Here is a 212,300-nt window from a genome sequence, read left to right on the forward strand (position 1 = left end):
TTGGCATCGAATTCTGCCAGTTTTGTAAGCTGCCCTGAGTCCCTTCAGGTGAGAAGGGCGGGATAGAAATGATGAAATAAAATAAATAAATAAATAAATAAGTTCGGAAGCTCAACCCTTTAACACACTGAGCCATTGGAGGCTCCATCAGAGCCCTTACATATATAAATACACACAGTTAATAATAATAATAATAATAATAATAATAATAATAATAATAATAAAACTTTATTTATACCCCGCCACCATCTCCCCGTGGGGACTCGGGGTGGCTTACATGGGGCAGAGGCCCAAACAACATAAGGACAAGATATAAGCAACATAATACAATCACAATATAAAACAGATAAAACAGTAATGCAATATATCAATTAAAACAACAATACAGGATAAAAAATTACATTAAAAACACATAAAAGGTACCAGTGATTAGATTATGGGTGGATGACATTTCTGACAGGTTTGGGTTGGAGAAGAGGTGGCTTGTCAAAGAGTGCGTCTGAGCATAGGAAGAAGTTTTTCCTTCAGGTGTTCTTAATAGGCACTGTGAGAAAGGAGGTGAGGAAATAAATGGAAGTGCTTCTGTGTATGGACTCACTTTGGGCCCTCCAGGTGCTTTGGACTTCAACTCCCACAATTCCTAACAGCCTACCGGCTGATAGGAATTGTGGGAGTTGAAGTCCAAAGCACCTGGAGGAGGGCTGAAGTTGTGGGCTGCAAAGCCAATTAGGAGAGAAAGAGAGAGCGCGGCCTACTAGGCTTGGCAAGTTAAGTCTGCCCACTAGGCCGCAGGGTTGCCGTGGCAACGGGAGACGCCCGCAAGCCCCGCCCCCAATTGCCGCCGCGGGAAAGGCGGCTTCGGCGGCGGGAAGCAAGCAAAGGGCAGCAGGGAGGGGAGGGACCGGGGAGGGAGGGAGGGAGGGAGGGAGGGGAGAGGCCCCTTGCCCCTCGCTGGGGAAAGAGCAGAGCCGCAGGGAGCCCCACGGAAGGGCCACGGAAGGGCGGGGAGGAGAGGCCCCTCGAAGCCCAACCAGGTAACCACCTTCCCCCCCCCCCCGCTCCAAAGAATCTCTTCCTATGCTCAGAGGCACTCTTCCTGCCTCCCAGTTGCAACAGAGTACTGAAAGAAATGTGTTGTCGAAGGCTTTCATGGCCGGGATCAATAGGGTTGTTGTATGTCTTTCGGGCTGTGTGTCCATGTTCCAGAAGTATTCTCTCCTGACTACTAATCTACACTGGGCCCTTCCACACAGCCATCTAACCCGAAAATATCAAGGCAGATAATCCACAATAATCCACAAAGCAGATAAATCCGCACTGCCATATAATCCAGTTCAATGTGAATTTTATACAACTGTGTGGAAGGATCCATAATCTGCTTTGAACTGGATTACATGAGTCTAAACTGCCATATAATCCAGTCCAAAGCAGGTCACCTGGAATTCAGCAACTGGATTATATGGCAGTGCAGATCCAGCCTGATTATATGAGTCTACGGCCCCTTCCACACCGCTGTGTAAAATCCACAATGAATTGGATTATATGGCTGTGTGGATACAGGGCCCTTCCACACAGCCATATAACCCAGAATATCAAGGCAGACAATCCACAATATCTGCTTTGAACTGGGTTATCTGAGTCCACACTGCCATATAATCCATTTCAAAGTAGATGATCTGGACTGAGAAACCGGATTATATGTGGCAGTGTAGATGTCAAAGGTACAGTAGAGTCTCACTTATCCAACATAAACGGGCCGACAGAACGTTGGATAAGCGAATATGTTGGATAATAAGGAGAGATTAAGGAGAAGCCTATTGAACATCAAATTAGGTTATGATTTTACAAATTAAGCACCAAAACATGTTATACAACAAATTTGACAGAAAAAGTAGTTCAATACGCAGTAATGCTATGTAGTAATTACTGTATTTACAAGTTTAGTACCAAAATATCATGATGTATTGAAAACATTGACTACAAAAATGTGTTGGATAATCCAGAATGTTGAATAAGCGAGTGTTGGATAAGTGAGACTCTACTGTATTTGAAAGCCTTCTTACTGTGCTCAGAAGTACTCTTTTTTGATCTACTGATAAAAAAAAACCCAGAAAGACCCTTCAGTTTATGCGCAGTCACTCACATTTCCCCACTTCCCATCTCACTGATCTGTGGAGCGCATCTGAAGAAGAGTCTTCTCACTCGTTTCCTGTCTTCTTTCTCCCAATGCTGCAGAGCAGGGTACTGAATGAAAAGCCTATCCGCTTGCATGAAGAGACACTCACTTTTTCCAACCTCCCTTTTCATTACTCTGTCAAAAGCTTCTGGAAGCCCTCTTCCTATACTCAAAGGCACTCATTTCCTATATTTTTTTATCTCAGAGCTACAAGTACTGAAGAAAAGAGCCTTCAACCTAGATGCAGAACTACTCACTTTTGCCCACCTTCTTTCTCACTGACTTATAATGAACAATGAAGAAAAGTGTTGTTGAAGGCTTTCATGGTCAGAATCACTGGGTTGCTATGAATTTTCTGGGCTGTATAGCCATGTTCCAGAAGCATTCTCTCCTGACGTTTCACCCACATCTATGGCAGGCATCCTCAGAGGTTGTGAGGTCTGTTGGAAACTAGGCAAGTGAAGTTTATATATCTGGGGTGGGAGAAAGAACTCTTGTCTGTTTGAGGCAAGTGTGAATGTTGTTGGGAGAGTTCTTTCTCCAAACCTGGACTTTCTGCAGATATATAAACCCAGTTTTCCAGGCTGTATGCACATGTTCCAGAAGCATTCACCCACCTCTGCCATAGATGTGGGTGAATGTTTCTGGAACATGTGCATACAACCCGGAAAACTCACAGCAACCCAATGAAGATAAGTTTTCTTCCTATGCCAAAGGTACTCTTTTCCTACATCCTTTCTTCCAGTGCCACAGAGACGTGTACTGAAGGAAAGACCCCTTAGTCTGTGTACAGAGGCAGACACATTTTCCCACTTCCATTCTCACTGAACTGTCAGAAGCATCCAAAAGCCTTCTTACAATGATTAGAGGCACTGTTTTAATACCTCCCCTCTCCCAGTGGGGAAAGGTCCTAGAGCCTGTGTGAGGAGGCATTTGCGTTTCCCACTTCCTTTCTCATTGATTCTGGTCTGACACCATAATAAAATCCATTCATTTTTATTCATTGACCTCTTATGAGCAATGAAGTAAAGCTTTCTTCTTATGCTCGGAGGCACTAGTTTCCCACCTTCTTTCTTCCCTCAGACTGCCCAGAGACATTCATGTTTTCTTACTATTATTATAATACGTATTTTATACCTTGCTTTCTCTCACAAAAGAGACTCAAAACAGCTCACAGACTGTCTGAAGGAAATCCTTCCTATGCTCAAAGGCATTCTTCTACCTTCTTTCTCACATGCCCTATGGCAAAGTATATAACAAGTCTTGAGAATGCTTCTCTGAATATCTTCTCATAATTGCAAATCTATATCTAAATTAAAAGGGAAAGACAACTGCCTCTCTCTGTTTAACAGGTCGGATAAATGCCAATACTAACATGGAGAAGAAGACAGAGGCACTGCAGGAAGAAAGGGTAGCTAGGTAGGTTGATTACGAGGTTGCCTTGCTGTTGGCATTTTAAAGAAATGTGTTACTGGATCCCTGTTTTGGTAATAAGGATTAAACTGGCTTGTGTAACTCCTTTTCAAGTGGGTTGGTAGCAAAATTTTAAAAATGCCATGATCAGTAATCTCTTGGTTGTTCTTTGATAGTACATACGCTCATATACTAAATGCTATTAAGAAGTGATAACCCTGTGTCGTGGGATATCCATAAAAAGGTGCCATTAATAATATTTTAAGGATGCATTTAGGCTTTAACATATTAGAAATCAAATATTTTAAAAGGTATTTGTGTAAAAGACAGACACATTAAAATGTGCAAGATGGGGCTCTGCGTCTAGGTATAGTCAGCCAAAACAAATGAGATAAGGAAAAAAATGGCAAACAGAATCACAGAGTTGGAACAGACGCCAGGGGCCATCATCCAGTCAAATGCATTCTTCCATGCAGGAATAGAATCATAGAATCATGGAATAATATAGTTGGAAGAGACCACACAGGCCATCCAGTCCAATCCCCTGCCATGCAGGAAAAGCACAATCAAAGTATCTCCGATGGATGGCCATTCAACCTCTGCTTAAAAACCTCCAGAGAAGGAGACTCCACTACACTCCAAGGGAGCATTTTCCACTGACCAACAACTTTTACTGTTAGGAACATCTTCCTAATGTTTAGGTGGAATCTCTTTTCCTTTAGTTTGAATCCATTGCTCCATGGTGATTTTTTTTCATGTCAAGAGCGAATTTGAAAAACTGCTAGTCACTTCTGGTGTGAGAGTATTGGCCATCTACAAGGATGTTGCACAGGCAACACCAAGATGTTTGATGCTTTATCATCCTGTGGGTGGCTTCTCTCATGTCTCTGCATAGGGAGCTGGAGCTGACAGAATGAGCTCACCCCATTCGCCAGATTCAAACTGCTGACCTTTTGGTCAGCAGTTTTACAGGCACAAGGGTTTAACCCATTGCGCCACTGGGGGCTCCTTCCATGGTGATTAAACTATGCTGAATCAATGTGTGAGTTGGATAAGCTGAAATGCTACCAAATACCGTATTTAAATACAGTGCTGCCTCCCTACTTTATGGTTCGGTTCGCTTTTTGCTCCCTCACTGCTTCGCGGTTTTTTTCTGAGAGATGCACATGCGCAAAAGGTGCCAGTTTGCCTTTTGTGCATGTGCCCTCCCTCTCATCAGCGTCCAGCCTGGTCACTCTGGATGCTGACGAGAGGGAGGCACATGCACAAAAGGGAATCTGGCAGGCGCCAGAGAGAAAGAAGCGCAGGAAAAAGGTTTCCAAAGGGGAGAAAGGCCACCTAACTACTAATATAATATGTAAATATTGAAATAAATATATTGCCCCTACTTAGTGGAATTTCACTTATTGCGGGTGGTCCTGGAACGTAACCCCCGCGATAAGTGAGGGAACACTGTATATATATAAGTGCTCAACATGAGATATATTATACTTATGGGCTGCAAATATTGTGTAAGATTATATTCCTTACTATTAAAATGTACTTCAAATACCATTTCCATCTACTGTAAGTACTATGTGCATCATAAGTATAAGAAATGTTCCTCCTAAGAAATTCTATGCATAGATATCTATGAAAGATAATGTACCTAGAGTGGAAATAATAATAATATAATAATAAATTTAATTTCTTACTTGCTTCTTCCCACAACTCACAGTTTATGTATGTGATGAACTTCCACAAGGAATGTAACCGAATAAGCTACTTTTACATAATACATGTATAAAAAATTTATAAAGCCATGTGTAATATAAATTTCCTGAGAGCTTAACATATTTTTATGGAGAGTGCTGGTGTTGATCTGCTTGCTAGATATTACTGTTTTTTGCCACCTAGGAAACTAAAATGATGAACTTGAAAGAACGCAAGTTAAATACATTTGGAGAAATAAGGCAAAGAACCTGCAGTTCTCTACAAAAGGATGGAGGAGGGGGAACCATATTTGTTTCATTTATTCTGGCAATGGTTTTGGATTGCAAATTGCACTAACCCAAACACCACAACCAGTAGTCTGCGATGTTGGGATTTGTGATCCCACAATAGCTGGAGGGCCACAGTTTATCAATGCCTAATGTACAACCTCAGGTTTGTGTGCATTTGGCACACCTAGGATGCATCTACACTGTAGAATTAATGCAGTTTGACATCACTTTAACTGCCTTGGCTCGGTGCTATGCAATCATGGGAAATGTAGTTCTAAAATTACAAGTCCCATTCACCTGCCACCTGTTCTTCAAAAATTTCTCAAAGATGATGGTCGGTGGTCCAGAGCTTAGCTCAGTGAGTTCCTTCAATTTTTCAGGATGCAATTTATCTAGACCTGCAACTGAACTGATTTAAGGTTGACTAGACTGTTTTTTATTTATTATTTTCTGTGTTTTGGACGGTACTTACACAACTTCAACTTGTAGAGATGGGAGAGACCACAAGGGCCATTCAGTCCAACCGTACAGTGGCACAGAATCAAAGCACACCTAACAGATGGCCATCCAGCCTCTCATGAAAACCCTCCAGAGAAGACGTCACTGCACTCCAGAGTAGAATATTCCAGTGTCAAACAGCTCTAACTACTGGAAATTTTCCTAATGTTTAGGTGGAATCTCTTTTCCTGCAATTTTAATCCTGTTCTCTAGAGCAGAGTTTCTCAAACTGTGCTCATCCACAATTCCTAACAGCTGGTAAACTGGCTGAGATTTCTGGGAACTGTAGTCCAAAACACCTGGAGGAGCACAGTTTCAGTGTGACATCCTTTCAGATATTGTACAGGTCTATAATGTCCCGTCTCAACCTTATATTCTCCAAACTAAACATAGACAGCTCCCCGAACCATTCCTCATAGGTCTTGGCTCCCAAACCTTGGATCATTTTGGTTGCCCTTCTCTGGATACCTTCTAGCTTGTCAATATTCTTCTTGGATTGTGGCGCTCAGAACTGGACACAGACTTCCAGATGAGGTCTGACCAGAGCAGAATAGAGTGGCACTATGACTTCTCTTGATCTAGTAGCCAGGATTAGACATTTCTCAATTTTAGACACAGACTGAAACATGTTGGCACTTCTTGAAGTCTTTTACCTATGTTCTTAACCAACATGTATTTTAAGTAGTTTTTAACTGGTGTAAATGTTACCCATTTGTGTGTTTCATCAACTGGATGTTGTTAATCTCATTAACTTGCATACCTTGTACACTTACAGTGCAATAAGAGTCTTTGGGCCATAATAAAATGTTGTTGTTTTTGTTGTTGTTGTTGTTGTTGTTGATTATAATGATGATGACTTCCCTTGATCCAGTAGACACTATTGATTCAGCCTAGACTCTCATTGACTTTTGAAAGATGCTTATTCTTACAGAGATATAGTGCTCCAACAAAAGTCCAACCAATATGTTCATAGGTGATTTGAACATTGATATGCCTGATAGTCTTACTTTTGAACTGTGATTTTATACTGATAAATTAGAACCTGGAAGTATTAGCTTTTTAAACTGCAGAACCCAGAATCCGCATCTAGTGCTATGTATACTTGTGTATAATTCAAGGGAAAGATTTTGGCTCCAATTATGGATTTTGATATGACCTGTGAGTTGTGGATAAGTCAAGGTTCTTTCCACAGAGAAGGGAAAATGCCAGCTCTCCCTGACCACCACCTTTTCCCCACCTAGGCATTCAATAAGGCCTTTAACTATTTTAAGGAGAAAGTGGTTCTTTTTTTTGATAAAAGTAAAAGTACAGTACTCACATTGACCCAGATAAGTCAAACCAGATTTTTTGGTCAATTTTTAACTACATTTTATAGACTTCTACAAGAATGTATAATATTTGAGTTGATTTGGGGATTGTGCGGGATTGTAGAAGCATTCCTCCCCCCCCCCCCCCAAATCCTAAAGTAATTATGGTCCTTGATGACCATTCAGGATGGAGTATTCAAAAGCCTTTTTGTAGTCTAAGAATGTAGGTTGGATAAAATCAAATATGCAAAGTTATATCGCCTGTGGATTTTCACCTCCTCTGTGTACTGCAGATTTCTTAACCTCAGTGGCATTGTATAGCATTAGTTACTGTCTGCGATAAAAGCGAAATAAAAAAAAATGAGTAGAGAATGTGAAGTATCTCAAGCAGTCCCTTTAGGATGGCGGGTTTAGAAGGAAAGCACAGCATGCCACTTTTTCAAACAGATAAGTGAAACGAAACTCTTAATTGTAACCACAATGACTCTGATGAGTTTAAGATTTCATTTATTAGGCAAACCATGAAGCAGTTATGTGACTGCTTTTAATGAAGAGTGCATCCCTAATTGACCCACATTTCTTCTTGAAATTACATTTCAAGCCTTGTCAAAGCAGAAAATGCTTCTTTTGTTTAAAATTTGAAGCACGCATAACCTTCCTAATTGCGAAATGTTATGATCTGGAAATTGCACTGTAAAACTCTCACCTCGTCAAAAGAATCCTGTTGAGAAGAGGGTTTTTTTTAATCATTACCTAATTAGAGCCCTTCAGAAGCCCTAAAACAATTGGAATATGTATATTATAAAGAAGACATTTCCTCACGTCTGAAGATTTTTTCTAAAATAGGTGAAGGTTAAGCCACTGACATACTTGAAGTTTTGTTTTATTTTCTCTTTCTGTGCATGTCTAGGCAGAAGTACTATAGGTCCAAATGATCTTAGTGATAATTATTCCCAGGTCAATGTACACAAAATTAGGTTTATATAGAGGGTGCAGAGATGCAAGTCAAAGATTCCTAGATGTTCTAATCATTACCAGAAAGAAGTGTGCCAGACATTTGCAGCTCCTGACCGTTTGCAGTATTCCTTTCTGCCCATTTTCTTGCCAGCTTTTCAAAGACCCTTAAGAGTCTTCTGAAGAAATGGGAAGCGATTTTTGATCAGTTCTTATCATTTGTCTGTCCAGCTCGAGATTGCCTACTCTGACTGGCAACAATTTCTATAATTTCAAGTATATCATTAGTTGTTCAGTTCATTTTTAGTGGGAGATACCAGTGATTTAACCTGGGACCTTGAGTATGCAAGGTATGTGCTCTGTCTCTAAACAAAGAATAGGAATCATGAGACCTTTTAGATGAGCGGTTCCCAAACATTTTTGGTCATGGAACTCTTCAGAAGACTTTTTCTTCCTATGGAACCCTAACTCTGTCCCAAAGATTTTTGAACCCACAAAGTACTTCCTTCTTTCATCTATAGTGTTTTGTATAATGTAGTAGGTATGGAAATAGAAGGAAAAATTTTTTTAAATATATCCACAAACCTTTTTTTGGTATAGGAAAATATTGGATTTGCACCTAAAGTGATGAATGAATTTGTTTCATTTTTGTACTTAATTTAGTTTGTAAACTGGGCTTTATGTCTGACAGGTGAATGTGTAAATCCGGGGCAATATCCAACTTACTTCTACATTTGTTTTGTGGTGTAAGCATAAGCTTGAAAGCCTGATTCACATCAATAGGTCGGCACAAAATATATAGTTTATGTAAAGCTCCTATTTTTGCATTAATTGTTCTTATTGCCTTTTCTGAGGTTTGTTAGCATACACACATGACATATGCAACAGGACAGGACAGGCTGATTGATCACAAAGACCCAGGGTACATCTACACTATAGAAATAATGCAGTTTGACACTACTTAAACTGCCATGGCTTAATGCTGTGGAATCTTGGGAGTTACATCAGTTAAAGTCGTGTCAAACTGCAAGAAGGTAATGGTTATAGCATTAGGCCATGCGGCATCTTTCAAAAAAAAATGCGGCATCTTTCACAAAAATGGATGAATCTGAGCAAATGTTCTTCACCACTGACCATTCCCTCCTTAACCTCTTTTATGAAGGTCTAAATGAAAAGTGGAAGGGATTCAAATAAAAAGTGTATGGAAACTACTGCAACAAACCAGAGCCATTTTCAGCTCTCACCCTTGGGTAGTTTTCCACTACAGGAAAATTATTCCTTGAGATGTGCAGACAGAAAGGACACTTTATTTTTTGTCTCCCACCTTTACCTCAGCATACTTGGCTGCTTTAATTCATTTCCCTTTAACCATTTTGTGCTGTCAGATTTTCACAGCCGGTCCTGGCTCTGCACAGCTTGCCATCTGACCTGGTGCGCAAATCTAGTCCTGCTGTGATGGTTGAAAGTGTAGCCCAGAAGCGCCAAGAAAAAGATGCCAAAGAGGTTTGATGCAAAGTCACAGTGTACCGTTTCACGCTGTTCTTAATTGCAGAGCTCTCCGACAGACGGTGTCAAGGCTGTTAATCCGGAGGCCCAGACAGTTGAGACATAAACCTGGTGGCAAGCAGGCGGTCGCCATCTGGGGAAGGCAAAGGTGCCTGGGCAAGCTGACAAATGGTTCGGTATCCATTAAGCTGACAGCAGTTCAGTCTCTTCTCCAAGCACAGGAGGGCTTGTGGGCCCAGGTGAAACCCCTTTGGCCTAGAAAACTTTTAGCTGCTTGGCAAATCCTGGAATTTACGGTTCTGGAGCCAGAGAATTCTTGGGCCTCACTAAACTTAAAAGTCCAGAACTCCACCAAATACTGCCATGGTAGTTAAAAGTGGATTAATATAGTTCAAGCCAGCAAAACTGCATTGTTTCCTACTGCTTTATTTTGGTAGTGGCACCCAAGGGCCTTGGATATTACTAGGTGACAGAGTCCTTCTTTGGGAAACATAGAATCAGAGAGTTGGATGAGACCACAAAGGTTATCTAGTCTAATTCTGGAACACCCAATCATAGTACTCCTGACAGCCTCTTATTACCTTATTCTATCCATTCCTGGTCCAGCACACTAATAATACTGTGATGCTGTTCCATGTTAGCTATGTGGAAAGCAATTTTCCCTGAAGGAGATAGCACATGTGAAACCTTTTTCAGAACCAGTTTCATTTAGAATCCAGAGCCCTGATGACTGCTTTTGGTTAAAAAATACATGAGTTCTCATAAACCAAGGGGTCAAATGTGCAGGCAAAGATGTATTTAAAAGTCACTATCTTTTTGTCCAGTAGCACTTTGGTCAGCATACATCTCCACAATGCCCCCTGTGGTGCTTCCTGACTTTTTTTAAAAGGTGTTCCTAGTTTGATCTTTCTGTTACCATAAATGTAGAGGCTTTAAACTATGTAGTATTGCATATAATAGAAGAGTTAGGTGAAACAAAATCCCAGTTCAGAACAATCAGAGGATGACAACCAGACTGAATCATGTTGGAAGAGCTGGAGATTATTTCTTCTTCTTCTTCTTCTTCTTCTTCTTCTTCTTCTTCTTCTTCTGCTTCTGCTTATTATTATTATTATTATACCCGCTTTTTCTCTCCACAAGGAGACTCAAAGAGGCTGACATTAAAAGTATTTCAATGCTGTTTAAAATCTACAAATATACAAACACTAAAACAGAATTAAATATCACTAGCTGTGCCCGGCAACACGTTGCTGTGGCGTATGTAGAGGCTGGATGGCCATCTCTCAAGACTGCTTGGATTGTGTCCTGCATGGTAGAAGGGTTGGACTGGATGACCCTTTGGGGTCTCTCCAAACTATTGGATTGTATGGTTGTATTATTATTATTATTATTATCATCATCATCATCATCATCATTATTATTATGGAGAGGCTGGATGGCCATCTGTCAAGAGTGTTTGGATTGGTAGAAGGAAGTTGAACTGGATGATCCTTAGGGGTCTCTCCAAACCTTAGGATTCTATGATATTGTTATTATTTATTATTATTATTATTATTATTATTATTATTATTATTTAGAGGCTGGATGGCCATCTGTTGGGAGTGCTTGGATTGTCCCCTCCATGGCAGAAAGGGGTTGGACTGGATGGCCTTTAGGGGTCTCTTCTAACTCTATGATTCTATTATTATTATTGTTATTATTATTATTGTGCAGATATTGGATAGCCATCTCTCAGGAGTGCTTGGATTGTGTCCTCCTGCATGGTAGAAGGAAGTTGAACTGGATGGTCCTTAGGGGTCTCTCCAAACCTTAGGATTCTATGATATTATTAATATTATTATTATTAAGAGGCTGGATGGCCATCTGTTGGGAGTGCTTGGATTGTGTCCTCCATGGTAGAAAGGGGTTGGAGTGGATGGCCTTTAGGGGTCTCTCCTAATTCTATGATTCTATGATTCTATTCGTCCCCACCACGCACCTTCCTTCCCTTCCTTAGGGTGGTGAGCTCTGCTTTCCGCAACCAAGCGGACGGTGGTTAGGGTGGTGGCCGCGCGGCCTTTTTAAATCTCCCCACGCGCGTGCACTGCCTTTCCTCGCCTGCCATCTGGCCAGCCACCCCCTTCCCTCCCTCCCCCCTCCCCCACAGGGTCGCGAGAGTCGCAGTCTGCAAACCCACCTTGCTTTCGGCAGCCCATCCCAACCCAAGCCTCAGGAGGTAGCGCATGGTCTCCTCCACATTCCCCTGAAAGGAAACCACCGCTTTCACTGTCCTCTCTCTTTCCTGGGGCCGCCCCTCCTTCCCTCCCCCTCCCAGTTCGGTGCACGCAGGGAAGTGGCGGGAAGGCGCGCGGTGCTCTGTGGGGTATGGTGGCAATGATGGTGGCGCCCGCGGCAGCAGGCGAGTGAGCATGTGAGCATGGAGGAGGGGGTGGGGCGCGTGAGGCTCGCGCGCTGCGTCCTGCCCCGCACATGCGCAGATAGTTTTTTCATGTTTTTCGGCTTTTTTGGGCCATGGAAGTGAGTTGGAGTTTTGGTTGTGTTGTCGGAACCTAGCAGGGAGGACTGTGGGTTGTGTTGCCAAGATTCGTGGTTCTGGGTTGTTTAGTTTTGTTGTTTACTTTTAGGTAAAAATGCCAGAACCTTTTTATATATATAGATTGGTACTAAAAAGTTTAAACCCATACAAATTTATTCAAAACTAAAAACCACAACACCCCCTGACTTGTTCTTAAAAACCTTCTTTGAAGCATGCCTGAATAAAAAGGTTTTAGCCTGCCACCATTCTGGCTTCCCTGGGCAAGGAATTTAAGTCAAGGGGAGCTGCAGCTACAGGGGTTTCTACTCCCTGTAGCCAGCCCAAGTTAACAATCTGTCTGCAGTTCTTTGAACCAGCTGAAGTTTCTGAACACTCTTGGAAGGTAGTCTCACATAGAGCAAATTATAGTAATCCAGACAAGATGTAACGGCATGTACCACCATGGCCAGATCTTGCTTCTCAAGAAACGGGTGCAGTTGGCACACAAGTTTTAATTGTGCAAAGGCCCTCCTGGCCATCGACAACAACTGGGCCTCCAAATTCAACACTGCCCAAGAGGACCCCCAAACTGCAGACCTGTGTCTTCAGGAGAAGTGTAACCCTATCCAGCATAGACTGAATCTCTATTCTCTGAATTACCTTCCAACTGACAAGGAGTACTTCTGTCTTGTCTGGATTAAGTTTCAATTTGTTTGCCCTCATCCAGCCTATTACTGATGACAGACATTGGTTTAGGGTCAGGACAGTTTCCTTGGCTTTAGGTGGGAAGGAGTATTAGAATTGGGTGTCATCTGCATATCAGTGGCACCACACTCCAAAACTCAGGGTGACCTCTCCCAGCGGTTTCATGCATATGTTAAACAGCATGGGGGACAAAACAGAACCCTGAGGAACCCCACAGGACAATGGCCAGGGCTTTGAACAGGAGTCCCCCAGCACCATCTTCTGGGTATGGCCCTCCAGGAAGGAATGGAGCCACTGTAAAACAGTGCCTCCCAGTCCCATCCCAGCAAGACGGTCCAGGAGGATACCATGGTCATTGGTATCGAAAGCCACTCAGAGATCCAGGAGAACCAACAGGGACACACTTCCCCTGTCTAACTCTCTATGTAGGTCATCCACTAAGGCAATCAAAGCTGTCTCTGTTGCATAAAGGATTGAGCCATGTCAGTTACAGGGGTTTTCAAACTGCATTAATTCTATAGTGTAGACACATGCTAGTAGAAAGCCAGGTTACTGACATAATGATAAACAACTGCTAAGACAAGCTAGTATTAACACACAAACCTCGAATACATGATTTAAGAACCCCATTCGAAATTCCCCAAAGAAACCATGGTTGGATTCAAATACACAGATACACCTGTGATTTCCTGGATCTACATCCAATTCCTTTTCCAAATATCCTTTTAAAAAACAAGGTGTGATTTTCTGAGGTGGTCTTCTCGGATATATATAAATATTAATATATTACTATATTAATATATATTAAAGGTGTACAGTTGCAATACAAAGGTAACATTTCAATGATCCACTATATGACTGTCAATCTTTCTCATTAAAAAAGAGTAAGGAAGAAGGGATGAATATATACTCAGAATAAATTTCAGATATGTCTGAGAATTAAAAAGGAAAACCACTGAAAAGTTGGAATACAATAGCAGCTGATGCTAGAAATTGCCAGAAGATAGTCCAGAGTAACAGAAATATAATTTGGGTGAGAACTGTAGTAAAAAATACCATAACCTCCAAATGCATTTGCCACATCTTGAAGAGCCATAAGAAGAACATAGGTAACCTAGTTATTCTAAAATCAAAGATAAACTCATCTGAGGGAGAAAATATCCTATGACGCTTGGATAAAAATATGTTTCTGTTTGCTATATATATTCTTTCTTGAAAAAATGAATGACTTTGCCTTTAGATCAATCCCTTGTGATGCTGAACTTCAAGAACTGATGCAACAAATTGACATAATGGTTAACAACAAGAAACTAGAATGGGAAAAGAGGCTGCAATCCTTAGAAGCAAAAATGACAGTCCGGGATCAGGAATTAGCAAGTGCCCAAAGCAAGTTAGAACAGAAAGGTCAAGAGGTATGGTATAACATTTGGGTGCAATGTCTTACCTTAGATATATGTATGACTTCTGATGTCAGTGATATGCTATTTCCTTTCTCTATATATAAACGTCAAAGTATGTACAAACGTTGGTTGATTGGTTTGTACCGTAAAGGCTCCTACATAGCTTGATGAATCTGAACTAAACTTGGCATACACATGCCCTTTATTGTCCAACTTAAAATAATTGTGGGGTTTGAACTAAAAACCCACTTGTTTCAGATGCAGAGCAGATAGAAAGAAAAGAAACAAAGTGGATTTGCTTTGGATAGGTGAAGTGGCCCTTCCTGCCTGAGGTAATCCTTTGTTGGGAGGTGTTTGTTGCCCTCAGGTAGGAAACAGCCAGGCTTTGAATCTGTAAGGTAGTGCTAATTAAGGTGATTAATTGCAACATTCACACTTGCCTCAAACAGACATGAGTTATTTCTCCTAACCTGGACTTTCTACAGATATATAAACCCCACTTGCCTAGTTTCCAACAGACCTCACAACCTCTTGAGGATGCCTGCCATAGATGTGGGCAAAATTTCAAGAGATAATGCTTCTGGAACATGGCCATACAGCCCGGAAACCTTACAGCAACCAAGTGATTCCAGCCATGAAAGCCTTCGACAACACAATTCATAACATCCCTCAAAACCGAGATACAGTGAATCTTCATTATTCCTCTTCTAGGTATATGTCACAAAAAGTAAAACTGCTTCCATCTTCTATATATATAAAAATGTTCTGGACTTTTTACCTAGAAGTAGGCAACAAAACTACACAACCCAGAACCACGAAACTTGGCAACACAACCCACCATCCTTGCCCCTAGGTTCCAACAACAAAACCAAACATCAAGGACGGAACCATGGCCCAAAAAAGCCAAATAACAAGAAAAAGCCATCTGCGCCTGCGCTGACCAGGACGCGGCACGTGGCCCTCACACGTCCCACACCCCTCCTAAATGGTCACTCGTGCACTCACCTGTTCCCGCCGCCACCGTTATCTTTGCCACCATCCTCCATCCAGATCACCCGAGGACAGAGAGGATGGTTTGCTCTCTCGGAGACCAAGGTAGCCTGGCAAACTGTGGGCCTCGTGACTGTGTGCGGGGGGGGGGGGGGGGGGGGGAGGAAGGAGCGAAGGGTCCCCTGCCCGTCTACATGACTGAAGGCTCCGAAGCCGTGACTAGGCCTCAAAACAATTCTGGCTCCGAGGCCGCAACTAGGCCTCGACTAGGCCTACAAACAATTCTGAGGTGCTGAGGGGAAATTTGGGAGGTCTCTTTGGGGGTGAGAAAATAATGGGGGTGTCCTTGAACAGAGTGGAAATGGGGGCCAATGTAGAGGGAAGGAAAAATGTGGGGACTTTGGGGTGAGGAGAAAATAATAATAATAAAATAATAATAATAATATGGGGCCAATGGAGAGGGGAAAGGGAATGGGGGAGGTCTTTGAGGCAATAATAATAATAATAATAATAATAATAATAATAATAATAATAATAATAATGACAACTGACAAAGTTCTGGAATACAACACACCAGATATCACAGTTGTGGAAAAGAAAAAGGTTTGGATCATTGATGTCACCATACCAGGTGACAGTCGCATTGACGAAAAACAACAGGAAAAACTCAGCCACTATCAGGACCTCAAGATTGAACTGCAAAGACTCTGGCAGAAACCAGTGCAGGTGGTCCCGGTGGTGATGGGCACATTGGGTGCTGTGCCAAAAGATCTCAGGCAGCATTTGGAAACAATAGACATTGACAAAATTACGATCTGCCAACTGCAAAAGGCCACCCTACTGGGATCTGCAAAAGGCCACCCGACTGGGATCTGCACGCATCATCCGAAAATACATCACACAGTCCTAGACACTTGGGAAGTGTTCGACTTGTGATTTTGTGATACGAAATCCAGCATATCTATCTTGTTTGCTGTGTCATACAATGTCGTTGTGTCAATAATATGGGGCCAATGGAGAGGGGAATGGGGGGGGGATCTTTGGGGTGAGCAGAAAATAATAATAATAATAATAATAATAATAATAATAATAATAATAATAATAATAATAATAATAGGCCAATGGAGAGGAGAATGGGGGGTCTTTGGGGTTAGCAGAAAATTATTATTATTATTATTAATAATAATAATAATAATAATAATAATAATTAATAATAATAATAATAATAAGGGGCCACTGGAGAGGGGAATAGGGGGGTCTTTGCAGTGAGGAGATAATAATAATAATAATAATAATAATAATAATAATAATAATAATAATAATAATATACAATAATAACGGGGGCCTCACAGTAAAGGGTAATGGGGGTGCTCTCAAACCAAGGAAATAACATATTGTGGGGGGGGGGGTGCCTAAACTCCCTTCCACAGTTCAATACTATCCCCATTGAACTGGATTATACGGCAGTCTGGACTGACGCAAATAATACAATAATAACGGGGGCCTCACAGTAAAGGGTAATGGGGGTGCTCTCAAACCAAGGAAATAATATATTGGGGGGGGGGGAATGCCTAAACTCCCTTCCACAGTTCAATACTATCCCCATTGAACTGGATTATACGGCAGTCTGGACTGACGCAAATAATACAATAATAACGGGGGCCTCACAGTAAAGGGTAATGGGGGTGCTCTCAAACCAAGGAAATAATATATTGGGGGGGGGGGAATGCCTAAACTCCCTTCCACAGTTCAATACTATCCCCATTGAACTGGATTATACGGCAGTCTGGACTCAGATAACCCAGCTCAAAGCAGATAGTGTGATTTACCTGCCTCGAGATTCTGGGGTCCCTTCCACACAACTGAATGCCATCACCCATTTCCTACTTTGAACTGGGTACACTCTGAACCACACTCTAACAACGGGAATTCCAGACATGAAACAATCAGGGCCAGCTAACACCTTCCCATCAAAAGATTTCCCCAGGGAGGAAGCAGCCAGGCTTTGAAGCTGAAAGGCCATTACATCCAAATCATTCTGCCAAACTGCGGCCTTCATACTTGCCTCCAACAGACAAAACAAGTAACAGCCAGAAATGTTGTATATTCACATACTTTAGAAAATAACATATACTAACTATCAATTCATCAATACTTTATTTCCAGCACCACCACAATTTGCCACAGCAGCGCGTGGCCGGGCACAGCTAGTATTACATATTTTTATATAAATGCCACACACTTTGGTAGAGAACAAAACTTTGTTCTCCAGTCTTTTCCTCCTCCTTCTTTGAGATCTTAAAAAAATCTGATTTTTGGAGGGAGTTGAGTACCAGCACAATCTTTACTGGTATATACTGTATTGCCTTTACATATCTCTTTGAAACAGAGCTCACATTTCTAGTGCTGTTCTGCAGAAAATCTGACATCACATGGAATATCTGTTCTTTTTGGTTCAAAGGCTTTGGCTGCCTCTTTTCTCTTTCTTGAAATGGAGTCATCTCCAGCTGACCCACCTGTTGAAGCCCTCGCAGGTCTTCCACTCTGGCAGGATCTATTTGAAATAGCAGAATTCAATAAAGAAAAGCAGCAAAATATTTCAAATTTACAGATTAAAATAATGGCTTGTCCTTTCTTTCAGAAAGGATTTCTGTGGGTTGACTATACCAAAGCTTCTTAAACTGTGGATCTCGGCTCCAAATAGAGTCACGATCACTGAAAATGGGAGTTGTGAAAAATTTCTGACTGCTACCTAGTGGCTGTTTTAGACATTTACACAAAATTGTTAACAATAACCTGCAGCATTTATAGTGAACTCTGCAGAAAATGTTTCAATTGTACTTCATAAAAAGGGAAAACCATTCTGCCTTGTTGCGCACGCCTTGCAAAGGCTGATTATTCTTGATGGCTATCTTTTCAGTTTCACAAATAGCTCTATTCAAATTTTGATTCTAAAAAATTTAAGTTGAATTCATAAACGATACTCAATTGAAATAAATGACAATCATCTAAATTAGAAGTTCAATAATTTGTTTGCTTATGAAGCCATAAAGGTTTAAAACTTGAGTTACCTAAAAAAATATTAAATGAATTTTGGTTTCCAACAATTTATGAAAATTCTCTAAACATCTGCCCTTTTATACTACGTATTTATGCGAAGTAGCATTCTCAGCACTGGCAATTATAAAATCAAAATAGCAATCAACTGAAAAGTGTTGAAGATTCTCTACGTTCAGCAGTATCAAATATTCCACCAAGATTTAATTCTCTGTCTGTCTGTCTGTCTGTCTGTCTGTCTGTCTATCTATCTATCTATCTGTATGTGTGTATGTCCATTTACACAGACAGGCTCCTGCCTCTACAGAGAGCTATAACTCCCAGTGCTGAGGAGCCACCAATGGCCCTCCCTCCAAGGAATATTGCAGGTTATAGCGGGCACCATGAACATGTCCAATAGCCCTGCCAATATTCTTCACAAGCACCACCCAAGTGAAGGCTTTCATACAGGGACAATTTCATCCTAGATTTTCTGTTTTTCCTCCACCAAAGACACTTCCCAGTGTTCCTTTCTCTTTCCATTTGTGTGGAATTTGCATGACCCCGCACAGTGCCTCTCCTTTAACCCTTTTTTACCCTTTCCTATGGCACACAGAAAACAGAGCGGAATTGATCAGCAGCTGAACAACTAAACATAATGGAGGGGTTTGGGGGACTGACTCCACATGATGCACCCTGTGTTTTGATGCACTTCACCCTGCATCAAAACACAGCACTGTGGCCCCCACCAACAATGGACGTGGACCACATTTGACACACACAACTCCCATGACCAACAGAACATACTGGAGAGATTTGGGGGGAATTGGCCTTCACATTTGGGAGTTGTAGGTACTGAGATGTTTAGTTCCCCTGCAATCACAGAGCACTCTGATCCCCACTAATGATGGACCTGGACCCAACTTGGCACACAGGACCCCCAGGACCAACTGAACTTATTGGAGCGGTTGGGGGGAACTGATCTTCATTTCTGGGAGTTGCAGTTCACCTACTACTGGAGACCTCCACCGATGATGCATCTACACGGCAAACCTCCGCAACATGACAAATTTTAACCACTGATGGAGTTTCGGGGGTTAACCTGGCATGATGTGAGTTGTAGTTCACCCACAATCTTATGCATTTATTCAATTAAAATTTGACTTTTTCAAATAACCCAGGCAATGCCGGGTACCCAAGCTAGTGTAAAAATAAGCAAGCACATCCATCCTGTCGTTTTCGACTCTTAATCAATAGTAAAGTTATATGTATAGCAAATAATTGTTTTGAAATAGACTTCCTTGTGATTTATTATCAGTAAATGTTTGATTCTTGTTTTATATACCTTGGGCAAAAAGGAGGCATAAGTGGAAAAAAGTTTAAGATGCCCTGGACTATATCCTCATAGCCTTGAGGTGCCTCTTTACATTCTTTCTTGAACAGCTATAAGTTATAAGAGTTTGATTGGCACCTAGCTTGTGACTGTATCTGTCAGCTCAGACCCAGAACTTCATAGGCACACATTGTTTTGTGCTACCATTTCCAAATGCCCCCAACTGGTGTGGATGCAATTCCAAAAACAGTGGAACGTTTCCCAGATCAGTCATTGTGACCAAGCTACTTGCAATGCTAACAGTATCAATTAAAGTTTCATTAACATTTATGATTGCAAATAATAGCTAGAGCTCTTTTCAGGATTATGTTCTAAAAATGAGTATCTTTTTTTCCTCTAGCCTTGACAAAAAAAATCTCCCCGCAAAACCCTACAATTTTTGCTACAATTAAATTTCATGGTATTTTTATAGTCACATAAAAATATACACTAGTCTGCAAGCCCTCTTATCTTTCATATCATTTTAGTTGTCCCCTTCTGTCTAGTCAATCTATCATTATATACCTTCAGGACACAAAGCAAAAAAAAAAAACCCACTTATTACAAAGCAGCCTTTTTAAGTATAGCCAGACAGCCTCAGAATTAGAAATTTAATGACTTTAGCCTTAATCAAATGTAGAAAGTTTATATAAAAAAGAGAGAGAAAAAAACATTTATCATCAAGAGGCAGTAAAATTTTCACAGTTCCACTGCAGATAATGAAATAATGTTATCTGCCTAGTGAGAAGACTACAAATTCAGATGACTGTTCATGAATAAAGTGGTATATCATCTGTGCCAAATAAAGCACATAGAATAAATGAAAAAATATGTTTTATTGTTTGTTTCTAAATTACTGAGTTCTCTCTCTGAGTCTCTCTCTTTCTATATATACGCATACATACACACACATTCTCTATATACACATATATACGCACACATAATAGCATATATATTTCCCTCATATACATCACCTTTCTTTCCCAGTGACATCACAGAGGACCACTTCACCTAGCAACAGCCAGTCCAGTGAATCACAGAGGGCCACTTCATCTAGGAGCAGCCTTTGTGGTACAGACAAACAGATGGACAGACAGACCAACATACTTTGATGTTTATATATTTATACACTCACGCATACATGGAGCCCCCGGTGATTCAGCAAGTTAAACCACTGAGCTGCTGAACTTGCTGACCAAAAGGTTGGCGGTTTGAATCCGGGGAGTGGAATGAGCTCCCGCTATTAGCCCCAGCTTCTGCCAACCTAGCAGTTTGAAAACAGTAGATCAATAGGTACTGCTTCTGCAGGAAGGTAACAGCACTCCATGCAGTCATGCGGCCCTATGACCTTGGAGGTGTCTACGGACAACGCTGGCTCTTCGGCTTAGAAATGGAGATGAGCACCAACCCCCAGAGTCAGACATGACTGGACTTAATGTCAGGGGAAACCTTTACCTTTACCTTACATGCATACATGCACACACACAACCAAAACATAGATTTTGCCTGTCTATATATATAGACAGTCAAGATCCATTTTTCTTCCCTTCTTGCCCTCCTATGCCTATAAGGAAGGACAGGTAGGGTTACACAGACTTTTTTTTTTGTAAAAATGAATTCCTGTTGATAATCTGTTTGGTACAAATGGGAGACAGATGGAAATGGAATCCCCTTTTACATTTGGCATTTATGCCTGTTTTCCGGTAGGACTAGGAAACCCGTAGCTTTCCAGAGAACCAGTGAAAAGCATATTCCTTAATTCTTGTCAGTGGGCCTGACAAAGTTGAAGTCTGACAACAGCTGGGCAGGATAAAGTCTTTCTATCCCTGTTTTCAGGGGTGTATTCTGCTTCGGCGGTTGTATCAAGCAAGAAAAATGCATATGTGATACTCATTTGCAGTCACAATTCACAGATATAGCTTAAAGTGCATACTTGGAAGGCTGTTTTAACGCCTATGAACCTTGGCTAGATTACAAGTGATTGGAATAGATCTGTTAATCGCTTTAGGAAAATGATAGAATAAGTTCAGTGTGCATGCTGAAATAGAATATGTACTAAAATGTAATATCATACAAGTCTTATGTAACTCTCTTCTGATTTCTAAAGTTTCACCTAACTCCTTACTCTTTCTCCTTGCGCTCCGCTACACAAAGACTGGAACAACTAGGATTTTTGAATGCTTGCCAAATGGCACAGAATTATGGCTATACACCTGAGCTCATTCACAATGTTTTTGCTGTTAGAATAAGTCATTTAAGTAGATTCAACTTATGATGGCCTAATGAATAAAAGACCTCCAAACAATCCTGTTATTAACTGCCCTGCTCAGAGCTTTGAGTGAACCAATCCTTCTGTCATGCAATCTTCCTCTTCAGTTACTGCCTTCACATTTTTCCAGCATAAATTGTATTTTCTAGTAAGACATGTTTTTTCAATAGCCTCAGTTTAAACATTTAGTTTTCGAGTGAGTCCAGAAGCATACCACACAAGGGATTAAATAAATCCAAGTGCTTATATGGATTTAGCTGTCCCAATGTACAAATGGTAAAGGTTTGTCAGCTTCTTTTGTATAGATGTAAATATTCATTTTGAAAATGTGCTGTTTATTGTAGCTTAGCAGTGATGCCTCTATGCTTGTTTACTCATAGGACCCAAAATGATATCTTATTACACAGGTTGGGGTCCTAAGGCAGAAGCTGGACAACTTGCAAAAGTCAAAATATGAATTGGTTGAGAACTATGACACTCAGCTTCAAGCCCTGAAAACTCAAGTAAGAAAAAAGTCAGATTTTATGCATGTTATTCTTTGTTTGAATTCAGGCGCAATCTACACTGACCATTTAATGCAGTTTTAAGCTAGTTCCACACTGTAGCAGCTGGACAACAAATTCCCACAAAAGAAAGTCCCACTAATATCCATTAGTGCTTGGTAGTTTGTGAAATCACCACCTGAGCCACAAATTAGTTCCAAGATTTCCTATGTATTAAATGGTCAGTGTAACTGAAACCATAGGATCAGAGACTTGGGAAAGGTCCCACAAGCATTTAGTCCAAACGCATTATATACTATGTGAAATTATAAACCACCAAATGTATAATTTGGCTAACCGCTGCTAGAAGTAGAATGCTTGGTCAACCAGCCCTTTTGTAAAGGACCTAATAAGGCAATATAAATGATCTATAGGAGTGGGAAACAACTGGGTAATAAATGTCTACTTTCCTGGCACAAGATGTTCTTTTCTTAGTTCCTGAATTTTTCAAAGTTTCACTGTGAGAGTTCAGAACATACTAGCTGGAGAGATCCACTGCTGCCAGAAGACATTAACTGGGATGAGATCTCTCTCAGACCCTCTGCAGAAACTTTGCACAGAGGAGCTGTAATCCTCACTGGATCAGACATTCTCTCTTAAACTAACCACACAAGCTTCTGTGAGAGCAAAATGTGGAAAGGGAACCACTGAATGTTGCCCTGAGCTTCCAAGAGGAAGACTGAGATATAGATGCAAAAGGAGGAAAGAAAATATATTTTACTCAGATTCAGACCTCACACATATTGGAGAAGATGGGAAGATAAAGGCTCCCAAAGTTGCATTCAGTTTAGACTACAGGTTCCAAATAAAAACATGCTATTTGAAAAGCATCAACAGGTAGATATTTGTTTCAGCCAGCACTGCCACATTGTAATCTTTCTTGCATCCCCTTCCAACAGCATCAGGTAGTCCAGTTTTGCTGTAAGTTACAATAGACACTACTTGCTGACACATGGCACTGAAATCAACTTTTTCATTTGCATCAGATATGTCACCCAGTTACCATTATAGTGTGTGTCTTCAAGTTGACTTATGGTGACCCCCATGGAATTCAATAGGGTTTCCTTAGTCAAGGAATATTCAAATGTACTTTTGTCAGTTCCTTCCTTTGAAATATAGCCTACAGTACCCGGAATTCATTGGCAATCTTCCATTCAAGTACTAACCCAAGCTGATTCTGCTTGGGTTCCAAGATCAGATGGGTATTTAGAGTATTTAGGCCACACCATTAGTATTTAACATGAATTCTGCTCTTAATCTCCATAACTCGGGTTTAGGTCCAGCCTACTTGAGGGACCGCATCTCCTCCTAGAAGCCCAAATGAGCCCTGAGATCATCAGGAAAAGTCCTTCTCTCAGTCCTATCATCGGCACAAGTGAAATTGGTGGGAATGAGAGAGAGGGCCTTTTCGGTGGTGACCCTACAGCTTTCCAAAGAGGTGCGATTAGCCCCCTCCTCTTTGGCCTTTCGTTCACAAATTAAAACCTTTTTGTGGAACCAGGCCTTTCCTGAAGATCAGTAATAGGCAATGACCAGACAGTTGCGGGTAATGTACATTTTGAATGCCATTTTTGTTCTGGCAATGCATTTACACGGCCTAAAGGAAATGGGAATTTTTTAGGATTCTAGTATAACTGTTTTAATGGATAAACCTCTGTGGCCTGAGGGCCAGGGAAATTTTAATGATGTAATGTCTTAATTTATTAATTTGTTATATATGGTTTATGTAGTGTGTAATCTTTTTATTTGGTTATATTATGTTTTTGTTGTATGTTTGTGTCATGTAATTTTTGCTGCTTTTAACTATTGTACACTGCTTTGAATCCCACCCATGGGAGAAAAGTGGGATTAATAATAATAATAATAATAATAATAATAATAATAATAATAATAATAATAATAGAAGTGTATTAAGTGCATAATTACATTTATTTGCCTGCTCATTGTCTTAAACAACAGTCCCATGAGAGTGCTGTTCAGAAGTGAAACCACAGCTTACAGCAAGTTGAGTTAACCTGCTATTACCATGCCGTATTCTTGGTAATAACCATCTCACCTACCTCAAAGATGATCTTTGCTGAAGCTATGATACTCCCCTCTTACCAAATTAGGACAACTAACTTATCTTTCCTTCAGAAGAACCATTTAAGGTGTCAACACAAGATGGCACTAAACAAATGCAAAACAATCTGTACAAACATTGGGCAAGAACAGCAGCACAAAACAGCTATAAAGTCAATCTGTGTTTAACAGTGCAGTTAATTAACACCACAAGCTATATGAAAGTTTAGCCCTGTTCATCCTTAACCACTTAGTTGTAATAACTGGTAGATTTTTAACAGAGATGGTCTAATTAGAATATATAAGCTTAACTGCCTTTGCCAATTATGCCTTTAGTACTCAGATAGAAATGAGATGTTCTTCTTGACGTTCATTTAATTTTCAGTTTTCCAAGCTGACACAGAGCTATGAAAAGTTACAGCTGCACCAGTTAAAACAAAATAAAGCTCATGTTGTGGAGACATTTAAGGAAAATGAAGATGTGCCTTTCCAAATGAGCAGTTTAAACCAGAAATTGGAAGTAAGTATAGCTGTCTGAAACAGTGTCTTCTCCCACACTCTGAAATCATCCAAGGAGACCTTGTGGGAGCAGACTTATAATTCAAGATACACAATATGATCCCAACAGACAGATCTTTCACACTTCTGACCCTCACGCACATACACACTTAGAACACTGTGACCATGGAAGCCTGCCCAGCCAGTTTGTCTTTGTTGTTGTGTGCCTTCAAGTCATTTCCAAAGGCAACCACAATGAGCCATTATCACAGGGTTTTCTGGGCTGAGCGTGTGCAGGTTTCCACGGCTGAGTCCCATCTCAGGGAGGCAGTCCAGAAGGATGCCATGCTTGATGGTATTGCAAGCCACTGAAAGGTCCTGCAGAGCCAACAGGGACACACTCCCCCATCCACTTCCCTGCCTTAGGTCATCCACCAATGTGACCAAAGCTGTTTCTGTCCCATAGCCAGGCTTTAAGCAAGACTGAAATTGATCTAAATAATCCATTTCACTCATGAACCCCTACTATCTGTTTTAGGGATTATTTATGGCAATTTGAAAAGGCAAATCGCTAATATGCTATGATGATATTCAGGTTCATCTCTGGGTTGTGATTTGGTTATGAGCTTGGATGAAGCCCAGTACTGATATAGAGATCAAAGATTTGGGGGTCTTGCGAGACACAAATAAAGATTTCCCTATTCCCCAATAAAGTCTCACCAAGTTTCGAAGCAAAGGCAACTGAGTTTATTCTGGTCCAGCTGGAGCAGGATGACGGTCACAATAAGATGCAAGAAGAACCAGCATACCATAATACAAGAAAATCCACATTTTATACTTTTTACATTTTGAATTTTCCGCTCTCCCCCACCCGACCGGCTTCGCGTTGATTGGTCAGGGGAATCCCTGATGTCAGAGGCCAGGAGGAGCGGTCCGGGGGCTCGCCGCCTCAGCCAATGAGAGCGCGAGCCCTGCCTGTGACGTCTCTTCCTGGCTGGCCAATGGGGGAGATGGAGGCGCGGCAGCAAGAAAAACAAAGGCAATCATTATGTTGATGAAAGGATTAATGAGTGACCCTATACTGGGTCTATTGTCAAGTGGTCCAGCGAGAGCCCCAGGGCCCTGCCAGACAGACCTGTTCTATTGATACAATGATTGAAATAACAGGTCCCTTGAATAGGGATCTGACACCTAGATGTCACTTCCATTGTCCAAAAGGCAGCAGCATTGGCAGTCTAGATGGGATTAGGTGATTCAGAGTCCGGGAAGGGGAAATGGCATACCTTGCCTCTCCACAGAGGAGATATGCCATTCATGTGAAATGATTAGAATGTCCAAAGGTTGCTCCATTCTTAAGTGGTCTGGCTTTCCCCTCTGAAGCTTAAGAAAGAGTCCATTGTGTTATTTCCAGATGATGATCATGATAAGTCCATTGAGTCAGGATATGAGCCTGGGGCAGGCTGGTGGCACCCAGGACAAGATGGAATGCTGGCCAAAGTTCACAATGAGGTCAATGTGCTTCATTTTATAAGGGGGGGGGGAGTTATCATAAAGTATAATAATAAAAAATTAAAATTGATAGGGGACACATGTGGGACTCACAATGTGGGAGAAAAGGAGATCCAGCATCTCCATTGTATTGGGAGACAAACACAAGTTTCATCCATGGGGCTTCGATCTCCCCTGTGTTTCCCATAGGGGACAAAGCAAAGAGATCCTAAGATTTCCCTGCAGCCCAGCAGTCGAGAGGCTTTGGGGTTCCCCTAGAACTGGAAGACAGCTCAAGGGATACAAAGGGGTTCATGCAGGAGGGGGAAAGAGGTCCCTGATAACTTGAGAGTTCATAGGAAAGCACAAAAGGACATTTCAGATCGCGTTGCCCATGCTCATTCATAAGAGGCAACTCATTCATAGAAAAGGAGCCAATCTGCCAGGAGGGGAACCGGGGCCGTTGTGGCAAAAAGCAAGATAGCAATTTGTCATAAAAAGTGTTCTGGAGTGAAATGGAGTTGGTCCAGAGCAAATCCTTGAGACGCGGATACAGTGGCCCTATGGGTTTCCATACCAGTGGTTTGCAGGACCGCATTCCCTTGTTCCCAAGGCGGTTCTGAACCGCCTCGGCCAAGTCGGCAGAAATTCACGGCTCGGAAAGGAGTTTATTGTGAGTTTTGTGTTACAAAAGGAGCCTGCAAAAGGAGTTGGAGACGACTGTGTGAATGAAGAAGAGCCTTTAGTTTTCAGCTACTGTAGCTGTTTTGAAAAGGGGATACAATGTTTCTGTGTGACTGAAGCTTATCTAGAGTGGAAATTCAGGGTTCCTATGAGCCAGTGGAACCCCTGGCAGTAATCAGCTGTGTGTCAAAGCAATGTGAGTGTGGGGGCTTGTGTGCTTGACATCAGTACCAAAGCTGAATCCAAACATGATTCTAAGGCTGGATCTACACTGCCTTATATCCCAAGATCTGATCCCAGATTATCTGCTTTGAACGGGATTATATGAGTCTACATTGCCAGATAATATGAGATAATCAAATAATCTGGGATCATATCATGGGATATAGAGCAATGTAGATCCAGCTGGTTTTACATATGGTTGCACTTCTCTGAAAAGATCAAGTGCACAGCCTAAGGGCAGAGCTCTCTTTGTTACTTGAGACCCAGGCCCCTTCTACACAGCTGAATAAAATCCCAAATTTTCTGCTTAGAACTGGAATATATTATAGTGTGAACTCAGGTAATCCAGTTCAAAGCAGATATTGTGGGATTTTCTGCCTTGATATTCTGAGTTATATGGATGTGTGGAAAGGTCCCCAAATGATCTTGGTGGCTAGGAGGACCTTGAGGCACTTTCCGTCGGTTCAGTAGCCACCCTGTATTAGAAGCTCAGCCCAGTTACTCAGTGCTGCTTTATATGAGGAATGAGAAAGGGATGTGATAAGCAGCTCTCTGCAGGCCCCATATTGCCCAAAGTCTCATTGAAAAAGGTCATGAAGGAGGCTCCATAGTTCAGTGGTAGAACAGTCTGCAAAGCATTTTGAGCACTTAAGGGCCTAATATTAGCAATTGATCATGAGACTGAAATACTATATTTTCAGAAAAAGTATGAGTGAACTGAAAGCCATTGTTGTGTTGTGGTTTGAACATTGGACTATGACTCTGGAGACCAGGATTTGAATCCCCACTTGACCATAAAACCTACTGGATGGCACTCTCTCAGCCTCAGAGGAAGCCAATAGCAAACCTGTTTTGAACAGATCTTGCCAAGAAATTCCTGTATTAGGTTTGCTTTAGGGCCCTTCTGCACTGCCAAATAAAATCCAAATTATCTGCTTTGAACTGGATTATGTGGCAGTTTAGACTCATGGTGGGGCCCCTGGTGGCACAGTGTGTTAAAGCGCTGAGCTTCTAAACTTGCAGACCAAAAGGTGCCAGGTTCAAATCCCGGGAACGGAATGAGCGCCCGCTGTTAACCCCAGCTCCTGCCAACCTAGCAGTTGGAAAACATGCAAATGTGAGTAGATCAATAGGTACCGCTCCGGCGGGAAGGTAACGGCGCCCCATGCAGTCATGCCAGCCACATGACCTTGGAGGTGTCTATAGACAACGCCAGCTCTTTGGCTTAGAAATGGAGATGAGCACCAACCCCCAGAGTCGGTCACGACTGGACAACGTCAGGGGAAACCTTTACCTTTACCTAGACTCAAATGATCCAGTTCAAATAAGATAATTTAGATTATCTGCTTTGATAATCTGGATTCTGTGGCAGTATAGATCCAGTCTTAGAGTCATCATTGGCTGAGAACAACTTGAAAGCACACAAGGACAAAGTATTATATACATTGTTAATGATTACATTTTAATTAAATACCTGTATATTCACCAACCTATTCAGTAGGTGTTTTTCAAGATGGTATGTTATGATTACTCTTTCTTAACAGCCTATCTACTCCAGATTTGTTGTTAATTGCCAAAAGGGGTTTTATATTTAAAACTGCAGCATTCATTCGTTCTCAAAGTGTATAAGGAGAAGTAGACAGTCTGTAATGTGATTACCTTCTGCTTTTTCCCTGCAGGAATTCAGAGCAAAATCAAGGGAGTGGGATAAACAAGAAATGCTGTATCAAAACCATCTAGTTTCTTTAGATGCTCAACGGAAATTATTGTCTGAGAAATGTAATCTATTGCAGGTACTGTTCTTTTTGCTTTCAAAGAGGAATTGGAAGTAAATGGACCATGAGTCCTGGCAAAATACTTAACTAAAATCACACATTTTCTAAGCTTTGAAAAATGACTGTTAATATCATTGCAGATCAGGAACATCATGTTTGAAAATTCAGACAATGCAGGTACTTTAAAGTAGAAAAAAGCTGCATGTTGCATAAAAGTGTAAATGTCATTGTTTCCATTGTGGGAAGTGTGAGCTGGAAAATGCCCTGTGCTTACCATTTTCTCTGTAATAATGATGGGGCAGAGAGTTATCATTACTGTATATATATAGTGTCGGAAGGAACTTGGAAAAGTTGAATTTTTGGATTGTAATGTTCATAACCCTTCAACATGAGCACTAACTACATTGGCAAGGGGATTCCAAAAACATAACTTTTGCTATCTCTCTTAATGTTTAACTGACAAATCCTTTGAAGACCAAACTACAAAAGACTAAGGAGATGCATGGTATTTTCTCTAAAATAGTGTATATACTCATGTATAAATATAAACATTTTTTGCCAATAAATCAACCGAAAGAGACCTGGGTCAATTTATCTGCAGGTCAAGGCAAATACTATACCTTAACTCTCATAAAAAGGAGCCATCCGATTCTGTAAGGCTGGATCTACACTGCCGTATATCCCAGAATCTGATCCCAGATTATCTGGTTTGAATTGGATTATATGAGGCCCTTTCTACACTGCCATATAAAAATCCATATTATCTGCTTTGAACTGGATTATCTGGCAGTGTAGACACATATAATCCAGGTCAAAGAAGATAATGTGGATTATCTGCTTTAATAATCTGGATTATATGGCAGTGTAGAAGAGGCCTGAGGCTACACTGCCAGATAATCTGGGATAAACAGATCTGAGATCAGATCCTTGGATATAGGGCAGTGTTGATTCAGCTTGAACAGAGTGGTGAAAACTAACTACTTAGGGCCCTTCCACACAGCTATATAATCCAGAATATCAAGGCAGAAAATCCCACAATATCTGCTTTGAACTGGATTATCTGAGGCCCACGCATCTGAATAAAATTCCACATTTTCTGCTTTGAACTGAAATATATGGCAGTGTGGACTCAGATAACCCAGTTCAAAGCAGATATTGTGGGGTTTTCTCCCTTGATATTCTGGGTTATATGGCTATGTAGAAGGGCCATAAAGCCACAATGCCATATAATTCAGTTCAATGTGTATTTTATACAGCTGTGTGGAGTACTGGAGTACCAGGAGTACTGGTTTCTCTATCTTCCCTGCTGTAGCATCAATTCTGGCCTTCTTGAAGGCCTGGATGTGAAAATAGAGTACCAGTTGCATTCCCTCACCACAGAATGATCTTTGACATATCCAGAGGTCACATCACAATCCATAATTTTGGTTGACCTATACTTGAGCACATGCCAAAATGCATTTTCCCTGCTGTTGATAATAGCAGGTTCAGGAGAGCAGGTGGTTTGTATCAGGACATTGACCAGGGTAGAGGTTCCAGGAGACAGTTAAGCTTCCTTCTCTTAAGAGGCCTACCATGCTGCTAATCTTTCCCAGACCATGTGCTTCTCCTTGTGAGAGATACTTAAAAGTGGATTGCAGCGGAGATAACATACAAGAGGAGAAGGTGGAAAAATGGTGGAAGCAGGGTTCTAGCCTGGTTTCCAGGAAGCATGGAGAAAAACTATAAGCAGAAAGAGTTTCCAAACAAGTTTTGAAAGCTATTGTGCTGTGTATTCATGCTGAAAAGTAGGATGGCAGCAGATGTTTCTTGTGGTTTTTACTCCTGGGCATCACTGCATCTGTAGCTTAGTTTGAACACATGGGTAATTAAGACTTACACTGATGGAAGTCAAGGGACTATGCAAAAAGAAACTTAATCAACATCAGAATTTCAATTAAAATATATGTATAAAAGATTCTGAGGTAGAGACAGGAGAGTAGCTGTAAACATTAGAATTAATGCAGTTTGGCATCACTTTAACTGCCATGGCTCAATACTAAGGAATCCTGGGAGTTATAGTTTGGTGAAGCCAGCACTCTTTAGCAGGGATGGTTAAAGACCTTGCGAAACTGCAGTTCTTATGATTCCATAACATTGAGCCATGGCAGTTAAAGTAGTGTCAAATTGCTCTAACTCTACAGTGTAGATGCACCAGGATCAGAAATGGGAAGTTTGTCCTAACAAAGATTAAAATACAGACTGGCAACCCTTAGTTATTGGAACATCTACAATTTTTGTTACAACTCGCATGTCAGCTTTGCTTACAGACAGCTTGCCACTCTGGATTGTCGGCAGGAAATAGCATCTCTGAATAAACAAGGTCAAAGGGAAACTCTTTGGAGTATGGTATTTCTAAGACGGGAAAAGTATTTCAGAATGGGAAATGAAGACACAAAAATTCAACCAAATGGCAATTTTACATGAAGATATTTAGAACACCATGAACTACTTCCTTGTGACACATAATAGTGGCTGTATGGATGAGTCATGGAGGGTTGAAGTAGATGAGCTTGTCTTTTCACAGCCTCAGATGTGGAATGACATAGATAGTTGAAGTCAATGAGTTTTTCTTTTCACACCATCAGACGTGGAGTGACACAGATAGCTAGACATAACTTTTGACCAGAGACAAAAAGATTGAGGTGAAGTTGTTTTTGTCATTTATCTTTGAAGGTTTTAACTCAAGGTCAGCATAAGCAACTGAACAAAAAAGGTAGCTGAAAAGGAAAGAACATCCTATTATTCTCCTTCCCCAGCGAGAGCATAGCAGTAGCCCAGCTTGGATGGACTCTTTACTCATTTAAGATATTTATGTAATACCTTCTAATACTGATCTCAGGATAGCTTACAAAAAAATTGGAAATTAAAAATACACACAATAGCTGGGAACCAGCATCATGCTTGTGTAGTGGAAATCAATGTTCATGTAGTTCATGGTTGTGCTACCCCACCCTTTTGCTGAATATCAGTGTTGAGAAATTGATAGCATGTCTGCTAGTATCAGATAGTTTATGGAGAGCACTGGAAGACCACCCCAGAATAAGTAGCTGCATGTGAAATGTTAATTTCTGTGGAATTCCATCTACACCTGTGGTTCTTAACCTGTGGGTCCCCAGGTGTTTTGGCCTACAACTCCCAGAAATTCCAGCCAGTTTACCAGCTGTTAGTATTTCTGGGAGTTGAAGGCCAAAACATCTGGGGACCCCCAGGTTGAGAACAACTGATCTACACAAACATGAACTGAATGCATCTGTTACCTGATGGACAAAAAACTGCAACCACGTATGTAAGGAAACGTATATTTGTATGTGACACCAATGAGATTCTGGCCATTAAATCATTAAGCATATGAAAACAATAGTCCCAGTTAAAACTTAAAAGCAGAGATAAATTCAACAGCCTGTGAAAATTAAGAGATCTACTTCACATAGTCTTGAAATGACATTGAGTTAAGCACCAGGCAAGTATCTTTGAAGATATATTCCACAATAAGAGTGTCATAACAGAAAAGACTATTTTCCCCACAGCCACCTATTTGCACCTCACCTCACTTAAGAATAAACGCCATTTTTAAAAAAAATCTTAAACTTATGCAAGTACATGAAGAGACTGGTGATCCAGAGTCCTTGGTCCCAAGCCAGAAAAGTGAAGTTTAGATCCAGCACTTTGAGTCAAAAAAGACTAGTAGTTCAAGATGGGTCAAGTGCTATCCAAGAAGACTACTGATAACACTCTAAAATAGCATTGTTAAAAGTGACTTAAGATTCGATATTTTTCAAACGGACAAGGAAGTGTCTGGTACTTCTGCTTCCTCCACAATAAAATCTCATCTGAAGTATTTAATGACTTGTGTAAGATGTTCCATTGTACACTTTGCCTGGGGCTGGAAGCTACAAACCATGTACTTCACAAAAAGGATGTTGTTGGGAACCAGAAAACGTGATTATATTTTCCTGCATGGCAGGGGGTTGGACTGGATGGCCCTTGTGATATCTTCCAATTCAATGAGTCTGTGATTCTATGAGGCACTCGAATATTTTGTTTATTCCACAGCACATTCACAACCAAAACTATTTACAGTAAACTAATTGTGGCATTTTATTGCTAAATGGCACATACCACACTTTCATTAATAGTCCTGTAAATCAGAAGTTGGATAAACTTATAAGTAAATCAATCAATAAATGGGAATGCCTTCCTCTTTTTGAAGTTAAAGGGTAGGCCACTCTATCCAGACCATTAAGATAAAACTCCAGCTACTCTTCTATTTACATTATCCCTTAATTCAGAGCTTGGAAATTTCTTTTTTCAGATTGCAAAATCCCCAGCCAGCATGTCCCGTAGGTCAAGCAGCCAACTCAAGGAGTGATGAATTGTTCCATCCGCTGAATGATTCATTGCTCTTACTGATAGCTATGCCTGTAATGCCATTGTGTAGTAATATAACACAGAAAGAAACTATGCTGATCCATTTTTCCAGGCTTCCCTTCCCTCATCTTACCTTCCAAGCTTTGTCTTCTAGGAGTGTATAATTCTCCTCCATCTCCACAACTTCATAAACAAAAAAATTAGAGAATAAAAGCTCAAAATAGTCCCACTCAGAAGAAATAAGCATCTCTGAGGATAAAGAGCTCTTACTCATAAACATTTGAACACTAAACCTTTTAATGGTATGATGGAAGCCTGCCTCTAGTTTTGTTTTTGGTTCAAGGAAAAAGATGCTTCAGAAACAGTGACAGAGGCTCTATGGAGTTTCAAAAAATAAGCAGATTGGATGAGAACAACTCATAATGACATTGATGAAGGCTGCAAAATGCCTTCAATGATTAAGACTTGGATCAATTAGCAGCCCCCCCCCCATTTTCCTCTCTCCCAATAACAATCCAGTTGTGCTCACTGAATTATGGAGTACTAATTTAGAAGAACACACTAGAGATAATGGACTGGGTCACTCACATGTTCATATTTCATCCGCTGTCATCCCTTTTGATGTGGAGAAAGCATGAGTCAAGTGTTCTCCAAGAAACATCATAACCACAGAAGCAACACTTTTGTGTTAATCAGCTATCACAAATGCATTTCTATTCTTAAAAGCATATAAGAAATGTCTGATGAACTCAGCCAAATGAGGCAAGGTAGCAGGTGACCCAGAATTTACCTCTGTTTGTGGAGTGAGATGCACGGTATATGTGTGCATATACTGAAATGTTTTTGCTGTTAGTTATCACCTGGTAGCAGCAGTAAATCTGACTGGGACATAAAAATAATTGTGAGGAGGTAGAGCCAGCATGGTATGGTGCAGTGGTTTGTCCATTGAACTACAATCCTGGAGACCAGGGTTTGAATACCTGCTCAGCCATGAAAACCTGCCAGATAACCAGGCCCCTGCTATATTACCATATAATCCAGATTATCAAAACAGATAATCCACTTCAGTGGTTCTCAACCTTCCTAATGCCCTTAATACAGTTCCTCATGTTGTGGTGACCCCCAACCATAAAATAATTTTCATTTCTACTTCAGAACTGTAATTTTGCTACTGTTACAAATCATAATGTAATTATCTGATATGCAAGATGTATTTTCATTCACTGGACCAAATTTGGCACAAATACCCGATATGCCCAAATTTGAATACTGGTGGGGTTGGATGGGGGTTGATTTTGTCATTGGGGAGTTGTAGTTAACATACAATCAAAAAGCATTCTGAACTCCACCAAAAATGGAATTGAACCAAACTTGGTACACAGAACTCCCTTGAGCAATAAAAATACTGGAAGGGTTTGGTGGGCATTGACCTTGAGTTTTGGAGAGCACTGTGGACTCAAACAATGATGGATCTGGACCAAACTTGGCACGAATACTCAGTGTGCCTAAATGTGAACACTGGTGGAGTTTGGGAAAATAGACCTTGACATTTGGGAATTGTAGTTGCTAAGATTTATTGTTCACCTACAATCAAAGCGCCCCTTGAACCCCACCAATGATAGAATTGGCCAAATTGTGTTTTTGGTGGGAGGATTCGCCATCTGTTTCCAAAAAAGACAAGAAGGTCACCATAAATCAAAAATAAATTGAAGGCACACATCAACTGTGGGACATAGGACCTAAATACCATGAAGACATCAGATCCTGTCTGATTTTGGAAGTTTGGCAGAGTTTAGCCTGGCTAGTACTTGGATGGGAGGCCACTAAGAAATGATATAGTTGTGGAAAATAACTAACCACTCTCAGGTATTCCTTGCCTTGGAAAATCCTATGAAGTGTATGGCATCAAGCCAATGATAGACTTGAAAGAACATACATTGACACACAGAGAGTGAGACATAGCATCATGATCCAGGGCAGGTTGTATTAAATTCTACAAGGTGGGATGAAAGGAACTTTTAAGGCACAGGAGAGGATGATATGGAACTTTACCCTGCCTAAATTTAATTTCTGAGAATTGCTAATAACTATACATTTTTCTCATGATAGCATGGTTACTTCCTGTTTCATAACATCACTGCAAGGAAAGCAAAAACACAATGCTCTGTTTTAAATCATCATCTCACAGCCATTTTGGAAAAGTTAGAGGACTTTATTTAGTTTGTGTTGGAAATTGAATCTAAGGATTCTTCCAGACAGATAAAGGAGGCTGTGGTACTGGTCGCTGTGGTTTCAGTTTTCAAAAACACCATCCGAATGACATATCTCTTTTCCCAGATTAGTTTTTGGCAATTGTGTTCCCACTCTTACATGGGTTTCTTTTTCATTCTGAAACACACCAGAACACTGTGTTCTCATCTCCACTTGTATTTTTATTAGTTTTTTAGACTTATAGTGCTACAGAGTATCAGTGAGATGACACTTTTGAATTGTAACTGTAACTCTCAAAAATGTTTTGTTTTTTAATCAGAATGGAAAATTCAAATCATCTCAGCAAACCATATTCCAGTTTTTGAAAACCTTTGGAAAATCCCTAATTTAGATCCAGGAAAGCCGCATAAGCAGTCATTAAAAGTCTGAAACAAGTAAATATAGATTAGACAACAATTATCAAAATACAAGGAGCTAGCCAACCCCATTCTGCCATGCAGGAATACACAGTCAAAGCATTCCAAACAGATGGTCATTCAGTCTCTGTTTAAAAACCTCCAGAGAAGGAGATTCCACCATACTCTGAAGCAGCATATTCCAGTGTTTTTTTTTAAAATATAGTCTTTATTAAGATTTTCCATACAAGATGTGTAATAAAAAAAGACGAGGGTGGAGGGAGGGTAGGGGTGGGGAGAAGCAAGATTGGGGAGGGGCAGGGTAAGATGAAGGTAGGGAGTGGGGTAAGGGGGAAGAAAAACAAAAAAAACAAAAACAAAAAGAAAAACAAAGAAAAAAAGGGGGGGACCCGTAGGGAATATAAAAAATGACTTCCGAGTCCTGTCCGATGGGTATGTTCCTGTTTTCCGTATATCTTATCTTTTGTCTTCATTTGGCTCTTCGGGTTCTTTCAGTCAGATATCTTCTCCGGCTTGGTGTGGGTTGTTTTATCCTTTTATTTTTCTAATATAGATTGATGTAAAAAGATAGTTAACTATAATACCGCTTTTTAATAGTATGCATACATATTCCTAGTTTCTTAACAATTCTGCATGTATTTATTCACCTGTTGCCAATTAGTTTCTTTTCTTTGCTTGCCCTGGTATTTGGCTAGTAAGAATGTAAGCCTATCCATATTTTTAATTTCTGCTATCTTAATTAACCATTCTGTTTTTGAGGGTATTTCTTTTAGTCTCCAATATCTAGAATAAACAATCCTCGCTGCTGTTGTTAAATAGGTCATTATCTTCTCCTCGTTTGAACCTGCCTGCATTTCTGAGATTCCCAATAGGTACAGTTCTGGTTTTATAGGGACCCTAGTTTCCAAAATTGCCTGGATGCTTTCGTGGATTATCCGCCAAAATTCCCTAGCTTTTTTACATTTCCACCACATATGGAAAAAAGAGCCCTCCTCCCTTCCACATTTCCAACATCTGGTATTACTGTTTTTCTTGATCAGTCCAAGCTTCTTTGGTGTAATATGCCATCTATAGAATAGTTTCATCCAGTTTTCCTTTAGGTCAGATGCATATGTCAATTTCAATTTCCTGTTCCAACATGATTCCCATTCTTCTACTTGGATTGGCCTGCCAATATTCTTTGCCCATTTTATCATGCAGTTTTTAATATAATCCGGTTCTGTATCCCATTCCAATAATACCTTATAAATTTTTGTTATTAGTTTTCCTTCTGTGAAAAATATCCTGTCCCACAAGTTGTTTTTTGCCATAAATCCTACTGTTTTATCTCTTTTAAAATACTCCTTAAGTTGTGCATATTGCAACCATGATATTTTTAATTTGGCTTCTATCAATTCCTGTTGCGATTTTAATCTAAATTCTAAGTCTTCTTTTTTAAGTAGTTCATCGTATTTTGGCCAGTATTCCCATCCCATTAGTCTTCTCTGTACTGCCTCAATTGGTGAAATCCATGTAGGGGTCTTATTATATAATCTTGCTTTATATTTATACCATGTTTTTAAAAGCACTGGTCTAATCGGATGATTGTAAAAGGATTTTTCTATCTTACTTCTGTCATACCATAGGTATGAATGCCATCCGGCCCGGAGATCTGAACCTTCCACGTTTAAAATTTTCCTCTTCTCTAGTTTAATCCAATCTTTAATCCACATGAGATTGCACGCCTCATAATATAAGCTTAGGTTAGGTGCCCCGAATCCTCCTCTTCTTTTCTCTTCTGTTAAATATTTCATTTTAATTCTGGGTTTTTTCCCTTGCCATATAAAAATGCGCAAATCCTTATTCCACATTTTGAAATTTTTCTGGTTTCTAAGTATGGGTAAGCTTTGAAATAGGTACAGCATTCTTGGCAATACATTCATTTTAATCGTCGAGATTCTACCCCATAATGAGATTTTTGCATTTTTCCATTTATCCAAATCCCTTTTTATTTCTTGCCAGACTTTGTTATAATTATTTTGTGCTAATTGAATGTTTTTTGGTGTTATCGTGATTCCTAGGTACTTTATTTTTGAGGTTATCGTGATGCCCAGTTGGTTCGATATTAATTCCTGATGTTTTTAGTCATATTTTTTGTTAACGCTTCTGTTTTATTCCTATTAATTTTTAATCCAGCCAAATCCCCATATTGTCTGATTACTTCTATCCATTTCATCCCTGTATCGACTGGGTTCTCTATAAAGCAAATTAAGTCATCCGCATACGCTTTCACCTTATAATGCGTACCATGAATTTTTGCCCCTTGGAGCTCCTTATTTTCTCTGATATTATTCAACAAAATCTCTAATGTCATTATGAATATTAATGGTGAGAGGGGGCATCCTTGTCTTGTTCCCCTCTCTATCCTCACTGTTTCTGTTTCTCGCCCATTTACTCTAATTTTTGTCTTCTGGCTTTGGTAGATGGCCTCCAACGTATTCCTAAAGTAAAATCCCATATCTAATTCTTGCGTTAATAATTTGAAAAAATCCCAATTAACCCTATCGAAGGCTTTCTCCGCGTCGATCGCTAGAAAGAGTGCTTCTTTTTTATTGTTTTTCTCATAGTAGTCAATTAAGTCAATTACAGTCCTTACATTATCTTTTATCTGTCTGTTGGGCAGGAAGCCTACCTGGTCTTCCTTGATCCAATTTTTTAAAAATATTTTTAACCTTTCTGCCATGATACTGGAAAAAATTTTGTAGTCAACGTTAAGTAAAGAAATCGGCCTATAATTTTTTAGTTCTTCCTGAGCCGAATTTTCTTTATGAATCACTGTGATTAATGCCTCCTTCCACGAAGCTGGCATGCTGCCGCTTTCCTTAACGAGATTCATTATTTTCTGTAGGTGTGGTACAAGTTCTTTTTCATAGATTTTATAATAAACTGCGGAAAATCCATCCGGGCCTGGTGTTTTAGTTCCATCCAATTTTTTGATCGCCTGCACTATTTCTTTCTCAGAAATTTCCTCATTAAGTGTTGTCCTATCTTCTTCGGTTATCTTTTGTAAATTTAATTTCCCTAAATACTCAGTTATTTTTTCCTTATCTACCTGATCTTTCTTATACAAATCCTCATAAAAGATTTTAAATTGGTTCAAAATCTCCTTTTCCTCTACGAATTCTTTGTCCCTTACTTTAATTCTAGTAATATAAGTTGCATCTTTTTTTTTCCTTAATCTTCTAGAGAGCCACTTCCCCGGTTTGTTTGCATTCTCAAAATGGGTTTGTTTTATGAATTTTAATTGGTTTGCTCTTTGTTCTAGTTCTAAGTGTTCTCGTTCTTTTTGTCTAAGTTTAAGTTCTTGTGCTATCTTTAGATTTTTGGGTTCCACTTTTAATTTCTTTTCTATTTGTGTTATTTTGTCTATAATCTGATTCAACTGTTCTTGTTTCTCTCTCTTTTTCCGTGCTCCTTGTTGTAAAAAGTAACCTCTCATTGTGGCTTTACTCGCGTCCCAGATTATGAAAGGGGGTGTCTCATGCTTATTATTAAGCTTAAAAAATTCCTCTAGAATCTTCCTATTCCTCTCTATATCTTCTTTCTTTTTCAATAAGTTTTCATCTAGTTTCCACCTCCAGCTATTTTCTTTTTGGTTTATTGTTAACTCTAGGGGGCAATGATCTGAATACTGCCGTGGGAGAATAGTAACTTTCTTGACACACAGTGTTATTGGTTTTGATACCTACACCATATCTATACGGGACCAACTTTTGTGTCTCTCTGAAAAAAAAGTATAGTCCCTTTCTTTCTCGTGTTGCCACCTCCAGATGTCCACCAGATCGTATTCCCTTTTGAAATTTTGAAATTCTCTAGATAATGTTCCTTTATTTTTTCTAATTTTGTTTCCTTTACTTGGGTTTTTATCTATCTCACTATTTAGTACTCCATTAAAGTCGCCCATCACTATTAGATTATCAAATTCCTTACCTCCTATCAATTCTTTTAATCTTTTAATAAATGATGATTTACTGTCATTAGGGGCGTAAATATTACATAATAATATTCTGGTTTTTTCTATTTCGATAGTGATACCTAAGATCCTACCCTCATTATCTTTGAATGCTAATTGAGCAGGGATATTGGAGTTAATATATGTCACTACTCCCCTTTTCTTTTGAATATCTGATGAAAAAAATTCTTGACCTAATCTTTGTTGGATTAATAGTTTAGTATGATCTCGTTTAATGTGTGTCTCTTGAAGAGAGATTATGTCATAATTAGATTTTCTTAATGAGTCCATTATATTATTCCGTTTTTGGGGGGCATTCAGACCGTTCACGTTACAACTATAAATTTTAATTTTCCTTTTCATGTTGATTCCTCACCGCTTTCACTTTCTCCTTCTCCTTCCTCTTCTTCCTCTGAACGTGATATTAGGTTCTCCTCCCTTTCAGTATCTGCTGCCAATTCGTCGTCCATCGTTATGTCCCTTCTTCTTTCTACTCCTTGTCTCAATAGATCCTTTGGGTCTATCTGAGTTAGTATGTCTCCCTCCGTAGAGTGCTGAGCTTTTTTATTTGGTTTCTTACGTCTGTTGTCTCCTTCATTATGTCGTTCTGAGCCTTTCTCCTCCTCCATTTCCTTCTTTAATTTTTGATAGAAGTGTTCGGCTTTCCCTTCCGACGTTATCCAGAATTTTTGTCCCCTATAGGTAGTCATAAGTCCTTCAGTCCTCTCCCACCTGAACCTTAAATTGTGTTTTTTTAATTCGTCAGCCAAGAATAAGTATTTTCTTCTCCTATTCAGAGTTTCGGTGGGATATTCCTTCAAGATTGCTATCTTTTTGCCTTTAAATATTACTGGTTGGTCATTGTTTGCCTTCAAAATTTCATCTCTAAATATTTTTTTTGTGAAATTCACTATTACATCTCGTGGAGTTTTGTTTCTTTTCGCATAGTTGGTGTTAATTCTGTAGACCCGATCTGTTCTGTCCTCTGCTTCTTCTATTGGACACTGGAGCATGTTCGATATTATTTCAATTGTTGTTTTTCTTATATCTTCTTTTGAGTCCTCCCATATGTTGCGGAATCTCAGTTGGTATTCTAGTTCTTTCGATTCTATCCTTTCTTGTTTGTCTTCTAATTTGCTAGTCCTTATGTCCATTCTCTCCACCTCCCTCTGTATTTTGTCATGTGCTTCCCTAAGTTCCTTTTTATCGCGTTTCAGTTCTTTAAGATCCTGATTTAGACTTTCAATCTCCTGTTTCATTCCCTTCAGTTCCGCTTTAATTTCTTTCTTAAAATCTAGCATCTGTTCTTGCGCGATTTTTTGATATGCATCTTGCTTCTCTTGCATGCGTTGGAGTTCTCTCAAAATTGTTTCTGTCATTTCCCTCACTTGGCTCTCTTCTGAGATGGATGCTCTTTTTTGAGTTATTTGAATTGTTTTTAAGTCCTTAGCCTCTTTCTCGCTTCTCAATCTATAAGCCATCTCTATTTCTTTTATGATGTAATCACAATCTTTCCTATCTCTCTTTAAATATCGCTAGTTTTCTCCTTATTATATATTTTATAAGTTTCTCTGTGCTCACCTTCCCCTTCTATCGGGGCCTTTCACTCTCCGATGGATCTGTTTTTACTTTTTTTTATTTCTGTCTTCCGGTCTGTATATTTTGCCTCTAGTCTTCAAATCGGGCCTTTTATTTGTTTTATTTTGTTTTGTTTTGTTCTGTCTTTGGTTTTGTTTTCTCGCGAGTTTTCCCGACCTCGCGATTCTCCTCCTTTTGCTCTCTCGCGGCTTCTCACTATTGCGTGAGCCCTGCGTCCGCTGGGTCCTCTCGCCTCCCTCTCTTTGTTCTGAGTTCCTTCCGGGTTTGGCTTCAGGGACCTCGCCACTCCTCTCGCTCAACCATGGCGTTTCCAAGGTCAGGCTCGTCTAGTCGCCATATTCTTTTAATTCTTTTAATTCCTTTAGTTTCTCTGGGGCTTTAGGGTTTAGGGTCTTCAACCCCTGCCCTTCTTAAATATTTCCTATTTTTTGGAGGGGGTTATCCCTTAATTTGTATGTATATATTTGATGTCCCTTAATCCGCTCGTGGCTTTTCCCGGCGCTCAGTCCCAGTCTTTTCTGCGTTCCCTCCACCTCTTTGTAGTTCCCGCTAGAATCCTTAAAGACAAATATCAATTCCGCAAATGAAGTGTCTTACCCTTCGTCCATAAGACTCTCTCTTTTTTTTTTTCTGTGCGTGTCTGAGTTCTTGATTGGGAGTATGCGTGGGGACGGAGATATGCCGTGCGGTATCCCTCGCCGGCTCGCCAACTCCGCGGTCCGCCGTACTCTGGGGCACCCGAAGTACCGGACCCTTTCAGGGCTCCCCCTTGATGAGGGAGACCCCTTTTAGGCCGTCGGCCGGGGCCCTGAGTTCCGCTGTCTCTCTGCTGTAAACCGCCAGAGAGAGGGAGCATTCGCTCTACCCAACCGCATTGGAGTGGCTGGTCCTCTGATGGAGCCTCAGAGTGACCGTCTCTCCGCCATCTTCCACGCACCGGAAGTCCATATTCCAGTGTTAATTAGCTCTTACTGTTAAATTTCCTCATATTTAGGTGGAACCCTTTCGCTTGCAGTTTGAATCCATTGCCCCATGGTCTGGAGCAGCAGAAAGCAGCAAGCTTTCTCCCTCCTCTGCTTGGCATCTTTTCAAAAACTTAAAAGATGTCTGTTATGAGGTCCACTCTTAAACGTCTCTTCTTCAGGCTGAACATACTCAGCTCCATAAGCCACTCCTTTTAGGGCTTGGTTTCCAGTTCTTTAACCATTTTGGTCGTCCTTCTCTGGACACGTTTTGGCAATATCCTTCTTGAATTATGGTGCCCAGAACTGGACACAGTATCTCCTGTTCTCAAGTGTCAAAATGTTTGCCGCAGTGTAACTATCTGCATAGAAGTCTATGTTTGCAAATTCACTGAATAGAAGATGTATGTCTGGCCAAGGAAATGCAATATATGCAACTTCTTGTTTTCCAGAGGCAAACACAGAATTATCAAATCCAGATACACTATCAAAGGCCCAAAGCAGAAGATACAGATCCTGGCAACCAGTGCAAAACTGAACATGTCGGTGTTCAGTGTGATGATTTGCCTGAGCCCGTAGACAGGAGTGACCTCTTTATGGAGAAACTTCAGTCAACTGTGAGTGAAATTGCAGAAAGCAGGAATAGGTTGCAAGAGGAAAATCTAAAATTCCGTCAGGAAGTAAAAATGTACCAGAGGAGGTGCCAGGTAAGGAGGGGCAAACTGTTACAATTGAGAGAGCTGCTTTGCAATATTTGATGTGAAATATGGGTCTAGCTGATGTTCAAGGTTGGTTGTAAAACATCTAGTGGAATTTGTGAATGTTGGGAATGTTGTGGTTGGACGAGTTTCAAGTGAGAGATTCAAATACTGTAATATACATGCATAAGTCTAGAAATTTTAGTTAAACTAAACCAAAAAAATCTGAGTTGACTTGTGGGTCAATGTAAGTACTGTTACTCATAAAAAACCCCATTCTCCAACTATAGTGTTGAAAGGTGAGAGCCTTCTCCATCCCAGTAGAAGCCAAAAGAAGCAGCAAGCCCTTTCTAAATCTCTCCACCGTGGCCTTATTGAATGTCTGGGTAAGAAAATAGTGGTGGTCAGGGGTAACTTGTCCCGCAGGCTTTTGCCTCTGTTTGAAATGACCTTTGACTTATCTACAGATCATATCAAAATCCTTAATTTTGACCCCAAAACCTGTCTTCGCCTCATTCATGAGGCTAATTTATATATGAGTATATCTATATATATAAATGAGTGATGGCATCACGGCGACCCACAAAACAACAAAACTACAGGCCCCCCAACCTCCAAATTTGACAACACAACCCATAATCCACACCTCTAGGTTGATACAACAAAAAGAAAAGAAAAATAAAGTCCTAATTAGAGGGAAAGAAATAATTGTTTTTATCCAATTGCTGCCAGTTAGAGGACTAATCTCTGCCCACTTGGTCTCCTAGCAACCAACTCAGCCCAGGGGACAGGCAGATTTAGGCCTCAGGCCTCTTCCACAGATTATCTAATTTGCACTGGATTATATGGCAGTGTAGACTCAAGGCCCTTCCACACAGCTATATAATCCATTTATAATCTTATTATCTGCTTTGCACCAGATTATCTTGACTCCACACTACCATATAATCCACTTCGGTGTGCATTTTATACAGCTGTGAAGAAGGGGCCTCATATAATCCAGTTCTAAGCAGATAATATAAGATTATAAATATACGGTGGAGTCTCACTTATCCAACATAAACAGGCCGGCAGGATAAGTGAATATGTTGGATAATAAGAAGGGATTCAGGAAAAACCAATTAAACATCAAATTAGGTAACGATTATACAAATTAAGCACCAAAACATCATATTATACAACAAATTTGACAGAAAAAGTAGTTCCATACGCAGTAATGCTATGTAGTAATTACAGTACAGTCTCACTTATCCAACACTCACTTATCCAATGTTCTGGATTATCCAACGCATTTTTGTAGTCAATGTTTTCAATATATCATGATATTTTGGTGCTAAATTCATAAATACAGTAATTACTACATAGCATTACTGCGTATTGAACTACTTTTTCTGCCAAATTTGTTGTCTAACATGATGTTTTGGTGCTTCATTTGTAAAATCATAACCTAATTTGATGTTTAATAGGCTTTCCCTTAATGCCTCCTTATTATCCGACATATTAGCTTATCCAACATTCTGCCAGTCCGTTTATGTTGGATAAGTGAGACTCCACTGTACTGTATTTACAAATTTACCACTAAAACATCACAATGAATTTAAAACACTGACTACAAAAACATTGATTATGAAAAGGCAGACTGCGTTGGATAATCCAGAACATTGTATAAGCGAATGTTGGATAAGTGAGATTCTACTTTAATATGATATAATTACTGGGATAGAATAATGCAGAACAATATAATCTCTAAAACCAGGACAGTATAATAAAGACCAAGTCTGAAAGCAGGGAAATTGGAAATTCCACAAAGGAAACAATCAGGGCCAGCTAACACCTCCCAAGAAAGGATTCTTCCAGAAAGGAAGCTGAGAAGGGAGTGAAGAACTGTGTATTACCAAAGTCATTATTATTACTATCATTACTATTATTATTATTATTATTATTATTATTATTATTATTATTATTCTGTTGCGGTCAACCGTGAAAATGAATACAATCCGACTCCAAGTATTCAAAAACACTAAAATCAGAATATATAAAAATTAATGTGGTATAATAAAACAGAACAATACAATCTCTAAAATCAGAACACTAAATAAAGAACAACACTCTGAAAACAGGGGAAACAATCAGGGCCAGCTAACATCTCCCAACAAAGTATTCCCATCATCAAAGTCTGGCAAATCCTCTGTTTTCTCAGGGCCACAGACAGTAGAAGCACATAAAACATCGCAAAGAACACCACTCTGAAAACAAGGGAATTCCTGACAGGAAACAATCAGGGCCAGCTAACACCTCCCAACAAAAAATTCACTCAGGGAGGAAACAGCCAGGCTTTAAAGCTGCAAGGCCATTACATGCTAACCATTTCCCCTAATTGCAGCATTCATACTTGCCTCCAACAGACAAAAAAAAAAACAATCAGAAATATTGTGTATTCACAACCTTTAGGAAATAATATCCCCTGATGGCGCAGCAGCGTGTTAAAGCACTGAGCTGCTGAACTTCTGGACCGAAAGGCCATAGGTTTGAATTGGGGGAGCGGAGAGAGCCCCCACTGTTAGCCCCAGCTTCTGCCAACCCAGTTCAAAAACATGCAAATGTGAGTGCATCAATAGGTACTGCTTCGGCGGGAAGGTAACACCGCTCCATAAAGTCATCCCACATGACCTTGGAGGAGTCTACAGACAACGCCGGCTCTTTGGCTTAGAAATGGAGATGAGCACCAACCCCCAGAGTCAGGGGAAAACGTTTACCCTTTACCTTAACTACCACCAATTCCTCAATACTTTATTTCCCATACCACCATACTTCGCCACAGCAACGTGTGGCTGGGCACAGCTAGTACAGTATATATTAGTATGTCTGACAATATCCAGAGGAAAGTGAAAAATACAAACTTTGGTATTTCTTATTTGCCCTTCATATGCAATTCTAAAGCAACACTACACAAAGCATCTGTATGAAATCTACATCCATGGAGTAGAAAAACACTGGGGAAATGATACATTTTGAATGTGAAATGTATTCAGGTTTTTTAAAGCTTGTGTCCTGTCTTAAAGAGTTAAACTCTTGCTAAATACTGGAAATATCTCTCATAGAACTATTGGGACTTTTCAATGCAATACCAATATATGCATTCTTCCATGTAGGGGAAAAGGCATGTTGGAGCTGTCTTGTGAGGAATGGCTCACAACAGACCTGGGGGTTTTGTTTTTGCCTTTTGTAATTCTTGCCATCTTTCTGATTTATATTTCTCAGTTTCCTGCAACTGTACAAACCATCTAACCAAAGAGAGCTGGGCTGCCTGCCAAGCTTATAGAAAAGGGGTCTTTGCTCAGCTTCTGTTTTTCTTTCACTCTTTAATACAATAGAAGGAGCGGCCGAGGGAAAAGTAGCAGCAGCTGTCCGAAATATTGCCTGGGACAGATGGCAAGAAAGACAAGAGGCTGCAACTAAGTATTGTGGCAAACCCTGAGCTGCCGCCAAAAATATCTGTACACCCCCCCCCCCCTTCTCTGTCCCTATTATATCCTGGAAAAAGAAAACACTGCCCTGTTGCAAATTCCCCCACTTCTCTTTATTAGTTGCTGCTCATGATGGATAAGATAGCAGTACTGCTCTGCCAATTGCAGGCAATTTGTGCCACTAGATGTTACCAGAGAGAGGTTAGAACAAGTTGTAGGACTGTTGTCTCCAACAGCATTCCCATCACATGATGGGTTGAGATGAGTTGTCAATTTTTAACAATGCAGCCAAGAGCTGTCAATATTCTCTACTGTGTCTTTGTTTAAACTGTCCTTTCCTATACCCGCAAAGCAGTGGTGTCTTCCATGTCAATGCAGCAGGAAGTTGAGTTGGAATACACCATAATCTAAAATTTGAAGGCACTATCCTCATCCTTTAGCTCATTCCTTGGACTCTTTATGGATTTACTATGCCACTGACATGAAGAGACTCAAATACATTTCAAGACATTGGCTAAGATCCTGTGACAGTTGTCTTGGTCTGACAAGAACAGCACCAATTAACTTTCTGCTGCCCCACTTTCTCAGCTGCTTTTGAAATGTCCTAGTTTCTCTCTTCTCTTCCCTCATTCCTCCTTTGTTTTCAACTCATTTCACTTGCTGTGAACAGAGTTCAGACCATAGAATGTGAAGAAATGTGTCACTATTTTGTCTGTAGGTGATAATGGAGGTAGCAATGGCTGGCTGGGCTTCCTTGGTGTGTCTCTTCTTCATCTTATTTACTCTATTGCTCACCAGTAGAGTTTTTGTCATCACCTCTTCTCTCACTCTTTTACCACTCATAATCATGTTGCCAGTGATAGCAAACATTATTTTTCTGTCTTCCCCCAATGTCACTTTTGTATAATATTTCTTATCACAGAAGATTGTCTTTTGGTGCTTCCAAATGCCTGGATATCATTGCTACAATTTGCAACATTTCAACTGTGCAGTTGAAGCTATTTGACTCTGGAATATCACTGTTGACAAGCAGCATAAAGCTCTATCCATCCCTCAACCATTTTTCCAAAGTATTTCACTCATCCAGAAGCTGCAAACCCATGCTCTGTATCAAAAATTTATGGGAGCATAATTAAGTTTTTAAGATCCAAAGTGGCAAATATTAGTGAGGCATGGATTTATGATGGCTGCTCTGCCACAACATACTACAAAAGCATAATCTGAGGGAATTATGCCACCTTTCCTAGGTTCCTAATTGCATCCTCTCATTGTCTATAAGCAAATGGCATGTCTATTTTCTTTGGAAGAAGGGTTGTAAACTTGTGAAGAGGAAGAACCTTGCTGTCCACATAAACTACATTGTAGAAGAGGATTTTTCCCCTATGAAATAGGCATAACTTGAACTGACCTTGCTAGTAGATTCTGATCACACATTGTTATCTGCCTTGAGATTGTACTTTGGAAAAGATCATAAATTTCTCTTGGGCTCACATGTTCTTTCTCCCTCCTCTTTTCTCACAGTCAGGAGACATAATAACTAAGGCTGATCATCTCATCTTTACACAGTCTTCCATAGGATTAAAACTTTCTTGAAGATCCATATATTGATTTATTTTTTTTAGAGCCAGTGAACTGTAGTGGTTTGAATGCTGGACTAGAACTGTGGGAGACCAAAATTCAAATTTCTGCTCAGCCATGGAAACCCACTCTATGACCTTGGGCAAGTTATACTCTCTCGGCCGCAGAAAACAGCAAAGACAACCCACCACTGACCCAATCTTGCCAAGGAAACCCCATGATATGGTCATCTTAGGGTAACCATAAGTCAATAATTACTTGAAATGTTTTTGCTGTTAGCTATCACCTGGTAGCAGCAGTAAATTTGACTGGGACATAAAATATTATTTTGTTAAGCAAGTCCACCCTAGAGTTAGAGTGTTAAAGAATAAGACTAGACTTGTGCATTTTTTTTACAGTTGTACAGTTCTCAAATTTTGCTCTTCCAAGTATTTTGGACTTTAGTTACAAGTATCCCCAGACATCTTGCCAGAAGGAAGGGATTCTGAGAGATGGAGTCCAAAGCATCTGAAGAACCAAAAGCAGAGAACAACTGGTGTAGAAAATAAAATTCCAGAAGGCATAGCCTTCCTCTTCGACACAGTTGTTAAAGATGCTGGGGCCCTTGCCCTCTTTTTTCACTCAGCTGCCCTACATATGAGATGTAGGTGCATGAATCAACCTTAGGGCAGATCCTTTATGTATGTGTGGGTCTTAGTCTGCTATAGTGGAAGGTCCTTTAACCATGTGGTGTAGTGGTCCATGAATTTGTAAATTTGCACAAAGAGTGCATGGCTTTTTGACTCAGTGCAGTTAACATCCCATCCCCACTTCAATTTTCCCCCAACTGTTAGACTGTGTAGAAATAGCATTCAGCAGATCTCCAAAAGGCTCCATCTCAAGTCACTTGTTTTCTTTTCTTTCTTTTTTTTTTAATGTTTGTAGTGGCTCATTTCTGTAGTGAGTCACCACAACTATTTTTGTAGCTTATAGAAGCTTGGCATTTAAATTTGAAATGTACCCAAATAAATGGCATCAATAACACCCACATTCACATATTCCAAACTTCTGATACTGAAACCTGCAACCTTGATCTAGCTCTTGTTGATGGATAGTTTGTGGTTCTTGATATAATTTAGTTTATTATTAGCATATGGCATGGCTTACGTTGTGGATATTGCTGCTGTCACTTATCATACTTAAATTAAAAGTGCTGTAAACATATCTATGTTTAGGAAACAATAATTACATATTGACACTGGCTTAACAGAAATTTCCTCTTCCCAGAAAATTTTAATATAGTTAAGCACTTAAGTTCGGCTTGTAGGCTTCCCAGAGGTATATGGTGGTAACTGTGTAAAACTAATCCTGAATTATATGGGGTTTTAGTCTGATTCAACATGACACTTCTTTTGTAGGGGAAGACATTAAATAGAGGACGGATTCTAATATAAAGGTTTTCACCTAAATGTGATTTCCAGTTTTCTTTGGAGAAGCCATGACAGTTAAACTGGAATAAAACAAAGATACACATATACCATAGATATGTGAATTAGAAAAGCATTGTTGTGTTGATCTACGATTTTGGAGACTGGAGTTCAAATCCCCATTCGGCCATGGGAACACTCTGGATGACCTTGGCCAAGTCACATTCGCTCATCCTCAAAGGGAAGCAAAGGGAAACCTTCCTGAACAAATCTTGCCAAGAAACTGAGTAATAGATTTGTCTTAGGGCTGGAAGTCAGAAATGACTTGAAAGCACACAACCTCAGTAATGTGATGCCCATGTCTTTCTGGTGGAGTCTTTAAAACACAAAGTCCTTGGTTAATTTCTTGAATTAACCTTCGGATGGTCCTTCTTGAAAATAAAATTGCTTTAGTCATGTTTTAACGTTAACTATTTTAACGTTTTAGTTCATTGTATATCAGTGTAACAGCATCAATTGCCACTTGTAAGCCGCCCTGAGTCCCCCCGGGTGAGAAGGGCGGGGTATAAATGATTGAAATAAATAAAATAAATAAATAAATAAATAAATAAATGAGTGGTGCTGGATTTAAAAGCCAATACTGTGTCTACTTTTTCAGAATATTACTGTCCAATCAGATTTATTTTGAAGTGAGTGTGCATAGGACTCATTCTAAATTGTTTTATGGCTATGTAACTTTTTTTTCAGAGAGAGGCTTTTAACTGAACATCTTAGGGGAATGATAAAGAAAAGAAATGAATAATGAAACAATTAAAGCTGTTTTTTCCCAAATAAAACAAGCTCTTTGCATTCCACAGAATATCAGAATTGGGTTACACTTAATACATTAGTGTTTTAAGAATTCTTAACAATATGCAGCTTTGCTGTGTCTGGATAAGCTGTGTTGAACATGCTGTTGGATTTCTTTAGACTATCGAAGCCAAGCTTACAGAAGTGACAAATGACCTGAAGTCACGAAACGATCTATTGAATATGGTACAAATGGAATGCCAGCGGTTGCGTCAAGAAGTAACCAGACTTGAAGAGCTTAAAAGCATAGAAGCGAGTCAAGTAAAGTAAGTAATGAAGTATAAAACTGCATTATGCAAGTGGATGACCTGGGAGCTGATACTGCTATGAACCTTAAAGTAAGTCTCACTAAGTCAGTGGTTCTCAACCTGTGGGTCCCCAGATGTTTTGGCCTTCAATTCCCAAAAATCCCAACAGCTGGTAAACTGACTGGGATTTCTGGGAGTAGTATGCCAAAACACCTGGGTGGCCAAAGGTTGAGAACCACTGCACTAAGTGGAAATGCACTTAGTATGGACAGCATCCCAGCCTGATTTACTTCCCCCCTGCCTCCTAGTGTGATCCAGAGCGATATGAAGTACTGTCGGTGCTCTGTATCCACAGATTCTGTATCCACAGATTCAACTACTTATGGCTTAAAAAAAAATCCGAAATGCAAAGTTCAATTTTGCCATTTTATATAAGGGACACCATTTTATTATGCCATTGTATATAATGGAACTTGATCATCTAAGGATTTTGGCATCCATAAGTGTTCCTAGAACCAAACTCCAACAGATACCAATGGATCACTGTATAGTTTACATCAGCATTAAATAAATGCAAATCATATTTATTTCATCTGGGTTTTTTTTCCTTTGGAAGGCATTCATCCTTTGCTGTCACTGGCAGCCAAAGAAATTTCTGTTCAAACAGGCTTTTAATATGCGATTACTCTTAGGAAGGAAATTGGGTGTGTTCTCTATTTTTAATGTATCCTTTTAAAGCCATGTTATAATTTTATCATTGTGTTCTTTTAATTCATTTTATCTGTGTGCTGACTTGGGTCCCACTTTGGGAGAAAGGCGAAATATAAAATAAATAAATTAGCCCAGTATAAACCAGTTTCACACATACAAGTGTTAACAGCTGTATGCTAAACTGTGCCAATTTTACTTTACTCTATATTTCTATGATTTTACAAGGCCATCAATTGTAAAATGTATACTAATTTCAGTACCACCAACAAGGGAAAAAAGCTTTATTTATATATGAGAAAAGCACCTGCTATTCTAAGATGCACCCCATTTTTAGAGTTATTTATATGGGAAAAAGTATATCTTAGAATTGAAGAAATAGGCTAACATAATAACTATAGGCATTATTCAGTTGAAGGTTCTCCTGCTCATTGTGGTCATAGCATAGAAAAATAAAATGAATAGGAGTCCCTTCTCAAGAAGGGATATTTTGGTGGACTGTGCTTTTTTCCCTTTAGCTTTCTAAAGGATCTGCTCACTGCTGCATATAGTACAGTTTCAAAAAAGCTAACAAGAGTCCCTGAACTCTTTGGTGGTGTGGCAGGGAGGGGGACGTAATGATATGTATGAGTAAAACAACAGATAATTGAACAAGATGATAGAAACTAGGAGTCTGGGAAATAATAATTATTATTATTATTATTATCAGCCGGCATTTGGAAACAATAGACATTGACAAAATTACGATCTGCCAACTGCAAAAGGCCACACTACTGGGATCTGCACGCATCATCCGAAAATACATCACACAGTCCTAGACACTTGGGAAGTGTTCGACTTGTGATTTTGTGATACGAAATCCAACATATCTATTTTGTTTGCTGTGTCATAATATAATAATAACAACAACTTTATTTTTGTACCCCGCCTCCATCTCCCCGAAGGGACTTGGGCGGCTTACATGGGGACGAGCCAAATCAACATAATTAAAATATAAAATATGACATACTAGGTACATACATAGTACATAGTAAGTACATAGACAATAGCATAAAAACAAAATAAAACAAGAACATTATAGCAAAAATAAAACAACCATCAAACCATCCAATAAAACTGAAATAACTGTCAGTTATTTCAGACAGCAGAGATTACAGTTGGAGGACAATGTAAAGTGGAGCATAATATCTTTGAGTAGAGAATGGTAGTAAAGTGCAAGGACAATATTTTATATCCTAATTTGGCAAAGAAGACAAGTGAACAAGTAGCAATTGCAAAGAAGAAAATGAGTGACTGATGTCTCCAGGAGTTTCCTGTTCAAACATCTCCACTGGCTGTCAATAAGTTTCCAGTCCCAATTCAGGGTACAGGTTACTACCTATAAAGCCGTAAACAGTTTGGGACCTGCCTACCTTTGTGACCGAACCTTCCCCTAAGAACCTGCACAGTCCTTAAGATCCTCTAGGGAGGATCTTCTCTCATTCCCACCCCCATCAGAGGTGTGGCTGGTGGGGATGAGAGAGAGGACCTTCTCAGTGGTTGCCCCCAGGCTCTGGAACTCCCTCCCTCGAGTGATCTGGGGGATTGTCTAATCAAAGGCACAGTGGAACATCCACATTTTTAGTTCTTTCTGGAAGATGGACAAGGTGGGTGCTAGCCTAATTTCCCTGGGGAGGGAGTTCCAGAGCCTGGGGGCAACCACCGAGATTCGGTCACAAAGGTAGGCAGGTCCCAAACTGTTTAGGGCTTTATAGGTAGTAACCTGTACCCTGAATTGGGACCGGAAACTTATTGACAGCCAGTAGAGATGTTTGAACAGGAAACTCCTGGAGACATCAGTCACTCATTTTCTTCTTTGCAATTGCTACTTGTTCACTTGTCTTCTTTACCAAATGAGCAGCAGTTGAATGAGAAAAAGGCTTAGCAGGTAGTGGCTTGTCTCTCATGGATGATGAGGTGCTATTGACTGAGCTGATGGGGAGAGGACAGCTGAAAGGCCAACAATGAGATCTCATTGAAGGATTGGTTCTCTGAGAAATTGAACCATTTTTCCATGACTTCCAGAAGTCTTGTGCAAAGTATTTGAATCAAGATGTTACAAAACGTGCATTACAAAATCTAGGAAAGTTCACACAGACGTAAGACGCACTGTACTCATTTAAACTTACAGTGTGATCCTGTACATGTGTCATTGTGATCCCTAGGGCTTGTTTCCATACCATAACCATGGTGTTAATGGTCTCAGTTCTTAGACTCAACATTTGCAAAATAAGGTTGCCACCTTTTTTTTCTTTCCCTAAAATGTAAGAAGCCCTTCCTTGTGGATTGTAAGGATTTTAACTAAGGATTTTAAGTTTAAGAATTTTAATTGTTTTAACATACATGTCTTTGTCATTCCATTCACAAAGATCCTATTATCTGCCATCAAAACCAACGTGAACACTGTAGCCCATAGCAAATGTATTATTTTCCATTGCAATTCATACATCAGACAACCACTGCTTCCAAGTGAGACATACTTGTATGGTTCAAAATCTGCGGAGTAAGAAATCTGGAAACTGGAAATCCTCCCAAAGAAGACAGGCAGTACAGTCTTATATATCGTCACATAATAGAAAATCCCGTAGAGTTCTGGACCCTTATAGTATGTGAGGATAGGTTTAAATTAATTAATACTGAAGTTGTGTGCATACTCCTTACTCAGAGCTAAATGCCACTGTATTTTTTTCTGTTCTGTTTTGCATAGGAGATGTATGTAATTGCCCTCTTGGATTTGCTGCTGATTTGAAATTTATGAAAATAACCATTTCATCACATATTCTTCTTCATATCTGTAGCTAATGACTTTACAATGGTGTTATGATTGGTTTTGATATTAAATAATTTCATAATTAATCTTTGTGGATTTAATTGCATATGAAAATAATTAACAAATAATAAAATAGATCTTTTGAAAGAATTTTAACTGTTTACTTTTTTAAATAACATTAATATTTAATTCTATTTTAATGTTTGAGTATTTTTAGGTTTTAAATTGTATTTCATTTGGTTTTACTGTAAGTCACTTTGAGTCTCTTTTGTGGAGAGAGAAGGCAGGGTATAAATAAACACAACAACAACAACAATGTACCATTTGCAAAACTATAGGTAGCAGATATTCATTTTCTTTCTGAATTCAAATTGGGGATATGCTTTATTCTTGTGCTAATAAAAGCTTTGTTTTTAGCACATATTAACAGGAATAGTTTGCCACCCGCAAAACACCCTCCTGTGTTTCTGCCTGAATCTACTGGTTGGAAGGAGGGCATTACATGAGTTTTTCATTTTTGAAATGTATTTCTTTGTCTTGACACACTAGGAAGTGCTAACACCGTTTGGGAATTGCTGCCAAAAAACATTAGTGACCTACATATACAATTATGATCCATACAATTAGAAAAAAGCACTAAACCAATAAAATAAAATAAACCAATAAAATGTGCACGGAATTTTGGTAATCACCTTCCTAAGTCATATCTTTTTTTCTTTTCTAGCCTAACAAAGCATAAGTGTGCTTTTTCATTACAAGTAGAGTCCCATGATGCACCACTAAGTGAGAAAGAAGGCTATGAGATTAATTTTGAAGCGCAACAATTACCACTCCAGGTGTAAACATGTCTTCCTCAATTTCAAAAATTCATAGAATCATAGAATCATAGAATAGTAGAGTTGGAAGAGACCACATGGGCCATCCAGTCCAACCCCCTGCTAAGAAGCAGGAAATCGCATTCAAAGCACCCCCGACAGATGGCCATCCAGCCTCTGCTTAAAAGCCTCCAAAGAAGGAGCCTCCACCACGGCCCCGGGGAGAGAGTTCCACTGTCAAACAGCTCTCATAGTGAGGAAGTTCTTCCTGATGTTCAGGTGGAATCTCCTTTCCTGTAGTTTGAAGCCATTGTTCCGTGTCCTAGTCTGCAGGGCAGTAGAAAACAAGCTTGCTCCCTCCTCCCTATGACTTCCCTTCACGTATTTGTACATGGCTATCATGTCTCCTCTCAGCCTTCTCTTCTGCAGGCTAAACATGCCCAGCTCTTTAAGCCGCTCCTCATAGGGCTTGTTCTCCAGACCCTTAATCATTTTAGTCGCCCTCCTCTGGACGCTTTCCAGCTTGTCAACATCTCCCTTCAACTGTGGTGCCCAAAATTGGGCACAGTATTCCAGGTGTGGTCTGACCAAGGCAGAATAGAGGGGGAGCATGACTTCCCTGGATCTAGACGCTATTCCCCTATTGATGCAGGCCAGAATCCCGTTGGCTTTTTTGGCTGCTGCATCACATTGTTGGCTCATGTTTAACTTGTTGTCCACAAGGACTCCAAGGTCTTTTTCGCAAACACTGCTGTCAAGCCAGGCGTCCCCCATTCTGTATCTTTGATTTCCATTTTTTCTGCCGAAGTGAAGTATCTTGCATTTGTCCCTGTTGAACTTCATTTTGTTAGTTTCGGCCCATCTCTCTAGTCTGTCAAGATCGTTTTGAATTCTGCTCCTGTCTTCTGGAGTGTTAGCTATCCCTCCCAGTTTTGTGTCGTCTGCAAACTTGATGATCGTGCCTTCTAACCCTTCGTCTAAGTCGTTAATAAAGATGTTGAACAGAACCGGGCCCAGGACGGAGCCCTGCGGCACTCCACTTGTCACTTCTTTCCATGATGAAGACGACGCATTGGTGAGCACCCTTTGGGTTCGTTCGCTTAGCCAATTACAGATCCACCTAACCGTAGTTTTGTCTAGCCCACATTTTACTAGTTTGTTTTCCAGAAGGTCGTGGGGGACTTTGTCGAAGGCCTTACTGAAATCCAGGTACGCTACATCCACAGCATTCCCTGTATCGACCCAACTCGTAACTCTATCGAAAAAAGAGATCAGATTAGTCTGGCATGACTTGTTTTTGGTAAATCCGTGTTGACTATTAGCAATGACCGCATTTGTTTCTAAGTGTTCGCAGACCACTTCCTTAATGATCTTTTCCAGAATTTTGCCTGGTATTGATGTGAGGCTGACCGGACGATAATTGTTTGGGTCGTTCTTTTTTCCCTTCTTGAAGATAGGGACCACATTCACCCTCCTCCAATCTGCTGGGACTTCTCCCGTTCTCCAAGAACTCTCGAAGATAATTGCCAGTGGTTCTGAAATAACTTCCGCTAGTTCCTTCAGTACTCTTGGATGTAGCTGATCTGGCCCTGGGGACTTGAATTCGTTTAGAGTGGCCAGGTGTTCCTGGACAACTTGTTTCCCTATTTGGGGTTGGATTTCCCCCAATCCTTCGTCCATTCCATGTTGCTGAGGTTGAAGATGGCTTTCTTTTTGTGAGAAGACCGAGGCAAAGAAGGCATTAAGTAGTTCTGCCTTTTCCCTGTCCCCTGTCGCCATCACCCCATCTTCTCCTTGCAATGGCCCTATCGCCTCCTTTTTCTTCCTTTTTCTACTAACGTAAGCAAAAAAGCCTTTTTTGTTGTTTTTTATGTCCCTGGCAAGCCTGAGCTCATTTTGCGCTTTAGCCTTGCGAACCTTTTCCCTACAGGTGTTGGCTATACGTTTGAATTCTTCTTTGGTGATTTCTCCCCTTTTCCACTTCTTGTGCATGTCACTTTTGAGCTTTAGCTCAGTTAGAAGTTCTTTGGACATCCATTCTGGCTTCTTTGCACTTGTCTTATTTTTCTTCTTTGTTGGCACTGTTTGCATTTGCGCCTTGAGTATTTCACTTTTGAAAAACTCCCATCCATCCTTAACTCCCTTGTTTTTTAATATCGGCGTCCATGGAATGCCGCTCAGTAATTCCTTCATTTTTTGGAAGTCAGCTCTCTTAAAGTCCAGAATGCGTGTTTGACTTGTCTTAGTTTCAGCATTCCTTTGTATTGCAAACTGCAGGAGCACATGGTCACTTCCCCCTAAGGATCCAACCACTTCAACTGTATTGATCAGGTCTTCCACATTTGTTAAGATTAGATCAAGAGTTGCTGATCCCCTTGTTGCCTCTTCTACCTTCTGGACCATAAAATTATCTGCAAGGCAAGTGAGGAATTTGTTGGACTTTGTACTCTTGGCTGAGTTTGTTTTCCAACAGATATCGGGATAATTGAAATCGCCCATGACTACTATATCTCTTCTTTGTGCCTGTTTGGTCATCTGTTGACAGAAGGCTTCATCAAGTCCTTCATCCTGACTCGGAGGTCTGTAGTAGACACCCACGACAAGATCTTTTTGAGTCCCGGTTCCCTTGATTCTTATCCAGATGCTTTCAAGCTGGTTTCTCGGATTACAGTCTTGCATTTCTTCTGCAACGTAACTGTTTTTGACATATAAAGCTACTCCCCCTCCTCTCCCCTTTGTTCTATTTCTGTGAAAGAGGTTATAGCCCTCAATGGTTAAATTCCAGTGATGGGAGTCATCCCACCAGGTTTCAGTGATGCCTATGACATCGTATGTGTGGTGCTGTGCTAGGAGTTGGAGTTCGTCTTGCTTATTTCCCATGCTCTGAGCATTAGTGTAAAGACATGTAAGCCCCTGTGACCTCCCCTTGAGCTGTTTATTTGGGATTATTGTGCTGTCTGTACTTGGTCCTTGCTGTGTTTGTGCAGCCCTCCGTTTAGTCTTTTGGCGGTTCCCTGTGGTCGTGGGTAATATAGTGTTCGCCAGGCTGTTGTTCCCCTCCCCCAGTGGATCTAGTTTAAAGTGCGCCTGATGAGGTTTGTGAGTCTGTGTGCAAAAAGATGTTTTCCTACTTGTGTGAGATGCACCCCATCGCTTGCCAGTAGTCCATCCTCTTGGAAGAGTAGACCATGGTCAAGGAAGCCAAAATGCTCCTCTTGACACCATTTTCTGAGCCAGTTATTGACCTGTACTATTTTTCCGGCCCTTGTAGAGCCGTGTCCTACAACGGGGAGGAGGGATGAAAAGATCACATGTACATTATACAGTTTTAGCTTTGTTCCCAGAGCTCGAAAATCATTTGTGATCTTTTGAAAAGTATGCCTAGCGGTGTCATTGGTACCTACATGAATCAACATAAGGTGGGGAGGGTGATGGGGCTTTAGGAGCCTGCTGAGCCTCTGAGTGATATGGTGTATTTTTGCCCCCGGGAGGCAGCATGTTTCTCGAGCCATTCCATCCGGTCTGGAAATGATGGCTTCCGTTCTTCTAAGGAGGGAGTAACCTACTACCAAGACCTGTTTCCTTTGAGGATTGACAGGGTCCCTTTTGTGCAAGACAGTGTGTATGTCCCCTGAAGAGTGTTCCTGTTGAAGTGAATCATGTAGGTGTAAAGTGTTGTCCTCCTCCTCAACATCCCCAGTGCATTCATCAATGACAATCCATTGAGATACATCCGAGAGCCCATTACTCTCCCAAGGATGTTCCTGTTGCTCCTGGTCTATGATTGGGGATGGAGCATTTGCATGATTACATAAGTGTAATTGGAGGTTATGAGATTCCCAAAGTTTTCCTTAGTAAGAGATTTAACGTCTGTCTAGGTCATAAACTTCTATTCTTTTTTTTTAAAAAAAAATCTGTATTTAGGCATTCTGTGTTCACTTGAAGTTATTTGGAGTTTTGTAGTGTTGGTGTTTTACTGAAGTTAGAGTTGTCATACTTTTGTGGTTCTTTTTTTCCAGGCTTCAATCATCTTATGCTCAATGTGTCAAGGACTTGGAAATAAAGAAAGCTCAGATACTTTTCTTGGAGAGACAGCAGCAAAATCAAAAGAGAGAGCTAAATCAGGTATTTCCTATTAGAAACATTTAACAATCTGATTGATGTAAATTTTATTTTGTAATATATGACAAAATTATGACCCATAATGTACAATTTACTCCACACTGGAGTAAACAAGAAAGAAATGTAAGGTTGTTTCTGTTGCATGTGCTCAGTTGCAGCAGGGCAGAGGTGAGAAACAAGCAACCCACCATACTGCATCTCCCACCATATCCCTACGTCGGCTATTTTGGATAGGGCTGGTGGGAGGTATTGTTGAATAATATTTGGAGGGATTCATTCCCACAACAGGACAGTAGGAGATGTTGCAAAATGTACTTGAAGAAGTATGTGAGGGAAGGAAGGGAGAGGGCATAATGGAAATGTTTCAGAGAGTAGCACTGGATCTATGGGTCAACCAGGAAAAAAGGTGGGGATCTATTGAGGGAAGAGGTATCTCACAACCTCTGAGGATGCCTGCCATAGATGTGGGCAAAACATCAGGAGAGAATACTTCTGGAACATGGCCATGCAGCCTGGAAAACGTACAACAACCCTGTGATCCCGGCCATGAAAGCCTTTGACAACACATTCAACCAATTATTGTTTCCTTCTTTAGGTACATTAGTCATAACCCTTCCCTATGCTAGCCAAAGCATGTATATATATGTAGTATGTGCGTGTGTAAAAGGAGCCCCTGTTGGTGCAGCAGGTTAAAATGCTGAGCTGCTGAACTTGCTGGCCGAAAGGTTGGCAGTTCAAATCTGCGGAGTTGGGTGACCTCCCACTGTTAGCACCAGCATCTGCCAACCTAGCAATTCGAAAACAGGCCAATGTGAGTCAATAGGTACCGCTCTGGTGTGAAGGTAACAGCACTACATGCAGTCATGCCGGCCACGTGACTTTGGAGGTATCTACGGACAACGGCAGCTATTCGGCTTAGAAATTGAGATGAGCACCAACCCCCAGAGTGAAACGCGACTACGTTTAGTATCAGGGGAAAATCTTTACCTTTACCTTATGTGTGTGTGGGTGTAAGTGGGTGTGTGGCCGGAGTGACACTTAAAAATGTCCCTGCTATGACGTACATACAAATTCAACTTAAGAACAACTGATATTGTTCGTAACTTAGGGACTTCCTAGGTTCCAGTCCTTTCTAGAACCTCCCATAGGCTGTATCACCCCATGGTTAGTAAACTGAAAATATCCAGAAGCTTCTTCCAGTTTCAACCTCACATCCACAATTTTTGCTTTTATAAGTTGTAACTTGGCTGAGTGGCATGAGTAGAAAGCTAAATCCTTTCTGGACATTTCCAGGAGTGTCAATCCTCTCTTTTGGCTGCTTAAAAAATAAAGTGTGGGAGGATTAAAAAACCTGGAGTAGAGGACTAATAAAATAACTGTGAGGGAAATACAAAGAACTCCCATAACAGTATCCTGTTGCAATGTTTAATTTTCAAAGATACAGACAGATAAAATGTCTCTGACTTGCAGCTACTAGTTTATTTTTTTCTTTATTGTTATTGTTCACTTGGTTACTTATGTGCTAATGCCGTGCACTGCCATTACTTTGCACTCCGCTGGACTTTGTTGTATAATTACTTTTAGAAAATCAATTTTCCAAAAAAAGAGAGAAACAAAGAATGGCCATATATCTTTTCTACTTGTTACATCCATTACTAATCTTCTCCAAAGAATCTACAATTAAAGTCTAATGGCTAGGCATCATGCAATGAGCCAATTGCCAAGAAAACTCTAAGAAATCAGCGACAGCTTGACACCCTTTCTCTGATATCTAGACAATTTTTGTTGTCTGGTTGCCACTGAAAATCACATTTCAGGGTGTTACCTTTCATTGTGATTGAACTCATATAATAGAATGATGAGAGGAGCTGCGCCAAACACCTGAAGTCACATCTAAATTGAAGAGAATTTTAAATAATGCAAGATTTAATAGCTTTAATGAAAAAGTACTAAAAGTAGAATATCATTTGTTCCTATTTAAGATTGCAGTTTCAATGTGTACATACTCTGTAAAGTTGATGCCTAATAAGTGTTAATATTAGCATTTATTACCACCCAACTTTTCTTTGAAAGTAAAGGACCAATTAGATACAAAAAAAAGGATGATTACGCCTCATGTTTTAAATGGCAGCAACACAAATGCATTTCAGAGTATCTTTGTTCATATCACAGCCACTTAATGATTTGGGATGTGATGATCTATGGCAGTGGTTCTCAACCTGTGGGTCCCCAGGTGTTTTGTCCTACAACTCCCAGAAATCCCAGCAAGTTTACCAAATGTTAGGACTTCTGGGGAGTTGAAGGGCAAAACATCTGGGGACCCACAGGTTGAGAACCATTGATCTATGGCCTGCTGAATTTGCAGATTTGGACCCCATGGATCTAGAGGACCCAAGTGTAACAATAAAAATGCCGTGAAATTATCAATTTCATGGATGCAATAAACCAAAATACAGCTGAGTGCCATTCGAGTTGTTATTGTCATGTTGACATCTAGACAAATGGTATTGTTCTAAGTAATCGGAGAATTTCTTGCTCTCTCACTATTTGTTATTGGCAGAAAAGGAATGAAGAGCCATAGTCTTCTTGATACTCTCAAGAGGGAGCAGAACAGCACAGGGGGAAAAGACTTTGAAGGCTACATTTAATAGTGTAGAACAACCTATTAAGTGAATGTAGTACCAAATATATTTTCTGTGAGAGCTTTTATAAAAAGATATATTGTAACAACATTTATCATGATTTCTCTTCTGTGAGCTACTGAGATGTATTTGCAATTGCACTTGGTGCTTTAACGATTGATTTGACTTATTTAGAGGGATAGTGGAACATCCAGCTATTTCAAGGTACAATATATTTGTAAGACTGGTTCCAAGTGCTTCAAGCATCAATTCTGTTTAGCACTTCATTTTTCCATGCCTCTCTGTAATCGTGCGGAAAATGGATTTGGGGGCAATCGTGTGAGTTATATTGCCAGCCCCCCACATTCACTAGGGTTAGGGGTAGAACTGGGGTGAAAGAAAACATATTATTATACTCTTAGATCTGTGTGGATGTCATTGTTGTTCTCCCTCATCCTTTCACCCCAGCTCTACCCCTAATCCCTTATATAAATGGGATGAAGGAGGCCAGGCTTAGCTCAGTGGGCTAAACAGCTAGTTGCAGAAAATCCTCCTGATGGAAAGGTCACCAGTTCAAACCCGGATCGGGTGAGCACCCGCCATTAGCCCCAGCTTCCCTGCCCACCTAGCAGATCGAAAGCAGAAATGTGAGTAGATAAATAGCTACAGCTTTTTTAAAAGCAGGGAGGTTATAAAAAGTGCCCATAAGGCTATTAGATCCGGAGGACATCAAATGATGACAAAGCTCCTCAGCATGGAAGATGGAGCGACAGCACATACACACACAGAGAGACTGCCAGAGTTGAGCACAGCCTCCAGATGCCGGAAATGGAAAAGATGGGATAAGCCTTTACCTCTGTCTATGTATTGTCTATGTATTGTCTGTCCTTGTTAATTATTTAATGGCATTGAATGTTTGCCGTATATATGTTCTGTAATCCTCCTTGAGTCCCCTCAGGGAGATAGAACAGATTATAAATAAAGTACATCATCATCATTATTATTGTTATTATTGGAGAATAAAGATCACACATCTAAGAGTATTATAATATATTTTGTGATATTGTTTCAGTATAAATACTGTGTTGTCGAAGGCTTTCATGGCCAGAATCACAGGGTTGTTGTATGTCTTTCGGGCTGTGTGGCCATGTTCCAGAAGCATTCTCTCCTGACGTTTCGCCCACATCTATGGCAGGCATCCTCAGAGGTTGTGAGGTATGTTTATCCATACCTCACAACCTCTGAGGATGCCTGCCATAGATGTGGGCGAAACGTCAGGAGAGAATGCTTCTGGAACATGGCCACACAGCCCGAAAGACATACAACAACCCAGTATAAATACTTCTTGGAACAAGAAATTTTAACATGTTTATTTGTATAAACAAGGGAAGCGTTTTCCAGATCTGATCTAGGATATTCAAATTTGTTTGTTTTATCATAACCACACCAAAGGAACAAATTTTATAGATTGTAAGACTGATACTCTATATATTTCTTTTATCTTGTACTAACCTAATAAAACATTCTGGGTGACACCCCTGAATCTACTGAAATTGATGGATATTTGTATTTTAGCTTCCTTTTGTTCATCTTTCACTCCTGACATCTATTCAAACGTGATGTTTAAACAAGAAGACAGATGAAAAGTGTAAATTGTAATCAGAAAGGAACAGCGATGCTGCTCATTTTGAATCATAAGACATTTCAAATCTCTCTGCTATCACCATATGGTTGGAAGGGTTCATGTACTAGAAACAAAGAACCCCAAAAGTCAGCGGTAGGTGAATGCCATCTGAAAGTCTGGCTCTCATTCTTTTCTTTGTGGACCACATTTGCTGCAGATAAGGGACCGTCTTTATCAGGAACAGCAGTCCCATTGCTCTGAGGTGGAAAGAATGAGGAGAGAAATCTCTGACCTGACAGAAGAGCTTCATCAGAAGGAGATTACTATAGCAACTATCATGGCGAAAGCGGCTCTGCTGGAAAGACAGTTACAAATGGAGTTAGAGATAAAAGAGAAACAACAGGTATGCAAACAGAATAAAAAGTGGCCCAGGTCACTTGGTCATTATAAAGATTAGCACTTATTGAAATCTGAAAAAGTGATTCCTTTACAGAATCTAAGAAGCAAAACAAATGAGACAACCTGACATAACACTAATATGCCCAAGCCATGCAAATGCAGATCATCAAAAATTGTGTACAGTTACAATGATTTTAAAACTTCCTAATATTTCTATCTGCTTTCTTTCTGTAATACTGGGATTTCTTAACAATTTATGTCTTCATAAGCAAAATATTTTAACGTTTCTATAAAATTTATTTAAGGGCAGTGTTCACATGTGGTTAACAACATTTTCCTAATACTTAGCTTTTAAGCATTTTAAGACTCCTTTTTATGATACACTATTTGAAATTGCTTGTCAGTGTTCGTACATTTGACTACTCCCCATATAACAAAAGAAGATGGGCTTTCAGAAATGTAGTCCTTCAAGGACTCTTCCTCCTGGAAGCAAAATGTTTTTCTTCAGGAGGGAATAATTTTTAGGTTGGTCAACATCTGAACATATGATTTCTTACCTGCAACCTGAATTGACAGTGTACTATTTCAGTACATTTGAGCCAAAATAGCATTTCAGAGCACAGGTGGAAAATCATGTTTTTACCAGCATGTCTTGTGGGAGTTGTTCTCACATTGTATGATTTCACAGAGAATGAGCACGTAGCACAGGAGCATGGCTACACGGGCAGGAATCACATTTTGCAGACAACATGCTGTTGGAGACTTTATTTGTTTATTTGATTTATGTCCTGTCTTTCTCTCAAAATGGGACCCATTCCTTTGGGATCACACCATGTGAAACCAATGTCCAAAGAGGCTTCTTCTCTTTGGACATCCTTTAAGTTGTGGATGATTTTGTTGCTAGATTTTTAAAAAAGAAATAAAGGGAAGTCATCTTGTGACGAAAACTACATGACAAAATGTTTGAGGCTCTCATGGTGAGAACCTCTTGCCACTTCTGTTTTCGGCCAAGTGAAGGACATACTATGAGGCGCGCACGCACACCTTACTTACATATTATGAAAGTAAATGCATACACATTGTTTTTTGAAGACATCGCCATTGATAGTAAATTTGGCTATGGGAGAAAGATTGATAGGACCAGGTTTGGGTAGAATCATGGAATCATAAGAGTTGGGGGAGTCCAGAAGAGCTATCCAGTCCTTAGAGGTATATCATTGCAGGGAAAGGTGGAGAGGGGTGGATTGTGACTGTTTCCACTACTTCTCCTCACTGGCCTCAGAGCTCCTGGCCATCTCAAGAGCCTCTGCTGACACCAAAATGGAATGCCAGTACAACTTCCTACTTCCTCGTTGTGCAGATGCTTCTGCCATCATTGGAATGTAGTGCCTACATGACCAAGAATAAGGAGAGAAGATTGTTCCTTCCTTGATGCTGGTTGCACAAAAACCCTGTTCTGATGCCAGCAGAGGTTGCCATGATGGCCATGGACTTGCACAGAGCTAGAAGGAGCAGTGGTGACATAGAAAAGGTAAGATGTTTACTGCCCCAGAGGACAGACTGCATTCCCTAGCTGTATAAATAGGCTGGGATTTGGCACAAATGTGCTGAATTTGTTGTTGCCCCAGGGCTATACTATTCTGTGTAGATAAATCCTATGACTTTGAAGTCTGGGGACACACTCTGCGCTTGGCCATGGAAACCCATTGTGCAACCTTCTCTGTCTCAGAGGAAGGCAGTGAAGACCCCCATTGAGCAAAGATTGCCAGGAAAACCCACGTGATAGGGCCACCATAAATTGGAAATAAAGGGTCACAGCGGTGAACTTTTACCTTTCTGCTGTTGGATGGCTAACAAGGTAATGCGCTGCCTGCCTTGTAAGTTGAAAAAAATGCAAAATATTGTTTCACAGTGCCAATTTTTTGAGTTGTAAAACCATCTGGCTTCCCTGAAGTAAACAATTGTGGATCATTATGGCCATCATTTGAAATACTGTACCTTAGCTTCAAACAGAAATTTTACTGGACCAGCCCATAAAGACTGCAGCTTTCAGCTTGGAGGGAAAATGCAGTCAAAGTAACATGTTTGTCCTTAACAGGCAGTAATAGAGCTTTGGACAGCACAGTGTTTCATTTTATTTTCATTTTCATTCATTTTATGTCTGCTATTTTGTAAAAACACTATGGATGAGATAAAGTGAAAGAACCTGAAAAAAAGTTTTTATGAAGGGCTTTTCCCTTACTAAAACAACAGAAGTGAAAATGAGTTTCTGCTTATTGTGAGGGAGAGTGTGAAGTAAATAGGATCAGAACTATCATCCTAACCTGTCCTCTAGACAATACATTCTGCTGAACTCTGAGGATCTTACATCTGAATAAATGTGCTTAAGACTATACTGTAAATCAATTTACATTCAGACACACAAAATACTTTAGGTTTATATCCAACATTCTTAACAATGTTGTACCTCACCTCAAGCCACAAGGAGAGGAAGGTAATAAATGTATTATTATTGTCATCATCATCATTATCATCATCATCATCACAATGTAATTATATTGGGATAATGCAAGAGAGCCATTCAAGCTATTCTTCCTAAACTCTTACCAAAATGTGGGAAATTAATCACATTATATTATGTCCTTGATTCATAACACATTAATTTATAAAATATGTAGTACATAATCATTATGTGAAATATAATATATACTACAAATCTCTCTTTCCACTTCACAAGATGCCTCAATTATAGTTCAAGGGTACTTTCTAATCTAAACTCAATTTACTTAAATAGCTTAATAGTGAGGTGGATCAAAAGGCAATATTCTATGTTGGAATTTTGTTTTAAGTTTAAGCACAGTTGATGGAGATGAGAGAGAGGGCTTTCTCAGTGGTGGCCCCCCACTCTGGAATACCCTCCCTAGAGAGATTAGGTTAGCCCCACTCTCCAAGACTTTCAGTCTAGTTTAAAAACATGGCTTTTTAGACAAGCCTTTGACCTTGTGTAATCTATGGTCAGATTTGAAGACTCACCGATTGCTTCGCTCTGCACTTTGATTTGTTACTGCAGATAGCCAGCTGTATTCACAGGTTCTACTGCATTTTAGGAATTTTTCAATTTTATCAGATGGAATTTTATGTGTGTTTGTTGTTTTTAGATTTATGTTGCTGTTTTATATGCTTATGTACTGTCTCTTTATATGCGGCACTTCAGAGTGCTTTTGTGAGCTGCCCCGAGTCCCTTCAGGGAGATGGTGGCGGGGTATAAATTAAAATTTATTAAATTTATTATTATAACAAATCATTGACTCTATGGGATTTGCATATATGTTGACTCACTATTAGACAATGATATCAAATGGCAATCCCAGCTTTTGTTTATTCGGCTTCTAAAAATATTACAAAATAGCTGACATAGATAAAGATTAGTAGTGTACAAGGGAGCCCAGTGTCAACATGAAATTCACCTAACTCATACAGAATTCTTACCGCTTTTTGGCTAAAAGAACTCACTTGCGGGTTAGTTTCCTTTACTGAAATGAAGATAGCAACAACAAGTTTTCATGCAGGACCTCTGGGTCTCTAACACCCTGTACAAAGTGTATTACACTCTATATGCAATTGATTTCAGTGGGACTTCGCTATTGAGGATTAGATATAACTTTATGGCTTTGGGTGATTCAACAAATTATTACTTTTACAATAAATGTTATCCAAGTTGTTTCTCTAGGTGAAAATAAGAATGGATTTTAGTCCCTGTTACCTGCTGGTAATAATCCAGCCAAAATGAAGACATGCCTCAAGATGCTCAAGAGGTGGTGGTTTTATTGCTTAAGAAGCCCAGGATGTTTCAGGTGATGGTTATTCTTAAAGCCTTCTTTGGGGATTATTGAGAATATACCTTCAAAAATATCTGCATCAAGAATTCTCAAACTATTTCCTGGACAAATGTATACACAGGGCAAAACATACTGGGCTTTTAAACCAATAAAATCACAATCTTTTGAGCATTGCCATCTACAGATTTCAGTTTCTGCCTCCACAGCAAAAAGAAAGCATTTTTTAAACCTGCAGCTTCACTGGTCACTCTTTTTAATCAGCACAGTAACAGGGTTTTTAAATCAATGAGGTTTTCTAATGCTTCATTTTCCTTCTCGCTGCAACTACACTGTGATTTTGTAGATGCATAGATTTTGAAAGAATCATGTTGTAATGACCAGCATTTTTCGATGCCTTTCTTTTCTGAAAACATGACCCGAGGGAGCACTATAATGAAAATATTTACAAATCTGGCAGCTCAGAATCTTTTTATGCCCTTTAAAGACTTCTGAGACAGGTCATTCAACTATGCTGAATGATTTTTGGTTTTTTAAAAAAGCATGGTTACTGCCTTAAATGCATGGTCCATTGAACAACTGTAATATGTTTCTGTGTTGTATGGGCTATTATGCTTTTTTGCACATTCGTTGTGTTTGCTGTTTCCACTGACAATTTCACTGACATTATCATTTACTAAAAATGCTGTCTGGTTGCAAATGGTAAATAAATAGCAAAAATGTAGCTCTGCCCCCCTTCTTCATTATGCTGTATTAATTCAATAATAACAAAGCTGTAAAACAACTTATTTTCATCACTTAATTATTATTTTTCTCAACAGAGGATAGATCTGACTAAGAAAGAACCCAAGACCTATTGGGATTCCTCAAATAGAGCATCACATGAGAATGAAAGGTTTCACAATGAATTTGTTAACTTGCCAAAGGACTCCGATATACCATTGCTGGTGAAGCCGATTCCGTATTTTGGAACAAATCATGCCAATCCAACATCAGTAATAATGCAAGAGAAGAAAGAGAAGTAGGTACATGACTATGCACTTGGTGTCCTTTTTGTATCTCTACATGCTTCAATGGGGAGAAGAAGAGATTAATGTTATGGTTAACATAAGTATTATCTTCCAAGCGCTCAACCTGATCCAAAATTCTGCCTCCATTTCAACCAACCAGATCTTTCCAATGCCAATGAAATGCTGCCATGAAGTTCTTTTTTCTTTTCTTTTACTGGCTCATTATGAAAAAATTCAGCGTTCAGTTGGGAATGAATTAACACTACACTAAACTAAAATGTGAGGAAACAGAATAGCATAAAATATAAAGTTGTCATGTGCTCAATAGAAGGAAATAATTTGCAACTATAACACTGCATTCCCAGTCTTTTATAGTCAGTCACATACAGGATTACATTGATATAAAAACTGATATGCATTGTTTAAAAATCATCTCAAACCATTTCTTAGCATGGTAGAGAACCAGATCCAGTTCAGGTTCCATGAAGTATTTTAAATGGTGGCATAAAGAACTCACACATTGATACACGAGACAGTTCTGAGAAGCTGCTTGTTGGATATGTTCCAAAGATTTCCAACATCTTGTTTCACACCCATAACTTTACCGTCTTGGTCAACATAAACGTACTAGTAAGTGATTGTGATTATTATTAAATTAAAGAGTGATCGTGGTTGGTTTTTTCCTCCACTGCAACCATGATTCTTTTTACAAGTTGATTTTCACTTGATGGCAACCATGGGGTAACCAAAACATTACACCATTTTTTCTTTATGTAAATCATTAAAAACACACTCTGATCGGCTCATCAGGTCTCAGAGTTATATCTAAAAATCTCAAGGAATGGCTGAAATTTCAGCCATTCCCTGAGATACTCATGGTAAAAGCAGCCCTGGGAGAGGAGAAATGATGTGACATGACAATTCTTAGCTGAGACCAGTGGTGTCTAACTCAGGATGCTGGCAATTTTATGGGCATTGAACTTGTACAATGTCACTGGATAAAAACTAGAAGCAAGGGAGAGATCTGTAAGAGAAATGGCCCATCATTGGGTAAAGTGGAAATAGTATCAAATCTCATAAACATCTCTGAAGCACAAGCTTTGGTAGCAGTGTTGCAGGGCCTGGAAAAGATGTTCTGAGGGCTGGCCGTGAGCATTTCAACAGTAGGATGGGGCTTCAAAAAGCTGGAGGACGTAGAGAAAATGGCACCAGTTGTTGCAGCTACAGTGCATATTTTTCTAGCTGCCAAATAAATTTTCTCTTTGGTTTTGGGCTGCCACATTTCCTGATCTGCCAGATTGTATTCATTCTAGGCCCATGTACCTGGATTGCTTTCATGCCCATTTCTACAAATCAGTTTACACAGAAGCAATTCTAGCCTGTCTCCTGACCTTTGGCTGCTCTGCCTGTGTAACCACCACAACCTGCCCGCCCCATATGTTTTGGCCCCAAAAAATGAACAAATAGGGTAACACTGAGCTGATAAACCTACCAGTGTTTGTTTTCCAAAGTAGGGCAAATGACAGCTTTTGTGACATTGGAGGAATTCAGATGAGGAACGTGACATGGAAAACTAAATATAAACATCCCACCCCTAAATATAAATATCCCATATCTCCTTTTTCATATCTTTAAATAAAATGAGTATAAACCAAGAAGCTGATAAGAGATTACTGATCTTTTGCATAGTGTGGCCTTCAGTCCTAACAAATCATATTTACATATTTGTGAGGGTATTGCTGTGTACTTTCAAGTGGTTTCTGACTTATGGTGACCTAAGGCAAATACATTACAAGTTTTCTTGGCAAGCTTTCTTCAGAGGGGGTTCTGTCTTTTCCTCCTTCTGAGACTGAGAGTGTGAATTGCCATAGGTCACCCAAGAACTTTCCATGGTGGAGTTGCAGTCAGACTTAGTCTCCAGAGTTGCAGTCCAACATTCAGATCACTATACCATGTTGTTTCTCTTGTAAGGATATATGTGCAATTAAAGCCAGGATGTAGAAACATTACCCATTTTCAACTACAGCTCCCAGAATCCCCAGTCAGCATGGCCACTAAAGTCCAAAAGAAAACATTTCCCCAAAGTCTTGTCAGTCATAATTGTAATTTCATGTATTCCCAAATGAATTACAGTACTGTGATCATTTCATTCAGCGTCTTCTACGTCAGGGTGAGAAAAATCTGTTTTGGGTTTGAATGAGCTAGCCAAGAGGTTGAATCCTATCGCCAAAATAAATTTGGCACATGCCATTAAGGTTTAAAATAAAGCCCAGAAGAGCATTCACTGTATCTAAGATATGGAAGCCACTGGCTGCCAGTGCTCTGATGGGAACTATATCAGTCCATGAAACTGGTTGCTGGGGAGAAGTTGAAAATGAGTAAAAGCATTGTGTCTTTCTATTCATTGCAGCTTCTTTGTCTGAAAACACCCCATCTCAAGCTGCTAGGATTTACAAACCAGCTACCGAAGCCTACTGATGCACTCTATTTAATATATAATTAAAGAGCTGTAGGCGTCATCATCTGAACATCCCATTAGTTTTACTGATGTTTGCAGTTGAAGAAACTTAGCACCATGGGGAGTAAGGAGTGAAATACTAACTAAGCCCCACAGTTTTGTGCAATGAAAGAAAGGCATGGGAATTGGCTCTGGGACCATGAGGGATGAAACTATAAAGAAGAGTGACAAGAGTATTTATCCAGACAAGCTCAGAGTCTGTGATCCACCGAGAGAGGGGCTCAGATTGAAGTTTTTTAGCACATGAAAGCTTTCAAAGAATCCTGTTTTTTTCTCTAGCAGTTAATTGATTGCCAAAGTTTTACTGATGAATGCAGTTGCCCCATAGAATTCTCTTGCATCTTTCTTCTCTACAGATCTTCTGGCTGTTGTCAGATTCCCTCCAAAGTTGCTTTTATTCTTGTTCCTAATTCCTTCAACACATAGCATCCTCTACCCACTGATTGATTTGTCAATTCCTGTTATGCAATTCAGTTTTCCATCTAAAAAGTCAAGTTGTTACATATTTTCCAAATTCATGCTGACACCCAGCAAATGATACCAGAATTCTTTCAACTTGGCTTGAACTTCCCACATCTGCTTTGACAGTGTCATAACTGGAGCTGTTGATAGAGCTGTTGATTTTGAACTTGATTATTGAAACAATAGCATAGGCTGTAAATTTAAATCTGGATTTGTATTAAACGAGTGCATGATTCCAGAACAAACCATCCACAAACCAGAGACAGGAAAGATACGTACTTTTTAAAAATCCAAGATTCCTTCCTTTAGAATAATTATACTTTATCATTCAGCCAAAAAGGTTCCCAGGGCAACTTACAAATCATTAGTTTGGCAGTTCCCTGCCCTTAGGCTTACAATCTAAACAAGACAGAGCAAACAAGAAAAGGAAGATGGCAAGAGAGGAGGGAAAATATTGGCTGCACTTCTGTCCCTCATAGGTTACAGCAATGACATCTGGAACATCAAGTGATGTCCTGTCAGAAGGCATTAAGCATCACGTACTTACTGTATTTACTTGAATCCAATGCTCACCTTTTTTTGCTAAATCACCTTGCCAAAATTAGGGTACATGTTATATTTGCATAATAGGGTAATCTCAGTGCTGAGCCAAAGCAATAGGGGAAGTTGCTTCAGGGGCTGCAACTGGAGCTTCTATTTGAGAGATGTCATCTGTAATGAAATTGTCATAGATTAATGCTATGTAATCCTGGGATTTGTAATTTGATGAGACTTCCACACTCTTTGGCAGAAAAGGCTCAAGGCCTTGTCAAACTACAGCCCCCAAGATTCCTGCCCTGACTTCCCCAAACCAGTCAAGCACTCATCTACATGGGCTGAATAGCCTAAACTAATCATGGAGTTACTTCTGGCTGTCTTCATGAAGTCCATGGGGCTCCAGTCTTTACTACAGGGTAAACCAGTTTTATCCAGTTTAGCTCCACATTAAAGAAAGTCAGGGAAAGGGGAACAGATTAGGCTCACATTGCCATCACTAAAACTGTGGAGCAGCCATGCAGTTTGGGTGTAGCACAATCCAGTCCAATATGAACCAGTCTGCTGTCCATATGGGCCACCACCATCATCCCCCTTTCCTTGCACTCATCAGCACAAGGAAAGGAGAACAGATTGGGCCCTTGTTGCCATTGCCACTGTCAAACAACCACAGAGCTCCAGGAAAACTTCTTGTCATTGCAGGCACCCCATACTGATGTTAGTAGAGGTGCCCGGAGGGAGAAGGGGAGGGGCAACAAGCCCAGAAATGTTATTCACCCATGCCAATCACAGAGATTTAAAGAAGGGCTTAAAGCTAATCTAAAAACTATGAAATAAATACTGAGAACTGGGAAGCCCTGGCCCTTGGGCCTTGGAACTGGAGATCAGCTGTGGCCAACAATGTTGTGGATTTTGAAGAGGCATGAATGGTGAGAGAAAGGGAGAAATTTGGTAAAAGGAAGCCATGTCAAGCCAACCTTAGTTGGGACCATCTTCCACCTAGAAATGTGTGTCCTCACTATGAATGACCATATGGATCCAAAATAGGTCTTTACAGTCACTTACAGACCCACAGCTAAGACTTTACCCTTGGAAGGCAATCATACCCGGCCAAGAGTGATAGCTGATGATGATGATGATGATCACAAGGAAAATGGTCTTCTTTCTCCTGATTCAGATGATGCCGAGTAATGTAGATTGTGGTAGATCATGGCATAGATGTCATAACTATGATTAAGTAATAATCATGAACAATAACAACAATAACAACTTTATTCTTGGATCTCAGCCTACACAAGGCAAAAGGTGCCTAAAAAGCAGAACATGAAATAAAACACAATATAAAATACAATTGAATAAAACATATAAGCATATAAACAACAACATAAAACTCAGAATAAAACAGTGCTCATCCATCAATGGAGATAGCTAATGTAAAAAAGGCCAGGTTGTAAACAGTAGGGCAAGGGAAGGGGAATAAGTGCAGAGCTGGGACCATGGGACGAGGACAAGGGATAAAGTGCAAGGCTGCATAACAAATGTGTAGCTGGACTAGGGACTAGACATTCTCAAAAGCTTGTTTGAACAGCCAGGTCTTTGGGTCTCTACAAAAGAAAGACAGTATGGGGGCTTGCCTAATCTCCATGGGGAGGGTGTTCCAAAGCCGGGAGGCTACCACTGAGAAGGCCCTCCTTCCCACCCGTCCCCACCAACTGTGCTTGAGGCGGTGGTGGGACTCAGAGGAAGCCCCCCTGCCCCCTGGCAGATCTTAGAGCCCTCACTGGTTCATTGGGGGGGGGGGGGGGATGCGGCCATGAAAATAGGCAGGACTCAAACCATTTAGGGCTTTATAGGTAATAACCTTCACTTTGAATTGTGCCCGGAAATGTACAGGGAGCCAATGGAGCTGCTTTAGTAGGGGCATTGTGTGCTCCCCATAGCTAGCTCCAGTTAGTAGCTTGACTGCCGATCTTTGCACCAGTTGCAGTTTCTGAGCCGTCATCAAAGGCAGCCCCACGTAGAATGCATTGCAGTAATCCAGTCTAGATGTAAATAAGGTGTGAACCACCTTGGCCACATTAGGCTTTTTGAGGTATGGTCGCAGCTGGTGCACAAGCTTTAACTGTGCAAACACCCTCCCAGCCACCGCCGACACCTGAGCTTCAAGCGTCAACACTGAATCCAGGAAGACCCCAGACTGTGGACCTGTGTCTGCAGGGGGAGTGTAACCCCATTGAGAACAGGTAGCCACCCTATACCCCTGACCAGGAGAACCTCTGTCTTGTCTGGATTAAGCTTCAGCTTGTTAGCCCTCATCCAGTCCATCAGAGCTGCCAGGCACTGATCCAGGATCCAGGGGGCTTCCTTGGATTTCGGCAGAAAGGAGTATTAGAGTTGTGTGTCATCTGCATACAGATGCCACAGAACTCCAAAATTCCGGATGACCTCACCCAGCGATTTCATGTAGATATTAAAAAGCATGGGAGATAGAATGGAACCTTGCAAGACCCCACAGGTCAGTGGCCAGGGATCTGAGCAGGTGTTCCCCAGTTTCACTAACTGGGCACGATCCTCCAGACAGGAGCAGAGACACTGCAGTGCAATGTCCCCAAGATACCTTCTGGAGAGTCAACCCAGAAGAATACCATGGTCAAAGGTATTGAAAGCCGCTGAGGTATCCAAGAGAACTAGCAAGGACACTCTCTCTCTGTCTAGATCTCTGCGGAGGTCATCCACCAAGGCGACCAAAGTCGTCTCCATTCCATGACCAGGCCTAAAACCAGACTGTGATGGATCAAGATAATCGGTTTCATCCAAGAATCCCAATAGTTGAGTATGGAACAGCTACCTAGATTTGTAGCTGTTCTGTATTTGTGATTGGTATTTAACCATGACTGTGACACTACTGGTCTGATTGTAACACCCCTCTGCCCAGCCAACTTAATTGGTATCTGTGGCTTGTGGGGAAGGAAGTCTATTCTGCTGGTGATCCCAATGCAGGCAATTGAAGATTCCACCAGATTATGCAGGAAAAGTTAGGCCAGGAGAGTTTATTTAACAAAGTGTACATGACTAAGAAGCCAATGCAGAAACCTGTCCATTGTTAAGACTACAAAAAATAGTAACTTGGTATTTATTTATTTATTTGTTTGTTTGTTTGTTTGTTTGTTTGTTTGTTTGTTTGCAACATTTTTACTCTGCCTTCTCACTTCCTTGCATTATTTCTTGATTTTTCATTGCATGTGTGTGTTTGGTTTTGTATCTGTGTATATAAGAATGGCATAAAACAACAATTCTACTCAAAATGTCTCTTAAAATGCAACATGAAAAGAAACTAGAAAATGTTACTTATTACACCCACAAGAAAAGTTTTACATTGTTCCCATTGGTTACACTATTTTTAAAATCTAACTTTGTCGGTTGTTAAGGCAATTTGTTTCTCTTGAGCTCTGCTACAAATTACAATGCCTGAACATAAGAACAAACATGTGTTTCACGTCCTTTCAGACTCCTGCCAGAAACCTTAGAAATTGAGTTGATTGTGATGATGCTGGTTTTGACTTTCTGGATTGCGGAAGGCACTGGCTTTTTCCTGACAAAATGCTGTTATATTGTCAAACGTCAAGCAAAAGCAGATGAACCGAAACCAAGCAATGGTTGCTCATGTATCTTTGACTCTAGGGCATATTTTAGTTTATCACGAACCTAAACCATCCTTTTCTATTTTAATTTGCTGTTCTGTTTCCATGGCAATTATGCCAAGAAATGAAGGGCAAAAAGGATATCTTTGAGATAGTAAAAATAGAAAACATGTGGTGGGCTTTCATGGAAGGGGGGGCTTTATAATTGGCAACATCCAGATGCCAGGCTAATGTCTTTGTGCTGTTTATGTTCACGCTTCTCTTGGTAATATTTGCCCAATGGAAAACAAAATCACATGGATGCAAGTACCTTTACCTGTGTTCGCTCCAGATTGTGACTGCTTAGAATTTAAAGTACTTTTCCACCAAGAAAAATCCAGTATTGACATTGCAGCTGGCTTTTTTAGGAAGCTGTTTCTTACTCAGTGAAAATGGTTTGCAACATTTTCAAGACAGTCAAGGCAAAGTGCTTCTTCATAGCTAACAGTTTATTGATGAATTTCAGTGACACAAGAAGTGATGATTCAGTCACACTAAAAAAAACCAAAAACCACTAGATAACTTAATTGACAGATCGGGAATAGGCCTGTCAGCAATCACGAGCCATGATAGTTAAATAAAATATCAGTTGTCTGTAAGGGACCATTTATTTCTCACCACCTGGGGCTAGGGATAGAAAGAAAGAGCTAATACCTTCACTTTGTGAGCTTACTGGAGTTTTCTAGCTGCCCAATACTGGAGATAAAGTACTAAAATAATGGTTTTTCCCCTGCCCTGTTATTACAGTGAACCTTTAAGGTAGAGTTTATTGTCACAAAATTCAAATATATGTGAAAAAGTACAAACCTAATACAATTTTAACATTAAGCAACTAGCACGGACAGGATAGTGGCATACATTTTGGTGTATGGGGAAAGGAACATTTCTGGTCTTTACCTCTATATACTGCAAACATACCAGGACGTTTCTTTCCTTTCTTTATGTGGAATAGTATGATGCAGCAGGAAGAAAATGCAATGCAATTCTAGTCTGCGTCAATATGAATGTAGTATCTTGATCGGAGGAAGTAATAGCATCTACCATTCTATTCTGTTTTGGTCTGACCTCATCTGGAAAACTGTGTCCAGTTCTGGACATCACAATTCAGGAAGGATATTGACAAGCTGAAACATGTCTAGAGAAGAATGACCATAATGATCAAAGGTTAGGAAACCGAGGTCTGAGGAATGGCCTAAGAAGCTGGGTACATTTAGCTTGGAGAAAAGAAGGCTGAGAGGGGACATGATAGCTGTGCTTAAATATTGAAAAAGGCCGTCATATTGCAGAAGGAGGAAGCCTATTTTCTGCTGATTCAGTAACTAACACATGGGATAATGGATTCAAACTATAGGAAAAGTGATTTTGCCTAAACATTCAGAAGAACTTCCTGATTGTAAGAGCTGTTCAACAGTGGGAAACACTGCCTTGGAGTGTGGTGGAGTCGTCTTCTCTGATTTCTAAGCAGAGGCTGGATGGTTATCTGTCAAGAGTACTTTTATTGTTCAGTCCTGCATGACAGATGGGCTGAATGACCCTTGTGGTTTTTTCCAGCTCTATGATTCTAGATATTTTGTGTTTGGATAGGAATGTGTTGGAATGTGAATTGAGCTCAAAGTTGGGCTGACTTTCAAAGTTGCATTTTCTTTGCCATCAGTTCCAAAGTATGGACAGTCCTATAAAGTTAAATAGATCTTTTGTAACAGAGTACAGTATTTATTCTGTTAACAATATGGCACTGATAAGTAGCTTCCAACCTGAAACCTTTTCTTTGAACTTTTAGACCTATGGAGAATGAAAATGAATGGACAACACAATCCGCCACTTATGAACACAGCAGAACCCAAATTCCTACCTGGCATGCCCGAGGTGATATTTTCAATACTGAGAGCAGCTGTGCTTTGCCTCCCCAAGTACGAAGCAGAAGTCGTGAACCTATCGCCGATGGTAGATCTCCATCACCACCAAATGTGTATCTAGAACGCCATGGCACCTACTTTCCTGAAGAACCTAAACCTGGTATGTTACTGAAATATACCTATGTTGCAGAAGCAAGTCAAATGGTAAGGATTTTTGGTTTCTTTATGTGTTCTGGTTCTGTAAAAGACAGTTCAAATATTACTCTGAGTCTTATTCTAGGTGATATTTATTTTACATGCATAAGTCAAATAGTTATTTGCATTTAAGACTGGGCTGACACTGTAGCATTAATGCAGTATGATATTACTTTAACAGTCTTGGTTCGATGCTGTGGAATCCTGGGAGCTGCAGTTTTACAAGGTCTTTAGCTTCCTCTGTCAAACAGTGTTAGTACTTCAGCAAAATACAATTCCTATGATTCCATAGCATTGAGCCGTGGCAGTCAAAATGGTGTCAAACTGCATTAATTCTGAGTAGATTCACTCATAGAGCTGTTTGGTAGTTGGTATCTGTTTGTGAGTTTTCCACACTCTTTCAGGTGCCAATTAAAAACATGTCTGTCTGCTCTGAGTCAGTCCATAGTAGGTTTTGGAAAAAGACACAGCTATGGCTCATTGGTAAGGTGGTACGAGTCCTTGGCACATTAGGGGGAAAATGCCAATCATCTCACATTAGATAGGTTGAATGGCACAGATCTACAATAACAGCAATGTGTTGTTTATAAGAGCAACAAACAATGCAACCATTCCCAGAATATTTCTATTCCATAATGCAGAGAAGCATTTGAATATGTTCATGTTTGAACCCATGTCAGCTCTAATGTACTTCTGTAAAAGTTTTATTTTTACATTTTTACATTCTAAACAATCCAAGTAATGGAACAGCAAATAATAAATATGTTTCCCCCCTCTTCATAGAGTACCTTGAAGTCATTGTTCATTGTTTATTATTAACTTAAAACATTTTACCCCCTCCTTTATCTAACAAAAGTGATCGCAGTGAGTGACAAAGATCAGTAATAACAGAGCCTTGAGGCCTATAATTGAAAAGACACAACACAAAAGAAAAAGGATTAGGAGGGAAAAGAAGACTAATGCAGGCACTAGTTATTACCAGCATCTTTCAGTGTTCTCAAGGATCAATTTAAAATTGTTGCCATTTCATCAAATAAAAAGATGTTTAGTCAGTTAGGAAACATTATGTCTATATGCAAACTATTTTTAAGACCTTCCTAGCACTCCACAAATCTATTTTGCTCATTCATATATCCTATTATTCCTGGTGCTGCTGCTGGAGCATTAGGTTAGTTTCTAGAGCAGTGGTTCACAACCTTTTTTGACCAGGAACCATTTTGACCAGTACCAAAAGGGTTACGAATCAGATTTCAGTCAACTTTAGATTTGGTTTGGTTATTATTCGCTCACAGAATACCATTCTTAATAATCTAGAACTGATGTGGTCTATCCAATGTAATTTTCTGAATCAGCACTCGAAATAACCCCAGGAACAGGCCTAAAAACAAAGACACCAAGTCGTCTCCATTTCCAGGTGCCACATGGAACTGCTCCGCTCAGGGGGAGGGAGGAGGAGAAGCAGCAGTCAGGAGGCTTTGTGTCGCGCCTTTCATGGGCAGTCAGCCTCTCCCCTCCTGACATCCTCGTTGCACTATAAGAGGGTTTTGTGAGACCAGTTGCTCTTGTTGCAACGGTGTATTAACGGTGAGGCCGTAGACCATATTTTCGTTCTTGGGGACCACTGGACAGGTTGGGAACCACTGTTCTAGAGCATAGGATCTCCCTGCATTAACATGAAAATTAACATTGTTGTAAAAGCAGAAGTGGATTTCTGGCCACTTCCACTTTCGTTTTTCATATTTTTGCACATGGTTTCCTGGGTTTCAGGAACAAAATATGACTCCAAGACCTGCAGATGTTGCCCAGCTTTGCTTGAATGGCTCCTCTATTCATGTGAATTATTACATGGGCCTGATAAACCTGCAAATAGGAGCTACGCTTCAGACCAAAGATCTAGATCACTGTTTCCCAAGATCTAGATCACTGTTTCATACCTCAGATCCTATTATCCCTAATCCTTGGCCATGACAAATAAGACATCATGAAATACCTAGAGGACTAGAGTTTTTCCCAAAATGCAACCCTAATAAAGTTGCAGTTCAGAATGGCCCTAAGCCATGGGATTTCCACCTCAAAATCTAACTGACGGCTGTTAGTAAGTATTATGCTTCAATCATCAACCACAATTGCCCACAGTCTATCATTTAAGTATGTACATAGAAAATATTTTCCTGTTCGGAAATTAAGACAGAAATCTTAACTGAAGAGGTTGTTCACAGATCAAAGAGAAAAGAGTGGGATTATTCCTGATCTCCTACATAGGGAGATGGGAAAGGGATCTAGAAGTCTTAGTAGACCACAAGCTGAACATGAGTAAACAGTGTTGTGATGCTGCTAAAAGAGCCAATGCGATTCTGGGAAAATAATGGTAGAATCAAGGAAAGTCATACCCCCCCCCCTTCCCGCTCTATTCTTCTGCTTTGGTCATAACTCATCTGGAATATTGTGTCTTGTTCTGGACACCAAAATTCAAGAAGGATACTAGCAAACTAGAAAAGTGTCCATAAAAGAATACAAAATTATTAAAGTTTGGAGGCCAAGACCATGAGGAACAGATGAGGGAGCAGGGTATGTTTAGCTTGGAGAAAAGAAAGCTGAGAGGAGACATGATGGGCATGTTTAAATATATGAAAGAATGTCACATTGAGGATGGGGCAAGCTTGTTTTCTGCTGCTTTGGAAACTGAAGCATGGAGCAACGCATTCAAGTTGCAGGAAAAGAGATTCCATCTAAACATTAGGAAGAAACTCCTGACAGTAAGAGCTGTTTGGCAGTGGAATATGCTTCCTTGGAGTGTAGTGGCTTCTTCTTCTCTGGCCATCTGTCAGGGTGCTTTGATTGTGTGTTCCTGCCTGGAAAGGAGTTGGACTGGATAGCCCTTATGGTCTTTTCCAACTCTAGGATGCTATGGATCTATGGAATAAGTAACATTTAATACAATTGGCCCTCCATATCCATGGAATATGTATTCATGGATTCAACCATCCACAGCTTTTACCATTTTATAGAAGGACACTGTTTTATTGCATCATTATATATAATGAGATTTGAGCATTCACAGATGTTGATATCTAGAGGGGGTCTTGGAACTAAACCCCAGCAGATATCAAAAGCTTAGTTCTTTCTTCTAACTGGAAGCAAGTAAACCCTTCCTGCAGCAATAAAACTACTAAACCTTGCAAATTGTAGCAAGCGGATGCTATAGTGAGTGAGCTGGAGATTTGAAGTCTTCTCTTTGCTCTTGCCTGAAGCGAAGTCCACCAAAACTGGAGAATTTACTCCCTTGTCTCCTGCTTGGAGATGACCCACAAAGACTGAGGACAGAAACCGAGCCCTTGAGATCTGATGGCCTTAGACCCAGAGCAGTGTAGCAAATTTTTAGTTTTCCAAACTAAAAATCACATAACCACTTCCTCAAAAAAATAAGCTTATGAATGATACCATGCTTCTACAATTTTAAACCCAATGTACCAGCAGTTTCTTTATTAAGGACATAATGTTATGGATTTGCCCAAGCGTTATTACCGCACTGTTATTTCTTGAAAGTCAAGAGCAGCAATACCAATAAAACCTAAGGCAGATTTTGGGATGTAATTCAACTGGATGGCTAATGCTGCAGAACAGAATGCAGGCATAAATAAAGGAGAAGTATGTTGTCAGTACAGTAACTAATAAGAAAAGCTCGCTAATTATACCTGCCCTAATTGTGTCGATTCTTTGTGTGTCGTTCAGCCTTCCCCAGAGACCCTGCTTCCTGCAACCGTAACTGAGAAGTTCCGGCAAGAGGAAGAGAAACGTGCCAGAGACTTTGAACTGGTTTTAAACTCCCACATTGAAGAACTCCAAATGCAGTCAGAGAACACCCTAAAGAAATACGCCCGTTTCAAGCAAAACCGACACAGATGAGCCTGAAAAAAAAAAGAAAGTTAAAATGTAGTGACACTCCCAGCGCCAATCACCAGCTACTGTTTGTATAAAAAAGAAAAAAAGATTTGCCCTTATGCAAAGACGTCTTTGTTAATGTGAGATTTTCTACGTAGTTTGGCTGAGGAATTCATTTTGACATAAATTAGGATTATTGTGTATGAAAGAGGTCTAAAACAAATCTGGAAATTAAATATGAAAACTTGAAAACTAAAAATGCATAGCAGATGTCCATATATCATACCCTTGTTTAAAATGTGCAATGCTCACAAACAACAACAACAACAACATCCTATAGTAGTGGATAATAACAGAAAACAAGTTGAGAAAGGGTTGTTGTGTGTTTTCCGGGCTGTATGGCCATGTTCCAGAAGTATTCTTTCCTGTCGTTTTGCCCACATCTATGGCAGGCATCCTCAGAGGTTGAGAAAGGTCCTAGACCTATGTGTTGTCATTGTGGATCTACATCTATATTGCATGGGAGTTGTAGTTTGCTGAAGCACCAGCAGAGAAGGCTGAAGACTTTGTAATGCTACAACTCCCATGATTCCAAAACATTAAAAAATGGCAGTTAAAGTGGTGTCAAACTGCATTAATTCTATAGTGTAAATACACCTTTGTAATTAAAAATTTTACATCATAGTTACAAGGCATAAATCTGTGTTCACGGAGTTACATAGTGGTTGTACTGCATCACCCCTTTTGTGAGTGTGTTTTTGGGGCTAGAGCTGCTCTGCTTATACCTGAAGCAGCTACCTTTGTTTTCCTGTTCAACCCACACATCTGAAGATAGGCAGATAGTATGAAACACGTCTGTAGTGTTTCCTCCTACAACCTATTAAAACTGTCAGGGAAGTTCCCATCACTTGGAAACATGGAAACAGAAAAGATGCCAAGTTATCTTTATCTCAGTCTCATTTCAGTGCCAGTTTACCTTATCAGGACTTGGCTGGAACAATGAGTCTTTCTAAAAATCTAATTAATGTTGGCAGAACGAAACCTGCCTGCAAATCTGGAGGATGCTGTTGAAAGCTCAGAATGGTCTGATTCCTTGCCAAGCTTGTGGAGGAGGGACCCTGCAGTGTTGACCTACAGATAGGCCAAATGCCAAAAAGAACAGGACGTGTCTGGGGCTCTAGGGCCATCATGTTTGTACAGCCAAAATAAAGTGGATTCGCTGGGGAAGCCTACATGACACATGGGTGGATTTGCAGCAGAATCACTGTATCCGGTTGTTAATATGTATACATGGAACAGGATTTACTCCAGAGCATTCTGGAAGAAGATGGGAAAATGTAGAGGAGGAAAATGAGGAGGGAGGATAATAGGTCGAAGATGAGGAAGGGAGGAGTTGATGGGAGGTAGAGGAAGAAGAGAAAGGAAAGGGACAGGAAAAGGGCAGGAAGGGAGGAAGGAAGGGAAAGATGAAGTAAGAGAAAAAGATAGATGGAAGAGAAAGGAATGAAGAGAAGGAGAGGATGGAGAAGGAGCAAGACGACACTGAAGGCACCACTAAGCAAAACCTCTGCATGTTGCTCTGAATTCCTTGGAGGAAGAGTGATATATAACGAAGTATACCCAATAAATATTTCCAGCCTATTCATATTTCCTCCTTGTTCACGTCTCTTCTTTCATACTACGAGTCAGCATCAGCTCCAGGTTATCAGTCTTTGCCTCCCAATCTTTAGAATACTTTTTGAATAATGCAGTAACTCTTTCTGAAATGTTCGTAGTTACCTTCAGGTGCCTATTGAAGGTGGGTCATGTCCCTTCCGGCGGACATCTCTCCTTGACAGTAAAAGCTATCTCCTGCAGGTGCTCATTATTTTTATCTCTCGGTTATTATTTCTATATATCACTGGCCCACAAATCATTTTCTCAAGGGAGTCACTAAGAGCTGTCAAAAATGCATCCTATTCCAAGCTACCCGATGCTGCTTCTTGACCTTTGCTAAGGCAAAATACGACAAAACCCAAAAGCATCCATCAGGCATTACTAAAAGAGAGGTACCATCACAAGATGATTAAGATGATTTTGTTGCAAGACCAATCTGGCCTTATTTCTGGAGAAAGGAAAATAAACAATATAGAGAGCATTAGTAAAACATAGTGACAATACCAGCAGCCACCATGCAGGACCAATTGTAAAACATGGAAATATAGGTTGCTTGAAGGCAAGGCATATTTACACAAACTTATAAACTTAAGACAGACTTACAGATATATGGCCTCTGCAAAAGTTTCATAATTTAATATAGAATTATACTGCTGGAAAGGACTGCAAGGGTCATAGAAGACAACTAGACAACCAAGAGATAGCCATCCAACCATTATTTTAAAACCTCCAAAGATGGAGAGTTCACCACCTTGGGACACCGTCAATTCTATTCTTGAACAACTCCCACAATCAAATAGTTCTTAGTATTGGGGATTTTTTCCCCTGTCATTTGAATCCATTAGTTTGTGCTCTAGTCTCTGGAAAAGAGAAACAAGATAACTCCATCTTCCATAAAACATCATTCAGATATTTAAATATGGCTGTACTATTGTGTATGTGTATGCCTTCAAATTGCTAATCAACTTATGGTGACCTCATAAATTTCATAGGGGTTTTCTGGGCAAGGAATGCTCAGAAGTATTTTTTTTTCCAGTTCCTTCCTCTGAAATTTAGCCCACAGTACCTGGGGTTCATTAATGGTTTCCCATCCAAGCACTAACCAGGGCTGACTACATAGACCAGACCAGATGGGATCTGGTGCCTTTTGGGTATATGCAAGGAGCTCAGTACCCTAAAGGCACTAGATCTTGGCTACAATAGGTGCTGTAGGCTATATTTCAAAGGAAGGAGCTGGCCGTTCTTGAGGATGCCGTTAATCAACAGGCAACTTGAAAGCATATACACACAAACACCATGTCACCATCAATCTTCTCCCAACTAAACATACCCGGTTCCCAAAGACATTCCTCATAAAGCATGGCTTTCAGACCTTTGATCATTCTTGTTTTCCTCCTCTGGACACAGCTTGTCAATATCCTTCTTGAAATATTGTGATGTTCTCTTCCCACTCCCTTTTCTTTCTCAGCTGCCCTCCTTTGAACGTTGGTCTCTAATAAAATTCTTCTTAAATCCACCTCTTGGGTTCTTCCATAATTGACTAAAAGTGTCCCTCTGTTTCTGCACTAGTTCTCTGAAAACTCCCAAGTGGATCACAATTTCTTATGAAGATTTGTGGCTCGACAACGTTCAAATACTCGTTCATTTTCTTTTCTTTGGATTTGTCTTTCTCTCTCCAGGGGTCTCTAATTACCTCCCAGAATCTTCCTGTGCGTGCCTCTTTGATGTCCTCATTACAGAAGTTCATTTCGTACAAAACAAAGCAGAGCCGAAACTTTCCCTACTGTTCACAAGGAACTTGTAGCAAAATTGTGAAGTACTGATTTAAAAAAATTACAGGGGGAAAGTGCTAGCTCAGCCGTAAAGCAATGTTTTGTATGTCAAAATGTTTCAGTCCAGTTCTTGGCCTCTACATTGGCAGATGATGAGGATAATAATTTGTACCACACTTTTTCTCATACTCCTCCCAATTATCAAAGTTTGGCATCTCATTGTTTCATCTGCTTTTAAAGTATCCCAGTTTCAAAAGTAACTTGCATTGTTAATGAAAGCTGACTGGCACAACCTGGAGATCACAACCAAATACAGTGGCCATTTGGATATAGTCTATTAATTTATCTCTCTAGTCTTTAATAGTTAACTCTTTTTCATCCTTCCATGTTTTAGCTATTATTAGTCTTGCAGAAACAAAGCATATTGAGAAATGTCTTCATCACCTGAACTATTATGTCCCCTAAATAGTCCTAATAGGCACATTTCTGGGTTTTTCTTTACTTTTTTGTTGACCATATTGTGTGCTTCTTTCACCACCATAGTAACAGAGGAAGAAATAATGAATAATTTGTAAACAAATGGGGGCTGGCACTTGGGTATCTGGAAAAGAAGACAAAGTTAGAGTTGAATGTTGCAATAAATGGGATTTACTGAAAGAAGATATATGGGAAGTTGCTAGTTAATTTTGTGATCCCTATTGAGGGGTGCCGGTGGTCAGGGAGGGTTGGGTTCACAGGTGTGGGGCTAGAGGGATAAGAAACATTAAGGTATAAGAACTGTACAGCCAAATTTAATTTTTCACATGTTTAACGAGTGCTGGCTGTATACCATTTTGCAAACTTTCTTATTCTGTTGTATTTTTTCTTCTTTCTTTTTTCTGTTTTTTTTCCTATTTATAATGTCTGTTTTATTTTTTATATACACTAAAAAATAAAAAATATATATTTAAAAACAACCAGACACGGTGAAGACATCTGCCCTTGCACTTTGCTACTCGGCTGCTGAGTATACATGCCCAGTGTGGAATACCTCTCACCACGTTAAAACAGTGGATGTGGCTCTTAATGAGACATGCCGCATTATCACAGGATGTCTATGCCCAACACCACTCAAGAAATTATACTGTCTAGCCAGTATTGCACCACCTTATATATGTTGGGAAGTAGCAGCCAGCAATGAAAGGACCAAGGCATTGACATCTCTGGCCCATCCTCTGTTTGGATATCAGTCAGCATGCCAATGCCTTAAATCAAGAAACAGCTTCCTAAGATCTATGGAGATATTCACAGGAACGCCTCAGCAAGCGAGAATCCAAAAGTGGCAGGTAAAAACCCAGAACTTCAATTAGTGGCTGATACCGGATAAGAAACTCCCTCCTGGGCACACAGAAGACTGGTGACTTGGAAGGTGCTCAACAGATTGTGCTCCAGCACCTCAAGATGCAGAGCCAATCTTAAGAAATGGGGCTACAAAGCTCTAATTGGAGGTCAGCTGTGACCAGCAGTGCTGCAGAGTTCGAAGAGGCACAAATGGAGGGCTTAAGGGAGAAACGTGCCAAGAGGAAGGCCCATCAAGCCAACCCTGACCAGGACCGCCTTCCACCTGGAAACAGATGTCCTCACTGCGGTAAAACATGCGGATCAAGAATAGGTCTCTTCAGCCACCTAATAACCCACCCCTAAGACACCAGAGATGGAAGACAATTGTCCTCGAACTACGAGGGATCGACTAAGTAAGTACAAAGTAGAGTCCGCGACATGCGAATGTGGAGAAGAGCAAACCACAGACCACTTACTGCAATGCAGTCTGAGTGCTGCCACATGCACAACGGAGGACTTTCTTACAACACCACCACAGGCAATTGAAGTGGCCAGCTACTGGTCAAAGGAAATCTAGCATAATGCCAAGTTTTTAACTTTTTGTGGGGTTTTTTTTAATACATTATAGCTGGATTCTCAATTTGCTTCTGACATGATAAATAAATATAATGTTAACTAAACAGGCAGCAGAGGAAAGGAGGGAGATAAATCTTGCTTGAGAGTTACTACTAAAAATAAGCCTGAAAGTATACCCTATACTATGTCATATTATAGCCTCTGAATTGACTTGATATTAATATGGAAACACCGTAATAAAAAGCCAATGAGGATCAATAAAGACAAGCTTAATGGAACACAGGTTTTGTGGATTTTTCTTTAAAGTATTATTCAATTTTTTGCCAGTGGTTTGAGAATGCCAGCAGTGTGAGTTAACAGAGTCTACTGTACTTGTGTTATAACAGGGGCAGAGAACTGTGGAGGCTAGGAGAGCATATTGCCTCCAAATACCCTCTAGGACTCATGTGGACATTGTTAGCTTATTAGGAACCCTTTTTAACAACAGGAAGTGGGCAGGAATCACTTCCAGTTTTTCTTTAATTGGCCCGTCCCATTGACCCGTGATAGAAATGGGCAGATTGGAACAGATTGGGCAGATTGGAACATGGCAGAGAAACAACCCTGGATGGCTATTTGAAGCCATCAAGTCCCCTTATGGCCACTCTTGGTCTATGAAAAGGCTCCAGTCCTACTTTTTGAACTTAGTGGGATTTATTTCTGAGTAAACATAGCAAACTTTATATCGGAAGTGCTAACCTCTGGTCTCTTTGGCACACAGGATTGCATTAAAGCGAAATCACTAGAGCTGTTCTTGGTTGGAGGGATGCATATTTGAACAGTGTAAACCAGCAACGCAGTACCTCTGTAATCAACTTTAATTCATTTGCGATTAATATATTTATGCTCCTCCAGGCTGTGTATTAATGGCTATGTTTGGGGAGCAGGAGTACGTGGAGCTGCTCTGTTTTACTAACTCAGACAGGCAGCCTGCCCTGACAAGCAGGTCAAGCCATGTTATTTGTGTGCCACGAAGTGCTTGAAGAAGGAACCTTGATAGTAATTGCTTGCTAGATATGCAGGAAAAGGGATAGCTTTTGGCCATGGCAGGCTTTTTCCAGAATGCTAACTCACTGAAGGTCTTGCAACCAACACCCCATTGGAACAAAAGGGCACCAGTGGAGATACGTCTATGTCCCTTTCCAGTGATTAAAGAGACTTTCGAAACCGATAATCCCATCATATGGGGTTGTTTTCCTGCTTCTTTCAAAAAAAGCTATTCATTATTTGTGTTGCTAATTCAGGATTGTCCCAAGTCTTGAAGTTTATGACCCACAACCTGCGATCCATGATGGGGCAACCAGCTAGGGTTGCTCACTGTTTGCCATTTAAACACATAATTAATAAATTATCCTGTTTGGAATTTGGAGTAGACTCCCATTTAACAGGAACTAAAGCAACCAGGACTCTCAAGCAACTAGTTAAAAAAATCAAAGAAACAATAATTTAAATAACAAAGCTGTTGCTCAGGGAACGCCCAGATGTATTACTATCCTGCTGAGAGGCTTCTTTCATGTCCCCGCAAGCTAGAGCTGACAGACGGGAGCTCATAGCGTCTTGCGGATTTGAACTGGCAACCTCAGGTCAGCAACCAATTTTCAGGCCAGCAGTCCAGCCAGCACAAGGGTTTAACTGCATGAAGCGCCATTATGTATCCAGTATATATCCAGTATTTTATGATTAACTGCAATGAAATACTGGTTCCATGCGATAGTTACAGAATCATAGGAATTGGAATCTCGACAATCCAGTCCAACCCCCTGCCCTGAAGGAACACTCAATGAAAGCACTCCTAGCAGATGGCCATCCAGCTTCTGCTTAAAGATCTCCAGAGGAGACTTCACCACACTCCCAAACAACATATTTCATTATCAAACAGCTCTTACCATCAAGAAATAGTTCCTTCCTCAATGGGACAACTTTTAAATATTTAATCATAGTTATGTTTCCTCTAAGCTTTCTCTTCTCCAAGCTCAACATACCCAACTTCTTAATCCTCTTCTCATATGGATTGGGTTCCAAACCTTTGATCATTTTGGCCACTCTTCTCTGGACACATTCATTTGTCAATATCCTTCTTCAATTGTGGTGGCCAGAACTGTGTCCAAGTCCTTTGATGCATTCCTTTGAGTTAATTCAAGTCATCACTTTGATGCATTCTTTTTGCCCCAGATATGATTTCCTTCAAAATGAGTCTTATCAGATTTTAAGTGGCAGTGATCCTAGTGCACTTATCTGCTTATCAGTTTAGGATTTGGACAGCAAGTTAGCACCCTCACGTTCTTCTCCTTCCATCAAATAACCATAGACTACCTAAAAACCACAGCATAAGCAAAATCTCCATGATTTGTTGAAAAATGGAAAATATTTTTGTTCAAATAGCATCCTGTTGGTGACATACACAGGAATGAGCCGACTTAAACCTCCAGATCAAACTTTTACACCAGTGTTCTTCATATTTGTAGTGCAGAAATGGATGCGATCCTATTACAAATTGCTTCTTGCTACTTTAACACATGGTTGTGCAAGGTTCTGAGCTGATATGTATTTTGCCTCAACGTGCAATCCACATGAAAAATCAATGAACGGTTTACGTTGTCCAATATCAGTTCACAAGGCGGCATAAAATTACACTCCATCTCCTTGGTGCTGAGATAAAAATGCATCCTTGGGGCAGAAACAATAAAGTTTTGCCTATTTTTGTTTTTTAAAAAAAGAAATCTGTACATAGCAGGGTGAAAGCATGGGACAATGCTTAAGACTCAACTGATAACATGGCAAAGTACATAAAGTTTGCATAAAATCTGGAACAAAAAGGGACTAAATAGTCCTCAAAAAATGGATGAGAATTAACATCCTTTTCCAGCCATGTTATATTTTCTTCTTGGGTCATGCAGATATTAAACCCATGAATCCTGTGGTTAGTGTCTTTATTTTCTGTCTTAAAGTAAGTTAGAGCAGCCTTTATTCCCTCTCCTTTAAAAAACAAATTACAGCAGTGCTCAAGTCAAGTGCTATTGAAATACTTTAATGCCAAAAGTTGGGTACCAATTTACCTACAGTGAAACTTCTGAGCCCGTTTCCCAAACACACTCATACTTGCTCCTTATTTCCACTACTCAGAAAAAAAAATGCTTCCCACTGTTTCATTTTCTACAATAGTTTTTGCAAAACTCTTCAAATAACAAGGTTCAGTTGAGGAAGGCTGCTCAATCGACAAAGATCCACCTCGGAGGTCAAGTATTCTGACATTTCTGTACCACATGCCGCTTTCTTTCTTTTTTGAGCGCTTGATCCTGTTGGCGGTTTCAAATTGCTTCAGGATTAAAAGCACAAAGAAAATGCACCCTGTTTGAAAAGAACCGGGTATTTTTCACTATTGTGAAAATAAAATCCTTTTTTTTTTTTTTTTTGGCAAACCGTCTCCCCTTTTGTTTTCTTCCCACTCGGAATAAAATAAAAGAAATTACAAAGGTGCTATTCACACCTTGGCCCTCCAAGCCTCTTGAGTCAAGAAGGCAACTCACGCCAGGAAAATTTGGTTCCTAATAAAATCAGGTCTATAAATGGATTTGTGCAAAAGGGAGGTGCAAGAGAAATCTATGTAAAAACAGCTGCATCGGATAATGAGCACCTTTGGTGGCAGGAACACATGATGGGCTTGGTAAAAGAAACACAGTGGGATTTTTCTGCTAAAATGATTGTAATAAATCATTCCATTCTTTTGCCGTCACTTTATGCATAGTATCAGTTTGAACTCTTTTAGTCAAGAGGGTTTTTTTAAAGTCACAAGCTTTCTAGCTGAGTGATATACACATACTGTATATATAAGTTGTATGTATATATCACATTCAAAAATAAATAACATGCATCTGATAATATTCATATAATCAGACCGTTTGACCATATTTGGAAGGTGACTTTTAAAAACCAGCTGGTATTACTACAGCTACTGAGATCAGCATTGAAAATATGTTACTGTGTTTGCCTATTCAAAGCAATAAGATTGGTGTCACAAGAACTGGCTTTCTTGAGAACAGACCAAAGCAGAGCTTAGGAAAATTACTTTTTTCAGGATATTATTACTTCCAGAATCTTCAAGGAAAATGCTCTCACAGTTGTAGACCCCAAAACAACTTTTCCAAGTTGATGACCATTGTAGATCTTCAAGAGTGCTGTCAAGAATACGAAACATGCTTCTTCCCCGAGCCACTGTGTTGTTTTACTTTTTGTTGTGCATGGCCTTGTGAGGGTTTACTCTAAAAGACAGCTTCTAAATATTTTGAAGAATTAAATAAATGAAATATAATTTGGGACATTGGTTTTAATAACTGAAAAACTTTCTTTTACTGTGTGCTGCAAGGTTGAGCAGAAGGCTTACCTTCCGGAGACAGAGGTTGAACACCCCTTATATGGAATTCTGAAATCTGAAGTTGTGTGACAGTGACATTTTTGCTTTTTGTTGGTTCGTTGTACACAAACTTTGTACATAGAATTACAACTATTGTAGAACATTACCTTCAGGCAATAAGGTGTATATTGAACACACTTGAGTTTTGTTTAGACTTGGGTCCCATCTCCAAGATGTCTCATCATGTACATAATAAGCAACTACAATGTTCCCTCACTTACCGCTGGGGTTAGGTTCCAGGACCACCCTCAATTAAGTGAAAATCCGCAAAGTAGGGACATTATATTTATTTTAATATTTATACATTATTTTAGTAGTTATACACTATTTTAAGTCTTTATCGACCAATCGTGTGTTGATAAATTGCCTCCTTCTCCTCCCGTTGCCACTTGGGCTCCTTTTCTCTCCCTTTGGCTTCTCCTTCCTCCCTTCCTTAGGCTGTAAATTGTATTTTTTTATGATTTATAATAGTTTTTTAGTTTATTGAAAAACTGCGAAACAGTGAATCAACGAAAAGTGAACCGCGAAGTAGTGCGGGAACACTGTACTGCTATACCAAAAATCCCCAAGAATCCAAAAACCAGAACACTTCTGATTCCAAGCATTTTGGATAAGTGCTGCTCAACTTGTATTCTTATGGTTCTTCCCCTACCCGGACACTTTGAATTCAATAGTTATTCCTTTTGGCACTTACCACCACCTCTTGTTCTCCATGTTGCAGCAGTCTCTGCGACATGAGTCCTACTGGTCAGCGATCGCCTTAAGTGATTCCTCTTCTACCCTCTTTTTTCACTCCCAGCCAACATCACTCCCAGTGATGTCTGACCAGTAGGACCCATATTTCAGCTGGAAACTACCACAACATGGGGAACACGAGGGATAGTAAGGACAGTCAAGATTCCCTCCTGCCTCTGCAATGGCTAGTTGTTGTTGTGGAAACCTTTCCAGGGTCGATCTGGCATATGCCACGCCAAATTGTCCTGGGGATAGTGGGTCAGTGCAGATCCACCCTTTGATAACTTCTAGTAGAAGCCCACCATAGAATCACCCGGAGGACACATAAAATTCCTAGAGGACAGATTATGTTGGATGCAGGAAAGTGAAACCACAGATACTGGTCCCTTGGGTATGAGGTTCATATTGTAGTCTTCAGCTAAAACCATAACTTGGAGAAGTTATTTTTCTTGACTGTCTGGAGGATTCTGAGCATTGCCATTCTAACTCAATATGAGGCATCTAAGTTGCTTAGTTTTCAGTTTTAATGCCATCTGTTTCATTTTTTGTTTCAAAGAGCCTCTCAAGTGAAATGATGCTGGAAATCTTGAGTGAAATTATTTTAAATGACCTACACACAGAACACTTAAATTGCCATTTAACAATTGAAATGATTCAAGAAATATATTTAATCATCACTTAAACTCCTGCAAGATATAATGCCAGACAAAAAAAATCTGGTTAAGACCTTAATATTATCTTAAATTGTTCAATGCAGAAAACCTCATAGAGACTAAAGGAACCTGTCTATACCAGGTTATATTTCACAACAGAATCAAATCAAAATGAAACATGTTGTATGCAAGAGTTGTCTTTTTTATTCCAAAAATAAATATATTTTTCAGTCAAGGATTTTCAAATGCTTGTATAATCACAACGCGCAGGAAAGTTTCACTTCTTTGGAAGTTCTGAAGCCAACACACAAGAATTCATGAGAATTAACACTAGCAATGTTACTGATTACTTGAAGGGTTAAAGGCCAATTGAAACAAGATTTGGAAAGCAACAAGATCCACTTTTATGACAAGAAAAGTGTTCAGAAAGGGGAGAATCACTCACTGCTGAGGTCTAAAAGGCACATAAGCTGGACGCAAGGATGCGGTTTGTTTGCCACGGAGGCCAATGTGTCTTGTACTACATTCCAAGAGAGTAATTGTGGAGCATGAATCGAGTCAAAGCAAACAAAATAACGACTGGGGATTCGAAAGAGGATTCCCTTTTCCCCCTTGGGAACCCTTTTGTGTTTTTGGCTCCTGGCAAAAAGGCAAGCGAGCGCAACGGCCCAACGTCACTGAGTCCGAAAGCCACATCATTCGGTTGTGTTTGGGCGGGTTGCCACGTAAACAAAGACCACAATCAACAACACAACCACGGCCAACGTGGGGAGCACCACCGTCGTGACCTGCTGCCGGGCCTCTTGCATCGCCTGCTTCCTCTCCTTTTTGTCTTTGGATGTCTCCTTTTTGGGCTTCCCTTTGAGTTGTCTCATTCTCCTCCTCCTATGGGCTTTTCGTCAACACCAAACTCAATCTAAAACAGGGTTCTGCACAATACAAACTTCGAGCTGAAAGCGTCCCCTTCGCTGATTGATGGATTTCTATGTAGAAATCTGTAAAACAAGAAACAGAAAAAACACTTTGTCATCCTACAAAACTGGAAGAATAGCTGATCTCCTGTAGCCTGAACAGAGACAAATGGACTTTTATGAATTGTAACTGTTTAACTATGTTATGTTTTAATCTTTGTTCCATATATTTTAATATGTGTATTTTTAAAAATATGTTTTAATGGCATTTTATTGAACATATTTTATTATGATGATATATTCTAACTATGTTGTGCCCTGTCATGAGCTGTGATGAGGCGGGTACCCATATATTATTTGAGAACACAGAAATGCTGGACCACTCTAACAACCACCATGTCAGACGACACAGAGAAGCCACTGAAATCCACAAGCACGTGGACAATTTCAACAGAAAGGAGGAAACCATGAAAATGAACACAATCTGGCTACCAGTATGAAAAAACTCTAAAATCAGGACAGTAAAAAAAGAACAACACTCATAAGACAAGGGAATTCCAGACAGGAAATAATTAGGGCCAATTAACACCTCCCAACAAAGGATTCCCCCAGGCCGGAATCAGCCAGGCCTTGAAGATGCAAGGCTTCAATGCTAATCAAGGTGATTAATTGCAACATTCACACCTGCCTCCAACAGACAGGCATTTTTTCTCCCACCCTGGACATTCCACAGATATATAAACCTCACTTTCCTAGTTTCCAATATACCTCACAACCTCTGAGGATGCCTGCCATAGATGTGGGTGAAACGTCAGGAGAGAACACTTCTGGAACATGTCCATACAGCCCCAGAAACCAACCCAATCCCATCTTTGTTGGTCACTTAACACAGCTCATGCATGAATAGGTTTTGAGAGCTTTGTGTGTGCTTAGATGATGTAAGTCTACCAGGTACACGCTCAAAAGCTGCCAGAGGACATTAATTTTAACACAACACTTTCTTCAATGTTTATTATTTCGGACTCAATAAACTGCTCAGTTGACCTGTATTCATCATGTGCTAGTTCCCTTACTTTCTGCCAAGAGATTTATCCCAGTTATTTATGATTAGTGTTAATAATAATACAACTTATTTGCAATATGCTGGCACACCTGAAACTTTCAATACTTCACCATATGCAATTAAGGAAGTTGCCTTAATTTGCTAAAAATAAATCTGTTAGTCTTAAAGGCTCATCAAAGGTAAATGGTGTAGAGTAAAGATTAGATTTCACAACAGTTTTAGAATTCCCACTATCGTGCCTGAGTTAGTTCTAGTGGTCTATGCAGAAATAATAATGTGTTGTCGAAGGCTTTCATGGTTGGGATCACAGGGTTGTTGTATGTCTTTCGGGCTGTGTGGCCATGTTCCAGAAGTATTCTCTCCTGACGTTTCACCCACATCTATGGCAGGCATCCTCAGAGGCTGTGAGGCATGACCCCAGACAACCTCTGAGGATGCCTGCCATAGATGTGGGTGTAACGTCAGGAGAGAATTCTTCTGGAACATGACCACACAGCCCGAAAGACATACAACAACCCAGAAATAATAATGTCGTATTACCATTCAATCTTAAGTATGTATACTGTATTTATATTTCTAGGATGTGTGAACCACAATGTTAGAGAAACTCTCTCTTAAAGACCCAGCTAGGTGTTAGAGTTAGGGTTAACACATCCTAGAAATATAGATGTTAAATACTTATACTTTTTAAGTTAAATATACACTGCCCCCAGTGGCTGAGCTGCTGAACTTGCGGACCAAAAGGTCGCAGGTTCGAATCCAAGGAGCTAAGTGAGCGCCCGCTGTTAGCCGCAGCTTCTGCCAACCTAGCAGTTCAAAAACATGCCAATGTGAGTAGATCAATAGGTACTGCTCCGGCGGGAAGGTAACGGCGCTCCATGCAGTCATGCCGGCCACATGACCTTGGAGGTGTCTACGGACAATGCCGGTTCTTCGGCTTAGAAATGGAGATGAGCACCAACCCCCAGAGTCGGACACGACTGGACATAACGTCAGGGGAAACCTTACCTATCTATATTTAAGATTGAACAGTAATCTGACATTATTTCTGCATAGACCATTAGAACTAACTCAAACACGATAGTAGGAATTCTAAAACTGTTGTGAAATTTAAACTTTACTTTACGCCATTTACCTTTGACATAGATATAGATATCTGTGCCGTATTGATGTTGAGCCTGATGAAGCCTTAAAGGCACCACAAGGCTTTGTTTGCATGGACATGGCAACCTCTTTGCAAATCGACTTCTACAATTCTTAGAGGGGTCTTATCCTCATTTGCACACAAACATCTCAAGCTAATACTATGCTGAATCTATACGGGAGCTTGGTAGCGTTACTCTATCTGAAGAATCGCACAGGGAGTCCTACAGTTCCCTGGGAAACCAGCCCTTCAGAAGAAGACTGTAATAATGCTCTCCTTGAGAAAAAATTGCATCCATCCATCATGCGCTGGGGAGAGAGAGACTTCTCCAAGGCCATCAAACCCTGTATGTGAGGAAGTTTAATTCAGCTGCAAGGCAGTGTAGAGCATTTTTCCAGGCAGCAGGGCAAACAAGACAGTGTTGCTAAAGACTTAATGGACAGGTCGAGAATTAAATGTTCTGTCAATAAGGATGACCTGGATGCTATTTTTGGAACGCAAGACCCTCCACAAAAAGTCTCCAAGCCTCCCGCTGATAATGTGAGGCAGATGACTCAACGGGGGAAAGTTATATCTTATCCAGACCCAAACCTGCTTTTGTGATCACCACCAAATGTTCTTGGAACAAAAGGAGGATTTCCAGCAGAACAAGACTCTCAATGCCTGGCTCTCATTCAGCTCCCAAGGACAAGGTTAGATTTGAGGTCACTACTAAAGAATGGGTACACTTGATTTTAGATACGTCGAGCATTATCAAAAGGATTGGGTGTGTTTTTGATGAACCGAAGCCTTCCAAAGAACACACGGTGCGGAAAGGTGGTGGCAGGTTTTCATTCCTGCCTTGGCAATGTTAGAAACACTATGGGTACATCCGCACTGAAAAGTTAACTCAGTTTGACGCCACAGCCGGGCTGTGGCGCAGCTGGCTAGTAATCAGCTGCAATAAATCACTACTGACCGAGAGGTCATGAGTTCGAAGCCTGGGTCAGGTTAAGCCCCCGACCATTAAATAGCCCGGCTTGCTTTTGACCTATGCAGCCCCGAAAGACAGTTGCATCTGTCAATTAGGGAAATTTAGGTACGCTTTATGCGGGAGGCTAACTTAACTAATTTACTAATTCATAAAACTGCCAGCAAAACACGAGGAATGGAATGAGGAAGTACAGCCACTACTGGACAGTGAAGCAACAGTTCCCCCTGTGGCCGGAATCATGAAGCTGGAAAAAAATGTTAAATGCCTCTGTGTCTGTCTATATATGTTGTTTGTCTGTTGGCATTGAATGTTTGCCATATATGTGTTCATTGTAATCCACCCTGAGTCCCCTTCGGGGTGAGAAGGGCGGAATATAAATACTGTAAATAAATAAAATAAATAAATAATCCTTTGTTGGGAGGTGTTAGCTGGCCCTGATTTATAATGATCCCCTTATAAAAACTTTTGTATTGGGGAGTGTTTAAATAGTAAGAGTAGGCAAAATGCAACCTTGTGGTCAATGTGACCTCAAGGATGTATTTATCCTTTTCCTGTCTGGAATACATTAAAACACCATCATTTAATAGATCCCAGAGGCCTCTCCCACAGTGTTTAGCACTAAAATATGGTTTTTTGTGTTTTCAGTTTTTCCCAGTATTGAAAATATTTTTCACCTCACAACCTCAGTGGGATTTTTAGAAAGTCCCATTCTGTGGCTGTACACCAAACACGAGGAATAGGCACAGAAATAAGACTTAGATATTAGTGCTTAGCACATTCCTATATTGAACAAGTAGAAATCTCCCTCTTACTTCAGGGTGCATTTACACTGAAGAACTAATGCAGTTTGGCACCACTTTAACTGCCAAGGCTCAATGCTATCGAATCTGAGGATTTGAAGCTGGGTGAAGCACCAGCACACGTTGGCAAAGAAAACCTTGTAAAACTACAGCTCCCATGAGTCAAGAGCATTGAGCCATTGCAGTCAAAGTGGTGTCAAACTGCATTAGTTCTACAATGTAGATCAGGCATGGGCAAACTTTGGCCCTCCAGGTGTTTTGGACTGCAACTCCCACAATTCCTAACAGCCGGTAGGCTGTTAGGAATTGTGGGAGTTGCAGTCCAAAACACCTGGAGCGACAAAGTTTGCCCATGCCTGATGTAGATACATCTTCAATGTTTGCAAGTCTCATAACAAAGAAGTTTGCAGTCATGACGGCATTGCAGTGGGAGGAAAAATTGTGCTATTGAACATGCTTTTATTTTGCTGCACATTACGGCACACATTCAATGTCACTCTCAGTACCAGAACTAATCTGCATAAGGACTCACCGCTGGGAAGAAAACACGGCAAGTTACTAAAAACAACCACTGTGCTCATTTAATTTTACAGCAGTCTTTTGTTATCTCAAAAGCAAAAAAAGAAGAAGAAAAAGAAGGCAAAACCCAACTAAGATGGCTATGATTGAGGACGGATGAATCACAGAGTCCCTCTATATAAGAAGTGAGACTCTGGAAAAATCTTCCAATTTATTCCTTAAGCAGCAATAAAGTCGATTTCAGGGAAAAGTGTGTGTGATGCCAAGGCAGGCTTTTTCCCCCCCTTCCACTCACCGTCAGCTCCAGGATTGCTGTACTTATCTTCTGATGTATGGAAGCACAACGCGCATAATGGAAATTGGATTGGAGACGGAAATTACTGTAAGTCAAATTGATGGACGCCAAGCAAATGCCTTCCACGGCATATTTAATGGGCCGGTTTCTATGTTTATTTTTGAAAGAATAGTTCTAATAAAAAAGGAAATCCATACCATCTGGATTTATGAAAAGGAAAATCTATATCTGAAAAGGACGTGGCAATATTAAAACATTTAGCTACAAAATCACTTGTTTTATACAAGGCGAGGAAGAAAAAGAAAGTGTCCAGACATAGATTTTTGTGCTTGGTTTTGAAGACAAAGGACTGCTTTGGCCTTATTTATTTATTTTGTCTGCAAACAGTTGGAATCGACTCTAAAAGAAAGATTTCTGCTGGTTCTGCGTCCAATTAGCTGGAGCTGGGAATAGTTACTTCTTTGGACTACAGCTCCCAGAATCCACCAATAAGCAGAAATTGTAGTACTCAGTATTGCAAAGAAACCTACAAAACGAAAGCATCTTCAAGTTGCCAATTCCCCATTAGTTTCATAGGATTTTCGGTGACGCATTGGGTTAAACTAGTGGTTCTCAATTTGCAGGTCCCCAGATGTTTTGGCCTTCAATTCCCAGAAATCCTAACAGCTGGTAAACTGGCTGGGATTTCTGGAACTTGTAGGCCAAAACACCTGGGGACCCACAGGTTGAGAACCGGCTGAACTGCTGACCTGAAGGTTGGCGGTTCGAATCCATGAGACAGGGTGAGCTCCCATCTGTCAGCCCTAGCTTCCCATGCAGGGACATGAGAAGCCACCCCCACCCCCCACCCCCGGCAGGATAGTAACACATCCGGGCGTCCCTTGGGCACCGACTTTAAAGACAACCGATTCTCTCACACCAGAAACAACTTAATAATAATAATACTTTATTTTTCTATCCCGCCTCCATCTCCCTGAAGGGACTCGGGGCGGCTAACATGGGGCCAAGCCCAAAACAAGAACAAGGTATGATAAGTTAAAACAAGTATACATAACTAAATAAACAGTATCAAGTAAAATAAAAGAGATTAAAACACAATAATATATTATAACACCATAATAACCAGATAAAAATTAGATAATAAAAACAGCATCACCACTAATGGATGAGATGAGGGCAGTCTAGTCAGAACTTGCCTGGATTCACTTCTGACACGATTTTTAAAAAAGGTATTTTCTTAGGCAAAGAATATTTAAGAAGTGGTTTTGCCACCTCCTTCTCTGAAATATAGCCTCAAGCACTTGGTATTCATTAGCAGGGTCTCATCCAAGTGTTAACCAAGGCTGATTCGGCTTAGCTTCCAGGTCTGGTGTCATTATGGAATTTCAGTCTCAACAAAAGAGACATGTGTGTATATAATAGGGGAAGGAAAGCTGCTTTTTTGCCACAGTTTTGATCGTTCAGACCTCAGGTCAACAAAGCGAGAGCCCTGCTTCAAATAGGTTTTACTCTACTGGCTGTGAGTACAACTGTTTGTTTTATCATCACTCAACCCAAACCATCTTTCTTTGACCCTCAAAATGAAAAAGGTGTACTACTCAATTCCTTTCTCATATAATGGTACATCCTTTGCAGGTTCAATCTTATGGAATTGTGGGAGTTGTAGGTTTGCAAATTCTTTAGCCTTCTTCCCTGTTAACAAGTGCTGGTGTTTTCACCAAACTATGATTCCATAGTCGTGGCAGTTAAAGTAGTGTCAAACTGCATTAAGTCTACAGTACAGATGCAGCTTTAGTCCAGGGCTATTATATTTTGGTGAAAAGGGATAATAAAAGGCATCCACAACAGCACTTGGCAACATGGCATGCTCTTCTTCAAGGTTTTAGCAAGCCAGCCATGCCTTCTATAAGAATACCCAGTTCCCATTGGGTTTTGGACTTCTACCCAACCTCGTTTTTCTCCTTGTACTTCCAGAAACCAGTCGATATTCCATGTCTACTGAGAACACTCCATCCTCAATGAGTCTTTAATCCTTAGGGGTAAGACATATTGCTAGAAAGACATATTGCAATGATATTGTGGGGATTTGTAAAAAGGCACCATGATGTAATGAGTTGACTGGACATGTGTCAGCAGCTGATTGGCTAAGTGTGCCAGGAGCCAACATTCTGATTGGCTACTGTCTCTGGCTTGCTGCTGAGAGAAACGGTTTGAGCAGGCACTTTTACCTGAGAGGGAAGAGGTAACAGCTAGGGAATTAATGGCTGCTGACTCTCTGAAGCCTGATCATTTTTAAGGCAATGAGGCATATTTAAAGGGACTGTTTTAAAAGAACTGTTTATTCCCTCTGTTCTCTGTAAGAAATCAGAGAGACTACTGTATATATTGTTGCTCTGTTTGACCCATTGAACTGGTAAAGTTACTGTCAAAATAGGGAGCCCAAGCTAGTAAATAATAATTAAAAGGAGGAGAGGAGACGAAGAAAAGTATAAAAGAGGAGACGAAGAAAAGTATAAAAGCTTTCTCCGTCCACAAGGTCACAACTAGCTGTCTCTGAGAGACTTTATGTTGCAGATAGTGTTCCTGGCAGGTAAATACCTTTAACATACAATTAGAGAGAGGGATAGAAAAATCACTTCTTGAAACATGAACTAGGCTATATTATTGAAAGATAAATTGCTGTGGAAGTGTATTATTTTTCAGAGAAGGCTGTTAATAATTATACGCATGTCTGTGTGTATCTTCCATGGAAGACATCTAAATGTTCAATTCCTTGTGTTAGACTATGTGTCTGCTAAGAATATGATGAAGATGCATACCTTGTTGAGATGCCTAACATGAAATATTTACAATATGTAATGGGCCTAGATAAGGAGATGTCTGTGTTGCTCTTTAAGAAGACTGTGTGTGTATATGTGTCTACTTGGTATATATTAAAATAATAGCCTAAGAAAGATGGAGTTGCCTGTTCATTCTTCAATGATGTATACCCACTTTGCTGAGGATCTGCCTGATGGGATTCGATGCACCTCGCTCTTGAGTCCATGCACACAAAACTTTGCATTATCAACACAGCTGACAGCTGAAATATTACACCATAAAAGCAGAGGGATGATAGAATCAAAGGCTACTGTTCTGAAATTTAACTTTCGGGTATCTGAACACAAAATCTTGAGCAGTTTCTCATCCTACTCGCCTTTCACAGCTGGAGATAAGGGATTCTGGAGATAAATCCTTTCTTGGATTTGACAAAATCCAAGAAACACCAATTTGAGGTCCTGGTTAAACGAGCGAATAAACTATGGATACCTGTGTTTCATATTTTGGCTTAATCAGCCTTATGGGGCGAGTGGGCTTATTAACAAAAGACCTTCCTCATAAATGCACAGCAGAGTCACTTATTAGCAGCAGTGTGACCCAGCAAAAATAGCCAAAAGTGATTTAAAAAAACCAACAAAACAAACAGACCAATGTTATCTCTTCCTTAGGCTTTTGTTTATAGCAAAATAATATGGTTGCATTATTTACAAGAACAAGGTTTCCATAACACAAATTAAATTCTTTATACTTCCTTCTTTGCTTCCACGCTGGGCTTCTTCCTCTTGCAGATAAACAGTTTCGCTCTCACAGAGCCTCCTCTCCTAACAAACTTACACTGGAGCTTCACACATGAGCTTTACACACAAGGTCTTTAACCTGGGGCTTCTCTCACGGAAGCTGAGTAACTGCATCCATTTAACCCTTTCAGTGCTTGACTCTCATTTTTGTAATTAAAAATATATAGTTAATTTTTAATCTTTCTGACAAGCCTTTCACATTTGCTAGGGTTAGGGGTTTAGGACCCCCACAAAAACAAAAAAGGAAACATGGATGGAGAATTTGACTGACACAACTGATTCCATTGGTAAGAATCAAGCAGGACCTATTACACCATGGACATGGTTGCTTAGTGGGGATAAACCAACTTTTAAAAAGTGCTTCAAATCTGAAATGTCTGAATGTCAGTCACAGATACTGCAGAAAAAAAATAGTTGAATTGGTCTCCCACAAGCCTTTGAAGTCTTCCTTAAGACACTCTTTTTTCTGGCATCATTTATCTTCCTGAACTTTATGTCCAAGCAACTTGCTTCCTAATACAGTAGTCTCACTTATCCAAGCTAAACGGGCCGGCAGAAGCTTGGATAAACGAATATCTTGGATAATAAGGAGGGATTAAGGAAAAGCCTATTAAACATCAAATTAGGTTATGATTTTACAAATTAAGCACCAAAACATCATGTTATACAACCAATTTGACAGAAAAAGTAGTTCAATGCACAGTAATGTTATGTTGTAATTACTGCATTTCTGAATTTAGCACCAAACTATCATGATATATTGAAAACATTGACTACAAAAATGCCTTGGATAATCCAGAACCTTGGATAAGCGAGTCTTGGATAAGTGAGACTCTACTGTAATCTTTATCAGGTGACCTTTAGCAGACTGTCACCTACACTTTGAACAGGTCATTACAAGAAAATGTGAACCTTCTTCTCCTTTTAGTGAGATCATTCATCTCTTCTTGTTCTTTATTTGCCATTCTGGAGGGATTTTCATCATTGGGTTGCTGTGAGTTTTCCGGGCTGTATGGACATGTTCCAGAAGCATTCTCTCCTGACGTTACACCCACATCTATGGCACGCATCCTCAGAAGTTGTGAGGTATATTGGAAACTAGTTAAGTGAGGTTTATATATCTGTGGAATGTCCAGGGTGGGAGAAAGAACTCTTGTCTGTTTGAGGCAAGTGTGAATGCTGCAATTGGCAATTGATTAGCATTCAATAGCCTTGCAGCTTTAAAGTCTGACTGATCTGAATTCCACAGATCTATAAACCCCACTTGCCTAGTTTCCAACAGACCTCACAACCTCTGAGGATGCCTGCCACAAATGTGGATGAAACGTCAGGAGAGAATGCTTCTGGAACATGGTCATACAAATAGGAAAACTCACAGCAACCAGTGATTCCAGCAACGAATGACTTCGATAACACATTTTGATCATGTTTTTTGCCCCCTTGAACCATTTTTGTCCACCTTCCTCTGGATCAATTAACATGTACTTTTGGCCATCCGTGATATCTATACAACCATGGCATCTCCTCCATCATCACTTCTCAAACGAGTTGATTTTCTTCCGATCAGCTTTCTTCACTGTGGCGCTTTTATAACCATATACAGAAAATGAAAATATTATGGCATGAATGACTCTGACTCATAGCTGCCTTCCCTTCTTATGCCTTCATCTGATTCCTCACTATCATCTCCGTTTTGATTAACGGCTGAGCCGAGGTATAGAAAATCTTTACTGCAATATCCTAATTGCCCAATATTTTCCCTCTTCCCAAGTCCATATACTCCTCCTTTGACCTCCAGATCAACTGAATGTTTGCAAACTAGCGGTAAACCAAATTGAACTTTGCTCACTTATATTTCAGTATTACTTACTATGTCTCAAAGCAGGAACCTCATACATTTTGGCAAATGAAAGTGTGGTAGATTATGATTTGCTTAGCCCAGTGGGATGGGAGAATGTATCCGAAAGAAGCGAAACACAGCAAAACCTGCTGGCTTTTCCTCCATCTCTTTGATGATCAATTTCAAAACCTTGAAATGTGGTTTGGATGGGTAATGCAAGGGATATACAGAAGTAGTTTTGACAGCTCCTTCTTTGGAAAAATAGTCTACAGCACTTGGTATTTGTTAGTGGTCTCCCATCCAAGAACTAACCCTGCTTATCTTCCAAGATCAGACAAGATCTGGTACATTTAGGGTATTTTATCCCTTGGGATACACTGCCAAAATATGAAACTCTGACTCAACCAATGAACTTTATCTTACCTCTAAGTGAGAGAGTCTTCACAGTTACCAAGATCCTTTTGGGACCACAATCACATGCCGGTCAGAGCTGAAAGCAAACAAATCAAGAAATAAAGAAATGACCACTTCTTAAGAACATTCGAAATAATGAGAAGCAAGTGAAATAGTTCCACATAACACTTTTTAAGAAGATGGGCCAACAAGTTATTCCAGCATCGGCTGTTAGGAATTGTGGGAGTTGAAGTTCAAAACACCTGGAGGGCTGAACTTGGCCCGAGTTTCACTATCCATTGAAATTATGTAAACGAAGCCACACTGGACATGTTGTAAGTTGCACTGTTGGCATTGCTATTCATCAAGCAGCATTTTCAGGTGTGATGTTCAAACTTTTTTGGGGGGGAAATGAAAGAAATGTATCATTGCTAGTGTCCCCCTGTAATCAGCTGCTTTTTGCAATTTTTAAACAATCAAAGTCATCTTGTAGCACTCGGGGACTAATTATATAACAATGGTCATTTTAACTGTTTTTAAACCGATTAGTCTTGTTACTTCGTAGGTTTAATAGATTTGTATGTTTTATTTATTTAAACTTTGTGAGTAGTTGCTGTAATTTGTTATGGGTGTTTTATTCATGGGGCTATTTGTTTAGTTTGTATTGTTTCATTGCATTGTTTTATGGAGCCCCCGGTGTCACAGCGGGTTAAACCACTGAGCTGCTGAACTTGCTGGCCGAAAGGTCGCCGGTTCGAATCCGGAGAACGGGGTGAGCTCCCGCTGTTAGCCCCAGCTTCTGCCAACCTAGCAGTTAAAAAATATGCAAATGTGACTATTTATTTATTTATTTTATTTACAGCATTTATATTCCGCCCTTCTCACCCCGAAGGGGACTCAGGGCGGATCACATTGCACACATAAAGGCAAACATTCAATGCCATCACATAGAACAGAGACAGAGACAAGACGCAGGCACGGGCTGGCCTCGAACTCATGACCTCTTGGTCAGAGTGATTTGTTGCAGCTGGTTTGCTTTCCAGCCTGCGCCACAGCCCGGCCTAGATCAACAGGTACCGCTCTGGCAGGAAGGTAACAGCGCTCCATGCAGTCATGTTGGCCACATGACCTTGGAGGTGTCTACGGACAACGCCGGCTCTTCGGCTTAGAAATGGAGATGAGCACCAACCCCCAGAGTCGGACAGGACTAGACTTAATGTCAGGGCATAACCTTTACCTATGGCATTGAATGTTTGCCACCCTGAGCCCCCTTAGGAAGAGAGAGCAGGTTATAAATAAAGTTATTATTATTAGGATAAATACGTTTTTAAGATAAGCTTTAATAGACTCATCTCTCATCCACACCGCAGAATGGCAACAGTTTGACACCATGCAACTCTGGAGAAGTCTACACAGGGACCACCAAACGCAGCATTGCCCAAACACGAATCAAGGGACATGAAAGGCACTGCAAACTGATTCAACCAGAGAAGTTAGCCATAGCAGAGCCCTTGATGAACAAACCTGGACACAGATTATTATTCGAGATCATAGAAATGCTGGACAACTCTAACAACCACCAGGTCAGACTACCCAGAGAAGCCATTGAAATCCACAAGCATGTGGACAATTTCAACATTTATTTAGAGTCAAAAGCGCTGCATAAATAAGTATAAAACTGATAAAATAGAGGGAGCACAAGCGGCTAAATAATTTTTGACCAAAAACAGGCAACAGTGACCGCATTGTCTGTAGCTTTCAACAATTCTTTATCTGTACATGAGGCAATTTCAACAGAAAGGAGGAAATCATGAAAATGAACAAAATCTGGCTACCAGTATTAAAAAACCCTCTAAAATCAAGACAGTAAATAAAGAACAACACTAAAAAAATAGGGGAATTCCAGACAGGAAACAATCAGGGCCAGCTAATCACCTCCCTCCCAGGCAGGAAGCAGCCCAAGCTTTGAAGCTGCAAGGCTTTTCAATGCTAATCAAGGTGATCAACTGCAACATTCACACTTGCCTCCAACAGACAAGAGTTCGTTCTCCCACCCTGGACCTTCCACAGATATATAAACCTCCCTTGCCTAGTTTCCAATATACCTCACAATCTATGCCTGCCATAGGTGTGGATGAAATGTCAGAAGAAAATGCTTCTGGAGCATGACCATTCAGCCAGGAAAACTCACAACAACCTAGTTTGACACCACTTTGACAAATACTATTCCTACCTACAGAATCCTGGAAAATGTAGTTTGTTGTTTCATGAGACAAAGAATGAAAAATAGCTAACAAAAGTACGAATTCCATAGTATTGAGTCATGGCAGTTAAAGTGGAGTCAAACTGCTATCATTCTGTTGTGTCTCCTTCAGTTTACTTCATCAGATCCATGTGGATGATTCTGGAGTATTTTAGAATTCAAAATAAGGGAACACAACACATATAACCCCTAGACTTTAACACTTCTAGGGGTTTTAAAATGATAGCTGGAGAATTCTGAATCTCAAATAGGAACATTTACAAGTTATGACGTTAGTTTCAAGTTCTGTCAATGCTGCACGAAGGGGAAAAATATCTTCCCAGGGAAAGTAAATTGTATGAGAATACTAAAAACCCCTCTCCTCTAGCTCTGTCATCAATGCGTTTGCATCAGGAGACCGAACTGAAACCAAGGTAATTCTCAGCTTGCTGTAAAGATTCATTTATTTCCTCCAATGTATGAAGACACATTTTTGCAGCGTATCACAGAAGTTTCCAGCAACCCATTATATGCTATTGAAGTATTATGATCTCTTTGCCCTGGTTCCGTATTTTCAAGGGTAAAAAGCTTTTAGTTATATGCAAGGCAATTCCGGGAGTATTAGGAGAGCCCATGAAATTACTGTCCTTCAGACTGGAGATAGGTATTTTTCCCCCATGCCAAATTACAGGCCTAAATCAAAATTGACCCACCATTAGCAAAACCTCGCTTTTAACAGTAAGTGCAGCATAGAGAGTTTTCCCTGCTTTCCAATGCATTTGGAAAAATGAAAACCATCTCCGTATTCTGTCGGAGTGGCAGCAGGTAGAAAGGAACTGTTTCAATTAAGTTTTAATCATTCTGAGCATCTCAGTAACACTTTGCAGGTGACATTATCTGCCTAGGAGGAGGCAAGGGGGGGGAGAAAGAAAAACGCATCCCAATCGCCATACGAAATGACCATGCATGAAACAATATGTGGCCTGCATCTGTATTATAGATATTGCTCTGAAAACTTTTACACACAGTGAAATGATAACCTTGTAAGGCAGAGGTGGGGAAATGCATTTCATGGGTTGTGTGTAACCTCCAGGGTCCCATAAAACTGGCCATTTAAAAAAAATTATGTCCCCAAATGATCCAAGGAGACATGAAATCTGTGTTGCCCCACCACCATTTAGATCCAGGAGAAGCCTTTTTCCACCAGGAAATACTGTATATTCTCAAGTATAAACTGAGTTTTTCAGCCCTTTTTAGGGCTGAAAAACTGCCCTCAGCTTATACCCGAGTGAAGGTCCTGGCCGGCTTATATTCGGGTTGACTTATACTCAAGTATACAGTATAAGGTACATTTATTATTTTTCTCTATTATTATTATTACATTCATTATTTTACTATATAATAATAATAATAATAATAATAATAATAACAACAGAGTAAAATAATGAATGTAATAATAATAATAATAATAATAATAATAATAATAATAATATTTATTATTTTACTCTATTTTTGTTACTATTACATTTATCACTTTATTATTATTGGAAGGATACGAAAGCACATTTACATTGAAGAAGGTTAGAATAATTATTTAATCCGAGTTGGACAGTCTTATCTTAAATTACAGTTTTATGTAAATATTCAAAAACATTTAACCTACGAATGCCTCAATTAATGTAATTTTATTGGTATCTATTTTTATTTTGAAATTTACCAGTAGCTGCTGCATTTCCCACCCTCGGCTTATACTCGAGTCAATAGTTTTCCCAGTTGTTTTGTGGTAAAATAGGTGCCTTGGCTTGTATTTGGTAATTTGGAATTTGACTCCTGTGTCATTTCTTGCTGATAAGAGAAAAATTATTTTCTAAAAAAGAAAAATGGGAAATGAGGCAAAAGCAGGGAGATAGCCTTCCAAGGTCCCCAGAAGGACCAATGCAGCTCCCTAACCCATGAGATCGAACCATACTTGTTGTAAAGTAAGTCATAATTCATATCTTCAATATGCCAGGTGGGCAATGTAGGCTAAAGGCTTATCTGCTTTCGCTGTCAAAGCCGTGGCCAGATGCATCCAGATAAACCATAAGGCTGAATTGGCTCTGCTGGACCATCACTTCACCCTTTTTCTTGCTGGTTGCATGGTCACCTCACTCAGACATCAGCAATGGCCAGAGACATGGATGGGGCTCCATGGCTGCCCAGAGGAAACTACACGGGACAAGCGATCCTTGTCCCCTATGCTATTCAGCATAGAGAAAGTGTGATGCCATAGTGCTTAGGGCCAACTGGATCTGATCCAGCTGTCCAGACTGAAACATAATCTAGGGACACTCTGGAATTTCTGACATCGAGAGCAGTGATTCTCAACCATTGGGTGTTTTGGCCTGCAATTCCCAGAAATCCCAACCAGTTTGGATAAGCAAATATCTTGGATAATAAGGAGGGATTAAGGAAAAGCCTATTAAACATCAAATTAGGTTATGATTTTACAAATTAAGTGCCAAAACATCATGTTATACAACAAATTTGACAGAAAAAGTAGTTCAATACGCAGTAATGTTATGTTGTAATTACTGTATTTACGAATTTAGCACCAAAATATCACAACATATTGAAAACATTGACTACAAAAATGGCTTGGATTACCCAGAAGCTTGGATAAGTGAGGCTTGGATAAGTGAGACTCTACTGTAGTCACCAAGCCTATGAATTGGGCACTTCCCATCAGATAGTAAACTCTTGGTTGTCACATTTGAGCTTTTAAAAATATATTGGGTATTGTATATAATGAAACTTGAGCATCCACAGATTTTGGTATCCACTGGGGAAGGGTTTCCTAGGACCAAACCATAGTGGATACTGAGGGTCTACTCAACCTATGAAACACTGTACCTCAGTTATAAAATACTACAGTTAGATATGGAAACAGAAAAGCTCCTTTGCTCTTGACTTTGTTCCTTCTGGCATCAACAGCAGACTGCCTAAGGCCACTGTATATAATGGGCCCTCAGCATCCACCAATTTTGGTATCTACGGTGGGTCCTGGAACCAAACCCCAGTGGATACCAAGGAACCACTGTAGCGTCCTTACTTGCCCCTTTCACTACTGTTTCTCTGCTGAGTTTCAAACAGCAAGCTCCTTGAAGCAGGCATCTGTTCCCTCATTCTCTGCCAAGCACCATGCAGATTGGTGATGCTAATTTAAACACACAACAGAATGTCTTCCATGGCTAATTTGTCCCCACTGGGCTGGACAACAGGCAGTAGGCCATGCGCCATCTCCCTGCGGGGATTTGGCTGCCCATATGCTCTGCTTGCAGAGTCCCCATTGGTATTGCATAGCCCTGATGAAAAACCAACCATTGGTTTTCCAGGATGCCTCAAGTGCTCATTCCAGGATACAGAAATCCCCCTGTCCTGTCTTTGCCTTCACTCAACACCATCACATCCAGATCACTTCCTTGAAACTCAGAGCAATGCACTCCCAATTTTTCTTCTTTTCCTGAGAAACAAACTACTTTCTTCTTCTGCTCAGGGAGAATGTTAGCTGAGTCATAAAAACATACAGTTTCTACAGAAATATCACTTCTGCAGAGAAAACCAACAAGGTGTCAAATGGTCCTCAAGGAACCTTTATATGAGTAAGAATACTGTTCCCTTGGAGAACAATTTGTTTCCTCTGGAAAAAGATATTTTCAAATGTGATGCTCAGAAAACCTTGGAATGAGCCAGCCTTTAGAGACAGCATCCATGAGTTTTGACGGTGGGATTTGATCTTGTGTTAAAAACCACACAATTCCTTGGCTAACATGTGGCACAGGCCCCAGGAAAACTTGCGGAGTTCATTTCAAAACATAGCAAACAAATCATCAGCCTAATACAGTAGAGTCTCACTTATCCAACACGCGCTTATCCAACGTTCTGGATTATCCAACGCATTTTTGTAGTCAATGTTTTCAATACATCGTGATATTTTGGTGCTAAATTCCTAAACACAGTAATTACTACATAGCATTACTGTGCATTGAACTACTTTTTCTGTCAAATTTGTTGTATAACATGATGTTTTGGTTCTTAATTTGTAAAATCATAACCTAATTTGATGTTTAATAGGCTTTTCCTTAATCCCTCCTTATTATCCAACATATTTGCTTATCCACCATTCTGCCGGCCTATTGATGTTGGATAAGTGAGACTCTACTGTACATTTGGCCACAAAGATCCAATTTTAAGGGAAATGACAAAATAAAGGATCCGACCTACAAAGTCTTGGCTCTGACTTTCCTCTCCTTTGCTTTAGTTCCCTTTGTTTAGGTTTTCCCAACAGTGTAGATGCCTCTATTTGTATTAGTTTCTGGGTGGAGCTTAAAAAAAAACCCTAGAGGCCAGCCTTAGTTGGTTTAGTCCATTTGCCTGCGCAGAGTTCTCTTGCTAGACTCTTTTTCTTTCTGCAATAGAGCTACAATGTTTAGAGGCCAGGGCATTGTCTGGAAATCCTAGGCCTAGCAATCCTAAACAGGCATCCTTAGCACTACAGAATCCGCAATTAGCAGTATTCATATACCATCAATCCCAGCGACAACAGAAGCTTGTAGTCAGCCAAGTTTCACAAAGTAGAAGATCAAGACAGGTTATAAACACCAATTTATAATCCATCTCTTTACATCAGAGGCGAAAGACTTTCAAGGATCCCAGAGAGATGACTGCAACAAGAAAAATCTCCTTTTGTAATGTATTTTTCTAAGTTATCTTATAATAGCCCTAGGTGGAGCTAACCCTTATTCATCTTGTTTTCAGTAAAACTCATTTTGATCATCTTTTCACCTTGCCTAAAGTGTATGTTAAGGGTCTTGATGTTAACAGAAGGTATACAGATAGCCCCCAAGTAAAGCCAGACACTATAGTTTTCCCAAAGGCTCGGGTGTGCCATCACACAACCTCTCTCCCCCTTTTCTATCGATCCACAGGTAAGATTATTAAATCTAACTGCAATATCTTTCATGACACCCAATATGCAACGCAACCTGATCATATATTTCGCTTGATGCCTTTTCCCCATTTAAATCTACAGCAGCTGTCAGGATTCCTTTCAAAACAGGACATTTATTTTAATGGTGCATTTATTTGCTCGAGTTCCGATAGCAAAACACCCACCCAGCTGCATTTGACAAAATATGTTTAAATCGCTTAGAAGTGACAGCGGTAAAGAGCATGGAATCACATACGAGGATTCAAAAAGTAGTAATTTTCATAAGAAAGAGATATAACAGAAAAATAGTCCTTTTTCAAAATGAAAAAGGACAGGAATAACGTTTTGCTGTGGCTATATATAGCTACTTGCAATATCCAATATACAAATAACTGATATATCTTGTTTACCTGCAACATCCAATCCCCTCTGCAATGCGTCCTAAAAATGTCTGAATACAGATGATTATTTACAGAGTTGTCATTTTTCACAGCATGGGCCATTTCAGATGATAGAATTTGGCTTATTAAGATACGAATGAGCTTAGTATGCTTACCAAATATCTACCTATCATTTTCAATAAACTGATATTTAGGAGAAGGGTCTCTATTTGTCCATGTTTAAGCACAGCATTTGTTGACCCTGGAGGGCAGCTACCCACCAGAGGAGAAATCTGAGGTATCAAAATTCTTCAATATCTTATATTTCAAGCATCTAAATTGGATCTCAGCATCTCTACTCATCAAGAGTCCTTCCACTTATTTCTACCATCCCCAAATCTGGTTTCTGTTCATGTAAAAGCTCCAGCACTTTACAAGGTTAAGTTGGGACACACCTGTTTCTTGAGTCCCCTTCGGGGTTGAGAAGGATGGGGTATAAATATGATAAATAAATACAAAAAATCCTAATTCATTGGAATTTGAATCTTATCAGCAAGGCTGCAATTTGAGAAGACCATAAAATGGGGCAGGAATTATTGGGAAGATGAATGGGACACAAACTAGTATAGGGTGAACATCCCTTATCTGGAATTCCAAAATTGGAAAACTGACACTTTTGCTTTCTGGTGGTGCAAAGTCAACAAACTTCACTTTATACACAAAATTAATTGCAATGTTATCTATAATTATCTTCAAGCTATAAAGTGTATACATGTATGAAACGCCAATGTGTTTGGACTTGGGACCCATCTCCAAGATGTACATATATAGATATTTCAAAATCTGTAAAATGTCCAAATCGGAAACACTTCAGGTCCCAAGAATTTCCGATGAGGGATACTCCACCTGTACCATACTGTGACTAGACAAAGTGGTGAACCAAGCCGTCCCTCGTTCTACTATGGATTCCTTATGTGAAAGCAGTTTGGCAGTCTGAGTCAGAGATGCAATTGTCTTCTCACACAAAACTAAATTATTCTGCCACGTTTGGCAAAGGATCACCTCTTTTCCCTTTTTCCAGGCATTAAAGATACCAGGACAATGGCCTAATAAACTATTTATTTACCATAGTTATACCCCGCCCTTCTCTATATTTGAGCCCTTCAGAGTGGCTCAAATATAACTAACCAAACCAAAAACCAGCTCCTTTGTGTTCCTCACGACTGAGTAGATCTGCACAAGAGCATGGTACAGTTCTTGTGAAACTCCCATCCATAACAGCAAGATTTGTAAAGTTCCCAGATTCCCATGTGGATAGCTGGAAGGAGATAAACTCAGGAAGACCATGGAGCTGAAGGGATAGGAGATAGATAGATAGATGGCTGGATGGTTGTGAGGTATGGAGAAACTGAGCAAGGAAGATTTATATATCTGTGGAAAGTCCAGGATGAGAGAGGAAACTCTTGTCAGTTGGAAGCCAGTGTGACTGTTGTAGTTAATCACCTTGACTAGCATTGAATAGCTTCATCTCCTGGCTTCTTCCTGCCTGGGGGCATCCTTTGTTCAGTCGTTAGCTGCCCCTGGTTGATTCATGTTTTTCCATAACCTCACAACCTCTGAGGATGCCTGCCATAGATGTGGGCAAAACGTCAGGAGAGAATACTTCTGGAACATGGCCATACAGCCCAGAAAACATACAACAACTCTGTGATCCCGCCCATGAAAGCCTTTGACAACACATTGGATTCTTTAATCATCAGCTCCAATGGTGGGTTGTGTGGCTGGATTTGTATGTGTTGTTTGTTCTGCAATGAATATATCGTGAAGTTGTTCTAAGGTGGCCAGGTATTAGATGCAGACACTGGCAGAAGACTCTGCAGGCACAAGGCATACTAGCCCAACTGAAATAAACATCAGAGCTTGACAAGTAAATTTTTAAAGAAGAAAAAATATAATGATGAAATGAAGCAGCATTTTCTGGGGGAATTTTCTGGAAATTGAGTCTCTATTACTAGACTAGCACCCTCAAGCTGCTTCATGCCTGTACCTCACTCAATTATGGAATTCCATCTTGCAAAAGTTGGCAAACTCTATGTATAAAACTGAAATTAGGCAACTCAACTTCTTGCTCAAGAGGTGCAACCAAGAGTCAACTTTGAAAAGCTTGGCAACAGTTTAAAAAAGTAAGCCTTGAATTAATTAAGTTTCCTTAAAAATTCAAAAGTCAAACGACAACATTGACACACTGCTTCGTAGCATTACATGTTTAATACAATAATTACATTTGACCCCATAACACATAATATGAACCTAGTCACTCCTTCTGTCTCTACTTCTCTTCATTCTTTCCTCCCCACTCTTTCTCATATCAACACCCCTACTGAAATGAATGTTGCACATGGAAACAACTGTCACAACATCATACACACACATATACATATACATACACATACAAGTTGGCATGTAAACCATAGCATGGAGTTATGAGTCAACACTTTATGGAAAATGTGTATAGAGATAAGGAACTGGACAGATAAAACTATGCAGTTTTCTCATCAGTGAATGCAAACACACACTTCCATGTTTTTTATATGCACTTTAATCATATCTGACTGCACCATCTATGTAGAGTTAATTAAGCATGTTTTCCATTTCTCGCCACCATTTTGCAAAACAATACAGTCAAGCAGAAAAATTACCAGTGCCTTTAGTTCTTATCTCAGTTGGTCATTAAAATTTTGGCATGAAAAAAAATATCCTTCAGGCTCTGAACTTGGCAGGACATCACCCACAACACAAATTGACAGTTAATCCCAAAATCATACAACCAGGGGTGGGTTGGCAGAGGAAGAGGCATGTGAAAAAGCCATCCCAAACTCTAAGAGCTATTCCCAGTAAATCCAATCAACAGATGCAAACATTAGAAAATTATATGTTGCTAATTTCTAAGTCTGGACTAAAACAATATGCCGCAAGAAGCAGAAGAGTCAGCTGGCTCTCACCCAAAATGATTTAGGAGACCATGTGTGGCATGGCAATGGCTTCATTTAACCTCCTGCAATTATGCTGGATGAGTCAGGGATTGTGCCTCATCAGAGAAATTGTTCTTGAATTTGCCATTGCAAATAGCTTGATGTGGACTCACCGTGTTTGAAAGCTTCCCATGGAAACGCATTCCTAAAAACATCTCAAGATGCTTCCTGGATCAAATCAAAGGTTCATCTAGTCCAGTGGTTCTCAACTTGTGGGTCCCCAGGTTGGCCTACAACTCTCAAAAATCCCAGCCAGTTTACCAGCTGTTAGGATTTCTGAGAGTTGTAGGCCAAACATCTGGGGACCCACAGGTTGAGAACCACTGATCTAGTCCAATATCCAGGGCCAGCCCCATCATTGGGAAGATTATGATAGCTGCCTCAATTTATTGGAGATGTAACACTTGGTCTGTCTCAAGATCCTTAAGCTGCCCTAATATGTTTGGAGAAGACGCAATTCTGATACCATCATTGAAACAGCATTAAACTCCAACTTCTACCTGTACACAGTCTTTTATCTTACAAAATTAGTGAGCCTTGGTAGTAAAACTCTTCCCAACAGTGATCATTAGGAAGTATAGGTAGTCCTCGAGTTACAACCAACCAACTTACAAACGACTCATAGTTAAGAAAGGGGATGGGACAAGAGGAAGTGGGAGAAATCTGTCCCTAGGAAGGGAAATTCACTCCTGAAAGAGTTATCATGGAGAAAAGGGGTCTCTACTGAAGCTTTATCACCAATCCTCATTTTTACAACAAGCCACATTTTCCAAAATCCAATTATTACATGGACAGAAAGTGAGGTGAAATCTTCTGAACAGGGGCACAGGCAGCAAAACAAACACCCTACCACTTGTCCATGTGACAGCTTAGAAAGTAGAGGATTTCAGTAGAAATGGACATCATGTGTGATGGCGACAAATGGCTTTCGAAGAGCCCCCAGATGGCGTAGTGGACTAAGTGACTGGAAGGTTGGGTTGCTGACCTGAAAGTTGCCAGGTTCGAATCCCACCTGGGGAGAGTGCGGATGAGCTCCCTCTATCAGCTCCAGCTCCATGCGGGGACATGAGAGAAGCCTCCCACAAGGATGGTAAAACATCAAAACATCCGGGAGTCCCCTGGGCAATGTCATTGCAGACGGCCAATTCTCTCACTCCAGAAGCAACTTCGGTTGCTCCTGACACAAAAAAAAAATGGCTTTCGAAGATTAAATGATAAAGACGACCCCGGACTGATTTACGGCTACAGCACGAGGATTTTGGAGGAATGGATTTTAATCATGTTTTATATTTTTATATTGTTTTAATTGTTTTATTGGATTTTCATTGCTGTTTTAATTATATGTAGGCATTGAATTGTTGCCAATTTGTACGCCGCCCTGAGTCCCTTCGGGTGAGAACGGCGGGATATAAATGTTGCAAATAAATAAATAAATAAATAAATTTACTGTATCCATTTTCCACTTTACACCCCTAATGGGATGAGGTCCTATGACAGACATTATTATCCATGATGATGTTTATCTGTCTTATTGCCACTTTGAGATTATATGATGATGATCATCAGTTGGAAGAAGTCACAAGAACCATCCAGTCTTACCATCACCAAACTACACTTGACACCAACCCATCTTGAAGCAGTGAGCTCCATAAACACATTCTGTATAGAACAGACTGCTTGGTGTAACTTGCTTTAAATGGATCATCTATTACTATATCATTGTGACATGGAGGGGGAAGTTATTTTTGGACCATTATTCCAGAATTCTCCCAGCCAACATGGCCACAAGATCCAAATTCAGACATAAGACATCCAAAAACCCTCAGCACACATTTTTTGTTTTAGTTCTTGAATACGTTGTATGACAATTCCCAAACAACACAAAACGGTAGGAGTCGGTACCAAACCAAAATGCTTTGAAAGCACAAAACTGATAAACACATGCTATGAATCAATATAATAACAATGTGAATTCAGGAAAAATAATTCATCCATTTGCGAGTCTATCCTTTCTTTTGTAGAATGTTTTTGTAATTATATTGATTTATGCTGTCTGTTTTTCAGCCATGCGCTTTCAAAACATTTTAGTTTTCAATAACAATTTCCATCGTTTCCAACTGATATAAATATTAGTTAAGGGACAACACATATGAGAAGTGGGTTAGGAAAGGCAGATTGGGGGAGACGGATAGGGAATGAAACCCCTCTTTATTCACTTTTCAGTCTCCCATCTTGCTGTCCCTAATTAAAAATAGTCTCATCCATTTTCAGCTTTTTGTATAAAGAAAACACTCCAATTCTCTGATTATTTGGAATGACCTTTTCTACAGTTTCTGTACACAAGACAAGCATGGCAGGGTAAAAGGCTACATGCAAACCTTTCTCTCCGGCAAGTCATTTTCTAAAAGTGGAAAGTCACAGTTGATGTTTGTTTACACTATGGGAGAGCATTTCATCCATATTTTACTAAAGACTTACATACTGTGCACTCTGCCAAAAGCTATCAGCATTTCAACATGGCACTGTGCACAATAGAGAGAAGGACCTTTTGAACGGGAGTAGAACCAGAGCTTGGAAACAAACATTTTGTGGACTAAAACTACTGGAACTGCTCAGTAACTGGGTTTGCTGGAAAATGTAAGATAAATCATCATTACAGCCAGATAAAAGCTTATTGCAGTGTTGCCTTTCTACTGTAGTCCATAGTACTTGAACTGTGATTGGAATGGCTCTTTTATTAATGGCAAAAACCACCAATGAATCTAATATCACTGTTATTCTGCCACTCTTCCTGGGCATTAATGTCCTTCGGCTGCAGTCTCAATATTGTGAAATGGATGAAAGTCTTTCAAGAATGCCAAAACTTTTTATCCATGGTGTCACTTATTTACCAAGGACCTCCAATAAATCATTCATTCAACTGAAAATTACAGGGCTCACCATTATCTGCAGTTTCACATAATAATAATAATAATAATAATAATAATAATAATAATAATAATAATAATAATAATAATAATAATAATAGTGCAGTTTTCTGGCATTTTATATTTCTACCTCCCAGCAGTAAAGAACTGGTGGGATCACAAACTTGCAAAAGTATTAGAAAATGAGCACGCAAAGATACTGTGGGACTTCCGAATCCAGACTGACAAAGTTCTGGAACACAATACACCAGCCATCACAGTTGTGGAAAAGAAAAAGGTTTGGATCATTGATGTTGCCATCTCAGGTGACAGTCACATTGACGAAAAACAACAGGAAAAACTCAGCCGCTATCAGGACCTCAAGATTGAACTTTAAAGACTCTGGCAGAAACCAGTGCAGGTGGTCTCGGTGGTGATCGGCACATTGGGTGCTGTGCCAAAAGATCTCAGCCGGCATTTGGAAACAATAGACATTGACAAAATTACGATCTGCCAACTGCAAAAGGCCACCCTACAGGGATCTGCACACATCATCCGAAAATACATCACACAGACCTAGACACTTGGGAAGTGTTCGACTTGTGATTTTGTGATACGAATCCAGCATATCTATCTTGTTTGCTGTATCATAATAAAATAATAATAATAATAATAATAATAATAATAATAATAATAATAATAATAATAATAATATCTTTATTTGTACCTCGCCACCATCTTCCCTAAGGCACTCGGGGCGGCTTACAGAAGCTCTCAAAGTGCCGTATATAAACAACAATATAAATACAAAGACATAAGTAAAATCAACAGCGCATATAAAATCCCATTAATAAAATTGTAAGAGTATAAATTATAAAAAATCCTAAAATGCAGTAGAACCGGCAGAAAGCTGGCTATCTGCCCTAACAATCCAAGTGCAGAGCAGTGGTTCATCAAGCTGACCATAGATTACTCAGGATCAAAGGCCTGTCTGAAGAGCCATGTTTTTAAACTCATCCAAAAGCCTTGAAGAGTGGGAGCTAATCTAATTTCTTCAGGGGGGGCATTCCAGAGCCGGGGAGCCACCACCGAGAAGGCCCTCTCTCTCATCCCACCAACCGTACTGGTGGGATCAAGAGAAGGGCCTCCCCAGCAGATCTTAATGCCCGGTCACAGAAGGAGATGCTGTCTTGAAGATAGGTTGGACCTGAAGTGTAGGAAATCACCTGCACTTTGAATTGGGCCCAGAAACTTGTTGGGGGTCAGTGGAGCTTCTTTAAAAGGGGTGTGATATGCTCCCTAAAGCTTGTCCCAGTTAATAATCTGGATGTCGACCTTTGCACTAGCTTCAGTTTCAGAGCCGTCTTCAAAGGAAGCCCCACATGGAGTGCATTACAGTAGTCCATTCTGGATGTAACTAAGGCGTGGACCACGGTAGCCAAGTCAGGCTTTTTGAGGTATGGTGGCAGCTGGCGCACAAGTTTTAACTGCAAAAGGCCCTCCAGGCCACCCCTGACATCTGAGCCTCAAGCATGAGTGATGAATCCAGGAGAACCCCCAGACTGCGGACCTGTGTCCTCAGGGGGAATATAACCTTGCTGAGGACAGGCAGCCCCCCAAACCCCAATCAGCCTCGTAACTGACCAGGAGGACCTCTGTCTTGTCTGGATTAAGCCTCAGCTTGTTGACCCTCATCCAATCTATCACAGCTGACAGGTACTGTTTTAGAGAAGCTTCCCTGGAACTAGGTGAAAAAGAATAGTAGAGTTGTGTGTCATCTTCATGGAGACGGCACCCAACTCCAAAACTCTGGATCAGGGGTCCCCAAACTAAGGCCCGGGGGCCGGATGCGGCCCTCCAAGGTCATTTACCTGGCCCCCGCCCTCAGTTTTATAATATAATATATTGTATATACATATAATATTGATAATAATATTATAATGTAATACAATATAACACCAATAATAATACCATATAATAATATTAATTATATATTCTATGTTACATATAATGTTACTAATAATACTACAGTGTAGTGGTATAGTTCAATATAGTAATATATAATGCTAATATTGTGCTATGCTAATAATATAATATATTGTATGTACATATAATTTGTAAGCCACTCTGAGTCCCCTTTGGGGTGAGAAGGGTGTGATACAAATGTAGTAAATAAATGCAGTAAATAAATAATAAATAAATTTTAGACTTAGGCTCACCCAAAGTCTGAAATGACTTGAAGGCACACAACAACAACAACAACAACAACGACAACAACAATCCTAATTAACTTGACTATCTCATTGGCCAGAAGCAGGAGCACACTTCCCATTGAAATCCTGATAAATGTATGTTGGTTAAAATTGTTTTTATTTTTAAATATTGTATTGTTCTTTCATTGTTCTTGTTGTTGTTGTTGTTGTTGTTGTTTTTGCACTACAAATAAGACATATGCAGTGTGCATGGGAATTTGTTTGTAATTTTTTCAAATGATAATCCGGCCCCTCAACAGTCAGAAGGATTGTGGACTGGCCCTTGGCTTAAAAAGTTTGAGGACCCCTGCTCTGGATGACTTCACTCAGAGGTTTCATGTACATATTAAAGAGCATGGGAGAAAGAATGGAACCTTGTGGGACTACACATGTCAATGGCCAGGGATCTGAGCAGGTGTTCCCCAGCATCACCATCTGGGTACGATCCTTCAGGAAAGAGCGGAGCCACTGCAGTCACACAAAGTTTGCATACGGGAGTTGTGCTACACTGATTTTATTTATTTATTTTTATTTATTTATTTCCAACATTTATATCCTGCCCTTCTCACCCGAAGGGACTCAATTGGCAACAATTCGATGCCTACACATAATTAAAACATAGCAATGAAAATCCAATTAAAACAATATAAAAATATAAAACATATGGTTAAAAATCCGTTCATATCCAAAATCCTTGTGCTGTGGCCGTAAATCAGTCCGGGTCGTCTTTATCATTTAATCTTCGAAAGCCTGGTCACATAGCCATGTTTTCAGGGCTTTTCTAAAACTCAAAAGGGTTGGGGCTTGTCGTACATCTCTGGGGAGGGTGTTCCACAACTGAGGAGCCACGACCGAAAAGGCCCTGTCCCTCGTCCCCACCAGCTGACCTTAGGGATCTTCCTGGCTCATAGGAGGAGATACGTTCGGACAAGTAGATTGGGCCAGAACCGTTTAGGGCTTTATAGGTCAAAACCAGCACTCTGAATTGGGCTCGGTAGCATATTGGTAGCCAGTGGAGCTGGCTAAGTAGGGGGGTGGTACGCTCCCTGTAAGCCACCCCAGTTATTAATCTGGCTGCCGCCCGTTGTACTAGTTGGAGCTTCCGGGCCGTCTTCAAAGGCAACCCCACATAGAGAGCAGTAGTCCAAATAGGATTTTTTTTCTTAGACACATAGACCCAGAGATAGTCGGAAACCCTGATATAGTTTGCTAGAAGGGGTCTCACTTTCAACCCCTGGCACCTCCAGTCAAAAGAATATCACATAGAGGAAAGAACTCTATGTGAGACCATAGTAGCAGCCATTCCCAAATTTGGTTACAGGAGTGTTACAGGACTACAACATCCATCATTCCCAGCCATCAAAGCTAATGATTGTGGATAATTTTAGTTGTAATGTACCAATCTTTGTGGGCATCAGGGGTGCATCTACTGTAGAAATAATGTAGTTTAATACCACTTTAGCTGCCATGGCTCTATATTAAAATGGAATTAGGGGAGTAGTAATTTTACGAGTTTAGCCTTCCTTCACTCCAAAGAGTGCTGTTGCCTCACCAAGGTGCACATTCCAGAATTCCATAGCAATGACCAATGGTAGTCAAAATGATTTCAAGCTGCATTAATTCCATAGTGTAGATGCACTACAAGTTGGGCTAGATCATGCATAGGCACGCCCTGTATGCTTTGAACTGAAATATTTAAAAAGGCAAACCATTTCAAGATAATACACCAAATACTAATGGGAGACAGATCTAACATCCAACGATCAAGAGGTTGCCAAAGCCCAGAGGTAAACGTATAATGATCTAAGTTTTCTTCCAAGAGCAACTCAAAAAGAAAGATTGGGTTGATGGAGAGGGTGGACAGGGCACTTGTAGGACTTTTAGGACAGAACAACAGATTTGAACTCGGGCTTCCAATATGCCAGACCGATATTCAAGCCACTTAGCAATATCACCGGATCTCACACAGCTGTGAGAAATCACGACAGCTAAATGAGAAATATATCCCTTTCAATTTTCTCCCCTCTCCAGCTGTGAGCAGCATTATTATTGCACGGAATACAGCAGTTTCTTCCTTTGAATCATCCCCCAGACCTCCTGTGTTGCTGTTCTATCTCCACTAAACAAACTTGCACAAAGGAATGGACAACGCTGCTTCCTCCATTCATATTTTAAGGCAGGATGCAAGTGCAAAAATCTGAGGAGACAAATCATCAAATTCCCTATGCATTTCCTTTAATTTAGCACATAAAGATAGCTCAGGGCAAATGCCATCTGAACTTGTGTTTGCTGAGATCTATTCCGTAAAAAATAATAATAGCAGGAGCAAGTATGCAAGCAAGTAACAGGACTCTGGCTAGGACAGACAATTCAATGTAGAGATGTTCCTCACATAATTGCCCTCTAAGGAGAACAACCAGAAGTTTTTCAATAAAAAAAGTCCTGCAGCTCATTTTCTTCTCCCTCTACTGATGATGAAGGGAAACAAACCTCTACAGGGCTCGCACAGAAACTTAACACAGGGTGCATCTACACTGTAGAATGAATGCAGTCTGACACCACTTTAATTGCCATGGCTCAATACTATGGAATCATGGGAGCTGTTTTACAAAGTCTTTAGCCTTCTCTACCAAAAGTATTAGTGCTATGATTCCACAGCATTCAGCCATAGCAGTTAATATGGTGTCAAACTGCATTATTCCTGCAATGTAGATATGCCTTCCATTTAAGGATGCCATTTGGGTCTAGTCTGCAAAGCTGGCAATTTCAGAAAAAAAAATATCACTAGCTCAGTTTGGGGACCAGGGGCAAAGCAAATTTAGACCTATGTAATGAAATGAGGTTAAAAACCTGTTTTTAAGTTGTTTTTTAAATGTAAATACCTTGTATCTACATTACTTTGATGCCACCAATGGCTAGAACAGTGATTAATAAACACCTTGAAGAAGTAAGTAGTATACAATAAAAGGCAGACTTCATTAAACTTTTATGCCTCAAATCCTGATACCTAAACACAGCAGCATTTCAATGTTCAGAGAACTGAAGTACGGTCAGTCTCAACAGCTGGAAAATCTAAGAGATAGTCCTCAAATATTTTCGGAAGGCACAAGTAATATACATGCAACAGTCCTTACACCTCACAGTCCTTCTCTAGTTTAAACATACCCGGCTTCCAAAACTTTTTCTCACCAGCTTTGACTACTTTGTTGGGTCTCTACCAATGAGCTTAAATTTTGAGTAGGCTCATAAGAGTCTCAAACTCAAGGTACTTAAGTTTGCAAGACGTGAATGCAGTTGATGACTGGGCTTCTTGGAGGTCTCTTATTCATGGGTCCACCATGATCTGAAGTTGCCATAAAGCTAAATAACAATTACAACAATATATGGGAGGAGTTGATCACTCATATATTCATACCCCAAGTTCTTTAGATGTTGGATGACTGCTGTTTAATACTTCTCACAATACCCAGAACTAGGCTAAGCTTAGATCTAGATTCAGGTAATGAAAAGTGGGCTGAAGTTGGGTAAGATATTTATTTATTTATTTACAGCATTTATATTCTGCCCTTCTCACCCCGAAGGGAACTCAGGGGTACACATTGTACACATTGTACACATAAAGGCAAACATTAAATGCCATAACACAGAACAGAGATAGAGACAAGATGCAGGCATGGGCTGGCCTCGAACTCATGACCTCTTGGTCAGAGTGATTTGTTGCAGCTGGCTTGCTTTCCAGCTTGTGCCACTCTACCAATAGAGTAGAGAGGAACAGAGCTATGCATGCCATCAAATTTATTGAAATAACTTATTGGAAGAAATACAATGGGTCCTTTGTATCTGCTGGAGTTTGGTTGCAGGACCAAACTCCAAACTTCATAAATACCAAAATCTCTGGATTCCATTACATACAATGGTGTAGTAAAATGGTGTCCCTTCTATAATGGGAAAATCAAGGTTTGCTTTCTGGAATATTTTTTGAGTGTTTTCAAATTTGTGAATACAGAATCTGTGGGTACAGACTGACTGGTTATGTAATAAATATAAATAATTATAAGTAACAGAACATGTTGTAATCAAAGAAATAGAATAAATACATAAAATAAAACGGTCCAAGCATTATGTCTATGGCAGACCATTCATTCTCAATCACTCAGCACTCCTCCTCACTCTGGAAAAAAGGCTTTCAGAGAAGACATAAAGCAGCACCCTGTTTCCTGGACGCCAAATACAAATACAAATTAAATGTGAGGATAGGAAGAGAAGCTATAATTCCAAGGATATTGCTCTGAACAACAATAGGAAACAAATGCTATCAACATCACAGTTCCAGACATCTGTCTCCAGCAGTTTATGTATGTGTGTGTGTGTATAATCATAATATACAGGATATAAACATGCTCAGGCTCTACAGTGTTTCAGCAGAATAAACAAACTAAAATGAATGTGTACTTAAGGCACTGATGTACAAGCTTTTCTGGCAAATGCATTGCTGCTCCAGTCTGCAGCACAAGACATTTTGCCACATGGGAATACGTAACAGCACATGTCGTAATATGGCTTTGGGTCTTATCCACTGACCTGGAAAGAAAGCTCTAATGTGACAAGAATGCGACCCAGCTGCTAAAAATTAAATCATGGTTCATTTACTACAGGTTAAATGAGCACCCTTACCCAAAATGCTTGGGACCCAAGATTTTGGAATATCCAAACTTGGTGCACATATATATAATGAAATATTGTGGAGATGGGGCCCCAAGTCTAAACATGAAATTAATTCATGTTCCATATACAACTTATACATATAGCTTGAACATCATTTCATACTATATTTTTATAATTAAGTGCATGAAACAAACCATCAGAAAGTAAAGATGTCACTTTCTCAGCCAACCGCGTCAATGATGTTGGAGCATCCAACTCTATAATTCAATCATTTGGGATTTCTGATGCTTTTATGCACCCAAATGTTGCCTTATGCACAAAATTATGAAAAATATCGCATAAAACTATATTTGGGCTATGTGTACAAGGTCTAGATGAAGCATAAGTAAATTTCACGTTTAGATTTGGGTGCCATCTTCAAGATATCTCATTATGCAGTAAAGGTAAAGGTTTTCCCGACATTAAGTCTAGTCGTGTCCGACTCTGGGGGTTGGTGATCATCTCCATTTCTAAGTCAAAGAACCGGCATTGTCCGTAGACACATCCAAAGTCATGTGGCCGGCATGACTGCATGGAGCACCGTTACCTTCCCGCCGGAGCGGTACTACTTATTGATCTACTCACATTTATATGTTTTTGAACTGCTAGGTTGGCAGAAGCTGGGCTAACAGTGGGAGCTCACCCCACTCTCCAGATTCAAACCACCGACCTTTCGGTTGGTAAGTTCAGCAGCTTAGCGGTTTAAATGTGGCATAAACATTTTAAAAATGAATGGGGGGTCCTGCTAGTTGGCCTTGTGTGTATCTGTATACATGTATATATGTGTACGTGCTTGTGTGTATAAGCACTTTACATGTTTTAAGTTTTGTATATTGTTTTTAATTGTTTAATGCCTAATTGTTTTAATTGGTCTATGTTTTATTTTATTGTATTGTTGTTTATTGGCACTGAATTTTGCCAGATTTGTAAGCCGCCTTGAGTCCCCTCGGGTGAGAAAGGCGGGGTAGAAATGACATTAATAAAATAAATAAATAAAAAAAAAATTAAAAATATGTAAAAACAAGAACTTAAGTTCTCTGGCTGAGAAATCAAAATGCCCCTCTCTCAACTGTAAATCCATCAGTTTAAAAGTGGAAGCGCTGCTATAATTCTGCAGTTTGAAAGGGTCCTAGGATTTAACCCACTGCGCCACTGCAGGCTCCTAATAGTGTATGTATACGCAAATGTAGGAATTCCAACATCTAAACAAATTCAAAACACATTTGGCCCCAAGCATTTCAGAGAAGGGATACAAGGCGAAAAAGGAGACAATGTTTGTATCTCCTTATATCATTCTGGAAGATCATACTCCTATTTACCTGTTCTTCGAGATGCTCTTAATCTCTGATTTCTTTAGCTTGTTTCAAAGCCCTGAAAACCTGTGCTCTTTCTTGTTGCCTGTATCCCAGCACAATCCTCATAAAAACAAATTTAATGAATGGCTCCATTTCCTCTGCTTTCTTATCTTCAACTTCTGAAAAGTGCTAATTCGAGGCCAAAATAAGACTACACCGCGTCACATTCTTTCCCAATCCTCTGTTCGTTTACAGCTGTCCCAACCTGCATGTCAAAGATAAAACACTATTTCAACAATTATGATATCTTGTCTCAGAAAACAAGTTAGAACAGGGCTAAAGGGGAAGTGTGATTTGCTAGACATCCAACGCCAAAGGGTTCAAACTACAGGCTTCTTACCAGGATCCTGCCTAAGAAAATGATATATGTAGCGATGGGTACCGAAGCGGTGACACCTGTATCGCGGTTTTTTGACTTTTAGCTTTGTCTTTCAACCCAGAAAGATTTAATTTGATGCAGATTCTCAGTCGCAAAACGCAAATGACGGCGTTGCTGGGGTAATCCGTTGCTATGAATAGAATTTTTCAGACAGAACACAGTGCTTGGTACACATCCGAATGCTTCTGCATAATTGGCTTCAGGTATGGAAATCAAGGGAGCTTGCGATGAGCCAGGTGCTTTAACAGAGTTTGCTTCTTTTCCGTCAACTGCTTTTAAATCCATGTTCTCTTCCCTTCCATGAATACAAATGCACACCTGAGTTGTATGTGCCCCACTCTGGTCGTTTCTGCCAGAGTGCTTTAAAAACATACTGCTTTTGAGCACATATCATAAATTATTGGAGTTCATTTGCTTTTTAAGTATGTATGTGGGTTCAAATGGCCCTCCAGAGTCAGTCTAGGCCAGGTATGGGCAAACTTTGTCCCTCCAGGTGTTTTGGACTTCAACTCTCACAATTCCTAACAGCCGGTAGGCTGTTAGGAATTGTGGGAGTTGATGTCCAAAACACCTGGAGCAGGGGTCCTCAACCTTTTTAAGTGGAGGGCCGATTCACAGTCCCTCAGACTGTTGGGGGGCCAGACTATGATGAAATAGTCCAAAATTAGGATTGATGTTGTTGTGTGCCTTCTAACCGTTTCAGACTTAGGCCAACCCTAAGTCTAAAGTTGAGGACAGAGGCCAGATCAATGACCCTGGAGGGCCTTAGTTTGGGGACCCCTGATCTAGACGATCTCATAAGACCGTAGGTAAGCAAAAAGACCTCCAAAGACCATCGAGATGATCTCATCAGGCCACTAGAAGACCATAGTTAAGGAAAGAGACCCTCAAAGACCATCTAGATGGATTCATAAGACCATAGATAAGGAAAGGGCCCCCCAAAGGCCATCTAGACAATCTCATAAAACTATAGGTAAGGAAAGGGACACTCAAAGGCCATCTTTCGAATAACAATTAGCAGCGTTAATTATTATTATGTACGCTGGAACTCTATCGACAGACCCAGTCCTTTAAAATTGAACACGCCCATCTGTATTTTAGAATGTGTTTTATGAATGTTCGATGTAAGTTAATAATTTTTAACTGTTTTATAGTGCATTGTACAAGTTTTATAATTATAAGCCGCCCTGAGTCCCCTGTCGGGTGAGAAGGGTGGGATATAAATATTGTAATAAATAAATAAATAAATAAATACATCTAGACCATCTCATAGGACCATAGGTAAGGAAAGGGACCTCCATCTAGATGGCCTCATAAGGCCGTAGCTAAGCAACGAGCCCCTCAAAGACCATCTAGACCAGGGGTCCTCAAACTTTTTAAGCAGAGGGCCAGTCCACAATCCTTCACACTGTTGAAGGGCCGGATTATCATTTGAAAAAAAATACAAACAAATTCCGATGCACACTGCACATATCTTATTTGTAGTGGAAAACAACAATAACAATGAAAGACCAATACAACATTTTAAAATGAAAATAATTTTAACCAACCCAAACCTATCAGGATTTCAATAGGAAGTGTGAGCCTGCTTCTGGCCAATGAGACAGTCAGGTTAATTAGGATTGTTGTTGTTGTTGTTGTTGTGTGCCTTCAAGTCATTTCAGACTTTGGGCGAGCCTAAGTCCAAAATTATTTATTTATTCATTTACTACATTTATATCCCACCCTTCTCACTAAACTGAGCATGGTCAATTACCATGAAGTGCTGACTGAAAGGCAGAACACCTTATTTCTTTAGTGTTCATTCTCTTTTTATTTATTTCACCATAACGCATACAGAGAAAATTAAGACATTTGCACTAGGAAGGATACTGAGTGAATTAAATACTAGAGATCCTTAGCTAGCTTGATAGGAAATTGAAGAGGAGGAAAAAAAAATATGACCTTAGTATTTGTCCAAAGGGAACTCAGAGCAGCTGTATGTACGTACAATCTATATATATATAAATGAGTGATGACATCTCGGCGACCCACAAAACAACAAAACTACAGGCCCCCCAACCTCGAAATTTGACAACACAATCCATCATCCATGCCTCTAGGTTGATACAACAAAAAGAAAAGAAAAATAAAGTCCTAATTAGAGGGAGAGCAATAATTGTTTTTATCCAATTGCTGCCAGTTTAGAGGGCTAATCTCTGCCCACTTGGTCTCCTAGCAACCAACTCAGTCCAGGGGACAGCCAGGGTTCAGTTAGGGGACAGGCAGATTTAGGCCTCACTTAGGCTTATTCCACAGATTATCTAATTTTCACTGGATTATATGGCAGTGTAGACTCAAGGCCCTTCCACACAGCTATATAACCCATTTATAATCTTATATTATCTGCTTTGCACTGGATTATCTTGACTCCACACTGCCATATAATCCACTTCAGTGTGCATTTTATCCAGGTGGGTAGAAGGGGCCTCATATAATCCAGTTCTAAGCAGATGATATAAGATACTTTATTTCCCATACCACCATACTTCGCCACAGCAACGCGTGGCCGGGCACAGCTAGTATATTATATTATTAGCATAGCACAATATTAGCATTATATATTACTATATTGAACTATACCACTATACTGTAATATTATATGTAATATATAACATATAATTAATATTATTATATGGTATTATTATTAGTATTATATTGTATAACATTATAATATTATTATCAATATCATATGTATATACAATATACTATATTATTAAAACTGATATAAAAATATTATATTATAAATGAGGGCGGGGGCCAGGTAAATGACCTTGGAGGGCCGCATCCGGCCCCCGGGCCTTAGTTTGGGGACCCCTGATCTAGACGATCTCATAAGGCCATAAGTAAGCAAAGAGACCTCCAAAGACCAGGTAGACTTAGGTCAACCCTAAGTCTAAAGTTTAGGACAGGGGCCAGGTCAGTGACCTTGGAGGGCTGCATCCGGCCCCCGGGCCTTAATTTGGGGACCCCTGACCTGGAGGGACGAAGTTTGCCCATGCCAGGTGTATACAGAGAGCCACATATACTTTTGCAAACCAATACCAGAAGTTTATGAGTGACTCTACACTTCCAGATAGAGAGAAGGATGGGAAGGAAAAGGCAGGTATGGAAGCATTAAAAACTTTGTCAAAGAGTGGTTCATATATATTTACTACAAGCAAGATAAAAGGAAGAATGGGAAAAAGAGGAGGCCTGATGGATCCCTTTCCATATATGTAGTACAGACCAAGCTGGCGTCACAAACATTTCACCTAGTAAATGATAATCAAATCTAAGCAGCCTTATTTATGCACTCAGCCAACAGTACTTTAAACAGATGCTTAACTTCTTTAATATACAGTCCTGTATCTTGCAGCCAAAATGGCTGAGATAAAGAAAAAGAGGTCTGTGAGATTTACAGAAGCGAACACTATTTGACATGATTTCACCCAGGTCCTAGTTTCAAAACTATTCCACCAATTGTTTGGATTTCAATTAAATACCACAACATCAGGTTACATAGTCCGATTTTTGCAATGTGCTTTGCATAGAGGCATCATTGAAAAACACTTTGAAAGTGTAAATAGTGTTAAATATGGCAAAAGTATATTTTTGGATATACCAGTATATCCAAAATCTGGGGGGGAAACTAAAATACAGAGCACTTCTGAATTAACCTGCTTTAGCATAGCAAGTTAAACCACCAGCTGCAATAAATCTTCTCAGTCGAAAGGCTGACAGTTCAAAGCCCAGGTCAAGCTGACCTTTGGCCCAGCTTCCGCCAATCTAGCAGTTTGAAAACCAAATGTGAGTAGATAAATAGGGAGAGGTATTAAGGCACCAATAAGGAAATGCCAGAAAAATGCCAGCGATTTGATCAAAAGGAGGGAGTTACAAAGCTCTTTGGCAGGAAGATGGAGATAGCACCCCCTCCCCATGGCCAGAACCTAGCAGAAGCCCACAAGAAGCCAAAGATGGGAAAAGCCTATCTATGTTCAACTGTCCGTCTTGTCTGTGTATAAATCCTGAGGATCAATCCTGACAAGACAGAGGCCCTCCTGGTCAGTCGCTCGTCGGATCGGGGTATTGGGTGGCAACCTGTGCTGGACGGGGTTGCACTCCCCCTGAAATCACAGGTCCGCAGTTTGGGAGTCCTCTTGGATTCAGCGTTGACGCTTGAAGCGCAGGTGTCGGCGGTGGCCGGGAGGGCTTTCGCACAACTCAAACTTGTGCGCCAACTGCGACCATACCTCGTGAAGTCTGACTTGACCACGGTGGTCCATGCCCTAGTTACCTCTAGACTGGACTACTGTAATGAGCTCTACGTGGGGCTTCCCTTGAAGACGGCTCGGAAATTACAACTGGTCCAACGCTCGGCTGCCAGATTAATAACTGGGGCGAATTACAGGGAGAGATCTACTCCCCTGTTTAAGGAGCTCCACTGGCTTCCGTTCATTTTCCGATCCCAATTCAAGGTGCAGACCATCATATATAAAGCCCTAAACGGTTTGGGACCCACCTACCTTCGTGACTGTATCTCCTACCATAAACCTGCCCGATCTCTGCGATCGTCAGGGGAGGCCCTCCTGTCGCCACTGCCTTTATCCCAGACCCGCCTTGTAGGAACTAGGGAGAGGGCCTTTTCTGCTGTGGCCCCCCGTTTATGGAACTCATTGCCCATTGAAATCAGGCAAGCCCCCACTCTTTCAGACTTTAGGAAAGATATAAAAACATGGCTCTTCCGATGTGCTTTCGGAGAGTAACTGTTACATGCTTTTGTTACGCCCCCATTATTTATCCTCTAGACTGTCTGCTATCTTTTCCTTAGTTCCCTGTGGTTTTATTCTTATCCGTTTTCTTATCCTTTTCTCACCCTGAGTTTTAACTGAGTGTCAGTGCGGCCTGCCCTGTTATATTGCTCTTTGGATTTTGTGTTGTACTGTATATGATTCTTTATTGTATTGTTGTAATTGTATTATGATATGTTGTTTTTATATTGTGTTATATTGTATTTTTCCCGGGCATGGCCCCATGTAAGCCGCCCCGAGTCCCCATTGGGGAGATGGTGGCGGGGTATAAATAAAGTTTTATTATTATTATTATTATTATTATTAAATGGCATTGAATGTTTGCCAAATATGTATGTTATGTGATCCGTTCTGAGTCCCCTTTGGGGTGAGAAGGGCGGAATATAAATACGGTAAATAAATAAATAATAATTCTGGTCCCCATCATTCTCGATAAGGCATACAATTAAGAAACTGTAATCACACAGTTGACTGTAACAGTCACTTTCTCATACCCTGTTTCCCCGAAAATAAGACATCCCCGAAAAATAAGACCTAGTAGAAGTTTTGCTGATAGAAGTTTTGCTGAATTGCTAAATATAAGGCCTCCCCTGAAAGTAAGACCTAGCAAAGATTTTGTTTGGAAACATGCCCAGCGCCTGCCAAACAGAACACCAGAGCATGCAGGATTGGTAAATGTACATATTAGTTGTACATGGAAATAAAGGCAGTAACAAGAAATTCTTGATAGGATTCAGTTTGTCTGGTTATGTTGGTTTGTGATGACAACTACTATACAGTATATAATAAATGTTCATTTTTAAAACAATAAATGTGAATTATTCTTCATGGAAAAATAAGACATCCCCTGATAATAAGACCTAGCACATCTTTGGTAGCAAAAATTAATATAAGACACTGTCTTATTTTCGGGGAAACACGGTAGTAACAGAATACAATTTGAAATGTAAATAAAGAGTTGAGATGTGTTGTCGAAGTCTTTCATGGCCGGGATCACAGGGTTGTTGTATATCTTTCGGGCTGTGTGGCCATGTTCCTACAACAACCCAAAGAGTTGAGAGTTTAAAAAAAACAGATTCTAATATTAAATGCTATTTTAATAGCCTTTAAATGGAGAGGTATTTTCTCTTTAACATTCCCATTAAAAATCAAGTGTTTGCAGAGTTAGTACAAAGCATACCTATTTCGACTGACTCCCTTCAGATGGAAAGAGATGCAACAGATCAGTAGCAAAACCTAATTGACAGGTTTAATAAAATATATCAAACTATTTCTTTATAGCAATGGGAGGGTGGGATTCACATTCATCTTGAAAATATCAAATACTGGAAACTTGAAACTCTCCAAAGAACACTTTTGAAGTTGCCAACAACAAAATATGTCAAGAGTAAGCCATAGTGTCAACCAAGTAAGAAACACCCCTTCTTTGTTATCAATATGATATGCCTAACAAACTTTTATATGCCAGTCCTATGACTTCTAATGTTAAAACTAATTACTAACTTGGCGGTAGTAACTTAATGTGTTAATTTCCCCCCCAAGTTCAGTAACAAACAGCAAAATGTGTTAGGTTTTTACTATTCTTATGCTAAAATTATCCTAAAGTGCATCTAGCTCAGCATTCTGCGGAAAACATTTAACACTTGTTGTTTCTAGTTCTAAAAATCAACACTTGCATAGATAACATTCAATATTCCAAACAACTTGAAATGCCAAACACTTGCCTTTCTTACTACGCAATCATAAATCAGAATGGAAAATATATTCTTACCATATATACTTATGCCCAAATCGACTTCATGTGTAAGTCGAGGACATGTTTGGGAGCCAAAATTATGGATTTTTATATGATCCATAGATATGCCAATTGGAATTTTCCAGTTAGGCATTTGAAAAGGCCAGAAGCAACACCACGATTCTCCAAAGATGGACTAAGTTCTAGTCTTCTTTTGTCTCTAATCAGATATGGTTCCTTTTCTGATAAAGTGTTACAGTACTGTACCGACAATGACCCGTGAATAAGCTGTTGACTTAAGTTTTTGGGGTGGATTTTTTGGTGAAAATTTCCAGACTTATACATGAGCATATACCAGAGTTTTACAAACATTTCACATTGGTGACATCCCTTTTTAGACATCCATCATTTCACAACACAATAATTTAGTTTTACTAGCAAACCAGAAATTAAACCAACTCCTTATATGAGATATGGAAACATACAAAAACAGCAATAACAAAATATAAGGGGGCACAACATAACTCAAGAAAACTTTTTATTTACTTTTTTTGGAAATATATGATTTATTGCTTATTTCACAAAGACTCAGAAGTTTCCTGTAACAATTGTGAGACACACCTACACACGACAGCGAACACACTAATAGGTCCCGACACACAGTTTGGAAAGCTCTGGCATACATACTACTCGTTCAGCTCAGAGCATTTACATGGCCATAGGAGAAGAAGCACAAGAACAAGACCTGATGAGCATCGTTACATGTAAACATCCTGTCCTATCGCCCAAATACGGTAGGAAACTTTACAAAAATGAAACGCCAAATTAGAAGGACGCCTAGATTTATTTCTGTTCTGGATCATTTCTGCTTAATGTCTAGCTGAGACACTTTCGCAGCCCCCCCCCCCCCCCACACACACACACACACACTTGATTCAACAGGGAAAAGTCACTGCTTTCTTTGATAGAAAGACAATTTTACTGTGGAAACATGAAAGTATTCTGTATAAATATTAATCATGGGAACTCTTCTGGTGGACAGGCTTAGTCTGGGCTCCTGCCATGACTCCAGTTGCCAACTGTATACTGATTAGGTTTCTTAAAAGAAGGGTGGCCAGTGCCCCAAATTGCTGTGGTTTTTAGAGAAAGAGGCACAGCTGGCATGGGCAAGGAGAGGTCAAGAAACCCCTCTTCCAATACAAATACAACAAATCCTCCACATTCATTGGGGATAGGGGAATAGGACCCCAACAAAACCCCAAATTAAAGTAACAACATTTTTAACACAAGAAAACAAGTCTCTATAAATCTTGAGGTCCCCCAGAGAAACTTTATTCTACCATGATCTGGTAGAAGTTGGCCACTACATTGCACTGGTAGACGTACAACTGCCTAAAGAAGTGCTCTCTCTAGGGATCTCTAGAACTTCTAGAATGCACCTAAAGCCAATTTCTGGTGAAAGCTGACAACAGAGTCATACTGGAGGACCTAGAGAGAAAATATTTTATTTATTTATTTATTTATTTATTTTGTACATCGTTCTTCTCACCCCGAGGGGAACTCAGAGCGGCTTCCAACTTTGGCAAATGTTCTATGCCACAATTACACAAATGTCAAACAATACACAATACAATAACCATTAAAATCAAACATATAAATACAATTAAAAGCCAATTAAAACACGTAATCATATCACCAATCCCAATATCATCATCCTGATTATTTCCTATGTCGGTTCTGTAAGGATCTATTGTACTTTAATTTCTACTCACCAAATGCCTGCTTCTACAGCCAAGATTTAACTTTTTTACGAAAGACCAGGATGGAGGAGGCCGATCTGATGTCACTGGGGAGGGGGTTCCGCAGCCGAGGGGCCACGACTGAGAAGGTCCTGTCTCGTCCCCACCAATCACGCCTGCAAAGAGGGTGGGACCGAGAGCAGGGTCTCCCCGGCAGATCTCAATGCTTGAACTGACTCATAGGAGATATGTTCGGATGGGTAAGCTGGACCTGAGCCGTTTAGGGTTTTATAGACTAAAACCAGCACTTTGAATTGCGCTGGGTAGCAAACTGGCAGCCAGAGGTGCTGACATAACAAGAGGGTTGTATGTTCCCTGTACACTGCTGCTCGTTGAAGCTTCAAGGGCAGTCTTCAAAGGCAACCCCAACGTAGAGCGTGTTGCAGTAGTCTATTCGAGATGTAACGAGAGAATGAACTACTGTGGCCAAGTCTGACTTTCCAAAGTACGGGAACAACTGGTGCACAAGTTTTAATTGTGTAAAAACTCCACTGGCCACCGCTGAAACCTAGGGTTCCAGGCTCAGCGAGGAGTTCAGGAGAACCCCCAAGCTGCAAACCTGTGACTTCAGGGGGAGTGGAACCCCGTCCAGCACAGGTTGTAATGTTATACCCTGTTCGGCCTTTTGACATATCCATGAAAAATCAAACCTGTAAACATTAAACCCATAAAAGTGAAAGGCTGAGTGTATAAAATCCTTGGAGCTGCCCAGCTATAAGCAAAGGAAAAAAATACTGTGAATGCAGACAGTTCCCTTATATAGTATTAGATTAAGTACTGCTACCTTTGATTCATGTGAGATCAAGGAAACAACTCTGTGGTTCTATGATTTGCCACTGCTCATTTCAACTGATTTTAAATTGTGATTCTATATTTAGTAAGTCAACGCAGTAACAAGTTATTCTCAGAAAATGGTTCCAACTAATTAACATTAAGCTTTTTTGTTAAAAGCTTTCAATTTATAAAGATTGTCTGAAAAAAGGTCCTTGCCTGTCATTTTGTGAAGTTCTAAAGTCTAGCAGCAGTGTCTGAGGGTGCACCTGCATTGTAGAATTGGTGCAGTTGGACACCACTTTAGAGGTGACGGCTCAATGTTATGGAATCCTGGGAATTTAAAGTTTGGTGAAGCCCCAACACTTTTTGGCAGAGAAGGTTAGAGATCTTGTACAATCATTCCATAGCACTGAGTCATGACAGTTAAAGTAGTGTCAAACTGAATTATTTCTACAGTGTGGATACACCCTGAGATGGCAGATCAGCACCACACTTGGCTCACAGAACCCCCACGACCAACAGAAAATACTGGAGGGCCTTGGGGAGACTGATCCACCATCATGGGAGTTGTAGTTCACTCTGAATCCAGAGAGCACCGTGAACCCAAATGACAACGGATCTAGACCAATCTTGGCACATATCCATTATGGCCAACTTTGAATGTTAGTGGAGTTTAGTGGGAACTGATCTTGAATGTAGGGAGTTATAGTTCACTCCCATCCAAAGAGTTTTGTCAACCAAATGACGATGGATCTGGACCAAACTTGGCACACAGACTCGACATCGCCAACTTTGAATACAGGTGGGTTGGAACAATGACAGGTCAGGCGATGACGGGAATCCATATTCATATGCATTTTCTAATGGGTCCACTCTTAAAATTCAAAACCCAATAATGAATACTTTTTATGTTTATCGTTATAAAAGACCTAACCCGGGCATCACCAGGTACCTAAGCTAGTGTGTGTATCACTATGGCAGGTGATTGGACTGGAGAGCTCTGTGGTTTCTTCCAACTCCATCTTTCTTTGGAACACCAACATCTCCAAGCAAATGAGGGGCAAGACCAATAAAACTGACTGCATTGTGTCCAACCTTTCCAACAAGTAATGCTTGACACTGATGCTGAAAACCCTAGCTGTGGATGTGGAAGATCTGATCTCTCTTTCTGGAGACAAACCATGTTTGGTACCAGTGAGTTACAGCTTTCCCCAAAAATAAGTCCCATTGTGCAAGATGTTAATAAAAGGTTTTCTCTGAACTGTGAAATATTGAAAGCCACAACTTGTGACTTTTCCTAACAGGGCAACGTGGCCCATGCAACTCCAGTATGCACCATGCAGTATTTGCCCCAAATGACCCAGCAGCTTCCATAGAGCAGTCTTCTCCTGAAAACACTAAAAAGACTTTTGGCAAAGTGCACTCACAATGAGAACAAACTAAATGGAAGATGATCTGGCTGGGATCCAAATGATTCGCTGGAAGTAGGAAGTATTTAAGAAACAAGCGTGGCAGCTGCAATCAAAATTCATTTCCATCAAAGCTGGGATGCGGGAAAGCATTTGTAGGGGAAAGCAAAACAAGATGCTCCAAGATAAAGGATAAATGGGCTGCAGGAAAAAGAACTAAAAATTGAAAGTTTTCAAAAGTCAAGCGAGGCAATCTTAGACCAGGAATGGTATTCTCAAAAAATTCATTTTGAAAGTAACTGGACCTCCCCATTTGTGGACTGCACTTCTGTGGATTTTATTATTTGCAAATAATGAAATGTGAGTCTAGCAGTCTGTGAATTTGATTAAAATGTCTTTAGTCCTCTCTGCCAAATATTGCTGGTGCCTCACCAAATTACAACTGCCAAGATTCCATAGCATTGAGCCAGGGCAGTTAAAGTGGTGTCAAACTGCACTAATTCTACAGTGTAGATCAGGCATGGACAAGCTTCGGCCCTCCAGGTGTTTTGGACCAGCTGTTAGGAATTGTGGGAGTTGAAGTCCAAAACACCTGGAGGGCCAAGGTTTGCCCATGCCTGGTGTAAATGCACCCTGAGCTAGTATTTCAAGGCTCATAAACAAATGATGAAACAATGATCTTATGTTTCTTATTGCGAGAAGTACTCATGTTTTGAAGGTTTCACTGCATAATGCACACAGCTGTGTCATCATAATACAACCAGCAGTTTCCACCCAGCCTTTTAAATCTTTTTCTTTCTTTCTTTTTTGTACTGCTTGCAACTTTGCCAAATGGAAGGGTGATAGAGGTTATGGCGAAGAGATACTACAATGGTTTGAAATATAGTGCAGAAGTATCACTTGACTGTCCAACGGTGTGTATCGCTAGAATGAATAGCAGCCTTTCACTGGAGGAAAAAGGCTTCCTTGAGCCTGATGTGCTCAGAAATAATCCATCAGTTCAACACAAGTGAACACTACACCAGAATTTTTTTTTACACTACTGCGCTGAAACATAGAAGGGTTTTCATCATGAACAAATACATGATTTATATTAATATAATTGCATAAGCTTGGTAAATATTCCATGAATTGGACTGGGGACACATTTGCAGCCTAGCAACTTGTGTGAGCTTGTTTTACAGAGCTTACGTAATATTTGTGTATATTTCAAATGGAAATGATATATTTCAATTTAGCAACTCACTGAGGGCTAGCAGAAGGCAGGGTTCAAATGCAGCCTGACTAGTCTTTCTAACATGAGTTGTTTTTAAAGAAAGGAAAGGGGAATATTGAAGATCACAATAAAAGTTTAAACAAATTTATTATTGTGATCTTCAATATTCCCCTTTCCTGTGTTTTAGTTGTTGTCCAAACCAGTTTTTACTTAAGTTATAATGAAAAAAAATGAACCCTTCTTATTATATTAGTGCTGTGAAACATTATATTATATATCTTAGAAAGCTTGATCAATCATGTTTTAATACAGAGCTTTCCAAACTTGAGTGTCGCAACACATCACAAGAAACCTCTGGGTCATTCCATATGAAATGGTCTAAAATTAGAAAAAGTTCCCGCCATCATGTTCTCCAATTTTGTTCAAATTTTAGCTGTAGCACCAGTCAGATGTTAAACTATGTTTCCCAAAAATTCGAAGTCTCTAACTACAATAGTTGCTGATCTAGATCCCCTTAATTGAAGGGTAATCAATCAGCGTGCACACGACATTTAACAAAAGGCCATTTTTTGGGGGTCTAGTAAAACTGAAACTAATTGTATAATGGCTACTAAATTGAAATCCTTTAGTTTTTTCTGTTGATTCCGATGAAATTAATTTTAACATTATGGATGCAAAATCCAGACAAACAAGTTGACTCAAAGTATGCATCAAAATGTGTCGAAACAAATTTTGATCATTATGCAAACTGCAACAGTTTCCATGTAAACAAAGATACAAACTTGAAATTTTGGCTATGAATTATGCTTGTGCTGGACATAATGCTGCCAGATTTGCAACTATCCATCATCTATAACCGCCCTACAGGATCTCTTCAAATTTGGGACTATCAACACAAAAGGTAAAATCTAAAAAAGCTCAAAAACCATTAATAAAAAAGAGTCTACCTGAATATTCTTGTGAATAGAATCATCTGAAAGAGAAAATTTTGCTCTACAAGATTGGTATGTTTTTGTTTTGCAACGTGACCATTAAGTATCAATTTACTCAGGTCAAAGTATGTTATATTTTGTCAATGTATGCATTATGCTTTATGCATCCTCATGGTCCTGGATTCCAGACACGATACTTACTGGATTCCAGAACAACTTCTTGCTGTTATGCCAGCTCCATCCATGACATCATGTGGTCAGCAATATAGTTTCCCTAGAATCATTCTCTTGCAGATCAATTACGCTTTCAGAATGAAGAAACTGAAGAAGACAGGCTTGGGATCCTGCAGTATCGGGTATGGCCCCTATGGCGATGGGGATGCACAACGTTTTGTATTTTGTGTGCACTACGTATTGCATTGGTCCATTGGTCCTCTGGTTTGCTAGTACAACTGAATTATTGTGTTGTGAAATGATGCATGTCTAAAAAGTGTGTCGCCAACATGAAATGTTTGGAAAGCTCTGTTTTAATGTCTAAAGGCAAGGTTTTAAAAAATAATTTGATTTAAACTAAACCAACAAATCAATATTTCGATGTGTATATCAGGAATATCCAAAGCCAATGAGTGTGGCCACACACTGGGAAGTCGTATTAGGCGAAGATTATATATGCCAAATGTTTGCACGTATAAAATTTCTACTTCCAAATTGGATTTTCTTACAGTAAAACTTGTTTTATCATCCCAATATCCCTGTACTAACACACAGTGAGGTCAGCTCTGCAATTTGCTCACAACACCTTAAAGCGCCAGCACCTAATTCTCCAAAGGCTTGATAGATAATGAATAGCAGAGTACAAGATTGCAATTTGATTTCTCTGAACCTCCAATTGATCAGTAAGCATGCTCCTTATAATCAATCAGATTCTCTTGTTTGGCTTGTTGACTCTGGCAATTGCTTTCTGCTCTCCTAAATTACTTGGTGTGAGCCAGAATGGGATTTCTTTGAAACTTGAAATAATGCTTCATTTCTCTAACTGAAGGCCACAATTCTTTCAATGGGTTCAGACAGTGTCTCCATGGGTGCATCTACACTGTAGAAATAATGCAGTTTGATACTTTAACTCCCATGGCTCAACGCTATGGAATTATTGGCTCTGTAGTTTGGCAGGGCATCAACACTCTTTGGCAGAGAAGGCTAAAGACCTTGTAAAACTACAACTCCCATGATTTTGCAGCACCCAGCCATGGCAGTTAAAGTGGATTACTTCTACAGTGTAGATGCACAATATGTTTTTAACATATTCAATGTACATGTTGAACATTCTTTCTCTAAAAATCTAAGATATTTCAAAAACCAAAAATGTTCACATGGTTAGCTGAGGCCCCTTCCAAACTGCTTCTATATCTCAGGATATGATTCCAGATTGTCTACTTATTCCAGATTAATGTACCACAGCGGTTTAAACCACTAGCTGCAGAAAATCTGTCGACCGGAGGGTTGGCAGTTCAAAGCTGTGATTCAGGGTAAGCTCCCGACTGTCAAGCCCTAGCTTCTGCCAACCTAGCAGTTCGAAAGCATGCAATGCGAGTAGATCGACAGGTACTGCCTCGACGGGAAGGTAAAAGGTCGTCCCATGCAGATATGCAAAATATGCTGGCAACAGATCAGTGATATCTACGGATAACAGACTCCTAGGCATGGAAAAATGGGACAAGAGCACCTTCTCATGACCGGACGTTAAGCATCGCCTCCAGATGTCAGAAATGAAAGAGGGGAGAGACTTTTATTTCTGTCTGTGTATTGTATGCTGTTGTGTAAAAAGCATTGAATGTTTGCCTTATATGTGTTCTGTAATCTGTTCTGAGTCTCTCCAGGGAGATAGAGTGGAATATAAAAAAGTGTATGATGATGATGATGATTATCAGATAATCTAGGATCAGATCCTAGGATAGATGGTAGTGTAGAAGGAACCTGAGATGGTCACTTTGGCCTTCTGATGGTTCAATGCTTACAAACTTTGTTTTGTGCACACAATTGTTTAAAATATTGTATGTATCATTACTTTTCAGGCTATATGTATAATGTGTACATGAAATATACATAAATAAATTTCCTGTTTAGACATCATTCCCATTTGCAGAATATTTCATTAATTACACATATGCAACTTTTACCAAATCTGGAGGGGGGGATCCAAAATACTGTACTTCTGGTTACCAAGCATTTCAGATAAGGGATGTATTAGTAACCTTAATATTCACTCCTTATGGCCCACCTGCAAAAACGTGGCTAAAAATTTAAGGAGGAAGAGAGAAATAATATCAATTATCCCAAACTATTCTAAAATGTGTTAATTTTGTATGTCTGGTTTTATGTAAATGAGTTGCTGATTTTAAACGTTGATGTACTGCATTTTATGTGTTGCATGGCACCATCGTGCGCTATTTTGTAAGCTGCCCCAAGTCCCAATGGGAGATGGTGGCAGGGTATAAATAAATTATTATTATTATTATTATTATTATTATTATTATTATTATTATTATTATTATTATTATTACAATGCAAAACTTAGTGTGAACTTTAAAACTGCTCTTAAAAAATATCAAAGTTTGAGGAAATCACTTTTTGCAGATGCCAACAAGTTAGGAACACTGAACGTTTCATCAAAACCAGTCTGTTAGTCTGGCTAAAAGATATTCTCACTGCCTGATAATAATTATCCAAGATTTACAGCAGTGAATCTTTCCAGCATTACCTAGAGATGGCAAAAGGTGAACTCGAGACTTATGCTACATACTGAGCCTTTCCTGAATATGTCTCTCTCTGTGTGTGTGTATTATATATTACCATTAACTATTTTATTGACAATTATAACATGGATTTTGTTCATTTTTGTTCATTGTTTAAAAACCCATTAAAATTAATAAAAATGCCCAGAAGTGCTCCAAAAATTAACCCCAAAGCAACTAATTAAAATACAAAACATTAATACTCACCCAGGCTGCGAACATTGTTGTTGTTTATCTATTCAGTTAATAACTTTCGTTTCATAAATAATAACTTTTCAAATTGGTGTTGAAAGGGGTCATCCAATTAAAGCCAATGACTTAATTTTTTAACAAATTATTTCTATGCTCCGATGGTAATGCATCAAGCTGTAGAAGCAAGTCAGCAAATGAAAAAGATGCATTTCCTGCACTGACAATGTGCCATAGGGTTACCATATTTTGAAATGCAAACAAGAGAAAACATTTAGCAATGTAGTCGCCAATCTCTTACTTGTAGTCGCCAATCTCTTTGACAATTCTTACCTTAAATACCTTTACTATATGAAATGTGATAACAAAAGCCTGTAAAACTGAGGGACATAAAAATTTAAAATGTATGCTGGTTTAATTTGGTGTTTTAAATCAAGAAATGATCTCAGATTAGCTCTATCACATACAGTTTTTTCACAACTACGATTTCTTTAGTTTGTAAGGAGTAAAAAGTAAGAAAAGGGTTAATGTTTTCTAATAGACTATCAAAACACTTTAATTTGCTGATACAAGACCAAAATCTCTTCAAAAGGGCTAAAAGAAATCTTGCAGGCACATCAATGTCTGCACCTATCCAAAACTGAGCAACAATTGAACTGACAAAAATATACTGTGTGTAGTTTTGACATCTTTATTGTGTTTTTCAAATTCAGAACCTAAAGATATATTAAAAACAGCTACAATATTGAAAAAACAAACAAACAATAACTTTAGTAACTGAGGGTATATTTACACGCTTTTGGCTCCCCTGGGTCACAATGGAAGAAGAGTTCTTTTGGACCACATACCGCCATAAAGCTGAAGCCATGCATGAGTACAAATAGCGAGTGTACACATTTCTAGTACAAAATACACACTTGAATTCTTTTTCACAATTCATTTTAAACAACGTTGCAACAGAGTCTTCTTGCTCTTTACTGTATTAATTAATCTTAACAATTTTTCATTTCTAGTGGCCGAACTGTTGCTATCATAATACAAATTTCAGATATTACTCCAATATTTGTAAACATAACTTACTTTGATTGTTCCATTCCATTCCACTTTTGTCTATGAAGTTTGAACTTGCAAACCATGCAATCAAGTTACAAAAATATATCATAATATTTTAAATACGATTTTGTGTTGGGCCACATTCATCGCCATCCTGGCTCACATATGGCTCAAAGGCCGTAGTGCATCTACATTGTAGAATGAATGCCGTTTGGTCCCACTTTAACTGTCACAGCTCAATGTTATGGAAGAATTGGAACTGAAATTTAGAAAGGACTCTTTGACAAAGAAGGCTCAAAGACACTGTAAAATTTCAACTCCCAGGATTCTATGGCATGGAGCCACAGCCGTTAAAGTGGTGCATTAATTCTACAGCATATATGTACTTTGTTATTTTCTGGCATTTGTGAGCAGTCAGTGTGGCCCTCAGGGGGTTCCTAAGGAAGAAATCTGCCATCCCGGAACTCCCGCCTTTGAACACGTAGAATGGAAAAGGTCAAAGCAAACCTGGAGATTAATTCTTAAAGTATGCTAGGAACAAAGTCAATAGCCCTTATATATATAATACCCAGTGCAATGACAGAGCTTAGCAGTGTAACTCCTTAAGGCTAAATGATCGCAATCCTTCTCATGGGAGAATCCTTCAGACAGAAACGGGCGGAAATTCAAGAGGCTCAGCTCACTGTCTTCATACAGTGCCTGAAATTGTGAAAAGCTGCTGACAATCAGTAGACGATATGCTGCAGGTTTCTGTATGAAGCAACTTCTTATGTTTCTGTGTCACAGCCTAGACTCAGGCTGATGAGAAACCTTCATGAGTTCAATTTCTGTCTGCAACATCAGTGATAAAGAGGCAAGTGCACTGCCAAAGGGAAACAGAATCCCAATCTTATTTATCAGGTCATTATATAAGTATCCCACCTTTTTGTAGGTGCTTGTCTTGATGTCAAGAAGGTTGGGGTTGCTATGTGAGCATGCAAGGAGGTATGCATCTGTGATGGCCAGGAGCTTGAACAGAGCTCCATAGCCAGATAGAATCTGCAACAACAGTAATGGGGGTCACATCTTCTCCACTAAGCTGTCACCTCCTCAGTGTCATCACTGCCACTGCTCCTAGTATAAGCTCTTGGCCGTCGTGCGCACCTTTGCTGATGTCAAGTACGAAGAACCTGTAGAATCAGCAGGAGGAAGGGGAGCGTTCTGACATCAACAGAGGTATCTCTGAAGGACAGGAATTTGAACAGAGCTAGGATTGGTGATGGTGATAGAGGTCACATCTGCAACACTGAACTGTGACCGCATCAGTGTCACCACTGCCAACAACTCCTAGAATGACATGGAGCCCCAGTCGAGCTCCTGGTCATCATGGGCACTTCGGTTGATGTCAGGAATGGGGAACAAGCAAAAAAGAGGGAAGCATTATGATATGAGTTTGGAACAGAGAGCCAAGGCCATCTAGCAGAGGTGATAGGGGTTACACCTACTTCACAGCACTGTCACTCCATGTCATTGTTGTCACTGTTCTTAGTAACGATAGGGCACAGATATCTATGTCAAATGCTATAAGAATGGTGTGTGTGTGTGTGTGTGTGTGTGTGTGTGTGTGTGTATTGAAAAAACAACAACTTAAATGTATATACTCTCATGTAGATTTTACCGTGTGTATTGTGGTATGCTAGTATATAGAGTATTTTCTTTACAGTCCCAACTGGGTACTATCTTATTATGAAACATATAAAGCAAAACACACATAAACCTCCAACCGAAAACAGTCCATAAATATGGTATATATACAATTATACAACCTTATTATGTAACATGTAAAGTAAAGCATACATCAAACTCAACAGAAAACAGTCCACAGCTGTTGTGTGTATATAGACAAAATTATGCAACAACAAGTAATCCCGGGTACACTGCCTTGTTTCGGGAAGTCCTTCTTCAGGTTGTTGATATTTATGTGAGATCTTAAACAGTCTTTTGATGTATGGTATTTTTCTTCTTACTGTGTTTCTCAGAATCTTCTACTATCATAGTTACTATTAGTATGTACCTGTGTTTATGTTTAGAAATTGACCACATTGAAAGGCCTTGAACTGAAGCAGGACCAAGCAAGTCATTAAGATTAAAGAGACAGTAATATATCCACAACATATCGTAGAAGATTCTGAGAAACACAGTAAGAAGAAAAATACCATACATCAAAAGACTGTTTAAGATCTCACATAAATATCAACAACCTGAAGAAGGACTTCCCAAAACAAGGCAGTGTACCCGGGATTACTTCTTGTTGCATAGTTTTGTCTATATACACACAACAGCTGTGGACTGTTTTCTATTGAGTTTGATGTATGCTTTACTTTACATGTTACATAATAAGGTTGTATAACTGTATATATACCATATTTATGGACTGTTTTCGGTTGGAGGTTTATGTGTGTTTTGCTTTATATGTTTCATAATAAGATAGTACCCAGTAGGGACTGTAAAGAAAATACTCTATATACTAGCATACCACAATACACACGGTAAAATCTACATGAGAGTATATACATTTAAGTTGTTGTGTTATATATATATATATATATATATATATATATATATATATATATATACACACACACACACACACACACACACACACACACACACACATATATACATACATACATACCATTCTTATAGCACTGTTCTTAGTAAGACATGGAACTCTGTCCAAGCTCCTGGACAAACCTTTTTGCTCTGGGGCCACATTGCGGGCCCAACCAGGAAGGAGGGGGGGGGAAGGAGGGGGCCGAGCACACGCTGGGTGGGGAAGGCCAGGAAAGGGCAAGTGTCATCCTCAGGTTGTTCTTCTGGCATAAGGACGGGGCTGCTCACCCCATCCTTATGCTGGGAGAAAGGCAAGACATGCGGTGACTGCCCTAATCCTCCTCCCCCAGTCTGCAGGCTGTCCTCTTGGCATTATGCCAGGAGGAGGGCGAGACAGGTGGTGGCCGAGAGTGCTCCGGAGGGTTCTCAGCCGCCACGTACCTTCCTCAAGTTGTCCGTCTGGCATTAAGAATGGGGCCACTCAAACCATTCCTATGCCAAGAGAAGGCGAGACAAACGGTGGCTGAGAGCACTCCAGGGGGCTCTCAGTTGCTGCATGCCTTCCTCCTTCATCTTTTTGGCATAAGCATGTGGTGTCCCACCATGTCCTTATGCCAAGAGTACAAGGAAAGTAAGGAGGGCCTGAGGTAAGTGCCCAGGGGGCCACATCCGACCCCCAGGTCTTAGTTTGCACATGCCTGTTCTAGGCATTGTGGGCACCTCTGTCAAGAATGGGGAGCCAGCAAGGGTCGTTCTGATTTCAACAGAGGTGTCTGTGATACCTCGAAGCTTGAACAGAGCTCCATGATCAGCCAGGATCGACGGTGGCAACAGGGGTCATATTGGCTCCAGTTCTCCTAGCCATCATGGGTGCCTGTGCTGATGTCAAGAATGGGGCTCTTGTGAGACCAGAAAAAGGGAGAGGAGTGTTCCGATATCAGCAAAGGTATCTGTGATGGTCAGGAACCTGAATGGAGCTCAACGACCAGCTAGGATTGGCGGTAATATGACAGGCACAATCCACTCCCCAAAGCCCCAAGATACTCCAAAGTTTCCAACAAACTCCGGAAAATTCCCAGACTTTGCTAAAAACTAGACAAAGTTGGTTTAAACCAACAAACCCCGCAATACCCATGGGAAGCTGCTATGCCAATTGTCATTAAGCTATACCTTGTTTTCAATTTAGCTGGGCCTTTACAGGTTATTCATTCCTTATCTGATAATGTGAAATAATCCAAAATCTAAAACTGTATGGCTGCAACAGTGAAACCTTTGCTTTTGGATGGTTCAATGTATACACACTTTGTTTCACATGCAAAATATTGTGGGTAAAATTACCTTCAGGCTATATGTCTCAGGCAGGGGTCCTCAAACTTTTTAAGTGGAGGGCCGGTTCATGGTCCCTCAGACTACTGGGGGGACAGACTGTGATGAAATAGTCCAAAATCAGGATTGTTGTTGTTGTGTGCCTTCAAGTCATTTCAGAGTTAGGTCAACCCTAATTTTAAAGTTTAGGACAGAGGCCAGGTCAATGATCTCGGAGGGCCACCTACGGCCCATGGGTCTTAGTTTGGGGACCCCTGATCTAGATGATCTCATAAGACCATAGGTAAGCAAACAGACCTCCAAAGACCATCTAGGTGGTCTCATAAGACCATAGGTAAAGAAAGGGACCCTCAAAGGCCATCTAGATGATCTCATCAGGCCATCAGAAGACCATAGATAAGGAAAGTGACCACAAAGACCATCTAGATGGTTTCATAAGACCATAGGTAAGGAAAGATGCCCCCAAAGGTCATCTAGACAATCTCATAAAACAATAGGTAAGGAAAGGGACCTTCAAAGGCCATCTAGATGGTCTCATAGAACCATAGGTAAGGAAAGTGACCTCCAAAAGCCATCTAGATGGTCTCATAAGGTCGTAGCTAAGCAAAGAGACTTTCAAAGACCATCTAGATGATCTAATAAGATCATAGGTAAGCAAAGAGACCTCCAAAGACCAGGTAGACTTAGGCCGACCCTAATTCTAAAGTTTAGGACAGGGGCCAGGTAAATGACCTTGGAGGGCCGTATCCGGCCCCCGGGCCTTAGTTTGGGGACTCCTGGTCTAAGGCATATGTGAAACATAAATGAATTTTGTGTTTAGATTTCAATCTCATCTCCAAGATATCTCATTATGTATATGCAAATATTCAAAAACATAGAAAAATCCAAAGAACCTCTGGTCCCAAGAATTTCAGATAAGGGATACCCAAACAATATTGCTTTTTTGGTGACAAAGTCTGTAGCATGTTGACTGAGAGAGGTAAACAGTTTCCTTTATAAAAAAAAAACAACCCAGGAATTTCTCTTTATTCTCCAGGCTTCCTTTGAGAAAAGGGAACCAATTTTGAGAAATGTTGAAGGGGGGTGGACATGAAAGCTTCATCCAGGAATCACTAGTCCTATGTCAGAAACAATGAAAGTCAAGAATGCAAATTAGTTTCAGCTAAAAAGGGGGCTGGCAATCAATAAAAGAAAGGCTGGCCTCAGAGTTACAGCAACTTCTCTAGAGGGATAAGAAGTGAAAAAGCGGAGGGGGAAGGAGGAGGAGAGCGAAAAGAAATAAAAAGGAGATGAAAGCCGGGAAATCGAATAGAAACAGAACTAAAAAAGTAGCAAGTGGGGAAAGAAAGTGGAAAAAAGCTCAAGATTAGCTATTTGAAAAAAAAAAAAAACACCAAATGAGCCTGACAAATAGACACTGATTGGGACAGGAGGGAAATGTTAATATGGAGCCAAGAAAAAGAGTGCAGGATATAAAATTAGCATGCAAAATAAGAAGCCATTGAAAGAGAGAAGTCAAATCCACAACAAAAATACATTTAAAGAAGAGTATAGTCTGGTAGTATATAACTTTTCTATTTCACATCCAAAAAGTCCCAAGTTTACATTCTTCATATCACTAGTTCAGTGGTTCGAACCTGCGGTCAATAGACCACCAGTGGTCCCCAAAAACTAAAATCTGGTCCGCTGCCTCACCATTCCTACACTGTTGCAACGAGAGCGACTGGACTCACAAAACCCTCTTATAGTGCTGAGGCAACAGGGGTGTTGAGAAGAGAGAGGCTGACTACACACGAATGACATGACAACAAGCCTCCTGACTGCTGCTTCCCCTCCTCCTCCCTCTTCCTGAGCGGAGCCGTTATATGTGGTGCCTGAAAGCGGGGGTGCCTTAGTGCCTTTGTTTTTAGGCCTGTTCCTGGGGTTATTTGGGGTGCTGATTCAGAAAATTGCATTGGATAGACTACATCAGCTCTAGATTATTAAAAATGGTTTTCTGTGGGAGAGCAGATGGCAACTGCTGGATGGCATATATACTGAATCAGAAACTAGTTTTCTGAATCAGCACCCCAAATAACCAAACTGAATCTAAGGTTGACCAAAAACGATTTGTAGCCCTTTTGGTACTAATGTTGGAGAGTGGTCCCCGGTCAAGTGGTCCCTGGTCAAAGAAAAGTTGGGAACCACTGCACTAGTCAAACAAATTTCAGAAGGCAAAAGCTATAACAGACTGCAATGGGATAAAGCAGTTTCCCAAGATCGTATAAGTTTTAGGGAGCTTCTAATTGGCAAAATCACTCCTGAATATTCTAACAAATATTCAGAAACACCTAAGAAGCCTTACAAACTTCATAGGCTTGCAATAAGTGAATAGGTGATTCAAAAGTACATACATATCTGCATACATACAATTCCTAGAGATCACATATGCTCAGAGATTCATGTGCATAAGTCATTCAGACATTTTTGGTTATTTGTATCTGTCATCTAATCAAGTTTGAATTATGGGGACTCTTATGATTGAGAATCCTTCAAGATACCCTGCTATTACCCACCCTGCAAACTCAAGGTTATGGCTTCCTTCACAGAATCATTCCACCTGTATGAATGTCTCTTTTCCTATTGCCTCCTACTTTACCAAGCATTATCAACTATTCTATTGAGTCATCTTGTCTTATGATACAACTGAAGTAGAACCAATATATTCAGTTTAGTCATTCTGGCTTCTCGAGAGAGTTCAAGCTTGATTTGCTGTAGGACCTATTTATTTGTCATATTGGCAACCCACAGGATCCAAAGAGCTCTTTCTTCCAGCTCCACATTTCAATTGATTCCATTCTTTTCCTGAACTTTCTTCACTTCACCAGCTTTTATGACCACACTGACTTTTAGTAGAGTAAAATCACCTATCTGCTGGGAGCTTGTTCCAAGATCAACCACAGATACCTAAAACCATGTATAACAGGAGTTTTTTTAGTTCATTTTGAGAATACTTGGGGCAGAAACATACCATAGAATAACATTAGTGGACCTAAGGGTGCATCTAAATTGTAAAATTAATTCAGTTTGACACCACTTTAGCTGCCATGGCTTAATGCTATGAAATCCTAGGATTTGTAGTTTGGCAATTTTTGGCAGAGGAGGCTTAAGACCTTGTAAAACTACAGCTGTATGCTTTCATAGCAGTGACTCATGGCAGTTAAAGTAGTGTACAACTGCATTAATTCTACATTGTAGATACACCTCTAGCAAGGCCCACAAAAATTTCAAGGAAGGAACATTTTTGGTGCGTGGATATTGAGTCCATGGATAAGGGGGAATCATACTGTACTGAATGACAAATCTTCTTAGTGACTATATCTCCACTATTGCAGCTGCCCATTAACTGCTTGACATATTGGTCTGGTTCTTCAGCAAAAGCCTAACCAATATGGAAGACTCTGTCATTCTGGGAGAAAAGTGGAGTATAAAGCCAATACAAATAAACAAACAAATCAACAGCGGTACTACCTTCCTTTGGTCTCACAGGAGCATTCAATATCACAAACACAACAAGACAACTTCCATCCAGAAGTTGTCTCCCATCATGGCAGCAGCCTCGTGAATCTCTTGTTTAGCAAGGCAATGCCCATAGCTATTCTGGGTGTTGTGCCCCATCTAAAAGAAATGTTTCCCAATTCTGCCCGCAACTGACCTACTTCCCTTTGATTTCAATGGAAGCATTTGAGATGGCCCTCTGTCTAAGTCAGTGGTTCCCAACCTTTTTTTGAACAGAGCCTACTTGACCAGAGCCCATTTTGACCAGGGACCACTCTTCAACCAAAAGAGTTATTAATCAGTTTTTGGTCAACTTTTGATTTAGATTGGTTATTTGGAGTGCTGATTCAGAAAATTGCATTGGACAGAGCACATCAGCTCTAGTTTCCGATACATTTTATTTACAATATTTATACCCCGCCCTTCTCACCCGAGGGGACTCAGGGCGGCTACATAACATATGTCATCCAGTAGTCACCAACTGCTTGCCTACAGAAAACCATATTTAATAATCTAGAGCTGGTGTGGTCTATCCAATGCAATGTTCAACTCTGTGGAAAGGAGTAGAAATAAAATAAATAAAATAAAATAAATAAATAAAGAGGAAGGAAGTTTGTGGACTGGGTTTTTGTTCTTGTGGCTCACTGCTGGGCCACGTCCACTGGTTCAGAACCATTGGTCTAAGTAATACTAGGGCAGAATTGGAGAATATTTTTTTGGACAGGACACAACACCAAGAATGACTATGGCCCTGGTAAATGAGAGATTCATGGCATTATCGTCAGAATTCTCCCCTCCCACCCCAACTTTGGTTGTGACTAATAAATCCCTTTCATTTTAATGGATTTTTAAATGGATTAACATTGGATTATGTCAACAGGAAACTGCTTTATAAAACTAAGACCTACCACTGGGGATTCTACTTAAAATAGTAATGCTTTAAGAGTTAGTTGTGACTCACTAATTTACAAACAACGCATTAGCGAAGTGTTATCAATGCATTATTTTTGTTCATATTTAGAGAACAAATATTCTAAAAATAGAAAAATGAGCCCTCTCTGAAAAAAGATCTTAATGCTTAGAAACAATCACACAACATTATTAATTATACCAACAAAAATATTTAAAGATACAGCTGTATGAGTACAAAAGGGAATTTGCAGTGTTTTTAAGACTGAGAAAGTCACCAAGTACAAGCCAAAAAACAAGTAATAGAAGACATAGTTTCATTTCTTTTTAAAGTTACCTCCCAAGCTATGGTCAGATGATAGGCCTATTCAACTCAATATTGTCTCTTATGAATTCATATCTAATTATGCAGCTCAAATCAAAAGAAAAGCTCAAACTAAGATTGATTTTTGGTTTCACATTCAACAAACAATTTTGAATGGAATATTTAAACCATTTCAGGGTGCTTTTCTTTGGTAGTCTCAGAATTTAATTTCAGTTCAAACACTCACTTTTCAATGGACGAGTAAAATGTTTTTCAAGGCTTAGTAAATGTAAGTCGAATCAACATGCAAAATCAGATCACATTCTGCTTAAAGAATTCGGAAATGATAAAGAAAATTTTCCGATTCAAAATTTTCTACATCATTTTCTAGAACTTCTCCTTGTTGTAGCCCATTAAGATTCTAGCAATCACTCAATTTGTAACACGTTATTTCCACTAAATAATAACAATAATACACTTTACTTATATTCCACTCTGTCTCCCCGAAGGGACTCAGCAGATTACAACATACACAGATAGGCAGATTCAGTGATTTAATACAGTGGAATAACAATGACATGAAAATACACAGAGTAAAGGCTTCCCCTTTCATCTCCGCATTCTGGAGGCCGTGCTCAACTCTGGCCATGGGAAGGTGCTCTTGTTCCATTTCCAAGCCGAGCAGCTTGTTGTCCATAGACACCTTCTGGTTATGTTGCCAGCATGGCTGCAAGGGCGCCTTTATGACCTTCCCGCCGTAGCGGTACCTATTGATCTACTCACATTTGCATGCTTTCGAACTGCTAGGTTGGCAGAAGCTAGGGCTAACAGCGGGAGCTCACCCTGACCTGCGGCTTCGAACTGCCAATCTTTAGGTCAGCAGATTCAACAGTTCAACGGTTTAACCCATTGTGCCACCATGGCCCCTAAACCCTCCAGAACTTAGAAGATGGAACCTATGATTTTCAGCTCTCCACTTAACCACAATTTTTTGGTGTAAGGATGGCCAATGACAAAAGAAAGTTAAAATAGTTATCTGTGATTATTTAAACCTTTTTTATATAATGGGGATGTAGCAATGTTGACTTTAGGAAGCAATACAGAAAGAGAAAAGTTATTTCTTTGGTTTAATTTGTACCAGGTTCTTGTTACCTTTCAAGGAAATTTTCAGACATGATTTAGACTTTGTGACATTGTATGCTGTTCACTTATCAATTCTAAGGTTTATTCCCATTCAAAGACGTCACAAAAAATAAACAGGAAAGGAAACAACTGTTAGTTGATGTTCATTGTCATCAAGCAGATTTCCACTTAAGTGATCCTATGAAAGAGAGACTTCAAAGTCACCTTATTGTCAAAAGCCCTGCTCAGGTCTTGCAGACTCAGGCTTGCTTGACTCGATCCACCTATTAAGCACTAGCAGTGTCACCTCCTCACTTACAAAACACTACTGTCTTTTCTAGTGAACCACTTCTCATGATATGTCCAAAGCATGACAGACTCAGCTTAGTATTCTTGGCATGTGGCAGCCACAAAAAACAAAGTTTCTGGAGTATAACAACTACTTTCAAAGTTAGTACCGCAAAATTAAACAAGAAATAATACTTTCAAACCAGGAACAGAACATTTTTCTAATTTTGTTACATAGCATTATCATCTTCTGGTTCACTTCTTACAGTTTTTTCACTGTCCAGCTTTTACAACCATGCATAGAAATGGAAAATATAATGGTGTGTGAAGTGGTTTAATGTGATCTAAACATTTCTACTATTGGAATGAAGAGGAGGTTCCTTTAAAAATATTTTAATGAGTAATGTAAGAAATTACGTTTGAAAAGTAATCTTCTATGCTCAGGCCAATTATGTCCTCAGATCAGAATGCAATTTTCCATTTTGGAACTTTCCCAGAATGCCTCCAGACCTGTTTCAGGACCAAGAAGACTTTTTTTTCCAAAAGGGGAAGCAAATCCCAGTCACTTCCAGTTTTAGGAAAACGTCTTATTGGGCCAAAATAGGTTCAAGAAGGGAATATTGTAATTTTTCCCCAATGACACTTCTGAGAGTGTAGCTGACCAACTTTTTTTTTTTTTTACCACACTGGGATTTGCATAACACTATCAACACTACCAACACCAGCAGATCTTCTTCTAGCATGGCCTTCAGCTGGCATAACCCATGGGTTACTTCATGTCTGAAGAAATAAGAAGAGCCCTGAAAAATTAGCTCAAGAGCCTATCTAGTCCACTGTCCTGCTAGTAGTCTGCTAGATGCCAATGGGAAGTCAACCAGCAGGACACAAGGAAAACACCTGATGTTCCCTAAGATGTCTTCAAACATACTGTTGAACAGATGATCTTATTTATTTATTTATTTATTACAATATTTATATCCCGCCCTTCTCACCCAACAGGGGACTCAGGGTGGCTTACAATAAAACAGACATATAAAAACAGTACAATACACTATAAATCAGTTAAAAATTAACTTACATAAACATTCATAAAATGCATTTATAAAATATAGATAGGCGTGTACAAGTTTAAAAGACTGGGTCTGTCAATTGACAGTCCATGCTTTCATTTGCAATGTCAGTACCATAACCTATTTTTAGCTAAATATATTGTATTCAAAATACAGCACTTTGCGATATTTTTCGCACAATGAGAACTGCACTGCAAAATTCAGAGAAGCATGAAATAAGAGCATCAGAAGAGCCTTAGGCCTATCTTGAGAAGCATTCCGTTCACACAGTGGTCAATCAGTTGGCTATGGGAAGACACCCTTTGTTTCACATTCCTTAACAAGTGATAGGCCTCAGGTAATGAAAATTATATATCTGAACATAATGATTCCTTTTCTGGAATTGCAAAATTCAATATACAAGCAGTCCCTGAATTACAAGTATCCAATTTACAAATGACTCGTAGTGAAGAATGGAGGTGAGATAGCATGAACTGAGATGAAATCTATCCCTAGGAAGGGAAATTCACCCCAGAAAGAGTTATCACAGGGAAAGGGGGTCTCCACTGAAGCTCTCTCACCAATCCTTGCTTCCACAAGTCCAATTTTTCAAAATTCAACTATCACAGGGACAAAAAAGTGAGGTGACTGCTTGTACTGTTTTCCAAAGTCCAAAACTGTTCCTATGGGTGGCTGACATTATTAAACCTTTGCTTTCTGATGGTCCAATGTACATCAAGTTTGCTCCTAAAAAAATTATTTAAAATATTGCATAAAATTATCTTCAGGCTATGTGTGTAAATGCATTTGAAACAAAAATAAATTTGGTTTTTAGACTTGGATCTAATCCCCAAAATATCTCATTATGTACCTATGTTGAAATACAAGCACTCCACATACACCTCGATCCAAAAATTCACTTATTTAGCATTTCAGATAAGAGGTGCTCAATTTATATAAGATATTGATATCCCATCCTCCATGCATTAGTCTACTTTCCTTTGCCTCACCTGCCTCCCACCCAATTAAAGTGTCCCAAATTATAACCATTCATGTGCCAATTCCTTTTGGTTTCCCCTTTTCGGTACTTTTCTCAGCTTTACCGTATCTATGACATAAGAAGTTGGGCAATCCTGGCTAGAGAAAGCTGATCACAACTCATGGAATACTTTAAAGGGTGGGCATATTAGAGAAAGGACATAAACTTGAGAGCCCTCTGTTAAAAAGTCAAATAGGCGCAGAATAAAATAGGGTGGTTAGAAGAAGCGTCAGAAAAAATGGGAAATTTGCTGGAAGATACTGTGCATTGCTAAGACTGCCAATGGCCTATCTGTGGTGACTATGGGGTTTTTTGGCCCATGTATACAAGCCCTTGGAGAGATGCTCCATTGCAAAACCTCATTCCAATAGGAAGGTTAACTACATTTCAAACGCAGCATTAGTTCAGAAAGTATAGCTGAACATCTTCAATATCCCTTGGGTTGGACTAGATGGTCCATGTGGTCTCTTCCAACTCTTATGATTCTATGATTTATTTTGGAATTTATGAGGGACTATGTGAGCAAAGCCTCTCTTTTTTTAATACACCACAGTAAGAACTGCTTTATTTTATCTTGGAAGTTACTGTCAAAGCAATTTCACTGCATGGCCCTGAGTTCTGACATTATGGAAGAGGAAAAGAGAAATATATATCTTTATTTCTTCAATAGAAACCATATTCCTGGGCTATTTTTAAGTAGCAAAATAAAAAGCTAGAAACGAGGCACTTTGAGTCACTGCATCTGTGAGTAGTACCTGAAAATTAGTCTCCAGTGAATAGATGTTGTACTTCTTAAGGTCTATCACTCAAAAGATTATGTAACTAAAAAAAAATGAAACTTATGTGATTCTGTGTTACATCCTGCAAAATCTCTGTGTGTTATTCTTCTGCATTTTTGATAGGAGCCCTTGAAACAGATAGTAAAATCATTTTCTATAACTGTGCTATTTGAAATGTCTCTTTGTCCACCGTTTCAAATGCATGTCCCCTTTTCTTCAAGAAGGAATGATAGCTTGGAAACAAATTGGGGGGGGGGGGTTGGCTGGTGGGATTATATGAGCTGTAGTACAAATAGTGCATTTTTCAAGCTTAAAAACAAAGATGAGAAGATGCAAATCAGATAGAGTGAACTAATCACAGACGTAGGGTGCATCTACACCAGGGGCCCCAAAACTAAGGCCCCAGGTTGGATGCGGCCCTCCAAGGTCTTTTACCCAGGTCCCACCCTACAACAACACTTTATTTATATTCCGACCTATCTCCCCAAGGGTGGATTCACAGTATACATACACGGCAAACATTAAGTGTCGTTTGGACAGACAGACAGAAAAGAAGTACGTTGTGTCGAGAGTCAGCTTCGGTGCCTTGGACATTGTGCTTGTATTCAGCTAGGGAGCGGTGCTGTTGCTCCATTCTCTAAGACAAAGAGTCATCAGGACTTCCTCCTTCCTTTTGGTCACTGGCATTTCTGGTCTTGTTCTTTTTATGGTGTCATAAAATACCTCCCCCGCTTAATTAGCAGCACCTAATTTCTCTACTTACATCTCTAAGATGTTTTCGAACTGCTTAGGTAAACAGTGAGCTGGGCTTGACAGTCGGGTGCTCACCCTGACCATGCTTCGAACTGGCCACCTTTCGGTTGGTAGATATTATTACTGCTGGTGATTTACCAACTGTGCTAAAGCCCAGCCCCTACTAAAGCCCAGCCCCTCCCTAAAATTAGACATAGGGTCGCCCTAAGTCTGAACCTATCTGAAGGCACACAACAACAATCCTAATCAACTTGACTATCTCGTCAGCCAAGAGCAAGCCCATACTTCCCAATGCAATACTGGTACATTTATGTTGGTTAAAACTATTCTTCATTTTACATATTGTATTGTAAATGAAGTAATACTCCATCTCCTATCAACACAACAGGTGTATTACTTGAAACCATGTATTGATTATTGGTTTATTTACTGTACTTATACCCTGCCCTTCTCACCCCCGAAGGAAGAATCAGGTCGGCTTACAAACTATGGCCATAATTCAATGCCAGATTCAGACAATAACAGTAACAGTAAAACACAATGTTATAAAACTATAAAATCATGTACATAACAATTATAATCTTTCCGATGATTAAAACATATAACAGTTCTAGCACCAGCTGAGCTTTATAAACATTACACCAATTGATTTTGCCATTCTTATACAGGTAGATGTATCTGGTACAATTATTTTCTCTTGAGATGAGAGAACTTATAAACAACTGTTTGTTCACTGATGTGTCTATGAATCATAATAAAAATTGTTATTGTTATTGTTTTTTCATGTGTTTTGTACTTCAAATAAGATATGTTCAGTATGCATAGGAATTCGCTCATTTTGTTTCAAACTATGGTCTGCCCACCCCCACCCCCACCCCCACTGAGGGACCATGAACTGGCCCTCTGTTTAAAAACTTTGAGATCCTCTGATCTACACTGTAGAATTAATGCAGTTTGATAGCATTTTACATATAATGGCTTTTGTTGGAGCTTGGTCTTTGCTAGCACTCATAGTCCTACCCCTTTCCCTGTAGCGGTAGGACTATAAGTCCAACAAAACAAAGCAAAACATTAAAATCAAACAATTGAGGGAAAGTGTGGGTCACCTTTTTTTAATGTCAGGAGCGATTTGAGAAACTGCAAATCACTTCTGGTGTGAGAGAATTGGTTGTCTGCAAGGACATTGCCCAGGGGACACCTGGATGTTTGATGTTTTACCATCCTTGTGGGAAGTTCTCTTATGTCTCCGCCTGGGGAGCTGGAGCTGACAGAGGGAGCTCATCCGCCCTCTCCCCGGATTCAAACCAGCTACCTTCAGGTCAGCAACAAGGGTTTAACCCACTGCGCCTCCGGGGGCTCCAGTGTGGATCATTGATACAGATACATAACAAAAAGCAGTTGGGAGGAAAGATGAAACAAAACATTACAATACACAATGAGGTGGTAGAAATATAAAATATACATAGAAAAATGCAGAAACAGATGCTTTGATTGTACCACCACTTGTGTTCTTTTTGCAAAGAGTCATAAGCATCTGGCTGGATCCTACTGGAGAATTTGGATACGGTAAGGTGTGCATGTTTTCCCCCCTAATGACAGTCCGAGAGCTCACATGTTTGGCATACGGAAAATAAAATAGAATAATTACTTTTCAGAACTACAGTTCCTAAGAAGTCCCCACCCGCAGGGCTTTTGGATTCTTGGAGTCCCATCACAATTTTTTTTCCCTGAAGTCTGCAGTCAGTCCTCTGGTCTATTCTAAAGGTAGGAATGTGCCAAGGCATGTCCTTATTTGTTCCTTTCTCTGTAGATACCAAAGGATCTTCTGCGTCCCCTCTGCAATAGGCAGGATGACAACAATCAAGAGAGTAATTTATTTCCAAAATAACCCAGACGCTCAAGCCAAGCTGGAAACGCTCATCACTGCAGGCAATCGCCATGCCGCTCGGCACAATTGTTTTGGCACTGACTCCCAGAAAATGCAGGCAAAGAATCCACAGAAGCGCAAGAGGGACTGTCCTTGCCCAGAGAGGAATGTGCGCTTAGGCAATCAGAAAAACTCATGGGAGGGAAACAATTGCCTGCTATTACTCTGCCATCTAATTATGCCAGCCAAGTGTTGGCATTATGTGGAAGGGATGCTCTCTGTCCTTGATCAAAGTTTACAATCTGCACTAAGCAGCAGGTGGGGAGAAGAGCTGAGGATTTAATACCTTGCATGCATTAAAGGCAGAGGGTCTGAGACAGCCAGATGGCACCAGGATGTTGGCAAGGTACAGATGGCTGAAAAACTGAAGAACAGGGCCAACCTGGTTGCAATTAGCTTGCCGAGTTCACTAATAAACTGCTATGAGCGTCAGCAGTGAACAGTATGTTGTTTGATTTCCCCCCCCCCCCCAATGATTACCTACGTCCCACTGCAAAATAAGTCTAATAATGCCTAGGATAGTTAAAACAAGTTGTGTATAGCAAGGATAGGAACTGTGCGGATCATGGACTATTCCACCTGTGCGCCTCCCGGAGCTCCCTTGTTACCGTAAAGAATACCTAACATGGCAGAACCTGCAACCCAAGGAACATCATGATTATTGAGATGGCTGCAAATTTTAGAAGGATTTAAAATAGGCTTTTAGGTACGTATCCAAACTTTCCAGATTCTTCCAACTTCTTCCAAGTTTAGGGAAAAGAAGAAGGTATATGCTCCTTTATATGCTTATTATTGTGTATTCTATATGTGTGGCACTTTGGAGTGCTTTTGTGAGCCACCGCGAAGTCCATTTGGAGAGATGGTGGCGGGATATAAATAACATCATCATCATCATCATCATCATCATCAAGATTTGTTTGGATATGGAGAGAAAAGCAGATGTTGGGGAATAATTTGCCTCTGACCTTTGGACCACATTCAAAACACTGCAGAAACACTGAATTAAATAGGAGCTATTTGTGTGTGTTGTTGAAGGCTTTCATGGCCGGAATCACTGGGTTGCTGTGAGTTTTCCAGGCTGCATGGCCATGTTCCAGAAGCTTTCTCTCCTGACCTCACAACCTCTGAGGATGCCTGCCATAGATGTGGACAAAACTTCAGGAGACTTAGATATGTATCCAAACTTTCCAGATTCTTCCAAGTTTAGGGAAAAGAAGAAGATACTGCTGCATTTTATGGAATTTTAAATCTTACTATGCAATGTTTTAAATGAACTTGTTATGTAAATGTATGGAGGGCAATTTCCAGAAATATTGGTGGGCTCAGTTTCCTGCTGAATTGTGAAGCAATGGTGGCACAAAAGGTTGGTTCTTATCTTTAAAAAAACAAGGCATAGAGGGAATTGTGTGCCTTGTTGTGAAGCCAAATCATGACTCTAAGAGTACGATCCAGTTTTTTGCTTTATTAGAAAATAATGTTTTGATGACAAACCACGCAAATTGTGTTAGCAAGTCAGAAAATCAAATGCCTCCATAAGTCATAAGGATGGACAGGGAGGAGGACATACAACTCCTTTCTTTGGTGATAAGCTTTTTTTGCATCCAAATATATTGCTTTGGTACCTTATAGGTCCAGAATCTAGAACAAAGCCTTTACTGCTTTTATATGAGATTCCTAAAGCAACACTATATTGTATTACATCTAACGGAACACAATGCCTAATTTGCATGCCTTTGTCATCCACATGATAGAAGATCCCATTTCACCATCTCACAATCTGATAAACATGTCTAGTTATATTACAACCAGCAAAGGCTGCCAATGTCAGACGTGACCACCGCTTGTTTCAATCATACTACCACAACAACAGCTGTTGAGCTTCAAACAAACTCCTAGAACAATGCCTAGCTAAGCACCTAGAAGGTGGATTAATTATATCCCACAGGGTTAAATCTTCTTCCTCCCAAAGCCTGGGCAGCAGATTGCAATGCAAAACCAAAAAGATACACAAGTAGAGCCTGAAGCTTGATTTTTTCTTTTTTTTTCTTCTTTTTTTTTACATGAGGACCAAGAAGTGGAAAACTCTACCAGTTTCATACACACTCTCATTTAAACGTAGTCCTCCTGTGACAAATAACAAGCATCTTCCAAGCAACAACACAAAGACATTACATTCTATCCCCCTGGCTTTCCTCGAATAATGGGCGTATCTACACGATAGAATTGATGCAGTTTGATACCACTTTAAATACCATGGCTCAATGCATTGGAATCATGGGATTTGTAGTCTTCTGAGGCAACAGCACTGTTTGGCAGGAGTCTAAAGACTGTAGTTTTACAAACTACAGCTCCTATAATCCATAGTATTGAGACATGACAGTTGGAAGTACAGTAGTCTCACTTATCCAACATAAACGGGCTGGTGGAACATTGGATAAGTGAATATGTTGGATAATGAGGAGAGATTAAGGAGAAGCCTATTAAACATCAAATTAGGTTATTTTACAAATGAAGCACCAAAACATCATGTTATACAACAAATTTGACAGAAAAAGTAGTTCAATACGCAGTAATGCTATGTAGTAATTACTGTATTTATGAATTTAGCACCAAAATAACACGATGTATTGAAAACATTGACTACAAAAATGTGTTGGATAATCCAGAACGTTGGATAAGCGAGTGTTGGATAAGTGAGACTCTACTGTATTTTGGAGGATTATGAAAATTCTTTGGCAGAGAAATAAAAAACTTTTTAAAACTACAGGTCCCATGATTCCATGCCATTCAACTATGGTAACTAAAGGGGTGTCAGGCTACATATATATAAAGTGCATACATAAGTGAATTTTGTGTTTAGACTTGGATCCCATCTCCAAGAGATCTTGTTATGTACATATATGCAACTACAGGTACAGTAGAGTCTCACTTATCCAACATAAACGGGCTGGCAGAACATTGGATAAGTGAAAATGTTAGATAATAAAGAGGGATAAGGAAAATAAGGAAAAGCCTATTAAATGTCAAATTACATTATGATTTTACAAATTAAACATCGTGTTTTACAACAAATCAACAGAAAAAAGCAGTTCAATACATGTAGTAATTGCTGTATTTATGAATTTAGCACCAAAATATTGCAATGTATTGCAAACATTGACTACAAAAACACTGACTACTGAATGGCAGACTGCGTTGGATAATACAGATTGTTGGCTGAGCGAAAGTTGGATAAGCGAGACCCTACTGTATTACAAAATCCCAAACACCTCTGGACCCAAGCATTTCAGAAAAGAGATATTCAATCTATATTCTGTCAAGCATACTGTGATTTGCTTTATTATAAATCAAGTGTAACTTCTTTTTTGCCTGCCTTCTACAAAAGATCTGTAATGGAAAAAAAGTGTAGCTCGCACACATGCACAAGATTAGCCTTTGTAGGTAATTCTGTCAACTCAGAATAAAAGAAGAGAGCTGAGAATTGCATTTGGCTCAACAAAGAGTTCACGCCTTTGTCTTCCAAACTGTGTCTAGAAATGCAGGCATGGTTCCGTTATTAACTTTTGAAATGGATTATCTCACCAATTATTAGGGTCTTGTTTTAATGGTCTCCCAACATTTTTCAGTAGGTTGTTTTAATACAAGCCTGTGACCTGTTTCTCTCTCTCTCAGACACACACACCTTTAATTACAATTAAGTCTAAAGTTTTAGGGAGTTTAATACTTAAAGATTAACCATAGTGTTTTCTTTTCTCGCTCTCTTTTTAAGTATGGCTGGGCTTCTGCTCTTCAAAGTACTTCAAACTGTTTTCAAAGGACACTACATTATTGACAAAATGTAAAATAGGGGAATCTATACATGCATTCTGCATCAGAAGTAACATATGGCCTTGCATTTAATAATAATATTTTCTCCTTTTTTGGTGTGTGTGTAGTCCCCAGAATTTCAGCAGAACATCAAAGACATGCAAATACGGCATATGAGAAATGACCATTTTATTTAGAGAAGAATCCTATTCCATAGAAGTGTGGGGTAAAATCAATGTAACACCCGTTAAGTAAAAATTTTCAGGTTCATACTGAACCTTGATTTTGGGTTTCGGGAGAATGCAGATATCCAATGGCAGCATATGAAAGGATGAATGAGTTTCCAGCATTGTTGCCTCGGCAGATCAGTGGATTTTGGATCATGGTAGTGGAACTATACATCCAGTAAGCAGAGAATACGGCAACTGTGCAACTACACTTAGGGACGGAGACATTAAATGCCTCCTTCAACAAGTGTTCTCAACAAAGAGCTGCTTACACAACTGAGAGTTGCATAATGTGTTATTGTTATCACTGTGTGCCTTCAAGTTATTTCCAACTTATATTATTTCCAACTATTATAGTTGGGTTGCTGTAAGTTTTCCAGGCTATATGGCCATGTTCCAGAAGCATTCTCTCCTGATATTTCACCCACATCTATGGCAGGCATCCTCAGAGGTTGTGAGGTCTGTTGGAAACTAGACAAGTAAGGTTTATATATATATGGAAGGTCCAGGGTGGGAGAAAGAACTCTTGTCTGTTTGAGGCAAGTGTGAATGTTGCAATGCGCTACCTTGATTAGCACTGAATGGCCTTGCAGCTTCAAAGCCTGGCTGCTTCCTGTCTGGGGGAATCCTTTGTTGGGAGGGGGATTAGCTGGCCCTGATTGTTTTCTCTCTGGAATTCTCAGGTTTTTTTTAGTGTTTGTCTTTATTTACTGTCCTTTTTTTCGCTTTTTTAAATTTTATTGAAAAATTGCGAATTTTACATATTCGGTACTTAAAACTTCTTATACATTCTTTAACAAATTTGCAGTACAGAGTTATGTATATCATAACTCCTATAGTATTCTCACTCTCTAACTAGATTACATACTCATATTATTTACCTTTTGTTACCCTTCACCTACTGTCCTGATTTTAGAGTTTTTAAATACTGGTAGCTAGTTTCTGTTTATTTCATGGTTTTCTCCTTTCTGTTGAAATTGTCCACATGCTTGTGCTCCAGCATTTTTTGTGTTCTCAAATAATATGCTGTGTCCAGGTTGGTTCAAGGGCTCTGCTATGGCTAGCTTCTCTGGTTGAATCAGTCTGCAGTGTCTTTCATGTTCCTGCAGTGTCTTTCGTGTTCCTTTCATGTTGAGAATATGACATGCTCAAATCTACTCAATAGGGGATTTGAATTCTGGGTATCCAGAATCCTAGTTTAATAGCCAAACCACTATATCATGCAGGCTCTTTGGGTATGTAAATTCAAAGACCCGATGAGACTCTAGTTTTTAAAAAGAAGGAAAACCCGGCTTCTTCAAATTTTGGCAGTTCTTCTTGATGGTTTTAATAATAATAATAATAATAATAATAATAATAATAATAATAATAATAATAATAATAATAACTTTATTTATACCCCGCCACCATCTCCCCGTGGGGACTCGGGGCGGTTTACAGGGGGCAGAGGCCCAAACAAGATAGGACAAAATATAGGCAACATAATACAAATCACACTATAAAAAGATAAAACAGTAATACAATATACCAATTAAAACAAAAATACAGGATAAAAAATTGCATTTAAAACACATAAATGGTAAAATCGTAATAAATACAGGATAGATTATTAAAAACCCTCTGGGGCTGATTAATTAATGACTGTATCTCCAAAGGCCTAGTTGGGTGCAAACTGAGGTGTGATGGAATTTCCCAGTCCAATTTAGACTCACAGCTTTGGCATCGGCAACAATTCTCCCAACTTCAGACATTATTCAACTTGATCTAGGTAAGCCCCTATCCTATCACCTACTATACCATTTGTAGGTTGTGGAAGATACACTCTAACCCGACTCAAAGGACCAAGTAACTAGAAAGATCAACTTCCAAACTTCTAGGGTCATTAATGTCAGCTATGTAAAAATATCTTAGGAGGAAAGCCTCCACCAGCATCGTGAGATATATCCACTTTTGTAATGCAAGCTCAGAAGCAAAATGTGGATTTTCAGTCTATAGTGCAAGCAATGGCTTCAAAGAATCTGACGGTAGTATTTATCCCCAGCTTAGTATCACGAAGCACAATGGGTGTTAGTTAAATAATTTAAATTTTTAAAATGAAAGCAAGAAAGTAGAATTTCATAACATTCTGGGTCTTTTAAAGTGTGATTATAAGTTGTTTGGTATCCAATAAAATCCAGCAGGGAACAAAATTTAGTATTTGCCTTTAGCAGTAAAAAGCCCTTAAATGAACGGGTTTTAAAAGACAACACTTGACAATCTACATCAGTGTTCCTCAATTGGGAACCCAAATGTTCCTGTAGGCAATGGCACCAGTTCTGGCATTTTTGAATGCCTGGTTAGGAAATTGGTGGTGGCCTGGGATGGTTGCCCCTTCAAGACAATAGTGTTTTCCCCTTTCCACAATCAACTTATCCACATGTCATATGAAAATCAATTGTTTTAGTCCACAAACCTGCTCTCGACATATACAGGAGGTTGACTTATATACAAGTATACATGGTAGGCTGAATGTCACCCCAGACTATCTACCCACTAAATATTTTGAATGAAAATCTGCCAACATCAATACATTCCTATTCCTAGAATGGATGGTTTTATTAAAACATTCTCAAGCCAGAGGGAAAAAAACCTGAGGGAACAAAACCTAGAAAGCCAAAAGTTGCTTCTGGTTTCACTTTTGTCTGACCTGTAATGCACTGCCCAGTGTGATGGTATGGAAATGAAAACCAGCCCAACATATCATGTGAGGATGAAATTAGATCCACTATGATGCTGTAAGAAATAAAAATAAGCTTCCACATCCTCAGCAGTCGCTTATCCCTGCATTACATCTTAAGTAGAAAGTACAGTGCTGGCAGGAATGTTCTGTGCCAGTGGATAAATTACAGGTTATAAATACTGTAACGGCACCTGATTCCATCTGTTCTTGGAAACTAAGCAGAATCAGCCCTGATTAGCACGTAAATGGGAGACCACCAATGAATACAGGGTGCTGTAGGATGTATTTTAGAGGAAAGGAACTGGCAAAACTACCATGTCTAGTAAAGTCCTATCAAATTAGTGGGTTTGCCATAGAACAGACGTGATAGGTCATACACAGACAGACATATCCATTTGTTGTTGGGCTAGTAAGTTGTCATGTGGACAGTAGATCATTTTAATCAACTCCTGACTGACTCTGGAGTGCCATCCTGAATTCTAGTTCTCTGAGTACCAAATACCATATATGCTTGAATATAAGCCTCATATAAGGCACCTAATTTTACCACAAAAAAACTGGGAAAATGTATTTACTTGAGTATAAGCCAAGGGTGAGAAATGCAGCAGCTACTGGTAAATTTCAAAATAAAAATAGATACCAATAAAATTACATTAATTGAGGCATCAGTAGGTTAAATGTTTTTGAATATTTACATAAAACTGTAATTTAAAATAAGACTCTCCAACTCTGATTAAACTATTATTCTAATCTTCTTCAATGTAAAACTGCTTATGTAGCCTTCCAATAATAATAGAGTAAAATAATAAATGTAATTATAACAATAATAAAGTAAAATAATAAATGTAATAACAATAGACATGTAATAATAACAATAAATAGAGTAAAATAATAAATGTAATAATAATAACAGAATAAAATAATAACTTGACTTGAGTATAAGCCAAGGGGTTTTTTTTAGCCTTAAAAGGGGGCTGAAAACTCAGCTTATACTTGAGTATATACGGTAGTCTTATTTTTTGCACTTTCCTTTAATTCAGCACTATTGTGAAGCCACACACTTTCTCATTGAATTTGGGCTAACTTTTCAGAGCAGAAACCTAGACCACTGACACTTCACTGCAAATTCTGAAGTCCATTATAATTGGGAGTACAGCCTGTACTTTGTGACAGAAGACACATGTAATATAATAGGACATACATATTCCATAAATGCATATGATTTCAAAAAGTTGCAATGATTGATTCCAGTAAAATAGAATCAAATGAACTTGAATGTGACAGTGTTATTTATTACAGAGAAGTGAAGTGGCCACTTGCAACCTGTTAATTTGTGCATTCAAAGAAACTGAGAATCAGTTTCAATAGATCTGAATATTCAAACATTCTGTCTGGCCCTTTTCAGAAACTAGCCATTGTTTCCTCTACCAAGGTGCAAAGTCTAGCTCTGCCATAAGACTTCTCACAAAAAAGATCTTTTTGTGGTCTTTTTATACTTGAACCCTCTCATTTCTCTTCTTGTTTTCTGCTAGCTGGAAGTTTTATAGAATGGGAGAATTATGAAGAACAGCTAGAGAAACACAGACTTTTTGTGTTGGGTGCAGCAGACTGTGCAAAAAAAACAATGTAATAAAGCTTGAGATGGTAAAGAATGGAATTCTATTCTAGCCAATTGTATTCTTGCGGTGGCATCTCAACAATCCATTATAATTGCCCTCAATTTTGGGGGGTTAAGGACATTTTGTTTGCAATCACTAAAACTGCAAATAAAAGGTGTCATTAAACATAAAGAACATTCCATTTGTGAAAGTTCAATTTTGAGAAAAAATAATGTTTTGAATATTTTAAAAAAATTTCACTGCATGCACAACATAGTACTTTGTTTTTGTTTCAAACAGGTGGTTATCTTGTCTGCATGAGTGTCTTTTACTAACTCTATGGACAGGGAATCATAGGAGTTGTAGTTTTACAAGGTCTTTAGTCATCTCTGCCAAAGACTGCCAGTGTCCTAATAAACTACAACTCCCAGGTACACTTCAAATCCGGACAGGATATGAGGCCACTTTTAACTCTATAAACAATTTAAAGCCATTTTAAAATGTAACCTTCCGAGCTTTTTTATCTACATGGGTTTTTACTTGCATTTCTTTCTATACTGAGTCTCTGCCATGGAGAAATGGCAGAGTCTAAATCAAGCAAACAAATACATTATAAACGCCTATCTCTCATTGCCAGGATTCTCTTCCATTTCATTACAAGTACAATATGGGCTGGTGCTAAAGGTTAGTGTGGCAGGAGAGATGCCAAGATACCAATGCTTTTGGAAGGCCTATGTGGCCAACATCTGTCCAGGAGCCAACAATGCCACTAGAAGAAACAAAAATGGGACTCTTGAGAAACTCTCCTCTGTACAACTGCTACAGAGGGCAGCTGATGATTGAAGCCACTCTTTGCTCCAGCAGCGTTTTGTTGGTATCCGGCAGAGACTGTCCAAAGCATGAACCCATCCTGAGCACAACTCAGTACAGTTTCTCCAAATGACACTTTTGGAAAATGGAAATCTCCATAACCTTTTGGAGAGTTTATGATCTTTGGAAAGGCATGACCTTGTCAGAGGTCATAACCGTTTGAAAAACAATGCCGTAACCTTTTGGGGAAATAGCATTCATGCAAGGCAATCAGGTTTCTCAGCTGTTAATCTGATGTACCTAGATCATTCTTTGAAGTGTTAGAGACAAAGATATGCCAATGCACAAAAAAAACACACACACACACACACAGAGATAGGTATATACAGCAGAGTTTCAAAAGTGTTCTTTCAGTTGCCCAAAAACATCTACTCTCCCTTAAAATATATTTTCCTTTAAATCATGCTCTCAAGAGACAAAAATAAGTAACTTCTTTAAAAGTAACAAAGTTGGTTTACTCACGAACTTTGTGTATTCAGCATAAAGGTACTTTGCATATCAATCCAGTTACAAGTAGATTTGAAGTAGTTTCTCTGTGTAGGTAATACAGGGCATCATTTCTTAGAAAGTTTAATGCAGTGGTTCTCAACCAGTGGGTCCCCAGGTGTTTTGGCCTACAACTCCCAGAAATCCCAGCCTGTTTACCAGCTGTTAGGATTTCTGGGAGTTGGAAGTCAAAGCATCTGGGGACCTACAAGCTGAGAACCACTGTTCTAATGGCTTCTGTACAACATTCTGTTCCTACTGACTTCTAAAAGCATACATCTGTGTCTACTGAAGTCTCTAAGCCAGTGGTTCTCAACCTGGGCTCCCCAGATGTTTTTGGCCTAAAACTCCCAGAAAACCCAGCCAGTTTGCCAGCTGTTAGGATTTCTGGGAGTTGAAGGCCAAAATCATCTAGGGACCCCAGGATGAGAATCACTGCTCTAAGCATACTATTCCTACTGTAGTCTAAAGCAGTATTGTTTCTAAAATGGAGTCTGAGGCCTGAACAAGCCCAGATGTGATCACATGGTCTGCAGCTCCTCCCACAACAAAGAGTTGGGGAAAAGTAAAGGTAAAGGTTTTCCCTGATGTTAAGTCTAGTTGTGTCCAACTCTGGGTGGTGGTGCTCATCTCCATTTCTAAGCCGAAGAGCTGGCGTTATCCGTAGACATCTGTTAGGTCATGTAGCCAGCATGACTGCATGGAGTGCTGTTACCTTCCAGCAGCAACGGTACCTATTGATCTACTCACATTTGCATGTTTTAGAACTGCTAGGTTGGTAGATTTGAATTGCCAAACTTTCAGTCAGCAATTCAGCAGATCAGCGATTTAACCTGCTGCGCCATCAGGAGGCCAGTTAAGGAAAACTGCACACCAATACACACTTATATAATGCAGCAAGCAATTTAAATTATATACATAACAAATAACTAGTTGAGGCTTGAAGAAGATTTCTATTTCCAACAAAAACTAGGGTACAATTGCTAAAATTATAATTAAACTCTTGGGCAAATGGGGACTGGCATGTTTCCAAGCACCCTTGTCTTTCAAGGTACCACTGCTCCTAATTTGGTTCTTCAGCCACCTACCTTCCTGACCAATTATTAGTCATGGACAAGCACTGGGGAGATCCAGGTTCAAATCACCCAAATAAACACAAGACAATCTTGATAACTATAGGTTAGTAACTACTCTTAGCGTTACATATAAAGAATTGGAAGGGGCTTCACCAGCCACCATAGAATGAGAGAGTTAGAAGATACCACATGGGTCATCTGGTCCAACCTTCTGCCAAGCAGAAAAAGCACAACTGAAGTACCCCCTACAAATTTAAATGCTTCTGTTTAAAATCTTCAAAGAAGGAGCTTCCATCACTTTCCAAGGCAGAGAGTTCCACTGCTGAACAGATCTTACAATAAGGAAGTTCTTCCTAATGTTCAGATGAAATCTCCTTTCCTGTAATTTGAACCCATTGCTCCAAGTCCTAATTTCCAGGGCAGCAGAAAGAAAGCCTTATCTCTCTTCCTTATGGCATCCTTTCACATACTTATACATGGCTGTCATGTCTCCTCTCAGCCTTCTCTTCTGCAGGCTAAACATACCCAGCTCTTTAAGACGTTCCTCATGGGGTATAGTCTCCATCAAGTCCAATTCCCACCAATGCAGGGAAATCCAGCAAGAGCATCCCCAGCAGGCAACTGTCCAGTCTCCTTTTAGAGACACCCAGGGAAAAATACTCCACCAACTCTTAGGCAATCAGTTCCATTGTTGAACAGTTCTTACTGTCAAGAAGTTCCTTCTAATGTTCAATAGAAATCTACCTCCTGTAACTTAAACCATTAGACCTGGTCCTTCCATTGGGAGTAGCAGAAAATGCCCTTTGATATTTAAGAGGGCAATTGTATCGTTCTCAATAACGGTTCTAAGGGCTAAAATAAATGGTCATATATGCCATCTTCAGCACTTTGGAGAAAAGTAGGATGCAAATGCAATTGATGGTGAGGATGTCTAAAGCATACTATTATCCAAGTATCTTGACAAGTATCCAAATAACATGGCAAGCAATAACATGTAAGAGTATTCACAACACAACCATTATGGGGGAGGATGGTGATGAAACCATCTTTGCTTTTCTGACAACCTGAGTATCTTGCATTGTTAAAAAAGCAGCCTTCTCCAATTAATTCTTATTTATCAAAGCCAAATTAAGTAAATTGCTATTGTCCACATTACAGGTTGAGTATCCCTTATCCAAAATGCTTGGGGCCAGATGTGGATCCAGATTTGGATTATTGTTTTATTTTATTTTTTGAATTTGAAACATATGCACAAAACTTTTAGATACATCTTAACATTTTAATTGTATAAATAAAACAAATTGTGTATTTCTTAATTTTTATATTTTAATGCATTTACACTGCTATGATGTGTTACATCATACTTATTGTCAGCCAGCTGGTGTCCCTATATTGGGAAAAAGGTAGGATTAAAATGAAGGAAATTAATAGTAACTAGTAACATGAAATTCATTTAATTTCAGTATCCCTGAATGTCATTTTATACAGAATTTTGTGCATGAAACAAAGTTTGTGCACACTGAAGCGTCAGAAACCATGTCCTTATCTTGGCCACCCAGTGGACAATTTTGGAGCATTCTGATTTTGGATAAGGGATTTTTAAAAATCGTGTCAGAAGCGAATTAATAACATACTGCAAGTCGCTTCTGATGTGAGAGAATTGTCCGTCTACAGCAGGCATCGGCTGTTAGGAAATGTGGGAGTTAAAGTGCAAAACACCTGGAGGGCCCATGTTTGCCCATGCCTGGTTTACAGATATTGCCCAGGGGACACCCGGATGTGTTACCATCCTGTGGAGGCTTCTCTCATGTCCCCGCAAGCTAGAGCTGACAGATGGGAGCACACCCCATCTTGTAGATTTGAACCAGGAGCCTTCAGGTCAACAGTCCAGCTGGCACAAGGGTTTAACAAAGGTGGCTCCACTGGATGAGAGATGCTCAACATGCATGCATTCACATACTAGTTTGAAAGTTCACTCTCCAAAACACAAAAGTTGTGCACCCAGATGTAAACACAAGCCTATACAGACTACTCTAGAAGTAGGTCCAGAGGCTGGGAAAGTTCCTCTTCTGGACTACAACTCCCAGAATGGCTTACTGGGGACCCTGGGATTTGTAGCCCGCGGAGAAAGTAATTTCTACACTTTCTCAGGAAACTATGTGGGGAATAGTTCCCAGGAAGTATACATGCACTCGGCCCATCCACCAGTGTCTCTCTAGAAGTTCCTTCCTCTTTCAACAATGCAAGGTATTCAGATTGTCAGAAAAGCAAATATGTAGCAAACCAACATACACAAGCTGGAAGTAAACCCAACAAAGCATCCAGTTCCAGAGGGGCAGTGTGCTCAAAATCAAGGAAATGGTTTTTCCTGTTCATTTCAAGGCAAGGTTAGGGAGGCATTGGGGGGATTTTTGAGCAGGATCAGGTTTGGGAAGTCCTGGCCTCATTCACAGGAAGTTCCAGGCTGCCAAAGAACTCCTCCCTTCGATTGACCCAGAGGGCGGACCCAAAGGAGGACTGCTGGGGAGGAGCATTATGAGTATCCCCCCCCCCCCACACACACACACACACTAAAAGCTAGTCTAATAGTCATTTCCTCCTTTATAGTAAAATGTTCCTCTTTTTAGAGAGCCACTTCCAAGATTTTCCAGTCACTAAAGATAAGACGGGATTTTGGGATCTGATCTTTCCCCAAATAACTTTTGTATTCAAGGAACATGAAAGGCGCTGCAGACTAACTCAAACCAGAAAAGTCAGCCAAGGCAGAGAACTCGATGAACCAATCTGGAAACGGCATATTATTTGAAAACACAGAAATGCTGGACCACTCTAACAACCACTATGTCAGACTACGCAGAGAAGCCACTGAAATCCACAAGCATGTGGACAATTTCAAAGGAGGAAACCATGAAAATGAACAAAATCTGGCTATCAGTATTTTAAAAAATTAAAATCAGGACAGTAAATAAAGAACAAATTTAAGAAAACACGGGAATTCCAGACAAGAAACAATCAGGGCCAGCTAATCACTTTCCAAAAAAAGATTCCCCCAAGCAGTAAGCAGCCAGGCTTTCAAGCTGCAAGGCTTTTCAATGCTAATCAAGGTGCTTAAATGCAACATTCGCACTTCCAACAAACAAGTGTTTTTTTCTCCCACCCTGGACCTTCCACAGATATTGCCATACAGCCCAAAAAAGTCACAGGAACCCTACTACTTGGAAAGTTCACTATCCAAAACACAAAAGTTGTGCACCCAGATGTAAACACAAGCCTACACAAACTATTCTAGAAGTAGGTCCAGAGTCTGGGAAAGTTCCTCTTCTGGACTACAACTCCCAGAATAGCTCAATGGGGACCCTGGGATTTGTAGTCTTAGGGGGAAAGTAATTTCTCCACTATATCGGGAAACCATGTGGGGCTTAGTTCCCAGGAAGTATACATGCACTTGGCCCATCCACCAGTGTCTCTCTAGAAGTTCCTTCCTCTTTCTGTTAGCAAACCAACATAAACAAGCTGTAAACAATCTGGCTACCAGTATTTTAAAAACTCTAAAATCGGGACAGTAAATAAAGAACAACACTCAGAAAACGGGAATTCCAGACAGGCGACAATCAGGGCCAGTTAACACCACTCAACAAAGGATTCCCCCAGGCAGGAAGGAACCAGGCTTTGTGCTAATCAAGGTGGCCAAATGCAACATTCACACAAGTTCTTTCTCCCACCCTGAACGTTCCACAAATATATAAACTCCACTTGCCTAGGTTCCAACAGAACTCACAATCTCTGAACACACCTACCACAGATGTGGGCGAAAACGTCAGGAGAGAATGCTCCTGGGACATGGTCATACAGCCCGGAAAACTCACAGCAACCCAGAGCCTTTCCATACAGCCATACAACCCAGAATATCAAGGCAGAAAATCCCAGAATTTTAACTAGATAATCTGAGTACACACTGCAGATGTTGTGGGATTTCCTGCCTTGATATTCTGGATTATATGGCTGTGTGGAAGGGCCTGCAGTGATTCCGGCCATAAAAGCCTTCAATAACATAACTTTTCTAAACTTTTTTCCCCATTTCCGGCTGGGGAGAGGAAATCGCCCCGCTCGCCTGATGCAATCCATTTTGGGGCATTTGAAAAGACCAAATCATGTCTCCAACGCGGGCAGATGAGAAATCTTATCCACAACAAAAGACACCCCTTTCCCTTTGCAAAGTTTTCTTTGGCGTCGGTTTGCAATCACAGGGATTCTCTCACACTCACACAGCCAAACAGGGCCTCTGTAAACCAAGCTGTTTCCCAGATCTTGGCACACTTCTGATACTATTGCATGCTACCAAGTTTTACGCACAGGAGCCTCTTCCTTTCCAAAGTTTCCCTCGGATTCGGGTTCTTGTCTCTTGTCTCTCTCCCCACGATTCGGAAAGTGCCCTTTGCTTTCATTTCACCAGCTTATTTTGAACTAAATCTTCTATTTTAAAGCACACTTGGCGAGCACTTTCCTCTCCACACCGGGAATGAATCTCCCCCCTATTCCAACCCAGAGCCGAGCTTTACTTTCACGTCTCCAACCCAAACAAGGTCTCACTCTCTCCCCAAAGCGCACTTGTGCTTCTTTCTTTGCTTTCCCGCTCTCTCTCTCTCCTCCAATTTGAACCCGAAAGGAGGCTTCCCGCCGTGGAAACACACTGCCCGAAGCCACTCCTGATTGAACCTGTTTGCATTCTTGGAAACAATACGAGGGGGACCTTGAAATCGGCGTCTTTTTGGAAGTCTCCAAAGAACGCGCGCGGTGGCGGTGCGTAATGGAGACACTGCGCCTCCAGAAAAGACACCCCGGAATCCTACCGAAGGGGACAAAAAGGGGGGCTCTCTGTGCTAGAACTAGGAGACCACAACCTCGGGGAACCTTTTCTCTATTTCGTCCCTCTTTTACCGGGTGAAAAGAAGAAAAGGTGGAGGAGAAAGATGACCACCAACACGCCCCCCCCCCTCCGGTCTCCAACTTGGGGCTCTGCAGGGACTCACCGGCGCGCACGTGTTGGCGAGGCGATCCCGCCGCCTTCCCGGCTCGCCGCCTCAGCCTGGCGTCAACGTGGCACAAGCTGCAAAAGCAGCAACGGAAGGGCTCCTCCTCCTCTTCTTCCTCCTGCTCTTCTTCCTCCTCCCCGATCGAACCTGAGAGAGGGAAGCTCCTCCCGGCTTCGTCGGAGCCGCAAGCGGGACGCCCTCTGCTGAACGGCCGCTGCTCCTTGCGCCTCTCGCTCAGGAAAGCCTTTCTCTTCCCCAGGTTCTTTCCAAGGCTTTCTTGGCCTGAATCACTGGGTTGCTGTGACTTTTCCGGACTGTAATGGCCATGTTCCAGAACCATTCTCTCCTGACGTTTCGCCCACCTCTATGGCAGGCATCCTCAGAGGTTGTGAGGTCTGTTCGAAACTAGGCAAGTGTGGAGTAATGTCCAGGATTAGGAGAAAGAACTCTTGCCTGTTGCAGGCAAATGTGAATGTTGCAATTAGTCGCCTTGATTAGCGTCGAAAAGCCTTGCAGCTTCAAGGCCTGGCTGATTCCTGCTTGGGGAAAATCCTTTGTTGGGGGAAAAAGTCTGGCTACCAGCATAATTCAACCAGAGAAATCAGCCATAGCAGAACACTTGATGAACCAACCTGGACACAGTATATTATTTGTGAACACAGAAATGCTTGACCACTCCAACAACTATCATGTCAGAGAAGCCATTGAAATTCACAAACATGTGGACAACTTCAACAGAAAGGAGGAAACCATGAAAATGAACAAAATCTGGCTACCAGTATTAAAAAAACTCAAAAATCAGAACAGTAAATAAGAAGCAACACTTTGAGACATGGGAACTAGGGGCAGTTAACAAACAATGCCCCCAGGCAGAAATTAGCTAGTAGATGTAGCCATTCAATGCAAATTAGGGTGATTAACTCCTCACCCTGGACTTCCCACAGATATATATATAAACATTCCTTGCTTAGTTTATCCTTACCTCACAACCTCTGAGGATGCCTGCCATAGATGTCAGGAGAGAATACTTCTGGAACATAGCCACACAGCCTGAAAGACATACAACAACCCTGGCTACCAGTATTTTAAAAACTCTAAAACAGTGGTTCCCAAACTTATTTGGCCTACCGCCCCCTTTCCAGAAAAAAATACTACTCAGCACCCCCTGGAAATTATTTTTTAAAATTTTAATAGCAATTAAACAGAAAGATATATGTATTCATGTTTCTACCTTTTTCGTAAAATATAGTAAAGAAAGGTGTAAATTAGAAACATTGAAGTTTGAAATTATGAAGCTATTGTTTGAACTCAGAATAGAAAGGTAATACAGTTACAGTAGAGTCTCACTTATCCAACATAAAAGGGCCGGCAGAACGTTGGATAAGCAAATATATTGGATAATAAGGAGAGATTAAGGAGAAGCCCAGTCTCCCACAGCATCTTCAGGAACTTGACCATCATGGCGACTGCCGTCTCCCCAAGAAGACTCCAGCACCATCACCACAGCCTCGTAGATGAGTTCCAGAACCTTGGATATACGAGTCTTGGATAAATGAGACTCTACTGTATTGTGAAAAATGTGACTTGTTGTGGAAACAAGAATTGGTGAGAAAGCTTCATTGGAGACACCTTTTCCCCATAATAATTCTTCCAGGAGTGAATTTCCCTTCCTAGGGGTAGATTTCTCTCACTTCCTGTTGTCTCACCCCAGTTCTTAACTATGACTTGTTTATCAGTCGGATGTTTGTAACTCAGGGACTTTCTGTATATTTTTCCTTCTACTTTTTCTTGTTTTAGCCAAAGGGATTAAAATAGGGAAACAGGCTTTGGAGAGAATATGAGTGGGAAGTTTACCTCTCTGGGTGCGTCAACACTGTAACATTAATGCAGTTTAACACCACTTTAGTTGCCATGGCTCAAGGATATGGAATCCTGAGATTTGCAGTTTGGTGGGGCACCAGCACTCTTGCAGAGAAGGCTAAAAGGCGTTGTTGAACTGCACCTTCCATGATTCCACAACCTTGAGCCAAGCTGCATTATTCCTAGAGTGTACATCCTAAGACTTGGAAAGGTAGATGAGAAAGAGCTGGGTGAAATCCTCAAATACAAAGATGTAAAAGCATTTGACTTCTATGCACTGGTGCAAAGTATGGACAGTGAAAAAAGCTATTGTGTGCCTTCAATCCTTTTCTAACCTGTGAGGTGAGGGCTCAGCATATCTATTCTGCAGAATTAATGCAGTTTGCCACCACTTTAACTGCCATGGCTCAATGCTATGGGATCTGGAACTCAAACTGATTCTAGGATTTTTCATGAAGAGTGAAACCACTTTTTAAAATATCAGCTTGAAACTATGTTAAATGAACAGTGTAGATGTGCCCTGAGTCAGTGCACTGTACAGTCTCATGAGTAATGGACTGGATGAGGGCATAACCATTAAAACTTAATCCACACAAGACAGAGGTACTACTTGTCAGTCAGAAGGCAGACAGAGTCCCCAGTGGTGGAATGGGTTAAACCTGGGGTCCTCAAACTTTTTAAGCAGAGGGTCGGTCCACAATCCTTCAGACTATTGAGGGACCGAATTATCATTTGGGAAAAAAATGAACAAATTCCTATGCACATTACACATGTCTTGTTTGTAGTCCAAAAACAACAACAACGAAAGAACAATGCAATATTTAAAAATAAAAACAATTTGAACGAACACGAACCTATCAGGAGTTCAATGAGGTGTGTGGGCCTGCTTCTGGCTCATGCGTGCTAGAAAGTTTCTAGTTATCTTAGCTTTCCTTTTCCTATAAAGCATGCAATTTTCTAGAAGTCATGTGTGTCTAAAGTCCAATCATCTTGTTCTCTACATAATTATTAATTAGAAATCCACCCATTAACTCGCCTCTCATGAATAATGTATCAGGTTCTTCCTTGCAGGCAGTTTCTTAGCTTAGCTATACAGATATTTCTAAAAATGATTTCTTTTAAGCTTTCTAAGCCCTCTTACACCAACTGCGCCTGTTGCTTGGGAATCGAGATCTGGCCATGGTGATACATGCCTTAATTTAGTGTTTCCTAACCTGGGGGTCGGGACCCCTGGGGGGATCGCAAGGAGGTGTCAGCCTATCATAAAACACATTAATTCACAGTGCTCTCCGGAGGTAGGTGAACTACATCTCCCCTAAATCACTGTCAATTCCTCCCAAATCCCTCTAGTATTTTCTGTTGGTAATAGGAGTCCTGTGTGGGAAGTTTGGCCCAATTTTATCGTTGGTGGGGTTCAAGGGGCACTTTGATTGTAGCTGAACTATAAATCCCAGAAACTACAACTCCCAAATTTCAAGGTCTATTTTCCCCAACCTCCACTAATGTTCAAATTTGGGCATATTGAGTATTTGTGTTGAGTTTGGTCCATATCCATCATTGTTTGAGTCCACAGTTCTCTCTCGATGTAGGTTAACTACAACTCCAAAACTCAAGGTCAATGTCCACCAAACCCTTCCAGTATTTTCTGTGCCTAGTTTAGTTCAATTCCATCGTTGGTGGAGTTCAGAATGCTCTTTGATTGTAGCTGAACTATAAATCCCAGCAACTACAACTCCCAAATGACAAAATCAATCCCCCCCAACCCCACCAGTATTCAAATTTGGGTGTACAGTATTGGGTATTTGTACCAAATTTGGTCCAGTGAATGAAAATACATCCTGCATATCAGATATGTACATTATGATTCATAACAGTAGCCAAATTACAGTTATGAAGTAGCAACAAAAATAATTCTATGGTTGGGGGTCACCACAACATGAGGAACTGTATTAAGGGGTCGCGGCATTAAGAAGATTGAGAACCACTGCCTTAGTTGCATCCAGTCTGGATAACTGTAATGCACTGTACATGGGGCTACCCATCAGCTGGTTCAAAGAGCTGCAGCCAGGTTACTCACTGGGGCTGGCTGCAGGGAGCGGACATCCTCCCTGTTGCAGCAGCTCCACTGTCTGCCAGTCTGTTACCGGGCATAATTCAAAGTGCTGGTTATGATCTTTAAAAGCCTTAGACCAGTGGTTCTCAACCTGTGGGTCCCCAGATGTTTTGGCCTTCAACTCCCAAAATCCTAACAGCTGGTAAACTGGGCTGGGATTTTTGGGAATTGTAGGCCAAAACACCTGGGGACCCGCAGGTTGAGAACCACTGCTCTAGACGGTTCAGGTCCAGGCTATTTGGCTGAACGCATCCCCTTGTACGAATCTGCCCGGGCCTTAAGATCTTCAGGAGAGGCCCTTCTCTTCGTCTCACCTTCATCTCAAGCTCTGTTGGTGGGAAAGGGAGAGCAGCCTTCCTCCTCGGTGGTGGTCCCTCAACTCTGGAACTCCCTGCACAGGAAAGCCAGAATGGCCCCCTCCCTGCTATCCTTATGACAGCAAGCTAAAAACTTTTTATTCGGGCAGGCTTTTAAAGGAGGAGGTTTTTAAGATCACATCAAGGGCTGGGCTTTACCACAGCAGGTTAATCACCAAGCTGCAATAAATCTTGCCAACCAGAAGATTTACAGTTTGAAGCCTGGGTCATGGTGAACTCCTGACCTTTAGCCCAGTTTCTGCTTACCTAGCAGTTCAAAAACAAATGTGAGTAGATAAATAAGAACCACATTAAAGCGAAGAAATATTTAGGCTCGGCATTTCGATCAGAAAAAGTGGAAGTTTACGAACAAAGAAAGCTTTTCGGCAGGGAGATGGAGCTACAGCACCTCCCAGTGGCCTGAACCAAGCACAGCCTCCAAAGATGCCGAAAGATGGGAAAGCTTATATTTACCTCTATTTGTTGTCTGACTTGTCATTGTTATAATTGGCATTGAATGTTTGCCATATATGCGTTCTGTGATTCGCCCTGAGTCCCCTTCAGGTTGAGAAGGGTGGAATATAAATACTGTAAATTACTGTAAATTATAAATAATTATAAATAAGTCAGGAGTGCTGTGGTTTTAGCTATTAATAGATTTAAAATTGATTTTAAGAGTTTAAACTGTTTATTTTTCATACTGTTTACATTTAATTCCATGTTAATGTTTGTATATTTTGGGGTTTTAATTGTATTGGGTTTTTTGTGAGCAACTTTGAGTCTTTTTTACAGAGAAAAGGCGGGATATAAATAACAACAACAACAACTATACCTCGAGCTTTCCAGAAGTAAAAGAACTTGGTCTAAAACTTCCCTGCCTCCTTCATATCTATAGTCTTCTGCTGTCAGGCCAAAATTGCAAGAGCATTTCAGGGTTTCTAGTACGTAAATAATTCAGCAGACCTTCCTAAAAACTGAGAGAATTAAGTCTTTAATCATATTTTTATTGCAGCTTGACATAGACTGGAAAATCCTATTTGACCCTATTGTGTGTTTGCTTATTAAAGGCCACATGTGGCTCTCCTTATGTTTCGTAATTGCAAATGCTCTAGTGTCACACAGACTTGTTGACTTGAAATCTGTGCAGTCCTCACCAGAATGTTAAATTTGCCTTGATAAGGATAACAGATCTTCATAACAGCTGATACGGAGAGAGGGAAATGCCTTTATTTCTTGCCCAGGGTTTTCAGCTGTTGTTATTAAGGACCTGCCAGCAAGTACATACATCTCTTTTATAAGGGCAAAAGCCATTCTTAAAGCTGAGCGGAGATGAACCCAATATTCAGGTGAAAGTGATGGTATTACTTCAAATTGAAGATGGAGAACAGCACAAAGGAAAATATTTTTTTTCCATATTTAAAGAACATCTTGGAAATAAAAAGTTCTTCCTTGGTATATTCTTGAGGTGCTTCTTTTCTACACATAGGTAATGTTTGCAGGCATGAAAAGGAAACATGTATCTTAAAATGGTACTGTTCTACAAAGACTATATTTGTATTATACAATCCATTTGTATGGTTTCTCATACAATAGAAATGGACCCAGGCTTAACAATGCACGGAGTAGGCCCATTACAATCAATGGGAGTAAATGTGAAATGTCTAACTGAAGTACCATTGAGTAGAATGGACATATAGTAAGTATCACAATACCTGAATTCAACTCATGATGAAAGCCATCCAAGGGCGCATCTACATTTTAGAATTCATGCAGTTGGATTCCACATTAACTGCCATGTTTCAATGGTATATAGTCATAAGGGCTGTAGTTTTACCAGTTCTTTAGCTTTCTCTGCCAAAGAGTAGTAGCACCCCATCAAACTACAAGTTCACTTAAAGTTCAAGAGTATTCAAAGCCAGGTCTGTTGTATTTGCATAATGGAACAGGAATGGGACCTACCATTAATAACACCTGAAATCACTGGCACCTCACCAAACTAAAACTTCCACAATATTATAGCATTGAACCATGACAGTTAAAGTGGTGTCAAAACTGCATTGACTCTACAGTGTAGATACACCCCCAGGGGTTTTTGTGTATTGTTGACACTAGAACAGTCAAACATGATAATCTCTAGACTAGCACTTATCAATATTTTGTGTTCCAGGTGTTGTGGACTGCAACTCCCCAAAGCCCCAATAATCTTGGCCAGAAGCTAGATCTTTCCAACATCTTTTATTAATGGTGAAGCCCCGGTGGTGAAGTGCATTAAAGCGCTGAGCTGCTGAACTTGCAGACCAAAAGGTCCCAGGTTCAAATCCCGGGAGCGACTTGAGCGCCCGCTGTTAGCTCCAGCTCCTGCCAACCTAGCAGTTCGAAAACATGCAAATGTGAGTAGATCAATAGGTACCGCTCTGGCAGGAAGGTAACGGCACTCCATGCAGTCATGCCGGCCACATGACCTTGGAGGTGTCTACAGACAACGCCGGCTATTCGGCTTAGAAATGGAGATGAGCACCAACCCCCCAGAGTCAGACATGACTGGACTTAACGTCAGGGGAAACCTTTACCTTTTAGATGGAGGGTTAGAAGGCATGATCAAGTTTGCAAACGACACCAATTTCGGAGGGATAGCCAGAAGACAGGAACGGAATTCAAAACAATCTTAACAGATTAGAGAGATGGGCTAAAACTACCAAAGTGAAGTTCAATGGGGACAAATGCAAGATACTCCACTTAGGCATAAAAAATGAAATAAAAAGATACAGAATGGGGGATGCCTGGCTCAACAGCACTATGTGTGAAAAAGATCTTGGAGTTCTCGTGGGGAACAAATTAAACATGAGCCAACAATGTCATGCGGTGGCTAAAAAAGCCAATGGGACTTTGGCCTGCATAAATAGGAGTATAGTGTCTAGATCCAGGGAAGTCGTGCTACCCCTCTATTCTGCCTTGGTCAGATCACACTTGGGATACTGTGTCTAGTTCTGGGCACTGCAATTTGAGGGAGATGTTGACAAACTGGAATGTGTCCAGAGGAGAGTAACTCAAATGATCAAGGGTTTGGAGAACAAGCCCTATGAGGAGCGACTTAAAGAACTGGGCATGTTTAGCCTGCAGAAGAGAAGGCTGAGAGGAGACATGATAGCCATGTATAAATATGTGAGGGGAAGTCATAGGGAGGAGGGAGCAAGCTTGTTTTCTGCTGCCCTGAAGACTTGGATGTGGAAAAATGGCTTCAAACTACAGGAAAGGAGATTCCACTTTAGCATTAGGAAGAACTTCCTCACTGTGAGAGCTGTTCAGCAGTGGAACTCTCTGCCTTGGAGTGTGGTGGAGGTTCCTTCATTGGAGGCATTTAAACAGAGGCAGGATGGCCATCTGTCAGGGGTGCTTTGAATGCAATCTCCTGCTTCTTGGCAGAATGGTTTGAACTGGATGGCCCACAAGGTCTCTTCCAACTCTATGATTCTATTATTTTGTTTGCCAATATTTCTTGTTAACTGCCCTGAGTTCCCTTGGGGAGATAGGGCAGGATATAAATAAAGTTTTATTATTATTAAGTGAAGAACATCTAGAGAGAATCAAGGTGACAGTCCTATGCTGTGTCGTTAGTCATGTTATGCATGTTAAATCCAGGGCCCATCTACACTGCCCTATCGTGCCATTCCAGAATGCAGTTTTGTTGCATTATATGGCAGTGTAGACTCATACAGTCCAGTTCAATGCAGTCAAACTGCATTCTGAAATGGCATTATAGGGTAGTGTAGATGGAACCGGAGTTTAACTTAGGATATGCTTTTTGGAATATTTCTCCATATAGTAATCTCTCCACATTCATTGAGTTTAGGGGCATAGGACCCCCATGAAAGGGAAAATTGCTATTTTTAAACTGTGAGAGTACCTCTCTAGTAATTTCTCATGAAAATGAACAAAATCTGGCTGCCAGTATTTTTTTAAAAAAACTCTAAAATCAGGACAGTAAATAAAGAACAACATTGAGAAAGCGGGAATTCCATGCAAGAAACAACCAGGGCCAGCTAAAACCTCCCATCACAGGATTCCCCCAGGCAAGAAGCAGCCAGGCTTTGAAGCTGCAAGGCTATTCAATGCTAATCAAACTGGCCAATTGCAACATTCACACTTGCCTCAAACAGACAAGAGTTCTTTTTCCCACCCTGGACCTTCCACAGATATATAAACCCGACTTGCCTAGTTTCGAACAGACCTCACAACCTTTGAGGATGTGGGTGAAACGTCAGGAGAGATTGCTTCTGGAACATGTAGCCCGGAAAACTCACAGCAACCCAATTATTTTGGCCCTGAAAGCCTTCTACAAGACAATTTCACATTCTTCCAACACATCTCTATAATCAACTTGAGCTGGAAATTGACCATATAATCACATTGGAGAATCTAGAGATTCTCACTGCTAATCATTAGATTCTACGGCATGAATGGAAAAAGTTGAACCTAAATATTTCTAAAGAGAACACTTGTAATCGAATCTGTGAACAATCGAATCTGCAAAAGCCAAAACCAGCCAACTGGACGGATGACTATAGTTGTTCTGTATTCTCTAAAATCAGTCAGGGAAGTCTAAATGCAATACATGTCACCAGTAGGGAAACCAGCAATGCAAAGAATGTGTGTTTACAGAGGAGATATTGTTGCACCGAATCAATGCTAATACAATTATCTACATGAACAGGTTCTGTTGCTTTGTGCATTACCTAATTCTTTTCCCCCTTTTAAACATTCTCTACTGTTGCTCTGTTGCTATGAGGGTTTCTTTGTATTGTTATACTTGTTTTTGTTTTGTTTTCTGGAACACCACTGGCTTGACATGGAGAAGTGCAGCCTGTTGTCATGGAAAACCTGAATGAGCCATACAGTTATAATTGTACTGTCACTAAATATGAAAAAGGATTGAAGAGCGGCCAACCTGTGCATTACAGAACACAAAAGCAAGGTTTGATGTGACTGTCATTGTGGGGATCAAATGAGATCCCCCCCCCCCATCCTCCAAAGTAAACTTTCCTATTGTGATCTCCAGTAACAAAGTTAACTATCTTTTTCCACTCTTGGAAATAATTTACCATCTTAGAGCTGCAAGCCCATAGATGCTTAACTGGGAACATGCCCCATAGCAATCAAAGGGGTTACAGTAGAGTCTCACTTATCCAACACTCGCTTATCCAACGTTCTGGATTATCCAACGCATTTTTGTAGTCAATGTTTTCAATATATTGTGATATTTTGGTGCTAAATTTATAAATACAGTAATTACTACATAGCATTACTGCATATTGAACTACTTTTTCTGCCAAATTTGTTGTCTATCATGATGTTTTGGTGCTTAATTTGTAAAATCATAACCTAATTTGATGTTTAATAGGTTTTTCCTTAATGCCTCCTTATTATCCAACATATTTGCTTATCCAACATTCTGCCGACCCATTTATGTTGGATAAGTGAGACTCTACTGTAATTTCTAAGAATAGTTAGTCCCCTATATCCATGAATTAAATCAAAAACAAATCCAAAAAGCAAATCATGATTTTGCCATTTTACAGAAGGACCATCATATTACCGTGCCATTATATATAATGGGACCTGAGCAACCATGGATTTTGATACCTACAAGGGTTCCTGGATGCTCAAGCTGCATTACATATACTGTAATGGTGTGGTACAATTATAGTTGTAGTCCAATGAGACACCAACACTATTTTGCAAAGAATGCTAAAGACCTTGCAAAACTACAACCCACACAATTCTGTAGTATTGAGTCAGGGCAGTTAAAGTGATGTCAGGCTACATTAGTTCTACAATGTAGACTCCGAGGCTTGTCATGAATGTATAACTTATCCAAGACTATCCAGTGGATTTACATGATGAAGTAGAAACTCTAATCCTTTCCTCAGCATTGTAGTCAAATGTTAAAAGTTTTGAAAAATTGAAATCTCTATAAACTTTTGGCGATTTTATGATCTTTGAGGAAAAAATGACCTTGTTAGAAGTCAAAGCCTTTTGAAAAAATATGCCATAACCCTTTGGAAAATGGCATAAGTACAAGGCAATTAGGCTTCTCAGCTGTTAAACTGATGTACTTTGCTATCTCTTTGAACTGTTAAGGACTAAGATATGTCAATGTAAAAAAAACCCCCACATGTGTATATGTGTGTGTGTGTGTGTGTATGCAGTAGAGTCTCACTTATCCAACATAAACGGGCCGGCAGAACGTTGGATAAGCGAATATGTTGGATAATAAGGAGAGATTAAGGAAAAGCCTATTAAACATCAAATTAGGTTATGATCTTACAAATTAAGCACCAAAACATCATGTTTAACAACAAATTTGACAGAAAAAGTAGTTCAATACGCAGTAATGCTATGTAGTAATTACTGTATTTACAAATTTAGCACCAAAATATCATGATATATTGAAAACATTGACTACAAAAATGGCTTGGATAATCTAGAACCTTGGATAAGCGAGTCTTGGATAAATGAGACTCTACTATAGCAGGTGATCTAGTTTATTAGACTTAGAATAGAGTCTATGAACCTCCAATTTAAAATGTATTAAAATGTATTAAAATTAAAAAGTTTCTTTGGGGAATATCAAACTCAGCCTATAAGGAACAAGTTAAAATTGTATGCTAACAGGCAATTTCATCTTCAATGCTTAGGGCTAAAAAGTGAACTGCCATGATCAGATATTTATCATGTCTGGGGAATAACTAAAATATTTGGGGGTAAATTGCAGATTTTATACAATCATAACAGTATAAGCCTCTGGTACTATACCATCTTTGAATGCAAATGGAAATTCGTTTCAACTCTGAAGACCTAAGTGCATAGAACCATTAGATTTCTTTTTCAAAATACAGAGATTTGCATTTGGGTATAGTTTCATACAAGAGAGTAAACACTGAGTCCACAGTACATATCCACTGTGTCTCCGATGTACTGTTCTCAGCAAGTAAAACAAAGTCCTTATTTGTTAAATCTTAGACTGTCTTCAGAAAACAAACTATTTGATTGTACAGATATACTTAAGCTGTGTTGCTGAACTAAAAAAAAAATGGTACCGAAGCCTGTAACAACAAGATGAGAACAGGGATAGATTTCTATACTACGGAAAAGAGGCCCCTTCTACACTGCCAGATAATCCAGGTTATCAAAGCAGAAAATCCACATTATCTGATTTGAACTGGATTATCTTAGTTTGCACTGCCATATAATCCAGTTCAACGCAGATAATGTGGATTTTATACAACTGTGCTGAAGGGGCCAGAGATATGTGTGTACAATAAGACCCTGTAACTGCATATGTGTGGCTTCGCTTATGTGTCACCAGCAAGAAATGGTCTGTATGGATTTGCTGGGTCCTCCATAGTATTCTTCCCCAGAAGCTATCACCAAATTGTGTTGGAAAACTTTGCAGATTTCTAGAAAGGCTGCCTAACTTTCAGAATAGTGGGTTGCTGTGAGTTTTCCAGGCTGTCTGGCCATGTTCCTGAAGCATTCTCTCCTGGCGTTTCACTCACATATATGGCAGGTGTCCTCAGAGGTTGTGACATCTGTTGGAAACTAGGCAAGTGGGGTTTATATATCTGTGCAATGTCCAGGGTGGGAGAAAGAACTTTTGCATCTTGGAGGCAAGTGTGAATGTTTCAATTGGCCACCTTGATTAGCATTGAATAGCCTTGTAGCTTCAAAGCCTGGCCTCAAACAGACAGGAGCTCTTTCTCCCACCCTGGACATTACACAGATATACAGTGTTCCCTCAATTATCATGTGGGTTAGGTTCCAGGATCACCCACAATAAGTGAAAATCCGCAAAGTAGGGACACTATATTTATGTTAATATTTATACATTATTTTAATAGTTATACACTATTTTAAGTTTTTATCAAACCAATCATGTGCTGATAAACCGCCTCCTTCTCCTCCCGTTGCCGCTTGGGCTCCTTTTCTATCCCTTTGGCTTCTCCTTCCTCTCTTCCTTAGGTTGTAAATTGTAATTTTTTATGATTTATAATAGTCCTTTAGAATTTATTAAAAAACCGTGAAACAGCGAATCCACAAAAAGTGAACCGCGAAGTAGTGAGGGAACACTGTATAAAACCCACTTGCCTGGTTTCCAACAGACCTCACAACCTCTACAGATGCCTGCCATGGATGTGGGCAAAACGTCAGGAGAAATGCTTCTGGAATACGGCCGCACAGCCCGGAAAACTCACAGCAACCCAGTGATTCTGGCCATGAAAGCCTTCGACAACACATTTTCAGAATAATGTTTGAATAAGAGTTCCACATGTCAATGGAGCACTTTTCCAATATATTTTTGCTTCTCTGTTTCCTCCAAAAGCAAAAGAAGACCATATAACTGTATAGAAAAGAAGGAAATGCAAGCAAATGGGCTTGGTTTGCATAATTTGTAAATGTCTTATCATTCAGTTTTGCCTGATGTGGAATTTTGTTTCCCTTGAGAAAGTATTTGATCTCCTTTCCTTCCTTCCTAACCATCTGACCTCCCTCTTCAAAAGAGCTCTGATTTAACCCGTGTAAACTCATTATGTTAAAATGTTTCTGCAAACAGCCCTGTTCCAGGACAGAAAGGGGTATGTTCTGGAGCATCCATCATCACAGCCTACTTGATTGGGCACAGATGTTCAAAGAAGAAGTCTGCGAGTGTCGATGGTTGCTGTTTTATGGCTTTTCCCTATTTAGTATTCATCAGATGCCTAACGCTCTGCAGGAGAGTGCAACTGTTAGTTAATCCCACACTTATATTTAAAAAAGCAGTTATTTGAGTTTGGATTTATGATTAATGCCTCCCAGGAGCACGTTCTGAAAAATGCAATGAAATACACTTAGCTCAAAATGGAAAGTAAAGAGGGCTGCCTGTTATTAGAGACCAATATCAAATGGGTTCTAGAGCAAATGAAGCCAGAATTCTCTCTAGAATAATAATAATAATAATAATAACAACAACAACTTTATTTTTTTACCCCGCCCCATCTCCCCGAAGGGACTCGGGGCGGCTTACATGGGGCCTTGCCCAATACGACAGTCAATAACAATAACAGAGCAATAACACAATTATCCCATTAAAAACATCAGCATCAGTAAAAACAGTCATTAAAATCAACATGCAGCGTAAAATGTTAAAAACAGGAGACTAATTCATAGATCTAGGGCAAAGTGCAGAATGTTCGGAAATGGGGAAAGGTAATTTCACAGTTGGAATGGACAATAAAGTGCAGTGTGATGATGGCAACGCATCAACATTGGAGCTATTGTAGAATGGGCAGACATATCAATCCAACAACAATTAAACATCAAATTATTGCTTATGTTTCAGTCTTAAAATCATATACTATTGAATAAGCCATTTATTCAAAGTGGAACTTGCCTAAGAGTAAACATGAAGAGGATTATGTTGCTTTACACACCTTTCTTTGCATCTCCATTAAATGAAGAAGCAAGAATGAAGCCAAAAATGACTAGATTACAAGCAGGAATTAGATACTGAAAAAAAAAACCTAGTGACATCAAAGTTCTCTGTTGGCTCAGTTGGTTTGCCGCTTGCAACTGTGAAATGGCCTTCTTTCTCACAAGAGAAAAAAATGCATTAAACTATTCTGTAGACAAGAAAGAAAATTTGATCTGGCAGTCATTTTCATGAGCTTTCATTTGATTGCTTAATGCTGATTTAAGAACAGGTAGCTACATAGGTAGAAATGAAGCAATGCATCTTAATGATAATGATATTATTATTATGTTTACCCTGTTCTTTCTTTCCACAAAGAGGCTCAAAGTGGCATATATTAACAGCATTTCAATACAGTTTAAAATCTACAAAAATACTTTGTTGGGAAGTGTTAGTAGGAACCATCAAATGCAGCCTTGCTTAAACACGGATCAAGGAACATGAAAGGCAATGCAGAGTAACCCAACCCGAGAAGTCAGCCCTTGATGAACCAACCTGGGCACAGCTTATTATTTGAGAAAACAGAAAGGCTGGACCACTCTCGCAACTATCATGTCAGACTACACAGAGAAGCCATTGGAATCCACGAGCACGTGGACAATGTCAACAGAAAGGAAGAAACCATGAAAATGAACAAACTCTGGCTACCAGTATTTAAAAAGTCTAAAATCAGGACAGTAAATAACAAACAACACTCTGAAAACTGAGGAATTACAGACATGAATCAATCAGGGGCAGCTAACATTTCCCAACAAAGGATTCCCCCAGGCAGGACGCAACCAGACTTTGAAGCTACAAGGCTATTCAATACTAATCAAGCTGGCTAGTTGAAGCATTCACGCTTGCCTCCAACAAACAAGAATTCTTTCTCCCACCCTGGAGAGGCCTAGTTTCCAACAGACCTCACAACCTCTGAGGATGCCTGCCATAGATGTGGGTGAAACATCAGGAGAGAATGCTCCTGGAACATGGCCATACATCCCGGAAAACTCACAGCAACCCAGCGATTCCGGCCATGAAAGCCTTCGACAACACACAGAATTAAACATCAGTGGTTTAAATTTCAAATTATGATAAACATATGAATGAAAAGTCCTCCAAGTCACTCTTCTGTCAACAGCCCTATTCAGGTGTTACAGACTCAGGGCTTCATCAGGTCCATCTTGTTTTCCTAATATCTTCTATCTTATCAAGCATTATTGCCTGTTCTGGTAAATCATGACTTCTCAAGCTAGTGATTGTGGCCTTTATGAAGTCTTCAGGCTTGATTTGCCCTAGGACCCATTTGTTTTTCTTTTTAACAGTGCATTATACAAGCATTTCAACAAATCTAAATTATACTCACTTTCACCCCCTTATCCAACCTTTTGACTACATTCTGCTTTTTTCCCATTTTCTCTTCTACATCTTCTACATCTGAAGAGAGTATTAAAAGGCATTGTTTGATTTTAATATTAATATTCCCTTTGCCAGGTTAAACGTTCCTCGTAGATCCCTCACTATCTTTGTCGCATTTCTTTGGGCATGAATCCATTTGGATATATATTTGTTGCCCATACCAGAGAAGATACTCCTCTATATATCCGTTACTGGGGAGTATAACCAATAATAGGGTGCAGTTGCACATGTCATGTTTTGGACTTCTCAGAGATGTGTTGGTCATTGTGTGGAAGGATTTTTTTAAAATCGTGTCAGAAGAGACTTGAGAACATACTGCAAGTTTATCCTGGTGTGAAAGAATTGGCCATCTACAGAGACGTTGCCTAGGAGATGCCTGGATGTGTTACCATTCTGCTGGGAGGCTTTTCTCATGTCCCTGCAAGCTAGAACTGACAGACAGAAGCTCATTCTGTCTCGTGGATTTGAACTGGCAACCTTCAGGTCAGCAACTCAACCTTCAGGTCAGCAGTTCAGCTGGCACAAGGGCTTAATCCATTGCACCACCGCTTAATCCATTGCACCACTGAATGCTGGACTAGATAGGCTATTAGTCTGATGATCATGCTTGGCTCCTTTTATGTTCTTATATATACAGTAAGATTGCTGTATTTCAGTGCTCTGGATTTTGAAGAGGCACTAATAGAAGGCAAAAGGGAGAAACTTGCCAAAAGGAAGGCAAGTAAAGCAAACTCTTGCCAGGACCACCTTCCATCTGGAAATGTATGTCCTCATTGTGAACGACTATGTGGATTCAGAATAGGTCTCTACAGTCATTTACGAAGTTTGCCCATGCCTATTGCATAGACCAATGATGGGCAACCTTTTGCACTTGGTGTGTCAAAATTCACCAAAAAATCTAGCATGACTTGGGTGGTGTGTCACTTTGAGAAAAAAAACCCATAATTTCACAATATATATAGTTTAAATAACAAAAATATATAATTGTAATATATAACTGTATTGAATAAATCAAAAACTATTTACTACCATTATTTCCATGTACAACAATCTATGGTACCTCTTGCAGTTTCCACGCTGATTTCTCTCTACTGTAGTTTCAATGTAGTCATGAATAATGACTAATATAATAATAATAATATAATAGTAATAATATAATAATATACTACAATAATAATAGAATGATATATATATATATATATCAATCATAATTCCCATGGAGTAAACAACAAAACCACTGGACCAAATCACACCAAATTTGGCCACAAAAGACATAGTCATCCAATCAATCTGCATGCGGCAACGTGTCAGCAAAAATGGCTAGGCGTGTCAGTGCTGACACGCGTGTCATAGGTTGGCCATCACTGGTATAGACCTATTGCTTAGAAGTGGGACTGCAATGACTGAGAAAGTTGTAAACCAGTCAGAACAAACACAGAACCAATAAAGACCTTGTGGCTTCATTAGCTAAAATTAATACGGTCTTATTTGCCAGGCCCATTCTGCAAACTAATATTGCTATGTAGGATAACAAGAATCCATAATAGACATTCAGCAACAGTGACCTGTTTTCTAGCTGTGTGTTGCTTGCTGCAATTAGTCTCTGAGTGTCCTATTAGTTTTCCTCTGCTGATTGGTGAATGACTGAATTGTTCATAATTTCCTGGATTAAAAAAATAAAGCTACCGATGTTCCCAGCTGTGAATTCTCTTTCCATATAAATGTAAACACAAAACATGGGGGAAAGGATACAAAATATTAAAATAGTCTTGCTTGCTAGTAAGGAGTTCGTTTTTATATTTATGTTAAATATTATATTAATATACTGTTAAATATTATATAACTGAATCCTGACAAGACAGAAGTGCTTGCCTTCCAGGGTTCTAACCTGGAGATGGAAGTGTGTCAACCACTTCTGGAAGAGGTTACACGTCTCCTGAAAGACTGTGTTTGCAGCTTGGGGGTATTCCTTGAGCTGTCTCTCTAAATGTCAACCCAGTGCTTATTATCAACTTCGGCTGATATGCCAGCTGTGCTTCTTCCTAAAACTGGAAGATCTAAAGATGTAGTGCATGCACTAGTAACCTCAGGTTTAGATCTCTGCAATGTGCTTTACACTGGGCTACCTTTATACCAAGTTCAGAAACTCCAATTAGTTCAAAGCACGGCAGCCAGATTGGTTACAGGAACATCCAGGAGTGAGCATATCACACCTATATTGAAGTCACTCCAGTGGTTGCCAATTAGTTTCCGGGCAAAGTACAAAGTGTTGGTTTTGACCTTTAAAGTCCTACATGGTTTGAGTCCAGGTTATCTTCAGGATCACCTTCTCACTTTAGGACACTGAGGTCCTCGGTGTGACGCTGACTCCAACCAGCCAGATCCCGACTGGCGGCTGTCACCCAGAGGACCTTTTCATCAGCTGCCCCAAGACTGTGGAATGACCTGCCGGAAGAGCTCCAGCAGCTAAACCAGCTGTCAAAATATAAGACCCAATTGAAGATCCATCTCTTCCAGTAGGCCTACCCAGTCAACTTTGAATCATGAGTTTGGAATTCACTCCATTGTCACTATATGTTTATTTTTATACACTATGATTGGTGTATCTTTTTTATAATGGTGTGTTTTTATCTATGTATTTTATTGTATGTATTTTATGTTCATAAATTAAGTTCAGCTTAAGCAACTGAGGAGGAAAAGGAAAGGGCCTGAGGCAGTTAGGATGGTGGGAGTTGAAGTCCAAAACACCTGGAGGGCCGAAGTTTGCCCATGCCTGGTATGGATCCAACACCCCTGGTCTAGCCTCCTTTGCAGAGCCAACCTTTTTTGAAAATGTTGGCAACCACGCATTGGAAAGCTCCTTCTCTTTTTCTCACAACGTGAGTCATGAAATGAGTACCGCATTTTTTACAGTTTAATTTATCATGAAATTAGCCATTTTCCATTTACTTCTGGCTCTGCCCTTCTCTTTCTTCTTTCATTACCTCCAGGTCAAAGCACGTAATAATCACTCTAGCCCTAGGAAATAACAGGAGAAAGGAGTCGGATTTAGTATTTACGGCACCTTTTACACAAAATATTTTACATTTATTTCCACATTGGTTGAAAAGGTCCCATAGCGGCTAAATAGAAATGCAAAGCCTTTCCTTTTGCATTACATACTTTCAGCCTTTTCTGAATTATTTGCTCCATCTTTGCAGTGTCCTTGTGCGTTTTAAGCAACTATTTCCAGCATTTGCTGGTCCTGCCGTGCTAATCAAAGCTTTTATGCATTACCACCATTTATTTCCTTCATAGGCATTAGTCCCTAATTATTCCATATTTCTAACCTAGTATACTTGTACCCAATATTGCCTCTTGGAGACATACCTTTTTCATTTTGGAATAAGCATTTGATTTCTTTAAAAAATATTTTACAGTTGGAAGACTTGGCGGGAAGCAAAAGCAATCAAAACCATATTGTCAGGCATAACAGTAGGAGAACTGCAACCTTGGTTCGTGCAAAAGATTAATAAGCTTTCTTTTTGCATTGATGTAAAAACAAAACCCTATTGAAAAGCCATGTCTTTTGTGCTATTTTGTGATGTTGTCCCTATGAGGTTCCTGGCCCGCATCTCTACATAAAGCAAATTTCTGGATTTTGAAATGATTTAACATGTCAGAGCTTTTCACTCTTTGAAAAAAAGAAACCCTCTCAAAATACCTGTCACTTCCTTATAGCTAAACTCCCCTACTGGGAAGCTTTTAATAAATGTCTCTAAATGTTCACAATCACTGCTGCCAAAAGGAAAATTGCAATGCTGGATTGAAAAAATGCACAATCCTTAATCTTTAATAGACATAATGAATTTCAGATGAACATGGTAACAACAACTACTTAACTTAAAGGAGTGGTGCTGAAATTTGTTTGTTTCTTCTTTCCTCTGCACTCTTTTCTTTTATGTTGTGTTTTTAGGAGCCCCCAGGTTGAACCGCTGAGCTGCTGAACTTGCTAACCGAATGGATGCCAGGGAGCGGCAGGAAACTGTTAGCCCCAGTTTCTGCCAACCTAGCAGTTTGAAAACATGCAAATGTTAGTAGATCAATAGGTACTGCTCTGGCGGGAAGATAGCGGCGCGCCATACAGTCATGCCGGCCACATGACCATGGAGGTGTCTGCAGACAACGGCAGCTCTTCGGCTAAGAAACGGAGATGAGCTCCAACCCCCAGAGTTGGACAAGACTAGACTCAGTGTCAGGGGAAAACCTTTACCTTTGCTTATGTTTTTAAGGCTGCATCTGCACAGCAGTTTTAATACAGTTTTATTGTGGATGTTCCAATAAATCAGTGGTTCTCAACCTGGGGTCCACACATGTTTTTGACTTTCAACTCGCTGAAATCCTAACAACTGGTAAACTGGCTGGGATTTCTGGGAGTTGTAGGGCAAAAACATCTGGGGATCCCAGGTTGAGAACCACTGCAATAAATAAAGATTGCCTGCTAGTTCTGATCCTGGTACAGCTACACTGTAGAATTACACCACTGTACCTGCTTTGGCTCATTGCTTTGGGTTCCTGGGAGTTGTACTTTTACAATGTCCTTAGCCTTCTCTGTCAAGGAATGCTAGTGCCTCACCAAACTGTTAGAATATGTGATTTCATCTCCACTAAATTGCGGGTTCTGGACCTGGAATGCCCAAAGGATCCAATGAGACACAGATGTGCTGAAGGCAAAATCAGAGGTTTATTCTCAGTGGCAGGAAAGGATGTCAGCACTTGAAAGAACTGACATACTGCAACTGTGAATACAAAATATCTTGATAACATTTTGACAGCTATTTAAGACTCCTGCACTAGCTTTTGATTGGTCCAGAAAATGTCTAGCTAGGATCCGGTTCACGGTTAGTCTGGGATTCTCTCAGATGTCATTGCTGGTTGGTTTCTGCCATTGAAACTTTACTAAATGGTGATTGGATAATTTTGAAGATTGTGTCTATTTATTGTTCTACCCATGAGAGAGGCATGATTGGAATGCAGTGTGGCGATCAATAATGGGCTTAATGTCCTGGCTTTGGTGGATACAATGGTGTTAATCCAGATAAACAATGGGTGTTTTAGGGTGATAGACATCTCAATGGGTGTCGCAAGAATGAGTCTGGCTGCAAGCATGGAAGAGAAATGATTTCCACAGATAACCTGGATCGCATCAGATGAAACAGGGAAAGGACCCTGGGGGCTCTGATACAAACCTATTGTGTGTGTGCCCTCCAAGTCTTCTATTTCGTTGTCAAAGGATTGTGGTAGTTTGGGGAATTGTTTCCTGAAATCCAAGGTGTGATGAAACAACATTCCAAAGAAATTCATGAACTGATTCCTATATAAGTCAAGCAGGGAACATAACATGTGTAGTGATTCATCTAAGGGGAGCCATGCTTCATAATTCATAGTTGGGGGGGGGGGTGTACAGGGGTTTGATAACAAAACTACATCTCCCAGGATTTAATAGCATTGAGCTATGGCAGCTAAACTGCATTTACAGTATAGATAACCCAATGTGGCATTGAGTCATGGCAGCTAAAGTGGTTTCAAATTGTATTAATTCAACTGTTTGGATGCACCCTAAGATTGCCCTGAAGGCATATTCAGACTTGTTTTTGTTGTGTTTAGATACCGATGCAATTTTCTCTATAGATATTGCTGGACAACAATTCTCATTCTTCATAATTTGCCATACTTGTTAAGTTTGCTGAGCTTGCAGTCCACTTTTGGAAAGCCGCATATTTCTCACCTTTGGCTTAGAGACAGGATGGAGATCAAGATTGAGATGTCTGGGAGATTTATTTATATTTGACAGGTGGTTATCACTACTGTAGAAACAGGATTATGAACTGCTCTCAGATTTTAATTATACTTTTTTGGCTGAAATTCAACACTGTTAAGCATACTTAAGCCTCCCAAGATTGCAGGATATAAGTACCATTGAATCTGTGCTGGGTTGTATCTATAATGTGTCAGGAATGTCATAAAAAATTTAATTAATTGATTAAAGACAACATCTGATCACACAACTGTTTCACCATGCATTCAAAGCAAAGCACATTTTGGGCATTTTGTACCTAAAACTTAGAGTGTCTGTCATTGTACATCTCCATTAGAGTTAATGCAGTTTGACACTACTTTCACTGCCATGTCTCAATGCTATGGAATCATGAAAGTTGTAGCTTTACAATGTCTTTAGCCTTCTCAGTCAAAGAGTTCTAGTGTTTCACCAAACTATAGCTCCCAGGGTTCAATAGTATTGAGCCATGGTAGTTACACTGGTGTCAAACTGCATTTCTTCTATAGTGTAAGTGCACCCTGGGACAGTTGGAAGGTATACATTCTTTCTAGACCTTTTTTGTCAGCAATAAATCTATAACTTATATAGTCAAAACTATTGTATTTCTTTGATTCTAAGATATCATTATTAGATGCACACTAATTTCAGTACCACCAACTGAAAAAAGCATGTATATGTATATAAAAACATCCTTGATTCCAAGATGCACCCCATTATTAGAGATGTTTATATGGAAAAATTCTGAGAGCGTCTTAGAATAGAAGAAATAGGGTATTTGTTTCTTTCTTGGAAATTCATTGTACACCAGCAGCAAATGGCTTGGGAACCACTATTTTGAGTAGCACTCACTTACAAATGACTCCTTACAAATGAGAACAGGGGTGAGACAACAAGAAGTGAGAGAAATCTACCCCTAGGAAGGGAATTCACTCCTGGAAGAGTTATCATGGGAAAAAGGTGTCTCCAGTGAAACTTTATCACCAATCCTTGTTTCTACATCAGGCTACATTATTCAAAATTCAATTATCACAGGGACAGAGAGGGAGGTGAAATTATCTGAACAGGGGCACAGACAGAAAAACAAACACTAAAGGGGTGTTAACCCTTCCCTATGCTATCCAAAGCTTACATATATGTGTATGTATGTGTGGCTGGAATTACACTTTAAAATGAACCTATTTCGACTTACATACAAATTCAACTTAAAAACAAACCAACAGAACCTATCTTGTTTGTAACTGCCTGTACATTAAAAATTTAGCACTGGAATGACTCTTCTTCTGTTTAGGTAAGATACTAAGGACCTCATCAGATGGGCAGGGAAGAAGTGCGGGAACATGAAGGGAATCACCCTCTTTCATGCCCTGTCATTTTTCCCTGTCTTCTGGGATGGTTTCCCATCCTGCATGGTTTCCCGTCCTTTTCCTGCTTCCTCTTTGTATACTTCAATGAAAGGTCGGGCAACACCTGATTCTGGCAAAGCCATTCTAGGCTCCGATTCTGCACGTTGGTGAAACAGAGCCGCATGGAGTCCGACCAGAAGTTGTCCTGCGTTATGTGAAGGGCTCCATGGGACTCCGGTTCCTCCAAGTTCAGAAACAAGAAGAAGACACGGTTTCCTCTGCATCTGATAAGGCCCTAATTGAACAATATTGTTTGTCCAAGCACAGACACATCACATCCTTTCAAAGACACACAGGATTTGCTTTTGCAATAGAGGCATTTCCGTGTTCTGAATTGCATTTCCAAAAGAAATGAAATATCAGAAGTACACAGCAAGGAGTTCAGCTGAAGTCCAAGTGGATTTGATTTTCTAACCCAAAGAATGCCTTGCAATCAGTTTTACATAATTGGTTTTCATGTGGAACTTACATACTGATGGAATCTAATGTGAGGGGGATTTTCTATTGTTTTACAAGTAAGGAGTCTGGAATCTGTCTGAACTACTTCCATATTTAGATTTTTTGGAATGAAGAGTACAGGAAACTTATACTTAACCAAAACCTATGATGATTATTATTGCCCTGCATTTAATTTGTCAGTTATAGATTTCAAAATAGGTCAACAAGATTTCAAATTATTAGGAATTCTTCATCAAGCAGCATTACACAAAACAGGAATTGGGTTTAGTTGGGCAGAAAACGTTAGGAGCAGTGTTCTTGCTCCCCAAATCTGCAATCTTTAGCTGGAAACAAAAATGGAATTTGGTTTCCAAGTATGAGGCAGATGGATAGAGGTTTACTGGAAAATTAAAAGGATGTGAAAAATACCTCATTTTGGAGAATACAAAATATAAAGACCTCATCAGATGAGGGCGGGGCAAAGCGGAAGAAAGCAGGGAAAAGTGGAGGGAACTGTCTTATTTTGTTCCCTACCGGCAGGGTTCCATGACTTTCCGTCTTCTGTGATGGCAACGGTCAGTTGCCATCACCCATTCTTTGTCCACCATTCCCTGCTTCTATAATTCTTTTCTCATTGGGAGTCAGATAGAGCCTGACTGCTGAAAACGCAGTCTTCCCTCCATTTCCTTGCGCAATGGAGTCCCACGGGCAACAACCGAAAGTGGCTTTGCATCACATAGTGAGGTACTAATTCCATCTAAGGTTCAAATCAGACTTCTTAGCAAGCAAAGAGAATAACCAATTATTTTAATGAGGAACACTGAAGACTTGCTTTTTAAGTGGTGCAATAAATATTTTACTAATGTGTGTGGAGGAACAACTTTGCTATTTTTGTGGGCCTCCGAGGCCACCTGAGGATCACAAGAGGGCTTTAAAAAGGAAGTAAATTGAAAGTGACTTTTGATCATTTCCTGCTGCTAAAAAGGTCTTATCCCGTGGGCTTCTCATAATATTAAGAAAGTACATATGTAGATGATAGATAGATAGATCAATTAGGTCATGGCCATCCATGTTCTCCTAAGTCACTAATGTGGTTCCCTAGTCTTTTGCCATTGTCCATTTCTGTGTTACATCATTCTCCCTAGGTCAGTAATGTCCTTTAATATTTACAAATGGCCTGAGTACTATTAACTGAACCACCAACCTGAAGGTAGCCCATTAACTACTCAACAGATGTAGTGTTGTAGTTCATTCTAAAACTTTCATCTGGACCAGTCTGGAAGTCTAAGCAACATCTCATTGGCTCACTGTCATGGACAGCTTGGAAAGCGAGTATTGGAAAGTGCTGGTGGAAGGCTCAGCAGTCGAGCTGGAGGCCAGCAGTGCCCAGCAGCTCCCTCAAACAAACTCAGAAGCAATATCCATGGAAAGAGCTACTACTTATTAGATTGTAGAATAAGTGCGAGTTCCTCTGAGCAGGCCGACAAGAGTGAACTGTTCCAGCTTTCAAGGACCTGCAAAGAAGAGAAGTCTTAGCTGTGCAGGTCCTTGAGATTAGCTGAGAAGAGAATCAAGAACATGTAACACCTGTGAATTAAGGATTTATGGATCTCAGGGGTGGCACCTTGTTGCTGACTAGAAGCTACAACTCTGAACTCTTGATACCTCGTGTTTCCTGAATCCCGGACTTACCTTAGACCTGGCTTATGGACTCTGATTCAACCTGTACTCTGGACATTCTGATAATTGGCTTACAATCCTGGAACGGACATTTAGCTCCTCTATTTGGGTTATCTTGCTAATGTTTGCACCTCAGTTGGACTATCAGCTTGACCTCAAATTGTCGATGAGTGCTCTGCTAATATTTGAGATTGGGGCTTCTGACACCATATTCGTCTGCTTTAATGTCTCCAGTGGAACCAGTATTGTACTGGTAATTGGTTTGTCAAGACTTCTGACTTGACCCTAATTTTATGGTTTGTGTGATCTAAGTGATTGGTCTTCAGGATATTATATAGCTGTGCCTCTTACTGTGTCCACATATCACCTTCACATTATTTCAGTCTCAGAAGATGACAAGAGCAAACCCTTTATGAACAAATATTTCCAATAAAACTCTAATAGGATCACTTTAGAGTTGCTGTAGATCGGAAACAACTTGAAGGCACAAAACAATAACTTGTGTCAGATCTAAGCCCCAAACCAGATATTCTTCCTCTCCTGTAAACGCTCATGAGTGTCACATTCTAAAGGCAGCTGGGAGAGATTTCCTGCTACCTGAAAACATGAATGTTCTCTTTTAATGCTTTTGGCAACCCATTATTTTGTCAGGCAAAGATTAGCCCCTACTGATAACATTCATGGTAATCAAGACAGGTAAACTGAAAACATCATTTTCTTCTATTTGATGGAAGAATAATTATGTTACATTGAAACACAGAATGTACTATTATTATGGAGCTTTTATTGGTATCTTATTTTAAGCTTTTCAAAAGGCATTAAATTACAGTTTTTACTTGAAGTGTGATCTATCACTCCTCAGTTTCAGGATAAAATTAACAGCTAGGGAGAAAATGAACAGGAGAAGGCTGCAGTTCTAAACATTATTTGGAAATGAATCCAATTGAATTTACAAGGAGTCTTTAAACAGGAAGGGCATCTTTTAGGGGTGATTTATTTGTATATTCCTGTATGGCAGGGAGCTGGATGAAATGGGACTTCCAACTCTTAAGATTCTATGATAACAAGTTATGTATAAGGAAATCCTATAATACCTATGATAAAAATAGATTTCATAAACTACACTCTACTTAATCAGATGCATGGAGTCTCAGTTTGTTGTTGTTTGTCTTGAAGCAACCCTAAGGCGAACCTGTCATGAGGTTTCCTGGCAAGATTTTTTACAAGGGTTTGCCTTTTGCCTTCCTCTGTGGCTGAGAGAATGTGATTTTCCAAATATCACCCAGTGGCTTTTCATAAATGAGTGGGGATTTAAACCCTAGTCTCCAGAGCCATAGACCAACACAGTTTGGTGTAATGGTGAGAGTGTTGGTCTAGAAATTTCTTTTTCAGAGTTCTTCAATGGTGCTACAGGATTCCCTTGTATCTTTTCCTGCTGAAACAAACTAACACAGCTATGTCATTGTTGTAGATCAGTCACCAGAGGATGACTGATGATTTAACTGATGATTTCCTGTGGCACAAAGTGATGGACCCTCAAGTCTGGGGAAATGATGGTTCTCTCTGTGAGAAAACCGACTCAGAAAGTGCAGGGCCTCAAGGGTATTCAGGGGAGTCAGAAATAGCAACAGCAGATAAGGAATCAAATGAAGAGCTGAGTGATAAGGAGGATTTCTATGGGAACTCACCTGCAATTACAAAGATCAACAAAAGTCTTTGTTTACAAATCAGAGCTGCAAAACGGATTGTGTCATTCAGAGAGATTATGTGGGAAAGTTGTGAAAGAAATTCACGGGAAACTGAATGATTTCATGGGTGTCTATTAAACAGCAAGTTGTTTACCTTAAGGTCAGTTCAGGCAATGCTGCGCGAGAGTGAAAAGCTAAGCCTGAGTTCTCTTGTTCCTGGTTCAAGTCAAGCTTTCATTTTGGATTTAATATATCCTGGAAGTTTTCTATGTCCCTGTTCATGTACTTCTGTTCAAGTGTTACTTGTTACATTCATGATTGTGGACTTATGTTGTATCTATGATTCCTGGCTATTCCTGGACTTTGCCACCTCTGGAACTTCATGAGACATTTGGATTATTGTTTGGATATCACCTGTTGCTAAACCTTTTTGGAATTATATAGCTTCCTTTCTCATTCCTGATTTTTTGTATGCTTTTTATATGTTTTATATGCTTATATTCCTGGACTCTTGTGTGGTACGGTGGTCATAGGTATTTCCAGACCTGGAGTGCAACAGTCTTTGAAACCTATTGGAATCATCAGAACTTACTTCTGCATAAATAAGGCACGAAAACAATGCAAAGTGATGTCTCCTTTCTTAAATCCTGACAGCAAACTCCATCAAACCAAGAAGCATGCATGCATTATCCATGCTTTGAAACATACTAGTAGAGTTATGGAATGGTTGAAAATGAAATTATATGACAATTTTTGTTATTTTAAATATCTCCCACTCCACTCTAATTTTGTTTCATATTCCAAGAAGAGGGAGAGAGGGAGGCTGGAACAAAACAATATTTGCACATAAAAGGTTTTTTACTCTTTTCCTTTGTTAAATGATAAAGTCTGTAAATAAATTTCCCCTTTTCTTTTGCATTGCTTCTTCAGACTTTGTTATATAGTGTGCATGTGCATGTGCGTGTGTGTGTGTGTTAAAGTGATGCATTTTTCTATGTTTTCCAGGCTGTTGACTTTAAATTCAGAAAAGCTATTTCTTTCTGCCTTCAGTTTGTAAAGTGATGGGGAAATAGCACCTGTATTATAGAGTGCTGGCGCAAAGGTATTTCAAGGGCAGGCCAATCTTGAGGTGGAAGATTCTGTAGCGAAGAAATCAGAGTTTGGGAATGTTGAGATTTGGGTTAAGAGAGAGTGGATCATGCTGTATTGGAGAATTCTGTGCTATTTCCAAACTGGACTTGACTGAGTCTATTTATCTGTAATGCCTTCTAGCTTACCAAGCATTATTGTCTCTTCAGTCATGGCCTCATTATGTGGACAAAATTTGACAGTCTCTGTTTAATCATCTTGGCTTCTAGGGAGAGTTAGCTTGATTTGTTCTAGCACCCATTTATTGTCTTTTTAGCAATCCATGGTATTTGCAGAACTCTTTTTCAGCACCACATTGCACTTATGTTGATTTTCTTCCTATTAGCTTCTGAAAAATGGGTTGCTGTGAGTTTTCCGGGCTGTATGGCCATGTTCCAGAAGCATTCTCTCCTGACGTTTCACCCACATCTATGGCAGGCACCCTCAGAGGTCGTGAGGTTTGTTGGAAAGTAGGCAAGTGGGGTTTATATCTCTGGAGTGTCCCGGGTGGGAGAAAGAATTCTTGACTGTTTGAGGCAAGTGTGAATATTGCAATTGATCACCTTGATTAGCATTGAATAGCCTTGCAGCTTCAGAGATTGGCTGCTTCCTGCATGGGGGAATCCTTTGCTGGGAGGTGATTAGCTGGCCCTGATTGTTTCTTGTCTGGAATTCCCCTGTTTTTGAATGTCATTCTTTATTTACTGCCATAGCAGAGCACCTGATGCACCAACCTGGACACAGCATATTACAGTAAAGTCTCGCTTATCCAACCTTTGCTTATCCAACTTTCTGGATTATCCAACACAGTCTGCCTCGCACCCGAATCCACAGCTGTTTCTCTAGGCAGCAAGGACTGAACTTTTAATGGATTTAACTTCTGACAGTGTTGTTACTGTAAGTTCATTTTACGCAATTCTATCTTTATTTGTAGTCAATATTTTAGTAGTCAATGTTTTTGTAGTCAATGTTTTCAATACATTGCGATGTTTTGGTGCTAAATTCGTAAATATAGTAATTACTACATAATGTTATCATGTATTGAACTGCTTTTTCTGTCAAATTTGTTGTAAAACATGATGTTTTGGTAATTAATTTGTAAAATCATAATAGAATTTGGTGTTTAATAGGCTTTTCCTCAATCCCTCCTTATTATCCAACATTTTTGCTTATCCAACATTCTGCCAGCCCGTTTAGCTTGGATAAGCGAGACTACTGTATTTAAATCTCCTTCAGACTTCATATCCATTTTCTGAATATTTAGGTGTAACTTTTACACCTTTTTCCTTCACTCTCCTCAATAGCTGATCTGAGCCTTTGCGAAGTAGTAACCAAACAATATTTCTCCTTGGGCCATGCAACTATGTTTCTTTTTTATTTCCCTTAGTCTTGGAAATGATGAGCTTATAAATATGCTGATAAGCTAGCTATCACTGCACCAGTGTCAAATAACACACTGCTTGAGCGTGATATCATTAGCTCAGAGGATAATTATAATTAAATAATCTTGGTGGCACTGGGGATAGATTGAAATGCATTGGCTTTCATTTATGCCTCCCTGCAGTGTGGTTTCCATACCGTTACTCCCATTAGGAAGAACAGAGTGGAGATCACAAACACTTTGGGATACTTCAAAGCCTGACATGAAAAATGCCAGAATCCCTCACTAAAGGAGCTCTGTTACGTTCAGGCGTACGGAGAGATGCATTAACACATTAAAAATAAGCATCCTTGGCTCTACTTTGCTCAAAGGTAATATTATTACAGCGGAGAAATGTCATGCTGCTTTCAACAGGACCTTTTAACATGAGTTTGCCTCATTATTTCTGCAGTCAGGTGAGAAATCATGTTGTATGGGGAAGCCTCCAGGCAAACACGGATGCTAAACAGGAGAGCATAAGCACATAAAAAGCCCAAATAAGCCCCATTAAAGCGTAATGATGCTTTATCTATCTGCTGGCGCCCCCTAGGAAGATTTATACACCCGCAGCAAAAAAGAAGAAAAATGTTGCTGAAAATTTATAGATGTCTTACTTAGGCCGTATAGATCGATTACACCACACATTTAAACAGCTAATCATAATTCTCTTCCCCCATGGGATTCATAGAGTAGTCATTCTCCAAGGGAATGCTGAGAAATCCCAACTTGTATAGCAATTCGGCATATATTGCTTGGTTTTTGTGTGTATCAGTAGCCACACAAATACCGCAAAGGCACTAGATCTCATCTGATCTTGGAAGCTATGTGGGGCTAGCTGTGATTAGTACTTCCAAATATTCCTTGCCTAAATAAAATTAGGTCCGCGAGACATGCAGGGACAAAACTTTTTTTGTTGTGTTGTCGAAGGCTTTCATGGCCGGGATCACAGGGTTGTTGTATGTCTTTCGGGCTGTGTGGCCATGTTCCAGAAGTATTCTCTCCTGACGTTTTGCCCACATCTATGGCAGGCATCCTCAGAGGTTGTGAGGTATGGAAAAACTAAGCAAGGAATGTTTATATATATTTGTGGGAAGTCCAAGGTGAGGGAAGAACTCTTGTCAGTTGGAGGCTAGTGTAAATGTTCCAGTTAATCACCCACATTTGCATTGAATGGCTACATCTACTAGCTATTTTCTGCCTGGGGGCATTCTTTGTGAACTGCCCCTAGTTCCCATGTCTCAGAGTATTGCTTCTTATTTACTGTTCTGATTTTGAGTTTTTTAAATACTGGTAGCCAGATTTTGTTCATTTTCATGGTTTCTTCCTTTTTGTTGAAGTTGTCCACATGTTTGTGAATTTCAATGACTTCTCTGTGTAGTGTGACATGATAGTTGTTGGAGTGGTCAAGCATTGCTGTGTTCTCAAATAATATACTGTGTCCAGGTTGGTTCATCAAGTGCTCTGCTATGGCTGATTTCTCTGGTTGAATTAGTCTGCAGTGTTTGACTCGTGTTTGGGCGCTGTGTTTGGTGGTCCCTATGTATACTTGTCCACAGCTGCATGATATCCAGTAGACTCCTGCAGAGGAGAGAGGGTCCCTCTTGTCTTTCGCTGACCGTAGCATTGGTTAGATTTTCTTTGTGGGTCTGTAGATAGTTTGTAGGTTATGCTTCTTCATCAGTTTGCCTATGCGGTCAGTGGTTCCCTTAATGTATGGTAAGAACACCTTTCCTCTGGGTGGATCTTTGTCTTGACTCTCATGGCTTGTTCTTGGCCTTGCAGCTCTTCTGATGTCTGTGGTGGAGTATCCATTGGCCTGTAGAGCCCAGTTTATGTGGTTTAGTTCACCTTGGAGTAGGTGAACTAAACTTTTTTTTTTGGTGTCTTTGTTTTTAAGCCTGTTCTCCTGGGGTTATTAAGGGTGCTGATTCAGAAAATTGCATTGGATAGATCACATCAGCTGTAGATTTTAAAATATGGTTTCCTGTGGGCAAGCAGATGGCGACTACTGGATGGCATATGTTCTGTATCAGAAACTAAAACTGATGTGGTCTGTAGTGCAATTTTCTGAATCAGCACCCCAAATAACCAAACAAAATCTAAAGTTGACCAAAAACCTATTGGTAACTATTTTGGTACTAATGTTGGAGTGTGGTCCCTGGTCAACATGGTCCCTGGTAAAGTGGTCCCCAGTCAAAGTGGTCCCTGGTCAAAAAAAGGTTGGGAACCACTGGTCTAGATGAAGACAGTGACACATAAAAGTTAGTGGGTGCTCTTTCAGCTGAACCCCAAAAAACCACATTGGCATATAAAACAGCAAAATCAAATATTGCTGTTTGGCCTTTTTTAAAAAGATATCTATTTCAAATTCTGGATGGTGGAATCTTAAGATGCAGAATAAATGGATACAGGAGGCTGATGTGGAATCAAATTAACTGGAAACAATTGTCTCTCGTTGCTCATATGATGCTGGTTTATGTATTTATTCTACATGTAATGCTTTCTCTCATTTACATGTTTAGTGTACTTCATTAAATTTTCACCTTTGTTTTTCCATATATTTTGGCCTGCTTGGATTTTGGATCCAACTTATCGTCACTAGATCCCATCTCCTCACTTAGGACCTGTCCTTCACTACATCTAATTATGCTTTTGTTCATGAAGCTCCCAAACATGCTTGCCTTTTTTCCATCCCATTCCCTAGTGACTTCCTTCTGCTAAACTCCCTCCTTTCTTTCCTCGTCAAATTCACAACAGCAACAACGGAGGTGAGCCATGTATTAATATAACTTCCAGCAAGTCTTTTAAAATTAGTAATAATGTCAGTCTCTCTAATTGGTCCTCCACCGTAGAGCTCATGGGAAAAGGACACATTCCAAGCATAATTCAGTAGCATACAAAGCTTTGGGCTTGTTGTTTTCTTGCCAGAACAGCATTTAACTTGAATGTCCACATTGGTTAGATTAATACCCTTCATGATGAAATCGGTCTTGACAGCAGTGTACCTATCTATTAGAGGAATAATTTAAAGGATTAGAGAGAAGCTTGTTAAAAGCAGTGAAGTGCTGGCTGAGACATCAATGTTTATTGGCGTTTTTTATTGTCCCAAAGGTAAAGATTGGTCAAATTAATGAATGCGGCATGAAACATTATTTCTGTTATTAGTGCCTTTGGTTTGATCTCAGTAAATTGAGAAGTATGGAAATAGAGGGCAGGTGGAGGCAAATGTTTTCCTTTGGGTATTTTGTGCTATTGCTTTGTTGGCAGCTCTGCAAAGCCTGCAAGAGCCTTAAGATCGTTGAGCTTTCTCTCAATCCCATCACACCACAGACACAGGTTGCCTATCGGATTGCTTCCTCTCATATAACTCACCACATACACTCAGGTCCTCTTGCCAAAAGCAAAAGCTATTTTTAAAAATGTAGAGGCAATAAGCACACAAATGGTTATGATGACCAGATTTTATTAAGAAGCAGGCGAAGCATCAGATAAAAAGATATGAACCTAGCAAGTCTCCTGGCGACGAATATGCCATCATGGCCAATCTGCAGTTTCTTTCCAGATCAGTGAGGTTCAACTTGGACAAAATTGCTATGGCTTTTATAGACATCCCAGTTAATTAACCACTTTATTTTCCTTAGATGTTTTATTGTTGTCCAGAATCCAAGGTCCTTTCCCAGTGTGCCAGCTCCGACATGGTCCAATTAAGATGAGGGCAGAATCAAAGATCAATTTATTGCTTCGATGGATCAGGGAAGAATCCCAGATCTGACATGCCTTCTGTTTACAGACACCAGTATTTTATAGCCATTTGAGAAAAATAGACATTGTTCTGGATGGTACAAATTACGATCCGCTGTGTTATAGGTTCTAAGTGCATTTTGTTGTCATGTTTTACAGCTTCTGATTGTCAGAGTGTGTATGGCAGGATCTTTAATAATGTGTTGTTGAAGGCTTTCATGGCCGGAATCACTGGATTGTTGTGCATTTTCCAGGCTGTATGGCCATGTTCCAGAAGCATTCTCTCCTGATATTCTGCCCACATCTATGGCAGGCATCCTCAGAGGTTGTGAGGCATATTACCTCACAATATGGTAGATGCTTATTTATTCTTAAGATGAAAAGCACATGTTTGCATTTTAGATGGATTAGGAATCATGGAAATGTTTCGAGCTAATTTGGCACATTTTCATGATGTTCTTCTTGGAAAGCAGAAAGCTTTTCCTGGTTGCTCTTGGTTTGTATCCAACACAGATTGATGATTTTTGTCAACAGATTGAAGAGTTTGGCATCTGGAAATCTAATCTAATGTCTCATTCCTAGGTGGATTTCCCTTCAGACTTTATCATTTGTCATGTGATGGCATGTTACATATTTGACCACTATCACAATGAGCCAAAGGACAAGGTCTTCTAAGTCACGGCATTCATGCTGCAGAAATCCTTGTACCGAGAGTAAATTCACTTCCACTCCATGCAATTTAGACCTGAATTTTGATAAGGTTTTCTCTAAGTTTATGTTTGCATGACCATTTGTTAATGCTATTGCTCATATATTTCATTCTTCATTTGGGTGGTGGGAGGCGACATAAAGGCAAGGAAAAAAACTATTAGTAATGATAGTAATCCAATTTAATATGTTTTGAGTAAGGGTGGGATACTTACCCCAAAGCATATCAGATATACAATGTTCCCTCACTACTTCATGGTTCACTTTTCCCGGATTCGCTATTTCACGGCTTTTCAATAAACTAAAAGAATATTATAAATCATAAAAATTTGCAATTTACAGCTTGAGGAAGGAGAAGGAGCCCAAGCAGCAACAGGAGAAGGAGGCGATTTATCAACACACGATTGCTTGATAATAATTTAAATAGTGTATAACTACTAAATTAATGTATAAATATTAAAATATAGTGTCCCTACTTCGTGGATTTTCACTTATTGCGGGTGGTTCTGGAATGTAACCCCTGCAATAAGTGAGGGAACACTATATACTTTTGTAACTGCTCCTTACAAGTAATTATGGAAAGTGTGAGGAGTCAGATGTATACAAAATCCAAGTCTCTCTGTCTGCTACCTGAGATGCTTTTTGCATTAATTTAGGTGGGAAACATCTGTTCTCTTTATAGGTTTTGAAATTACACCTAGTAGGTTTTCTATATTTAGAAGCTTTCAGTCCAACAAAACACATTGCCGGGAACAATAGTTCAAGAACAGCTCCTGTGCAGCTGTGGGCTTGGTGAATTGAGAGTTAATTAGCCTATTTATTGCAGATAATTATGCACATTATTATAATTGAAGGAGCACCCCTTTTATAGCTGCTGTGCAGTTTTTCCAACCGTTAAGGTTGATTGTAGGGTTCTTGGAGGAGAGACAGGCAAATGCATGGAGAGTATGTGAAATGATAGCACATATGCTTATGGCACCTGAAATTCATGCCAGTAGCCTCCAGAGACTGAAACAAGCATATTTATATAGAGTTCTAGTTTCCAACAAAACTCTTCATTATTTTATGGACCCATCTGCTTTGGGAGAGGAATAGTTGACAATTTAAAAGACACGTTCCAAAGAGGGAGTTCATTTTATTTGTATACTAGCTTGGGTACCTGGCAGTTATTTGAAAAAGGCATTGTTTGCTTTGGGGTGTTAGGTAATGTGTAGTAAATAAGTAAACTATTTGTTAGAAAAAATCCAGCTTCTGATTTCTTTTTTTATGAATGCTCACATTAGAAAATACATAATGATGTGAGTGAACTACAATCCCCAGAATCATGGGTCAATCCCCCCCAACCCTGCCAGTATTCACAGTTGACAATGTTGTATCTGTGCCCCAAGTTTGGTGCAGATCTGGCGTTGGTTGGGTTGACTGCTCTCTGGGTGCAGATGAACTATACAATAACTCCCAAAATCAAAGCCAATTCTCACAAATGCCTGCAGTATGTTCAGCTGGTGATGGGCTTCTCTGTGCCAAGTTTGGTCCTGGTGCATTGTCGGTGGGAATCACAGTTTCTCTGGATGAGGTGAACGACAACTCCCAGAGTCCCAGGGCGATCATCCCCATATTCTGCCTGTATTCATAGTTGGGCATGTTGGATCTGTGTGCCAAGTGTGGTCAAGATCAGTCATTGGTGGGGTTCAGAGTGCTGTCTGGATGTATGGTGAACTACAACTCCTACTTGGGTGGGTTAGTCCTTCCCAAACCCCTCCAGTATGTTCTCTTAGTCATAGGGGTTTTGCATCCCAAGTTTGGTCCAGGCCCACCATTTGTGGGGGTAGTTGGTCCGTGGAAGTGATTGAAGGTACTGCAAGTCCTATTACCCATGGCAAGTTTGGTCCTGATCCATCGTTGGTTGGGTTCACAGTGCTCTCTAGATGTAGTTGAGCTACAAGTCCTATAAATCATGGTGAATTATCCCCAAACCTCTTGTTCAATTGTTGATAAATTCCTACGTTTGCTGTGTGCCATAGAAAAGGGTAGGAAAGGGTTAAGGGAGAGGCAGTATGCGGGGTCATGCAAATTCCACAGCAATGGAGAGAGAAAGGAACCCTGAGATGTCCATTCTGGAGGAAAAACAGGAAATTCAGGATGAAATAGTCCCTGTATGAAAGCCTTCACTTGGGTGAGGGGCAGTATGGTGTTTGTGGAGGACATTGGCAGGTTCTTGGCCAGGTTCATGGCACTCGCTATAACCTGCAATGTCAGTGGAGGGAGAGCTTTGGTGACTCCTCAGCACTGTGGGTTAAAGTTGTTTGTGGATGCTGGAGACTGTCTGTGTTAAGTGGACACCTCCATCACATACACATTTTTACTTTTATCATGTGGATAGATAGGTAGATAGATTGAATTTCTACAAGAGGTTCAGGGCAAGCATATAGAGCTATCTCTCAATCATAAGATCGAGTTGAGACACACTGATGAGCCAAAAATGAACTAGGACGTTTTCAAGGTTGAGTGGGAATTTGAACTAGGTTGAGTGCTAATTTAATCAGAAACTAAGAGACTTAATTTTTGGACTGTTAGTTGATTGAATGTCATGGTTCCTTAGAAGTCATGTTGTAAATGTCAACATGGGACACACATCTGTTGTATTATTGACTACAGAATGACATACCAGTACTAGATTTAGAGGAGACCATTTGTTCAAAACATTTGGCTTTGAGGAAACAATTAAAGACTGCTGGTAATTAGGATGAATGAACGTAAGTAAATTGAATCTTTTTTTTTATAGACGTTATAATGTTTTGAGATGCATGATTGATGAACCAATAAACAGTTCAGATGTTCAATGTGTTGTTGAAGGCTTTCATGGCAGGAATTACTGGGTTGCTGTGAGTTTTCTAGACTGTATGGCCATGTTCCAGAAGCATTCTCCCCTGATGTTTCGCCCACATCTATGGCAGGCATCCTCTGAGGCATCCTCACAAGGTCCTCAGAGGTTGTGAGGCCCCCCAGTTCAGATTTTTTTTTCTGAACAGGAGTTTGCATGCAAGACCTTTTTAAAGCTGATATCATTGCTCAGTTCTGATGATGAGTGCCATGCGTAGGTTGAATCTACTGTTTATTAACAAATTATGCATTATTTGAATGACAATATGACATTTCTTTAAACAAATGGTTAGACTGCCTAGAGTCCTTTTCCAATTATCTAACATTCCAGCCCAGAGAAGGCAATGAGATATTTTCAGTTTTGAGTCTTACTCTCTTCTATGTATTTATACTACGTTACCAAAAAAAGCAGCTGGACGAAAAATAGGATATTTTTGATATCTTGGTCAGAAATGTGCACTAATGGCGAACAACACTGTTTTTCCACACTGAGATACTGCAGTTTAGATCTGAATTAACATATTTACTGTGTTAGGGAAATTTGGTCCTCTAGATCTTGTTGCATTGCAAATCCTAGTAGTCCTAGATATCATAGGTAACAATGTGGAATATTGGGAATTGCAGACCAACAACATCTAGGGAATCATATACTTTTCTGTCCTATTAGGAATTAAAGCATTGTAAAACTATATGTGATTAAGCAAACAGTTTATATACAACAAAATGGGATGTGCGAGATTGGTCCAAATAATATTCCAGT

The 212,300-nt window shown here is 40.0% G+C and overlaps 2 protein-coding genes across 3 annotated transcripts; one reads left to right on the forward strand and one right to left on the reverse strand.

Moving 5' to 3' along the window:
* Positions 1 to 914: 914 nt before the first annotated feature.
* On the forward strand, positions 915 to 83,949 carry deup1 (deuterosome assembly protein 1). Of its 2 annotated transcripts, XM_062974540.1 has the most exons (14): positions 915 to 1,034; positions 3,529 to 3,595; positions 9,883 to 9,984; positions 14,297 to 14,468; positions 22,531 to 22,626; positions 25,112 to 25,246; positions 29,298 to 29,411; positions 43,435 to 43,689; positions 51,101 to 51,246; positions 59,580 to 59,685; positions 64,145 to 64,330; positions 68,984 to 69,183; positions 78,147 to 78,426; positions 82,150 to 83,949. In XM_062974540.1, exons 2-14 carry the CDS (start codon positions 3,552 to 3,554, stop codon positions 82,321 to 82,323), a joined length of 2,010 nt encoding a protein of 669 aa, XP_062830610.1. In that variant the 5' UTR covers positions 915 to 1,034; positions 3,529 to 3,551; the 3' UTR covers positions 82,324 to 83,949. The 2 variants fall into 2 exon arrangements, with proteins under 2 accessions (XP_062830610.1, XP_016848175.2); XM_016992686.2 differs by lacking the exon at positions 9,883 to 9,984.
* A 9,693-nt stretch (positions 83,950 to 93,642) lies between these two features.
* On the reverse strand, positions 93,643 to 175,611 carry smco4 (single-pass membrane protein with coiled-coil domains 4). Its single transcript, XM_003219280.4, has 3 exons — positions 175,402 to 175,611; positions 105,047 to 105,113; positions 93,643 to 94,456 (listed from the first exon to the last, which is right to left on the reverse strand). The coding sequence occupies exon 3, from the start codon at positions 94,334 to 94,336 to the stop codon at positions 94,157 to 94,159; it is 180 nt and encodes a 59-aa protein (XP_003219328.1). The 5' UTR covers positions 94,337 to 94,456; positions 105,047 to 105,113; positions 175,402 to 175,611; the 3' UTR covers positions 93,643 to 94,156.
* Between the last annotated feature and the right edge of the window lie 36,689 nt (positions 175,612 to 212,300).

The sequence above is a fragment of the Anolis carolinensis genome, chromosome 3, assembly GCF_035594765.1.
Source record: "Anolis carolinensis isolate JA03-04 chromosome 3, rAnoCar3.1.pri, whole genome shotgun sequence".
Taxonomy (NCBI): domain Eukaryota; kingdom Metazoa; phylum Chordata; class Lepidosauria; order Squamata; family Dactyloidae; genus Anolis; species Anolis carolinensis.

What these genes read in the sequence shown, in the direction of transcription:
- deup1 (XM_062974540.1), top strand. Translation starts at nt 3,552, where the DNA reads ATGGAGAAGAAGACAGAGGCACTGCAGGAAGAAAGGGTAGCTAG. An exon ending in CAGGAAGAAAGGGTAGCTAG is followed by an intron (nt 3,596 to 9,882) that starts GTAGGTTGATTA and finishes TCTTAATTGCAG; the next exon opens with AGCTCTCCGACAGACGGTGT. An exon ending in ATGCAAGAGAAGAAAGAGAA is followed by an intron (nt 69,184 to 78,146) that starts GTAGGTACATGA and finishes TTGAACTTTTAG; the next exon opens with ACCTATGGAGAATGAAAATG.
- smco4 (XM_003219280.4), bottom strand. Translation starts at nt 94,336, where the DNA reads ATGAGACAACTCAAAGGGAAGCCCAAAAAGGAGACATCCAAAGACAAA.